Source organism: Buteo buteo, chromosome 2 (assembly GCF_964188355.1).
Source record: "Buteo buteo chromosome 2, bButBut1.hap1.1, whole genome shotgun sequence".
Classification (NCBI taxonomy): Eukaryota; Metazoa; Chordata; class Aves; order Accipitriformes; family Accipitridae; genus Buteo; species Buteo buteo.
In genome coordinates, this window is record NC_134172.1 from 15,204,423 (window position 1) to 15,492,780 (window position 288,358).

Here is a 288,358-nt window from a genome sequence, read left to right on the forward strand (position 1 = left end):
TCAGGATAGAATTTTCTGAAAGGTAGAAAAGCCAACAGTGAAAAATCTGTGGAAGTTGAAAGTGAATAATGTTCACAGAGCAACTTCTATAGACCCTTTGCTGGTTTCATCCCAATTAAATTATGGAAGATTTTGCATATAAGGTATTATATAGATAATGGCTGTCTCTTGGAAGAAAAGGGATATGTTATTTTACATTAAGTGATATTATATTCTGTCTTTGAGAAAAGTAAGAGAATTGCTTTTAAGAAACTCCTGCTGTTTTTCGTGTCCAGCCAGCGTCACAAACACTGGGCAGAACAAACTTTTATTTAATGTCTCCTAAAAAGCAATGCATCTACCTCTAAATATCTTGTCTTTTGAAGCAGTGGCTGAGGTGGCAGATTCTGATATGCTGTGTTTTCTGATAATAAGAGATCATATATCTCTGTCAGCACTGGACAATCTTTTTGTTTCTATTGAAGCATTGGTCCAGCTGTGTATTTACATCTCCTAGCATATTCCTGTGGCACTACAGCACTTCTTTTTATGCACTTCTCTCAAGTAAATCTTTAGCGATAGCATACAAGAGAATTAAAAAAGCTCAGTCTACAGCTGTGTGGCCATATTGACTGTACTTGTGAAAGTCAGACTTCAGTGTCAATTTTTCTTTTGGCATTTTAGAAGAATTCAGAGTGTTGCAGTGGTGACTTGCAAGATGTCTTTTTGAAATCTATGAAAGGTATGACCAGTGTGGTTTTGTTTTTCCTGCTCTTTTTCTAAATAATTCTACTGTGAAAATGTTCAACATCATATGATTGTCCAGGTCAATAGCAATACTATTCTCCTGACTTTGCTTTCTCTGTCTCTTTTGTTGAGCAAAAACAATATCACATTTGGTGAAAGGTAACATCCTCTACAGTAGTACTTCTCCAGCTGTGATCATTGCTTATATATTTCTCAATATTTTCATACTTCCATCCTTTCTTTCTTCTTTTTTCCCCCTTTGCAAGTGCCACGTTTGGGTGAAGGCTGAGGTTCAGCTCAAGGCTAAGACATCTAAATGCAGATAAGTATTTAAATATGTTTCTTTTTAAATGTAAGCTATGACATAAACTCCTGTTGTGGTCAATAGAGTGTTAGTAACATAGTCAGTGGGTCCTGGAAAGTCAGTTCATTCCCTCTCAAGTAAACTTGTGGGCCTTAATTCAATTGCTCAGACATAGGCTGCAGGTGGTCCTGGAGACTCCTATCCAGTTTCTACCTGCCTCTCCAAAAGAGCATGGGTCTCCTGTAATTTTCTGTCACGTTGGAAAGCCTCAGGTGAATATCTCAGTTACCCTCTGGTAACTCTAATGACATGGAATACCTTTTGTGGACAACTGGTTGGAGCCCAGATCTGGATTTGACCAGGTCTCCTTGGAGAGTAGTGGGAGTTTGGACACCTGCCTCACAGCTATGTGACAAAATGTAGGTGACTTAGTCCTGAGCTGAACCCTGCCAAGAGAATCTGGTGATGCTTTTTATCATCAGTCACAACTCCGTTGCAAGATTTCAGTATTTTCTTGGTGGTGGATTCTTTAATTGCCGACTCCTCAAGTTTTACACTTTTCGCTGGGCTCTATCATGTCTTTGTACAAGCCGGTACAATTTATGGTTTCGATTGTTCAATAGAGAGGTTGTTTCTTAGCTACTGGTCTGGCCTCTTTGACCCCCTTAAAACCACTCTGCACATTGTCTGCTAAGGATTTGGGAGGGATTATTCTCGACAAGGCCTTTGATTGGTATAATCATAATTTATGGAAAAGGTGTTATTTTAGTATCACCTTTTTTTTGGCAGTCCCCTCACCTGTAATGATACCTAAGTGCTTTCTTCCACCTCTTTGCAGTATATTAACTTCTCTGTTCTTTACTTTATACTTTAAAATGTATTTTGCTGCTGCTTCATTTCCTGGCAACATTTTAGGGAGGCTATTGTTTACTTTGGTTTGCTTCCTTTCTTCAGTTTTCTTCATTTATCCAGATTTTAGTATGGCTTAAAGTGCATAACCATGTATTCTTAAACCATGCAAGTTTCATCAGCTCCTCTAGAGAGCAGCAGATATGTTCAAATAAAATAGTAACATGCTTCAACCTAATGTTCCCTGAAACACAATCTGTATTAACTAAGCTAGTTATGTACTGATAAAGAGCAAAGAACTACGAGGAATGGAGGTCCTATACCCATGTCTGGTATTTTCAGACATTGTCTGAGAGCTGTCCTAGCCCTGGCACTTAGCGTGGATGCAGCCCCCTACCCTCCCTAAAAGCCCTCCTTGAGCCCAACCCCAACTCACCAATATCTTATGGCAAAGGGGAGAAGGAAGGCAATGGAGGTGCAGCTTGAGCCAGGGACCAGACTTGGATGCCCACCAGATCCGTGGGCTGTAAAGCTTCCTGTCCTCACTCACACAGGACTGTCAGCCAAGAGGAAGGACTCCCTTTCTGAAAAACACCCACAAGTTCTCCATTCCTCACGGGCATCAGTGGGCGTTTGACAGATGGGGCTCTGCCTCCTGGTGTGCACTAGGGTTTAAGGGAACTTGGCACCTGGCAGCAAACCACAATTATTTTTTTTAAAGAAAAATAGTCAAAGTAATGAAAAGTCTTCCCAGCTGTAGACCTCTTCAGACTAACACCACCAAGTGTTTGGACCTAAATAATACATAAATCTTCAAAAGAAGGACAAAGGTCCCTCTGTTCTTTAAGATCAGTCTCCAAAGCAAGATTGACAGCTGCCTGCCTAAGGACTCACACAGCTGACACAGACCTAACAGCAAGGCAAACTCATTCTAATGGGAAAACCCATATAAAAGAGCTTTCAAAAACACGCTTGTATTTGCAGGCCTGTCTCCAGTAAGGTTTTCTGCCAGTAAAGCTGACTCCAGTTTGTATCGACTGTCTAAAGCAGCTTTTGCAAAGGTTTTACTCTCAGGTATAAACCTGGCCAATTAAGTCAACTTAAGTACCCCAGGTCTGCAGAAGGCCTATGGCTGCAAGCAGAGCAGCTTTTCCTCACAGCTTTCTGTGATTGTCACCACTACCACCCCTCCTGGTGGCATTTGCTTCAAATTACCAGGTCTGGAAGTACAAATGGGAACTGCCTTCCCCAAAATAACCACCTGGAGCTCTGGTAAAGGCGAAGGGCTCCAAGAGGTGGCTCTGGATGGGCAGAAAACATTGCCCGCGTAAGAGCTACTGCCAAGGCCACACTGAAGCAAGGGGCTGAAATCCCTTCTGGAAAATGGACTTGCCGCGGGTTGGGGCATACAGGATGCTAGGCCGGGGTACAGACGGGCTGGCCTGTCACAAAGCCAGAGGGGGCTGGGAGAGCCGGGAAGGGGATGATAGGGCCTGTATGCATCTTCCATTGCTTGCCTCAAGGATGATGCTCACCTCGTCCTGGCACACTAGCGCAGTGCGGGGGAAAGGGCTCAAGGCTGGCAAGTAGGGGAAATACAGCAAGAGGGAATGCACCGTATGCAGCTACAGACCATGTTTATCACTACGTTTTCTCTATTCCTGGGTCATCTTTCATACCAGGATCCTGTCTCTTCAGTAACTGCATGGCACTGGCTAGCTTCTGCTGCTAGGCTGGAAAGTAAAGGCTGACACGGTCAGATACAACTAGTACAGCAATGCAGGTGGTCTGGTAAGCAAGTTCTGTCTCATTTTTGGAAACACACTTTGCCAAAGATCCTGAAAATGGTGGAAGTAGTACTCCAGGGTGGGTGGTGGAGGCTGTACACTGCTGCTTTTTGGGATGCGTGCTGGCATCTGGGGCAGCCCCATGTGGGGTACAGCCGGTGTACTGGAAAAACTACAGCCTGCTGCACCATGAGACCCCACTTGGTATTGAAGCAGACAGAATGTAAAGACACTGGCAAAACTGGAAGAAGCTGATGCTCACTAGCGCTTTCTCTTTACAAACTAATTCCTGCAAATGCTTACATGCACATTGCATGGTGGTGTGCCAAATTGCAGGGAAGGCTCAACCAAGGGAACTCAGCCCTCACTGAGATGGTCAGTGAGGTCTTCTGTCAGGTCCGACTGAGGCATCCATATCCTCATGACATTCTTCATATAGTCTGGTTCCAAGGAAGATCCTGCTGATTCTCCAGTCCAAATAAGTTTATCTACAGTTAACTTTGCAGACACAGAGATCTGCATACAATTGTATTACGTATCTACTAAAGGGTTGCCCTGCAAAGTGGCCTTAGCTTTGCAACAGTTTCTCAATGTAACTGTATAGCATAGGATGCGTTTTAACTAATCTACTCATTTCTGGTGAATCAACAGACGAAGTACTCCATGTTTAAAGTGTTCAGTCTGTATTGGTAGGGGCCTGCAGGCTGCCTGCAGGGATGCAGTAGGCAGCTCTGTAGGGACTGGAAAGTCCTGAAAGTTGTATTTTGGTGCCCCAGCTGACCTGTTCTTATGATGTCTGTGCATACACTCCAAAACCAGGGCAAAAATTTTATAGAATTTGGTGTCAGAAGCAGTCAGGGACAGTATTTAAACTGAGCTGGTGCCTAGCTTCTAGTAGGTTGGACCCCAGGTCCTGTGCCACAAGAATATTACCCACTGGTATCAACAAGCGTTTCAAGAGAAATGAACAACCTAAATGTTTTGCTGAAGCCTTTATCTTTAATTTGTAGGGTCTTCGGGTTATACCAGCAAAACTTCTCAAAAGGTAAAGTGTGCTGAGCCAAATTGTTTCTGGAAGTGAGCTTTGTAGGAATATTTTAGGAATTTCATGTAAGAATAAATCAACTGCTTGGATGTTTTAATCAAATCCTTTTTTGTGTGAGAAGTACTGTCCTGAGGAGAAGTGAAATGTCAGCTGCCAAGTTTAAACCACACTGGTACCATTTTAAGTTTTTTTGCTGAAGTACAGAGAGCTAACTAAATAGGAAACATGAGACTGCTGTTTTAAGGGATTGTCAATATTTCTGTCCAAAAGTCATGAAATATGTTTCTCAGACACAGGTAATTTGGAGAAATTATTTCCTATTTATCTGCACATTTCAGAGTCTATTGCAGTAGACTCTAAAAATTGAGATGCATTTCTTCTAAATTGAAGTAGCTCTGTGTTTCACATAACTCCAGGTAATGAGGCAGATAATTGTTACTACCTCTATCTATCTATCTATCTGTCTTCATTACAAAAAAAAAATCTGTGTTTAGATCATTCCTTAATTTAGGGTCATCTTTCGAATTTCATGAGTTTGTGCTCTGTGGGATCAGTTCTGAGTGACTGGTAGGAGACAGGAGTGGGGCTGCAATGCAAATTCTGCAGTTTTCTCCAGTCATTCAAAGATCAGGATCCTTTCCAGATGGTGTACCAAGACTTACATGAAAGTCTCTGGTGAACCTGTGCAAACAGGTGTCTATCAATGCATCACATTTGTTAAACTGTGTTATAGGTATTCCATGTTTATGTTTCAGAAAAATGCTTTAGAAAGAGGCTTGTTGAAGCAGAAAAAAAGCTTGGATTTGTTAGCCAATGTGTACATGAGTTGTCCATCTGCTTACCTTTGAATATCTCCACTAGGCCTTCAAGGACAGCACAGAGCTTTGGGAAAAAAGCAGGTACCAGAAAGAAGGAGCTAATTGCACTGTATATGGTCTGTTAGAAGTAAGAATCACTCACACTGACTTCTAGAGAAATGAGCAGAAGGAGTGGGTGTCTAAGTGGGTGTCTAATTTGTCAGAACAAGGAAGGCATTGCTTAACAAGCTTAGTGGGGCTCTAAAAGTATCTTATTCTGGTTTCTCTTAAAAAAATAATTAAAAAATATCTCCTATCTTCAGTATGAGGAAAAGGCAGGAAATCAGAGAGGAAAATGCAAAAATTCATTCTGCTAGGTCAAAATCTTCTGTTTCTTTCCATTATTGTTATTTCTTTGCCAAAAGTAACATGTTCAGTGAAAGAAAATCTCCAAACACACTCCAGGGTGTGGTTCCTAAAGTCTCACAGGCAAAATAAATGTTACACATAGGAAAGCCAGAAGTCAAAGGATTTACTTCTGATTGCTGACCCCAAATCCTCCATCTTTCTTGAGAGCACCATATTTAAACTTCAGTTTCTAAAGAAAAGCTCGGAACCTGCCATCATCTTCACTCAGTAAATTGTTCATCAGTGAAAGCTTTTCAAAGCTAATCCACAACCTAAAGTGTTAGCTGCAGAACCTGAATTAGAGACAGCTCTCTATATCCTGGTATTTCCATGTTGTGAAAGGCACAGGATCATAAAACAGTCCTTGGAGTTAGCACTGTGTGAGTACTCCCATAATTAAATTATAGTTGTGGGGATGGCCTGGGACATCCCGCCTGTGAAACCCAAATGGAAGAAAACAGAGGGGAAAGCGGGAGAAGGCAAAAGCTAGTGAAGTAGATTGTGATTGTAATCTAGCTACATGGATGCTGGATAATTTTAATTGTAGAGATACAGTTCATACTTTCCAATCAGATTTCTGCCTTGGTGAACTCATTTTTCAGAACTGGCATTGCTGTGCATCACAGGCCAAGAGTTCATGCTATGGCTTTGAACAGAGACCATCTAATTTGCAGAACATTTTAGCAACTCAATTACAATGTAAGAGCATTACATTGTAAAATTACTTCTCTATCAGTTGAACATCAGGCAATTAGAAGTAGTACAAAAGACAAGTTAAAGAACAGCCTTTTCAACTACTCTACTATCCTATTTTTGGAGATGCGTTTCTTTATTATCCTAAAATACTACAAGCAGTAATAATTTATCTGTTTTCCATTGTAATTGTGACATTAAAATAAAATAATGTGCAATTAATATCCTCTTTAATGATCCCTGCTAGAAAGATAATCACTGCAGTAACAATGTATCACATAAGGGCAGATAATTTTAATAACTTGAAAGAATACACTGAGGATCTCTCTACATTGTTAACTTCAGATTTAATACTTATTCTGGTCTGAACTGAGAGATTCATGGAGAACAACTGCTGCTAATGGGAAATTATGCATTCCCTAGACACCTGTCTACAGTGTATTTCACAAGAGAAGAGTCACAGCTTTCCATTACGCTGATAAGAGTAAATCAAAGTGACCCAACCTAGAGTGTGAGGAAAGAGGATAAAGTGATTATAACTGATTGAAACTTGCATTTGGCTTCTATTTTGATATTTAAAAAAAAATTTGAAACTAAAACAAAACAAAAGAAATTGAAAAATTTTGTTTAGAAAAAATTTTTTAAAACTCTATCTTATTTAGAGGTTAAAAAAAATTGATTTTTTTTCTTTAAACATGCTGATACTGCAGAAACTCCCAGTGATATTTGATTTTGCTGCATGGAAAACATGGAAATTCTGGGTCTCCAGCAACCTACTAGATACTTATTTTGCAAGAGCAGTGCTATGATGCAGTTGAAAATACTAAGAAAACAATATTTTTTTTAGGCATTTTATAATTTTCCAATAAAAATTTTATTTCCCATGTGAAAACTATTTTATCACAGATTTCCTGATCAATTCTAACTCTTATTGCCAGGGAGCTCAATTCCTTTCTGTATAGTCTCATGTTCAGTACAACATAAAACTGGATGAGCAATATATGTATCTTACGTATTGTTCCATAAACCCACCTCAGGGTGCAAGTGGTACCTGCGCTGCAGCTATGGCAGCCTTGTCTGAACACAAGACAAAGCTCCCTGAGGGCAGTATTAGGAGTACTGTGTTTTCAACCCATCTTCTGAAATGCTTTTCTGAAGTAGATGGGTTAAGAAAAGATTTAAAGACACACTGGCAAACGTAACAAGCAGCTAGCTTTTGTAACACTTTTCTGAGTACGAAATATGTTCTGGAAGGACTTATGAAACCAATTCACAAATTTGAAAGACTAAACCTTTGCTTAAACAGCAGAAAATCATGTTGCTTCCTTGCTCCACATCTATTGCTTCTTTCACTCACTCTTTCTAGGACATCTAGATATCTTGACAGTACCTTAACATTCAGTGATATTGAATATAAGGAGAAATTAGAGACGATCCTCTTTGTTCTTTCAAACAGATCTTTCCCATTTTCTCCTCCCCATTGCAGATGCTCCTACCAACGATCACTTTTAATTTGCTCGAGCTGTGGAAGCTCAGAATAGTTCAAACACATTTGCACATCTTCCCTTGGTCTTCCCTTGCCAATGGATCCACCCAGTTTGTAAAATTGTGTCTTTGTAATTACTAAATGTGACTTGGAAATAGTTATTAGAAGAGACTCGGAGGCATTCCCTTAGGAGCAGGTTGTTGATGCCAGAAGCTTCTATTCACTCCCCAGACAAATCCTGCTGTTTTAATATGCAGTTTTTATAAACTCATTAAGTGCTTATTACACTGACTCTGAATTATCCGTCAAAGGGTCCACAAGTCCTAAAAGCAGCCAGGTCTGCAGCTGAGTGACACAAACCAAAGGCCACAATCTCACAAGAAGAAACTGCAAACAGAATAAGGAAGAAGTTCACTAATTTCACTTGCCATTTCAAACACAAACAGGATCTTTCTGATTTGAAATGACACTCAGTCATTAAAAGACGTCTAACTAGAGACACAAAAAAGCAAACTGTGTCCAGCCACAACGCATTTATTATTTATCCTACCCTATTTATATCTCACACTGAGGGATGTACACGATAGACTGAATCCACATTTGTTCCTTGCATTCCTTCTCACAGCTGAGGAGATGCAATGAATCATAAAAGATTTCATTGTTGCAATGTTTTGTCATGGTATGTGTAATCAGCACAGACCCCATTAAAGAGGCTTTGGAGGATGAGAAGTTTAAATATTTAATGTTTTTCTGCCTATGATAAGTTTAATAATTAATGCTGCTCCTACCCTGGAAATGACAAATCATACAACAAGCATACATGATAAAAGAAACAAACACAGCTAATAGAGAGGAAAACTTTACTCAGAAGGTAGTAATTAAAAATCTCTGTAGCATGCCTCAGGATCCCAAAGTACTTCGCAGGCAGAAGTAAGTTCTGCCTCCCGACCCAAAGAGCAGTTCTGTCCATCTATTAAGCTACCTAATTTCTGAGGGGATGCAGATGAGGGATAATTAAGTGCTAGTCTTTACCTTGCGTATGTGAGGAAACGATACACAGACACTATGAGCCAAACTGTCTTAATGACTTCCACACCGACAGGAGAGAAAAAGGATGACGTGAAAGCTGCTGTCCCTTGGTGTTCTGCACAGAGGAGCCAGCCATTAAGTCATTACAGAAAGTTGTTATATAGCAGAGTAAGAGCAAGACTGGATCTGTGCCTGTTTTCTCCTTTGCATGGGTCTAAATGGAGGGAGCTACTCCAGCTCCAAGCAGCATCTACAAATACGAACTCTTGCCACCCTCTGAATAGTCTGTTTTGTAAGACACTACCACCAGTACATTTCTCTGAGTACGTGCTCCTCCACATCCACTCCCACTGATGATCTGCAGCTATATGCAACCTTCAACCCCCACTGACTCGTAGCTAAAAGAAAATTCAACTCACGCACCGCTATGCTTCAGTGCTGGACCACGCTTATGTAAATGCAACAGAGTTAACACTGATGGAAAGCACAAAGCATGACAGTAATAAAATCTTCTGTGATTCACTCAATTTAGACACATTTTCAAATTATTAGCATCAGAAGTCTGTCAGACAAAGAGGGTGAGCACTTTGATATAGACATCACCACAATATCCTTCTCTCGGGATAGAAACTGTTTTCCCTAAGCCCAGGTCTGAGATAATCACATTGTGGGAGAAGTAGGTATATCTAGAAAGTGACTCATCTTACCTTCAGAGATGCCTAAAACAGGTCAGGTGACTCATTCCCCCTACTGAAATCAAGAGCCTAGCGTGACTATTTCAGATTGAGACACGTAACACCTTGTAGACATGTCAGTAGTACGTCTACACCAGTGCAGAATCAGCTGTGCCAGGCCATGGGCACCGGAGCTCAGTCCCCTGCACTGTCAAGCTGCTGGAGCACTCCCTGACATGCTTCTGACCCACACCTCCTCGTTATGTCCCGAGCAATTCTCGAGCATAGGACCATTCCCAACAGCTAACCTGGACGCAGCCACCCTGTTTTGGAGGCTAATGGGGTTGAATAACTCAGACATGGTCAGACTGTACCAGTTGACCTCAGGGTCAGAGAAAGGTACTGCCATGGCATTGCTAACTAGGATAGGTGTAGCCTTCAATCAGTAAGATCCAAGGGTTTTTTTACACATTAATACTTTGCTACAAAACATGTATTCTTATTTTATTCACTGTCTACTCTTCTTGCTTGAATATCTTTTCTTAGAGTGGGCTTAGAGAATTTAGTACGAGGAGATAAATTAACCTTCTGACAGTAGACAATGTACAACTGTGTTTAAAAGTCACGTCTTTCCTAAGCTCAATCTTCTGCAATAAAACTAGGTTAGCGTAAACAAGTGTTCACATGTACTCCTGGAAAACCAGGTCAGTCACACCAGCGACAGTCCACAGCTTTTTAAAGTCATTTACACTCAGAAAAACATAAAAGTTTTACATTTTCCAAAGAATAGTTCCCTTAATGTAATATCCTTCAAACTCTTATCCAAGGTTTTTGCTTCCTCTTTGATGGAGGAACACGGCATCATTGTGTCTCTGCAGCATAACCCAGTCAAGGGATCCAGCTGAAACTACCTGAAACCTCCTCAGTGATGCAATGATGTGTCCTGCCAGGGTCATAGGGTCGTCTTACCTCAGGGCTCTATACCCATTCTGACTTTTTTGACCTCAAGCAACTAGTACTGCTATAATTTGATTGTGCATCAGGGTTTTTTAGCTCAGCTGAAGGGTAGTATCCTAAAAGCTTGCTCTGAACTACAGAGGAAGAAACGCCAAGGTGCGACTTGATCTGAGGTCTCAAAGTCAGGGCAGTATCTATGAAGTCTTGCTGAAGCTTGGGTCTCCCGTGCCTGCATGTAGTTCCTTGGTGGTCACCAGCACACAAGGGTTCTTCAGTGCTGTCTTGCTTAACAGCAGGTTCTCCTAATATACAGGGCTTATTGCTGTTGCTGTTAAGGTTAGTGCTGGCAGTTTGCTGAGAGACCACTTCAGGATGAAGAACAGCCTCTTCTTCCTCTTCAGAGAGAAGTGAGCAGGAGCCATCACTGGTCTGGCTGCTATTTGATACTGGACAGTCTTGATTTTGAGGTGGAGAAGAGCTACCATGCTGTACTGGGGGAAGATTTAAAATGCACTCATTCTCTACATGGAGGTTTGCCAGCTTGTTCCTTTGGTTTCTTGCTGTCATTCTCTGGAGAGCACAGACAAGATCAGCAACGCTAAGCAGAAAGGATAGGCTGCTGACCCCCCAGATGAAAATCATCATGATGGATTTCTCAGTGGGCCGGGAGATATAACAGTCAACTGTGCTTGTACAAGGTGAATGGTAGCAGGAAAAGCGTTCAGGAACAAAAAATCCGAAAAGAAAATATTGCACAGCTGCAAAGGCAGCCTCAAGTAGTGTCCTAAAAAAAAGATGAACAGTATATGCCCCAGAAAAATTAAGGACACTTAGGTTGTCTGCACCACAATCTAATCTATTGACAACAGCACTTCTACAGAGCTCCTTCAGGTCTTTGGGGCTTGATAAACCCTTATTCCCTTTGCATCCATGCACCAAACAGTGCATTCTTACAATGTACATAGCTACCTTGTGCAAAACATAAATGCTGAATGCAGCATAAGGTAGCAGAATAGACACAGTCTGAATGAGCCAGAATCTAAAGTGAGATACAGGAGAGAACAAGTCATAGCAAACGTTGGAGCATCCTGGTTGCAGGGTGTTGCAGACGAAGCGCTCCTGCTCATCTTGGTAGAGTGGATAGCCTGCTAATACTACCACTGCCATCCTCAGCAGAATTATTAACATTAGCCAGATCTTTCCTAGAAGAGAAGAAAAGGAAAGAAAAAGAGTCAGAGCACTGAGAAAGAAGGGAAGGCAGGTGATGTAGTGATGCTCTCTCTACACCCAAGATATTTGAAGAAATAACATCTACAGATCAGTCTCCCCTCTTAAAAGCTCCTCTTTGGCTTTGTTTTGACTGGGACTGAAACTCATGTGAAAATGTGTTAGCTGACACATTCCATAACCTTCATCTAGACTTGCCAGTGCAGAATCATAGAATCATTTCGGTTGGAAAAGACCTTTAAGATCACCGAGTCGAACCATAACCATGCCCACTAAACCATGTCCTGAAGTGCCTTGTCTGTGCTTTTTGAATACCTCCAGGGATGGTGACTCAACCACTTCTCTGGGCAGCCTGTTCCAATGCCTGACAACCCTTTCAGTAAAGAAATTTTTCCTAATATCCAATGTAAACCTCCTCTGCCACAACTTGTAGGAGTATGTAGGAGTTGGACATACAATAAGCCATGCCAACTGAAATCTCAGCCTAACGAAAACACTCTGAACATGTCCAAATCTGATAAAGAGAGTTCACAATTGAGTTAATAATCCCATTTCACTTACAGTTCTTCCTTGCTGTTGGGTTCATACCTCTGCACCTGAATTTTGTCCTATTTCAGTAATATATATCAGCTAACACAGTATGAAACTCTTCTAGATGCAGAAAATTGTTCCATGACATAGTATTTGTTCTTAGTCTTGGCCATGAAATTGTATGTAAAGTTTACTATAGCCAACAAAATCTCTCTGTTGTGACTAGACTGGTATTTACTAGTGAGCTAGTTAACGGGTGATATTAGCAAACTTATGCAAAATGTTCTACACGTGTACATTTGTGTGTGCATACGTATACCCCAGTCATTTCTCTCTGCTGCTTCTTTGGTTGCCCCATCTTGATCACGTCTTCCAACCTTCGTTCACCTTGCTGCACAGCTTCTCTCTCGATTCAGATCAAAAGCTCCCTTCTGTCTTGATACAACACCAAGTGAAGCCCTACAAGTTTGGTATTTTCATACATTGCTTACTTCATCTTTCCCTGAACTCTTTCATATGATTGCTTTAGGTAGGGTTTGGCCTCATTCACTTTGGTTGGAAAGATCAGGCCTTAACCTTAACCCATTACACCAATAGCAGTGAAAGATCAGACATTGATACCCTACGTATCATATCGTTTGAATCAGACCGTATTGTTCATGATAGTTTCTTGGAGGACTTTTGGATGGGGTAGATTTTTATTAAAAGTTTTTTGTAAAGTTACACACACTGCTGTATTACTGACAAAGTTGTTTATTAAAAAAAAGAAAAAGAGAGAGAGAGAAAAAGAAGAAAAGAAAAAAGAAATCCTTTTCCTGGGCAGGATAGGAAGGCCTAAGTTTATACTGTTATGTTGTCAAAAATTAAAAATATATTCTGTACAAACATATGGAAAAATTTAACATTTGAGGTTAAGTTTAGCACTTGAATTTCTCAAGTCTCCTTTCGAGTCCTGTCACTAGTTCCCTACATGGTTTTGAAAAAGTAATTTGACTTAATAATCCCCTGCTTTAATTTCATGTATTTTTAAAACATGCCAAGAAAGGAGAAAGAAACAAAATACTTAGGAACAAAAAGGACACCCCCCCCCCCCCCCAAACCAGAAAAGAGTGATAAGATTAATTCTGTGCTTTAAGGAATGATTAAGAAACCAGTTGTAGTCGTAGACAGACAAACAGCACGAGTCAGTGACTAAAGAAAAGCATGTTATACGGAGTTAATGGTTGAGAAATGCACTGAAAACCTCAAGTCATTAATAGTAATTGCACATCTCACATCCACACAAGGTTTTAAAGATAGTCTGTGAGATAACACCAATACACATTCTAAAAGCTTTTAAAAAATCCAGATCCCAAAGCATTTTTTCTACAAAATATACAATCCTTTACAGGTATTGTCTTGAACAACATTCTTTGCTATTTCCCATAAAGCTATTTCCCTGTAGTTGGTGTGAGTTTTAAATATTCAAATATTTCTGCAACATTGTATACCTATTATTGTACTGAACATGCAGTTCAAATGCCCCATATAAACTCTTTGTGGCTAGTAGACTGATTATGGGCTAGAACAGTAAAACCACTCTGAAGTGGAAAAATTTCAGCTGAAAAAAAATTAGGGATATATAAGCTGTATGAGAGATCATCAGAGAAACCTGCTGGTCCTGGCAAAATAATGTATTATCTAATCATAAATAAATTGAGGTCCTTCCATTTTATCTTTAATCGCCTGAACTTTGGTGGTGGTTTTGCTGTGTTTTCAGCTTCCTGCATTTTGGTGACAGGCTGTACTGTTACTCTCTTTTTGACATAGTGTCGGTCAATAGAAAACACCAGCTGTACTGAATCAGTCATCTTTAGCAAGCAATGTTTCATGCTTAGGTAGCATTTTTTTCCCTGTGAGGACCTCAGAGTGTTCTGAAGCACATTAGTTAATTAAGCTCAAAATACTACATGCTATTTCACTATCAATTTTTAATTAGAACATGTACAACAGGGAGTGCTGCTTAAGAAAAATCAATGGCTCCTTAGGAAGTAGTTTAGTATGACACACATTTTAGAGATAACCCCTCCACGCATCACCTTCCTTAATGACTCAGTCTAGATTAAACGTACCAGAACAAGCCCCTTCACCCAAACCCCTGGGGCTTAGTTGGATACTCCCTGCAATGCACAGCACGAACTACAGCAACTGCCTGTGGCTGGAGGCAAAGGGTATTTGGAAGGCCCTTGAAAGTTTTTATCTGGCTCACACTTCGCTCAAAGTAGCCCATGAAAAAAGGAACAGTGTCTTAAATAATGAGGAAAAAAAAGCACTCGGATAACTGTTAGTTGAGGTAAAACCAACTGTATTTTGTTGGGGTTTTTAACAATACATGTGATGTTTGTTTATAAAAATAAAGAATGAAAAGCAATGGTAATTAACCACAATGGTAATAAACCACAGACTTCTTCCTGTAAAAGAGAGGGGGGTTTTTTCTCTTCTTTAAACTTTTTCATTTATCACTAAAGCTATTGCATACATTCTACTGTTCACTTTATGTGGTATAAATAAAGTGTTACTTCTGTGTGTTTTCACCATGATCCCTACAACAGCCATTAGAGCTGACTGGAAGCTTAGGCACTAAAAAGAGACAACTGTGAAAATCTTGCTAGAATTTTTTACATAAAGTTAAAAAAATATCTACCAGAGAGGGAGTACGAATCTGTTTAACAAGAATGGAAATACATTATCTACTCATATCATGTATCCAAATAACAACTTCTCATTGTAAGAGAGGCATTGTATCACAGAGGCATAGCTAGAAATTAAAGTCAGTTATCGGTAGGACACTTGGGTGGCTTCAGGATATGGAGCAGCAAAAGAAAGAAGAGAGCTTTTTTAAAGTACTTACCTACAATCGTCACATTATAGTTGAGTGTGACAATCAAAAATCCCAGCGAGTCCCAGCGCTCCATGTTTGAACAGGCTCACAATACTTCCAGCTCCTGATGTCCTAACAATTTTGGCATTTCCAAAGGAGATTAGACCTGGGAAGGGAAGAAAGGGGGAGGGGGGAAGAAAAAAAGAGAGGGGAATTTTTGGTGAGGTTCAAGGATGGAAATGAGAAACCCAGCCACAGCAATGGACTGATGAAGGACTATTTTGATGATTTGAACAGGACTGTTAGTTTTGGATGTTGGAACAAATCTTCTTAAGGCTTTAACAATTTGTCTTGCAAAAGCTCTAGCTTCTCAGATCCAATTGCTCTTACCTCTTGTGTGGATCTTCTGCCCAGACAACTGCAAGTAGACAAACAACAGGAGTGATCTCTGCCATTGTAGACTATTCTTACCCTCCCGGGGCATACCAGCCTCCTGGCATTGCTGAGATATTTCAGCAGTGAAGGACAAGGAGAGGGGAGAGAAGGAAGAAAAGCACAGACCAGGAAATAACAGACACCTCTCTGTCTCCCCACGAGAATTGCAGATGGATAATAGAAGGAAAGAGGGTACAGAAGGACGAGCATCCCTTTGTTTGAAAGGCACTTTCAGTTTAGCTCACTGGAAGCTATCCCGTTGCAATTTCCCAAAGCAATTTTGTTTCTAAAACACAGCCTTCCTGACAGGACATCATGGTCCTGTCAATCACAGCCACACCAAATTTTCTCCTGTGTGCTGAGCCAGCCAGCAGGCTGAGCCTCCCTGCAGACATGAAATAAAACAGGGGAAGCTTTAAAAAAAAAAAACAAAAAAAAAACCCAAGAGTGGGGGCTGGTTTCCAAGATGCCACAAGTCACTTACTTGTAATTTATATCAGTTCTTTCTGCCTAAACTGCTTGACACTCTGGACATCACTCAAAAGATCCTAGGGCTGATTGCCCAGCATTCTGAAACCCCAGTAAACCTCTGCAGCAATGATGGAGCGAGCTGTCCCCTTGGAGCAGGACAGCCCTCGGGGCGAACGCTCCTTGACTGCTAGGTGCAATTGCACAGCATGTCCTTGACACTGTGTGACTGCACTGTACCCCAGGAAAAAAGCATAGATGGAAATAAGACTCTCAGCTTTTCTTTCCTCACCCCCACCATACCCAATTCCCTTGGGGAAAATAATCTACTACCATTTTCCACCCGCTGTTCAAGTACTTATGGGATGTTACTCTGTGCTTTTTAGTCTGTGCTGTGATAGCGAGAAACATAATGTGGACACTTACTGTCAGGAAATAGTATCAGTAACTAGAAAAACAGCTGAAAAGGAGTCTGTGTGTGATATACCAAGGGAGAAAAGTGATGTTGTGACAACCTGACACCTGAAGGCTGCTGGGAGCCCAGGCACAGGCTTGTCACTGCAACCCTGCTCATGTGCTTCAGCCCACGACTGTTCCTGGGCAGCAAGGTGAGTCGGCTCACACAGGGAGCTGTGTGCTGGTACTGCACGAATTACTTTCCGTCAGTGTGACTAGGCTAAGCTTTATGACTGAAAAAATCTTATCTGGAAAAAAGGCAAAACTAATCGTTTAGTGAACTAAAATGTAGCTGTACAAAGAATTTCTCCCCAGCTCCCTGCTCACAGTGCGTGCAATGCCTTGGCAGAACACACTGAGCATCCTTTCTGTAGCAAGCCCCATCCTAAGGAAGCCCTAAAAGTGCAGTTCAAAAGGATGGCACTTAAAAACTCTTTATCCATTAACTGCATACAGAGATTTTTAATTGCCATAGTAAATACAGGAGTTTTCTTGGTTTCAGAATTGATTTATGTAAAATACTTGCCAAACAACCGTTTCTTCTGTTACCGAGTTGTACTTATGGTGTGATGATGATTTTAGCTTCATTTGCTCCGCCCCCCCCCCCTTTTTTTCTTTTTTTCAGAGATGTGTGTGTCTGAGGACAAGTATGGGAAGGAGGGAAAGCTGGAGGAGGGCAACAGAGAAAAGATGCAAATGGCCAAGACATAAATTATGCTGAGATATGAAGGTATTCCTGGTTAAACATCCTTTGTCAAAAATAGAGTCAGGAATGCCAAGATGGTGGCAGGATATGAATGCTTAACAGCTGCATCCACACAATAGACTATAAATTGTCTCTGTCAATATTGCCAGTTAAAATATCCTTGCTCGTCGTTGCTGTCAAACCTCTACCATTTGTGAAAGAAGGATGACAGCTAGGGATTTAAGCACCCAAACTCTTGCCTGCAGAACTATACCAGGTGACAACATCTGATCCCACAGCATGGATGTGCTGAGGTAGGATGGCCCATTTTCTTCTAAAAGAAAGCAAGCAACATCACCCTCCAGACTCACTGTGCAGCCTAACTTAGGGCTAGATTTACGTCAGAAAGCCTAAATTCTATTTTAGCTTTTCCAGACAACTTTAGCTTTTTTATTTTAGCTTTTCCGGACAGCTCGTATCTTACTTCAAACCAACACTTCTTTTTGTGGTGTGTCCTCTTCCCAAGTTCAAACTGGGAAGAGACGCAGTCTGTCTAGCAATCCAGGACACCTCAGAGCCAACTTTGATTTATTGCACCTCAAGGCCTCCTTTGGCTGTGACCTGGGGCAGTTTGGTAAAAGAAAGGCAGGGCACATAAACATGGCAATCAGGGCATGGCCCTCAGGGGCACTGCAGTAAAAAAACCTGCCTTTGAAGCACCACCGTGTCTGCAGAAGGACAAAAACATAGGCCATGGACCTGCTCTGCTCTGCAAGTCCCTGTCATCAGTCTAACTTTGGGCTACAGGCTGAGGTGGTTGTTATTAAGTGTTTGGTCTCTGCAAAAGCATAAACTATAGTTTCTTCATCCTTTGACTCAGCACTTCAGGCCAGGGTTCCCATCTGAAGATACTCAATATTGTATCTGAAGATACACAGCATACAGTTCCCCTTGGTTATTATTTATCTTTAGCTATTCCCTGTTTGTCTGTAAAGACTGTAAGCAAATAGGAAGAGCGATATTACAGACACGGATATAGCAGCAGAGGAACCCTGGCTCCGCAGTGCCACTAGTGGGTTGGCACCATCTTCCACATCAGGGGACAGGCGCGTGGTGCACAGCCCCATCCCTCCATACACAGTCCGGAACTAGAATCTCACAGACAACTATTCCCAGGCTATACAGTTGTCAAACTTGTGAACTTGCACTGAATTCTAATTAAATAAGGGAGGCGGGTAGAAAACACTGACACAGTTTTAGGTAAAGCTAAACTTTGAAACCTGGTGATATCTCATCACATCTGATTTTCAGAGGCATCCTAAAAGCCACTGGAAAACCTCCAGAGATGAACAATGAAACATAAGAAGGTGCAATTAAATCTATTTTAAAATTCACAACTGCTGTCCACATTTCTAACCCCTTACCACAGATCCAGGCTTGATCCTGCAAAAATTCACAGATGTGACTCCGTCACTGTGAGTGACCCACTGAAACTTTCTGAACTACTGGAACTTCATCTCACTGTGGACCTGTGTCACGTCCCTAGGCTAAGACCTGGGTTACTTGGCACAAAGCCTGGCAAAGACACTTCACCTAGACCGTGGCTCAGAATGACACCCAGAGGTAAGGCACAGTTAGCTCGAAGCCACTTCAGGGCTTCCCAATCCAGGATCGAATCAGTCACCCAAAGGGTGCCACAGTCTACATTACATGCCCCCAAACTCCAGAAACTAGAGGCATTCCCCTGGTATAGCAAATCCCAACCACATCTGTCTTGTCCAGTCAACACCTACACTAACGACATGTAAATGCAGTGAAGTGGGAGTTACTACAGGAGATTGCACCCTACGCAGCACCTGACAATAAAGCAACCTCCCTCTACCAATTTAATTAATGTGAAGGCAAAATGGGTCAGCGCAGCAGCTTCCCTGATACAGAAGGGGATCTGGCATTTCAGTCCAAGTTCTTTGGCAGATTATTATTTAAGAAAGAAAAAGCACAGATGCATATCTAATATTTTAAAGTCTAATTTTAAAATCTATTTAGTATTTTTCTAGTTAGCAAAAAATGATGTAGTAGTGACCAATTTTGCAGTAAATCTAGCTCTTCAGAAGGTGATCCATAAATTCAGGGAAAAAAATAATGGCCTTATTTTTAAAATTTGTGTAATACAGCAGAAGGGTGAAAGAAGGAAAACAAGCTAGTCACGAAGGACAATAGCAAAGAAGTAGTAGGAAAAGCTGCCCAGAACAAATGTTCTTTTTAAGACATACATAGTGCATATGCATGCACATAAACACGTCAGACAAACTTCAAAGTAATGCCACAATGCATGTAAAAGCCTACGATAGCATACACATAGCGAAGGAGCCAACATAGCATGGAAAGCCCTTGGTTTATGCAGGCACACGCAGCGCTGCACACTTTGCATTCCCTGGAACCTCTGTCCACCTGCCACTAGGATAATCACTGCAGGTGGAATACATTCAAAAGTAGCCTCTCCCCAAAACAGCTATTGTAGCTATACAAACATGGAGAAAGCAAGAAAATGAAAACTCCAGAATTAGGGCTATGGAGCTTACACACACAGAGGCAGGGGAGTGGTGAATGTTCTCCATCATGAGCTATTCAATGGGGAGCTTAAACAACATGCTCCTACTCCCCACTGCTCAGCCTCAAACCCATCGGTCCCCAGAAGTGGCATTATGCAGAAGGTCTTTTAGGAAACTTTCAAAGAATGTGTCCCTCTTCCTCTTCCCTTTCTGTCTACCTTCCACTCCCAAGAAGGAGATACATACACATGTGCTCAAATATATATAAATGCCTATGCATGTATGTATGGAACAGCCCAGAGGGACATTCAGAATAGAGGAGTTCAGCTCATTTTAACTGCTCATGTTGGTTGGACTTGAAGTTGCTAACTTCCACACTAGCTCGGTTATCTCGGATACTTAAGCGTGGTGCCTACAGTGCCTCACATGTGTCTTGTTGTCTCCTTCTTCCTCTGCTAATTTAGTAAATCTAAAAAAAGACTGTGTTTTACTGCATGCTCTTAAGAATTTAGACTATTCTTTTACTTTGCCTCAAACAGACCCCCTTACTATAAATATTTGAAGGTTCAGAAAGGTCATCTTTCTGAAGGGAACCTGCTTCTAAGAGGACAACAAATGGAAAAAGAAGCTCTCCTTCAGACTTTGGTTCAGCAACCTCAAAGCTATTCAGCCGAGAACTTTAAACATTTCAAGACTAATATGAAGGGAAATTAAGTAATGGGAAGTATATTCTCATTCAGGAGCTCAGGGCCAATTTCTTCAAAAGTATTTAATTTTACTAAGCAGTAAAAGTACAAAGTGAGTCCATGGGATTTTCAAAAGCACATTATTAATATCTGCTTAACTCCCACTGAAATAGGTAGCTACATCGGCACATGACATTATTACTGAAAGTTGCTCTGCTGTAACTCAAAAGAAAATCTAGTATAAAAGAGGTTCCATCTATTTTTTTTAATTCTGCACTTAACATTTGACACCAAGTTTTACACTTACATTTTTGCACAGTGCAAATCTGAAGGTTTGGAAAGTTTGGGGATCCTGTATTTTATGATGAAGCTAGTGAACGCATGTTTCATTAGTGCCCAACACCTGACATTAATGAGAGGCTGAGTTCTTCGTTCAAGCGGGTCCAAACCTAGCAATCGTCAGGCAGGCAAAAAGTACGGTGTGCTGATATCATGGAAATTCTTTAAATAAGAAAAATGCCTTAAGTAATTGGGAAATAGATTTCATAATAAACAGAGGATGGCTAGAATATCTTTGGCCGACTAAGCTTTAAATTTAGTACTTCTATGCTGTCGCTTCTCAGTATGAACATTGCTGGTTTGTGGAGAGCAAATAGATCCCTGTTTTCAACATGCACAACAAAAGGGGTTATTGTGTCCATTCTGGAATACCAGTAAATAAATCTGTCAGCTCAGATTTAACATACAGGCAGCCGCTGTGGAATTAAAATAAGAGTTCTTTACACCTTCTTGTGTTTCATGGTTGATCATTTTAAGAAACAAAACCTATACTGTTGTCTCTGTTATTGAATGCTGACACTGCTTTTTCCTTCACTAGGTACAGATGAATTGTAACTACATGGTCATTCAAACAAAGCACTAAGCACCACGGAGGAAAAGCTAAACCAACAGAAAACTTAAAGAAGAAAGCTGAAAAGAGAAATGTGATGGGGTTTCCTCTATTTCACATACAGTTTAAACCTCAGGAATCACTGCAGGCAGTACTGAGTGTGGATTTCTTCTTGCATGTGAAGAAATGTCACTTTCAAGCTAAATTTGTTCCTATGCAGAAGTCAAAAGGTACATTCTTTTAAAACTCATCCTCATCTTGAAAATATGACTTTAAATCCCCCCCAAAAGCTGTGTCCTGTACATAGTAAGATCCTTATCCAGAAGAGGATTTCTGTCTAAAAAGAATATCATTTATCATACTGTTTCACAGTAAGAGACTTTGATCTTCAGCTGTGTTTTAAGAATAATGAAGAAAAAATCCAATATTCCTTATAGTTGCTACTCACAACTTACTAGTGAAAGAAATTAGTAGATTTCTTGCATCAATATCAGGATGTACAAGTTAATTTTCTTACATCTAGCCATAGGATATCATCTACAGAACAATGGATAAATGAGTTTTTGAACCTCATCTTGATTTTACAAGATTTGTTTTGACCTTAATCTGTGACTTGCCAATAGTCTGTTTATTAAAGTTTAAAGTGGCCTTGTAAGAAGTACTTTAAATAAACTGTAGCTAGGCCAACTTCCACAACACTGGGAAAAACCCCCAAATTATAATTTCAGGATTTTAACCCTGCCCCCCCCCCCCCAACCTTTGCTTTACAACCCACATCAGCTTTGCCAACTGCCTACAGTTTCCATGGTTTCTGTTTTGTTTTCTCTCAAAGAGTGTTTTTAATAACTATCATTGATGAACGCAGAACATACTGAGCAGGACACAAGGAATTCCCCTGTTAAAGTGCAGTAGTACTTAATCTATTATATCAACCAGGAATTTTTGTTTTAAAGAGAAAGCATCATAAACTTCAGCTTGATGGCTCAGTCTTTCATAAAATTAATAGCAGTTCATATCTGACTTGTTTATGCCATTGAAAGTTTTTACCATAACCCCAAAAGGGTAATGTGGATCCTGAAGGATTTATTCTGATGTTTTAGAAAGCGAAAGAAAACAGACAAGAATCACCAGAAGTGGATTTCCCTGCAGGACCCCATCCCCAAGGCAGGCTGCAGCTGGGCGCCCACCGGCACCGCTCACCTTCGCGGGGCCAACTCCCGGCGTGGTCCAGGGCAGGGAAATCTCACGTTAGGTACGTTGTAGTCAGGCCAAAGCAGAGAGCAGCAAGGAGATTTTTGCCAGGAAGGTAAACCACAGCATAAATGGATAAGGAACACAATTTAGGTCCTGTTTCAGGTGCTGTTTAGGCAGGGGGAGATGAAATACAGCCTGTCCCGTCCTTGTGTTCAGCCTGTCATGGAGCTGCTGATCGATACTGCTGAAACACGTAAATGTTGGCTTCGTACTGCAGCTATTTAGCTTTTAGCTATCAAAGCTCTTGGGAACTCACTGCTGTCTGTAGACATCTCCCTCTAGCTGATTACTGGACAGTTGAGTGGAAAAGAGAGGGATTCCTCAAGTCCTACATAGTTCATGCTACTGGAGGAGACCAAGGAACATTACAGCTTCTGGAGAAACAGTCTGGGCTGTAACATGCAAGAAAATATACAGCAAATACATTGAATGTGATTCAACAGAATATATTGGTAACCTTACCTATAAAAGTGTGTAAGAAGTCTTTCTCTACCATCCCTATTAATAATGTATTTTGTTTTGTTTTTAAATGATAGTTCGACAGTCCATTTTCCATGAAGCAGGACTACTGATGATGCTCTGTTTACTTGCCCACTACTGGCATGGCACTTCAGCCTTCCCATTAGCTGTGCCCAGTACAAACGCAGACCGGACAGCCTTGCATTTCTAGACTTACACTCCTTAAGCTTCGTTCCAAAGGTAGCTTCCTGCCAGACCTGAGAAACATCTCCAGCCAACCAAGATTTGCCTCAGCAAAATGTTTCAGTCTGCTCGGGTAAAGTGATTGTGCCCACTCAAAGTTATCAAAAAGCTTCTACTGAAAACTCTTAGTACTGATAATGAAATTTGATTACTGTGGCAAGAACACAGTGTGCAAAGACAAAACAGGACTATCAGCTCATTCTTCTGCCTCTTCTGCATTATGACAGATACTTTGCCATTTCAGTCTAAGCTACAAAATTGCTGCCAGTTACAGTGTTCCTGACATGTTTAAAAACTGTATCAGTTCTTTTAACTGGCTACAGATATTTATGGGTGTATTCTCTTGTGAACTACATTGTGCCTCCTAACTGCTGGTACTATTTCAGTTTCTCTTTTTAAATTTTTTATTATTATTATTGTTTTCTCTTTTTGCTGCCTTTATTTCCCTTCATGGGAAAAAAATATTTAGGGCATCCAAAAAGTCTTACAAAACACCTCAAGGAACAGTTGTTTAAGTACTTTAACCCACTCAATTTGCCCATGATGTTTCCATTTTTGGGAAACCAATCCTATAAATTACCAGCTACCTGCATTTCTGAATATAACTGTATTTTCTTATGTACATGACAAATGAAGTTATGTTTATGTATATCTAGACAATTAATCTTTCCTTCAATGATCAATTTCATTCATCTGCAAAAATAGAGAACTGTGGATGGTTATAACACCTTATGGATTTGAAAATCAGCACAAGTCCTCCAGGACATGTTTAAACTGCATTCCCTAGAGCAATACTGTTGCTTCTCCACACTGAAGATAGTCAAGAGGACTTAAAAGTTTTTCACTTACTGTTTAATGTTACGGTTACTTACATATTGACTAATGCTCCATTTAGTGGTTTGTGGCAGAATCCCCTAGACACCTATTTCTGATCTGCAGGAATTCCTGTCCCAGATTGCAATGCTCAGAAGTAGGCAACGGTAATTTTCACTTCAAGTAACGTGCCCCTCTTACTATTCCTACCTTCAGCAATTTTGTGATTCATCCCTCAGGTTTAGAGGTTTCGACTCCTCTAACGTTGATAAAGTAACGGTACGCACCCCGCGGTGCCTGATGTGTGCTCGGTGTTTCAGCTCAGCTCTCCCTCTGCTCTTGGGGCAGGTGGTTGTTGCACAATTGTACTTGACGAGACTTCCATCTCCCCTGGACTTTCACCGATTTAATGCGCAAAACCCACTGTATACACTGTTGAAGTACGTGCAGATGAATAAGCCAAAGAAAACCCACCGGCTAACAATCCTGCTCTGCTCTGAAATGCAAAAGAAAGGTTTCGTAAATCCTGACGTAACCTCCGAATTCAGCATAACCAATGATCTGTGTAACTTAACCTTAAGAGTAGCACCGCTGCTAACGCAGGTATTAGCTACTGGAGCAGAGAGAAGACCAGATTAGGTCTCCTTAAAAACAGCCAGGAGCTCCGGCCAGCGCGCAGGGTCCCGAGACCCATCGCAGCCTGCGGTGACGGGTACGGCGGCGCAGGAGGGGGCCAGGCACGCACAGGAGGATCGCTGCAGACCCACAAAGACAGAAACGGCTGCAAGTACGCGTTAGGTTAGAGGTGTCCGGGGGCTGCCGAAATTATACAAACCCAAGCGCACGTAAACGCACCGTGTACATAAGCTGACAACACAAACCAGCGCGGACCTGCAGAATTCCATCTTTTCAGTGCCCAGGTCTGCAGCATTTGATGTTTCAGTGCTCGGGAGAGGGAGCTGGGTGGCAGCTCAGGATTTCAGCTACGAGGCTGAGGGTGAGGAATTTGTGAGGGGCCGCTGCGGGAAGCTCGACCCCCTCACCTGCTTCCCCAAATCTCCATTTTACACTGCAGTTCAGCCTGACTTCCCTGGGAGCGCACCTCAAGTCTTAAAAATTGCTGATGGTGTTGGGGATTTGTGTTCAAATCCTCAGCAATTCTGCATTCGGGATAATACAGTACATCCAGCAATGGATGCTGAAACTGTTTTTAAGGACATTTTATGAAGAAGAAAAGCTGAGGGAGACAGATATTAGAGTCTGCTGAAGAAATCAAAGTTCCAGTTTTCTTCTGTTCCTTGTCCCCCCAATCCTCTGAAGCTTTCAGTTTATACGGTAATTTGTAAAAAGTTCATTGTTCATGTTACAATATGAAGTGGACAATAAAACCTGCAATCTTGTATCACTGGATTTACCTATTCTTAGTAAGTCAAAGAATCCAGACAAACGCATTCCTCGGGAGGCAAACAACAGGTTCAAATGACATTTAAAATAATTGCCTTTTCTATTAGCAACTACCATAGAAATTCCTTATTTAATGCAATTAATACCAAAAATAAATGCTTGCACGCACACTCACATACTGAAATTGTCAAGGACAATTCAGCTCAAGTCTGAAATGATACCACCCACCACCCCACTCCCCCCCCCCCCCCCCGAAATGGAAAAATTAGATGCTGATTTGCAATCTATGTATTTCAGAGAAAATTCACAACTGATTTCTTGCCCTGTTTCTTTTTATAAAAGAAAATTCTTTTAGAAAAGTTAAAGGGAAAATGTTGCAGCTAGGAGTCCGATATCTAAGCACACAAATCTAGCTAATGCACGCTTTAGCTATCTGCACGCTTTAAGGAACAGAACAACTTTGTTCTGCCACATGCCAGCAAAACAGAGCAGAACAAAAAAAGCCTTTCTGATGTACCGTAATGACAGGCCATCACAGAAAAGTAATGATTCCATGGTCTAGGTTTCTCACAGGTCAGAAACACTGAAAATGTCTTCACTGAAATTCAGGAGTAGATTCATTATTAAACAGGGAAGCAGAAGAATCAGGCCAGTCCTTTATTCACTGAAGCTCGGTGTCAGGGTGACATGACCATAATTTCTCTAGATGAAGTTAATACTGCCCCTTTATGCTTTGTAGTATTTATTTCTGTTCAGCTGTACAGAAGAAGTCTTAAATCCAAGCAGAGCTGGAAGATCACTTTACCTGACAGTATTAAAAAATGCCAAGATATACCCATTTTGCTAAGTTACAAGTGTCATTCCTCTAGTTTCTCAGAGGACAGATTTAGAATTGCTGCCCTATAAAGCACCATTAAAGTACACATTCATACTGTGGACACATTCCTATGGTAAAATGTAAGGTGCACACTTGTTGGCAGTAATAAGTAAGTTAAATATTTAACATAAAAAATACTGGTGGTGATTTAAATATTTAAACCATTTTCACTTTTGTGCAAAGCAACTACATAAAGAAATTGGAAGATAATTTTCCATCTCTCTTCACAGCTCTGCTAGTGCTAATGCAGAATTACTGTAACTACGACAATGGACTTGGGGTTGGTTTTTTGGGGGGAAGGGGTGTCTGCAATTCTTTTCACCCTCCCTCCCATCCTGTGACTTCAAAAGTCTCATTGACACATATTGGGAGGTGTCACAAGCAGGTGACTCCCTTTACCCCTCTCTTTATACAGTGTTCATACTGATGAAGCCCCACAGCACCGCCAAATTAACGCCAGCAGCTTTTGTTCTTAACAGGAGCTCTTCTACTTTTTTTTTTTTTTTGTAAAGTCTACCTCCAAATATTATTGATTATATTCTAGTACTTGATAAAGTGTGCTAACCTCTTGCACACACAGGATGACCTTTTACTTTAAGGCCACAAAAGGAACAGGATGTAATTATTTAAGTAATGTGACCACCAATACTTTCCAAACACTGCTAGATTGTGTATTAACACCAAGAGAGTCCTGCAAGTCTAATACACCAAATAATCTTGAATATCGTGCATGTATTTTATGTGTTGCTTTTGTGCCATTTTGCTCAGTGTAACGCAGTCTTCCTCCTCCAAGGATTTATGGCAATACAGTCTGCATAGCCTGAAGGGAGTCAATTATCCCTCAGACTCCTTGCCCAAGAAATTTAACATCATCACGCTACTTGAAGTATCATCAATGCTTTTTGGTATTACCACCACAGAAGATATAAACACATTTGTCCGTCTTTATTTCCTGATTTATTTTAAAGCTAGGCACACCTAATTCTGCCTCATAACCCTTCTAGCACACCAATCCCCATCTTCTTGGCCTCTCCTTTTTCCACAGAAGAATGCTTAGCTTGCCTGAAATACATGAAGAAGTACGTGGTCACAGGATGATCTGTATTGTTTAAATATAAGGCAGCAAGTATATCACAGCTGCCAGTTCCCAAGATACCGTTTCCATGGAGAATAATTTGTACTAATGTCTAAAATAAAGGGGCATGAAAACCCAGAGGCAACGAAGCAAGAAAACATACAGATAGGAGAAGAATGAGCTCTAGATTTGAGTGTGCTGCAGAATCTCTCATGTGAAGGAGGTGTCCTCCTCTAACGCCTGGTTAGTAAAGCCCTCATGTCACACACGTAAGTCTTCATCTGCCTTCTGAGGATGTGCTTCACTGCCAGCGAATTCAAAGGGGGCAGCAGCGCTAGTTCCAAAGATTCTCCAGCTTCAAAGTTTTACTTCAGTAGTTATCACAGCACCCCAGTCCAAGTGGCAGAGATGCAAGGAAAAAAGGTCTGAAACTAAATTATGTAAGTACCTGGTGAAATTGTATTTCACAAATACAGTTTTTGACATTTTGTTGTTATTTGCTGCTCTCAATCTGTAGATACCATTGACATCTTCACAAAAGATACTGTCCAGTGCCTTGACTGAACTTTACAAACTCTTTAGAGAGATTCTGGACAACTCATAGGGGAAACATAAGTATACTGTCACGTATCATCACACCAAGAAGCTTGCTTAGCATATCATCACTGAAGAGTATCTCCAGCAATAACAGTTGAAAGTCTCCACCAATAATGCTGAAACACATTTCACATGGTGTAAAGGGCATGAAAAAAACAATTTTTTTTTCCACATGAAATTGCATCAGACCAAACAGTCTAGAAGGAACACAAGAAATATAGTCAATTTGTACTGCTCTGTCGCCTGCCTTTCTTCGATCTGCCATCCTGTTGCTTCTTTCTTTAATGGGAAGAGCCTGATGACCCAGCCCAGGCAGCAGAAGCAAACTCAAGCATGGCTTTCTTGGCTAACATTCAGTCCTTTTCAAGCTGCGGTTCTGTGATTCACCAGTCACTTTTTGTGAATTCTCATAAAGGACCCAGAAAAACAGGTTCATACATGGTATGAAACAGTCATTTTCAGCATCATAATCTATGTCTGCTATTGCTTTTGGTTTCCTTATGATCAGCAGCTTTTCTTCTAAATCTCACTTCCCTTTTTAAAGCATTTTCTCCTAACAGTGGTCACTATGTACCTTCTGTCATTACCTTTAGTTTACACAATTCAGACTGTCATCAGTCCTGTGGTTTCCTCAAGATGTAGTTCAGTTGAAGAGAAAAAACAGAAACAGCAGAAAGACACTTACAGCACTTTGGGCATAGATACTAACATTTCCATATACATCTAGGTCATATTCACACTGGTATGTTTGTGTTTATATTTGTTTTCTCAGAACCCGTTAGAGACACTAAGTGGGCACTCCACTGCAGAGGTAGGCCGATGTTTTCAACAACTGTCAATTCAAGTTAAAAAAAAAATTAAAAATTCTGATTACAGAAATGTGTTTGAAACAGAAGTGAGGAAAGTGCTAAAAGCTAGGTTGAGTGAATTCCTTATGATGACCACATAGAAGCAGCGAGCAATATGAGTCTGCAGTGGATGTGCAGCACTTCAGTTAGCAGTTTAAACACGTCATTGGAAAATGCAATGTTCGTTACCAACAAAGGATGACTGTAAATAATTTGTTGCTTCAGCTGTTAAGGCTTTGTTTTTTTTCTGGTTCTGTCCTTTCAATTCCCCTATCCCCTCCCACATACTGCTATTTTTATATATAGCCAACACTACCAGATGTCACTTTGTCATCTGCCACGAATACACCATCACCCTTTTCTGGTGAGGTTTTTGCTACTTCTAATCTTTAGGTAATAGCTAAGGTTTCTGGCATTAGGAAAGCTAGGAAGTAGAGAAAGAGGTGTTGAAAAACAAAGTCTAAACCAAGACTCTGTAAATGTAAACAGTTCTTGCATGCTGTTTTTAGTTTACATGATAAACTAAGCTAAATAAGCTAAGAGAAACTAAGCCATATATGCTGATCCCTCTCTCTCAAAAAAAAAAAAACCCAAACAATTATTGAGAAGATTGCTGTTATCCTGCTATGGGACAGGATTTTGTATGCTTTTAGCAACAGAAAACATGTATCATTTGAAAGACTGATAGGGTTTGTGGAAGGTGGAAAAGGTGATTTGACTTTTTTCTTCTTTTTGCACTTTATCATGCAACTCCAGTATTCTCAGTCCCAAAGAACAGTGTCTGTCAGAATTATATATATCACTGACAAAAAATTAAATATAAACAAGTGTGCAGATGGAAAGAGGAATTAGGGAAACATCTCTGGGCTGCAGAGGGATGCATGAATAAAAGCCCTTACAAGACGCCTTTTTCAAATATTTATCCAATTACCAATGCATAAATGACCAAATGAATGGCCCACTGGCTCAACATATAAAAATAATTCATTAAGACAATAATGCTTGAAGGGACAGGTTTATTACATCTCCTACGCCTTTTCATTTCTGAGCCGGTGACCAAAGCAATAATGAAAACCTTAATCCAGAAAACATTTACAGCAAATTTAGTTTCAGGTTCTGAAATGAAAACACAATGTATTTGTGCTGTTAATTAAAACACCATTTGGTTCTCCTCCCTTCTCACACCCCGGGTGATTCTCTAACCTTGCAATGGCATTTTCCATACAGTATTGCTTAAAAAACTACACTAAACACAATATAATCCTAAATAATAATTCATTTTTAATTACATGGTATAGAATACCTTGCAAACAAAAGACACTCATTAAGATTTACTGACAGGTATTGTATTTTTTGGCAACCCTGGAACAAACTAGAAGAAAAAGCAAAGAATTATCCTATAACCATGAGGGAAAGAAACATCCATCTAAATGTAGAGGATTCATACAGCAAAACTTAAACTAAAGAAAAAATCCACACTTACAGCAGATTTTTTTTTTAATTCTTAGTGCAAGAAACATAACCAAGTTAATCACAGAATCAGTACTAATTAAGAATATGGAAAATTCTCCTATACAGAGGTAGAGTCCAGTGCACAAGGCTAAAACGATATTCAATAGTCTAAACAAGACTGAGCCAGGTATTACGGAATCCACTTTTTAAAGTATCAGACTGTATGTACATACATACAATAAATAGACTATACAATCTTTAAAGTAGTTTAATAAACTTCACAAAAATTATAGTAGATGCATTGAGATCTTTACATAATCCAAAGTTCATATCTCTATCACCCAGAAATGGATAAAACCAATATTCCTGATATCAAGTTAAATGGAAAATAGTTTAGCAAAGTGTTGATAAATCAAAATATTTTACATATTTTAAAGCCTAAATTTATGCTTATAAAGGATGAATTTCAAATGCTCTGAAAATGTTCGTTTTGATACTATCTGTAAAGAGGTTTCAAATGCTGTAACTTGCATTTGTATTGTTATAAACACTTTCCTTACATTCCATGTTCAAGGGAAAAATGGACTTGGATACTCACAGTTCTGATGCATTGGCACAACAAGAAGTGATGAGAATTAAATTATTTTAAAGGCCCAAAGGACATCAGGTGAATTTATGGACAAAACCTTCATGTCTCAAACTACACAAATCACATTAGAAAGTTAACAGAAAACTGTTTGGTATTACTACTTCAATCCTGTCAGTGCCTCTCCGCCCGGAGGCATCCGAACAGCATTGCACTGGAAGTCAAGTGTGCATCTCTGGGCCCCTGGGTTTGCTACAAGCCCATAGGGCTTAATAAAACAAATACAGAATCTTTATGGTTTATCACAGCAGTGCATAAATCAGGGACGTCTGTTGCCATTCATTTCAGTGATAGTCGCAAAGAAAGTATTTCAGGGAACTGAGAGTTTTCAAGCTATATCTTTCTAAACTGTGCAAAGAAAAAAAAAGGGGGGAAAAAAAGTCACCCTGGGGCGTTATAAAGCAAATACGCTTATATTGACAAGTTATTTTCTAGAAAAGGTTCTTACAAATTCTAAGGTGGCAACAGCTACAGTAAGAGGGAACTAGTAACAACAACAGAAGAGCTTAATAATCAGAGTCGAAAATTATGTTCACAGTTCGGTTACTTTTAATTTCTGTAAGCACCTACGCTGAAAAACACAAGGGTTTATATTTTAGCTTCAAAACCGAATCTACTTGTGACAAATACCTTGTTAAGATTTCCATTCTGCTCTTCTACAGGCCTTCTCACTGGAACAATTTTTTTTATTATTTTTTATTTTATACAAACAGACTCACTTTGATTTAAAGTAAACATATAAAAATTGAGAATATTGCTTGCAACAATGGACCTGGAGGTGAAGGAATGAACTAGTCAGGCCATACAAAAAAAAAAAAACTCTCTCACAATGAATTCTGCTAAACTTCTAATGCTATGAAAATCTGCAAAAAGGATCACAAGATCTGTTGCAAATTTCAGAGATTTGGCCCAAGTCTTATCATCATCATCTGAATACTTTAATAACTGTATCTTTATATTAAGGAAAAATAAATGATTCCAAGAACTCAGGAAGGCACACGCACCTAAGTATACTATAAATAAAACACATCATGAAATTACGAAGATCTTCTGATCCCTGTACACTCTTTTGGTTCAGCACTATGGTCAAGTTCTCTCTTTTGAAATACAATAAAAGGCATACAAGAAATATAACATATGCATAATAATTATGAAGAATAATGCTAATAAGACAGCTTACAGAGAAAAGTGCAGTGAAAAAACCCAACGCTATTTATTCAGGGGCTTGTGCTACTGTAAATACAGACTTCATATTTGCTGCTGTGCAAGGGGAAGAATTTATCCTGGGAAGCAGCAATGAGGAACACAAAAACCAACAAAAATAAAACAGATATTAAGAGAAACCTTTAAGATGGAACTCTCCCAACTTCATTCCTCTAGTGCACAGTCATCTGACTACATGGTTTGTTTTCATGCTGCCATTTCTCTTCATGAGTACAGCGTATTAGAAAATGGCACAGTTCTTAAATATTTTTCTGCCTCTACTTCATTTTTTTGTTTCTTCTTCCAAGCACCTGATTTGCTGTTTCCTCCCTCACAAAAAGGGTAAAGCTGTTAGCAAAAGTGAGAAAAAAAATTGTTGCCCATCTTCTCTCCCAAACACCGATTTCTCCATTTCTCCTTCCACTAGGTATTTCACTCGTGTGCTACACAACGGGGAGGCACTGTAAAGGCAGCTTGACAGATTTAAAAATAAAAAAATCAAAAGTCTTTTTTCTTTATCCCCTCGCCCCCAGCCCACCCCCCAAAAAAAATGGATGGATGAAACAGTATGTCCGTAGGAATATTCCAGTCTCCTCTGTTAGGAGATAATAGCAGGGGACCATCTAACCACAGTCAGATTGTCAGCACTGACTGACCGTTTCTTTGCGGCTTTCCTGAAGTCCTTATATTTATCTTCACACAAGCGGGAAATGGCCTGTAAGACAGAATAATGAAAAAAACCTCAATTGCATTGACCACAGCTGTACAGGTAAAATAAAACTAAACGCAGGTTTGTATATATAGGTAGAATTACGAAAAGTCACTTCATTAGGTAAAACACATGAAGAGCTTCTCCCCAAATCCTCTTTCTCATTTTATTAATCTTAAAAGAAACAAACACACTGACATTGCATTGCCCACCACAGCTCCTTTTGAAGGACTCTGAGCATATTCCAAGCCCTTTTTTACAGGTTAACCATTACAAATCTCATTGAGGTAGCTGACAGTGCTTACCCACTGCTATATGGTAACATATATAGCACTTCATTGGTGAAAAATCGTGGAAAACTTAATAAAACAATTATAGAAATTGTAAGTATTTTGGAGAATTTATAAAGAGGATCGCTCATAATTTTTTTATTTTCTAAAAAGTCTTGTAGTAATTATATTTTTCTCTACTGATAAACGGTCTGGCAGAATACTCACCCTGCCTTGCTTACAGAGATGATGTTTACTGCCTTTTGGAAGGAGGTGGTGATTTCTATGTGATCTGGCTACCTTATATGGTGTCAGTGAGAAATGTAAGTCATATTCAGAATAATCTAATTTGCATTAAAAATACACAGAAATGTTAAAAACCTGTTAAAGAGAGAGACAACCATCATTCCAATGTTGACTCCTATCATACTGCACTGGAGTTAACATTTTCTGTTTCTTCTATTGTTTTTAGCCAAGTCTAAACCAAATATTTATTATGGACCTCATATGCACAAATATTCTGTGCCCTAAAACAGCATGTCTATTAGAGTTCATATGGTTGGGACAAGCTATGCTTGGCATCAGTAGGGAAACTCCGGCAATCAGATGCGCAGAACTGCAAAGTTCACTGCAAGGAGTACTCGAGGTCAAATTAAAAAATAAGATGAACTAAACCAGTATTTTTGTGTACTCAGGAATGCTTGTAAGTGATGTCTTAAGATACAATGTTTATTAAAAAGTACTGTACAAACAAAACCAGTACAAGCATTTGATTATAAAACAAGGCAATACAAATAAACAGCCTGACTCCACTGATCATTTTCTTTCTTCATCTTAACTTCTATAGCACAGGAAGCTGTAGCAGTGAACAGCCCTTTAATTTTAATAGTCCTGCAAAGACCAGAGGCAGGTATGACAGAAGCACACAACTCGTACATCTGAGAGCAAGTTCACCTAACGCTTTGGTCAAACCAGCCACAAAACATGGCTAAATTAAAAAAAGCAAAACCAAAACAACACAAAACCTACCACCACCACCAAGAAACCAGTTGCTACTTTTTAGTTGGAACCTGAATTTCCTTTTGTTAAGAGCATTCTTGAACACAGTTTTTCTTTCTTGGTGCACATGAAGAGAACAGAATAAAACAAAGCAAATATTCCCGCTGCTTTGTAGACCATAACTTAACTCACTTAAAACTGCTTAATAACATTTTATTTAATTTAACCAGGAACTCAATGGACTAAGAAAGTTTATGCAATTCGATCGGATTTAAAATCCAATAGACAAAAAACATCTAATCATGAAATAATGTGCCAAGGCACAGCTTGGCAAATAGGTGTACTGAGGTGGAGCTCAGCTTTTTTCAGCTGCCAATCAGGCTATTACCTTAGGCACCGAACAGCTAGAGAAGGTAATCACTTCAAAATTGCCTGTTTCACAGGAAAATTTCTGTTGTGGCACTTAGTCAGACAAAATGAAATTTTGCTTGGAACTGGCACTTAATATTTGGCATCTCTAGACTCTGGTGATTAATCATATGGATAAGAAAAACATCAAGTACTGTTTAAAGCAATCCTATATCTAAAAATGCCTCTTCATGTGCAAATAATTTACAAAATTGACATTTGGAGCCTGTTTGGCAAGTTAGTCAACTTTAGCATAACATATGGGGAGACAAAACAAAAGCAGAAAGTTGTAAATATTTATTATTGTCCTTCAGTTAAAATAAATCCAAACAGCTTATAAACACCTTTCTGTCACCTGATATTTCTGTTGCTTTTATTGCTGGAAAAAGAAACCAATTTTTCACAGTTGCAAGGGACCATTTCTCATATGAAATCAAAACATTCTTAAAAACAGGAACACTATTCAAGCATGTGAGATTTTGTTGGACTTGATTGTAATATCTGTAATCAGCTAGAAAAATGCATACATATATAGTCTTCCATGATATATATGCACACAGAACTAGAAGTCAGCTCCTCTGCTAAGTTATAAGACTCTAGATGAGACTTCGTCACTGGTGAAGAAGGTGGGTAAGGAGAAAGGAGGAGGAGAAAGGCAGTAATAGTAATAGTATAAATTTTAGCTGCATGCACGTGTTTGTGCAGGGCAGGAAAGCAGCAGGGCTGGCTACGGCTTCACTGCTGGGAATGCACAAAGGCACACAACTGTGAGTGCTGCAACACCTCCAAAAAATCGACAAACCAGAGAGAACTTAGCAGGGACAGACAGCACAAAGTCTGGAAAGGTTATATATAAGGAAAATGTTAAAAAAAAAAATCAAAAAAAAAAGTCACTAGAACAACTAGAAGTTGTGATGATGGGGGTTCACCTTAATTTATGGAGAATGAAAAGAAGAGCTATTGGGTTACTCCTGACAAAAGAGCAGGGGAGTTTTGCTTTCTCTCCACTTCTTGGCTAAGAGGGTTCTAAACATAGAAAACATGCAGGATTGTGATCAATCACTGTGACAGTGGGAAGCTGGAGGGATACAAAGACAATTCTTGTAACTTAAATACTTTTCTCCTCTTTTTTGTCTGTTTGACCTATGGGACTGTACCTCTTTAGGCTCAAGAAAATACAGCACATAGTTCTAAGGGTTTGAACTATGTGCTCAAGTATTATCCTAACAATAAAAAGCTCAGACACAACATACAGTCAGTTAAATTGGGAGTGCACTAATGAATGCTCTTACAAAATCTAGCCTTGAAATGAGCACAACGCTAAGATCACAAGCAGAAATAGGGTAGGCACGTCTTGTGTATTTACCCTGAAGAGCAGAATCTGACTCATACTTAGCTCAGTTCATAGGAGAATAACCAGGTGCAAGAGTAGGAAATTACAAAGTACTGCATTAAGGTTGGATATCCAACAATCTTCTTGGCAGAAAAATCTCCCATATTAGAAAATAGTTCTCAGGAGAAGCAAAGGAAGCCTTGACATTTGACATAATTAAAAGGAAAGAGAAAACACGCTACAACATATGCTGGTTGGAACAACCAGCATTGGCATGTGGACAGACTGGATGATGTAATGAAAGGTTATTTGCCATTTTTAACTTGCATGATTCCATACAATGGGAAAAAAAAAAAAAGAGGGGTCATGAAAATGGTTTCTGGCTACCAGGTAAACTGGTGTAGCAAATTCAGAACACTTTTAGGCCACAGACTGATAAAAAGTAAGAAAAAATTACTTCCATCTGGTCATTTTAAAGACAAAGCTGCTTCTTAAGTGTCAACTGTGGGAACATTAAATAGGGAAAAACATCCGCAGCAGATGCTCTAGAAAGCGATGTCATTTTTAACAAGTACTATAAGCCTTTATAACACCTCCAAGCTGATGCATTTCCATTTGATGAGAAACAGTATTTACTAGCCTTATCCTTGGTCTTCTTGGTTTTGGGTTTTTTTGTGGGTTGTTTTTTTTTTTTCATCACAGGTATGTCAACCTCATGATATTTGCAGAAATAGCAACACAGATTCTGCCATGCCAGATCTAATACTCCTGCTTTAGATACATAAAATAGCTTGAAAACACCAAAGTAGTAAAAGTGTGTTATAATATAACCATTTCTCTATGCAAGACCTTTCGTCATCTCAAATGTCAGTAAATAAGTTGTTCTAAATCTTAGGACTGAGGCAGCTCCTTTCAGTTTACCAGACAAGGCAAATCCTTCCACTACATACGTACGTTTGCTACGAGTCTGTTGTCTTTCATCACAGACTGCAGCTTTTCTCTCAGTATCAAAAATACCACAGCCTGTGTGGTACTACATCTACTCCACTTGACAATCCAGGCAACTGATTTAAAACCAGAGAACTCTGGGCTCAACAGCACGAGAGACCTAGAAAAGTGCTGCAAATGCATTTTGATAAGTCTTGGCAAGCTAAATGCTTAACTGTGCTCAAGGAACTAGGCTATAAATTATGCTGTCAAGTAGTTTCAAGGGCACACTAATGACAACCAAGTATTGCCAGGGAACAAGGCAGTTCCCATCGTGTTCCCTTCCTTCTGGCCACAGAACAGAGGCAAGGAGCTGGTAGACCAAGCTGGTTTCACAGCAGATACTCTTCCCCGAAGACATCCTCTTTGGCTAGCAGGTTTACTTTAGAGCCGACTTCTGCTAGCAGCACAAAGCGTCCCCAACATGGGAAAATTTTTTGTAATATGGATTTATTGAAGAAAATATCCCATTACTTCTTTTTAAATATGCTTTCTCCTTAGTTAGTACAGAAGAACCACCAGTATTCTCTGGGTATTTACAGTCATTTCCTATTTTCTTTTCTTCCAAGGTTTTAGGAGCTATCCTTGTTACCTTCATTTGTAACCGGCTGTTATACATTGTGTGCAATACAGAGTGGCAGTGTTGGGAAACACTGTACTAAATTCTCTTCAAACAGTAATTCACTCAATTTTAATATATCTAATGGCACTTATTATCAAGACCCAGCATCTAATAACTTAGTAAACTACCTCTTTTCATTTAAGATTACAATCCCAATGAATTTTCTTTTTTTTTTTAAATTCTCTTCAACAGAAACAAAATCTGATGCAAATTTACATCACACTCCATACACAGAATTAAGTTACATTCTTATTGGAGCTATCTGTGAAATTCAGGAAGAATGAGAAATACAACTTTAGTGAAATCTGCTTTGATTCCTTCTCCACCACTTTCTGCTCCCATTACAGTCACAAACAAGTCAATTAACCTTCCCACGTACCATTTCAGCACACAAAAACGTGTATAATACTGCTTGCCTGTTTCACAGGAGCACTAGGAGTTTCAGAACGTGCAAAGCTGACTCTCACAGGCAAACAACTTCTAGTGCAAAGCTGTTATATAATTAAAGACCTATGATGTTAAAAGCAGCTAGCATCTAACAACAAATTTCAAAATTAGTAACAAAATGTGTATACACTAATGCAATAATGCCCTTATTTGAAAAACTTCGTATCAGAAAGCTCAGGAAAGATAGATTTCCAGTCTTGCAGAGTGCCCACAATTGGCTGGTGATTTTAAATTCCTCCTGTGTCTGTGGGAATTCATAGTGCCCTGCATTTCACAGGTCCAGACCATCTGACACAGTGCTTTCTGCACATGGTATATTCAGGTCTCATAAGCATTCATGACTTATTCACTGAAGATGTGTGCTCATTTCTGTCTTCCCATTACTAAGAAAAACACCACGGGAGATAACAGACTTGGATCCACGTGAAGTGGAGCAGTAGCAGATAACAAGCACATGGAATAGTTATTTTCAGCAATACTTGTTAATATTCTGTCCTTTAAGGTGGATCACTTGGTTTCTTGAAACTGATTAACACACAAAGCCAGACTGTGAACAGAGTCATTGTAAAACGTGGGGGTACTTTTACAAGGCCAATTCAGACAACTGGAACTGAGAAAGAAACGGAAAGCAAGACTAGGTATGAAGCAAATTGGGCCAAAAAGCTGTCCCCACATCCATGAATACCCAAAGCACAAACAAAACACTTACGAAAATTGGGGCACATGATATTCTAGTATCTCACAGGGATTACTTGGGACAAGATGGAAGAAGGAAGAAACAACACAAAAGTTCCAAATCCCCCTATATATTCAACTCGAGCAATATAAAAAGAAAGTATCTTACCTCAAGTTTATATGCCCTGTCCCTGCTGAGGGGCTCCAAAGGAAAACTCAGGTTATTCGCTTCTGCCAGGTAACGCAAATCAAAATAATACTTGGCATAAACACTGGAGGGAACATTAATATTAAACTGCAACAGCTCAAGAAATTGGCGTTCCAGCTCATTCCTGTAGAAAGAAGATAAATGTGAAAACGTATTTCAGACTGTGCATTCTGAATGTAATTTACTTTAAATTGCAAATGGTATAAGCCAAGTTCATTTCTCATTCTTGCTAGATGCAATTATCCAAGCCTAAGGTCTGACCTAGTCTACCAAGTTCTACCAGCATGAGGAATATGAGCCAATGAGGAATATGAAAGATGCTGCACCTTGCGGCTGCTGCTGCAGTGGCAATCAAATCCAGGCACAAACTTTTGCTAGTGGAAGGGCACCTTCATCAGTTTAGCTAATACAATCCGGGAAAGAAAAGCTAGCAGGAAAAAAAAAATTCTTGTAGTTTCTGCTGTACCTCCACTAGGTGGATCTGCACACACAGCTATGCAAACACAAAATGCAGACATGCCCTAAATTTGTCAGACATCTCTCATAAATGCTGCAAATTACTCTAACACCTAAATTACTGGAGAACTTATTTACTCTCTTCAGCCTTTCATAATCAATCATTTAGAACTAGTCATGGGAAGCCTGACTTTTTCAGCGTACTGTCTTATCTTTACAAACAGAATGAAGAAATTTTTCCCTAGGATGTGCAACCAAAATTCAGTGGTGATCATTTGTTTTTCAGCACCTAAACCAAATGTGTTTGTCAAAATACCTGATAGGAACAGAGGTCCTATTTGAGCTCCCACCCCATGAAAACTTTGGTAGAGCAATACTTTATTGCCTATACCAGTACATGAAAAAGCATGTTAAGAAATAAGCAAATCAACAAAATTAAGCACTGGAAAAATTCATAAATTGCATGGTACCTAGACATCCTACATAATGCTTATGCAAGAACATATGATATCTTCAAAACAGTGATTTCAAGATACGAGAAATAAAAGAATAAATGGGTGGTAAAAGCTGTACATGTTTGCTAAAGAGTATAGGGACTGCACAGCTGTGTTCCTAGCAGGTATTGACTGACTATGATACTGCATTTAAGTTACATTTTGACTTCAGTGTAAGTGTGCAGGGAATCTGCAGGCAGTTGGCAATAGAAGAGGAAGGATCTGAGCATAAAAAGAAAAAGTACTGGTACAGTAGTTTTTTGACACTGAATGATTTTTCTTTTTCTCACTCTCTACTCTTACATCACTCTTAACATCATAATCATTGTCCTTTCTTACCTTCACTCTCCCTGCACCAAAATTCTATGTTTACATAATGATAAATATTAACTTACATTAAAAGACTATCTAAAAGCTGGATATGGACTTTTTGGCATGAATTCACACTGTTGAAGATTCTAGCTTTTAAAAAACCCAAATTAAACACCCTACATTTAAGACAGCTATCAATAAATACAGAAGATTATCTTTAAATGTCCTTTTTTACTGCCAAGATTTTACTTTCTGCAAGCTAAGCCTAAAGGTCTATGTTAATGGAAAATATAAAGCCTACTTTAATGGAGAAAGACATTGGTTGTACCTCTTTGAAGAGCATCCTGAAATCTTTAAGAAAAAACCATAGTCTCAGATTCTTACTATCCTCTAGCTCCCAGATTTAAAGGCCAGATCAGCAGACTAACTACAGCTGAGAAAGAACAAAAAAAATACAGGTATTTCTGATTTGAACTAATGTAATTTAACTAACCACCATACTCTCCTTCCTCTATAAATCTACATTAGACTGCTTTAGCATATGCTTTCCTGTGGCCACTCCTCAGATTCGCACAGAAATTCAAGGTAGTGCTACATACATGACCACAGATACACGCTGCAATTCAGTCCTCCCAAGTCCTCTGTTAGCTTTTAGGCACATTTCAATGTACTGATGGTGACTTATAAAACACTGAAAAGTCTGCATGATGTTTTGCAAGATACACTTATGCTGAATGACTCACAGCAGTTGATGATTTTCACCTAGAGTTTTTCTGCTTTATTAATATAAACAATGAAAGCCCCCATCTTGCATAGAACTACACTTCAAATTCTTAACACTGTACTGTCCCAACTACCTGAAAAATAAGAAAGAAAGAAAGAAAAAAAAATCCACCAGACTAGGAATAGGAGGGAAAAGAAATATAGAAAAACTGGCAGCAGGAATATAAACAGCCAGTTAACAAGCACCAAAATCTTTGCTGGAGGATTCACAAGGAGCCCCAAACACACAGTCCATGAGCCAGATCACGAGGTACCATATAGAGAGCACAGGCTCCCCAAAGACTTCTGGCTTTGTGGTTTGCAAGAACCTTAAAATCTTTAAGAAGAGCTTAAGAAGCTAAAAACTTTTTAGGATGAGGACTCATCACAGTTTGGCTTAGGAAATGTGCAGGGCAGAAAGAGGGCTGACGTTAGCATGGAAGCACAGGTCCGCCACATGAGTAATGGTGTTATATAGCTCAAGTGCAACTTCTAACAGTAGCACCATCACATGCGTTTGTCAAAAACAATAACCTCTTTTTTTTGTTTCCTTTCACACCATCACAGTATGCCTCATCACCTGCCTTCAAAAAAAGCCCTGAGAATCAGCAATTTCAAAACTCCTATTTATAACCATTCCTGTTTAACACTGTCATACGGCACAGTCAGACCTGTCAGTCTGCTTCAAGCTGTTCAGCACTCTACTTCAGCTTGTGTCCCAGCTTCAGAAATACTTTAAAATCTCCTAGATTTGCCTTAGAGGAGGAGTGAATGGAGGGAGGCCCTTACTGCCACTGAATACCCGATAGCATGAGAAAAGGATCAAGGGAGAAGTAGCTTAGCAAAATCATTCAGGAAACACTCAAAGCAGTCAAGGAAGCATTATCAAATTGTTCTGCACGGAATAATATTGCACACAGAAATGTGAAGGGCCTGATTTTAGCTTCTTGCCCCTCCTACCCCCCCTTTTGATTTTCGAAATCTCATTCTGTCTGGATTATGTTGGAAAAGAAGTAACATCAACCATCCTTAAAGTAGTTTACATATTTTAAAACAGATACTGAAATGGCATTATGTGGTATTTCCCACCTCTATTTTGAAACAAGAGTTTTCCCCAAACTAATGAAAGTACCTACAGCATACAACAGCAATGCAAGCTTTGTGTTTTTCACTTTGACTCGGGATAAAACCCCCATCTTATTACAAACTGCTTATTAATACAAGATTTAGAGATAACTTTTCTAATACTTGAGCAATGACAGCTACTCACAATTTATAAGTCTTATCTAGCAGTGTATGAGCATGCTTAATTTAAAGCAATCAGCTGACTCCTAACATTCAACCTTTCCCTTGCAGATCATTTTTAGACCTGCTATAAATCTGACAAACAGTGAACTATTAAGAAACTAAATTAGGGCTGCTTTAGCAAAAACGCTTGGCCTTTCACTGCTTTGAGATTGCAAACTGAGATTCAAAAAACATTCTGTCTGTATAAACATTTCTTCTCATCTACTTCCCTCCTTCCCTCCTCCCAGAGTGGTTATCCACAACAAACTCTCTTCAGTGGCTGCAATCCTGACTTAAGTGAGTTAAAGCAGAGACGAGTCTCTATACTTCTCATGACAGATACTTAGCTCTGCTTAAAAAAGCTCTGAAACACAGAGATACTGTACTAAACCATCTTTTTAATAATGTTATTGTTATCGGTCCTTATAAAAAAAGGGGTGCACCAGTAGACTGAAAACGTCACTCTCTGCACGCAAGAGCCGCAGTGGCCCGTCAGGGCATCCGGCCCCTGGCACCATCCCAGCGCCAGTTCCACCCGCGGCCCTTCCAGGGCCGCTCTCGCACGCGTGCCAGCTCAGGTAAGGGCACCTCGGAAAGCACGCGTGGTACGTGACTCAGCCCTGAACGTAGAGATGATACAAACCCCAGGCACTTCAGCCAGTATACATAATAGCTGCTAACCAACCAAATGAAAAAAAGCACTAGGCTATTTAGTGAAATGAGCATTCATTTTAGTATTTGTAAACATTAAGATCTTAATTGCGTTTATTCTTATTACAGTTCTTTTTATCACTGTTGGAATATACTCTTAATATGACTCAGGAGTATCCAGCCAGATACCATAATTCTCTATGCTGTTACAATATGCACTTCTTAAGAATGCCATCAGATAAAAAAAGTGGAAAAATTGAAATTTCTCTTTGCAAGTTCAAATACTAGATTTTTACCTTCTTGGAAATGAACTCAGCAGGATACATAGCGGGGGGGGAAAAACCAAAAACCCAAAAGCACTGATTTTGGATAATGGTAATAAATAAGTGGGTGATCATCTAAGGGTCATTAGGATCACAACAAACTTTTTTCCTGCCTTACATGTTAGTCTACTGCCTGTATGAAGAACTAGCACGACAACAAATGTTGCTGAAGTGAATACATGATGACTCTTTGGATGTGTTTTTTTTTGTCAAGTCATACATTTAAATATTCTGCAGGTCTGTTTTTAGCACTGTGCATGAACATCCAGTGGTAAAATACACTTCAACCAGGAAACAAAGATAATTCATGTCTTCTGTGTAAGCAACTGTCAAGTAGACCTCATGCCATCTATCACATCCACTGTGTTTAGATACAATGCAGATATACAAACTCTATGTAATTTATGAGAGAACTTCCCATCCCCCTCATACATGCAGATCTTGGCATTCATTGACAAAGATAAACATACTGCACTCACATGTCTTCGACAGTGATATCTTTCAGGATCTGGCAGTAATCCACGTTCCACACTGCCTGGTCGTCCCAAACTTTGGATGCCAGTAGAATTGCACCCAGTACAATTCGCTTCCAGTTTGCTGGACAAATATCTATCTCTGCATAAGTTAAAAGTCTTTCAAGATATACCTGTGGAAACACATTAAAATCAAAACTGAAACTATTTTGCTATTAAGTAGAAATGAAAAAGAAAACTATTCTTATAAATCCATTCCAGCGATTTTAAAACAGTAATCTGCTCTCAAGAAGATTCTTTGATAAAAACTGTAGGTTTAAATACATATGTTTATACCAAGCTCAAGACTGGATGTGACAATTCATATTTTAGTTGACCTTTGCCTTCTGATCATATTACCAGAAAAAAAACCTGTTATTTTTCTATCTGTAACTGTTAGTAATATAGTCACACGTTGGAATGAATTCAAATGATAGCTTAAATAAATTATTAAAATAATAATGTAAATAAATAAAATGCTAATTACTAACAAGGAAGGCAAGGGTTCGCTATCAATAATAGTTACTAGCTATCACACAAACAACTATAGCTGTAATTCACGGGCAATCATTTATCAGATATGGCATCACGTCATGCCAGGCTCCTCTGGCGAGCCTGTGTTAAGAGATTCTATAGGCACCTATAGGATGGACGGAGGAAGTTACCACAGAAACAGCAAGCCGAACAGAGAGGAAAAGCATGTGCTAAGAAGGTAATTCGTAACAGTTTCCTCTGGACCGGTAAGCTCTGGACCGATAAGCTCTGGAGATGGTAACAGTAATCCTGCTGGACCCCCAAGAACTGACGAACTCGGGACACCACAGTCTGGCCCCAACTGCCCAAGGCCACCAACGCGGGCTAGCATCATCCAGAGCTCATAGGACCCAGACCTCATCCAAGAGGGTGGTGGGTACTACTTACACAGACTACAGGATGATCTACGCACCACCGATGAAACAAGGGACCCCGGAGGGACTTGCCGAACACGTACCAAAAAGCTGCTGGGGAAGGCTGGAGGGTGTGTGTGCACACTGTGACCCTCTGTTTCCAAACACAGAGCTCGGTTGCCCACCCCCACCTCACCCCCAAGCTGATGCTCCAGCCAGGGAACTATGGGTGAATATGTGAGGGATCCACAGGAGCGAGTAATTCCACACGCTGTGTGAATAGCTACCTGCTACTGGTACAGCAGCTCCATTACATCAATAACAGACTGCTAAACAACACGCGTTCTAAGAAATACTGGTTGTGGGTGATCTGTGTGCCCCCCTACTCTATCCCCTGTGAGAACAGGGAAATGACAACAATTATTAATATTTGCATGAGAGATGAACAAAACTGAATACTTCTGCAATCCACAACAGTTACACCGTTTACATACTAGCTGAGAAGACACATAGTAAATCTCCTGCAGTTTGACTAAGTTAATGTTTATTAGCACCTGATCAAATCATACCCAAGGAATAGCTAATATATCCAAAATTCAATGTAGGATACCTGCTGGTAAGGATTTGAGGGGAAGGGGAAAGAGGGGACGTAGGGGGAAAACTTTAAAACCCGTAATAGCTCACTTGTGATTTCCTATAAAGACGTGCACTCTCACAAGCACACAGAGGACCTTCAGTGATTTGTGCTTCTGGAAAGATCTAGCATAGCAGAAAATACTACTACTTAAAAAATAATAATTCATGTATTTTGAAGCACGTGTATTTTTATGAGTCACCAATAACATCAAGGCTGATTACATCCTTCATATAGTTTTGTTCATTAATTTTCATAATTATGATATGTACAAGTAATTAGAGCTTGGCAGCAAGATTACTGAAAACAGTAGACAGCTGTTGTATAATTTCAAGTTTTACAGAAAAAAATACATTTTATGAAAAAAAGATAAAATATCTGAATAAATGTAGATGGATATTCAGCCCACAAAACGAACTGTTTCACACACTCTGCAGTATAAATGGCATACTGAGTAAGAGAACCATGGGAAAAATACAAACTGCACAATATTAGACAACTTTTGTTCAAAGTGGCCACTACAAAGTATAAGTTTTCTGCTTCCTACCCTTACTGAAAGAAAATAAAACTCAAGTTGCGGTGTCTGTAATGGTCACTAACAGTCATATTATGATGAATTTATGTGTAAAAAGTACAAAATTTTCTCTTCTCAACAGACCACCTCTCCCAAGCAACAGATTTCTCAGTCCACTGTGAGGTTATTTCAAACAGGTTTCACTGCACTCTTCTGGCAATGATTTAAGGAAAATCAGATGCAGTCATTTATTAAGTTAGTAAATTCTGCTCTGATTCAGAAACAGATTTTTTTACTGCCTTCACTAGCAGGAAGGAAGTCAACTTGTTCTGCAATTTCGTTTCTCACCTGTGGAACCATTTGCTGTGCACGAAGGAGCAGAACTTGAAACTGGAAGTGCTTCAGCATGACAAAACAGACACATTTACTGCAACCTACAATTAGTCCTGATATGCTACTCTATAAGAATACAGGTTTGCATTTACTGAAGAATAACCTATTCTTTGTATCTTGTAATAGATCTTATAAAACCCTCTTCACTGCATTGTGATAAAAAGCAATTAGGTGGTTATTCAGGTTGCTAGTACTCTTACAAGAGTCTACATTGACTGACAGAAACTAGCAGGAGACTTCATGAAGTACTCTGATGAAAGTACAATATACATGCAAAATATTATACCTACCTGAAAGGCTGCATATTTTATAAAAACAGAACACTCCTTGAGACTCTGAAGGACCAGCATTTTCTTTTAAATACCTAAAGATATTCTTTTACAGATGCTGCATGAAAATTGCTTCTGTTCTAACAGAAGAAATACATGGCCGCTAGAGAAAACTGAAAACATTCCTTTAAAATATGTATGTTTTAAAATAATGTTGAAGTTTTTTACTTACCAATTTAAAACATTTTTTTAAGAGGGATTATGACTGATTTATAGATTACTACCAAAACCCACAAAACATTTAGTGAATATTTATCCCAAGTTTTGGGGATATCTTACCTTCAAATAAATACTGGACTAACTTTAAACAAGTAACAACTAACTTATAAGAGGAGGGTACATACAAAATGGTAGATGAATAGAAATCTTAATTGGAAAAGCACCATCTCATTGATACTACCAAAGTCAAAATGGTTTCAATGAATTTTTTAAATTATAGAGTACTCAAAGAGTCTGAATAGTTACAGTATGTTGGATATTACAGACTTATCAAATAAAAAAAAAAAAGTCTCAGTAAAAAGACCTTTGGCTTTCTCACTCCCCAAAGGGTTCTCTATTTTTCTTGTGTTAATGGGGAATTAACCTTAATCTTGTTTTAGACACTTTGTTGAACTCAATCTACGTCATTAGGCACAAAAAGACAGGCATAATAAACATTAAAAAATCTCTGTGAAAACAAACTTATACCCAGCTGTAAAGTCAGAATATTTACAGCATGAGACCTTCAGATAAAACCATTGATTTTTCAGTTTTTTTCTTAAAAAATAAAAAACATATAGGTAGCAAGATATCATAAAACTAAAGCTGACTTTTTCAAGAGGCCAGATGCCAGGCTCCTGAAAACACCATTTCTTCTTTAGCTATGATTTGCCCATCTGCCATTCTAATGCTGAAGAAAACCGTAACATTATAATACTGTAAAACAAAATATCACTAATTGTTCAAAAATTTATTTTCCTTCATAAGGAAGGCAAACCACTATTTAAGTACAAAATCACAAATCCCAAATTATGTGTCAAGCCCATTATTAAAAACAGAGTTTTGACTTTTTAGTTAGAGCATCACTCTGAAAGATTTTGATGTATAGAATTTGGTATTGGGAGTTTTGCCTATGAAGGCTTTCCAAGTGGTGTATGAGTCCAAAATAAACAGCACCATTTAAATGCTCTGAGAAACTAAAATTAAGTCCCTAAAAATAAGCAAGTGGTCACTCCAAGGCAAGGGTTCAAGACAGAAACTGAAAAAAAAAGTGTCGAAGTGGGTGAGGTGGGAAGAGTGGTGGAGACCCAAAGGACTCACCTCTCCTCTAAGTGGCCCAGTAATACTTATAAAACCACAGAAACACAAAGCTCAGTAAAAAGGTGGCATATGGATCTCACCAGAGTTTGTACTACCTGATGAGTCTATTTAAAAGGCTGCCTTTTGCTTTCCAGGCAGCCTGTGTAAACAACGCCCTTACACACTATATTGCACAAACTTGTTCAACTTAACAAACAAAACTGCTCCTTGAATTATGAACAAACAGCATTCCTTGGAATTGTCCCCAGGAAGCAGAAGACTTCTTTAAAGTAACACACCTTGCTAATGCAGGGAGCTTCATAAGCAGAAAGCGTATGGAAGCCACAGTACCACGCCACTCAAATTACGAAATGAACTTCATTTGCTTTACATCAGTGCTGAATTTGACCCTCAACTGTTAATGAAAACCTCTTAAATTTCAACTTCCCACACACAGTTTTAGTAGTTTTGAATGAATACTCCACAGCTATAGATACACAAAGCATACAAAAATCAGAAAATAGTACCCTTTCTTATGTGCAGCTCTAGCTTAGAGAGAGAAAAAAGAAACAAAAAAGAAAACCAAGCAAGGATTCTGTTGTGGGCTCAAATGGAAACGCGTTTAGAGAAGAAAAAGTAAATTGATAAGAACAGATAAGAATGATATTGCACAGAAAGACATAAAGGAGAATAATTCATGACAGATGAACTTATACCTTGAGCAGATGAATTTACATCTAAGTAAAAAGGGAACATAAACTTGCTAGTACCTTCCCACCAGCACTTACTTGAGAAATCAGTTTTAAAAATTAAATAGGAGCTTGATAAGACACTATTCTTATACTACCTTCATTACCATATTTGAGTATCTTCCAATAGCATATTGAAGGACATGAATAATCAATCACTCTTGAGTCCTTGGTGATAACTTGGGCTTAATTCCAGACATAAGGTTTGTTGGAGTGAGGCTTTGTGTCATCTTCTGATAAAACTGAAGATGATAAATACCTTGCCAGGAGAAAGGTGCTTAGTGTGGCTTCCGGCTCCTTTCTTGAAAATGCCTTAAAAGAGAGCATTTTGTTTGTTCACTTGCTGTGGCCTCCCTGACTCAGTCTTAGGTTTTTAAGTGTATGTGTTCAAGTAAGAGAATACAGAAGAACAAGATGACTTCTTGCAGCAAACATCTGTAAAAGTTTCTCGAGGTCCTCAGCTAATGTGGAAATTCACCATAATCTAGGACTTGTCACCCAAAAATATGCCTATGCTTTCACATTAGTATAGCTCTTCAACTTTCAATCACGCCCACTCAGTCACACACAGAGTCTTTGTTCTAGCTTGCTCTCTCTAGCTCTAATTTGGAGAGAACCAGGTGACTGCAGATTGTGAAATTTAGGCTGGTACATACCTGAGCTCTTGCCCTACTGATGTAGGGCATCCTCCTAACAGCAGTATACACAGAGCCAGTGAGCTCTGTCTCCTATGCAAATGTGAGAAAGTTCATTATTCCTCACAAATAGAGCTCTTGACCACTGTTTTCATCTCAGAGCATTTCAATATATTAGGCCTAGGCCATGGTAACAGCCCAAGGACCAAGATTTTGACTTTGATGGGACATCAGAGTAAAAAGGAGAGGCAGAGTCTGCCATGCACTCGGCAGCCTACACTACTGAAGGGGGACGCTTCTGGCTGCTGCAAAGATGTGCTGAATCAGTACAGACTTTTGGAGAAGGGCCAGGTGGCTCTCAGCCCGTTTGAAGAAGGCTGGTGGGTAGTTAGTGACTATGCTACTCATCCCAAACAAACTCGTGGCTGGTGGGAGAACACCACCTGCTTCTGCTGGCAAAAGCAATCGAGTCTTCCCACACGCAGGCAGGCATGCTCCACCTCATTTAAAAAAATAGAAAATAAAATACATCACTGAAAATGTTGACCCTGTAATGGTAAGTGTGACATATTGAACTGCCATTTGTATGCAATTATGCCTATACATTGAACAGTGTCTTAAACACAGGTCATTTTCTTAAATATGGGGTTTGTATCAGACTGTGTTCTATGCGGTTCAGTATATTTATGCGTTGCAATGAATTTCACTGGCTTAATTTTCAAAAGCAAAACAATTTCTACATGTTTTTTAGGACTAGCTGCTGCAAAGTCATATTATAAAGCTGAATTTTAAAAGTTCACTGTAGAAAAGAATATTGTAACTCACATCCCAGAATGCTGGAAGAAATTTACTTCTATGTCAAAAGACCAAAAAATGCAGAAGAAACAATATGAGAAACGCCTTTTTTTGTTTTTTAAACAGAAGTCTGAAAAACCTCATCTCCTCTGCATTATTTCAGCAGGCCTTCCTTTATAGAAACAGAACTAATAAAAGGTAAAATGAGCTTTTAGTATCTAGAAGACATAAATTAAAATAAATGCCATGATTTGCCTCCACCCACTTTTAACAGCTGTATCCATGCTTAAGAATGGAACTAAAGCTTAAAACAAATTGAAGCTGTTATACCAATGTTACTTTTCAATTAAATTCATCCTTTGCAGTGCCTCTTCTGAAAGTAAGCTTTTGTGGCAAAACTTTTGAGCGCTTCTCTACTAAACATTCAGAAGTTGAATTCCAAAAAGACAACAGATTTATTCTGCCTTAATTCAACACCTAGTTCTCCTCAAACACTTTAATAGCTTCCAAGAGCCATCTTCATCACACCTATCATTACCCACTTAGTTCTATGACTGCATCTTTTTAGATTTTTTTACAGAACAATAACAGGACTATTTAAATAGTCTTAAATAAAGTTACTGAGGTGACATTAGCAGAAACTCTCAGCAGCTTCAAACAACACATCATTGTGAATTTTTCCCAGCTTGCAAAGAACGAGTTTAACTCAGGTTTAATACCAACAACACTACAATCTTCAAAACTCATTTGTAACGTAATTCAATTCCTAGCTGAAATGAAAATGCAATTCTGATCTGGAAAATACCAATGAACATTGGTCCATCAATATGTTTTTACTTACAAACTCAACATCTCAGTAGGCTAATAATGGAGGTATCAGACTCTGTTTGGGAATGAACCACATGGTTTTACATGACTGTCAGTCTAACCAGCTTTGATGGATAACACTTGCAGCTCATTGGAGACATTTTAATAACTTGAGCACACATCAGAAGATACACTGCACAGAGTTAAGATTTCAGAAGAGCAATATTGGATTATTATTTTCCACCTCTTTCCACAGACTCGCACCAATATTTTGCAATGATTGACCTTTACACTTGGAGTATCAGCAAATTATTTAATCATAAATGAAACCAATTGGGTGATTTTCCTTTGTTAAGAATTCATTTATCTGAATTAAAAAGAATTTAATTCTATTAATTAAATAAAATTACCACTCCATGGGTATAGATAATCCTAAACTGGCTTCGAGTTCAATGAACTCTAGAGAGGTTCATTAGCTTAGATACAGCACCACAGGAATGTAGTTAAATGGCTTCCAAAGCCATTTCAGGTCCAGCAGAGGTACAGAACCGATTTGTTTCGGCACATATCTCGAGCTCATAAATCTGCCAGACCCAAAATGACTCCATGCTGGCCTAGTTTGGATGCCTCTGATCTTAACTCTCAGAACTTGGACTTGTAATAGCACAGTGGAGAAGCATTTAGCCATCCATTACCACCGCTAGTCCTGTTTTTTTTTTTTATCCAGACACAGAACTGTAACATGGCACAAACTAACAGGATCAGCAATAGCATCCAAGCTCCAGCAGTGCTGCTCCAGCAGGGCCACTGCTGAGCCAGAACTAATCCCTGGGGTGATTATTTGCAGTTGGGTGAATCTACCCTGGACTTCCCGAGTGCCTGATAATAACCACAGCATCCAATGTTGTCCCAGTTATCGAGGATGTCCTGCTCCCCATGATCCTGGAGAGCAGAGAATTGGTTACACAACAGCCCAATCAACAGAACATAAATCCGTTCGAAGAAACAGGAAACTAAAGACAGCACTGAAGAGTTCAGTTTTAATTAGTGCAAAACAGCATCTCATTTTTTCCATCTCAGAGGACGTTGTAGCGTACTTTGTATATTATATAATACCCATAAGTAGAAAGAAAAGTTAAAATACCCGAGGAGATTTAGTTCTTCTTTTTTTTTTTTCCCCCTTCAGGAGGATATATACCAAATATGAAAGTGTCAAATAATTTCATTTCAATATTTCATAATCCAAAAGAACACTCAAATTGTATTAAAATCTTACTATGACTTCTTATAGAAGTTTTGTTTCTCTTTTTTACTTCATTTTGAAGCTGTTCAACATTAACTTCCAATACTCCACTGACACTTCTTATCACACCGGAGTTGCAGTCTAAGCACCCAAAATACTGTAATTCTTTTTTTAAATGGAGCAGGTTTTCTGTGGAGGTTATGAAATTTCCATCCTCGGAGATACTCAGAACTCAACTGGCCAGGCCTTGATCAGCCTGATCCAGCTGGCCGTGCTTTGAGAAGAGTCCAGACCAGACGTGACCTCCAGAGGTCCCTTCCAACCTAAATTATTCTGTGATTATATCTGTCTGCAGCACTAGAGTTTCCTGTGGTGCAACATGGAGAGGTCAGAAGTTGCGCACTGCCTCCAAGGAGGCTGAGTGGGAGTCTCAGCACACTAAAGGAACAGGCAATCACTGAGGAATGTCACTGACATTACTAGAATAATTCTGAATTTGGAGCACCAGCAAAAGCAAAGCATTATCTTTTCTCATGCCATTTTTATATTGCTTTATGTCAAATTCTATCTCTATTTTACCAAGAAAACTCTAGTAGCTTTAATTATTTCTCACTTGATTTACACTAACAGAAAGGAGACTATGTTTTTGGTATTTTAATTACCATAATTGAGAATCTACAAATGAACATGTATTTCCAAAAACCTCATTCCCTCCCTCTCCCATTTAAACTCCATATGAACTCACTAGGTAACCCACATTATAAGTTGCAGGAGCACAGAATAACTAACCAAGACAGTTTCCATCCCAACACATCACAGTTCTCTCTCTTTAACAAGAAAACTTCAGTGTGTCACAATGTCTTGAAACTAAAACAATATTTGTGTGGAAAAAAATATAATCGGTAGTGGGTCCCATATAGACAAATTACGGCTCTAATCCAATCACTAAATTGCCATATGCTCTGTTCCAAGCAATCAGCCAGTTCCCTACCACGACTCTCCAGAAATAACTGTGCTTTGCAATTGCCCAGCTGGGCATTTGAAATGTTCCATAAAGGTCTGGTGCCATCCATTTGGTGGAAAAGGACATCACATCACCATGGTCCTTGCAAACTCACCCAATTTTTATTTCTGAGACCAAATGTTGAAAAAGAATAACAAACGCAGTCACAAAACTCTGAAAACATGAACAACTGCACCATTGTAGATATTTATAAGAAGCACTAACGGAACTGAGAGGAAAGTCACACATCCCCAGGTTTGCCCCCTAATTTACTCATTTTAAGCCAAAGATCTATAATACACATAAAACGCACTCACACTGTTAGGCAACATCGACTTTCCAGTCTAAAACTGGGATCAGTATTCATTCCTTGCCCACGCAGAAGCCCTTAGAGATGCATCAGGAAACAGACACTCATTCTTTGACTGAATGTCCTCTTCTCTTAGGGATTTAAAAAAAATTCCCTCCCAACCCCCAGCTTGAATGTTCTCTTTTTATGAAGTGTACATCCCAGCAGGCCTAAAGCAAGACTTGACTGAGACACGTTTGAGTATTAAACGATACTCATTCACGTCTTGTATGTTAAGACTGCAGTCAAAAGATGAGAATAGCCCCAAAACCAGGGACCAGAATCTGAGTCTTCTGCTCCCACCCTGTTCCTCTCAGCCTTCTCCAGAGTGTACGCTGACACGCGGTCAGCTACCAAGGGGCTCGGGATCCACAGCACGGGTGGAGAGACCTTCCCTCTGCGCCTGGGAGACCTTCTTCAGATGTGGCAAAGCGGTGGGCTTCGGCCATCTCCCAGGGAACGCTTGAAGCCCAGGACAAAGGCGGACACCACCAATACTGGACACAGGCAACTCCTCTCGTGGGTTTCTTGCACGAGGCGGAGCCCAGCTTCCATGCTTTGCCTTGTCCACCCAACCACACTCACGATCCCTTACGGTCACCATTTTATCAGCATTTAAAAGTAAAAATATCCCTGTGAAAGGAAATCAATTAAAAGGTTTCTCATCTCCTCCAAACACACAGAAAAAAAAATTCTCCTCAAATAACTACAATTTTCACAACACAGTTCAAGAATATTCTCTCTCTACCTAGTTGGTGAAGAGTACAATAAGAACTCAGGAACATCTGGCTGGATTAATTAAATCCCTGTTTTTCATAAGGAGAATTTATTCTTATGTACTTCAAATTTCAAATTTGCCAGCATCAAATCCTCTCAGCCACAGTATGAACTTTGTAACATATTTCAAAAGCATGCCCCTCTGAACATCACAGAAATAAGTCAGCTCATGTATTCTATGTATTTACATATCACCGTACCTGATCAGTCTATAGCATAGACCTAGCATATTTGCCTATTTGCAAATTTCAAAATATATCCTCTTTGAAACTACTATGGACACAGAAGTATATTAAGAGCCCTAGATTTGGCCTATTTGCAAAAAACCCAGAAAGTCATGCCAAGGCAAAGCAGAAAACTTGGAACATTCCCCTCTTCAGGTCTAGTTAATAGGATTGTTTTTACAGAACAAAAAAACAATGCATAAATATTTAATTCTCATGACATGCAAACACTGTATTTTTTTCCTGTTGGTATGGATAATGTTCCTGTTCACGTTTCTATTTGCTATCCAATTAGTAGATTAACATAAGTACAACTTGCCACCTCTGCGCTTGAGGAGACTGTGAAGATGAGGCAGGCACTTCTCAGTTTTAGCAAGGGTGGGAATACTCTGGGTCAAGGGAGAAGCACATGTATTATTCTTCTCACAAAGGCAGGTCACAGAGTATAGTTCAGCTGTTCACTGGGACAAAAACATTATTTGCAAGACTTTAAATTAGCAATACAATTCTTAAAACTAATTTTATTCTTACGGCATTATTTTATAAATAAATATTGTGAATTAGTATTTAATTGTTTCAACCAGAGAGTTTAATTTTTCACGTATCAGTATGGGAAATCTCTTGGCAGCTCTGGAGGCTGTGTGAAAATTAATTTTTTTGTTTAATTATAAATTGGTTTTGCTGTAATAGTGGAGCCTTTAATTGAAATATTTTAATTAAGTGCTTGAAGCAACACAAAGCCGGCTTTTTGCTGGAGACTAGCTTATCTAACAGTCTGGAGTTTCACATTTACTTAGCTCCTGTGCTGAACATACAGACTGCTATATAACCAATTGTAACCACTGCTTCAACCCGGCTAATGGCATGTAAAAAGACAAACAGTGAGTGCATTCAACTACACACCTTAGACTATGTTAATAACTTGGGCAGTAAAAAGAGGTGGTTAGGACTTCTTAAAAATAATTAGAGTGAGTGAAAGAAAGATAATAGTTGTAGCATCTTGCTCAATATGTACTGTGATCTCCAGAGACCTACTTCGTGCCTTCTGGCAACCCTCCCAGGAGGAACAAGTGGCAGACAGGGCTATCAGATTGCTCTCTGATGGACAGCCAGACTATGGCAAAACCTAAGCTCCAGCAGGGAACGCCGCTCTCTTCTTCTCCAGACAGGATATCAAAATTGAAAGCACTTGGAGGGTTCATAAATAGCAATATCAACACTATTAAGATTTCAGGAGTGTGGGAAGGGGGGAAGGGTTGATTGCTTTTTAACAGATTAATCTCCACATTTGAACATTTCAGAAACAACACGATCTGCCTCTGGGGCCCCTCCTGATGACACTAAGAAATAAAGAAATGGGATCTAGAAGTACAGAGGAAACTGAGAACAGCAGCAGCAGCATTTCATACTTGTAAAACACTTATTTATCCAAAAACTCTGAAGCTTTCTGGAAAGAGGGGTCAGGCAGGTGCTATTATCCTGAAAACATGGGCAAGAATAGCAGAACAGTAACACTGATCACCCACACCAAATCTATCCGCAAACATCTGCACAGCTGCTTTGAGAACTAGGCTATAAAACAGTTCATCTGTTACCATTGTGTGGGGTATAAAACCCAAGCCACCTAAGTTTTCAAGCACTAACAACTATGGAAACTGCCTCTGTAATATAACAAATGAGTTAAAAACATTTATACTTCATTGCAGATCACATCAAAAGAGTTACTTGCAGAGAAATTACATGAGAACCAGAAGAGGCAAGGAAGTAGTTACAAATGAAAGATATTGAAATATATGCCTGAGTGACCAAGATTTGTGCAGAAGAACTTTCCATGCATGGCAATAACAGGAAGATATTGTTATTAAAAAAAAAGCCCTCTTCCTTTCTACTAAACAGTGTCCTCATTGATCAAATAACCTAAGATCAAAGAACGGATAACTACAACAAGGTTCCACTGTATTTGACAGTAGATTAATTAAATTACAGAAGAACATACTGATTCACACAACATATCTTGCCTCCAGCAGAAAACACTTAGGAAGAAAAGGGAGAAGGACAAGTACTTAGTGCAATTATGTAAAAGAGACAGACAAAATGTCATTTCAGAAAACAAGTAATGGCTGGGTCAAGTAACTAGGTAGAGTTTAAAATGTAAGGGTGGAGCACTGCAGGGTGTTTCTTGCCCTATTTCTCTCATATTCCTGTTCCGTACTGGCTAGTGCAATTCATTCTGACTGTCCGAAGGAGAAAAGCCTGCCAACTAATCTTAGAAGCTAAGGCAGAGAGATTAACAGAGGAAATGAGTAGGTCTGGGCTTCAAAATCCACCTTCTCCAATTTCCCCTTCTTCCATCTAAAGTGCATAACAAAGCTGTTATGAAACCACATGTTGTAGTGGTAAAAAACCATTTTGTTCTTTTAAAATCTCTGAGTCAAGAACATGGCCAAAATCGTGCCTGAAAGCTGAAGAGGCTTGTCAGAGTTGGCAGGATAAAAACTTCAGGAAAATTAAGAAATTCTCAGCTGGTGGAGATTACTTTAGCTCCTTTAATCCACATTGCTATGCTGATCCACACCAGCTGAAAATCTGAACCTTCTTTTGTGTCATACTATTTTTAAGTAGCTAAACTTCAGCCTTGAGTACAATTGTTCAATCCTATGATGTGGTCCTGAAAGACAAGTACAGTGCAAGCAAAAAAAAGCCATCACCAACATGTCCCAGTCACTCATCGAATCCTTCATGTGCCTGTCAATTCTTATTAGTGCTATCAAATTACCTACAGCTGTTCCCGAGTCTCTGCTGGGAGCTACAATGATACACAGCAAACCCCCCAAAACTGGAAGCCTTTCTGCTTTTCACATTCCCTCCTGTTCAGACCACTTATGCCACCTGCATTTTCTATTAGTCTCCTTGGTAGCCTGTAACATTATCACTCTGTGAGGGCAAGACGTAACCCCGGCTTTTGTGCTGCACGTTACCCAATCTCTTCTTCCATCACTTAGTCTCCCCATGAAAATGACCTGTAGTATCTCTTCCCATCAAGAAACTTCCTTGGTCTCCATGGTGAGAAAAAAATCCCCGGTAGCACCTAGATTTATTAAATCATACCAAGCCATGCTTTGAGAACAGAACTGGGTCTGTCAGATGGTTGATGTCATCTCTCAGACACTCACCAGGGTGACAATGGCACATTCAGCAGTCAGTTGAGCAGCACTGAACAACGTCCGAACAAAGCGGTAAATCTGTTTCTGCTCTGGGTCATGTTTGTCATAGTCTGGTGGCACTTCGGATTTCTAAGGAAGAAATACTTCCAAATAGGTGACTGAAACAAAACGAAGCAGACAGAAAGAAAGACAGTTCACATGAAAGGGAAGAGGAGGCAGATGAACTTACCGAAAGGGGATGAAGGTTTTCATCAAAAATATCTAAGAGCATTCTTCCGTCTGTGTCCCTAAAAAGCATTAAAACCAAAGTAGTGTCATTATCTGAACATGACAGCATGCAGCTCTCGTAGACACAAGTGTATCATTAAAACTCCAATACTCCTCATGCGGTGAGGTGCTTAGAAACACTGTAGAAATGTGATTTTCAAACAGAAGTTGGACCTATTCTGCCATAAGGTTCACGTGTAACATGAAATCCATATTTACAAAGTATGCTAAAATTTTCAGCTTTCAATGTCCAAAATACACAGCTTTTGTGCTCTCTACTGTAAGGCTTCTTCACATCCTAAGAAGTACTACTATAAACATAATAAAATCAGGCCTTTTCTGAGGGCATGAATTTCTGAGGACTCTCCTTTTCTTAACTTCATGATGTTAATCCTTGCAATCTCCTAATTCCTCCTCCTTTATTGACAACATCATGAACATTTACAGATATGCAACGCTATTTTTAGTTATCCTTCAGTTAATACATACATAATTCACTTTTTATTTATTTGGAAAACTCTAGCCTACTAATGATTTCTGTAAGCAAAAAGGAATACATACAACAACAAATTCAGACAAAATAATATTCCTATTCATTGGTTTTATTTGCTATTTCTCTCTCAGATCCCTGTTGCTCAAGATCAGCATGCAAGTTGATGCAACTTCACGAGCCTAACATCCAGCATGCAATATAAGATTTTTGCTGTGTGTAATCTTGGCAGGAACACTAACAATCACAAAAGCGAGTGGTATAACAGTACCAGTTAGAACTGGACACTTTCTGGACAGATGCATCCATGTGACCTACTTATTACAATCCCATCTTTATTTATAGCGTCCCTGGTACTCTGGTCATAGAGTTCTTAAGAGAGAAACCACTGAATATGTGTTCTATCTTTACTCAACAGTACGTGTCTCTCAGAGCATGCAAACATGAGTTTCACAGTGGATTCACGTCTACAAAACGTACTTATTAGCAGCTAACTTTTAAAACTCAACATCTGAAGATGACATTTTTTCTGCTATAAAGCCTGCTAACACTGGAAATAAACACTTTTTTTTTTTTTTTAAAAAAGGAGTACCTAAATTAATACAAAAAACCAGACTGAAATAATTACTAGAAAATTCCTAATAAGCAAGGATTTTAGGCCAGACTCTTTTACCCCTACATAAAAAGTCTAGTATCTTAATGCAGAAGTAGTCTCACTGGAATCATTGATGTGCTACAGTAAACTGTGGACCTTCACAATGAGAAGAGAGAAAGAAAGAATTTCCTATTTTATTTCTTCATGCTGTAGCTGCTGCATGGTATGAAGGCACATTTGATTGCCCTCAAAAAACCTACGACACCAAAAAAAAAAAAAAAAAAAAAAAAAAAAAAGAAGAGTTGGGAGGTTTTTGTCTTCACTAGAACAAATTCACATTGTTATCTTTCAAAAATGAACAATCTACTAACTGATCTAAGCATTTTTCACTGTTAGTTTGTTGGGGTTTATTTTGTTTTGTTTATTTATTTTGCAAATTTATTTATTTACCAAATTCACCAACAGTTATGCCTTCCTCCAAATGTGTAGTCTTTCACCACTTGTTGAACAAGTAAGCACAACAAAAGCTGCAGAAAGCCAATCAATATAACAATGATGGGGGACACTGGGAAAAGAAGGAATGATAACTAGAATGTTACAATCAAATGAAATGTGGGAAACATATGAAGGAATATTCTATTTCATGTATAGTTTCTCAAAAAACTGGGACTGGTGAGAGTTTGGAATATTAGGAAGTAATTTAGTTTTAAGTCTACTCTCCAGGAGAAAAGGAACAACTAAATACCGTCTGAATTGTTCTCTGGCAAAGCAGATGCTTGATTCGTTTTCTGTCAAAACCAACCTTGACTCTACATAAGAGTTACAGCGGTTTCTTACTCCCCACCCCTCGTAATGAATTAAAATCTACCACAGACATCAACAACTTCCTTTTCGCCTATAATGCCAGGAAACAGAACATATGTTTTGCTATTGCTGTTTCAGCAGCAAGTACAACTGAATGCCATTACCACGCTGTCCCTCCGTTCCTAAATCAGAGACGACCAAAGACAGAACAGTCGTTTCACATCCTTCATTTCAGAGTCGTTAATTGACGTACGCAAGCCTGCTCCAGCATCACTGCCGAGACCATCTGTCCCGAGTGCGGCAGAGGGCACGTGCACAGCACGCACCCCCCGGGCAGCTTCCGCGGGGAGAAGCAGCAACCAGTTCATCCTGAATAAATTGCCTCTCCATCCCAAAAGGGAAAGGACAGATAGCAAGTTTCCCAAGAAGATAACATTCAGAATGTATTTGTTTTCAAGATGCTGACACGGGACTCTTTATTTTATGAAGGTTTAGCCTCTCTGTCTACTAGTTGTAGGTCAAATTTGCATCAAGTGCTGTAAAACCACGAATGGGCATATTTTACTGCGAACAGAAATCGGCTCCGTGGCAATCGGCACAAAGCGAGTCTGGTGTACTTTGGCTCTGGATACCTTTGACTCTGGATTCCTCTGACTCTGGATTCCTCCTGCTCAGCTGTGAGTTCTTACTGAAGTTTCTCACCCTCTGTAGTCCTGAATGTGCCCCATTCTCCTGAGCCTTTTACTCAGCTGGCATGACACTTAAGAGAGCACTTAAGAATAACTTATTTCCACAAAACTTTAGAGTCTGATTATCTTTGAGATCTCTGTTCTTTAGTCAAGCACAGTAAAAATTGACTAGTTAGCCAAACTAACCCAGGGACGATGGAGGAAAGGGGGAAAAGGGAACCACAGATGGATAAACAAGTAATCCAAGCACGATCACTAACGCCTCATTTTCTGGGAAATGAGATTAAAAGTTTGCGAGAAGATTCCACTCCAACTTTTGCTTTACATATTGCCATATTTCAGTCCAAGGCCCACTGACGTCTTGGAAAATCTTCTAAGAGCTTTCAGCAGGGATCAAGCCCTAAGCATTTCTGCCCTTGTGCACTTCTGAAGGTTTCTCTTTAGATGTCAGCCTTGTTTCAAGAAGTGTGATGGGTTCCAGTGACCTGAAACATGGTCCCGAATGACGTATCAGCTTAACTTTAAACTTAGGAGTAATTCCTTTTGTTCTAGTCGGACTTCTTACAGTCCAGAAGAAAAAAACCATGTAAGTGGCCTGTTAGATCAAGACCTAAACCAAGTTCTCTGAAAAGACACATTGAAAAGCCAGGGACACAAAAGTCACTTAAAGTATTTATACAATCTCTCCTTAGAAATGTCAGGAAATACTATTTTATGATACTGTGACATATCATGAGGACAGGGGAATTTAAGATACAAAAGCACAATTCAGCATGAGGAAAGCTAATTTATGTACCAAGTTACTTTCTAGAGAAGCTATTTTCTATTCAATTTCAATCAACTTGACTGAGCAGAGATCTAAAACATTCTACACCAAAAGAGATAAGCCAGGACCTGCTCTGTTTCTGAGGCATCTTGAATTACTTCTATTCACAATGTCACTCTTATTGTATAATTAATGGTTTTTATTTCAAAATCCATTAAAATTAACTGATCATCGATTTACAGTTAACTTTACAAAAATGTAGCTAAAAAAATAAATCTGAAAGACACTACTCAGATTTCTCTGTATGTAATTGCAACATATGCAACAATGCAGAAGTGCCCAGTGCACATAAAACTGAACACTGAATCAAAGTTTTTCAATGCTGAACTGTACTTCCAGATTTCTGTGGTACATAATCCTTATTTTTTATTTTTCTAAGCAAAATAACATATATAAAAGTACAAAGGAGTACGTTTCTCATTTCTAGCATGGGAAATAAGAAAACTACTACACAAAAACATTTTGAAAGGAACAGAGCATGGATTTTTAGGGTTTAGGCAGTTCATTTGTTTTGATTAAAGATATCTTCAGTACAAGATTTCATTATTCACATACCTGTTTTTGATGTGGTAATATATTGCAAGAGCTACACTGTAAAGAAAAATACAGAGTTAATATCTCAGGACTGTCAAATTATATTATTTGTCATATTAACATGTAAATTCAAAACCTAGCACAATGTATGACAAAAAGTATGCTCAACAGCCTGTTTTCTTCTGTTCACTGTTAGATACCAGGAAAACTGCTGTAAAGAGACAATTTTATATTTGTTCAGCACACTCCAAGTGCCTCCTTTTCACTAGCAATAAAGTACCTTACAAAAATACTCAGATTCCACATACAAAGTTGCACATAACCTTCCATTTAATGTCCTACTCCACTAAAGTCAACAATAAAACTCCTACTGACTTCCAAGGTTGAAGATAAGAGCATCACAGGCATTGGACATTCTCCTTTATTGTTTGCTAACGCTGCCAGGCTAACACGAAATGTTTTAATCACCATTGGCTTATGATTTTATATTTAAATCCATTAACTTTTGGCTGTCTTTCTATGTAGTTACTCACATACCAGACTCAAATACCAGGCTCCTACAGTCTTATGGCATCAAGTTACTTATTTTAACTCAGGAAGACGACTCCCTGAATAACTTACTGCATTATGCATTTCCCATGTTCTCAACCACATACCAAAGTACCTTTGTTTATATTCTGCGCAAAGACAAAAAGTGTCCTTTTATTCACAGAAAGCTACGATTTTAATTACGTATACAACTAACTGATCTCGTTCACATTTGAGACTGAAGAAAATTAAGACATGGCTTCTCATGCTTATTCTCCAGTTTCCAATTCACGACTCCAGCTTTATCGAAGGACACATGCTTTACTCATAATAGAGCTTTACTGAAGGATAAAGCAGAACCAGCACCCTCCCTACTTGTTCCAGCAGCATAAAACCCAGTCAAAGCTAAAGTGGAAGGAGGAGGGAGTTCACCAATTCTATTTGTCGACAATTGGTCTTGTCAGTAATTCACTGTAAGATGCTTATGTCTCATACTGATGCAAAATTCCTCCCCCTCCCCCTTCCTTTTCTATAAAAGGCCTTTTAGAAGAGTCAACTGGTTGCTCTGTAATTTTATTCCAGAATTTTTACATGAAAATTGACATACTGCGTGTTAGGAAAACAATATGTTGGACCCATTAGTAGAATTTTCAATTATTTCAGGTTTGGTTGGGTTTTTTTGTGGTTGTTTTTTTTTTTTTTTTTGAACAGCCATGTAGTGGAAAATGTTTTTTCTTAGTTGATAGTAAATATATTTTACTAACCTTGTATGAGCATTATAGCTTTTACCTGGCTGCATTAGAAGTTTTTAGATCATAAATGTTTTTTAATTTTTATTTTTTCTACAGATACATATTTAAGGAATTAAAGAGATACTGTGTACTGTGGACATTTAAGGGACACAGTCCTCAATGAATACAAAAAACACATTTATGAATGAATTTCATCTGACTGAAAGCTATTCACAGAATGAATTAGTCCTAAAAATTCAGTTTTAAATTATAGCCCTAGGAACACACTTGCAGCTGCAGTTCACTTTATGAAAGCAGATGCAAGAATCCATGTGCAGAGCTCTGCTTGGTGCCCATATGGTTTCTTCTGCAACAAAATGTCAAATTAAGTTTAGAAAATATTTACTGTTTAGAAATCCGTATCAGAATCTGAAAGCCTTTCAGAGCTGTAATAGATTAACTCAGATCCAAGTTTCATTCTGCTTTTCATAAGCTGGTTCAGCTAACACTCACTGCGCAGGAAAGAAGCTTATGGAGCTTTCCATCACCCTACCCTGGCCACCCCACCGATGCTGCCGATCTCCAGTAGATGCACTAACATTGTAAACACACCAGTGTATAACATGACCCAGAAGAAGTACATGAGCTGGCCAGGATACATCCCTTATAGATTTACCTACGTGCAAGTCATTTATCTGCAGAGACTGCCAGGACGGGGGCAATAAACGAAGTTGTACAACAAAAGCAATAATCCCGCAATCTCCCCACCCTTAAATCTGTTAAATGTGCAGCCAGACAGGAGAGGAGGGGAGGAAAAGCCTCCTCGCCCAGAGGCGTCCTGAGCCAGAGTCCAGTTTCTCACCCCACACAACCCCTTTTCGAACCCTCTGACCCCTTGCAGCTTCCAGCCCTTCCCGCGCCGGCAGCCTGGCCCCAGCCCTGCCCAACTCCTCCTGGCCGGACCCAGCACCGGCGCTTCCAGCCTGACGCTCAGCCTTTCCTCCCTACGGCTCTGACCCCCGCCACGCACCCCAAGTCTCTCCCAAAGACCACCGCCTTGCTCTCTCCCCTCTGTCCCCACTTTCACGAGGCTGCTGCTGGCCACCGCGGCTCGCTGAAAACACTTCTCAGCTGCTGCGGCCACCTGAACCCACCTCTTCTTTCCATGAGCAGCCTCAGTTCTCATGCAAAAAGGGACCCGAAAACCACCCAAAAGGCTGCACTTACAAAAATCGGCATGCAAAGGATTTTAGAGCAAAAGAGCATGAGATTCCAGGAGGGAAAAAAAACCCTCAAAAACAAAAAATCTTTTTCCAGTGTTCATCTGAATTATTTTTAAGTTACTAATTAAAGAAAGGTGAGGGAAAGCAAGGCTATATTTCAGGCAGAAACAGCTGATGAGGAATTAGGTGTCAGTCTGACTGCAAAGCCCTTCTCCACTCCCCTCTTTTTTTCCTTAAACAGAAAAATTAAGAACAAGTTTTAGTGACCACCAACATTAAAAATTCCTTTGGAAGTATGAGTCTTAATATATTTGTCTCTCATGTACGTATCTCTGTAGCACAGATTTTGCCTTAATAACTTTTTGCATTTGAGTACACCAAGGTAGTCGTCCTACAAACAACTCAAGAAAATGTATCAGCAATCATAATAAACAAACAGCATAAAATGCCTGAGCATTTGTTCTCTCGTTTTTTCCTCTTACTGTATAAAATGTAAAGAACAATACTCTATAAATACCAATTTCATTTCTCTCCGAATGTAAAAAGGCACCAGTGAAACCTGAAATGATCATCTGACACAACACCCAAGGGTAAGCCCACGCGCGCACCACATACAAAGCTCCCCACTGGTGTGTAATAAACTGTCAGTGCCCTTGTACTGAATAAGGAAATGAATCTGGAGGCAATTGATTTCCATTTCAAACACAAAACTGGAAGGAAACCTTAGCAATTGAGCATTTTCTCAGGAACAGAAAGGAGCTCTTCCATTTCAGATAATTCTGAAATTCTGAATAGACAAGTACCAAATAAGTTTTGAGGACTCATCCAAAGCAAGCACCCAGTTGAACACTGAAGCACAAGGATTTCAGCTGCTGGAATCTGAGATCCTTAATTGCTGCCTTCTGTTGAAATACACAGTATTGGGAGGTTGATTCTGCACAGACCTAAAATAAGAGTAATATCCTTTGCTCATCCTATTCACTGCCTCTGAAGCGTGACTGGATTAAATAAATTTACTACTTCAAAAACTAATACCTTTGAAGCTTGCTTAGTAATGGTTCAGAAATATGTATACATAAATACATATATATATATAAAATGTAGGTTCTAGGAAAAAAAAAATTATAAAACCCACCATTTGATGGTATACTTGAGGTTTGGTTGACTGACTGTGCTGTCATCCAGGAAAATAGTGGAGCAGGAACTGTACTTCCTTCTCAATTGCCCAGGAGGATGCTATGAAAAACATGCAAAAGAACAATGGCAATTATGTAATACCAAAGCATTTTTCTGAGGAGATGTAAGAAATTAGAAAAAACAAATTTCTCTGTCTCTCACAATGACGCACACAGTAATGTGATCATGTTTTGAAGCAGTTCAGAAAGTTCAGAAATAATTACCACTGCAAAAGTCACAAAAATCCTTGCCTGAACCTTGACTAATGCTTTCAAGTCCCAATCTCCCCTCCATCCCTCCTTTCCCAAAGCCATGCAAAAATTTTTGTGCAGAATTACTCACATACATACATACATTTGGAAATCAAAGATGAACAAGACCTATGTTTCTGTCCTCGTTTCAAAAGTAAGTAGAAGAGTGAAAAAGAAACTGTGTTAACGTGAAGACTGATTTAGAAACAGATACAAAACTATGCTTGGAGAAAAGAGAATTAAAAAACCAAAACAAATAAACCCTAACAGAATGAAGTAGGGGAAAGGTCTTTACAGTAGAACTACTAAAACCTCTAAAAATTAATATGGCAAATTCAGAAATATCAATTCATCAAGAATAGTTTGTTATTTGACAGGAAGAAGATTGATCAAAGGATGTAAGAGAAAGCGGATATGCAAATAAAAAAGAAACGTATCTCTTAACAGAAAAAGTTTTCAACAGATTTCAACCCTATTTCTGCACTACCATAGGAGAACACTGGAAAGCTCAGCCACAAAACGACATTTGACAACACTTCTTATTTCTGAAGATGTTTTTGTTGAGAGGGCTTCTCCTTCAGCTGTTTAGAGCAGTCAGCACTCCACTGGTCTAAAAAGAATAGTTTCATCATATCGGCTAATAGCTATCGCAGTCACTAATGCTCTTTCATTTTATCCTTGCTTGTTCTACCTATGCTAGTGAATAACTTGACCAAGAACCTGTGTCAGGAGAGTTAAGACTAGTCAAATTACATGTTTAACTTACAATAAAATAGTTTTAAAATTCAGTTGGCACATCGACATGGAAATTTTCATTTGCCTCACAATGAATGTTGTTTCCAGCATTCCAGTGGAGAGATCAATGTCAATACCATCGGTGGAATCCACAGGCATCTACCAGCTCAGAGCAACTGAGTATCTAGGCTACAGTCCTGTGACTCCTACCTCAGTACATCTTCCCCTGCCTAATTTCCAAAACATATATTATTACAAGTGTCAGCACTCCATCATCTAACTAATGTTTCCTTTTCCACAGGCAGCAGACTTCTTAGCAGCATTCATTAGATACAGAACAGCCAGACTCCTGGTAAAACCTACATGCATCTGAGTCATCTTTCTATTTTTCCCAGCTATGAGTGAAAGTACATTCAAAGTCTTCTGTTAATTGAAAAAAAATCATTTTCTGAAGCTGTTACAACTGTAGAAACATTATGTTTAAGTGTTTTGAAAGCTCACCAACAAATTCTATCCAGGTCCGTCACTTGACCAATAAAGTCGTAGGCTGAACTGCTTTTCTTAGAAGTGAAAAAGTTTACCAAGAAAGTGAAAATTAACCGCTCTCAAAAATTCTGCAGGAGCTTGGAAAGGTACTTAGTAATACTTTGGAAGCTCACAATCCATCTACCTTCCAAGCTTTTATATGTTAAGCAAGGCAACAAACAGAAAATTTAGATGCACTGGAAGCATTAATGCCCTAAAATGTATCATCTAGCATTGATGTATACAGAGAGAGTGACTAGGGGACTGGTGATTCACAGCTTTTGTTCTACCACAGTTTAGTTCAAATTTCTGGATTAGACTGTTGAGTACCTTCCACAGGCACGATAAAGGCAAAGCAACTTAAAACCAGCTGAAAATGAGACTGTCTAGCGGTTGAAAAAAAGGGAGAGGCACAGACATTTCAGCATCATTAAAAAAAAAAAAAAAAGGCACATGGAAAGTTTTAATCCTACATTTGAAGTGTCAGCATGTTTTAAAGGTTTAGATAAAATTTAAGATAAATGGACTGGATTCATTCAAGGCAAACCTGAGTAAAAAACAGAAAACAACTCTGTAGCAACACCACTATCAGATTTAAATTTTCTTATGTAAACAGCACTCTAACATTTGATACGTGTCAATAATTAGAGCCACACACCTTATTTCTGAAACTACCACATCACAGAACTCTCCATGGTTTTTAGCCCACTTCACACTTCGTTAGGCTTAGAACTTTTCACACCTCAGAAATTTCTGTGGCGTCTCATGCTTCACTTTCTGTTCATAACAACTTGGCAGGAAGGGGTGCCTCTCCCAGACTGAAGAATGGTGCCAAGTGTAAGCTTACTATCTCGGGTATATATACACATTTGTGCCATGTGAATAACTAACCTATTGGTAGATCAATATTCCCAGCTTCTACTCTGACGTCCAACTGCAGCCATATGGTATGCCAGGTAACAGATTTTTTGCCTTTTCCAAACTACTGGAAAACACCCTCAGTTGCATATTCCTAAGCTGGAAGACATCTGAAGTCCCACAGTTCTGTCAGCCAGGCTTTTCTGAAACTCCATAAAATGCTGCACAGGAACCTTCTTCATCCTTGCCAAGGACAGAAGAGGTTACTGAGCATCACGTCAGTATTCAGCACTATCCTATCCAGAAACCCTCTTCTGTGTCCATTTCAATGGAATAAGTCCACCCAAAACTGTACAAGAGCTTAATGCCTGCACATTTCAAAGCCATCATGTCTGACCACAAAAATCTTCCATTTAGACAAGTCAGAGAGGCTCTAAGCCAGAAAAATCAGAAGAGCTGAGAAAGAATATAGAGCCTTTGAAGAAATTAGACAAACCCTCTAACATTCACGGGATCCTCAGGTTCTGTCCCACCATTAAGGCTGACACAGGGAAATAAAGGACTTGTATAGCTCCTTTTGTAAATCTTCATATGGAAACATGACTCTGAGTACAGGACACATGTGGAGCCTTGACAATCTCTGCTATTACCAATATTTACAAATTAAAAGCAATTCATTAACATGACATGGGATTCACTTTAAACGTACTTTAACTTGCAGTAGTACTGCTTCTGTACCCAAGCTGAGATTCAGTAGATGTCATGCTTCTCAACTTCAGCAAAACTTCTGACTTTATCTCACATAAAATTCCCGAAGGGCAAAACAAGGAAAACATGGCAGGTAAAAACTACTTGGAAAACTACACTCTGGTTACCCAGAGATCACTTTCAAACTGGGAAGTTGAAGTAAGCAACATTCCACAGAGGTCTGGTCTACTCAGTGTAAAATATTGAGCAATAACTTTGATAACAGCATCAAGGCATTTTTTACTGAATTTGCAGCTGGCATTAACTTGCAGAGGACTCTTTTATAAAAAACAGGAAAATATCATATAGGATTTATAGAGTTACCATGTATACAACAGGGTAGAGCACCCTTCCACTCTGCTCAGTTGGAATTTTATGTCCAGTTTTCACCACTACCTTTCAAGAAAGATGAACTGATTCAGAGAGTCAGGAGAAGAGGGCAGCAAGATTAATCAGAGGTTTGAAAACCCTGATTTAGAAGGAAAAACGGAAAGACCGGAGAGGTTTTCTCCAGGAACAAAGACAATAATGGCCTTAAGTTATGTTGAAGGGAGCTCCAAAGAAGAGAACATTGTTCTCCATGACCATTGTGGATGGGATAAGAAAGAGCAGGCTTATACTGAACTAGGGAAAATTATGATTGGCCATGAAAATGTGAGACGAGGTGATGGCAAAAAACCCCACCCAAACCACCACCTTTGTCTAATAGCAGGGACAGCGTGAATGACTTGAGCAGTGATACAACCTCCATCACTGAAAGTTGTAAAGAAGAGGTAAATCAAACATATGTCAGGAATAGCTTAGATGCAGGATTCTGCTCTTAGGCAAGAAAACAGACTGAACAACCTCTTGAGATGAATTCTGGACCAATTTTCTACAATTTTATGATGTCTTTTGGTGGAGAGGATTTGTAGCTCTTTACTCCAGAAGCAGTTGTTATTCTTCTCATTTCAACCAAAGATGTTAATTAAGAAATGCTGACATTATAGGTTACAACAAATACGTAATAGCTGTTTTGTGGAATTTCTTTCTTTATGACTTCTATACGATGTATAACAGAAAAAATTGCTTTATAACTTGCTAAGCTTTTACATGTGTTACAGAACAAGCTCCAAGAGATCAAGATTCAATGTACTTCCATTAATGCCAGGTGTTTCTAGCTCTTAAAACCAGCAGTTTTTCGTTCTTGCACAGCTAACACTAAGGAAATATCAGTGCTTTATTTTTCTCCCAGCTTCATCCTGAAACTTTCCAACTTTCCAAATCACGTTTGTTTTAAGATATTTGAACAATAGGATTTACTTGAAGTTTACATAAAATACACCTTATCAGAACTAGAATGGCTTAGTTTGCCATCAAAATCCTACAAGTTCTGCAGAACTGCTTCTATGTACCTGCTATGAAAGGAATCAGAACAAATTCCTAATTCATTTACAATGAGAATACACAAAAGGATGAACTTCTCTCAGCCTTCATTTTAGCATCACTCAGAAATTAAACCTAAATTTGTTGGGAAAGGGAAAGGGTTACTATTCCTTTTGTTAAAATAGTCATTTCAGGGTGTTTTCAGGTAGAAACATCTAACAGACGGGTGGGTGCATACTGACCAAAACCCACACTCAGAATTGACCAGAATGGGTACCAGCCAGCTCTGTCCTGGAAAGCTCTTTAGCAACACTAGTATGGCATTCTGCCCTGATGCTCAGCAGGATTTGTTCATTTGGGCGCAACACTTCCCTAATGAAGCTATACAGCTTTTGTACCAGAGCTGGCCTTCAGCCAGGCAGCTTCCAGTTTGGCAGAGGAGCTTCAGCCTTTTTCAGCGTTCTTTTGCACTTGTCCATCAAAAGATAATTTGCAGCTTCTGTCCTAAATAATGATAGTACTGTCTCCTCTTCCATCAAACCAGGTGTAAGTTATTGCATGATTTTAAAAGGTACTATTAAATAGTATTTCCCCCCATGGAAAAATTGAGGCCTGCTTGCACCCGTCTGTGGAGACATGCCCATTAGCTTCCAGGCAGTAGAGGCTGGCCAAAATGCTAATAGGCAAAACTGGCATGTAAAAGTACACATGAAGCCAAATTACAACAGCAAGCAAAAATACCAGGACTGCTTCTCTCTTGGAAAAGGGAGGTTCCTATCTTGGGGAACTTCTATTGCTTCAGGACATGATTTAGTTCTGACAACATTTTTCACAGAAGAAACATGATTTTACAGGTCAACAAAGCGCTTCCAAAATCAAGCAAGCCATGCAACACAGTTCTCTGCATGGCTCTGCAAAGCTCTGCTTTTACTTTCATCTTGCACAGTTTGATACTACAGCACAATTGCCTACATTCAGTCGCTAGATATGGATATATTCACCTGAACAAAAGCTATAGAAAACCGCACCATTGTATGCTTACCCTTCTCTGCCAATATCTACAATAAAAAAAAAGATCCAGTCCAACCACTCTTAAGTAATACTCATTGTACCTAATCAGTCTATGACATGATTCAACCTTGACCTCTGTTGATTAGTTTCACCAATGTTTGATAATGTCCAAAACTGATGCCTTAGACTAGATCTGTACTTGCAAGTTTTTTGCTCTCAAAGCTTGTCCTTACTCATGTCAACTACAGAAAACTATGTCAGCATGCCACTGAGCTCTTGGGGGGCTCAGCAACCATTGGGAAACTCTTCTGCAGCACACACAGGCCCTACTTAACCACTGATAAAGCACCCTGCTTTACAAACCTGAAAGATTAAACATTTCTTTGAACACTAAAAGCAGCTCAAAGGCTTGTATTTACATAGCGTATAATTGCTGGTGTTGTGCAATTTGACCAGAGGGACTTTACTAGGCTCCCAGCACAGCAAGTATTGTATAGCAACCTTGTAAAAGAACTCCCCTGTGTACTCTCCTTCTACTTTAAAAGTTATCTTTTGTGTCTCCCCCTACAAAAGTTTTTCACTTCATATAACTTAATGCCTTAAGGCCGATAGAAGAGGTAAAATTCTTCACCCTAGAGGACAGGAAAAGAAGCAAAGGGCTGAAAGATACTAGAAAAAAAAATTTCAAAGAGTAAGTTTAAGTAAGCCATTAAAGAAAACCTGTTCATTCTAACTTATTGGAAGCCTGAAAAAGCATCTTAAACAGCATCTGTTAGGAATGGCATCAGTATAGGGAATCTGCGAGATGGGCCAGATGGCCTATAAAGGCCCCCTCTAGACCTGTTTTCTGTGATCTTGCAACGGAGAGGAGCAAAGACCACATTAAGCAATCTCTAGGAGAGCTTCAAGAGCACCTGAGAAGCCTCTAATCTGTCTTCCAGTTTATGATGTTGTTCTCTTTGAGTAAGGAATGTTAATTAAAATATCTTAAGGAATTTGGACAGCAGTTATAAACCTTTACAATAGCCAGCCTCAGGCAGCCCACTTAAAAACGTTTCAAATTTTATGTTGTGCTTTGCATTTTTCACGGATTAAACTCCTTTTCAGACTATGTCCCCATTTCAGCATGTATCTTATTTACTCTTATAATCACTAGCTGAAAGTGTTTGATTACCAGTCACATGGCTATTAGTTTTACAATAGGGAGGCAGAACAGCCTCTTTATCCAATCTGACAAGAAAATTTGTGGGCTACGTAGGAGAAAATACCATACACCATTTCAAGCATGCAAAAAAGCTCACAGAAATTGCTTGTGCCACACCATGTACAGGAAATGACCTCTCTGTTCTCCACTAGTCCCCATCAGCAGGACTGCTGCTGAGAAGAAGCTTCCCGTGATGTGAATCACTACAGGGTCACTTACAGGGACCGGGGTTCTGACAGGAATGATGCCCAGGAACTTTTCCTCAGGATGCTGAAAAAACTTTGGTCTATACACAGATGTTAGTTTTTCTACTTGGAATGATAAAAACAGTATTAGTCTGCTGGGATTTGAACATCCAGTTGCCAGGTAGCAGACAGTGGAAGTCATGTCCAGATCCCTAAACAAGACGATGCTGAAAGGAAGCTGTTGCTACAAGGCTGATGAAGGGTCTCCAGAATAAAAAAAAAATATGCAGAAGAGAGATATTACTTCCTTTTATCTTCCTTCTCTTTTCCCTCTTTTTATGTTCCTTCAGAAATATTCCAATATTCAAAAAATATCCCTCATTTTTACTGGATATTACTGCTCATAAACACAGATTCAAGTTTAAGACCATATCTTGTCAAGAAGTAAGTACTTTGGCAAACAGAGCATTAGCATTTCCATCTTGTCTGAAAGGGAAAATTTCTAGAAAAACTTGATGGAGAAAACAACTTTTCCCTCCCCAGCCCTGTTCCTTTCCCCTGCAAAAAAATAATCACCCAGTAGAGAGAACTAGCAATTGGAAACAATAGTAAAAATTCACTTTTTCTCCCCCGCTAAACCCATAAAACATGTCTTCCTGTTTGCTTTCCTTGTACAGGCAGAGATACTGATGCAATCTCTCCTCTCTGAAAAAGGAAACGCCTCTATCTCAGTCTGCATCTTTATCCCCCTCAGCAGCTTGACTAAGCAGATTAAAAGAAAAGACAAGTGCACACTGAAGCAGCATTATAGCCATAACAAAAAATAACAACTGTCAGTTCAACGGGAAAGGGAAGTAGAATGCACTGCAACTGCTTAGAAATTAAAATAGGCTGGAAGAAAGCAAACACACCAGGTACACTGTAGGTAGGTAACTTCCAGCACCTACAAGGATGCAAAGGATCCAGCACTGTCCTCAACCTGTCATCCGTCTCCCTGGGCTCTGTGAGAAGACAGAGATGACAGCTTCTCCACAGCACCTCTGCCCCCCCCACGTTCATTCCTTCCCCTTGCTTTCCCCACCCCAGAAAAAAAACAGCTGCTGGCTTCTTCTATCATACCTACTGACAAGGCAAATGTGGCAACTGCCAGCCCTTGACAAAGCACAATAAATCAAAGCAGGAACCCAATATTTGTATTTGGAGATCAAAGGAAACTATTCAGCCAATTAAAATATTCTACAAACAAAAGCAAACAAGAAAGGAAAAGAATAATGGCGTGATCATACTGAGAAAATGCATTTTTAAACAAGGAAGAATCAATATTAATTTTTTTCATAGGTAACATTTTGAAACTGTATTTGTATAAACTACTATTCTCATCTGTTACTACTCAGAACTAGACAAACAGTTAAAAAAGAAAAAGCACAACTTTTTTTGATACTTCTCTTGCTAGCCAGCCACCCTGGTCACTTGGGAGATGTTTAACTCTGCCTGCAAAATAACTAATAAGATACTGCACAAAGGGATAAAAATATTTTGTTGCTCATCTTGGTTATTTGTCACAAAAGGAGAATAAGTATGAAAGACTTAGGGGAAAAAAAAGAAAAGATGACGTTATGGAAAAACCACAAAAGAGAAGAGAGCTGCATTATGGTGAGGAGTTCTTATAGAAGGAAGACAAAACAACACTCCAAAATTTCTTTCCTCTGGCTTGTTTCCTCCAGAGCAGATGTGGGGAGCCAGCACTCCACATCAACAAGGAAACAGGTGAGTAGCAATAGCTCCTGTTAGAAATGCATTTAGCACACACTGAAAAATGGTGGAAAAGAACGGATCAACCCATAGGGTGTAGCATAAAGTCGCTTATCATGTAAATGCTACTCATCATCTGTCACATACAATTGTCAAATCTAACTATTTCCTCAAATTTCTTCAAACAAGGCGGTCTAGGAAAATTACGATGGTTCCCTGCAGTCTACAAACCTAAACACAGTTGCCAGTTAAAGGCCACAGCAACCACTTCAAAAATGATCACCAGTTTGTGCGTCAGCTTTAGCAGACTGAATATTTAGGAGGTGCTGAATGAGTACTCACAGGTGTTCTGAAGTAACAACTTAAATATCACAGGCCACATTTGAAAACATAGCTTATCTATGAGTATTGGCTAAAAAACTTAACTGACTTGTAAGGACACACGCAAAGAAAGCCATGGTCAGGATTTCAGCTTCATAAAGATTAATTTTAGCTTTGTAATTCAGAAAAAGTATCTTATAAGTACAAAGAAGTCAGACTTAAGGTAGCAATAAACCAGGCTACTGAGGGAAGTTTACATTGCTGCAACCTCAGCCAATGCTTTGAATGATACTTGAAAAAATAAGAAATTAGGAAGAGGTATAGTGCTTAGGGTATCAACTGCATAATCTGCTACATTGAGTTCCCAACAACACAACTCCTCAGCAGTATGATCGCCCTTCCCTTTTCTGCAGTAAGTCCAGCATTGCCTAAAAATATTTTATACCAGGGTCTGCAATAGTGTGCTTCCAGCAGCATTTGTAACAGTCATCTTTGTTCAATCTGCCAGAGGAATCCACTCGCAGTCTGCCTAATGCAGAACACATCTTTTACATGACATCTGCCTAATGCAGAACACATCTTTTACATGATGTGAAATGATTCAGGACACGTGAGAATTTTATCCATGACACAAGGTGGACTGTCACAGAAACTCAGTTAATAACTTGCTTTGCAGTGTCTAAATATTCGTATTTTTTTTGCATTGAACCCTCCAAGTTTGAGGCTAAAAAGCATGCTGGAAGTTACTGAGCACACATTATTAAGTTTACAGGAACCCTGTGCATTAGCTTTACAAGTAATTTTGTAACAACACAATTGCACTGCAAACCACCCTCACATGCACTGTAAGCAATGGAAATGTTTTACAGGGGAATAGAAGGTGAGAAGCACCGAGAATACCTGCTAACCTTGTGGGGCCAACTTTAAGGCTTTTATAAGCCTCACAGTATGTCATGACCTCCCAAAATCTTAACTCTTGGGAAACTGAAAATCTCAGCTTGCTTTTGAAGCCGGGCAGTAGTTTCAGAAACACTCCGCACGAACCAGTTCTGCCAACAAATGAAGCAGTCCTGCCTTCTCACCCCATTCAGCAGCTCCCTCCCTTCCTGCGGGTGCAAGCCCTGAAGTGAATCACATTTAGGAGCAGAACCATTTTAGCTTTTGGCCGTGCTGAATCTACCTGCATTCATGCCCCAATCCAGTTTACCTCATGCTGCACAAACATTCGCCCCAGCACGAAGGGATGCAGAGGCTATAAACCACATCCGCTTCTTTCAGCAGCTGGGTTGGCTTAAAAGTGATTCATGAAATGATGGCCTATATTTCCAGGCAGAGAAAAGTTTGAGAACTTCTCCCCATTTCACCCTAAAGGCAAATACCATTAGGGAGACAGTTCTTTCCCTCCTCAGTTTTACTGAGGCGTGACTCCAGACATTTCAGCACAAGGCTTCACCTACTGGGAACCACACTGGTTCCAGGTGCTTCAGCAGTACAAACGATAGTAACTGGGGCAAAGAGCCTGGTCCTGCACCGAAAGCAGCCTATAGGAGATTTGCTCTCAGCTTCACCAAGAATTTGATTCAAAGTGAAGACAACTGAGAAATGCCTAGGGTACACAAGTGTACAAAACCCCATCTTCATACTCGGCAGGAACCACATGTCAATCCACATTTACATTGCATCAACACTGGTCAGGCACTTCAGAACTTCTGTGCAAATATCAAATGCTGCAGCTCTCTGCCAAAGCAAACTTGCACACAAATGTAATTTAAAGCTTTGAGAGTTTTTGTATTAATTTTAAAAATCATACTAATGCGTGCAGCTCTTTATTCGAAGTACCAGTTACCTACATACACTGGTTGTGAGCATGACACTGTCTTCAAACCAAACAGATCCGTTCCACTAGCTCAATAGCCAAGACCTATACTTCTGGATCCTGATGCAGAACAGACATCTGAAGCATCAGCACCCTCTCACCAACATGGAAATCATGTGTGATAACTCTTATTTACTGTATAATATAGACAACAAGGAGAAAGCTGCATAGCGAGGCATTTTCACTTACGTGGTTTATATAGAGACTCTTGCGTTTTTCTCTCACTGCAAAAACACAAAATATGATAGAAATATTACATGACTATTTTTCCCGATTCAGCTTCTTATATACCATTTATAATAAAAAGAACAGGAGGCTATCTATGTGCAACATTATAATTGCTTTTGCACTAACCAAGTATATTTATATATCAAACACAGAAGGAACATGTATCTGTATGCATAAAGGCATTTAAGCTCACTAGTGTGGTGATGGATTAAAATTCTCATCCATTTGGGTACTTCACCAGGCGTTGGTCCGCATGGGAAAGTTAATATGCAGTAAGCTACAGTCCAAGTTAGCAATGGATTAGCCATCCTTCACCAGTTCTCTGTGTGGGCACTCCTGAGCCACCAGTGCCTTCATGCAAGGTACCTTGCTGCAAAGTGGCCTACACTACCTTGCAGGTGTGAAAGCACCTAAATAGCTACACCATGGAGTTAGCAAATTCTCATCATAGCTTACTGTGCACTAACTCCCATAGAGGAGCCTTGAAACCATATGCATTACACCACTGCCTTCTATAATGATCAGGTGCAAGCCTGAAACTATTACTCATGTGGGATATAACAATGAAAATACGTTACTCTGGTGAGTATGAACCAGTCACCACAAGCAAGGGTTGCAAGTCAAAGCCACAATTAGCCAAAATATTCAGAAAGTAAACAGCAACAACAAGGGAGATAGATGTATAGAGTCTTAATTGTCAGGCAAATGCTCGTTACAGCTGATTAAATATACTCTATGTAATTTTTTTAAAGCACTTTCCCAATTAACTCACCCCATAGAGAGCCTGTGGAGCTCTGTTCCAGTGAAAATACCACAGCATTTAGGATACAAGTCTGGAGGCAACTAACACATAAATCAAACCGCAGGATTAAAATAATAATGGTTTCATGCTGTAGGTGATTAAATGCACTTTGGTGCACCATGATCTGAAAGCTATGCAACCCAATGCACTGAGCAAAATAAGAGTGTTCATAATGGTGGGATAGCCTGTCCATTCCCTGTTGGATGAGAAGCCATTATTTGTGATTTTTTATAAGCAAGCAATCTCACATAAACAAGGCTGTATGTGTGAATACTGTGAAATAATTGTGTTTAATGCAGACATAATGAAAAGAAAATAAGAAAAAACTTTTAAAAATCCTTACATAATTTTCCTCCCAGGGAGCAGAAAGGAGAATCACACATGACAGATGTTAGCCATGTCACTTAGTACATGCTCAGATCCACAATTACGGACATTGTATAAGAAACAGAATTAAACAGGAACAGCAGGAAAATTCCGATCATCTAGTAAATAGTTAAAATGCTTGAAATCTTGCTAAAACACTGCACTACACTTAAGTTCCACACACTGCATTTATCACCAGCAAGGGACATAAGTAATCTAAAAGGAAACAACAAAATGATGGTAGATACTCACTTCTAAGAATAGCCAAAGTATTTGTATAGTATTGCATATTGCAACGTACAGGCAGTAAACAATTCTGATAAGCTGCATGTAAACCTAATAGCATACATAACTGAAAATTAACACCTATGAACTGTGAAATTTTGAACACAGTTAAGTATTTAACAGTGTTTTAATCACAAACAATTATACCGCATACAAAGTTCTTATGGACAAAATCCTATAAAGACAGCCTGCACATATACTCTAAATTCCATTTTAGTCACCTTTTTTTCCCTACCTTAGTTTTTCTCTTCTGTATTTTCCCTTGTATCCATTATTCAATTCCCCATGGAAGTACAATCATCTATTCACCAAAGCAACAATATCACTCACAGCTCATTCCCATTTGCTATTTCCAATCTCTGGAAGAATACATTAATGTATTTACACACACCCCTCACTTCTCCCTGCTCAAGCACCGCTTGTGCTGCACATTCTTCTAAGCACCACGTTGACCTCCTTTCCCCTATTTTCTCCATACAGCAGAAATTCAGTTAGCCTGGACTCTCCGGTGAGGGACTCCAAGGCGGCAGCTATGCTTTTGTGCTTCTGGCCCACTCTGCCATAGCGTAAGGCTCAACTCTTTCCAAAACATATGCCGATCGGGAATTGGGCACAGCAGAAACTCATTTTGTCACAACCGCTCTCTTTTGTGATCACAACCCTCTCTTTAAACAAGGGAAAAACAACTATTGCACAAGGCAAAAGGCCACTTCTGCCAAGCTAAAATGACTGTAAAGAAGTAATTCCATCACTTGGCTTCAGTCAGTTTAAAGATGCTTTGCACTGCTCACATAGCACAGTGTGGTCTTCAGCAGACCAGACCGTAGTGTTATAATTAGCCATCATTTTCTAGCATAAACTCCTAACCGCAGCTCCAAGCTTTTGGCTTTCAAGCATTGGGTTTTGATGAAATGAAGCTGAACAGATTAGAGTCAGTTTACATAATTAAACTTCTACTTTCTTTCTAACATCTTAAAACCTGAAAGTTGGAATGGAACTCTTCAAGTGGAGACTGAGATGCTGCCAAATTATCAAAGTTTTCCTCATTTTAAGGTCAATGATCTGTTCCTATTTCTGCAGGCACTTTCAACTGTTAATGTTGAACTTTCACAATAGTAGGAAAATATATCATCCTGAAATAAAAGGGAGTAAGGAAATACAAACACACATACACACATATATGTAAGTGTGTGTGTGTATATGTATGTCTGTCTGTTTTTTTCATTGAGCTGTAGTAGAAACTTCCCTTGTGCAATTTCTATAGACTATCTTAATGTTACCCATATCAGGATCAAAGACAAATTCCTTGAGGATTACAACAATAAGGATTACATTGCATTTTTGGGAGTTTGTAGATCATTTCTTTTTGTTTTATCTGAGACAGGAAACTGGTCCTAGTTAACGTTAAAGAGTAAGTGCAGCTTACTTCACTTCTAGCCACCATATAAATACAATTTCAAAATTTTCTTTGTCTGAATCCCATTGTTGCACTGATACTGCAAAATTTAGCCAGTACATTGTATGTGTACAGCCTAAAGTAAGTTAGGAGAGGTGGACAGCTGTAACCCACTTAGAGGAAAGACCATTAGCAGCACCCTGAAGTAGCAACCATTCCCCCTTTGCTATTATAAGGAAAGGAAGTTACATTATTGGACTGCTGAGATTTGGAAACCCTCGCTTAACCAGAACCACACACTAAATAGCGCATAGCTTTTCAGTCACCTAGACCATCCTGCTTACAGGCCAAACTCAGAAAACAAGGGAGAACTTGCATAAAGCACTCTCAGAAATTAAAGACATAAAAAGTGATATTCTTTACTACCTCCCTAAACAGGGAGCATTACTTATGTAAGATTCAGAACCTAGAAAAGTCCCACAAAGAGTTGGAAACATTTAGAAAAGCTACCTTAGTTGGGAATCAAATTATTATTTATTGTGTCTTCAACTTTTCTACAGATTCATTGAACTCTCAGGTAATTCAGTAAGCATTCAGACTACCGACTAAGAAGGATAGGACAGATTTAGATGCTTAGCATGGCATCCAAGCTTCACAAACCAATGGGAAATTGAGACCACATAATATCCAGAGATGCCATGTCCTGTGTCATTATATTTGGGGTAGTCGGCTTGTTGCTCTTCATTCACATGTTGATCACAAGCAGCTCAAGCACAGCTCCTATGCCAGGACAGTACTACAAGATTACCAGTGAGGCTGAAAGAGTACAGGGCTACTAGAAAGCCAAACATGGAACTGCCTGAAGGTAACATTGCCAAGTCACTCTAGCACATAGTGATGGACTCGGCCATTTCCCACTGTACAAACATGTGATGTACACTCAAGAGTCACAGCCAGATTCTAGATGAAACCTTGAGTCCTGATGCCCCTCAACTCCCCAATATGTGTATTTTAAATGTGTGCAGGTTTTATCTTATAGAAATATTTTTCCCTTACAGTCAGCAGGAAGGTTTGCCAGCCCAACACTATACAAGTAATGGGGAGAGGTAGTTACATGCCCAAGTTAGTGTTTTCAACGTTGCCAGCTCAGCTCTCCCCTCCTACATTGTCTTAAGAAGTCTTGGGGTTCCCTAGACTCCACAGCAGGCTGTCAGAATACAACCCTACACGCCCTAAAAACCCCTTGTATTTTCCCCTTAACAAGCATTTCATTGCATTTTGGTGTTAGGCAACATCCTTGAATAGTATGATAACCCCTACAGCTCACTTGGTTCCACAAGGGGCCCAAAGTGCAGCCAAGCAAAATGCTTACTACTGTGAGTTGTCCCACCAGAATGGGATGGTTCTTGGCAATATGTCAGTAGATAAATGTTTGCAGAATCTTTTTTCTCTTGCACAAGCAAAACAGCCTTCGCAATTTTTCCACAGTGATCAAGGATAGCTGAACAGATCTTACACTGCTGTTGATAAATTTTCTATACTGTTCTCACTCAAAAATATGTGCTTCGTATTACTTAAACTAGAACAAAGTTTCATAGGCCAACTTTAACATGGGTGTAAACTGTCATTTTAAAAAATGCTTACAGTTAACTCCATGCTGCAATAAATTAACCATTATTACTACAAGTAAGAATATTCATCAGGTCTGGTCAAAATTTTAGCTGTTGGACTTGGGATTTTTTTTTTTTTCCTTTCTTTCAACAAGCTGTAACAAGAAACAGGTAGCATCCATACGGGATTATACAGTCTCAAACCATTAAAGAAACACTATAAAACAGACATCAATCTTCATAACACAGTGTACTATGGAAATATTATCATATTCATTTTACAGACTACCAAACCAGATTAGAATGGTAAATCACATCCAAAACCACATAATAAGGCATTGACAGAACCAGGGCTGAATTCAGAAGGACTATCTGAAGGGCAAAAGAGGTACTCACATAATCAACTCCTCAATTAGGGCCTAAATGTATATCCTCTTTGTTCTAGTCATGCTCAAAAATTAGCAAAAAATATACAGTAAGTGAAAACTACATTATTTTTAAGTGATGTGTTTGAAACTGCAATTTACTTTGTAAATCAAAAACAGCATTTATAGGCAGCAGGAAGAAGGACAAAGAATTCATACTGAACAGTCAGAATTACAATGTGGAAACTGCTTTGAAAGTCTTGGTAGAAAATAATGTGTTTTGCATGGATTATTCATCTACTTCTAAAACAACATGTCATACATGTTCAACAGGGAATGAAAGAGCCAGAATAAATGGCCTCTATTCTACTAACTCTATCAAGAGGCTTGCTTAACAGATGTAATTCCAGCAGGATCATTTTGTCTATGAATAAAAAAATACTCCAGACAAATATATGATTATATCAAATCCATAATTGGAGAAGAGGAGAGAATGTTTGGGTGGGATGGGGGTTGTTTTGCTATTAAAATCTAGTACTGAGTTCATGTACAGTATCAGCTGTATTGGAGGAAACTCTGGACTGTCTTCTTAGCTAATGTAAACTGCCATTTTCTCAAGAAAATACTCCCCACATATTTCCCAGAAGCTTGGCCTAATGTTCAGAGTTTAAAAAAAAAACAACAAACAGTTAGGGAGAAAATTTTGGATTCAGGGAAAGTATTTTTTAAATATAATTATATTACGCTTTATCCATATTTGTAGTTCTGATATGACGACTACTTGGAACTGACAATTTCAGGACATGACAGGACTCAAACCTGTACCTTCTACTACTCGTCTGACAAAATAATTAACTAAAGGTGTGACTTCTTTCAGCTCTAACATGATGCCTATAAAAGCCTCTTTTAGGGGGAGAGGAATTATATATTAAAAGACTATCACATATATTCCAACAAAGGGTTTAGACATAACTGCAACAGCAAATACTGTAATAAGTTCAGTAACCTACCATCTGTTTGTGATTTACTGAGAAATATCGTACTGGCTCGTGGATGATCTGATGGGTTGAATTCCATGTTCAAATCTGGAAAGAAAAAAAGAATAGCACAAAAACATTATGATTATCCAACAATATACACAAATTTTCTCATTCTTTTTAATAAGACCAAGTTTACATACTTCAGCAGCTATTGTAAAACAAAGTCCATCTTGAGGCCCACTTTTTTATCCTTCTTCACACAAGCGGCTCTTTTTGGCATGCAAATCATTTGCATCAACACAGCTTTGGGATTAGACTTCAGTTCTAAGGGCTGCTTTCAGATTAAAACAGATAAAGCAGCTCGAGAAGTTTGTACACAAGAAGTCAGGAATTATCCGTTTACCATCAGTTTCTTCCCACTATGCCCCAAAGCCATTGCTAAGCACAGGAACACGGCTTGTTACGTGTAATTATAGAATAATAAAGTATTATAAAACAAATATGCAACCCTCTGTAGATAGATAGGTTTCCAGGATTACATGTGACTAATATAAGTTGTCATTGCAGCTGAACGTAAACAAGTTAAGTCTAGGCCAGAGTGTTTTAAATGGTCAAGACTACAAAAACTTGGAACTTTCCCGGTACTTCACAGATGAACATATTGCCATCTGTGACAACTTCTAAAAAAACCGCCAGAAACCAAACCAGTCCTAAAAAACATTTACCAGGTTAAAGATTCGAATCTATCACAGCTTATACAAACTTCTATGAATGTTATTTTCCCTATCAAGGTTAAAATCCATTGAATTTACTTGTTCCCAAATTCCACTCCATTACCAATTTGTCAAAACTCATATGACTGCATCCACTTGAAAGCATGCTACTAAATATCACACATTTCTTATCATTTTCTTGCTCTCTCAGTATGGCTATCTCAATCTTAGTTCTCTTACATTCTCTTGATCTCTAGATACATATTCTCTTGCATTTGATGCAGGCATTTATGCAAAACTACATAAGAGCAGTGATACGTTTATCTTCTGTGATTTTCCCAGGCTTTCTACATTTCTCTAACTCCCCTTTCATACCTCCGTGAAAGCTCAGCAAAACTGGAAATTAAGCCCCACATCTTATGAAAACAAACCAAAGTCTTTTTGCCCAGGGGTCAAGTTCTCCTGTCTACAGCTTTCCCTGTTCCTTCACCATCCATCACCATACTGTCTTCTCCCTTTCCCTTTTATTTACTAATTTACTAGGTCTCCCACTTCCCTGCTTTTTTCTCCTGACCACATACCTCTCTACAAATGTATTTTCTATTTGTAGTTTTTCCCCTTTATGCTCTCTTTGTTTCCTTTTCATCTCCCTGCATTCTGTAGCCCATGAGATGAGCTGGTACATGCTGCTGGTACTTGGACACAACTTCTGAAATAAACATAATCTTACTTAAAAGAAAGAACCCAGAAACACAGAAGAACAATTCCTCAATTGGAAAGGGGGCTTATTATTATTATTATCAAACCCACAAAGGAAAAGAAATCTAGGAATTTCGAGGGAAAGTCATTTTGATTCTCCCAGACACCACAGTTTGCAGCCAAGTTTGGAGAAGACTCTAGGAATGTCATCTTACTACTAGGAGTTCTGACTTGAAAGGACAACTGTAAATTAGAAAGAATGTTTTCCTGTTACTTTCTGCATCTTATTTAGACATAGAGAAGAATTAAAAAAAAATCATCCATTGAGATAGATAGTGTTGGTGTAAAGATTCTTTTCCATTTCAGGATAGTTTTTCCATTAAGATGAATTCAAGATGCAATTCATTAAGTAAAGAGTAATCAGCATTTTAAAATGGCAAAATACACTGTCTTTTATCATCCTCTTCATCTTTTATCAAACAGTGCAATACATCACCATAAACAAAAAATGCCTTTTTTTTAAACCACTACAGATAATTTTTCTACAAATCTTTTAAAGTACAGCAATGCAAATTCAGTCAACAAAATAGGACCAGCAACATGAAACTGAACTCAACTTACAAAACACTGCCCCCAAACAAACAAGCATTCCTTTCCTTCAGCCCTAGAAAATTAACTGCTCGGGGAGTAATAACAACTCGGTGGAGGCTTACAGTCTGCTTGCAGGGCTGAAAAGAAAGGAAAACCAATTACCACATCTTGCAGTCAAGTTGCAACTTTTTAAGATTCCTGTGTTCTAAAAGGCTGTACTATGCAGAAGTAGTAAAGCAACGGAGGACTTAAAGTCTTTCTGAAAAAAAGCACAGACTACCAAAAAGCACTGGCTCTCAGATAAACTGTTATTCTTCTGACAGGAGCTGAAAGAAAGCCTGCAAAATCCAATCTCCACAGCCGCAGAGGCCAGACCAGGGATTTGGAACCATCTTGGGAGAGGCAGCTACCCACTGCCAGGCGGTGGCCGTGGCTCCTTCCCACCGCTGAACCCTCAAAGCACCACGCGTCCTCTTCTCTCCACATCCCTTCTCTCACATCTTCCCCAGCAACAGCAGCCATCAAACACATCCATCTGTCTTTCTCAGACAGCCTGCACAAAAATCAGAGAACACGGGTATGGGGAAGGGCAAAGCCAGCCAGGGCAGGTTACCCAGCAGAAGTTGGCCAGAAGACGACAAGTGCTGCTGAGAGGCTGGCTCACCACCTCCCTTTGAGGAACAGCACGGGTCTCGTGGGCTTGCAGGCAGAAGAAAGTGCTGTTTGGTGTGTACCTGCAACTCGATCGCTCACAGCTCCTCCAGGGAAAAGCATCAGGCAAATCCGAGCATCCTTCAGGCCACCTGTGGGACCACATCACTCCAGGCCACCACTGCTGGAGTACAGGATGAAGTTTCACAACACTCGAGTAAGATTTCAGTCTCTGGTTGATCTTAGATATCTTAATTTATTGTACAACTTGAAAACAAATGCCTTTTTGAATTGGCAACAAATTCTTACAAATCTGTCACTAGAAACTGTTATACAGAAGAAAGAGATCAAATGATATATAAATATCTGAAGCTAGTAACTCACCACTAAAGGGCATTATGCATCAAAAGGTTACCTGCATCCTAAAGAAAATAATATATTCATACTGCTTTATCATCACCGGTAGTTCTAATCTTTGAAAAGTATCATGAAAACGAGCCATAATGTGAAAGGCTTACCTGTTTTGTAATGGAATAGTCAAAGAGAGATTTAAACTCACACAAACAATATTCTACTATTCAAAAGAGAGGAAAATGAGAGACAGAATTTCAATTATTGAAATCTGCACAAAAATTTTCTCCATTGCTAGCAGTCTGCTCTGTGACTCATCATAGCCTTACAAAGGAAAGATTTAAAGTGGGTACTTCTTCCAACAGTTACCCTGCACTCCAAAATCAGCTTTCAAGATAAGGTCACTGTCTCATAGACAGTCCAAATCAAAAATCTTTCACTGTAGATGGTCTTTCCAGTTAAACAGATGTGGAATATTTTCCTACATAGTTCATAGTTTTCATAGTTTGAAGGTTGTGTTTTCTCATTTTCAATACTAAAGGACTGTTCAGTTATGCAAGACATAACTCCCATCCTGTAAACACCTAAACAGTGTGATACCCCCTGAAAATTTGGGGGTTTGGTCTTCTCAGGACTAGGAACCAAAGGTGTATGTCTATAAACACATGTATACATACACACGCTATCTATATCTATAGATGTATATTTAAATCAAACCTAACTTTTGGTTAGCCAAAGCAAAGTCAGCCTCAGGTACACTTCAGCTAAGAGATCATGTGTCTAACAGAATTCACACCATTTTGGAGGATTTGGGCAAGACCAGAGTTACAAATGCATGCAAATATACTTAAGATTGCATTCTCTTCCTTACTTAGTAGCATGTCAAAATAACAGTTATTATAATGGGCATTCAGATTTATCATGTCGAAATAAATTCACTCACTGTCCAAGGAAAAAAAAAATTTACAAAAAGGGAGATTTTTTCATATAACTTAATTCAGTACATAACTGTGCTAAGTTTAACACAACAACCAGAAGACCACAATGAGATTCACCCTGTATGCTGTGAGAAACCTAGTTCCTAAAGCCACAGTAGCTGCATTCAAATATGGCCATAAAAAGTAGCGAACTGTAAAACAGTTCAGTTTCAGACTTGGGCTAAAGCCCAGGCAAGATTTTAAATCTCAAAACAAGATCTTAAAAAGCATTACTGAGACCAAAAATACTGAATACAGCCTCAATTTGCACTTTTTAAAAGGATAAGAATAAAGTTCAGGTAACTGTGGAAGAGACCTACAAGAATGACTGAAGGACTGCAGAAAATGCCTTCAAATGAGAGTCTGAGTTCAAACCGTTTAGCTGATGAAAAAGGAAAACTAGGAGGTGTCTGCAGTTCACATGTACCTTCACAGGGGTAGAAGAATCAGTACTAAAAGGTCGCTCTAATCTAGCACACAACATAACAAAAACGGTGGAAAATGAGAGCAGAAAGATCTTAATTATGAACTTGGAGGAAAAAAAAGGGAGGATAATTAGGCACTCAAGCTCCACACCCAAGGAATGTGCACTCAACTTATTTTGATGTTTTCTCTTTCTAGAAGATTGCTTCAGCCAAACATCTTTAGGCTTTAGTCCAGCATGAGTATTTAGGCTCAATTTAAGAGCAACTACATGCAAGTTACTGGCTTATGATTCATATGCAGGTCAGATCAGATGATCCTGGGGGCCTCTAGCTTAAGTTCTATAAAATCTTCAGAAATAGCAATATTTAAATTATTAAGCACAAAACCACAGCAAATCCCAGTGGCACATCCGTAAACCTTCTAAAACTGCACCAAACAATCCTTTAGAAAGAGCTACATTTTCAGACTTGTGGTCAGAATACATTATGCAAGATAAAAACAGAAAAGGATGAGACTAGATCTTTCATGGTAAAATTTTAACAAAAAAACCCAACCATTTCTTCAACTCATAAGTCTGTTGAGAGAAACAGGCACCGCAAGAGGATGAAGGATGGGTGCTGTAGCAACTAACTTCTGGGTAACACGCATCAAAGCTTCTGCAGTGACACAAACAGGAAAAACCAACACAGTCACTGCTTTTATAACAGTGCACGTGGGCTGCAGCACAGGGAGCAGGTCTGAAAATGTGTTTACTCTATCAGAAAAGTAAGATGTTATTTCCTTCCTTTTGAACAATGAAAGTTGGGTAAGTTTGGACTGCCAAAGCTCTGATGCTGATTCAATAACAGACTAAAGTCTAAACTGAGTAAAACATTTGTTTTAGACTTAAACAGTTCTGAAATAATCTGGTGAAATTACTTTCCTTCCTTCCCTGCACACCTGGGACCATAAGCCACCACTGCCACTGCACAACCACCACTATCATTAAGGAAAAAGAGAGCGCCATGTACTAGTTTAATGACCTATCATATGCTTAAAAATGAAATCAATCCATGTCTCTTCATCGCAGAATATTCTCCTTTTTTTTTTTTTTTTTTTTTTTTTAGTTATTTAAAGGGACTTCAGGTAAGGAAAGAACAGACCCATCCAGGGCATGTCACAGAGGAAACTGCAGCTGACCGGGCACTACACAAATTACTTAACTTCTTTGCCATCTTTTCTCCACTCACTATCTTACATTACAGAGGAACCGCCTGGTATGGCCTGATGGGTGGGAAACAACAAAAACCGCACAAAGGTGCTTATCAAGAAATTAAAAGAATGCAAGCAACGAGCAATCTTTAAGCCCTACACGTTTCCAGGAAGCGTGTTGAAAGAGAAGAGAAAATAATCGCCACGGGAGCAGAGGGAAAGGGAAGCACAGGTCACCCGAGGGAAGGGAAAGGCTTTCACGGAGATGCCAAGGGCAGGGCTTTCTTTCAGTGTGTCCTGATGCGGGCGAGGAACGGCACAGCCGTGCCTCCCTCGCCTACACCACCTCCATGGTACCAGCAGGACCCAAGGTGTTATTTCTCCAGCTGGCTGGCAGAAAGAGCGAAGCTGTTGCTCCAGCTTTCAGTGTACCAGCCCGAACGAATGAGCTGATGTCATCTGTGGGAATGGAAACAGTATTCTCCAGGCGCAGACTGGGAGGTAAGTTTCTCCAACACTGAACCCAGAAAAAACTGCCGAAATAAATTTCAAAAGTCTCATCACACCTTAAACCTTTCTGCTTCTCTTTTACTCTGGTGGGCTGCTATTAACAGCAATTAGCCGTTTAAATGTACAGTAATGAAAATATTCCCTTAAACATTATTATGTTACTATAATTCCCTCAGGAGTTGGTAAGAGTTAAATGGATACCTCAGCTAAGAGCATCTCCCTCATTTGTCTCTAGTCAAATGAAGAAAAAAAACAAAAATGAAAAAAGAACAGAGAGCAAAGAAACAAGACAGAAGAAAGCAATCTTTCACCATTATTATCCATTTTCTTAGACTTTATTTTAAATCACCATAATTTATGCAAAGGAGCCACAGTACAATCTTACATTTGGAAAACCATATGACTAAATCTAGTACTAAAGTTTCCATTAGAGACTTCTGTACATTAATGTCTCTAAAACATGGGATGTGCCAAGCACTGGGACTAAAATAATACACTGGGATGAATAAATAAATAAAGCACTGGGGTGCTTTCTGTTCAGAAGTTTTTACAGCTTTCAGGCCAAAATAAGACTGAATTATATAGGCTGAATTCACTGGGTAATAACAATAACTGCATCTGCTTTTACACTATAGCTTCCAAGATGTGAGATCCGCTACTAGAAGTTTCAGTTCGTGCCATTCAAACATCACACAATCACAGCATAAAGATCTGTCAGTATCAGACCACAAGATTGATCTGTACCTTTTTGCAGTACTTCACGTCTAGCATAGCAGCAACTAACCTACCCCAAATGAAAATGCCAGCTGTGTTACTGCCTGCAGTATTCTTGTAAGAATGAATGTTAATGATGATGTTCCAGTACACTTTAACAGGGATTATGAAAAGAAAAGAAAGTTGGGAGTTGGAAGGCTTTCAAGAGGCAATTGGCTGGAAGGGTAAACTCCTTCAGGTTTGGCTAGGTCGCTGGAAAAACTTGGATGTGATCTTTGCTACCCTGGAGCTATGGTATTCTCTGCGTACCATTCCAAGCAAACGACGGCCACGACATTTCTCAGCAAGCTCCAATTACACGGTGACTCTGTTCCAGGCTCTGCTCTGATCTCAGTCTTCAAGGGAGACACAGAGATAGTTCATCAATAAAAGGAGCCCTCTGTGGCAAATAATGCTCGTTTCTGTACAGTTATTCCTGACCAGTCAGCCAAATTACAACATAGACCAGTTCTCATGGACACAGCTGTATTTATGTTCTCTTCTAGAAGGAAAATCACATATATAACTTTTCACAGAACAAGGTTTGTATCCAGGATTTTTAGTTTTGTATCATTTTTCAGGATTTGCGTTCCCTTTCACAGCAGTCTCTCCCAACTAACCAGACACATCTCAAGAGCAAATTAAATCATCTGACATTATGTGATAGGCAAGTCTCTTTTTCAGCGTCTCCTTATATTTAAAACAGAAAATATACCAATTAACAAAACTTCTCCCTCTCAAGTTCATCTCATGAATGTCTCCCAGGTATTCCAATACTGCATTTATTAACTTTTGCTTTAACTGTAACCAAAATTAAGTTTAAAAGTTTTACTGATATTTAAGATAGCAGAAGATAAGGAAAAAAAATATGCAAACACATATCCATATCCATTCCCCTTCCCCCCCCCCCCCTCAAGAAAACAGAGGAAAAGACAGTATCTCCACATTACATGAAGAATTCGGTATGGACTTAGAGAGCAACAATTCTGTGCTATTATTAATTCAGGAGCATCCCCACCCTTAAACAGAATTGTACACTGTAAGAAGTGCCTAATGCAAAATATATGGCTGTGCATATATATACATATATATATTTACATCATACTCAAAAACTGCTTCCCTGGCTTTTGAGTACAACACAAAGCATGATTCTTCATTATAGTACCCTAAAACACCTGAAGTGTAAATAAAATACAATACAATAATGGAATGCAGAACATGGTCTACTCTAAAAGTCAGTTCTTTATGTCAAAGTATCATAACATAAAGAATGTCACTTTCCCTTCACTTATCTGAATGGAAATCTAAGGCCAGCAAAGAGGAACAACTTCTCAAATATGGTACCTTTAAGATTTTCCAGTTTCCTTTTAAAATCAGCAAGAGTGATGACAAGCACGCACATGAGCACACCTCCCTTCCTTCCTGCCAGTGTGCTTAAGACATGCTACAGCACGAAGGACACTAATAAATATTCAGTTGAAAACTGTCCTCCCAGGAGGCCCCCCACCAATGTTTTAAAGAGAATTAAATTCTTTTTCATGACGCGTTCAACAGAATCTAGCCCAAGAATCACAACTGGACCCAAAACTTGTTCATATGCAGGATATCCAGGGATATCCAGCACGCATGTGCCGAAATACAGATAAACTGACTCCAGAGATGAGGGACAACATTTCTTATGACATTACTGGTTTTCATGGGCAAAAATTCATTCTGAAACACCATTTTCATTACACTGAGAGCATAACCAGACTTTTAGAATGAAAAAATTACACTGGGACAGCAAGTGGAGCCCTGCGAGTCTATCACACATAAGAGCTCTCACTGCTTCTGACCCCTTGGCATCAAGTAGAAAGCAGGTTTCAGTCCAGCAGATCCAGGTAGCCAGAGCAAACCCCATAGCCCCAGCAGCCTCCCGCAGGACTCTCAGTTCTGCACCCAACCACCTGCCTCAGCTCATCCGGATGAACACGCTGTCAGGCAAACAGAGCTGAAGCCAAGCAAAGCTGGTCTAATGCTTCCCACCAAAAGGCAAGGAAATGCACATGACGTTTCAGTTCTGCTGTCGCAATACAAAGGTGGGGCAAGGCTTGCCTTCATTTTTTCAGAAGCATGGTCTGCTCTGAACATTGTAAGTAATATAAACAATAACATGAAGACATAATCCCCACAAAACCTTTTTTTCAATAATCACGTGTGATATGGTTGCCCTCAAGTAATGCAAGATGGAGAGAGGAACTACAGTGCACACTTTTAAAAAGAGTATCTTGCTTTGGACTTCTGCACTTTGCTGTGCATCTCCCATCATTGCTCATTTTCTCACTGCTGACCTTTCCATTTTGTTACTAAACACCACTTTTTGGCACTTGAGAACACAGTACTCAAGTTTTCCAAGTTCCACCTTCTCTCTTAATAACCTTCCTCTATTAACTGAGACAGAGCCAGCTAATGCACACTAGATGTGATTGTATCGGTACACATGCCTTCAGAAACACGGGCTGGCATCTCTCGGTTCCAAGTGCATTTCTACGTAAGGTGGCAGAATGTCACCACTTGGACTGCTTCGCCACCTGCTTCCAGTGGGTTTTATTAACACCCTCACTACTTACTGCCTGCTTTTGTCAGTGTCACTCGTGACCCACTTACGGCGCATGGAGCAACAAAAGGAACAAAGCCACTGTCCTATTAACCTCAAACTGAAATTTATGCATTTCTCTAATGCCCCAGTGACACTGAGCACCACAAACGCTTTTTCCCTAACACATTTTTTACTTAACATATACACCACTTTAAAATGAATTTAATCTGCCCTATTACATCCAAAGGTAGACAGAATGGAATATAAAGTTGTGAAAGACTTTAAAAAAATTAATAATAATTAAAAATAAAATCTTATTTTTCTTCCCATAAATGTATCAGAAAAAACTACATTATGATTCACTTACCACTCATTAATAATCATTTAACATAATACATGTAGAATCTATTACAAATATAAACACAGTACCATTACAGACCTAAACAAATGATACCAGCTGTTGCCATACCAGATTATTTTATTTGTAATTCCAAAATATTCAAACAGTACTACCATGCTCTCCACCAAAAGAGGCATCAAGCCATCAATGCCCCAGGTGAGGCTGGCTGTGATCCTAGCCACCCTTGCCACAAATTTAACTCAGAGGTTAGCAGCTGGCAGGGAATTACTTGTCACTGAGTCAAACACACAGTACCAGTCAGCAGAACTATTGGGTTAACCTACAGCAAAGTGAACCAATTTTACTTGAAGACGCAGATCAATACAAAGTCAGCAGTGTAATCATCATCATTTCACAGGTGAGCTGACATTATAAACTTTAATCTTAGATTGAAGCATTATCTGCAGCTTTGCACCAAGGTGTATGCATTTCACCATTCCTCAAAACACAGACATTACTGCCATGCAAATTGATAAGAAACAGAATGACCTTAAGGATGCATTATGTTCTGCAAATCAGGTCACAGGAGCTTGAGCTGTAGCTCGACTCTTCATGTGGAAAAAAGTAACTTCATAGTAGTGACTCAAGTTCTGAGGACCCCTCACACCAGCCCAGCAGAGCAGGACGAGCTCGCCCTTCCTCATTCCCTTACAGAAATGATTTTAATAAAAGCCAGTGAAAATGACATCTTCCCAGGATCTCTTCTTTTTTCCTTTTGCTTCCCTACTGAGCTGTGTAACCAGAGTTAAAGTATTTATTAAACTAACAGGTAATCCATGAAATACAAACATGAAAAAAAACCAAACCTACCCTGGTTTCTCAGAAAATTTAGTGCAAGTGTATTATAAAACACTTGTAAGGGTACATATGTGACTTCAAGGGCAGCAGCTGCTTTTTTAATATGCAAAAATATAATTTGCAATCTTCTCTGAGGAACACCACAGGATACTTGGTAAACTACAATAACAGGCTTTCAATTTTTCCCCTGCAGATTTGTATTCACATGGCAACCAAATCACCATGCTACCAAGGTACAGTGTTAAAATCAGTACTACATGCAGATTGCCACCTAAAACTGAAAAGCGACTCACATTACATTAAAAACCTCTCTCATCACTGAAACTCTACATTTGTGCATGCATGCAAAGCCCATAAACACATACAGCTAAAGCACATGTGCATGTATACACACACATCTGAGCCACTGAGCACTTCCATTACTGAGTTGTAGTGCTGTCCCTAAGCCCAGGAGGCTCAGCCTCCTTAAAGTCTTATGGCAGAATGCATACAATATAGCTTGCTCAACATATATCCACTCCAGATGCAGCCATGTAATTCTTGCCCAGACGCCAGACACTATAGCTTCTGAAACCCAAAAACCTGTGACCTCCAGGTACTGTCTGTCCTCAAAAACCCTTAACTCATACATCCTATATACCAGGCAAAGAAAAAGGAGCAAGAAGAGGGAAAAGGATACATTAAATTTTGAAGTAAACAACTGCAGAACTTCAATTGACATTTATTCTCAGTCTTTGATTGACTTTGTTATAATTGACATTTGCTCTCAGAAGAGTCAGCTCAGACTCTTGGAGAAGCACCTTATAAAAACTGAGTATGTTGCAAAATTGTAACTATAGAAGGTACCATTTCCAGAGCAATAGAAAGCAGTATATCGATATCTTGTTATTCGCTGTGAATTTATAATGATCTAAAACACTGCCACCCATCTTCATTGTGATTTACCGTATTAATCTGAATATGTGAATAGCTCTAAACAGTCACAGAAAAGTCTTAAATTTACTTTTAAATCAAAATCATATGGAAACGTTTTGTTCTCGTCCCAAACATGGACTTATTCCCAAAATTACATTGGCTCAATGCCCAGGACAAGTAACAGTCCCAGAGCAGTAATTAGTTTCAGATCCAGTATCTTACAACTCTCTAGCTCTTAATATGAGCTCTGGGCAACTGAAAAAGGGATAAAAGCAACTTCCTATTTGTTTTTTTCCCAGTTATGTAGACACAGCCACTGCATATAATATTCAAGTCTTGAGGCTGACCTATCAGCCACAAGTAATGCAGCCATTCTATATTCAGCCAGATAAAACTTACCAGATCAAACCCAGAACAGGGATACCTGTGCTATCGGTAAGAAGGGGGAAACTCTGAAACTGCAATCCAAAGACATGTCACAGAGAACACATGCAAGGTTAAATTCTGTACAGTACAGACAAAAAGTTGAAGGGGGTACTGGTATTTCCATTACAGATGAGGAACTGAGGCAAAGGAATAAAGTCAATGCATCATTAAAATCCCAGTGCCATTTTGCGCCTACTCCACAGCTCTGCAGATCAGGCTCCAAGCCTTGATCTAGACAGCCAGAAAATGAAAAGCACATACTTAGGGGCCACAACCTTAATACTGTTACTTTTAGATGCCTAATTCAGAGCTAATCATCCAGTTGCCCTACAATCAAAAAAAAAGTACGCACTTTTAGAAGTGCATTTGTTTAGTGGCTATTTGTCTAATCATAAAACAAACGTTTGGGATAGAACAGATACGTCATACTCTGGACATGCTGACTCTTTTCCACTGTCTGTACATGGAACCAGTGGTGACAAACTCAGACTAAACCAAGATTCAGTCACCTAAAGTTAAACCATATTAATCTTCTTTTGGTCATGAAATTTCTGACTTGACTGTGTCACCCAGGACAGGCTGTTGACTAGTGACCATGCATTGGAATTAATCTGGACTCCTTGCCCTCACATCCCACTCTCCCTTGACATCCTCCATACGCAACCTTTCATTTCACCAACAAATCAGTCTGGATTCCTACAGACAATCTCTCCTTCACTGCACTGTCCGGTGCATTACTTGGACCAGTTCATTCTTGGCACAGGATGAGGCAGGAGTCCTGTTGAAAAATAGTGTATGGTCATATATAAGAAAACTGGGAAAGGCAGAGTAGATTTCCTCAATTCTGTCTAATCTTGAAAGTTCCAGAATCAGTTTTTCTTCCTTAATCTTCTACGCCTTTTCTCAAAACCATGAGTACACATTAAGCTTGCTTGAACATCTGGATCCTTTTCTTAGGAAAACCTGCTGCCCTGAGAAGCTGTAGTCTCAGACCAGATTCAGGAGAGGACCTAAAGTGCCAAGTAGTATCATCAGACAATTTGGTCTCTGCTGTTCCTCAGGCATGTCAGAGATGGACACGTTAGGACTCCCCATACCTTTCCTGATACACTCCTTGACAAAGGTACCAGGGAATTAATTCAAAATATACAGAAAATAAAGCACTACACTAACCCGGTCATAGTTTGCTATAGTCTGCTTCTAATAATTCACATGACACTATCTGCTGCTTATTTATTAAGCAGTAGCTTATTTCCAGACTATGGGAATTGTTCCATGTACCAAGGCTACTGGAAAGACACATGCAAACGTCAGACCATATGTAATGTAACAGTTTTGGACAAACACTTCGTATTACTGTCTGGCAGAGAAACGCTCATTTAACTCACCAAGTTCAATTCCTTTGAGTTTTCTTTGCCCTAAATTGCTCAACACTTTCAAATATTCATTGCTAAATTCAGACCTGTGCTCAACCCATTAGGTAGATACACTGAAAGCAACAACAGTGAATTGCGACCACAGAACAGTTAAAATCACCTCATGTCAGTCTACAATACTGCTTTCAGAGTCGCTATGACAAAAGAGAATCAGAAAAACAATATATTAAATCAGAAAAGATAATACATAATGCAGTACGCTAATCAGAATGATTTCATTGTCTCCTCCAAGACAATATACTGAGGGAATCTACTGACAGGGAAGAATAACCACTCCATTAGCAATTTGTAGTCTTGTCGGGAATGCGTTTAGTCACACCATAGATTAAACGTTTAAACAATTGCTAAGCAGACATGAAATTTTCCAATTGGAAGGCCTAAGTCTAATCTGCCAATAAAAAATTAAATACAGTGAGTCATTTCACTCAGGACAGCAGTTCCTCACTTCCAACCTCATCAGAGGTTTTTTTCATTAAAATGTGACAGACAGTTGACATCACAGGAGAGGTTTTACTGGCAAGTTTTGTATGTACAGAAGCAGATATCCAATCAAACTCTGACTGCCCTTTAAAAGTGAAAAAAAAAAAAATAAATTCATACATTCAGGAATCACCACATAAAATGAACATATGGTATTTACCTGAAGGTCTTATTCTTCTGAAGAACCTGTTTTTAACAAGAGTCTCCTGATATTTAAAGTACCTGGATACTCAGAGGGAAGGTTGAGCAGGTTTTTGTAATGGGATGTTATGTGTCTCAGACTTTCTGAAGCTCCTTAAAGGAATAACAAACATTTGTGTAAGAGAAATCTGGTAGATAAGGTGTGCCTGGACTTCCAAAAGGCTTTAACAAGGTCACCTGTTTCTGAAACCAAGCATTCAGTGCTCAGAAAGGCCAGGCACAAATTGCTTAAAAAATGGGAAATGAAGCACAGGATGAAATGGTCACTTTTCAACATATTCAAAACCATGAAGTGAATTTAGTAAGATGGCAAAGTCTGCAGATGATAGGATATAACACAGCAAACTAGCATCAGTCGTGAAGAATGTCTTAGTTACTGGTCAACAAAATGGCAGATGTAGATAAATGCAAAAAACTGGGGCACATAGCAAAAACAATTCTAAATTCATCTTCAAAATTATAAACTTTGAATATTCCTACTTAGGAAATATATTGTAGGAATTGGGAACAAATGCAACTAGTACAGACAGATTCAAGCCACACAAACGGAGGAGGCTCTTCAGCAACATTAACGCTGTCGAACTACTTTCTACACAATGCTGAAGTTCCTACGGTTTAAAACAGTTCAAAAGGGATTAGACAGGTTCTTCGAAGACAAATTCACTAAGAATTGCAAAGTACATAGTAACTGCTCAGGAAGTTCCCATGGTGCAATTTCAGGGCAACTAAGTATTCTGAAGAAATATTGTTATCTTCCCCTGTTTTATATTCTGGCATTGGCTCCTGCAGGACACAGGAGAGAGGGCCAGGCGGAACTCTGGTATAATCAACACTGCCCACATTAAAATCCTGTTACATTGTAATCTGACACACTAGCATATTAAACAGCTTAAAATAAACCAAATAGGTCCTTGGTCTTTGAGAGCTACTAAAATATCTGAATTAACTAAATTCAAAGCAGGGAATTTACTAGACCAGCATGTACTTTTTAAGCAAGGAGAAAAGCTGCCATTGCCTAGTAGTTTAACATTAACTAACTTTTCTCCACTGCTGTAGTTTTGTCAACTTTCCAGCATCAGATTTATTGCAGCATATGGACTTTCATCGGCAGAGAGCACAACCAGACATGCATTTATCTTTCTGGTACCTGATGTTCTGGAAAGCAGCACGAAAGGGAGGTACTGCATGCCTTGTGCATCAACCACAGGTACCAAAATACAGATGAGTCAGAAGTGACACAAGTCCAAACCAAATTTTCAGTAAGGGCCCAATTATTCATCTGCCACGGGCCATGCTACTGCTCCAGTTAACTCTCAGCTCAGTGGATTGCCGTGTTGCAGTTTTTCTGGTTGGAATAATGCTCATGTCCCATCTAACACTACATACATGTTGATCCACTGAAAATTGCTTAAGGATCTGGACCATCCCAGGAAGAATTGGTCCTTAACCTTCTTTTTCCTACTGGTATACAACCATACATCTCTGATTTGTAAAACAATGACTAGAGTTGCTAGTTCTGCAGGAAAAATTTACACTCCCCAGTACTTTTGGGTAGAGAGAAACAGAGGCTTTAGGTTTTGGGTTTGGTGTTTTGTTTTCTTCCACATGCCTCTCAGAAAATGGATTGAACATTATTACTTAATGGATTTTGTAGGCCCTTGCTATCTGTGAAAGGAACACAAGAGGGATTTCAGTTTTCATCTTGGTTGCTTTGCTTATTACGGTCCCTACATTTTGCAGCGGGCAGATGCTTCAGATATGTGGAATAGCATGAGAAACAGGAAAACAGAGTATGAAATAAACCAAAGAAGAGAAACATAAAATCAGGAGTGGGAAGAAAAAGAGGTACTATACTGGACAGGCAATACGGCGTAAAGCACAGGGAAAAGAAAAGCTGCAACAGCTAGTAAAAGAAAATACTTAAAATGCGAAAGCCTACTCAGAAACAGGCAGGGGAGACAACGAAACCATGGGATGGCAAAGCAATAGCTCATGAGTTAGCATCTAACAGCTTTTGTTGAACACTTTTGACTGATATTTATTAAACATGTTACTCAACACATAGCTTATAACACATTTGTACAATGAAGTGAGTTTTGAAAAAGCCTTGGCTGTAAGGAGGGACTGAATCCTGACTCCACCAAAGTACCTACACCAGGCTGCCTGTCACACCAGAAGCACATCACTGCTCAGTGAGAGCCAGAGAAACTTTTAACAATTCAGTAACCACAGATCAAAACTGCCACTGCTTTTTATACACCCCAAGACCTTGGTGGAGTTATTTTTTGTCAATATTTTTCAAAATACCACAAATGCACATTTCTAAAGATTAACAGGTTTTGGATGCAGAGAAATGTTCAATGTAGCATTTTCATTCTGACACACACTTTCTAAAATACAGAAAAATCACTGTAAATCATGGCCATTGCCAGCTAGAGAGACAAATCACAAATGGAACATAACAAAACAAGTAAACAAAAAGATCCTCTGAAACTATGATGTTTAAATGTTCCCTCACTGCCTTAAATTTCTTCAAAAATGTGCGAACGTACAATGTTGTCTTACGATGTAAAGATCCAACTGGCCTCTGACCACCTGCAAAAAGACAACAGAGCTGTCTTTCTCTGCCAGACCCTCATTCGCATCCTAGCTGAGCAGAAAAATGACTTGACCGACCAGTTTCACCTACTGCCTGTGTTCACTTTGGATCCAATCTGTACTTCATCCTCACCACACTCCACAAAAATTCGCTGCTACTTTTGCTGTAATAATGCTGCAAAATCTGGCAGCTCACAGCTTCCTTTTATATAAGGAGAAGAATTAATTTCACTTTGCTGTTTGTACTTTGTCCTAGCAACATGAAACACACACAGGATTTGATTATATAATCTCCAGATATGTGGGAGGGATTTGGAGGCTTGCCTGAAAACCTGACACTTTTTATGCATTCAAAAGCTCGACAGAATGTTTTTCCAAAGTACACATCCATGCAGCTGAAATCACAATTGAGTTCCTTCACTCTATATCATCTAAAACACTACCAAAAACCCAAAAGCCACACAGGCAAGAGGGTAAAATAAAAAAATTAAAAATACACAGGACATCTATTCAATAACTTGGTCTTGGTCCTGTCATAAATGAGAAGAGCTCCAAAGAAGTTAATGGATTTACACCAATTTATACTTTCCAATAACCTCAGTGGTTTCAGTCCAAATACCAGCAGATCAGTCACTGTAAAATACAGCCACCAGAATTGACATTGACGTCACTGTTGTTGGCAGCTTTTTCTGAGAATCTGTGGACTGACTGAACCTTAGCCTTTTTTCAATAAACACTCAGGCACGTAACACATCAGTAGTTCCAGTGACAGCAGTGCTAGACAGGTCTTTCTGTTCCCTTTATCTATCACTCTTCAGTGTGCCTTGGCCTTAAGGCAACTAGAAGTCTTCCAGGTATCAATGAAGTCAGTCTGTTTTTATTTACCAGCAATAGGCTAAGATTTTCAAAAACACCACAGAAAACTGTTTTAAAATTCATTTTTGCAATGTTAAGGAAAGTTCCAATTATTCTATTTGGAGACTCACAGAACTGAAGAAACAAGGTTCAACTTGACATGTTTTTACAGCACAAGTACTAGCAAGGTGAACCTAGCTGAAAGGTATCAGCCTTTGAAAAATCATTAGCATCATCTTTGTTTTCTCTTTTTCAACCTTTAAAACTTGATGCTGTCTCCAATCTGTCTGACTTCAAAAGCAAAAAATTATTTGTCTTCAACATGATTATATCTGCATACTGAAAATCACTTTATGAGTGTTTTTAATTTTGATGGGTTTTACCTTATATTTCTTCTTTGAGATGTGTAGATGAAACTTCCACAACTGGACACCAATTTGCTCCCATATAAATAAGTGGAAAATAACTAATCTATTGCTGAAGTCATTTTAAGATTTTAGCCACTTTTCACCAATGCTGACAAGAGATGCCCTAAATTATTTTGATCAATTGAATGTGGAAATATATTCTGCAAGTTCACAGTACTTCATTTCTTCAAAATACCAGGATGACTGAAGAAACAGAAGCAGTTTTTGAGACACCCATCTCAAAGGTTTGCCATGTGCTTCACGCACTGGCTTTGGGTACATACACTGTACTCCACGGCACCCCCAGGCCATCAGCTACCAGTATTTCTGGCATTGCCTTTTCTTCAGCACAATAAAGGGAAGGTTGGCGTTACAGTTGAGGTAAAAGGCTGGGACTCCTGAGATTCAGGGTAAGCATTCAACTCTGCCACAAATTTACTATGTGAATTTGCATAAGTAATTCTCCTGGATTACTAACCTTGGTGTATCGACTCACTCACAATTCTAAACCTTTTAGAAGAATGGTTGTTTCTTGCTGCAAGTATGCCACGCAGCACCTCAAGGCTCATCTAGCAGTCTGTAAGACTGTCTGCACTAAAGCAACACAAATTAATTTCAAATCAATAGCCATGTATAATGATTCAGGGCAAGAGTTTACACGGAGCTTATGAAAACTTTCACATTTTAAGAAGTTGCTACTAAGAAAGCTGCCATATCTTGGAGTGCCTTAGTCTACCCTTTCTAAAGAGGACCTTAGCATGTACCCGCCAAATTAAGATGGCTGACTAAAACATCTGCACTTAAACCAAATATTTGAAGGACTAATGAGAATGGTTGAAAAAGCTACTTTTCTTAGCTGTCTAAGAAAATGAGCCTGGGGACTGGAAGATATCAAATAAGGCATGAGGACAGAGCTGACACAGGTAGGCTTTGGGCAGGTTCGAGATGAAGGGATGAACATGGGTGCTCTTACAAAAGAATCCCGGGTCTCCCTCCTGAGCCGAAACAGTGTTCCAGAAGAGGAAACGGAGCTGAGGGTATACACTTTTGCCTGATCCGTGTGTATTTTATACTACTAAGTAAATAGCAATGATGTCCTGAAATACTTTAAAAGTACAGGGTGACCCATAGCACACATCTACACATGCAGTGGATGCCCCAGAAAGCCAATATGGATGGAGATCTGGGACACTGTAGTGTTTAACCCCCCAAATACCCTGGAAGTTAGCACAGATCTGAGAGGCTAAGGCAGTCAGATGTAAAGCTCCATTTTGTGACAGGGTAACAATAAGCCTAAAACCAGGAAATCTTTCAGACATGCCAAGAAAGAAACAATACCGTGGCGTACTGAGACACAGAAACCATAGCAGATGTCCCAGCACTGCTGAGACCCCGAGACTGGGAGCAGGCTGAGGGAAGTTCAAGTAGATTGGTGTCAGCTCCACAGATCTGATCAGTCAGATAAGCTCTGGAAAAGATAGGACACTATAAATTTTTGCATTTCTGCCATTGGGTGAATCCATCATCGCATGAGTAAATTTCCACTTCCTATTTTGCTGACACTCTGCAAAGAGCTACTTTATGGTTTCAGTAACTATACAGGCAGTCCATGCTGGCCCACTCCCATTTTTTTAAACTTGTGAGACCAGAACACAGCAGAACTGTTCCATATTTCCCTGAAAATCTAACAGGATTACACCTTTTTCTTCTGCTAAGCCATAAGCTATTTTTTGCATTTTTGTTCTGAGTTTTTGTTCTGACACATTAGTGTCAGAAGAATCATATTTTTATTAACAGAGGGCATCTTTTCCAAGCCACCACTTTGTTCATTTCCAACTCCAAGGTGACCTTAACAAACATTCTAGCAAAGAGAAGAGAAGCTGGTCTCTCAAAATAGCTGTAAGAAAGTTCTGCTGAAATAGTTTCTCCCAAGCAAATTTTTCTAAGTATTTTTAACCATCATAGGAAAATCTTTCTCTATGCTCTCCCTCCCACTTCTCATCACTAGAAAAATTTCATATCCGTTCTGTAATAAATTACTATGTCTCCAACTGTCACACAGTAACACATATACAATCAAGTGGAAAATCGTTCCCTTCAATCCACTACAGAAAGCAATAAGCAACAGAAAAAAAAGGAATTATTAGAACAGAACAGGAGCTCACAAAATATCTTTATTTACCTCCCTTTCTTGTACCAAGATCAATTTTTCTTGTTGGATTTCTCCAAGAAAAAAAAAATTAGCACCACCAACAGCATTTTTAAAGCCAACTTCATATTTCCTGGAATGAAAAAAAGCATGTGAATGCAAGTTTTTGCCAGCTATGTATAACCTCTGCAGCATTATGAATTTCACCACTTACAGACAGATGATTGATTGCATATTAATTTTCCTTAAGATGTATGCTTTTCTGTTGAACAAAACTCTCAACAGAAGTTTTAAAAAATTTCAAATGAACACATCAGCAAATGAGGTGCAGAAGCCTTAAGACAGCTAATACTGTCAATTTATGTAAAATACACTTAACAGTAATCCCAGCTGTACCATTATTACTTGGTCTTCGCTAAACCAAACAAAAAATTGAAAAAGGATGATCTTATCCAAGTCATCATAAGTAACCCCTTCTGCAACCGATATGGTAATTACCCCATCTCCAAGTACAACGAAGTTTGTCTAATTAGTAGCAGCTGGTGATCATCCATCACTTGCTACCCTATTGCTTCATCCAAACACTTCTTTTACTATTCTCCCTGCTTATGCATGTCCCATTCCATCCAAGCATGTGCTCTAGTACATCCTTTCACAATAGTTTCCAATGCTGCCAGGCTTTGAATGTTTTTTCTGATCACCTCTTACTAGCTAACAAAACATTTGGAGAATGTCTCTCTAAACACTGTCTAGACCACGATGGGCTAGAGAATCTTAGCCAGAAGATTCCACCCTCTGTATTGAAAAGAGGAACATGTGCACTTTGCAAGTGCCCATGCCTCAACTTCAGACATAATTGTATAGGGGAAAAACCTGAGAAAAATAAACCCGTCAACAATTACAAGTTGGCAGAAAATACATTTTCAAGATGGTCAGAGGGTGCCAAACAACAGCAGATGACTGTATTTGGAACAAATTCAGTGTACGTTACACTAGCAGCTGCATCCTGGAGGTTTCTCCAGGAATTTCTACTCAGCTGCTGTGGGGAAGCACTCATGGCTCTGCAAAAGGGCTGCTTGCAAGATGGGAGGCTGTAGCACCGGCCCTCACAAAGACCTCCTGCAAAGAACAGACTCAGAAAAAAGGTCCGTGATCCTCCTACAAATTCAAGGTGAGGTGCGAATGAGACTAGAAAGAAAAAAAGTCTAAGCAAAACATAAAACTACTCCTGTCCAGTGCTAGATAGAAGTCTAGAAATGCAGCTGTTAATACAGCTCTACAGCCAGGGACTGGTGTTTGGTAAGGACAAATTTCATACCTTCATTTCTAAAAGCCTGTGAATAATATTATCCTACAGTCTCCTCTGACTGCCAAAGGTCTGTTCCACAATAAACTCCTGTCTTGCTGTTCTCAGTCAAAGCTGGGGCATAAATCTATGCAAGATGAATGGGAGAGGAAGTAAGGGTAAAAAGGAAGGTATTTAAATTAAAATTTTCCCTTTCTAAAAACTAACCATTTAATAACTTGGAAGTTTTGTCTGTCCTAGGCTTAGGCCTCAGGGTGTTTGCTTAAGTTTTCCCTTACATTTTCAACCGATGCTTTAAAAAGGTTCGATTGATCCAAGTTGCTGGCCAAATGTTCAACCAGTTTGTGTCAACAATGGCTTCTTCTGCAAGCGCAGCAGCTATTTTCAATAATGTAACTGAGCAAAGAAGTCAAATTCTATTTTTGCTTACTGTATGAATAAAACCAGTAGAGATGAAATCATTAGTTCTAAAATTCAAAAGGATAAAGGGACTAGAAATAGTACAATAGTTGCTACATCTTCCTCCTTAACAAGTTAGTTTAAGAAATACATTAATACCTTCCCTTTCTTCCCATTCTTACTATATGGGTTACTTTATCCGGTAAGACAGTTTTAACTGGTTTTGTGCATTTGTTTTAAATCCTAAACCCCTTGCAAATAGAGCCTGACATACACCGCATTTAAAAGTGAGTTATGTGTTACCACAGTGTTTCAAGTATATGAAATATCACTAGTAGTTATCCTTGCTATACATCAGACAGCTTATCATTCCGAAGTAGTTTGCATATTGTTAGTGATACATAGTTTAGGGAACCTTATTCTCATGTAAATAAATAAAAAAATCATTTAGTATCTTCTAACAGAAATATAAAGATTAATCTATGTAAACTATTAAAGATTAAACTGTACAGTTGCTTATGTAACTTGTAGATCTTTCTTCTCTGGTCAACAAAAAGAATTACTACATAAACCAGTTTCAACCTATTCTCCCTTAGAAAACTGAAAATGTAAAACATGAAGCTAAATCCAAGTTTCTTATCTTCTTATTTGAATAAGGATTAAGATACATTCTTACTCAAAATAGCATCCAATTTTTTATTACTCCCTTCTACACTTTGTTCAAGCATTGATGAAGCTCATTGCAACATAGCTTCAATGATCACAACACCCTTCTTCAGAACTACCACAGAAAAGCATATTCAAACATTTATACCACTACCTACAGCTGCTACCGGAAAAGACATTTTGCTGCAAAACTGCTCCAAAATCAAGTTTCCACTAATAAACAGTTGAAAATATAAAGCGAAGCTTGCCATTTAGAATCTCATTTCTTCTACTGCACCTTTGAAATTTATCATGCTTTACAACTAGTACTACACAGTTAAATTTCCTGTTAATTTTAATTTGCATCAAATGAACTGATATTCTACTATCACTCTGCCATACTATAACACTGACTAGAGAACAGGCAGTTATTTTTAATCTACAATGATCAATGGCATGAATGACTATGTCAGCAGACTGGCAAATAGTTCTATTTCTAAATCACAAAAACATATGTTGTGGATTTATTATTTCATAGGGAGATGTCACCAATCATTACTGAAAGCAAATAAGAATATTTAGCTCTCTCACTTTCCAGCTTTGGTACCTTGATCCGTGTTTATTTTTTTCCTCGCCAAAATGTTTTAGACCCTTTAAGTATTGGTGAAAGATGGTCCTTACTCTTTGGGGTTTTTTTAAAGGGACTATCTTTAGATCTTGGAGTTAGTTCAGGAAGATTCTTCAATTAAAAATGACATAGTCTTTCTGTTAAGTGTTCTCTTTTTAATCTTGCTTGAATTCCCACAAGTCTATTAGCTCTGAGGAACAACAGCATATTAAATTAAAAAGAAGGAAAAAAAAAAAAAGGCATGGAGAGGGCTTTCTCCATTCTGTTTTATTTTTCACAAGGAGCATGCAAAGACAGCTCAAGAGAAAAATTAGACAACAAGTGCCTGCAACATACAGAAACAGCAGAAGGAACAAAATCAACAGGGAGCAGAGACTGACTGGAACATGTGAAGGAAAAGGGAGAAAGAGAGAAAAGAGAGGTTCATTGGTACCTCTCATCAAGCATTTCTCTAATAATTGATTTTTAGCATCATCCTGATAGCTGGTAATAGGCTGCAATGACTGAAAATGCAAATGGAAAAACGTTGCCCATTCTCCTGACTCGATTAAAAGCTTTGCTCTTGGCCCACTCTCCGGTAGGTCGAACAGCAACGCAAAGATAGAAAGACTCCCCATGGGACAGAGCGTTGGACGACTCCTGAGTCATCCTCTCAGCTCTGCCAACGACTCTCACTTAAACGTCTCACTACACGTCTCACTACATTTAAGGATTGCCATGAAAATTAAAACTTCCCCTTTTTTTCAGGAAGGCTGAGAAAATCTTGCATCCTGTAGCTCTGCTTCTAAGAAAATGCAACCTTGGAACCTGGAACACAAATTCAAAGAAAGCAGCACTTGACCAATTCTCACCCTTTTTGTTTCTCCTCCCTCCCATTTTAGACAGTAAAAGACAGCAAATGGGGCACCACAGAAATAGTATCAGAGGACCAAGACAGTAGAATTTACAGGTAACTTAGCAATTAGAACAGTCAGTCACTGAGGAAAGGGGTAAAACCTGGAGGTCCATCAATATTCCCTCCCTTCCTTCCTTCTATGCTTTCTTCCTTGACCTCTTTTTAGACAATATGGTGACAGATACATCTAACAAAGCTGAATAAACCTAATTATTTTCAGTATTAAAAGAAGTAAAAATGTTGAAGATGCTAATAAAGAAATAAGGTATGACAAAAATGAGAGGAAAAAGTCTTGCAAATTACCATTCTAATGGACAAAGTCTTTTTGACATAACACAAAAAACACAATACGATTTCACTTGCTTGTAGTGAGGTTGGTTGTCTGTTTTTAATAGAGAACAAAAAAAAGCCTTTGGCCACCAGGGAAAAATTTTACACTAAATAACAATCTCAGCACAGTCATTCCAGGTTTATACAGATTTGGTTGATTAGTTGGAAGATCAAAAGACTAAAAGTACATCAGGGAAAACAATTACAAACCAGATTTCAGAAAAATAACAAATCAGGCATTCAAAAAGATACTGAGTCTTATTTACCACAATCATCCTTTCTGGAGCTTGAATGTATATAAATAGAAACTTTTCACCAAGAGGTTTATTATATTTCATTTTGAAACAGCAGGAAGTCTGACACTTCAGACAATGAAAGCCTTCACATGAATGTATTCTTCATGCATAATTAATAAAAAGTCAGTCAGCTGGTTTGGCTGCTTTAAAAGTAGCTTGGTTCTTTTGTTTCTTTTAGCTGCTACCCTTCTACTTTTAACTGTAAGGCAGGCAGCAACACTTTTTCCTTCATGACAAACGAGGAAAATACTCCCTGAACACATAAGCTGAAACAACTTTCTAGATTACACAGAGATACAATATGTCACTATTCTCTCTGTAATTTTTATCTCCATAGGTGAGTTAAACTTTAACAGCTTGACTTAAAAATATTTTTAATAAAAACTCATAATTTTTTTTCTCCTTATTGCTAAAATTTTTTAAGGTAATGTAAACTGGTAATGAATATTAAGAATATTTTTAATACCTTAATATGCTTTGCATAAAGCAGGGCAAACTGTATTTTTTTTTGGTATTCCATAATAAAGTAAATGCTACCGGTAGAGCACATCAGACTTAGCAAAACCACATACATTTCTTCAAAAGAGTGTAATACAATACAAAGTTCTGTTCTAAAATGAGAGATATAGTTGATAGATTAAAGGAATATATTAATTTTCTTTTTTAATTTTCCCCACATTTTATAGAGAGAGAACCTGGATCCTTTTTGCCTTTAGAAACAGAAATACCTATAGTATTATCTGAGATGTCTCCAGATATATTCTGTGTTTGTTCTGAGTAAGTATTAGCACACTATACTCATAACACTGGTCAAAAAAGAAAAAAGTTAGTTTGTCATTTTATACAGCCCTAAGGGTCATTTCACAATCACATTTAATATCTGCTACTGTAACAAAATTTCAAACACAATTTATCCTCCTAATGCATGACATAAGCACTACATGGACATATTTTCTATTTAAAGTACATAATGCAGCACAGCTCAGGTAGATGGAATACTCTGAAGGCTGATACCATTCAGTTACAAATGCTATGCTGGAAATGTAAGCGCCATGCTACAGGACATAAATTCAGGAGAGCGTTCCCCTTGACTTGTCAGATATTCTAGCAAGAAGACCATTTATTCGTTTTGCTCTGAACCCTGAAGTACTAAGCCAATGCTGTGGAAGAAGGGTTCCCAAGCTGGCAGACTGATGGCATGGATGCGGTACAGCAAATTTTGTTCTCAAACGTGCCAGTTGGGCCAATGATATGCTAATGAAGTCTGAAGAGGTCATCACTTAGAGGTCTACACCACCCCAGTCAAGACTTCTGTTCCACAATAGGCACACTGTCAAGAAGGGATATTACAGTCCTGAGTGTAACTTTCTTATGAATGCTTTTGTTACTAAAACCAGGTTCTGCACTAGGGGCATGTCCAAAACTCAGAAATGCTCCTTTCCATTCTGCTTTCCCTTCACCATTTCTTTACCTACTTCCTATCACGCTTCCTCATATTCCCATACTGAAATTACTATTTTCTTTATAAGATATATTAAGAGAAGGAACCTAGAAACTAATTCTCACCAGGCCAGAGGAAAGTCCAACATAGCCAAACTCCGTCATTCTTTGACTACAGAATGAATGGTTGGTCTGCTTGTTGCCAGTTACAGGAAAGGCATTTTGGAGTAGGAATGGTTAATACACAACTCACCACTCGCACGTGATTCTCAAGAATTCAGGCAGAATTCAGGCGTTAACTCCCACGCCACAGACAAGGGGGATTTCATGAACTACCTCTCTGAGGTTGTCCTCAAGTGGTTCTTCTGTGCATTTGCAGATCAGGACACATGGCACAACAGGCTCCTCTCTCTGAAGGGAGCCAAGAAAATGTACAGTAATGGCATTAGAAATAATCAGCATGTGACACTACAAGTGAAAGGTGTAAAGTATGTAGCATGAGCTCCCAGTTGATTTCTATTATCCTGAAATATCCCAATTATTACATGCTAAGTTATTACCCTAAATATCTTGAGATATCCTGGCATCTCCCATTTGTTGCACTAAGGGAACTTTCACCACTCATTCAACTGAAGGTACGGTCCCACAACTGAAATCAATACACAAGGTATTGTTTTACGTATGATTTTTTTTTATGTATTGCATTCCAAAAAATTTATATTTGGCTAGGCTAGTAGCCTCCCCAACACTCTCAGCTGACCAGCTTATGTTTCCAATATGCAGACTTTGACCTACTACTTACAACTTTGGAAAACTTTAAGTGATCAGAAAGCTTTCAGCACAGTTCTCAGACTTCGGGAAGTTCAGCCAAAGCAGTTTGGTCTACGTGCAACTTTAATCAGGCCTCCTTCGTTTTGACAGCCTTTATTTACCGCAAATATAAACCTCCCTCTCCCCAGTGGTTACAGGGGCAGTAGACACAATGCACAAAATACGTCAGCTGTAGGAACAAATCTGCAGCACTGGGTGAAGATAACAGTTATTTGAAGGATCTCTTCCTCTCATCACAGAAAAGAAGGTGTGCGGTAGACTGTAGGAAGAGAAACCAGTCTCTCATGATGGCAGAAAAAAATGGTTCCTCTGCCTCCAGACAGTGCTTGTTTGCTGCTCGGCAAACCCCAAACTTTACAGAGGCAATCCTCAGCTGCACGTTCCTCATATTCTGCATGTGCAACTCTTCCTATGGTCTGATTAAAAGACTGTCAGAGGAATCAAGAGTTACGACCCTCAACCAACGATGGCAGCTTTGCTAAGAGCATGAACCACTAGCTACATCATGCTCTGTACCTGGAAAAATTAGTACCTAGGCACTTAAAAATGAGCACTAAATTAGCAGGCCTTTCCAAAACTACTTTGTGTATCACCTCTGCAGTGTAAGGATAAATCTGATAAAACTCCTGAAAGACCAGGAAAAACACTTGTGTCCATTGTGTAAGGTACCTTGGAAGATTTGAAGACTAGAAGACCTGAGCCCACAAAGTGAACAATAGACCAAAAAGACACTGAAAAGCTGTCCGTTACGTGACCAATGCTATTGAATAAGCCAGGAAAGAGTCCGTGGTTGTGGAATTTGCATAACAAGAGGGGAATAACATGATTAATTAGGTTTGAAAGGCAGCTTTAACTCCTCACATTTCCTATTTTTCAACTGTTCAATTTGGGGATCTTAATACTCTTTGAAAGCACCATTTATAACACAATTCATACAGGGAATGCCCACTGCCCATCTGCTTCATAACATGTTCAAGAAATGTTATACTGTATTTGCTTTACACAAAAAATTTAGAGGAACAGGAACTGTGCTTCATAACCGACCACTATATAATTTTAAAAGCAGGTTCTTCTCTTTTGTTTCTCTGGCTGAGCAACTTCTTCTAGTATCCACCTGAAATAAAAAACTCTTAGTCCAAAATGAAAAAAAACCCCCTAATTATTTCCTCACTGCATTATGAAAAAAATGGAGCCTATACTACTAACAAATAATTTAAATAATTTTTCTAATAGTCACTGTGAATTCGAGATCTTTCATTACAAGTGCAACCCTGAAAGAAGTTTTAAATTTATTTCATTCTAGATTATCTATTTATTCTCTCCAGAAGGCAAGAATTAGGAGATAATTATTTTTTTTTTTCCACTGCAATAAGATGTTCAAGAGAAGGAATGGTTCCTGCTCTAGAATTTGAGGGTAGAACATCACAACAAAAGCTATTTGGCTGTCAGCTTCCCAGGCATCCAATAAATGAGAGTCCTTTAAAAAGTCTGTGAACTACTTTTTTGTAAATGATAAAACATACTATGCTAGTAACTACACAGATCTTTATTCTGAATAAACACTATGTAAATCAGGTCTTAGCATCAACTGAGACAGGCAAATGTTTGCCCAGTGTCATTTGGTGTGCAACAAAACAAAAACCATGAAGCTGTCAGAATGCTGTATTTTCAAATCCATTAATGTGTGGGCTCTTATACTGTGTGTTTACGAAGTAAATAAAGTAGCTACGCTGTTGGTCTCATTAATCTCCAGTTCTTCATTAAATATCAAGCAGCGCTCGTTTCCCGGTGAGTTTTGTTCCCACTAAAAATTGTGCTTACCTACACAGAATATTTTAGGCAGATGCAGGATTGTTCAACCTCATCTCCAGGGACCTTATGACTATGTTAGCATCCCATCCACTCAGCACAGCAGAGCCTGCTGCGTTGCTAATATTACATAGTGTAAACACACCTGTAAGCCTACCAAGATCATCACTATTCTGTTTTGCATCTTTGTGGTGAGTGCCAGATTGAACAGCAACATGCAGGGCTTTAAATGCATCTTTCAGTTCTATTGCAAATATTTCTAATCAAATTAGAAATGTTGCCTGTAATGGGGTTAAACAGCTAAAACTGATTTGTCCTATGCTTACAGTTAAGCTTTATTAATAGCAGCTAGAATTTATAAGAAAAAGACTGACATCAGAAGAGTGACCTAATAAACAACTAAGTCATTCTTCTGAGAAAATAGGTGCTATATTTCTGCAGATTTCAATGTGGAATCACACTTCAAATCACAAAATGCTATTATCACATTGGTAAAAAGCAGCCTTCTTTTAAAACTTAAACCCAAAATATGTGGCTATTTTAAAAATGTTTTTTACAATCATCTAAAAAGACACTGACAACAGAGGAAAATTGGAACAACAAATGCAGGTAATATTCAGGGCATAAAAATAAGCACTCAAATTACAAATCTGTCTATGACACAATAATTTGTTATTGCTTGTGCCAGTAAGTGCTACATCTCACACTAGTAGAGCTGCCCTTGAAGAGACCAATTTTCCCACTGTTTGTTAACTAGCAGGTATTTAATAGAGGATATTAGACAATATAGCCTAATTACAGGGAAATCTAAGCATTTGTATGAGAGCCGTTGCTCGAACAGCAACTGTCTTCATCCATCTTGGCAATAAAGCAGGTACATACACATAAAGGGGCTCTGGATTTGGGCAACACAAACAGGGAGAGGTAGGAGCTCCTGCAGACAGAGTTTTCATTATTATTATGCTGCTAAAACTGGCTGCCGTAGGGAGACTTTCATCAAAACTTAGTGAAACTCTGGCCACTTGGCAAAGTAATACAAAGGCCCAAGCAGCATACCAAAATATAAAATAATGTTAACAGGGTATTTTATATATGCAACAATTTCACTATGCAAGCTGGTTTACTATATTCTACATGTGCTTCTAATTGGGCGTGTATTTAGATCAGTTCTCACATAATTTCTGCACATACAGATCATGCATTAACATATTTTTACTACACAAATCACATCCTAGGTAGTCAACTATATCAAAACAGTTATTGTCTATTAAAAAAAAGAAAGAAAGGGAAAAAAAAGGGAAAAATAAGAAAGAAGGGCAAAAAAAGCAAGAAAAGATAGGATGTATTTGGGTAAAATACTAAGTATGAAAGTGTTGAGAGTCTTAGTACCTAGGTTAGGAAATTTCAGCTATCTCTTTTCTAAATTGACACACAGAAAAGTGCCATACTTGCTTATTTTTGTTGTCCGCAAACAGGGCTCACAGACAATAGATGATGTCAGCTTCTTGGCTTGTAGATAAATATTAAAGCATAATACTATTTTTAGCTAACTTCCTAAGGAAATCAGGCTCACGCAACTGTGTTAACACTCGTCTCTCTCTCTCCTAATATTTTCTGAACCCACAACCAACTTCAACAAATTTTGATAAAAGGCTAAATATCTCAAAATGTACAACCTGCCTGAATATTTTGGGAAAGCTGGCAGGCAGGTGTAGGAAAGGCAGTGTATTCAAGACCTTGTTAAAAGGGAGGAGGGAATGATGGTTCACTCCAAGGGGAGGTGGCTGGCCATCACCCTGCCACCTCCAGCCCAGGGACAGCACTCGTGTCCAATCAAAGAGATAGGAAAATGGGAAGAAGATGGGGCACAGCAGCACAGGGTACAGGTAACTAGCACCTATTAACAAAAGAAGGAAGGGGCGGGGGGAGGATAGACTTCGTTAAACTTGCTGCTCATGAAACGCCATATATATATATCTGCATAAAGCATGCTGCGCTCTGTCTTGGCAGGAAGATTAGCTCAATTGTTTAATGGGAGTTATCCGTCCCTGATTAAAATGATCCAAAGTGCTCCTCACAATATTTAAAACATGTCCCTTTGCACTAATAATTTTATGATAAAGGCTAAATTATGTTCAGATCAAATTAAAAAAATTGAGGTAAATTGCATTAGGCTATTTAATAGAAATGTTCATTCTGAACAGCAGTTATGTGTTTATTCTCATATCCTGTAGGAACAAGGACATAAAGATGATCTGTCTTAACAAAATCTCCAGGTACAATGAGAAGCAAAGACGGGAGAACTTAACTAACAGCATCTGGTTTTCCTCTGTGTCAGTGGCCTTATTGCTGGTAACCACCATAAATTCCTTTTGTATCATCAACTAGGAAGTCACACCACCATGTGTCTACTCCAATTAATCTGTTCCTGGTGCTAATTTTCCTTCTCTTTCCAGATGTTCTATTTTCTTCCACAACAAACTCTAATGTTACAGCAACATCTAGCATGTCTATTCATACGTCTTCTCTTTTCCTGAATTTAGGTTTCCTGCCCTGTAGTCACAGAGTTCCATTTTTTCCCCTCCCGATGTAATTTTTCAAAGTTATGTTATTTATCTTCTCCCTCTTTTGTATTTATTTCTCTTGCTGCAGGGCTTTGTTTCTATGTTTACTACATTTTCTCTCTTTGCTCTTCTTTAGCAGAAGAGAAACTGGAGACAACTTTACTTCTCTCTACTCCTCTAACATCAACATTGGGCATTCATTAGTTGTTTCTTCACTAGGTTCACTTACTTCCTATGTTTTCTTTACCCACTTCCATCCATCCAGAAATACACGTAGCAATGAAGAAACATGAAAGGGCTGCATCAGCAGCTGCCCACTCTACAGCAGCTGAGCTACCTGCATCTCCATTATTCCAGCACCAAAATCAGAGTCTGAAATAAACTTCAACGTGGAGAAGAATGGCAGGAACAGTCACAGTACACAAGAGGTGAAGTGGCAATGATTTCTTAGGCACTGACGTGCTCACTCAGTCTACAGGCAATGCCTTTACTACAAGGGCCAGATGGCTTCAGGTAGCCAAAAATGGCCAGGGTGAAGGAGAGGAGATGACCCAGCACACCATGATTGACCCTGAAAGACAGGAGCATCTCTAACTTTGGAGAGACACTTAGGTGCCAAAGATGGGTGGCACAAGGGGAGCCTTATCAATTCTTTCACGAGGAAAGGCCACGCTACATTTATGTTTTCAATAAAAGAGATGCAGTTGCTAAAATAGAAGATTGCTATGTAGGGGATGTGTGCTAAAAGCATAAAGCAGCATAAAGGAGGGTTGTGGCCTAGAAAAATGGAAGATTAAAGGGGTTTGCATGAGAACAGTAAGAACACGCATGAGAACAGAGAACACACTATAATACTAAATTGCACTTAAATATCACTTATTTTCCCCCCAAAGAAAAATATCCCTTTGCTTGGCTCACACTCAGCCCATCTTGCTAAATAAAGCCTAAATTATGGGCTAATCACCTCAGCCTCCTTGCACAGCTGACAGAGATTAATCTAACGCCTATGTGTTATTCTCTGCACATTTCAGCATGGAGATACAAAACAGAAATTGACTCCATTTGGAGAAGAATTACCTGAAAAAAACCACACCAACACCAAAAAAATCCACTAACATGCAGTTAAACCACTACATTCTTTCGGTGTGCTTGTAGAACGGCAAAAAGACAGCGCATAAATTTTTAAAAGCGTGTTTAGAACTGAAATAGTGTAGGGCTGGAAATGGGATTTGCTCTCCAACTTTTCTAAGCGTATTGTTCTCTCTCACACGTGGTCTGCAGCTTCTCCGATCTCCCCATCCTCACCGCCCTTCAGATGGTTTTATTCCTCCTAGACAACTGGCAGCATCTTTGCTTTTCTTCCCAGCAGATCTGAGTGATCCTCGCCTCCTCCCCGTCTCTGATTTCTCTAGCAAGCTCCCAGTTTTCCCACACTGCCTGCACTCTTACCATGGATACCTGGCAAGTTAGGAGCACGCACCCACCAAATGTGTGCATCCCTTTCACATGTTCTGCACCGTAACTCAAACAAAAGTGCATGAGTACATTTAAAAAATAAAAATAAATATATATGAGAAAGAAAGGGACACAAGAATGTTTCATTTACAAAATATGATGGTATGCTACCTATCTGATTTAAGAGTGTGTATATTATGCATATATACTTTATATAATTCATATACCTCACACAAATGGAGACAGGCATCAAAATGACTACAACCCGACAATATAAATTTTATTATTGGTCTCTTGTCTTGGTAAGAACTTCACACAGATGGTTCAGGAAACATTTCATGTGCTTTTCTCCTCCCTACATATCTGAGCCTACAGATGGGAGCTGCTATACACAATCAGATACGCTGCCCACTTACACCAAGACTTTCATCTTGTAGATACTAGCATTAAAAATTTCAGGGGAAAGTGAAGAAAAAGGCAGACAAAAGAGAGAAGAAATAAATAAAAGAGTAGGCAGATGCAGGCTTTCACCTCCACAGGCATCACTCAAGTTACAAATGATGTCAAACAGCAAAGCACTACATCTTTTCTCCTGTCCAAAGCTTCGTCAGTTATCAACTTGCTGCTATTTTGTCGTCTTATTAGAAGCCTCCCGATTTTCTTAGCACTAGGATGAAGCAATAGTATTTCCCAGTGTTCTATATTCAAGATGCAAGCCTAAACATCAGGCTAAATTAAGGGTGTTTATACACCACTGAATGAACAGAACTAAATGGTTTTCTGAGTGATAGGTACTTTTGCAGAATACCTACCTACATTTCTAAGGCATCTATCACTGTAGGATCTTCTGACAAAAAAGCTTTGTTCTATTTAAGTCTCCAAAGACTTTCTTCTTCAGTGCTGGAACACACTGAACAGAAGGTGGAAAAAAAAAATAAATTGCCACATAAATGCAGGCGTAGAAAAATCCTGCAGGTCCCACATTCTGTTACCGATTTCTTCTCTGCTTTGTGCACAAATGATGGGTACAAACAAGACAGAATCACATGGACACAGCCGACAGCCTGTGAACTCATCAGGGGCACATTTGAAAAGGCATGTACTCAACAACTAATTGCTTTGGGAAAGAAAACAGCACAGTGTTACACCTACAAGGATTCTAAACTAATTGTAGGGTAAATAACACTCAGCCCTGAATTATGACAGGCCTAAGGTTATTACAAAGCTCCAAAAACTTTCGCCTGTTCTGTACCACAAAACATAAGCAGAATTAAAACTTATGCTTGGGCAGAATATTACAGCTGTATTGTATAATGCCAAAATCAAAAAAACAAATTAAGAAACACAAGTCTTGGGGACGAGTCTTTTGCCATCTCTTCTGCACGCTAACATGTGCATCATCCATGTTTACCACAAGGGAAATAAGCACCACACATGCCATCTATGAACTCACAACTACTCTGTAATGTGTTTGCTAGTAAAAAAACAAACAAACAAACAAAAAACATTTACAGAAGCTTGTTAAATATTACCATGAAGAAAGAAGAACAAACACCTTAGTGAAGTTTAAAGCTCTGCTGCAGACAGACCCTACTAACCCTGATGAAATAACCACTGCAATACTGAAATACATAGTTCAAATATTATTTTCTCTTTAAGACTACACTGACATTCCTCCAAATGACTACAATGGGTCACAATACCTTTATTAGAAAAGGTACCATCTTTGTAAGGCAATTTTTGTTATTAAATTAGCAGTTAAATTTTTAAGAGATACATGTAGATGCCACATAATTCTTTGTTACTGATAAAAACAGCAAAGGTTCTGCAGACTGAAATGTTTGCTAACCACTATAAAGAAAGGTGAAAAAAATTCTCTGAACAAGACAGAGGTGCATTTAAAAATAAATAACATAAGAAAATAATTTAAAAAATAAGAAAAAATAAAAATAAATAACACTAGGGATGACAGAAGCACTCGTGCAACCTCATTAGGTGGGATGAATTCAGGCCTGATGATGTCTTGCAAGGATATTTTCCACAATTTATTTTTAAGAGACAGTTATGAATTTTGAGCTCAACACAATACTGTGATGGCTTTCTGTATATGGAAGAGTGGATGAAACAATGTTTAACACTGTATTAAAAGATGGAAGCTTCAGACCTGTAAGAAGAATTATTGTTCTAAACCATTTTTGTCCTATGAATCTCTCATGTTGCTGGCCAAGGGATGGGCAAGTTTTGCATTATGGTGTGTAATACAGGCATAAAAGCTGGAGATCTACCTGCCATTGGTTTCAAAATAATAAGTTAAAAAAAATATGTTCAAGCACATAAATGTCAACTGCATTTTTGCACTAAATAGGGCAAAACTTTGGCTATAAAGAAAACAAACAAACAAACAAACAAACAAAACCCCCAAATCCAGCCTTTACAGACTTTCCTCTGAAAATTAAAGCTTGGGGGTTTTTTTTGTTGTTGGGTTGTTGGGGGTTTTTTTTCCCCCATTTATGAGGGAAATAAAGATTTGGCTTTCATTCACATTCAATCCCAATTCTTAGCTCTGTAGTGGCTGGCCAGCTGCTTTGATGAAACTAGAGCATTAATACCAGCAGGACCACTACTATGCCATATATACCGAAAAGAAGCCTGTTTACTCAGCCGAAGGGTTAAAATGGAGTGGCACAGGGAACTACAAGAGCAAAGTATCCCAACCGAAAGGATCGCAGAAGTAGCCATGAAATTAGCCCCCCCTGTCAGGCCAGTTCTGGACAGATTGAACATTCCTATCACAGAGCGGCCACCCTGAACTGTCACCCCTCTTAGCAGGTCACTGACAAGAGGTGGCGAGTGAGTGACAGTGCTGTCCCGCAGGTATTCGCCTATGTAGGGAGGTGGAATCCATCATGGGCCAGTGGGAAAAACTCAGAGCAAGCCCGAAAGTGACCCTGTGGCTGTGATGAAGAGCTGACAGCTCGAGCGCCTCTGCTATTTTTTTGCTAGAGGTATATTTATGCATTTTATAATATACCTCCAGAAGCTTAAGATCCATCTTTATTCTACATTCTTCCTCCTGGGCTGCAAAAGGCTGCGTCAGAAGTCATGCCTGCTCATTTAGGGATTTTACATAACTGTCCTCGAAAGGCACACAAACAGCATGTCAGCTCACATGATGCCTTCCCAAACCACTCTTCACCACTAGACCTCACCTGGAAAACCGCAAAAAGAGAACACGAGCTGGAAACCTCAGACCCAAATATCCCACAGAAGTTCAAGGCACTGTAAACCTGGACCCAGACTCAAGTTTATCCAGAACACATACTGCTCAGGAAATAAAGAAAACTAAAAATGTCACTGTATAACAGCTTGTTGGCAGACAAATTAAATCCACTAACAGGTTATCATGCCAAATAAGGCAAAGGAAATATCCCAGTCCTTCTCCTCGTGCCTAGCAAGGTGGTTTTAACCATTCCCTTCAACGGCACTGGGGTGCAGAAGACCCTTCCATAAGCCACTCTTAGTCTCTGCTTCTGGAGGGAGCTGCAATCTGGCAAAGTGTTTTAAAGACATTTAAAATTGCATTTTTATTTAAATAGGAGGCAGCACACACGCAGACTTGGCCTGCAATAAATACTCCCTACAACAGGGAGGAAGCTCAGCAGAAGACTAATGCCACCCAGGGAACTACCGACCCGGCTGTGCCACCCAGGCGCTGGGGCTGGTCCCGGTCCCAGTCCGGTCCCAGTCCCAATCCCGGTCCCGCAGGCAGAGACAGGCACCAGCAGACCTCCTACTGCCAACCGCAGGAGGACACCCTGGGGCCCACACACTGAAATCAAACCAGACTTCTGCTTAGAGAAGGAAAAACGTGCACGTTGGGCAAGGTCCACAAACCCGCAATCGGTCTGCCAACCGGATTACAGACACGGCCCGTCCACACGCCCAGAAGGACGGGCAGGGACCCCCCGCCAACACCACTCCACCACCCCGCACGCTGCGGGGGGGCATGCACGGATGCGTAGCCACAGCTGGGAACTTGCACAAAAAGAGGGTGAAGGCAGGGAAAAAAAGGAAGGAAAACCCCTCACAGGGCAGATGAAAGTCAGAATAGGAGAGCAAATACTGGATAAAGGCAGTAGCCTACCTTAAGAAAATGAAAATATGACGCTGTAAGCTAGTATCCACTACTGTAATAAGCTAGGTTACTGTTGTAGTTTGCCTTGAATGGTGCCCAATGACATTTTAATAAATTGATCAAAAGGTTACCTAGTTCTGCAAGGATTTCCATCTGACACAGAATACTATTTTGCAGAACCAAATACATTTTTCAGCAATTTCAATTCAACTTTTTACCTTCCAGAGCAGCAAGGCAACCTGCTAAGATTAAATCATGTTACCTCTCCACTTGGGGTGACAAAACACTTCAGTGACAGCATACACAGAGCTAAAAACTCCATCTCACAAAACACCTCAAGAAGACAGTTACAATAAACATAGTCCTGGACTTGAAAAACAGAAGCCTTGAGAGTAAGCATTTTGCAGATCATCTTAAAAAAACAGTTTCTATTAATATTTTTGTTTTATAGCGCTCTGACTTAATTCTATCCATCTTCTGTTACTACTTTGCACATGTCACTAATTGCTTTAATCTTTAGTCTTCCTTACTAAAGCCAGGCTCGCCTGCTCTCAGTGGTCACCCAGTAGTGAAAACCTTGGACAGAGGGGACAAATTTACTGCTTTAGAGAGCTCATCTTTGGAGGCTCAAGCTTTGAGTGTACTGAAGTTCAGTCAAGTCCTTTCTGAAGTATTTTTTTTAAAATCATTTCTACCGCTGCATTAAACAAACAAAAAAGTGGTTTTATCTCATTTAATCTACTCTTTTAACTTAGTCTTTATACAAAGCTTCGCTTATACTTGAAATGGCAAATTCGTTATTCTTCCGACGCTAACTATTGAACCACAAAACATGCTCTTCTACGGACGTAAGAACCAATGTTACTCCAAATGCACACTCTGTATGCTGGCTGCTTATAACAGGTAAGACAGCAAAATGAACCACTATGTTAAACCACTGAAAAATATCCCTAATGAGCTAAGAGTGCCTCTGAAGTTGAGAGAAAACAAATTTAATTAGCTCAGTTATTTCATGATGTCAAAAGGGACTTTGAAAGTTTTTCAGCTGAAAATGGAATATACTTACACACAGATTAGACACTGATTTTAAAAGACAGGAAGGAAACAACTCATACCAGATGCAAAAAGGGAGATTACAAATTTAAAATTACTAAATAGACCTGGTTTGTCCCTCTGCAGTACTTTGCAAGATGGACTGACTTTGGTTAGATCTATACTGACCAAATAGAAGGCAAAAATCAAACCAGACCTAAGGTACATGTAACATGCACTTCATACAGCAGGCACAAACTCCTAGGACAAACCATTGCTTTGATGAGGCAAACTGAGGAAAAAGCGAGATTTCCCCACCAAAAATTCCTCTTGTTCTAGCTCTATCATTTTCCTTCCTATAAGCAGAAGCTTTTTTTTTTTTTTTTTTTTAAAATACATCTCATCTTAAGTATCACTGAACCTCTATAGGTCTCTGCCACCTGACAAGCACCGTGGCCCATTCTATAGGATGCTACAGCTTGCATAAAGCAAACAGGCACAAGACCTTTGTCAGAGATACATATTTAAGGTAATTTTCCTCTACTTAAAAGGCTTGGAATAAGAAGAAAAGCATCTCTGAATATAAGAATAAGACAGAGGCAATACAGAACATTCTCTTGATAGATTTTTAAAGTAAAATATTGAGCCTTGCACAACTTAAATTATAAAATGTAACAAAACAGGAGAACAAAACTACAACATGCCATTTCACATCTTACGCAAGTAGAACTAATAGTGATAGCAAGAAATCAAACAAATTCATCTGCAGAAATGTGGTGCTTATTTTAGGAATAATCTTCATGCAAAATTAAAGATCCCTTTCTCAAGGAAAGAAAGGTAGATGAAAATGTCTGGGGCTACTGGTCGGAGAGATCACTTTCTTTCTTAAATGGAGCTAGGTTACCAAAACAAAGGAGCAAATGGTAGCAATGGGAAATCTAAGGAAAAGCAGAGAAAGGCAGCACAGAAAATTTTGTTGAGCAGCACAGTATAAGAGAGTTTAGATCTTTTATTATTAAAACCTGGAGAAGGAAAGACATGTATAGCTTCCAGATACACCAATTTCACCAGGAAAGGACATGAACTGTTTCCCATTAACATTCTAATAATGGAAAAATGCCCAAGGGAAGCGAACCCGTAATGCGGCAGAAAGCAAACGTTTCAAAAAGTATTTCTGGCCATAAGCTGCAGAGAGCCAACACCCACATGGTTCTCTCCAGCCAGCTCTGCTGAGCCCTGCTCCACAGAGCAGGGAGAACCAGTGAAAAAACGGAGAATGTAGACAGAAAGAACAGTCCACACATACAGATATAAGGGAAAAGCAGCCATGGAAAAAAAAAGGGGGGGTCAGGTCACAGACACCCCTTCTGGAACTGCTGGGAGATGTGAGCACAGGCAGGCAATTGGAGACTGAGGTTTCAGAGGCTTTGTGTTGCCCTCCCTACAGGAACACTTCCATCTGTGGTCTTCTGCTGGTGGAAATGAAGATAAATAGACTCAAAGACTTCAGAACAACAATGGCAAAAACACTGTGGGTGGTTTGGTTTTGGGGGGGGTTTGGGTGTTGGGCGTTTTTTTTGTTTTGTTTAAAAATTTTCAAATAATAATTGGCATCGAAAGGGAACCTGAGTGTTTTGTCTCATCCTACCAGCACAGTTAGTTATCAAATTGTGTAGCTTCTTGCTGAAGCAGAGTACCTTCTGCAGCAGTGCCCAAACACAGCCTCTCCAGGAGGACATCTCCCTAGACAAACGCACACTTCTCCTACAAGGAACCCACGCTGAAGGGAAACATATACATAATCTCTAGCACCCCAAATCCATAACCCCAAGGCATAGACTATCCAATTCTACTGAAACCATTTAATTAATTTTTGAAGAAGACTCAGAAGATATGGGGATAAATGACAAAACAAAGCCAAAACAGATTAGCAGGTTTTTGTCACAGCCAGAGAATGAAGAGCAGCTATAAAAAGGCCACTGATTGCACAAAACATTTTTCAAGTATTTATAGGAAATAGTTGTTGGAAACCCACAACAGGCGCACCTCTCTCCAGAGAGGAGCTGGAGGCCAAAAAAAAACCAAACCAAAAAAACCCTCAAAACCCCAACAAACCCACACCCAAAACCCCAAACCCCATTCCTGGAGAACGTACAACACCCCCTCCCCCACTGCTGCCAAAGCCAGATGAATAAAGCAGTGCGTGCCAGCACACGCTGGCTCCAACGCAAGGCATTACGTACGCACAACACACGACTGGACAGCACACTCCTCTGTCCATTAACAGCACCATTTTCTTGACAACTGAAGGACAGAAGTAAACGTTCATGAAACCCACTGAGTCCTCACACTTTTTTCTTTTTTCCATGAATTTTCTGCAACAAGACTTCACCTATAAATACTTTCATTGAAGCACAGAAAGCAGCAGTTCACAACAAAAATTATGCAAGTTCAGATAAGTTCAGGGGCCCCCAGGTCCACTTTATCCATTGGCAGTGTGCTGAAGCTAACCATCAATACCACTGACAAATTACCATGAATACAGAAAAGCTAATGGAAATGGCACGTAATTAATATATAAAAAAATTATTTATGGATGTCAAGTAAAAATCACAGTTGCTTTGGGGAAAGCACAAGTTCAAAAAGTGACTTAGTTGGGGAGAAACTGATAATGAAAATAATTAGAAACATAAAATTAGAACGTAAATACAAACAAATTAACAACTTTGAACTTAACTGCCCCAAAAAGGTATTGCAAAGAGAAAAAAAAAAAAGATTATTTCAATTGTTTCCACTCTAAATGATTATTTCTAAATATCAAGGATTTAATACAGTTATCTTGCTATTAGGTCAATTTTCTTTAGAGTAGCAGATTCCATAATCAAATAAGTATATGTTTCCAACCCTCCAATTCTTGCTCCTTCTTTAAAATAGGAATAATGGCAACTAGACAGTGAGAAAAGTGAGTTCAGGTCCCAGCATGCACAGGCAGCCCATTACACTGTCCATTCCACCCAGTATTAGATTCATTTTGGAGGAGGAAGAAAGGAAAGGAAGATTAGTTATCTGAATAATCCTTTCAGAAGGGGAAGATAATCAGACTGTAGAATACAGAACAAGGCTTTATCTTACAAAAACAAATACAATGTTCATATACTTACCTATACTTTATTCTGAAGCACAGGAAGCCACACAACCTTACCAGTTTTAAAGATGGTTTAAAGATCTCATTAAAGGCATATGGAAATTTAAAGAAGAATGTTCAGTGTTTTGAAGAATCATCCTGGTCTACGAGATGTGATGCTGGCATATTTGGTTGCCTCAGGTTGATTTTTCTCCACAATTCAGTATTTTAAAAGAAAAGCAGCTTCCTTAGGACAAAGGCTTATTCAAGATTTTGTGTAACCCAGCTAAAAGAGATAAAATCTCCACATTAGGATTACTTAGGTGACTTAATATTCTTGGAGGCCTAAAACAAATACAATGGCAATATTCACAGATTGAGACTTGATGAGCAGATGTCAGGGTCCGACGTAAAGCCGCTATAAAAGGCTATGGCTCTTTTACAGAGCAGACAGGACACCACGAAAGGATGGATATAACAACGCTGTTGCATACTATTACATCAGAAAGATTTCCACTAACTGTAATCTCAGTCTCTTTCATCCATCACTAACTATAAATAGCATCAACCCCAAAGCATTAGGAAACACAACATGCTAAGTGGAACCTCTGCTAAGAGAAATCGATTCAACCACAAGCCCGTATTTTGGTGTTGGCAAATAGTTTCTCCCGACATAAGATACAAAAGCAGACACATTAATGCTGTACACACTAGGAGCTCAAATAATCCAGGCCTGAAGAAGCAGGAAGCATGAAGCTTGCTAGGGAAGTAAATACAGATTTTAGTCCCACGACATAAGCAAGTAGTATACTGTTTATTTGGTCTCATTTTGTAGTGGACAAGCCCACTTAAATTAATTTTCAAAATCAAGCTTTCGCCCACACAAGCTTCTGCATTAAATCTAGGTCTAAGATGGTGGCCAATGAGGATTATAATATAATTTGTTACTAGACATAGACAGAAGCACAGATTTAACATCAGGCTAAAAATTCCAGTCACACAACCTTAGAAGCCCATGGTAGAGCCACCCAAACCTTTAAACTGCTTCATTATTGGTGTTCATGCAATGGCTAGTATTTTTCACCTAGGAAAAGGCTTGCAGCAGCTGGCAGTGATTGAGGTAAAGAGATCCCTACTGACAGAGTGTAACTCTATAACACTTTGAATCATGAAACTGCATTACAGAAATTGATAAATTACAATAAGAGCAGGTGTGATAGTAGGGGAGGAACTGTAAGAAATATTTTCCTCATATAATAAAGAGTGCATGTAATATGCCATTGGATTTATTTTTTGCAAGTTTAATCATGTTCAAAAGTATCTTACTGTGCAAGTATTTCTACCAAATAAACTCTATAAACTAAATAAAAAAGTTACACTTATTGAGAAAGCGAATTATTCAAAAGAGTCAGTGGCAGATTTATCAACATTGCAAAGTAAAAAATGTATTATATATCTACACTGCTAAATATTTTATTTAAAAAAAAAAAATCCAACAAAATCTCCAGTGAGTCAAGAATACCATAAGTGTACTTCTAACAAGAATGGTGCTTTGATATGCTTCTGTGTTATGGAAGCAAAGACTTCTTCCCTGAACAAAAGAGAAATGATACTAAATGTCACCTAAGAACAAATCACGCCCACTCACCCCACCCCACAACTCCCCATCCCCAATCACATTGTCTACATTTCACAGGACCAATCAATCTAAAAGCAAACAATGCAACAATTAGTGTAGTGTCTTCTCAGACTCTGAAATCATATCCCACAATACTTCCTGTACCATTAAGGCATATAGTTATGTAGTTATTTGCAGGAATTCATTTCCTCCTACAATGAGCCCCAAAAAATCTTGAGGACAATTCCTAACACTATTTAAGTTATAGAAGATGTGTGCAGAGGGAAAGCTGGAGAAAGATGTTGGGGGGGAATCTTTAAGAAGATGATAAGCATACCAGTTCCTGAAAGATTTAACATCCTGAACTGGAGAAGTTTGGGGAAAAAAACCAAACCCCTCTTTATTAGCAGTTCTTGTAAAAAAGCTAATATTAGGCTGTAGATCATATATAATCCAAAACCATGCAAAGTAGACAATTAGCAGGTAGTAATTCTACAAAAGCCATTTTGATCTCTCATCCTTTTAGATAAACTTCAACCACCAGAGGCTGTCAACCATTCCTGATGTCAACTATTCTCCATATAAGTCATCCCACTTTAAAAAAAAATAATAATAATTTTGAAAACTTAGACCCTGAATTTTTCTTAAAATACTCTCACACCCATCCACAGTTTATTATGGAGGGGGCGGGGGGGAGAGAGAGAGAGAAATCAACTATTGCTTACCCAGATGAAGAGTCCCCCTGCTTCCAGCAACAAAGCTGAGAAGGAAAGCTATTTTGAATTCTTGCTGTGAATCCCATTAAAGCTAAAATCTAAAGTCTATATATCCTAAAACAGATAAAGGTCCATCCTTTCCTTAGCCAGCTATTAATGTGAAAAAACATTTGAAGTGAGGCATTATAAAAATCATTGAAATAAAACAGTTAAGACCTCCCAGCAAGATCTAAAACAATGCCATATGGTAAGTAATGGGGGATTTTAATTTCTTTTTTTTTTTTTTTTTTCCAAGAACCCTTAGAAGCATTTGTTCAGGTCTTAATGGAATTTACGATAGCTTTTGTCCTTCTCAGCAATCACTGCGCATTTTATCTATCTTTACCAGAAAGGGAACTGCTGCTAGAACACTATGTATTAGGGTCTAACATTTTCAGAAGAGGAGACAAACATTTACCAAAATGAGGTACTTCCTTAGTCTCAGGCATACTCAACAGAGCAGGACAGAAATTCACGGCGCGAGAGGGGTAGTATTCCTCACCCTTCTCATCTGCAGTGCAACAAACGGTGACACTAAGAAATCAGAAGAAAGCACCCCCAATTCAGGTGACATTTGCAAGGAAAGTAACAGAAACCACAATTACCAACCGCCATTTGCAGTTAATGTACATCTTAAAAACAGCATTGTCGTGGGCCACAAATTAGCATCATATTAGAGAGATCACAGAATCACAGAACAGCGAAGTATCATTTATTTATGTACCGTGGTCTTCCAAAGTAAAATCAATATACAGCCAATGAAGACACTTAAAAACTATCAAAATTGAACAGAAAAATAAAAGCATGTTCAGAATGCAGAAGTTTGCTTTAACTTCCAAGAAAAACATAGCTTTTCTTTAAATTCTTTTTTTAAATGAAAAAGATATAGCTGATATAGTGGATCCAACTTGCATATTGCCTTGATCTACAGCTTAGCCCTGTTGTAAAAAACTGTATTTACAGAAAACATAGCTGGGACAGACGTCAGAGATGTTTTCCTCCTACACCTCACTCACCTTATTAAAATGAAACCTCACTGCAAAATTCAAACCTAGTGTAATAAGCATAGCTAATTTTTTCTTGAAGAAGACTAATTAATCCCAAAGCTCTATCGAAGCTTAATATAAGCTTGTACAGGGTTAGGAAAAGCAAGAAGCTTTGAGCTTGTCTATGCTGCATACTCTTCATATACCAAAGTTCATTAGGAAATAAAAAATAAAAAAAAGGAAGCATCTCAAACAAATAACAAGCAAAAAAACCCTACACCCGAGAAACTTAAAAAATAAGGCCAAATTAGCATTGCATGTGTCTCCAACTTTTTCATTCCTTTTTTTAAAACCTGTGTAATGTCAATATTGCTGCATTTAATTGTGCAATAATTCCCACCTGATCTGAAGTGCAGTTAAAATACAACCTCCCTCCAGAACAAGGCAGAAACACTGTGAAAATACCAAACTTCCCTGCTGGGCAATTTGTCAGAAAACAGATCCGAACGCCTGGATTTCTTCCCAACCGTGTGCATGCGTCACACCATCGGAGGAGCCCGCTGCCTCTGTACTGCCCACTCAGGACCGCGGGCGTACAGAGCACAGCAGAGGGAACGCGCTGCCGCACCCTCACCCCAGCACCCTGACCGCTGCTGAAAATGGAGCGCACGGGAAAGACCGGCGATGGCTCAGGCGCTCTTGAGAGCTATGCCTGACCCCGGCTTATCTTTGGCAGCTTGCCTTACCAAGCCGTTGGAAACGCTGGCGTTCACGGCTCGAAGGGAGCCCACAGCTCCCCGAGGCGCAGCGAGCCGCAGCCCTGGGCGCCCTGACTGCCGCCCCACGAGTGCTGACCAGACCCCGCTGCCGAAGGCGCCCCACGCGTGGAGCGAGGCGTCTCCTGGCGGACCAGAGTCCCCCCTCGGACACCGTCCCTCCGAAGCCGCTGACAAGCGTTCTTCTAGAAAACCGTCCCCGGCTCCCTTCACGTAAGAACTAGAAAGGAATACATTGGACCAGCTTCTTGCCGTCAAGGCTCTCGCAGGTTTTGCTGGTTTATGGCATTCTCTGGCAGACGTAACGCACCGGCGCGAGGTGCGGGCTGTCAGGAGGTGCAGCGCAGACAAGCCTTACTGTGGCTAAATTGCGTCCCGGAGGCTGCGTGACAGGCAACCTCCCTCTGTTATCATCAGAGCAGCGCACAAACAGGACAGAAAAAGAGCAGAAGACAGCCAGCTCCTTCTGGAAGAGTGGGGAAAAACAGCAGCTGAATAAAAGGGCTGGATGGAGGAGATTACCGATTGCGTTTAAAATCGATTACTGATTACTTAATGGAATAAACGATTAGGAAATAAAAATATAATTTACCACTCTGGTAATGATTACATATACCAGTCAGAGCTGGTATGTGAGAAAGCACAGTGCCTGAGAACCACTGACAGCAGTATTTTGATGGGCACTAAATTCTTCAGAAAAAAATAATTAAGTGGAAATTGCAGGGGCACACAAGTACATAGTAGATGTAATGTAATGTGTTATTAAAGCCATAGTAAAACCTAACAGCTGGAAGCAGTGACAAATACATATTGATAAAACTTAGATTTAACTGTGAGAATAATTAACCTTTAACAATTTATTTATTGATATGGTGATTCTTCTAAGTGTTCAAATTAAAAAGTTGAATGTCTCCAAATACATCTTAAGGGGAAACATTTTCTTCAGTTTCAGTTTGCTACAACAAAGAAAAAAGGCAATATATGGGGATACATGCTAGTATTTGCATAGTACCAAAATAAATCATTCTATCTGAGCAAGATTCTTGCTCTGGACTCACCTGAACACAGTGTTTCCACAAAATCTTTCTCCATCAAATAATGTGAACTTAGAAGTATTTTTCCGTATTATAATTGCAACTGCATGTTGCAGCAGTATACCTGGAGACAACACAGGTATTTCTGACCTCTCGGCTGATGGAGGGATTTCCTACACTGCTCCAAAACATCTGAGCCTGCCACATGGTATGGGATGCCTGAAGGAAAAGCACCTCAAAATACATGAGCCATTGGCATTGCAACAGTGAATCACTAAATAATTTCCAGCGAGTCACCTCTATGTCAAATCCCTGACAGGAAAGATTAAGCAGGGCTGGGTCCTATATCCAGGCTTCGATTTTTTTTGTATTTTCACAAGCCCTGGTCCTCATGGGGGACTTCAACCACCCCGATATCTGTTGGAGGGACAACACAGCAGGGCATAAGCAATCCAGGAGGTTTCTGGAATGTGCTAATGATAACTTCCTTCTCCAGTAATAGAGAAACCAACGAGGAGAGGTGCTATGCTGGACTTTGTTCTCAGCAACAAGGAGGGGCTGGTGGGGAATGTGAAGCTCAAGGGCAGCCTTGGCTGCAGTGACCATGAAATGGTGGAGTTCAAGGTCCTCAGGGCAGCGAGGAGGGTGCACAGCAAGCTCTCCACCCTGGACTTCAGGAGAGCAGACTTTGGCCTCCTCAGGGATCTACTTGGTAAAGTACCATGGAATAAAGCCCTGGAGGGAAGATGGGCCCAAGAAAGCTGGTTTATATTCAAGGGTCACCTCCTCCAAGCTCAGGAGCGATGCATCCCAACAAAGAGGAAGTCAGGCAAAAACACCAGGAGACCTGCATGGATGAACAAGGAGCTCAAGGACAAACTCAAACACAGAAAGGAAACCTACAAAGCAGGGAAGCAAGGACAGGTAGCCTGCAAGGAATACAGAGAAACTGCTCGAGCAGCCAGGGATTAGGTTAGGAAAGCTAAAGCCCTGATAGAATTAAATCTGGCCAGGGACGTCAAAGGCAACAAGAAAAGCTTCTATAGGTATGTTGGTGATAAAAAGAAGACTAGGGAAAATGTGGGCCCTCTCCAGAAGGAAATGGGAGACCTGTTTACCCAGGACATGTGGAAGGCTGAGGTACTCAACGACTTTTTTGCCTCAGTCTTCATCGGCAAGTGCTCCAGCCACACCACCCAAGTTGCAGAAGACAAAGGCAGGGACTGGGAGAATGAAGAACTGCCCACCGTAGGAGAAGATCAGGTGCGAGACCATCTAAGGAACCTGAAGGTGCACAAGTCCATGGGACCTGATGAGATGCATCTGCGGGTCCTGAGGGAACTGGCGGATGAAGTGGCTAAGCCACTACCCATCATATCTGAGAAGTTGTGGCAGTCTCGGGAAGTCCCCACTGGACTTCCAGTTCCTGTCTGGAAAGGGGAAACATAATCCCCATTTTTAAAAAAGAAAAAAAGGAAGACTTGGGGAACTACAGGCCAGTCAGTCTCACCTCTGTGCCCAGAAAGATCATGGAGCAGATCCTTCCAGAAACTATGCTAAAGCCCATGGAAAATAAGGAGGTGATTGGTGACAGCCAACATAGCTTCGCTAAAAGCAAATCATGCCTGACAAATTTCGTGGCCTTCTACAATGGGGTTACTGCATGGGTGGACAAGGGAAGAGCAATGGACATCATCTACCTGGACTTGTGCAAAGCATTTAATGCTGTCCCACATGACATCCTTGTCTCTAAATTGGAGATACATGGATTTGACGGATGGACCACTTGGTGGAAAAGGAATTGGCTGGATGATCACACTCAAAGAGTTGTGGTCAATAGCTCAAGGTCCAAGGGGAGAGCAGTGATGAATGGTGTTCTTCAGGGGTCGGTATTGGGACTAGTGCTATTTAACATCTTTGTTGTTGGCATGGACAGTGGGATTGAGTGCACCCTAGCAAGTTTGCTGATGACACCAAGCTGTGTGGTGCAGTCAACACGCCAGAGGGAAGGGATACCATCCAAAGGGACCTTGACAGGTTTGAGAGGTGGGCCCGTGCAAACCTCATGAAGTTCCACCAGGCCAAGCGCAAGGTCCTGCACACGGGCTGGGGCAATCCCAAGCACAAATACAGGCTGGGCAATGAGTGGATTGAGAGCAGCCCTGCAGAGAAGGACTTGGGGGTATTGCTGGATGAAAAACTGAATATGAGCCAGCAACGTGAACTTGCAGCAGAGAAAGCCAACTGTATCCTGGGCCACATCAAAAGAAGCATGACCAGCAGGTCAAGGGAGGTGATTCTTCCCCTCTACTCCACTCTCATGAGACCTCACCTGGAGTACTGTGTTCAGCTCTGGGGCCCTCAACATAAGAAGGACATGGACCTGTTGGAGTGGGTCCAGAGGAGGGCCACGAAGATGATCAGAGAGCTGGAGCACCTCTCCTATGAATACAGGCTGAAAGAGTTGGGGTTGATCAGCCTGGAGAAGAGAAGGCTCCGGGATGACCTTTTAGCAGCCTTCCAGTACCTAAAGGGGGCCTGCAAGAAAGCTGGAGAGGGACTTTTTACAAGGGCATGTAGTGATAGGACAAGGGGTAGTGGCTTTAAACTGAAAGATGTAGATTTAGACTAGATAGAAGGAAGGAATTCTTCACTGTGAGGGTGGTGAGGCACTGGAAGAGGTTGCGGATGCCCCATCCCTGGCAGTGTTCAAGGCCAGGTTGGATGGGGCTTTGAGCAACCTGGTCTAGTGGAAGGTGTCTCTGCCCATGGCAAGGGGCTTGGAACTAGATGATCTTTAAGGTCCCTTCCTGCTCAAACCATTCTATGATTCTCTGGTTCTATGATTTTAGAAATACAACAGTAAGAAGTCAGCAGACACTTTCAGGAGGTTCCTTCCCATGCACTCACCACTGACATATTTCACTGTGCCACATGCATTCAAAACCTTATTTCTTAAGGTAGAAATTTAGAAACTAATTTAAAAAAAAAATCAAGTAATGGATATAGAAAAATCCTTTATACTATAAATACAAACTCATGTTTTGTTTTGTTTTATTTGGAGAAACAGGGCACATCCCTTAGTACCAATATAGGACTACAGCCACTGACTTCCATGACACAAGTAACAACCTGTTTAATAATCCAATATTTATTTATCTGCAGGCTCTCTGAAAATCCTTGCAAACCTATTTGTAGCATGGTTCTGTTTCAGTTAAAGGCTACGGAGAGTCAACATGGGTGGTAAATTCTGTAGCATTTTTTTCTTCTTGGTAAATTAATATCAATCTAATCTCCATCAAACATAACACTGCCTTAAAGCCTGTGCCTCCTCAGACTGATACAAATAGCAAAAATGCCACTCAAACTGTATAGGCTCAGAAAAACTTGCATCTTAATTAAAAATAAAGAAAAAAAATTGTAGATGAGAACAGAGTCATGGCAAGAAATGAATTTATAATGGAGCTGGTTTTAGCTGGAACATAATAAAGCAACCGAGCAACTGCAGGAATTCTCTATATAGACATACTGCAGTATAACAACTCACCCATTCTAATACTATTAAAAGAAACAAGACACTAAACATTGACTCTAAGGATAAAAATATCTTTCAATGATCTAGCCCATAACTGTAATGTATGTGTAAATGTTCCACAAATCAAGACACTGTACAAATTCAGGCTATTCATAACTGAACACACTTTATGAATACTTTTTAAGGCTGTTTTTATTCCACAGCCTTTGTGTGGTGATAGATATTTTCCTCTTCCCCAAGCCCTAAAAACATTAGCTTCAGAATAATACGTAAAGAACAAACTAGACTGAAGAGGATGCAAGGAAAAAATATCCTCTAATAGTGAGACAAACTTGCAGTGTACTTTTTCCACTTTGCATATGTTTTCCAAACTGCAAACTCCCAGACTAACAAATCCCTTAAGATCTGAGCTCTATCTTCAGGTTTTTGTATATGACAGCTTTGAATAAACATTACAAGTGTAAACTAATTTAGAACTAATTTCTTTTAAAAAGATCCTGAAACTTTTTTCATTTCCACAGAGTCAAGGAGAAATGAAGGCTGGAGAACTACAGGCAACGCTTTGGTTTCTTATACACTACTATGCATATTAGCAATTGTAAGGCAAGAGACTCCTCAGCGCACTGCAGCTACGCACCCAAACCAGCTCTCTCCTGCTGTTCTAACAGACATATTTCTGAATGTACCAAAAATATTCTGAAGGCAACACTTACAATAAACACCCACCACGAGCAAAAGGAATTGTTATATTGACGTGGTTTCTTTCATCCCAATTTGAAACCATGCTGAGATCCAAAGATAACAAGAAACACAAAAGGCAGAGTTTGTCACTGTTCTTAGCTGCATTTTTGACATCTGTTTCACAGCTCTTGGAAAGCCTATTTCCATTAATCTATCATGAGAAAGGACAGGAGATAAAATTCCCAGGCTGCAGAGGGCATTAGGAGACTTTCCTAGTTGACTGTACATTAAGAAAGAACTGTAACAGCCAAATTATGTTACTCTGAATAGACGGAAGATGCTGTAATTCTATTCCTCCTTTTGTCTTAATGGAGTTATTTATGTTGCAATCTTGAAGGCAGACCACTTAACAAAGACATTAACAGCCACCTGACACAAAGAAACAGCAGAGTAAGAACAGGAGGTGACATCCTGGTCCCATTCAGCAGAAGCAGGTGTCTACACTTCCCTGACTTAGCCCACAAATTATCATTTGTGAAAGTTTACATATATTACTCCTGCTGCACATTAACATTTAAGCAGATTCCACCAAACACCCCAGAGATTCATTATCAAATCTAGGTAAAAGTAAGGGAAACGATTAAAGGCTTCATCACAGAGAGCACTTTAAATGACTTAAAAGCATAGCCTTTGTAGTATTTATGCATTTTAAAAATCAGAACAAAAATATGTTTACCATACAGTATCATTAAAACATAAACATAACAAGCTGCTTTAAAGTTGAATACTTTCCTAAGATTAGTATCCTAAATCAAAGCGGTATAACATACTGGTCATATGCAGCTTCCACAGAAATAACGTACACTCAGCACACCATTAATAACTGGGCTTCTTTTATTTAAAAGATTAATTTCAAGCACTTGGCCTTGAGACCATCAATCTCAATTTACATGACAAGATTCCAAACTGGCTTCTCTTATATACGAGCAAAGCAACACTAAAAACAAATACAGGATCTGACAACAACAGAAACTTGTGGAAAAGAAGGAACTAAAACAGGAGGAGGAGAGGGAAGACTCTTGTTACAAAAAAAAAAATTGAATTAAACAATTCATTATATATATAACTCATGGGAGATTTTAAAACATACAATAGGTTTTCTATTTTTCTGAAGGACACTAACACTCTGTACTTATTGTATTTGCTACTGAGGAATACAAAGGAAGAGGTCACTAAAGAGCATCTACCCACCTTAGGTAACTTTGAGTTACTAACCCCAAATTCTAAGTTTACAGAAGTAAATGTTAGAAAAACACCTTCAAGCATGAAGAACAATCGGTGATGTGAAAATGTATTAGTACTCACTTTGCAATCCTGAGTACAGAAACAAAGTGGTCAGCCATTCGAAAGAGAAAAATAATTGGAATTAGCTCCTCTGGATTAACTCAATTATCAAAAAGCCCAATGGTATTGATCCATATGGCTGGAGCTGTGTGGGTTGAAAGATACTTCACTTTTGAGAGTCTACTTTAAAATAGAGTAAGCATGGTGGTCTCGGCCCAGGTCCCTCCAAACTCCGCTAATACTCATGTCATTTAATCTGGACCAGCTGACTTCCTGGTAGGACACGTGAGAAGAAATTGTGTTTCTCTGAACAAGACTTGGCGATAGGGAAAAACAAAGCACCGACAACTTTACAGCACAGCTAACAGCCGTAGAGAAGGTCTCCATCTGCATTGGTTTAAGGAATGGAGAACAACCACCTCATTGCCTTCAGGATGTCACTAGTGTCATAATTAATGCCATTTCAGTTAAACTTCATACGGGAAAGCAGCAGGAATTAAGAGTAAATACCAAAACTCCTGTCAGAAGGAAAAATATTGCAACAAGCTATAAATACTTGCCATTATCTCTGTGACTGCAGTTATGAGGCTTTGACTTGCTTTTAACATTTTTCATTCAATCTCAGACAGCATGATAAACAACAAGACTTGAAGTTTGTTCCATTTTCACACTCGAGATGGGGCAGGAGACATTCGCATTTGTAGTGATTTATAGAAATCACTATTTACCAGACAGGATTTAAACACAATGCTACAAGACACTTCCCATTTGAGGATTGTTTTCAGGGAACAGGAAGGGTTTGGGGAGTCAACACATCTCTTAATTTGCAGGCTACTTTTTATGCAGTAAAATATTCACAGTACATTTCTTTAAGTATGAAGGAAACCAAGATAATAGTTCAGTTTACCACACACTTTGTGGTTTAGCCACAAAAAATAAAAAGTAGTTGGCCCACAGGAGAACGTCTGTATGCAGTGGGGCCATGCTTGAACCAAAATTATCCCAAAGACTGCTTTAGGTATGACAAAGCGAGAAACAGAAGACCCTGCTTTATATATTACATAGTACATTCAACATTCTACTTTGGATGTTGTGTGACAGTGATTTACACTAGTTGGCATCCATTGAAAAATGTATATATGTTGAATTATGCTATATACAGCCCTCGAGCTACAGGCATACTTCTCTGCTTATCAGTAAGTTATCTTACATCATCTATAAGGATGCAAGTCCTTCACTTTCACTGCTTAGTATAAATTTATTCCTCCTTTGCTTTCAACTTTATCATACTAGAAAATTTTAAAATTTTAGTTTATTCATTTCTGTTCCTCTATTTTGTCAAGCTACCCTGATACAGGAAGAAAAAGTTCTTCATCCATTGTCAACAGTTTAACCAGAGAACCAAAGGACAAAGGAGAAGGCCAAGGAGGGATGGGTGCTTCAGATACAGGAATCCAAGCTGTAATCTTTCAGACAAAAATGCAAGAAATGTTTTGTTTTTCTCTTTTTCCTCCAACATCATACTACTGCTGAAATTGTATACAAAAACCAGAGGAGAGGACAAACTCAAAAAAACTTCTAACAAAAAGACAGCCAAGGCCAAATCAACACTTGGCTTTATTTCAACCCAAAAGAAAAACAAACTTCAACACAGGGAAGCACAAACACTGGGAAGGGTGACCATTTGCAGGCAAAAAGGGTCAGACATCTGAACAAACTTTCTGGAGCAGGGGAGCTCTCCAGACAAATGCTTCCTTTTGGCAAACATCTTCCCACTTACCAGATACCTTCCCCTGTGAAAACACAATACATTTACAACCTTCAGAGCGTATGCAACATGCCACTGGGCACCCGATATCTTCTTATGATGTTACCAAAAGTTAGCCCATAACAGAAGCCTTACAGGTTTGCATCAGCATTGAGCACATCCCTAAGAAACAGGAGAAGAACATGGCTTGCTCAGGCTACGGGTCCACTTCAGTTAAGCACGCTTGATCAGCCAGGCACAAACACAAAGGTTTTCATTCCCATCACAAAGTGCTCAGCCAAGGGAAGCATGACCCGTAGAGTTAAAATACAACTGCCACTGTAGCACTGAAATGAATATTATTTCTTACAAACCTTGATATAAAAAATGAAGTTAAAATGCACTAAATTTGGAAGAGGGGTTATTTGGGGACAGGGGAGAGAACGAGGAAGCCTATTCGAAGTCATTTAGTAAAAAGCTAAACTAATTTACAGAAAGAAGATAAGCATTTCTGCAACCAGAAAGTAAGTTTGAATTATTCTTCCCCAGTGATATACACATGTAGGAAACATAAATTCAACAAAGAGGCTGGAATTGGGTCACTTTCCTCCCAACATTACCAGCCTATGGGAAACAGATCCTAGCTTCAAATTGCTCATTCTTGAAAATTATAACAACCTTGTCAAATTTAAAGAATAAGCTATGCGGAGTTCTTCACTGGATGACTCCTGAAGTCCAATTATGTAGCACTTCTGTTTCCAGAAGACAGAATGACTGGGGGAAAATAACAAAAACTAAAAGATTACAATATAAATGTGATTCAGAATCAGAATTTAAAGGTATGTCCAGTACATTGGTTACATATCAATGCAACAGCAAAAGAACAGGGTGAGTTTTTCTACTTCAGTGAAAAAAGGGAGAAAGAACACTCGTCAACCAAATTAGTTCAGAGAATATTAAATGTTCTTAATTTTGAGCACAACTCAATGAGTAAATAAATATGTTAGAGCAACGTAATTTGATTTTAAGCATCAGGTGTGTAACAAAATCTCAGTTTCAAATCACTGAGGACACATACGGTATTTCCTATTTCTCTACACAGGTGCAGCAAAATGTTCCTATATATAGGAACACCCTGAGGAACTCAAGAGCACACAGAACTCACGTGGCCTTAACCACTACATATTTTACAGGTCAAAATCTTGCAGGGACTTTGCAAAGTCCTCAGAAAAAGAGGGCAGCCAAAGGCAAACCACAAGTTAATATGAACTGTCCTGTCAGGCCTGATGTAACTTGACAGGCATGAGTTATGCACCTCTGATGTCCGCAAATCAATGTCCAAGAAAAGTACAAAAATAAGTTAAAACCCTCAAATCAGAAGACAAGTTTTAGGAAGATTAAGTAAAATCAACATTAAATTCATTACTATCAGGTAAGACAAAATATTACACTTGTGCAAGAGGTGTGTGAATGAGACGGTCTTCTTGCCACTCATTCAGTAGTTGCCCATGCTTATTTGCATAAAGCTGAAAAACAGATCGTTACAGAGCTCCAACATTTCCATTTAGTGCCAGCTAAACTCAGGTCTATTTTGCAGCAGTCTCAGCTGTAACAAGAATTACTTCAAAAACCTCCTTCTCATAGTGAATTCTTTAATGGCAGTGTGCAACATGCCATAATATATGCATGATCAATCAAACCATTTAAAATTTCACTGATGTTGAAACTGAAAGATTAATGGGGTCCTACTCCTGAAGTATCTCAGAATTAAACAAGTTCTGGCATGAAACAAGCTAACTCCACAAGTCAGATTGGAGATTACAGGAACTCCAAATTCAGTTCGCTGCTTATCTTTAACAGTATTTATTGTTCTGGGGAAAAAAATTGCAGGTGTTACACAGTTCTGGAAAAGCCCTCTGAAAATACTTCTCTAACACACGGAAGACAAACATAGATGACTAAATGCAAAACAGATCTCGTCTTAAGAAAAAGCACACACTACTACTCATTCAGAGGCCAGCTACACACTAAGGTTTGGGGATCCCTCTGTTTTTACATCTCACAAAACAAAACAAAAAAACAGAAAAAAAAAAAAGAACAAATAAAAAAACCCCAAACCCAATGTAATGTTTTCAGAATTTTTAACACTTTGGTTATCATATCTGCCATATATTTTAATGATTGGTATCTACTTTTGCCCCTAAGCAGGACACTGCAATTCCTCTCTATCAGGAAACTGTATACCTGTTAGAAATAATTTATTCACCCTCTGTTAGACAAGAGTATTGCTTTCCAACATAAAATACAGCCTCCACTAGTTATCCATTCACCTTTCTGAAAAGACATAACCGGTTTAGGATTTGTTCTTGTTTTACATGAACTTTAGAACCTATATAGTTCCCTTCTGATAAAGACTCAAATATGGGGAACCCTAAAGGCGAACCTTCACAGTGTCTCCACTTCAAGTCCACCCCCAACTGATTCCCAAAAGGGAAGAAGCAATAACTCAACATTCATAGTGGGGGGAGAAAGAAAATAATTGCTCTTTTCCTACAACAGCAACACAGTGACTTCACAGACAAACTAAAGGAGCTTTCAACTGCAAAGTAAGGAAAGGCTACCCAATTTCTTTCCTAGAGCATGCCAGAGTTCCCTTTCCATTCTGCTAAGATCTTAAGGCCAGCTCTGATTGCTCATACTTCTAGGGACTAAAAGACCCTTACATCTCCAAGAAGTAGGACCAACACAGAGACAGACGATGCAAATTTGCTGTATTTCTATCCTACTGGGTTTAGGGCAGGGAATTCTCCATGGAGCAGCAGACTCCAAGCCCACTGTCTCATTTGCCTTGTAAAACTCTGGGAACAAATACACAACCGGAATCTGCCAAGCACTCTCCCAAGGCAAAACCAAAGTGTGCTGTACCTTTCATGCCCTACAGTACCACTGCTTGATAAACACCATAGTCATTTCACAAATACTATAAAATTTGAAGTCTTTCACACATTTCTGAAGTCCAGTACTTACATGGCAGCTTTGTATCAGCTGCACAAGAAACTTTATTTTAAAATTATAGTTTTGTATTGGTTACCTATTGGTTATTTGTATTGGTTCCACTTAAAATGACTGACTGGCACTGTATTTTTAGAATACAAATGTGAAATGATTATACCAGAAATTTTGCCTACTATGGCAGACAGATAAAACCCATCGGGCTCCAGCCTGCCATGGCCTCAGATGAAATCAGCGATCAACTTCAGTGCACACATGAGTGGCTGTGAAAGGAGACACTGTGACATGAGCCTGCAGATTAAAAAGGAAAATTCAAGCCCTTAAAAGCGATTACAGTGTTGAGAGAAATGAGCACAGGTGTCACTGGTTGATCTGGAATTAGCATCAGAATTTTGGACTTTCAAGAATTCAGAATGTTTAAAAGTCTGTAAATAAATTAATTTAGTGAAGGAAAATAATCTGTTAAAGAACTTCATTACTCAGGGGTTAAGTTTCTCCACCACAGAAGCAAAGATTAGAGCTAGACAAAACACACAAAGGTATTCCTTCCAAGGGATTAATGTGCCCACAGAGACCAGGGTCAACCCTGAAGCTTTTTTGCTCTCAACACACTTGCAATTCTGTTCTGACTTCTGTTTTGGTAGGAAATGAACAATCTCTGCATTACAGCATCAAGCAAGGGGCTAAAGCAGCCCTAGATAGAAAAAGAGAAACTCCGCTTCTTTGTGATGGGAGAAATACTTTCCAGCAATATTGTTAATCAATACAAAACTAGTATTTTAAATACTTAAATGCTAAGGCATACAGATGTGATTTGCTAAGTGTTTCCCTAAAAAGAACATACCTGAAATTCCTTGGAAAAAAGGCCATTCAATTACATGCTTGAAGCCTACTGAATCATTTGTTTGTTTCAAAGGGAACAGGAAAATAACCCCGTCAAATCTTTCACACACTCAAATGCTGTAACAGAGGTTTTAAAGATTGAGTGCCTGCACCTTAATTTCACAGTGCCATCCCAGCAAGTTACTTAAGCTGAAAAATAAGCATGTCTCTTAAGACAATGGGTCATCTCCAACTTCTGAGAATAATACAAACCTGTATTGTTCTCGCTGATATACTGAGTTGCACTCGTTACAGGGAGATTTTGATTCCTCTCTTTGTGGACGTCTACTTAATGAACTAAGAAGCACAACAGAAGAAAATGACAAAACTGTATTTGAAAAAAGGAGACCCCCATTAGTCTGATTTAGCACTTATTACAAATGGCACACGTACCTGGCCTTTCCTAACTGTGTGAGAGGTCCCCATTCAAAACTGGAAATATAATGAAACTATTTTAAAAAGTTTTAATTTCAGATTACTAATCACATCAAAATTATGATAATGAAAATAGCAGATTCATAGTTGTAAAAAAAGTTAATTTGCATGATTAGGCATCAATTCTTTAATCAAAATTAAAATAAAAATACGTATTTCTTAGTTTGGATCAGTTTCTTAATATGACATTTAAACATTGTTCATCTCACTTTCCAGCACACTTACATTTCAAGGTGATTCATCTATTTTGTAAATATTCATCCATTTTAACTTCCTATATCAAGCATTTAATAAGCAATGGGTAATACATAAACAGAGAAGAAGGGAAAGAGAGAGAGGGACAGAGACACTGTATTTGCTTAGAATCTCCACAACAGTATTTTTGGCTTCTGTACCACTTTCCAGTGTTTTGCATGTATCCTACAGTTCTCGATATCCTACAGTGTATAAACAATCAGAAGTCCCAAACCATTCTCCATGATTTTAAGTATATATACATTTATATGCAAATGGCTGTATGTGGGAATTGTCATTCTTACTAGAAGGATTATTCAAATTTAAAATAAATTAAGAACAAGCATATTATAACATAGCTGAGCACATCAGCAAACAGTGAATTTACCCTATGCAAAAGGACACTCTTCACATAGCAACAGAGAAAAGAGAAGAGCAGAAAATAGTCAAGAGGATCACTTGAAATAGAAAACACTGGAGGTAAATTGGTAGGATTTCCACTATAACAAGAAGCTTCTGAAAATATATTCGTTTCAAAACCAGAATATTTAACTATTCAGAACAAGGGAAAAACAAGAAAAGTCATCTAGAAAGTAGAGAATTCTTCAGTGGTCTATAGGGATTTCTACACATCAATCAGCATGAGGTAAGGAAGTCCCAACTGAATCAGAAAACAAGCAGTGTTCGTGAATAACAGAAAATTTTCTTTTAAGCATGAAAATCTGTAATGAATGCATAAAGAATATTTCAATGGCAATACAAATAAAACTGGAATTACTTACTAACAGCTAACTTAATCTTATCAAAATGACAGAAAAGCAGCCTCACAAAGAAAATGCTGATGTATCTTGGTTAGCAGATACAGTTGAAAGGATAAACACAAACCAGAATTAACAATATTAACACCTGCTTGCAATTATTTTTAATTAGAGCAACATTCTTCCACTCCCTAACGACAAAGTTAAAACAGAAGAAAGACCCGAGATAGTAAATGCCAAAGCAAAGACTTTCATTTTGTTAAATGTAAAAGCCTTCTGCTGCCTTTCCATCTGCCTATCTGGAGTTTCAGTGCCCATCACTGAACAATTTCCAGTTAAAAAACAATAGCAGGATTAAAGCTGGTAATGGACTCTGTTCACCCACCAATTAAATATAGCCACCTCCGAGCAGAAACACAACATGTGTTTGCTGTACCTTGCCCTGACACAGCTACCGCTGCTGAACCTATCTAAAGAATGTAAGATACAGAATGCAACTGAGAGAACACTGCGCAGGGGATACTCCGCTAAAATGTCCATTTTGCATATAATATTCCATGTCACACTGTACACTTGCACTGGAGGCACTTATCAGCTGGTTTTCTCTTATCTTTAGATACAATACAGTATCTTTAGAATGCCAAAGGGTTGTTTATTACGTGTGTATAAAACTTATACTTTCAGGAAACAAGCAGAAAGGAGCATCTGAGACATCAGTGAAGTCACAGGCAGCGGCTAGAAGTAGGTAACAGAAAGCAGTAACAGAGAGATGACAGAATAATATCACTTTCTGTCTATTTACTTTCATATCCAGACTTTGTAAACTAGCATCAGACAATGCAGAACCTTAGTGCAATTTCATAAATGACTGGTGAGGGCTTTAAAATGGTGATAGAAGCTGTATTAAAAATGGACAAGATTTAAAACCTCAGAATTTGAGCTCCATAAGGGGCAGTTTCAAAAGTACTGACAGCGTAACATTTTGTAGGTTTTATCTGTTCAGTTCCTCATTAGACTTCAAATCAAGATATGCTAATAGACATATAGAGAAATTAAGCATTTTCTTTGTTTTAACTAGCCCAAAGCTGCTGTGGTAAAAGGTCAAAGTATTTTCTTCATCAGTGTTCTGGATAGGCTTTAAATATAATATGTAAAAATTATGGTCTAGAATGTCACCTGTTGACTATACTAAACTGAATATTCTGAACACTAATCTTTTGTGAAATGCAATCTTTGAAAAGCTTCTTCTGTTCATTGGAAATGAAAGAGAACCAAAACAATAACACCACAAATGCATGAACACTTGACTGCAGTCTCAAATTGCAATATTGCTTCCTCTTTGAATATCTATCTTGTAAATAAATGCAGTATGAGGTGGGGAGGGTGGGGGGGAATGTTAGAAATTTTTTCCCCCTAATATATTGTTTAAGGCACCACCAGATTTGATATGCCATCACTTTCACCATGTGGCTAGTCCTCAGCTTTAGTTTTACCTCTGAATTTTACTTATTGTTCAAGTACATAATTTTTGCAATTACTAAAGCTGCCTATATAATCAAGTGCAGTATATTCTAGAAGACACCTTTTTCTAGAAGAAAACACCTCCTTTTATCCACCAGTAGTAATGCATTCCCTGATATAAATCCAGTTTTCTTCTCAGTGTGCTAACAATGCTCTCCAATACGCAGAGCAGCAAAAATCTGTTAACAGAAGTTTCATGTTTCTAGTTTCTTTTACCCTTCGCACACTGCTATTAGGCAAGGAAAACCCAAACTATGAAGCACAGCTGATGGTTTCACTGCACTCCCACCAAACAGTATTTATAGGCCATGTAATACTCAAATCACCCCCAGCATTCTATGCAAAAAAAGTTAAGAACTGCAGACACCATAAGGCTGACCTATAGCTCCCTCAGAAATTAGGGGGCCAGGACTGAAATAAACTAGTAACTTGGTTTTGGAAAGCCTATGCCATTTCCATAGCTGACTCTGAGAAAGTCAACCCCTTGCTCTTCCCTTTAAGGCCAAAAGCAAACATCAGTCTGTAAGGGCATGCAATTTTATTGCACAAGCACTAGAATCATATTTTGCATTGAAAATCTAAACTGATTTGCATGTCGTTATAAAACTTATCGGTATGTGATAATTGTCTTTCAGAATTACATTTTTTGTTAAGAAAAAAATTAAACAAATAAAGAATAATTAGTGTTTTTCAACATTCTAGTTGACTCTGAAAACTTGTCACAGTGTGCTCATAGACCCTCAATGCAGCCTAGGCCCAGGTAAATTAAAGTGCCAAGTATCTAAGGGTGTCTGCTGCTCACGTACCAGCGTATTTCTGTAGGAACCTAGCATGTGTCCGAATGCCTGGGAAATACAGGATTGTACTCCAAAACAATCCCACGGACAAACTTACTTTCCTGTACCAGAAGAAGCAATCCAAATCTAATACAGCGGTTTATAAACAAGCAATGTAATTTTTTATTATTTTTTTTTAAGGCTAGTACTATCCTTCCTTGAAAAATAAGGTCACATCCAAAGACAGTTCTATTTCTTGTCTCCGTCTTTTACATGTTTACAGGTATTCTTCAGTTGTGTAAGGCTCTTCTTCTAATACAGCACAGTGCAGATGTTTCTATGCACACTCTCTGAGCAGCCACTGCTGTCAGAGACATTGGCTTGACCAGCTGTGGGATTTCTCAAATTCTCTCCTACGTGCCAATACAACACTTGAAAACAAACATGTAAGGCACTTTTTGGAAGGAGGTAAAATTTAGTAAAGGCTTATTTTGCATTTGTTTTTTAACCTTACAGAATAATCAAGTGGTTTGCCTTTCTGAAAGTCAGTCTTATACAGTGAATATCTTAGCATACTATATACACAGCAAATACTCATCACAAAATAATGTAGGTAGTAACAGATCCTTAGTCTGGAGGAAGACAGGGAGACAGAAGAGCAGTTGGTCAGCTACCTTTCAAATACACTTTCACAGAGAAAATATTTGAGACAGGAAAAAAATCTGTCCTTTGCTAAAACCCACAAGGGGGTTGAAAAGATGAAAAAGGATTTCCATAGCTCAAGGTTGTAACTACGGTCAAAGCAACTATAAATTAAACTAAGTAGAGACAGTGCTGAATCTCACTCAAAGAAAACAGCAAGTCAAATGTGTCATTTAATGCTAAATTCATCTTCCACAGGAGCTGATCTTGTCTTACATACGTACCAACCAACCACCCTAACAAGCGTACCACATGCTGTTCACCTTGCAAGGAAGGAAGGCACTTACTTCTCAGTACATGTCCTTCACACCTTAACAGTAAGCACAGAAGAAAAGTTTTCAGCCAGGACTGGTGAGAATAAAAAACTTCTATGTGAGCCATGAACTAAGGACTAAAACCCAGAAGGATACCTAGTTTCTGACTGCAAACAGGAAGGTTGTTTTTCAACTTTTTTTTTTTTTTTTGAGAACAAACAATAAAAGTCAAGATGACCTATTGTACAGTGTACAGAGGTGTAAAGAAATTAGTAAAGTCTTTGGCTGTTATCAGCTCTATTTGATTTACATGTTCCTGGCAGAAACCTATGTCCCAATGGTTTCTACATTCACAGAGAAGCCCTGATTTTCTTTACAGAAAGGTTTTAGTTGTGGGGGGTTTTGTATATACATACATAAATACACACACACACACAAACACACAAAACAACCCCAAACAAACAAAGAAACAAAAAACTCAACCAACCCCACAACTAAAACCAAATCTATTCCATAAATCTTATAGCATTATTCAAGGAAGCAATTTTACTACAAGAACTAGACTAACTTTTTACTTGGTCTAAACTGGCAGAAAACCTCTCTTTTTCTTACAGTCCTCAGAAAACTGACACACCCTGAAGGAACTCCCAAAACTTGGATTTAACTTCAAGAGCTGCATCGATACATCACCTTGGAAAATAGAGAGATAAATTTTCTTAAATGTTATTCCACTGAGTTCAGTTAAGCTTATTTACAACAGATTAGTATGTAACCCTACGCAAGTTTTTGAGCTGAGAGAAGGGTATTTAAGCAAGCAATTTAGAGATGCTGAAATTCCTACTACAGTCTGTAGTACCACTTAATAAAACAGTATTTCCCTACCCATTCACCGTATGTCTTCTAATGTGTTTCAGGGGCTTTTAATTTGCTCACAAATATGACTTGTTGAAATGGAGATTGGTTTGCTTGAAAAATGCCTACTGTTATTTCTCATCAATCCTTTTTGTTTAATTCCATCTTTCTGGTAAACAGAGAGCTGAGGACATTTCTTTACTGCTGTCTAAGCTTGAAAACACAGTAAGTCACCCATTATTAATATATTATATTAGTAAGCTGGGGCATGAACACATAGAGTGTTGTTCATCATAACAACCTTCATTTGCAAGTTATTTCTGATTCTGCTTTGTTTACTAGGTCAATGTACCACCATGGAGATGATAATGATCCCTTTTATTCAAAGGAATGAAGCTAATGGAAATAATTAATGGTAACTACCAATGTATTAGCTATTTATTTAAGATACATAGGCATTTGCCTTGGGCCAACTGTTATATATTATCATAAGGAAACTGTGACTTTTTCCTCCCATCTGTTTTAAGCTCCATTAAGAAAATACACTAACCACGAGTTTATTTATGGGATCAAAAAATGCTATCATTACCCAGTCCTGGATAGTAACTTCAGCCTGCTAGGATAAGAAAGCTTACTTGTTGCAAAACAATAAACCCTGCAACAAAACAGAAGACAAAAGAAGATAAACAGAAGACAAAAGAGAAGGATCCAATGAAAATATAGTGGGTGAACAAAGAAACGAGATGCAGACAGCAAGACAGAGGTAATGCCATTTAACAATGACACACAACTGCTTTTTTGAACAAAGTCTTGAGTTTCCCTCCAAACACTAAGTAAATACTGTCAAGACTCTTACTTGAAAGATGCTGCAGAGATCTTTCCAGAGATCAAACAGGCTCCTGGGTCAAATTATTTTTCAGATTACAGCTAGATATTACCAACCCTCTAGAAGACATCAACAATAAAACTTTATCAGCACATACTTTCCTATTATTTTCTAACAGATATAAAAAAAAAAACCACCACCTACCTGAGTTACCTGAGGAAAGAGAACTGTAGCAAGCAGTAGGAAGTTAACAGGACTATTTATAAATCAGATGCAATATCCTGTCTCAACAAGTGCTTTCCTGAACCATCACCTGCATACTAAGCATCTTGTAAGAGCAAGCTCCAGGTTCTGAATTATTTTAACAACTGTTATTCTCACTCAGGTCCTGTTTAGCAAACTCATCATAGGACTTAACTGCAAGATAACAACAAGCTCAGATGCTTTAATATCATTGCAAATATCAGTGCTTTACAGCTAGCAATGGACTTGAGTATACAGTTTATGTGCACTGCTGAACTGAAGCTTCACAACACTTAATTATATACTGCTGCACCCTTGCCAAAGCAGCCGTATCAGAAGTTATCTTCGCCCCCTCCACCCCCCATCTTATTTGACAGGTTACCTTTAACAGCTTATTTCTGGTACACCTGCATCAAAACTATTTTGCCTCAATGAAAAACAGGATTAAAAGCCCCATGTAAGAACTGACAATGGTTCAAGCAAGTCAGCACATTCTCTTGAGATCTAAGTACCTCCACTCATTTTTGTCACATAAATAAGACAAGTCAAGTCATACAGCTACAGCAACATTTGGCAGCGTGCTGACTCAACATGTGACATTCCCTACAGGTTTGATTAGCGCAGCATCATTAGACTGAAGGAGCTGCTTGTGGAGATGACGGCATGGCCAGCAAGTAGAGCACAGGAAGCGCTCATGACCATTTAGGCAACTTTCTGAAAACAATTTTTAAGAGAAGAAGTAGACAACAGGGCTGGAGAGCCTTTCTGACCTACAGAGCCACAAAGTAAAACCTTCACATGGACGAGAGTCACAGACCAACTAAACCAAGGGAAGGAAGAGTACCAGACACGGGCCACAAATGGGAGGTGAAAACTCTCTCTTGGTCCCACCATTCCCCTGCCGGACAGTCTGGCCAGGCTGAACATGCAGCCAGACCCCAGCAACCCAACAGCGACAGCGCGACAGCCCCTCTTGCCCTGCTAACCCCAGGGTTTGCCACCTGGTTTGCCAGGTAACCGTGGCCAGAACAGGCCAGTTGCCAGCCCCATCAGCCGCCTCCAAGCCCAGGAGTCACACACTCCCACTCCTGCAATAGAAGGAAAAACCTTTTTCAGCAACAGATCCTGCCTTTCAATTAGGCGATGCCAAATTAATCAGGTTTGAGGCCCTGGTGGTTTTGCCTGGGATAGAGTTAATTTTCTTCAGAGTAGCTAATATGGGGCTATGTTTTGGATTTGTGCTGGAAACAGTGTTGATAACCCAGGGATGTTTTCGTTACTGCTGAGCAGTGCTCATCCAGAGCCAAGGCCTTTTCTGCTTCTCACCCACCCCACCAGCGAGGAGGCTGGGGGGGCACAAGGAGTTGGGAGGGGACACAGCCGGGACAGCTGACCCCACTGACCAAAGGGATATTCCAGACCATATGACGTCGTGCTCAGCATATAAAGCATGTAAAGAAGGAGGAAGGGGGGACGTTGGGAGTGATGGAGTTTGTCTTCCCAAGTCCCCGTCAGGCGTGATGGAGCCCTGCTGTCCTGGAGATGGCTGAACACCTGCCTGCCATGGGAAGCGGTGAATGAATTCCTGTTTTGCTTTGCTTGTGTGCGCAGCTTTTGCTTTCCCTATTAAACTGTCTTCATCTCAGCCCACGAGTTTTCTCACTTTTGCTCTTCCGATTCTCTTCCCCACCTCACCGTGCGGCGGGGCGGGGGGTAGAGTGAGCAAGCGGCTGCGTGGGGCTTAGTTGTCGCCTGGGGTTGGCTGGGGTTAAACCATGACAGTCCCCAGATAGGAACCAAGGAGATTCCTCATTTGCATGAGGAAAGAAATGCAAAAATATGTAGTTAGAGAAGATTTACATACAGCTGGACACATTGAAGCACAGGCAGACTATCGATTACAGAGATGGTGATTACCAAGAAATTTCTTCCACGAATTGCAAATGTTAACATTGCTACTAACTAAATCTCTTTTAAGCCTTTTATTTAGAAGGAAGCAGTGTATACGCATTCCACTACTCTTTAAAAAGAAAAAACCTACACAGTCTCAGAACCTGTTTAAAGAATTACAACTCATGCACCACAGTTTATTTGTAATCCCAAACTGTAATCCAGGACATAAATGCATCATAAAGCACACATTTCCAGAACTCATTAAGAAAATTACAGAGATCAAAATACACATTTGATGCTACTTGAAAGTCCAAAGACACAGGGGGGAAATACAGAAATCTTACCAATATGTGGATAACTGTCACACAGATCTGAGAGAACAAGGATTATTCTATTTGCTTGACTGTAAAACATGCAGAAGGGGTAGGAAACTAGGAATGTGCAGCAAATGTTGACATGCAAACATGATGTAACCTAGAACAGGAGTTTGAAATTAACACTGAAAGCTATGATGCCATTCTGGAGTCATCACACAGACCCTACTCTAGAATAGACTATGTATTGCGTACTTCTCACCACTCAAAAAGCACAGCAAAACATAAGGGATCAAATAAGAGGTGATGAGATCAGAGACAGGAACTTCTGTATGTTGTGGGTAGAAAAGGTTGGGCTGAGGAGCACAGGCAGGAGGCAAGTAAGGCAGACTATGACAGAGATACACACAAAAAAGGGGAGGGGGGGAAGGAGATAAAACTCGGACAATCTTGCTAAAGCTACAGGTATGGAGGAGGGCAATGATCAAAAAGCAGTAACTTTCAGCTGAAAGCTAGTTTTAACATTCTACTGGCAACATGACAAAAAAGAGAAAACAACATTTTACTTTAAAAATGCTATTTTCCAAAGCATTTGTTACATATAATATCTTAGGTATAAATATTTCATTAAAGAACACACACACACAAAAAAGTTGGACAGAGAGGGGAAGAGCTGCTACCTAACCCTAGCCTGTATTTCCAACAAATCCAGGAGGTCTAGCCTTCACTTGCGGAGATTCCTGAAGCTCACAAATATCGCAAGGACAACTGCCATGCTGGGTTTACATCACACAGTTATCCAGCAACCCAGTAACAGAAGACGCCCTCTGCTAACCGTGGCCACCAGGAACAGAAGGAAACGGAGACATCAGCAGGGTGCCCAGGACCTCGCTGCACGTGCCAGTTCCATCATGCAGTGGCTTGCCCACAGCAGGCAACTACCTTTTCTTTAGCGTCCGATACTTGGCAGAAGTCACAATCTCAAAAAGTACCATACTTCACTTGAATAACCACTGTGTACAAGCCAGTATTAATACACCATTTTTTTCTAGAATAACAAATACATTGATATCCGTGTGAACCCATTTTGAGATAATCCACACAAAATCATTGAGACAAAAGAAATATTGATGGCTCCCTTAAGATCTCTTCTCCTTTTCTACTCACGCCGATGCATAACTTCACTGCTGTTGAACTGCAAATTTACATTCAAAAATTAAAGCACGCAGTACGGAAAAGAAGAAGGAAAAAAAAAAAAAAGGAAACCACATAACCAGATATGTGAAAATATAAGATCAGTTGTTCAATATAAGTTCAGGTTCTCATGTAGTAACGTAAAGCTTCAGTGTTTGGATTGCATAAACTGTGATTCAAATACTTGTTATAAAAATAACTGTTTACTGTAACATTTTTTAAAGAAATGTGACTTAAGGTCAAGAGCTTACTTTTCACAAAACATTCATTTCCAGTTAAATTTAACTTGGCAACGTCCCTTTCACTTAAATATCCATTTTGCCAAGGGGAAACAAGTTCCTAGATGTAGAATTTACATCACTGCTTATATATGGAATTTTAAATATTGTTTTTGTTTGCTTTAGCTTTCAAAGGCAGTATTGGTTTGTTTTTCTCCACAAAACAATCAGTTAGATCCCTCCTACTGCATATTATTTTTATCACAGACTGGATCTCCAGGACTACCTCAGCAAGAGGAACCCTTCTCCTACCTAAACCCCTGAAAAAGTACACATACGGCTCAGTAAAATTACAGTTCCAATTTATTTCTTTCTATGTTGGACACAGAGAGGATAACTGTATATTGTCAATGCAGTATACTAGACACTTACCATCTCAAATGAATTACCCAAAAAAGGAGGAGGACGTTTAGCTGCAGGAAGCATGGTTTGAAAGCTTAAAATAAAATTGCATTTCCAAACTCTTCACACCCCTTCCACCTCCACTGACTGACTGAATAAAATGCATATGGATTTCTGCCAGGTAGGAATAGTCACAACAAAAAGCTTTGAGAACAAAGTGCCACTGAGAGCTATGTGTTCATAGCTCCCTATGAACACATCATCAGGCGGGACTGACACATGGCTTATAGTAGCGGCACATATAAAAAAATCTTGTCATTCACTCGTGAAGCTGGATTTTATCTTTTTGTTTATTTTAATGTCTGAACTTCAAATCTACTACATATGACCCCATAGCAAGAAATACGAAAACACTAATCAGAAGAAAACTCCTGTATCTCCATTTCAGAATCCCTTTTCAGGAAATGTTCATTCCAAATGCAGATAAATCTATTCACTGATTACTATTTAATATTTGAAATACTAGAATTTCAAACCATATATCTGAACAACTATGTCGAGGTTAATCACATTCCCTATTTTAATAGTGATAATGGCAAAGAATTTAAAATGAAAGCAAGAGCATCCTCAAGAGACTTTATTGAGTTTGGGGATCCAATAAGTTTAAGATCCTGCCTATAGCTGTAGTTGAAACTGTGTTAGCAACTAGAAACAAAATTATTTCTAATAAGGTCTGAAACTGTGGGTTTTTTCCTAAGTACAGACACAGTAGAATAATGCACTGACTGGTTAGGCAAAACATTCTGCAATAACTGGACTTACCATTATGAATTTTATCTCTGTTGATTTCAGTTATATAGTTTCATAAACTTAATTAATAAAACCAAAATGAGTCCTTTCAAGTCCTCCAAAATGAAAAGCAAACAAAACAAACAGGTATCAGTACAGATTATAAAGATCCTGATTCATAACAGCTGTGATACTATCTCCCAGACACACAGGAGACTGCAGTCCTATAACATGCAGACCAACTAGAAATAAAAATTTCTATTACGATTATCTGCATGTTCTCAATCATAACTTTTTCTTCTTCTAACCTGTATTTCACACTGGTTATTTTAACAGAATTCTTTGAGGAGGAGGAAGTGTGGGGGACAGACACCAAATTAATAGAGACTACAGCTTACTGAATATACTGTATATATGATACTATAACATACAGACAACTTTTTTCAAGCTACAAGAACAGATGAGATCTAAATCTCTGAATATCAGCCTAGGAATCAAGAGCTCTAATTAATTTCAAATGCTGAAAGACCTTCTTCAAGGTCTTTACATCACTTGTATCATTTTACAAAATAACACAGCTCACAAAGCAGTTCAGACATCTAATTACTGCTTGTAGAGCTCACTGACCACAGCCTGAAAGTTTCTTTCAGCCAAAGCAGGGAAGCATGTCCTGCCTTGTTCAGGACCAGTTACAATTCCCAAACTTTGGATCTTTGACTAATGCAGTCTCCTTCCTTAGGAACGTCAGAAAAGAGGATAAAGAAACCACAGTATATTTAGGTGTAAAATGAAACTATTCATAAACACTAAAAAAACCCCAAACAACTACAACACAGAGGCGTAACTGCTGCCAGTCATTTCACATATACAACCTCACATATACTCACAATTCCTAAACTACCTCTCCTTAGAGAGTTCACATAGAAGCGACAAAGTGTAGGATAGTATTTCAAAATATCTTTGCTGATCAAGTACAGCTTCTTTCTCATGCAGTATTACTTTCAATATCTGAAATCAACATATTCTTTCCAGGAACAAAGATGGTAATAAGTTTCTTTATCAGTTGGAAACATTCAGTAAGATGTCATAACACAAATAACAACACAGCAACAAAAAGGTACCATTTCCCAGAATACTAATGTGCTGGGATATAATGCATACAAGAAACAATTTTAAGTACACCAATAATCCACTAATTTTGCTCCAAATCTAGAAAAGGATCCCTGTACCACCAGTCTCACATCTTCATTTAGTAACAATGCACCTTATCATGACATTTTTGGTAGCCTGGCTTTATAAAAACCTGGAGCGGTTACCACTTCCTCTATATCTTCTGTAACAGTTTTGTCTCCTTACAATCCAACTTTTGGATTCAGGAATAACTCATCAATTCCCACTCTTAATGAAATACAAATACAGCAAAGAAAAGAAGCTTTTAAAATTTCAACACAGTCTCATATTGGTTTCCATACTGTTGAAACTAAATCTTTTCACTTTCCATCTGATTTCTTCTGGACCTCAGCCACACGAATACAAGAATAATTTTGCAGACAAAGAAACAAGCAAGCAAAAAGCCTGAGATACAATTTTTATTTAACCAAAGCTGGGTTGTTTTTCTTTTAAAAATAAAATTCTCCTCGCAAAGCAAGAAGGATATCACACAGGTACCAGTGCAGACGCTCTTCCCCTCTAAGAACCACAGTGGAGAAGAATGTGGGAAGTGTTACACGAGGTAGATGACAGCACACTTTTAATCTTAGGATTAGCTCTACTCCATAAACTTGTCTTAGCGTTCAAATATTACAATTTTCTGCAACATTTTTGCACCAACAAAGATAGTAATAAAGTGCCACTCACAGTGACAAAAACATTGCTTTTATCAATAAATTTTGTTCAAACCATCATAAGCTACAGGACAAGAGCACAACTTCCGCAGTGCAAACTGCATTTATGAGAGCACAGCAAAGATATTTCAGCAAAATGGTTACAACATTAGCCTGACTTAACAGAAATAGAATTATTTTGCAAAGAAATAACACCAGTTACTGGACAATGTACACTCTTGCTGATCTCAGAAACCTGTCTTAGCTGAATGATAGTTGGTCTAATAAATCCTTTAGAGTTTGCAGGCCTAAAATGTTACAAGCATGGTGAGAAAGGAAACAAACAAAAAAAAAACAAAAGGAAAAAAAAGAATAAAAAAAAAAAAAAAGGATTTCATGCAAATTCTCCAACCAGCTTTCACTAGTAATTTCTCAGTAATGCCAATCACAGCTCCTTGGCCAGCTTCTGTACTAGCTGAGGACTAGTCTTCAAGATAATACTGCTGCTGCTGCGTTCTTTCTCCATCTAGTTCAGGCTAGTGAGCACTCTAAATTTAAGCTAGTCCTCCCAGAAGAAGCTCAGAAGCTGCTGACGCTCAAACTGGACTGGCTGGGGGCATGGCTTATGATGACAAGTGGGGTCTACACAAGCAGCAGTTTAAGTTGAGCTCAGTCAAACCATCTCTGAATTTTGGTCAACTTCCGCAAAAAGTTTCAGCTTGGTAAACATGAAAATCCCAACAGTACATTTCAGCAATTCTGGAATATTTGCTTTTAAAGTTGGATTGTAAGGAGACAAAACTTACAGAAGATAGGGAGGAATTGGCAACTACTCATTGAAGGCACCACCTAAGCATACTGCTGGGAGTATTCTATCTAAATAACAAATTGCTAAATTTAAAAAGTTTATTAACATTTACCAGCTCGTCACATACTTTTCAGAGATGTATAGCACATATATTAAATATTCTGCAGGATGAAGTAAAAAAGATCACTCCATATGTCAGAATGCACACAGAAAATTAATAGATTTTAAAAGCTCTAGTTATTCCAGTTCAAAAGAAAAGAAGCAAAAGTAATGCTGATTCATTTCTACACAGAAAGCTCAGAGAAAGGCTATACATTGTTTATATTTTCAGTTTGTAAAGTGTACTTCATATTCTGGCAAAGATATTAAACAAGGAAGTTATTTAGACTATGCCTGATCTGCAGCTGGCTGGCAGGACAAGGGCAGCTATTAGGTAGCGCTAGGCACTGCTCACTTATTCCCCTTCCAACCTCATGATACAGAGAGCAGCTAGAAAAAGGCATTCACAGTGTCAGTAAGTTGCTGTATGTGCACAGCAAACAGCACCTCGTTTCAGAAAATGGTGACCCACCATGTGGGTGCCAAACTTCAGGACTGCCTTTTGTACCGTCCGACCTTGAGCAAGGCCTGAAGACGCAGTAAACATACCCTGAAAGTCTGAAAAACCTTCAGTATGCACATAAAATTAGGTAAAAGAGCTATGACCGCACAGTGGAGAGGTCTTCATTCCTTTTAAACATATTATTCCTATTACATGTAAAATCTAAGGGAAAAAACCTACCTCAAAACACAGTAGACATTCCATTTTCAGAGACCTATAATTTTAAGTCTTGTCATTCTGTTCCGAGTACCAATTCAGCAGCCAAGACTGTTGATCTTGTGTAACTCACTTTCAAAGAAATTCTTAATCAGATGGCAGTACACCAATAAAATTCGCTAGAAGTAAGTTCAAATATGATTAGTCTTAGCATGTGTGGACCTGAAAGCTTCTACAGCTAAATATAAAAATACTGACTTCATAAAGGGTGTAAATTTAGTGATTTGATGTGAACAACGTGAAAGTGAGGTTTTAGGAAGGCTTTGTACAACATGATGGTGCCTCTGAGAAACAGGGCACAGCACAGAATAAACAGATGAAGCTGATAGCAGAAATAATAAAGAAAGCTGTGAGGTATGCATCACTAGCAGCATGCAGTATAGGGCTAAGTTCAGTGATGTAGGCCACAGCAGGCTCCATTTTTAATTTTTTGTTGCACAAGATTGCAGTGGTACCTTGATAGGTGACCTCTGACAAATGCTTAGGTAGGTAACGCAAACAACAGTACTGAAAAGCATATAGATCACCTCTGTGCAGGGATTCTGGCTAAGGGAACAAGAAAATTTTTGAAAGGGACTATTTTTTTTTTTTTTTTAAAGAATGACTATCCTTTTATGATCCAGGTGTTAGCAGGAATGTCTGTGTGCAACATATCAGATCTTTCATTTGCTTCTGAAGTGCTTGTATCTTGACTTTTGTGAATGTAGGTCAGTTCCTTCACAACGTGCAACCCATCATGCCCTAGCTCTTGAAAACACCAGTATTCCCTTTCAGCAAAATTTCATTAGGTATATGGGGCAGACATTTTAAACCTTTCCTGTATTTTGCTAAAATCTCATAATTCTTATAAAACACAGTAGACAGAGATACACAAATACTAACTAATCTCATTTCAGAGACTCCCATGTGCCAGTTTCAAGAAGGTGGGGGAAAAAAATATGTAAATGAACAAACAAATGGCTTTTTAAAAAGCAGTCCATTCTTAGGAGCCTGTGCATTATGCAGCAAAAAATTAACATGATTGGCCCATCATGAAAAGGGCTGAAGAGGTTGATCAGTGATGCACAGTTGCACAGGATGACATTATCTGAGCTAGCAATGAAAAATGACCTAGTGACATTAGCAGGAGTTTACAAAGAGGGGAGAAGAAAATCTGAATTTTGTGGGGCTGGGGGTGATGGAGGATGAGACAGGAGAGGGGCTAATCATTAAGAACTGTCTTTCCTTCAAATAGCCTAGGAACTCTCCATCTAGTCTCTATTTCAAGAACAGCCTTTTGGCCAGTTTCATTATAGGGTATCAGCTTTGCTTCATGCCATCATATTTGTGGTAAGACATCCCTTCGCCCCCTCCCTACAGCTCCATACTTGAAAAGCTTACTACAGAAATCATGCTTCAAACAATCACATTTGAGCACATCACCACATGCTGCTTTTTCTCAAGTTAAACCAACAGTGGGTCTGACTGTGTGACCTGATGATGTAAATAAAGAGTAAGTGGAGTCCAGACTATGGTCAGTCCAGCTAGCCAGGATTTAAACAATGCATACATCAAGATGCTTACACAGCTTGCACAGACAAAAGTTTATATGCAAATGAGATACAGAATCTGATATCATTTTTACTTATTGTTGTAATTAACGCTACTGTAAAAAAATGTCTCGATGACAAACAGATAGAGCTAGGAATCTGCAAGTCTTGAATCCACTGCCATAATTTTTTTAAAGTGAATTTTTAAATGTGAAGCACTGAAGTACGTTGAAGCTCCCCCTTAGCAATAAATCACCAAAAACAGACAGTAACCTCTGTATGTTACAATTATTCTCTTGCTCTTTCTCAAAAAAAACCAGAAGTAAAAATCTGTCAGGTGTTCTTCTTTATCATGAGCCTGTACAAACAAAATAGAAAAAAAAAGGGGGAAAAAAGCGTTCTGGTGACTGCATAATATTCAGAGAGGCAATTTTGCACATGTGTGGATTTTTATAGAAATCCATTACCTTCTTAGAAATTTGGAGGGGGGGGGGGGGGGGAGAAAGAGAAATTCACCATTATCTTTCTCCAGAATAAGTCATTTGCTATAAAACCCATTCCAACTGAAGCAGAATTCCTACAACCATTCTTTGAAAAACTGCTACTGGATTGGGTATTGTACTTGAATTATAGGAGACAATTCAAAGGCATGATCTTGAAGGCAGATTTGACAAATGTTTCCTTATGAAGTATATAAGACTGGCAAACGTCAAACAGTTGTACTAGTATGAAAACTTCCAATTAAATCACTCAAAGGTTTGACATCCCTCCCTATTTTTCTTCCTCCTTCTCATCCTGCCAGAAACGGGGTCTGCAACTGTGAAAACCACTCGTCTCTTAAAACCTTAAGCAGCCCACAGCCAATCTAAAGGTTCCAGAAGTTCTTGTTTTATTCAAGCAGCTTCACCCACTCCAAAAAATAAAATGTTTCATGAATTTCCATGAATATAAGCATGAGAGTAACTTCCACATGGAACACATTAACTCAGAGACTGCATGTCATGATTTGTCACAGTCCCCGACAGTACCACTCACAAGGTAATTTGCTTGCTAGGGACACAAATTTGCACTTTGGGAGCCTGGCTGTCACTGCCACATGTACTGAGCCGGATGGAAGGGAAAGCTTGAAGAACAGCAAGAAACATAAATTTGCAGTGTCAAAAAAGTTTCTTTTCAGTGTATCAGTCTTTGGTATCACTTAAAAAAAAAAAAAAAGTACACTTGGCACCACTACCAATTTGAGAAACTCTTGAAAACACTTTATGACCTGCAGGAACACTAAGGAATCAATACCCAGCATTTTCTCTTCATGGCACAGATAACCAGACTATTGTTCTTTCACTGTAAAGAACATCATTGTAAAATGATAAAAATATCATTAGAGTTCTCTGTTGTGAAGTTTTTCCCCACCCCAGTGTCTCATCTGTAAACATCTGTATGCCATACAATGTCAAACAATTCAACAACAAAAACATAATAACTAGTCTAATAGGAAATAAAATTTGAGAAACACAGTATCATCTTATTACATTTAGTAATCAGTCTATCATCTTTCACCAAAAGACCTTCAGTGAATATGACTCCAGGGTAACAGACCTGCAACAAAGCACACTTCAAAAAGCTGCTTTACCCAAAGTATCTCCAGTTGTTTTGTGTGTACACACATTTATTGTCCATCAGTCTCCCCAGTGAAAACTTATTTCTCAGACTCTATCCATAAAAAGGGGCAAGACTACAGTAAGGCATAGAAAGGGAAGCCAAAATTGTTTGCTCTTTTTCAGAATTAAGGACAGCTTGCCCATTTGAAAATGTGACACTGCACTGACAATAGTCCCAGATCAAAACCAACAAAATTTAAAAATAAATAATACAAAAGGTATTCTCCATGTTCTAACAAGAGGTTACAACTCTAAGCTTGAAACATGCCACAGTTTAAAGGAGAAGAGAGACAGAATACACGTGTCTTGATCCAACAAATGAAACGACCAACAAAGATTTTTTTTTTTTTGCAAGTAACTACCAAGATGCAGGAACTTACCTGCATTACACGCACATTTTAACAAGCACACATGCACTTACTATTTCCACCTATGCCCTTCTTCCCATCCTGAAAAAAAACTACGTCAAGAACAAGGCACAAAACCTGCACATCTCTGACCAAAAACTCTGTGCTGGTATAGATGGAGAAATCCGTACCATCAGAGAGAGCTGCATGCTGCTATGCTGGACAACCCTGGTGTTGGAAGAATTAATCATTCATAGATCAACAATTGGTTCTTTCATCTCCCTGGCTTTCTCAGACCAGACCATTATGTATTTTTTTCCACCTACTGATCATGTTATGCTCCAATTTTTCAGCCGCATGTAGCGAAGACAGTTGAAAAACATTCATATTTCCAGCATGTATCTCGTTAAAAGAAATGATCTTAACCAGAGAGGGAACCCATCTGCTTCTATGGGCTTCATAAGTTTGCCAGCGTCCAAGAACTGACTTAACATAAAACTCTGCAGTAAAATCGCCATCGAATAAGCTACCAAAAAGATGTGGCAGGCAAATTGAAGCGCACCGAAGTCACTCTTTCTGGCTTTCTACCAAGGGCAGTTCATGTAAGCTAATCCATGAGATAGCTGACCTTTTACCAAGTAAACTTTTAGGACTAAACACTTCGGCTAATCAAAACCTGAATTACACATATACGTTAAACCACATCTTTAAAATTAAGCTGTATCCTGGTCAGCCAAAACAGCAGCACGTTCAGTCGTCACCGCACCAAGAGGAATACGGCTTTTCGGAACACCACTGCAGAGAAAGAGAGGGAGAGGGAAAGGAGGCAGGTACTCGTGATTTCGCAGAGCGCTGCCTCATCGCGGCAGCCACGGCGGGGAAGAAAAAGTCACCGGGAGAGAGGGTCGGCGGGGGAAACATTTCTCCCGCTTCCACCGCTGCCCGGGTTCGTCCTTCAAAGCCCCGGCCCCGCAGAGGCCTGGCAGGTGCCACACCGGCAGGTGACGTTCGCTGGGTACAGCGGGGACCGCGCTGCCCAGCCCTGCGAGCAACAGGGACGGAGCGGAACGGAACCCAGCCCCGAGAGAGCCCGCCGGGCCCCCGCCGCTGCGGGCGGCTGTCCACCCTGGGGGGGTGCGGGGGGAAGGGTCTGGGGCAGCGCAGAGCCGGGACCAGCGGGCTGCGCCTTGCCAGAGGATGCGGCGGGGGCCGCCGGCCGGCGTCCCTCTCCCCGGGGAGAGGAGCGGCTCCGGAGGCTGAGCCCCGCGCGGATGCGCGGCGACCGCCCCGTCAGCCCCACGGGGGCGGCCGTGGGGACCGACACCGGGCAGGGCGTCAGGGCAGCGGGGCTCAGCGCCCGGACCGACCGGCCCCACCCGCGGAGGGGGGGGGGGGGGAGCCGCCCGGGGCAGAGCCGTGGCCCCGCCGCAGGGAGGGGGAGGAAGGGAGGGGAAGGGAAGCGGGGGGCTCTCGCCGGGCCGCCCTCACCGTCGATGTTCTCCCGGTCGCTGATGTGCTGCAGGTTGCAGCCCGTGTCCTCCCGGCTCAGCTCGGCCTCGGGGCGGTAGGACTCCAGCCGGGAGTGGGCATTCCTGCGCAGCTTGGGGCTGGAGGAGACGCAGCAGGAGGTGGTGTTCCCCATCTTCTCGGCCCGGCCCCGGCCCCGGCTCGGGAGGAGGCGAGGGGCGGCCGGTCAGCAGGGGCGGCGGGAAGCCATGGGCAGCGGCGGCGGCGAGGGGGAGCGGCGGGGGAAGAGGCGGCGGCTGCGGCGCCCTGCGGCTGCACTGGCCGGCGGGTCCCCCCGGCGGCTCATCCGCGGAGGCAGCTCCGCAGCGCGGCCCGCCGGCGTGGGCTGCGGCAGCTAAGCCCTCCTCCGCGGGCGGGCAGCGCAGGGCCCGCCGAAGCACAGCCCCATCGCCGGCGGCGGGGCCGCCGCGCTCCTCCCCCGCCCCCGCGCAGCCGCCGGGCCCGCTCCACGCACGCACCCACGCGGCAGCGCCGCAACCTCCGCGGCAGCCGCAGCACCGGCAGCGGCAGCAGCAGCCGCCCCGGGCGGCCCCCGCTAACCGGTTCCGGTTCAAGCGGGCGGTGACGCCTCCCGCCGGGCGGGCTGCGAGAGCTCCGGGGCGGGGGTGGGGGATCGGGGGGACGCGGCGGTGCCCGGCCGGGCGGACGGGGCCGCCCCGGCAGCCGGTGGAGCCCGCCTTCAGCGGCCCCCCCCCTCCTCCCCCGCCCGGGGGGCGCCCGCCGCGCTGAGGGGGCTGCGGCCCGCCGGCGGGGAGCCGGCCCTCCTGCTCCGGGCGTCCGCGGCCGCCCTCCGCGCAGTGGAAGAGCCGCGTTTTTACGCAGTCCGAGAGGAAGGCGCGGTGTTCAGGGGGTCGCGGCAGCGGCTGCTGCCCGGCTGGGCGCTTCCCTGCTCCGAGGCGGGGAAGAGGCGCAGGGCCGGGAACCGCAGCGGCCGGTGCCCCCGCGGGGCTGGTGGGGGTGGCCCGGCGGGGAGCCGTGCCTCGGGAAACCGCCGGCCGCCTTTCCGCATCCCCGCGGGAAGCCTGCGTGGCGGCCGGCCTGGTGGCGGTTTCGGCCCCCATCTAGGCCCGAAGAGCACGGTGGCCGGACCCACCGCCCGCCAGCCCCGCGGCCGAGAAGCCTGCACGCAGCTGCCCGAAGGAAATTGGCACCCGTGTCTCTTAGCTCTGTGAGGAGCGCCCAGATTCTTTGAGAACTTGCTGTTAAGCTCTCCGTTAGACTGAGGGTGTCAAAGGAGGAGGGAGGGCGGGTAACGTGCCCCTGCATACCGCTTTCCCCGTCTTCAGAGCCGCTTTTCAGTATCTGTCTAATGCTAAAGGTGGGGATCGTGCATGTTTTTCATTAGGGGTTTTTTTTTCATTTCTACAATCTGTAATCTAAGCAAATCTCGTGACTACTGGAGGTCTGAGTCATGGCAGTTGAATGGTTACACTGATAACTTGATAACAGAAAAACACATATATGTGTTTATAAAAAATGCTTTGACTTACAGCCCCGTGTCCAGGGAACCATTACTTGTTACTCCACCAGGCATCTCGTGATACCTGATGTTTTCACACGATCCGCGCAAGTCAGATGATGACATGAAAGACTTCTGAGTTTTCATCCTACGTTTTTCTTCAGATCACACATTGCAAAGAAAAATTCATTTTTAATTTTCAGCTGCTTTGAATGTTTATTTGATGCAAATGTACCCTCGTGGGGTACAAAGAAACAACAAGAAAGAAAAAGAACATTGTTTTTTTAAAAAAAATACTATGTTGAGGATGTTTTCTGTAACTAAGACACACACCACCACCACCCCCCAAGCATGGATGGGCAGCAGTTTGTGAGTTACGTTGTCCCTTTGCGTTTGAGTAACTGAAGATGAGTAAGAATACGTTCAGCATCTCTTGTGTATTAGTGGCTTCAGTAGCCAACATCTGAACAAAAGGAGATTAAATACTTGCTGGTGCTCTGGTTTAGAAATGTTACCTTGTAGGATGTCAGGCTAACACTAGCGCTGTCCACCACCAGGCAGGTCGCTGCTCGCTGAGGGCACCTCGGGCTTGTCCTTCGAGCCCTTCGGCTGCCACCTGAGCCTGCTCGCAGCCCGTTCCTCTGATCAGACCAGGCCTGGGCATCAGCTGGGCTCTTGTCGGCAGGGTTGATTAAATCTCAAACGGGCATAAGCAGGAATCAGAAAATTTCAAACACAATTTTGTAAGAATCAAATCATCTTGGCATAGATACAATAGAATAATAAAACGTTACTGAAATGCCTAGCTTACCACATCTCACAGGAGGACCTCAACAGAGCTAGAGACACCTCTGTGGAAGAATCATCTGTCTGCCTGCCTGCCATGGCTCTCTGACCTGCCCTGCCCTGTTAAATTCTACCTTCCTGTAGGAATCGGGGACACTTAGCCATTTCTGGCCTTCTTGACCTGTAGTCTCCCAGCATGACTACTCCTAGGGTGCCAGTGCCATTGACTTGTAAGTACACGCTTGGATAACGTTAACTGGGAAGCCGTTGTGTTGCCATGCCTTGCTGTAGCAATCCCACTAAATTTTTTAGGCATGCAGGAAACATTTCAAAACCCCTAATTATTTAGAAACTTTTTAACAGCTCTAAATCTATTGTAGCAAATCCTTAGTCAGATTTTGCAATTTATACTTATTCCACAATTTTCATAAGCTTTGAAACAAAACAGGCAACGACATAATGATGGAGATGGTAGGTTAATTGCAAAGTCTGCTTCTCTAAGATAAGCAGAGCTCAGAAAGACATATTTTCTTCATTAAAAAGGAATGATTTAAACTTTGGTCTATATTTAAAACTAGTATTCTAAAAGTAAACATTTTAAATGGTTTTAAATATAAAGTATTTAAAACTTGTGATCATCAGTTGTGACCATGTAATCACCCTGTAGCTACCTATTTTCTTACTTGCAGTCTTTTGTTCTGAATTTTTCATATACCTTTATTCCTCCTCCTCTCACCCTAAGAGCTTGCTGAAGTACATTATAATGACAAAGGTGCTACAATACATATTTAAAGTCAAAGAAAAGGAACGCTGCTCTAGGGTAATGGTCTCCCGCTGGTATCTAAGAGCTGAGAAAAGTACATGGGTGAAATCTATGTCAGGAAAGCATGTTTGGTTTTCAATTATGATTATTTCAGCTAGATCAAGAGTGTAATGCAAATGTAGTTTTATTATTTGATAAATATTGGTACAGCAAGAACAGTTCACCGTACCTTATTGACATGCTTAGATGTCATGTATGTCACAAGAAGATCGTTTGTGCCTTTCTTTGATCAGAGATCATTCTGTTCTTGAGGTTTAAGATTATGTATTTTAAGGAGTTTGCTCTCCTGAGCAACTTCATGCATCAGCGGAGGAACACCATAAACACCTCCTTAAACTAAGGCCAAGGCTTTCAAGGCTGGTCAGCACTGAGGTACGTCTGTTTATAAAGGGCTTATCCCTGCACAAAGATGCTTTCGAATCTGTAGCATCTCCACTATATGGAAGACAATGAATTTTAACAGGTTAAATATTAATGATGTGACCCATTAAATTTTGTGCTTGAAATCTTCCTGGAACATTATCGAAAAATCTGTGTTTCAAGCCAGCAGATGTAGGTCACTGTCTTGCTTAGATAAGATTTTTATCTATTTTGAGTAGATAAAAATATTATTTAATCCAAACCTGCTTTCTTCTTGCAAAACAAACAACATGGGAAGCACGGTTTTTACAAAAAATCCTTAAGATTGATGACAACCAGATCTTTTGATTCTGCTCATCTTTCAAATACAGTCTGAGAAATTTGTGTCACACAATACCTTCCCCACACCGCCATCTAATGTTTAATAAGAGTCCTACTGGCAATTTGGGCATACATTCACTCTAAAATGCCATATTGTCAAATTTATCACAGAGCTAATCGTTGTACGGAGTTTAAGCAAAAGCTTAACATGAACATGCCTATGTAAAAAGTGATCTGGCTGGTGAACTGAATCATACCCTAAATTCTGTTGACTGTAATAGCTAAATTTCTTCTGACTATGATATTAAATTCCAAATCAACTAAAACCGCAGTGATGAACACACCTGAGGAATGTTAATTATTATCCCTCTGATAATTCTATTTGTTATTACTTATGTTTACTGTTACAACCCTAAATTCAGTAGCAGTAAAAGACTTTCTTCCTCAAGGCAAGTTCAGAATGCATCATACTTGATTCTGACCCAACCCATATGGCAAAGCCTTTCACTGTGCTCCTCCAGAGAATGCATTCGTGGGTCATGTCTTAGATTCCCACCCCTACGGATCTGAATGGACTGCTGCTGTGGCAGATTTCTCCTTTGCTTAAGAGGTTGATTCTTCTAGATTAAGGCAGTCTTCTCTTTCTTGGAGGGAGAAATCCAGTGCTTGCCAAAACCCACCCTTTCAGACATCACGAGTTATCTGAAGCCCTTTCTATCCCTACCCCAACCGTTGTGCTGTCATCAGAGATATTTGGAGGTTTCCGTGGTACTTAGCAGATAGCTGCAGCGACTGTTCACAGGAAAGACATCAAGACCTAACGAGAAATGTGTAAGAGATGGGAGTTATTGCTTAGAGTTACCTAGCTTAAAAATACTCAAGTGGTATCAGTGAAGTTAGTCCTTTGGTGAATGGCACTCTTGTTCCTCAGAAATCAAGTACCTTATTTGAATCGGAGAGAAACACGTGAAGAGTAAATCAAGATTTCTTTTGAAGGAGGAAATAGGTGATTCAAGAATGAAGGTGATACACTGGAGAGCAGGTGTTAGAATACTTCCCTAAATGTACATAGCCCAGATAAGTGTATCTTATATTATTATAATTTTTATTATTGCTCTATTATTCACCAGCTTGAAATCACCACACAAAGAGGCAGTTTCCACTCAACTAGGGAAAGATTGTTAATTGTTTTAGGTGAAGCACTTCAAGAACAACTATGCTGGAATATTAAAATATATAAATATAACTTTTCATAATATTTTCTTTTTATTTCTTCAAGGATGGAACAAGATACGATCTGCACTTGGAAGCAGCCAGAAACCCACGCATTATGCATATGAGGGAAGATCACCCATATAGCACAGATCTGCAATGAGAATTGGGAGGGGAGGAGTCACTTCAGCAAATTGTACCATGGATGCTCTTGCATTGTGGAGGAAGGCACAGGCAATTGGATTTAACCAGCTGGGTGGAATTTGATTGGATTAGCTTTGGCACAGTTTCACATACTCTTTAATTTATCAGTGAATGGAGTAACTATATTGGAAAGCTACTGGGGAAAACCAACATTGCCCCTGATGCTACTGTCGTAGGCAGATAGAGCACAATCCCATACAGTCTCTCTCTCTGTTTTTCTCTCTTCATTGTCTCCCTAGTTAGTTTTTTTGTGCCAGTGTGTGTCTTCCCATATCAGGATTGGCTGCCTTTCCTTGGTCTGAGATCTTGGCACGTAAGGAGCAATAATTACCTAATAGTATGGCTTGATGACTACGAGCAAGGGTGGGAGTGCCCCCTCTTGAACAATAAAAGCCCTTGTAGGGAAAACCCTAACTACACAAAACAAAATAATGTGTAAAAACAGGCAGTGCTGCCACAAAGCACTTTGCCAGCTAGAGAGTCTATATGGAGTATGAATAAGAGCCTACTGTGTTTTAGTCCTTTCTGCTTGTGAAAGGTCCCATTCTATAAAGAGCTATCTGTTAATCTCCTCTGATTTCATACAAGTCTAGGCAAGTATAACTTCTTTAGTTTCAATGAAGCTAGTTCTAATTTACACTAAGAATGAGATCTGAACCAGGCCCAGCAGTATGGGAGAGCATGTTCAGACAGAACTGTTTTCTCTCAAATTCATCTTAAGAAAATAAAATAAACCACTTTCACCCAACTCTCAATACCTAGCAATTTTGAGTAGCAGTCATGGCAGCTCGCAGTCAGAAATATTTATGTGTAGTGTGAGCTTACAAGTCCTGTAATATGAGCTAATATAGGTTAATATGCAAGGGATTCAAGTATTCAGAAACATAGCTCGCCAGAAAAGCATGTGTCTCTACATACATTTGCTCAGGCTGAGCTGTCTACATGAAGAAGAGCATGAGGGAAGTTTAGTACTTCAGCCTACAGCTCCCTGGACCACCGGCCTTTTTAACTGTAATAATAGAGGGCTTTGTTTAAAGAATAGATTTGAAGAAATTAAAGGTTTCAGAGACAGGGAATCAAGATAAATAGGGTGAACTGTACAGACTCATTTCAAGAACTGTTCCTGTGAAACACATTCTCAAACTGAGTAAAGTTCTGCTAAGTATTAACATCTATGTTGAGTGAAAATAGACTTTCCTCAGTTAATTTTCAAATCAAGAGGTGAAATTAAAAAGTGAGGAAATTCTCAGTATGAAAATTAAAGCTCCTGTAGTGTCCGAGTTTTCAACAGAGAAGTGTCCAGGCATGAACCTTGTTGATTTTTCGCAAGGTATTACAATTGTAAATACCTGTAGGAACTCATTTAGAATTGCAGAGAGGCCAAAAATCACCCTTCTCAAGACAAATCCCCTGTGTATATGCCTGGAAAATACAGAAAATGGAAATACGGATCTTAGAGGTAAAGAAGCAAAAATTAATTAATGCACTTAACAAATGAACAGCAGATATATAATTTTGAGTGTGTGCTTCTTAAAGATTTTGTTCCACTTCCTCAGGTCCTATATTGTATTAGGCAGTACCCTTTCCTTTGAAAAATAATGTAAGATTGAAAACTATGCACCTAGATGGGCCAAAAGTTTTTCTTTGTTTTCTATTTGAACAGTGAATTCCATCCACTATCAGTGGGCATTGGTATCAATGTCCGTTGAGTAGAAAGGCTGGCCTACAAAATTACTAAAAACATTAACTTCTTTGTATGATTTGCAAAGTCCTTTCCCTCTCAATGAAAAAGTACCCAGGACATAAGCAAGCCTACAAAATTAAAATTGAGGGTCTTGTATGAACATTTAAAAATTTCCCCTCAAATATAGCAAAAGGTGGCATGATCGTTAGAATCAGTTTCCTTTATTTTGGCAAAAAAAGGAAGAGAAGGCTTTAGCCTTTGACCAGGTGAAGCTGCTTTTTTTTCTTCAGTTGCTCTCAGCACGCCTTCAGTCAGACACATTGTAAGTCATCTGAAGGGAAAGCTTGAACTCTTTCTGCTTATTCATTTACTATGTTTTAAATTACATAATCACAGAGATAGTATTACTGCTTGCTTTCTTTTTGAGAATAACCACCCACTGATTTGCACACAGTCACGGAACCAAAATTCAGTTTTCTGCTCCACTGCAGACTGTGCGAGACTTTTGAAAACCCCTTCGTTCCAGTTTCTCAGATCCCTTTCAGTGAAATGGGAATAATATAATCTCACTATATGAAAGGGTATTTTTAAGACTAAAATCTTTAAAACAGCAAGTTGTTCATGGGTTACAGGAAAGGGGACCAAATAAATAAAATGGCTAGATTACTCTGTAATTGTAGATATGCTATCCTATCACGGTACTTCTGATGTGCATGCTAACATTGCTCGATGCAGACAGTGCCTGTACCTGTCATTACATGTGAAACAAGTTCTTGGCTGTTGTAATGCATTTTGCCACTTGTGTAGCTTATTAACTTTGCTGTCATCATCACTCAACAAGCAAATACATCAGTTGATAGAAGAAATGCCAACGTGAGAATAGTAAGTTCATAGGTTAAAAAAAGTCATCTATTGTCTATAAATGGACTTGGTGTAAATCACCAGAGTCTGCAAAATGGACCTGGGAAAATTAGTCACTGACCTACAAACGCTTCCCACTGGATGTCTGTGAATCCATTTCACACAGTTAAAAGTGACAAGAACTAAAGCAGATGAAGAAGCAGGACCATATGGTAAAATAGAGTCCTAGCAAACATGAAAATGAAACCAAGAAGTACAAGTAATAAAAATACATTAATACTACTGTGCGATTATTCTAAGTAATCAAAAGGCAAAATCACCCATTTAAAGCTACTTTTTAATACAAGTAAAAATCAGGGAATCTAAACTCTTAACGAGGAAATTATTATATATTTTCACTATCCTGCAGTCCTTGTGGCAGGTCTGGAATTTCGGCAGCTGGCCAGCCAGAAGGCCTTGTGATCTGCCACTGCATCTAGCAATGTGTGGTTAAACAGGGAACTCAGCACAGCAATTTCTGCTGACTAACATTGGGAAGAATCTAGTCAATTTGAATTATACTTCAAATTAAAAAGAATATAATTAATGAAGACATTTTTGTCTCAAATAAGGATCTAGCTTGCTGGTTTTCCTTCTAAGTTAATGCTGCCCTGCACTGCTGGAACTCTTCAGCTAACACTTTACCAAAGTGTCCTCTGCTGACAAACCTCTGTCACTCATAAAACGCCCCTTGGGGAGCGCTACAGGAGATAAAATACGTGCATTAGAACAGGTATTTTCTTAAGCCCAGTTCACTGCATTGCCAGGTTTATTGTAGCATAATTTTGTTGCGCTCAGGAGTGTGACACTTCAAAAACACTGACTAATTTGGTGATGAGTGTCCCTTTACTTTAAAGCTACTTAACTGGAAAGGATTTAGAGACACAGGATTTAGATTTTTACATTCCAGGGACTTTGAACTGCCACAAATTTTGACAATTAAGTTCTAATAAATAACATAAAAGCATATTACAACATATGACTATAAATTGCAACCCTCCTAGATACACTTGGCTCCAAACTGAGAAGTCAGGCCTCCTCAAATTCATTTTTCAAAACAGAAAGGTATCTTGTATAATACAGGACAGAATATCTGTCTATAAGCATATGCATGTTTTCTTCAAGTCTTATTACAAAACTTCTAAAATAGCAACAAGATCTTTCCAATAAATAGCAAAAGCATAATAAAAGAAGACTTTGTGTTTGTTTGTTTCTGCAATCTCCAAGTTAAAATAGTTTCTAACACTGGGTGAATTACATGAATTGCAAAATTTGGTACAAGACTACAAAGCAAAATTCTTTCTTTGGAGTGCTTAGGCAATTCAGGTCAGATGTTCACAGTTGCCCCTTTAAAGCTTTAAAGCCGATGAAATCCAGTCTTTGGACTTTATTAATGGATTCAAGTTATACAAAGTCTCTAACGTCAACCTTCATTGTCTTTGTCCATAATAAAGTTGCTAAAGATACATCTCATTGTTTAAATACAGTGGTTTATCCATCATGACAATACAGTATTTTCTCTGAGGCTGTTAACCAGTTTCATAATTTTCCCAGTTGTTCAGACTGAGATATGTTAAGAATTCACAGCTGGTATGGGACTGCCTACATAGCTAAAATATGTGTCTTGGTGGTGGCTAATATTTCTCATCACATATGTGTTGGTAAAGTGTTTAGGATTAATCACACTGCTGGCCACAGTGTAGCCAACAAAAGGAGAAAATATTATACATGAAAGCAATGCAAAATACATCTTCTACCATTCATCTAGAGTGTTAGGGCTCATAGACTCTTTGAGTTTGATCTATACCCTTAATCATGCACAATCCTGTTGGCAAGAGTTAAAAAAAAAATAAAAAAAATAAAAACCAAAACCAGGTTTGCAGAACAAAACTCCCCAGAAGCAACCACTGGAAGAAACAGAAATACAACCACCAAGTTAACTGTCTCACTGCAAGCACTCACTCCCCCAAATATCCTGCTTTTACACGTTTAAACTTTGTGTGCAAATCTGCAGATGCCATCAAAGCAGTAAATGTGTCAGGGGCCCCTGTAGAATAAAAATTGAATGGTAGGGTCAGTCATAGGGAGAGTCCCAACAACTCGAAGCCTTAGCCTGATCGCTCCTTCATCCTCACTCTACCAATCACTGCTCATTTTAGCAAGTCCATAGCTATCAAGAACATTCCTTTTTTTTCATAGAGGATAGGTCATGTTGTAAAGAGTGTATTTCCACTGACACTGCGTCAAATCACTCGGGCCCAATGACAGCAACACTTGCATGTTTCTAAGAGGGTAATTTCAGAAGGGAGATTTGCCACCCTGAACTTTGGAGGTAAATGCCTCCTTTCCAGTGAAAGTAAACAAGAACCAACAGCCTAACTTTCATTTGCACCATTGAAAATCTCACCCTACAACAGACATTTCCAAGATACAGAACTTCTAGATCCTACTAATGGTACGCAAATTATTTCAAAATGGCAAACACAGAAAGACACAAAACTGTCCCTCTTTCCTTTCCCTGGGACAAAGCATAGTACATAACCAGAAGAAGGAAAACCATTGTGTGTTATTTCCTCCTGCACACACATGTGAGTTGGGAACTTTAGCTGCCCCCAGTGATGGAGTTTCCTAACTTTTACACTGACCTCCCCAAAAAGCCAAAATACACTATCTGAAATTTACTCTAAATCATAAGTGTTCACTGCTATAAAACTGGCTGTCCTGATCTCTCGTATGCATGGTCATGTCTGTTCCCCTCTGCCAACATTACTATTTGTGTGGCCCTATAGGAAGCTACATCAGGAGCCTGTTCTGGCTGAAGCTAAATCAGCCAAAACAGTTTTCTGCCAGTTTCTAACCCAGCTTACCCTGTAGCTGTGTCAACGTTATTACTAGCTCAAGAGAAGCAGTGGAAATACGCGACTGGGGCAAGATAGGACTGTTTTTTCTGGCTCATGGTTTCACTTGAGGAGCTTAAGTGACTGAGACAGCAGCCTAAATTTGGGAATCATGTCTGAGAGCAAATGTATTCTCATCAATCCTCTCATTTCATTACTACTCCTACACTGCCATTTCCTTTTCCAGGACATTTCAATGCCTTTTCTAAGTAAGCTGCTGAAATAAAAGCAGGACAGTATTTTTAATCAAGTGAATTTGACTAGTGCCAGACAACTGTAGCTTCAGCAGTTTATTTGAAATCGTCCACCGTGCTGTTCTCTCTATATTGGTTATACCATTTGCTTCCACTTCAAGAACCTGGAACATCAGACAGCATTGCTGAGCAGACTAAGAATCAGAAATATACAATATGGATATTGAAACAAGCACTGGCTTTTTGTTAATCCTATCTTTACCTGTCATGCTGGAAATCTTAATTCTGAATTACCTCATTTCACAAGCAGAGCTGCTGGACCTCTGCTTGTGTAATTTTGGAAATGTATTTTTAAGTAAAAGGTGCAATGCTTTCTGCTGTGTCGAAGGAAAATTAGAATCATAATGTTCTGTCAGAGAAGGAGTTACATATTTTTGACAACAGAAAAAAGTTCAGCTGAAAATGAGAGGCTATGTAATGAAGTGAAACTTAATCTCTCTTCATGCCACTTCTCAGAAAGAAAATATTAACAGCTACTGCACAATCACCCACCACTCCAGCTTACTATCGGTTAGACATGCGGAAATTGCAAGCTATTGGATTCTACTTCCAAAGCTGTGATGTCATGCTAGTCTTGACTTCTAGCAATCTACTTGAGTGTTATAGGAGATGATGCAATAGAGAAGATTGAGAAGCACATTATCTAGCTGCTCCCTACACAAACCCAACAAAAATATATTACATCAGGATATAACCAATTATAATAAATTTGAGATTATCTACCCTTTGAGGAAAGGCCTGCAAATGCAAAGCACTCTCAGTTCTTACTGACGCCTTTCAGATTATACAGTATTATTTTTATGAGAAGCGTTGGCATGAGAGTCCTAGAAAAATAATTTTCACACACTTGTAGAACAAGTATAGCCTGGAAGAATTAAACCTTAGCTTCCTTGCAGTTGTCTCCAAGTTTACTGAATTCCACCTGAAAGAAGAGAAAAATTACTCCTTCAGTTCTGGAAGTCTAGGTTAAGAGTGGGCAGTTTTACTTCTGCGCATTTTCGAGATAAGGATACTTCTGTATTGTCTCGAGTATCTCATTAATACTTTTATTTACAAACATACTTACACATCTGGGACTTGCTCTGGAAATATTTTTATGGGCAGAGGTCAAGGTTTTTCAGATTTTGTCCAAGATTTCTAGACCCAGATATGTCCAGATTGCACTACTGCATTGTCCATGTCATCTACCTATCAACTCTACAGGCACTGATTTTTCACATTTCCTAAGAAGTTTCAAAGCATTGTATACTCACAGCATTCACAGGTGTGTATACCAAGTATACTTGCTTCTTCTTGCCCACAAGATCTGGGAAACCCTACTTTCTTCTCTCTGTCAAGGCATTCCAGTTATTCCTTTCATTTTACACGGACAGGAAACAGGCCTGCTTTCATACCTCTATTTTATTCATCTTAGCATCATTCACATCTTTGAAGCTTCTCTCACCCACAGTACATACAGTGCTGAGTAGTGGCTGTCTTGGTTACCATACCCTATATGCACATGAAAAATTATAAAGACTAAGAAAAATAGACTAAAAAATATTATTTGGAAAAAAAAATTAGAACGAAAATGTCCATCCACAGTGCAATTTTGGAATATATAAATGTAACTTAATAAAAAACCAATTCCTGCCTTCACAGTCAAGTTTCTGCTGCACAACTTGGATGCTGCCTAAGGCACAGGTTGGCCAACAGCCCTGGGACGTAATTCCCAACACAGGCATACCCCCATCCTTGTGTACGCAACAGGAGTCCACCACCCCAGTCTTCACCCAGTTTCTAGGGGAGATCTCTGGGGAATACAAGGTTCACATTAGAAGTGAACCTTGCCTCATTTGTGTAATTAGCTATGAAATCTGTCATGGTGTAACCCCAGGTGGCAGCTAAGCCCCACGCAGCCACTCACTCACTCCCCTCACAGTGGGATGGGGGAGAGAATCGGAAGAGCAAAAGTGAGAAAACTCGTGGGCTGAGATAAAGACAGTTTAATAGGGAAAGCAAAAGCCGCACACACAAGCAAAGCAAAACAAGGAATTCATTCCCCACTTCCCATGGGCAGGCAGGTGTTCAGCCATCTCCAGGACAGCAGGGCTCCATCACGCCTGATGGGGACTTGGGAAGACAAACGCCATCACTCTGAACGTCTCCCTCTTCTTCCTTCTTCCCCCAGTGTCATATGCTGAGCATGCCGTATGGTCTGGGATATCCCTTTGGTCAGTGGGGTCAGCTGTCCCGGCTGTGTTCCCTCCCAACCCCTTGTGCCCCCCCAGCTTCCTCACTGGTGGGGTGGGTGAGAAGCAGAAAAGGCCTTGGCTCTGTGCGAGCACTGCTCAGCAGTGATGAAAACATCTCTGTGTTATCAACAGTTTCCAGCACAAATCCAAAACATAGCCCCATACTAGCTACCATAAAGAAAATTAACCCTATCCCAGGCAAAACCAGCACAAAGTCAAAGGAAACACAATTGAGTCACTCTCCTACAAAACAAAAATGCATTTTTTACAAATAAGGGATAGAATGCAAGCCCTCAGACTATGGTGGTACAAAACCTAACCTGACTGTAGAACAAGTGGATTCAAACACTTGGCCTGAATAAACACAAACCCCAGCTCTCTAATAAGACCTGGAACAGAGAAGTGTTGCACAACTTGGATTAGCATTTTTCATGTGATACGCATATATAAGATGTGGGACTATCAGTAGAACACCGTTTTCAGCTCCAGCTTCTGCACATAAAGAAGTGCTGCCTTCACTATCCACCAAACTCAGCAGAACTCCAATGCGATTTAGAGAATTTTCTTTGCAAGACTATCATCCCTATGCGTTGTACAGGAAGCTTAGGCACAAACTAAAGCATCAGGATTTCACTACCGGTGTAGCGTTTAGAGGTTATTCGTGATCCGTCCAGGAACTTGTTGGATATAGTAAGAATAGGAATTAGGTTACAGGTTCACAGATTTGAGATTCTGAAATCACATAAGTAAACATCACACTGAGAGATGCATGTATGCCATTAACTAAGCATTATCAAGTACATATTTACACGAAGCTTTTGCTTCAATTCCCAGCGTTTAATGAATGTAGCACAGCAAGTGCACACAAGATATTCTGTTCTGCTCAATCTCTTATTTTGAAATGCATCTTAATCACACAGCCCTATTCTTTCACTATATATCCAAGGGGAATGTAGGCATTGTTATAACAGAGCAGGCACTGTAACCACACACCTTCACTTCCTGCATGATGGACATCGGATGCAAGTTAAATGGCATTCATGGTATCAAGCCAGTTTCCAACAAAAGTGTACCCTGTTCACCTCATGTTATACTTTCCAGAGTTCATTTTTATGAAAAGCCATAAAGCAGATGGCATCTTCATCGCACCCGCTGGTCTCTTCAGGTCAAAAGACACCCATGGAAAGTATCACAGGAAAGTTTAATGTCGTTATATCCATTCTGGGGTTTCATATACCTGGGCTGTCAAGTCAGAAGCCTTCACTGGCATTGTATGTTTGGTTTGGGGCTTCTTGTGTGGTGTTTTTGTTGTTGTTTGTTTGTTGGGTTTTTTGGTTGGTTTTGGGTGGGTGGGTGGGTGGGGTTTTGGTTTTTTTTAAGAAAGGATATGAAACATTATTCCGTCACAAACCAAGTATTTTTAGCCAGCCATAGCAGGAGGCAGCTGCCTTTGTCACTAACCAATTTCCTTTATGTAATAAAGGTAAGAACACTGCTGAAGAAAGTATCGAGGTGCTGATGGGTTGCCAGTAGAGACTAACTTGGACTCTGTAGGATTTTCTGAGTGAGGAGGAGTGTACATACCAATCTCTCTGGCAACTAAGGACCTCAGTTTTGTAACTCTTCACACCACTGTTACCTCCACTATTGATCTTACTGAGTATCCTGGCATCCTATAGTTACTGCAGATATGTATTGGACCCTGTTATGTTTGTAATTTAACTATATGGACCAAAATAACACCCATTTTTAGGGAAAACTTCCATAACAGTCTTACTTCAACAAGCTGATCTGTATTTCTGTATCCATATGTACTGGGCATCGCCAATTAAAAGACTTTGATATCCTACCTACTAATGCAAATCAATTTAATTCCAATCTGCCAGATTATATAAGTAAACAGAATGGTGAGGTGCAGAGGATAATGCACAGAAACTGCAAGACCATAAAACAACCACTGGATTCCAGATGGGATTGAATAGGTCGTAGACATACAGAATTGTAGAAGCAAGATCCCTAACTCAGCTCTGTAAGTCAAGAATTTTTTGTGAGGTACGGGTAAGACTGAAAGCATACGCTTAAATACAGGATAACAAATAGGTTTCTGTCTGCACAGAGAAATAATCACACATGTCCTAAAAAGCTGCCAGCATCAGTGGCAAGCGGTACTGCAAATGAAGACAAAAATAACTTCAAACATTTTCAGATCTGCACTGATTATTAATTTATGTTGTTCATCTGAATAACATAACTTTTCAAGTTGACATCTGGAATCCAAATAAACTAAATAACTATCTAGGTTAGACTAGAGATATGGGTTGGGGAACTTCACTGCAATATACAATTTGTACATTGTACAATGTTCAATTTTAAACCTTTCTCCCTGACCAAAAAGAAAAAAAAAAATCTTGTGAAGAGTTTAGGGTTTTTATTGTGAGACTGTTTCACAGGTAACAGTGAATTCTCATTTACATGCCATTGCTGGCAATTAATTATTGACAAAAATCCAATACATTTTAACAAAACAGCTTGACAACACTTTAGAATCTTCTCCTGGGATTGGGTATTTTCAATTCCAAATGCACATTTCACTCATTCCCAAAAGTTGCAGAGTCACAAATTAGTTTAAGCCTTGTTTGTATTCTTATGCAATTGTTCAACTCTAGAAATGTTTTATGGATATTTACAGGATACATTCAAAAAGTTAGAAACTACTCATAAATAATTAAGTTTTTACTAAACCATGGGTTATGCTAAGTAGGGTAAAATATGCTAGCTGATAAGGAAGAGAAAATAAAAGAGAAATAAAATAAATCATTATCTAGCATTTAATGGTCACAGATATCTTTGTGCTTTAGACTTACCAAAGCATTTATATCCACATTCACCAAGGTAGAAAAATTAATGAGAACATGATGATATACTTGACTAAACATACTGCAACAAAATCAGACGTAAAGAAAGGTTTTGCTGTCTAAAATGGGATATGCATGAACTTGGATATCTCAGTTCTTAAGATTAAGAGCTCCTGACATGACTATAGTTTTGCTCCTGTCAACAGTTACAATTTTTTCAGTCGTCATAGGGCTGCTTACACTCAACCTAACCAGAATCCAGGCCTGATACCATTAGAGATTTCAATGAGCTTCAAAGTTGCAAAACCTACTTCATGCTTTCAGATCAAACTTGACATACGGAGCCAACAAAGCTGTTACTACCCTTTAAAATGACATAATCCACACCTGGGATGTTTATGGAGCCTCTTCTGTGGCACAGAATCAGGATCACTCTCCCAGATGCGTGGGACCCGCCTTCAAGTCCTCCTCTGCCCCAGAACATTCAACCTTACCTCTCATGGGAAGAGTCTTTAACTACCACGCTAGTCAGGATCTGCCATCTGTACATCATTGTTCTGATAATACAATCTCCACTTCTTTACCATAGCTGTTCCTCTCAGAATTTTTTCTTCAAGATAAAAGTTGATCTGTCTTGAGAAAGGTCAGGAATTTATAACCTTCGTGTTGGGTGTATCTTGACTAACTTTAGCTACTGAAAAGTTAGCCCTCTTCCTAGCTCTTCTCTGAACTGCTTGTATGTTCAGTGGAAGGAAAAGGACTTCATCAAGGGCAAATAATTCCATCCTCAGAGAGCTATGGACTGCGCTGTGGAAATGCTGCCTGCTATCCCACTGAAATAGAGAATTAGACCAGAGAGGAATATCTAGGTCTTAGATTACCATTGTTAGATAAGACAAATATTACTTCGAGCAAACTTGTCCAAGAGTCTGGAGAAAGAAGTCTTGGACTCTCCATGTCTACTCCTATAAAGATTTCCAAATTTTAATGTAATTAGTCATGTATTGTGTAGAGAGCTTGCACACATTGAGAGACCCAGTTATCATACTCAGGACCAGACATCTAGAGTTTAGACGTGCAAGAATTCACTGTATGATCTAATGTCTGGCCCTTAAGGTAATACTATTTCCCACAATAGGTTCACAAATGCCATTGTACTTCTCTTGGGTACCATCAACATGGGATGCTCTTTAAAGTGACAGCCCCTCTAGAGCCCCCCCAGTGATGAGGCACAAGTAAATCTGCAGTTCAAGTTCCAGATGTGAAGCACTATGTTCTTCAGGCAGTTCTGCTTCTCTCATCATTGGACATATTCAATTTCACAAGTGCTGAAGGAGAACTAGGCATAGTACTCCAGAATCATTTTGTACCACTCCTACTGAATACTTGGCTAAGACAGTAGGCAGTACTATTTTTTCCATCCCATTTGTCCCAGTAAACCCCTTCATTTTGCCTCAGGTACCTACTGGGTTTGGGTTTTTTTGTTGTTGGGAAAGGGCTGGTTGGTTGTTTTGGGGTTGGGGGGTGTGCTTAGATAAGTGGCTTTTTTTTTAAAAAAAAAAAAAAAAAAAGACAACTTTAATATAAAGTCTGTTGGTTCACATGGAAAAGCTGCTGCCAGGTCCAGCTAGGCTTTCCACTACAATTATTGATTGACATGAACAAACAAAACCTGCCAATTTGGGCTAAATGTCACACATGACCAGGAGATACTTGGTATATCAGCTACGTTCCCAGTATTCTGGAATACCTTTCAACTTGCACTAAAGATAAAGCTAAACTAAAGATAAAGCAGATAAATTCATCAGGAGTATAATCTTTAATGACATTTAAAATGTATATAGTCATTGTGCTTATGAAAAGAATTTATTCATTGGATAGATTTCCTTATCAAGTATGTATTTTAAAACCGTGCTGCTGTTGTTATACCACTTCTCTATATTACTGCAAAGTTAATGTTTTATTTTAATAGGATTATATTTATATCAGCAATTCCATTAAGTGTGTTTCACTTTACTGGGCATCTGTCCAAGATCCCAGATAACTAATCTCTAAAAAGTGACCTACATACTTAACCATTGTGCCTGTTTGTAAAGGACACTAATTGACTCGTATTTTCTGTTTGATCTATACACAATTTCTCTTATGCAATTGCATAAATCCTTATACATCAGTCCATTTTTTCTGTATATGAAGATTTTTTCCAAGACTAATTCAGACAGATAAAATTGCCCCATATGCTAACCAAAAATTAAGTTTATGTTGACACTGTTAATCATGTTTTCCTCTGTCCTAAATATAGTCTTTATGCAGTGCATAATAAACCCATGTAGGCGCTAGGTTTATTTTCTTAGAATTTCAGCAGAGGTAGGCATTGGAATCAGATTTTTTACATAACGTAAACTGATTCTTTCAGACTCTTTAGACTGGCCATACAGCTGAAATTTCATATTTTCAAAACCTCTGCAGAGGAGTAGACGAGGAAATGCTTTGACCAGATTTAAAGTCTGTTACAAAACTTTAGAGCACAGCTTTAATAATTTCACTATGGGGGTGCCCTTCTTGCAGGGAGGAAGCTTTTCCTACCTTCAGATTTGAGCATATGCTTTTATTTTACCTTGGTACACTCGAAAAAGTTCTTTGACATGTCTGTAGCCGTTGCCTTAGTCTGAAGCGTATATGAAAAAGAGTAACAAGTTCCATTGCTAAAGGTGGAAGCTGACAACTGTTCTAGAGAAAAATTCAGACTTGAACATTGTTACCTAGAGGCAGCTAGGTCAAACTCTGCTACAAGAGCCATCACTCCAAGACACTTTCAAAAACAAACTAAAAGGAGTTGATAGAAAGTGATACTTCCAGAAATAAGAATAACTTGTCCAAGTTCCCTTATACTTGGTTTTGGGCAAATATCCAGTAGAAAGCAGAGGTTCTTGTTGTCAGTCATTTAAGGAGATCTGGTACAAGTGTGCCACTATGAGATAGCTCTGACCTGAGGCCTGCAGATATTGCAGTGCGTGTTTGCACTTGTTTCTCCTCTCCCGGCGTATGTTTTCAAGTCAGACAGTGAGACCTCTGCTGTTAGTAAAAGAAAAGAGCTCAGCTGTGTTATGAGGGAAAACCCATTTCTGATCCCCACAGCACTAAGGGCAGATGCGGGAGACCAAGCAGAAGACTTAAGCATTTCCAGGGCTAAAATACTGGCTAAAGAAATGTAGCATTTATTTCTTTCATTCTAGAAAGGGGAGGCGGGAGAGCACACTGGAAACAGAAGGGCTTTGTCCGTGAAGCCAACTGATCTACACAAACAGCAAGAGCTAATGTTAAATGTTGTTTGAGCATAATGTTTCTAACCTTAGGAATGCTCCAATCTGGGAAGAGATACACAACTAGATCTAACACGGGTCAAACCAGCTATGTTGAAAACAGCTGGGACAGCAAATCAACTTCATACGCTTTGCAGTCATATACTACAGTCAAAGTGGATACTGACCCTCTTTAGACTGTCTCCAGCTTTTTAAGAACAGCTTTAAACTGTGACCAAGTTACCATTACATTTATGGCTAGAAATTGCATGGTAATAGTAACTAATTTAACTGTTAATTAAATCATATAAATATTTAAATAAATCTCTTACTCAATAACAATTCTGAAACCATGTCTCTCCATTTTTCATAGAACAGGCCCATTAACTTACCATGCAGAAATTCATTTGTTCTTCTACATCTTGAGATCATATCTCATGTATTTGGCTAATTCTCTTGAATGAGGAAAACCAAATTCTGTTTAGGTGCTCAGTTCAGGCTTCACAGGAGCTATGGAAAAACATTACACTACACATTCCTGTACAATCTATGCATACAGACAGCCACTTGCAGATGTGACCATGGGACATAATACTATATATTCATGGTTGTAATGCAGAAGTGAGCCATTTATTAGAAAAGTGAAGTCTGTCTAGCCTGAAGAATGGATTTGCTTCATCACTGTGAGTTTATCTGTTCCTGTTTTCTGTATTCCCAGTTTTTACCCCCCCCCCCCATTTCCAAAATGATATCTCCATACGCCTGGATTAGAAATGCATTATTTCCTTTTCCCTTCACATCATTGTTTCAAAAGATACTTAAGTTTTTAATTATATTTCATTTTTGTGACCTGTACTTCAATAGCAGTATTTGTAATCTCATTTTTAAGTATTTAGATAACATTCTATGATTATTAGAATGTATATAAATCAAGATTAAGTATATTCTCATTTTGTCTTTCATTAAATGGGACTACCAGTCAGGAAGACTCTATAAAGTGAAAATTTGTCAATACGATTTTTCTTTCCTGTTAGAAGGCTATCAAATTATACATCACTTTTATTACCACCTACATGTTAACACAGGACATCAGAAAAAATGAGTTTGTGTTCTCAATAGCCACAGAACATCCCACCTCCCATCTCCCCCCCCCCCACATGCCCCAGAACAGAAGAAATTCTCTACTTCTGTAATATCCTTTGGCTGCTTAATCAGTTTGGAAACAAAGTGTAGATATTTATACTCCACAAGGTGTCACTCTAAAACAGCTGGAAAAAATCCATATCTTTTTGTTTGGAACTTAACCCAAAAGGTCAGAAATGGCTAACATTTCAAATTTAACACAGTGAACTACCAGACGCTCTACTCTACGCTCTACAATGCAACAGTAAAGGCAGTGGGTATTTTTCCTTGTAAAGAGTGTATTATTTCAAAACCACTCTATTTTTAACTTATTTGCCTAGCTGAAGTGTGCAAAATTATCAGTAACTGTTTAAATCTGGGACAGCATCCAGCAAGTATTTTAGCAGGGTACCTTCCATTGCCCTTTAGTCAACTACTATTAGCTTAGTGAAGAGGCAGAGAACAACTTGAGACCCAACAGCTTAGGTCTGCAAGGTATTTAAGCTTTTTAATAAAATAAAATGTTTGGCTCTAAACACATTGTCCTTTTAAAAAAATACGGTGTATTCCATAGAAATTTGAACATCCTCCCAAACCCACAGCTGTCAGCAATAAAACTAATGAAAACTTTGTCCTGGTTTCAGCTAGGATAGAGTTAATTTTCTTTCTAGTAGCTGGTATAGTGTTATACCTTGGATTCAGTAAGAGAATAATGTTGACAACACACTGACGTTTTCAGTTGTTGCTAAGTTGTGTTTACACTAAGTCGAGGATTTTTCAGCTTCTGATGCCCAGCCAGCAAGAAGGCTGGAGGAGCACAAGAAGTTCGGAGGGGACACAGCCAGGACAGCTGACCCAAACTGGCCAAAGGGATACTCCATACCATGCAACATCATGCCCAGTATATAAACTGGGGGGAGGTGGCCCGGGGGGATCACTGCTCGGGAACTAACTGGGCATCAGTTAGCAAGTGGTGAGCAATTGCATTGTACATCACTTGTTTTGTATATGCCAAACCTATTATTATTATTACTGTAATTTTATTATTGTTGTTATTATCATTAGTTTCTTCCTTTCTGTTCTATTAAACTCTTCTTATCTCAACCCATGAGTTTTACTTTTTTATTTTTTGATTCTCTCCCCCATCCCCCTGGGAAGGGAGTGAGCGGCTACGTGGTACTTAGTTGCTGGCTGGGCTTAAACCACAACACCTCATTTTCTATGGTTCACCTGCAATCAGTGAATTAATTCTCTGGAATCTAACAAGATAGAATTCCAAGTAAGTTTTCTTATCTCTAACAAAGCCTACACTGCAGCTTTTCCTTTAGTAAGTCCATGTCTTCTTTGGTAACCACCTATTTTCATGAACTTTTGAGAGATCTTTGGCACATCTATCAACTTTAATTGAAATCGATCCTCAGGTTCAAAACATACTAGAAGAAATCAGACACAGACATGAGTGCCTAACTGTCATTTCACAGGAAATAAGATTAATATTTCAAGAAAATGAACATCATCTATGAGAAAGACACAGGATGTATGGAACAGATCTGTTAGCATGAGGGAGACAGCTACAGGTGACAATTTACACAAGATACAGTAACAGAAACTGGAAACAATTTTGAAGCATTAATGCTTTTCATCCTGTCCTCACAGGTGTGTAAGGATTTGAATATTTTCTTGTTTGTATGGCAGCCGACAAAGTTCTGAAAGCCTTTAGTTCATACAACCAGGATCTTTGAGAGTCTAGAATTTCATCAAGCAAAATACTTCAGTGTGCATTAAACTTAAAAATGTGGTTGCATTTCTCTCACTTCTGAAAGAATTGATGAAAGCTAGAGACATTATAAATACCTTGCTGAAATAAAAAAAAAAAAAAAAAAACAAAACAACTTTAAGAGAACTCCTTTAGAAGATGCAGACCCTATGGTCCAGACTGGTCTTTTTAAGCAACTCTGCTGCAGCTTTTGCCTGGTATGAGCACAACCATGTGTTAAAAAAAAAAAAAATAATCATGAAAATAAGACCATTAAAAGCCTCATTCAAGGCCATTTGGAAATTATATTTTTGAAACCACAAAACAAAAACAATGACTTGGCCAGGTAACCAGATTTCTGAATTGTGACATTTTTATAGTTATAATTCCATTCACAAGATGTATTAATCACACCCAATTCCACTGATACGGCTATTAAAGGAGAGGAAAAACCTCAGCAGTTACCGTAACAAAGACATTTCCTTCACTGTTTTTTCCATTCAAGTCACACATAATACAGTGAAGTTATTTTTTCCTTAGTCTACACACAGCATTCAACTCTCACATTACCCTCTTTCTCTACGAGACTTTGTGCATATGCACAGCTTCTGCTTCATAACTACATCTAACAAGCAAGTTGCAAGAAGGAAGCTCTATCTCAGAAGCAGGAAAAAACAGAAACCTGAGAAAATGGACTAGAAAAGATTCATTAGAGACAGAAGAAGAAGAAACTGATTTTTGCTACCTGCCATTGCCAGTCTGCATGAGATACTATCAAACTGCCCTAAAAATTAACTAACTCACTTTCTTCAGTTTTCAAATCAAGCAAATACTACAACTAATGGAAATTCTGTTGGAAGAATGAAAACATTGTTATCCCTCATCGAGAAGAGCCTCATAGTGCCTTAAAAAAAAAAAAGTCCCCAACCAAATTAAACCTACTCCCCAGAAGACAATATTTTATACAGGAATGCTGACAACCAAAATGCAGCTACTTCTATCAGCTGCTTAACAGCTCACCATTCAATACATTCTTGTCAAGTACACACACGCAACACCAAGTGGATAAAACAGGAAAAAAAACTGTGGGCAAAACAAGTCAATCCAAACCAGAAGCTGAGCAGACCTCTTTGTTTTCTTTGAAGTTGATACTTCATTCAGAAAAAAAAAAAAAAATAAATCACACTGGATTTAGCTATTACAGCAATGTTTGCAGGATAACAGTACAGATCAGCAATTATTTGATAAGAATGGAAGGAAAACCTGGGAGAACCAAGTGGAAGACAACAGAGCTTGCACTCCTTAGGACGGTATCAGTGCAGACAGAAAAATCTACAATTATTCTTGCCAACAGAAAAATCCATGGGAACTAACAATCACACCCCCACACGCCCCCAAGAAACCAAGCCCACACCTACTTATACAATATACTTATTTTAATCCCCTTTTCCCAGGTCACAACAGCTGAGGCTGTTTTAGACAGTCAAGAGACAGCTCTGCCTGGATAGCCTCGAGATTTCTCTTTATAACTCTGCTCCCCACTCCATTCAGATGGGGAAGAAAACAACTATGACTCAAAGCCATACCTTAAGAGGAAGCTGACTACTGCAGTCCTCATTGCCCATAACCCTAGGAGGGTGAAGATGGTTTTTCAAGAGACCATTTCCCCTGAGCTACAGGAAATTCTACTGGAAAAAAAAACCAAAACACACCATCCAGTCAGTCTTGTGCACACCTTCCCATAAAGGCAGGTCCTCTAGCTATCTGTCTCAAAGAAATTTGCAACCAGTTGTGTGGTTTCAGCAAGGGAAAAGAGTTTTGTACCATAGGGATGTGGTTTTCTTACAGAAAGAAAAAAATAACAGTTATTTCAGCCTTTTTTTCTGGTACTGAAAAAAAATGAAATTCCAGGTCCTGATAAATCAAAGCTTGGGCAGTGCTCAAATTCTCCTGTAATAAACAAACTCAGATTCATTTAATGTTTCTGTATTAAGAATAATACTGTGTTCGAAAGACCCTTCTCCTGTGCCACACCACGCATTCTGCTTCACAAATCTGAACTGGAATCAGATTCCTGTGGAAATTATATTGGTATCCAAAGCTCAGTGCTATGTTTTTATTAAAGAAGTAGGTGCTTCCCAGCCTTGTCAAATGAGACAGTGACGGCCATTGAGTAAGATAATTAAGACTGAACACCTCTTCAGTTGTTATTTGTACATTCTTAGCAACCTCTGAGAGTAGAAACAGCATCATATTGTGGGAAAAGGCATTAAAACTAACACCACGTATATGCTACAAGACAGAAGGTGGGTTTTGGTCTTGTGGTCAAGAAATTCTTTGGGAAGAGTACTGAACCCAAAGCCTGGTTCAACTGAGAACTGAAGTAGTAAAATGGGGACAGAGGGCAAGTCCCAGTACTCACATAAACCACAAGAGCCACTGATACTGTGTTTCCTCAGGTATGTGACTAACAGACACATCACAGACCTTTCACAAAAAGTCAACAGTTAATTTGCATGCTTGCACTGTGCAATTTTAGATGATAATACTTTTAGGAAAAGGGATGGATCTATCATTTATACAAAGAATGAGACATGAAGAAACTCAAAGGGACAGCTTTTCCAGCCATTATCACTAAAGAAAATAATTTGAGCTCAGTGTCTGATCCACTTGGTAATTCTCTGCAAACAGACTGTTTGGCCTTTGGATGAACCAAAGGTGGTCACAAAGTGGAGAGGCAGACAAAATGCAGAAAGTAGTTTCCTCTCTCCCATCAAAATGTATCCTCAGGAAAAAGATCAGTAACTGATTTCAATAAAAACCCTAAGATTTACCCTAGGAAGTTCAACGCAAACACTAGAAACTGACCTTTTCTTGGGCTGGTATCCAGAACATGGGTGCCATTATACAAGCATAGGCAGCTTTGCCCGGACTGTTAGGCAGCACAGCTCCAAAAATGTGTTAGTGTCACCTCCCAAGAACTCTGGCAGTTATGAATTCAGACCCCAGTCAAATTTCAGTTTTCTTACATGAAGAGTAAGAAGTAACAATGAATAGTTCCAGCCATTTTCACTTTTTCTGTCCTTGGAGAGGAGCACTAGTAAGCACAGGACTTACATGCACAAATGCAAGCTTGATGGACAGCAAGTCAAAAGAAAAATTCTCTTCTCATTTATAGCACGTGTGCATCTATTCTGGATTCTAGTGCTGACATACATTCAGAAACATAACACTGATGTAGAATAAAATGAGTCCCAGAACTAATCTAAAACTTGAGGGCTATATTGACACTTTAAAGAGAAAAAAATAAACTGAAGGAAGACTTAATATGATTTATTTTCCTTTATAATCTAAACTAATTCGTATATCCTAGCATATATCCTATCTATCACTTTAATCCTTTTATGTACTCCTTGAACAGACACGCAGGCTCCAGCAGTCCCATCTCACAAGAGTATTTCGGTATTATTTCTCTGACAAACCCCAGTGGTACACTGATTTTTCCTTCAAATCTTTGTTTAATCTCAAGCAAGTTTCTCACAAAGTTTTCAATGTACATATCTCAAACCAATTCAGAACTGGATTTATTGTTTTAAGTTGTAATTTTTGCAGTAGTAATTTGACAACTGGCATTTGTGCAGGCCTGCCTTTGCTCATTTTCAAATAAGTTATTTCCTTCACCACAAGATGCATCTTGGTTCTAACTTACCGACCATAAATCTTAAATGTTCTTATTCACCAACAAACTCATTCTCACTGCAAAATACAGAAACGTGTGTTGCCAATTCTGTCAAAATCAATCCTATACCAAACTGAACTACTGACAATGGAAGAATAATATGTCATAAACTTTTTGTTTTCCTAGTCTTAGTCTAAATGAGCCAGGTTTTGTGCAGCTGACTTTTCTGAAGCAGGATACTTTTCTCTGATTCAGATAAACAGATCAAATGGAGTCTTCCAGAATGACCAAACACATGCCAAAAGTACATGGGTTTAGCTCTCATTACTAACAAACTCCCACCTCCCCTCCAAGTAATTATTTAAATAAAAAATAAACATTAATCAAATGTTTAAAAAGTATTAGCAAAGAAATGACTGTAGACTACACAGATGTGGAACAGACAAGGATTCCTCCTATCAAATTTCTAACTACAGTTAGTACCAGATACTATCGGGAAGAAAGAGAAGACAAGTTTTTACTGGAGGGACATCCACCATGCACCCAAGTTTCTTTCCACTTAAGTTTCCAAATCCCTTGAGAGTCAGGAGCAATGCCTACCTGTAACAGAAAGCATATTCTAGTGACAGAGCCACAACAAACAATTCGCTGGACACTTTTGTTGCAGCCTAGAGGCTGCAACATAGACCTGAAGACTGTACATATCCTGTCCAACTTTAACAGAACCTTTGACTTCTGCTGACTTTAGCTCTTAAGATGTACTTCCACAGTGAAACAGATACTTCAGAATTTACTTTACTTTTGTTTCACACCTGCAGCAGAGCCTGTAGAACCAAAAGGCAGCCCCTTTCCTTTTTAAATCAATTGATGTGGCTGTAGGAAGCGACAGATAATACCTTTTCTTACAAATGGCCTCACTTAGGTACCTAGCGGGATTTTCAAAAGATTTGAGCAAGTTATCCTGTGTATTTCAAGTAATTTGGGAAAGCTAAAAGAAAACCAGATTATTTTTTTAAAAAAGATACACACACCCCCCCCACCCCAACAATGTTAGAGTAAAGACTGGGTTAAATGTGAATTCAGTTTAAATTAAGTGAAGAAGTCTCAGTGACATTAGTAATGGTATGATTCCATCCCTCCCCGCCTACACACACACACACACACACACACACTCCCTCCAGTAAAGCCAATTAAGTAGGAACTAAGCCTTTCTTCCTACCACATCAGTAAGGCAATGGTGCTGCTGGTTACAGCAAAGCGCCCAAATACTCTGCTCAGACTCTACTGGCCAACAAACAATTAGATCATTCCTGAATTAAAGAAATACCCAGAAGCAATTTTGCATAAGCACTATTTTTCTTTCAAAGCACAATGGAAAGTTGGCACGTACTGCATTTACCAGAACTGTAATCTGGTTTAAGCATGGGTTTATTTTAAAAATCTTCAGCTCTCACCTATAGGCTATTCCAGAACCCTGTGAATCAGCAGATAGTTACTGTTTATTGGAAAGCTTCCTTCTTTAAGTCACCTTTACTTCCTCTCAGTACTTTGCAAAAAGCGTGAAAAGAATTATACCATCAGCCTTCGCCTTAGGCAACTGCCTACAACTGTCCAGAATCTAGAACATGAAGTATTCAGGATGCAGAACTGAATTGTTATATATAGACCTCTAATAAGTCAAATATTCTACAGACTACAAAAGTTTTCAGTAAATAGCAGCCATATAACAGACAGCTTCTTTCAGGTATTTACAATATACTTTGCATCACGTCACAAGTTTAGGTAGGCTTTTTTTCCTTTGTCCTCTTCCAGATACTCATGGGTTTTACAGCATCTCAAATAACCAGGTGTTTAAAGGAAATCAGACACTACACAGGTTAAACAACATGGTTCTATTAAAAACTATCTTTAACCATGGCACTCAGTGACAGCAATACAATACTTTTTTCCACAAAGCAACTAATATAAAAATATGCCATAAAATCATCTGTAGACTAGTATGCTAGTACATACATGTAATCATAACATTCTTTTATAAACTCTTTCCTGAGATACCTTGGGTTGTTTGATTTTCTTGTATTACTGGATGCATTATCTTTATGATTCATCTAAAAACTGTAAAATATTTTGTATGTGCAGGACACTCAGTAACATGTAAAAAGTAGTATGTAAATATATGGCAAAGAAACAGCTCTTAGAAATTATGCGTTTTTTTACTTTGTTACATATTTTTAACATTTGGCTCCTTGGGAGATGGAGGAGAGGAGCATGAAAAACCTGAAATTAGAGCTATGAATTGACAAAAAAGCAGGAAAGCATTTCAGGAATGTTAGGAGTTGGAAAATAATATAAATGACACAAAGAGAAAGCCATAATTCATGTCGGCTATGTATTGCCTTATAAAGCAACTGGACATATTTTAGTCAGTTCACAGTATAATAAATATTTTTACTAATCTGTTTTGGAAGAGCAAATGTCTTTTAGGGTTTCAAGCTCCTCTATAAGTTTCTTGTTCTGAACTTCTAGCACTGCAACACGACTCTCCAGACATTTTATGTATTCTTTCTTCCGACGTCGACATTCTTTAGCAGCTTCCCTGCAAAAAGCAGAAGTAAAAAGTGCAAACAAAAAAGCCATTTGCATGCCATTAGAAAGCTCAGCAGAGTATGGAGACTATGACAGAATTCCAAATTTTGGAATATCTCCCAAATCAGTCTGAAAACACTAAGCAAAACTGGGTTCCACAAGGGCCTCAAGTGTCTCTTTCTCAAGTTCATATGGCAATCTGTAGAATTGCTTCCTCTCATGCCTTGATTAAAGTTCATAATAAACGAGGTCCAAATGAAAGACAGTTATTCTGCTTTATGACAATAAAGATCTTTGAGGGCCTTGAGTTCCTCAATGAGAGTCTTGTTTTGGTTTTCAAGCACAGCCACACGATTTTCAAGACATTTGACATATTCTTTCTTCTTTCTGCGACATTCTCTGGCAGCTTCCCTGGAACCAATACAAGGCAAATGACTACAGGAACAGCCACAATATGGCAAAGACTGGATAAACGAAATTACCTGCAATCCCTGTGGTTCCACAACAACAACAACAACCAACAACAACAACCATTGCATTGTACAAACAGAACAGCAGATAACAGCCATAAGCAATAATATGGTGAAAATACAATTCAACTAGAACTTGAAACAAATTCAGCATCAACAAATACAAAGATGGAATTAATACACAGAGGAACTGAGAAAAACAGTGAGTAAATGATAATGACTTGAATTGTACTAAACATTAACACTGAAAGCAGCATTTCTTCTTCCAGTCACATTCCATTTTGTGTGTTTATCAGGAGTATTATCTTCTGCAATCAAAATCTTAAAACCAAACCCAAAGAATTTACTTTCAGAAAATACAAACATAACACTACTCTCTTCAGATAAAAAGCTAGATTTCAAGCTTACAACCTGCTGTAATTTTTTACCTAAATGTAACAATCTACAATAAAATTTAAGTCCAAACAAGTACAATTTATTAGCATTTTAGAACTGTCCACCTGGGCACATTTCAGCCATGTGTATCTGGGGGTTTTGTTGCTGGCAAATGGCAGTCTGGAGCCATTCTTGTAGCTCTGCTCAGAATTCTGTTATATTGAAGCTAAACACTTTGGGTAGTATTTTCAGAAGCATGTGACTGAACAAGCATTCAATTCCAGAAGAAGTTTTAGAAGTACTGGGAGTCCATTTCTTTAACATCTTGGAACATGATAAATTGTCCAATTGTGAGGGTGTAACTTTCCCACAAGTTGTATGAGAGATAGCATAGATGCTAGTTTTAAAACTGAAGAGAGAGGAAACAAAAGGAGGCACAACAATGCAGCGATCCTCGTGAGTAATTTAAAATAAAGGACAGGCATGAGAGCAAAGCAATACCGTGAATTCAATCATAAGGCAAGTGGCTACTCAATGTATTAGACATCTGCATAGCAGGCTATTTCTTCCATTAATCTAACTGCCATTGATAGCAGTGGCTACGCATTTTAAAAAAAGAAAGAGTCCCCTAAGAATAGCAAGAATAATGCACAGAGAAACACTAGCATTTACAGCATACAGTCAAGTCCATGCCAACTAATTAAAAACATACAGCCATCTCACACAATATGCCTCACAAAATGACAGGGACACTGCACAATAACTTATCCCAGTAGCCACGTATTTAATAAAGTCTGTAATTATCATTCCATCCTAGAATAAGTCTTCTTCACAGCATCATTAATGGACAGCTGCTAATGAGATCCTCAGATATTTTTCCAAACAATTCTTTGCTGGGATGTTTCAAAATGAACAAACCTATCCTGGTCATTTTACTGTCAGGGGAGGAGGGATAAAAATTCAACAGTAAGTATTCCTCCAGATCATCACAAAAATTATCAGAAAGGGACAACACTAATACTGATTTCTGAATTACCATAATATTTTAGAACTAAAAATCCATAGTGGTAAGGTCAACTCCAACTTTCCAGAGTTAACAGCCACTACTGAAGGCTATAAGGACATAGAATAACTGACAAAGAATTTCTTGCCTTCCCTTCGTCAATCACAGGCAGTGCTCATGACCTTAAGAAGAAAACTTCATTAGAATGTTTTGGGGTATTTTTGTAATACTGACTATTAATTGTTATATAGTCTTACCTATTTTTCAGAAGTCTCAGCTCTCTCTTGCGTGTTGCCTCTTCTGCCAGTTGCTGAGGGCTATGCAAAGTCCCTGGTGAGGCTGCCATTACTACTCCCTGAGGTAAGGCAGTAGTGGGAGTTCGAATCTGGTAAGCTGGCATGTCTCCAGTGGCAGCTGTATAAAAGAATTGTATTTTAAACTTTATGACCAAAAAAAAAAAAAAAAAAAACCCCAAAAAGAACTATGCAAAACTCTCTCTGGAAATAACAGATTTCTGCTGATGAGTTATCCAGGATCCCTGCTACATAAAATATTTCAAAGGCTTGTAATGTCAAAGCTATATTTGTTATCTTACTAGCATTTATTTCCACACTGTAAAATAAGTTATCTAAATTGTTCTAGCATGTGGCCCCACCAGCCAGCCAGACTGAAGCCTGTGAAAGCTTCCACATGACTCTTTTAAGACAACATAGGGAGAGCTGTTTGAGAAACTGTCAGAGCATCCACACATTTCCTGTTTGCATAGTCTCATGAAAAGATGGTCCTGCTGTTGCAGCCACTGAGGTTTATGCTACCCCTGTCCTCTAACAGATGCTTCAGGAATCAACTTGCTTCAGAAGTCAACCTTCTCCTTCCCTGCAACAGCAACAGTACCAGCCTTACTGCCTCTCCTCCCTTTAGAGCAGCAGTTTGGCAACCCTTGGAAAACCAGTGAGAGCTGCTGCTGTCAAAATGAAAAGGAACAGCTAAGTGCTCCTGGTGAATAGGAGTATGTTCCTTGAGCAAAAGGACCACAAATAGGATGCTGCAGCATTAGCAGGGCAAGACGACATAGTGGCAGTTGCACAGGAAGCGGTGTAGCTACACAGTAAACTGGAGTGCAAAAGTTCAGATTCAGCTCCTGAGCCTACCAGTTTTGAGCTCTCCCCAAGCTAAACACAGATCTGAAATCTGACATGTTACTGGGAACTGATACCTTTCTGATAGCCTCACCTCATTTCTGTATTTCTGAGGAACTTTGTTCCTACAAGATGTACCCCAACTTTAAAGTCCTAAGTACTTGTGTCTTGTCTGACATAGGGGGAAAAAAATCAAACCAAAACAAACAAACAAAAAACCAACCAAACAAAAAACCCCATATCCCTCTTCAAATTACAAGAAAGTATTTACCTATCCCTTTCCATAAATATTTTATATTATCACAGAACAAAACTTTAAATTTTGTCATTAAAGCAATTGAATATAAAAGATGAAATTTCAGAAGCTGTTATGTTATACTTAATTTATACTTTAATTCTTCAAAGCAATATTCAAATAATGGAAAAACTTTACTTTTGTTGTGGTTTAACCCCAGCTGGCAACTAAGCACCACACAGCTGCTAGCTCACTCCCCCACCCCAGGGGGATGGGGGAAAGAAGCAGAAAGGTGAAATTAAGAAAACTTGTAGGTTGAGATAAGAACAGTTTAATAATTTAAATAAAATAATAATAATTAATTGTAATGAAAAGGAAAATAACAAAAAGAGAGAGAAGTAAACCCCAAGAAAACCAAGTGATACAAATGAAAAACAATTTCTCACCACCAACATACCAATGCCCAGCCAGTTCCCGAGCAGCGGCCCCCTGGCCAGCTTTCCCCCTAGTTTATATGCTAAGCATGACGCCGTATGGTCTGGGATATCCCTTTGGTCAGTTGGGGTCAGCTGTCCTGGCTGTGTCCCCTCCCAACTCCTTGTGCCCCCCCAGCCTCCTCGCTGGTGGGGTGGTCTGAGAAGCTGAAAAGGCCTTGATACTGTGTAAGCACTGCTCAGCAACAACTAAAAACATCAGCGTGTTATCAACATTATTTTCATCCTAAATCTAAAACAGCACTATACCAGCTACTAGAAAGAAAATTAACTCTATCCTAGCCAAAACCAGGACAACTTGGAAAAATAAAATGTAGACAAAAACACTTTGGGGAGGCTGGCAGGTAAAGCAGTAAAGAGACATCAGTGAACCACAAGGGGAAAAAAAAACAAATCCCAAACCTAAACTTAATAAAAAAATTACTATTATTCTTAAATTAATGCAGGTGCTTCACTAATTAAATACAAAAAATATTGTGTTTAGACTGTGTTTAGAGCTGTGTTGAGACTACAATTCCACAGCCAGGTCCTGAAATCATTATCAGCTTAAACACTTTGCACCTCCCCCCTCTCTCGGTCCTGCGGGTAAAAGTGTTTGTGGAATTACAAGATGAACTGGACCAGTGAACTGACCTGGGTTGTATAATCCCCTGGGGATGGGGGAGGGAGAGAGGAATCAGCCCAGAACAGCCCTGTGAGCACTAACAGGCAGCCACCATGTACACAGGGCTTGATTGTCTTGTACATCTACAAGAGAATTACTTAACGCTTTCTTTAAGTTCTCCACACCTCTTAGCAGTCCCAGTTATGTCAATGGGATGATACTTCAGCTCACTATTTATAAAAATGGAATTTTAGAACCTCTTCAGGCTCGCCTTTATACTGGCCATATTACATACATTTTATGGACTGTATGGTAAGAACTAACTTTTTCTATCTCATCACTAGGTAAAAAAAGAGATGTTATCTTAGTTTGCATTAGATACAGTTAATTAGAAATCCAAGTGAACTATTTTGTAGATCAAGTCATGGGGAAAGACCCATAACCCAGGTCACCTCAGCCTGGCAAGACCAGCTACTTTGTTGTCGTTGATTTACACTCAGATGTTAGCTAACAGGACTTACTGCTGCTGTTGTTAAGAGGACTCAGTGCGACAATGTACCTGCAACATGGCTTAACAAAAGCAAGTCCCTATCTCAGCTGGGATCAGCAAACACCACTGTAAGTAACATGTTGCATGAATAGTTTGACCATGTTCCAGTAGAGTCTGTCCCTGCCTAACAGTTGGCTCACTTACAAACCTACCAGGGTGGCAACAGCAATAAACAACCATTTTGGTGGTATAGACCTTGTAAACACAGACATCTCCATTTAAAAAAAAAAAAAAAAAAAAAGCATAGCATTGACAAAGTATCTTTTAGTTGTGCTTTATGATCCATTAGGTGCTTTATGATACATTATTGCAAATTAATTATTTCAAAGTCTGCAAATTTTTTTGTACAATATCTCAAAAAGTTACAATAAAATATTGTTTCCCCTGAAAAAGATATTGGGAAAGATGAAACAGGTTTTAAGCAGGGGGGATAAAATACCCTTGAAAAAACTCATAGTTTAAGGCTAGTATGTATCTACATATTACAGAGAAGACTACTTTCCATTTCAGCATCTGAGACAAAAATCCCACACACCTTGATCCAGACTGACAAACCTCTGTGGCTGTTTCTAATGAAACTCCATGGAGGTTTAAAGTCAGTCCTAACATACCAGACTGAGCATAACATACATAGGACTGAGACTGTTAACAAAGCAACAAACCTGGACATGGTGTATTTCCCAAACACATTGCCCCAGGTCATCTGTTTGGGTTTGGGTTTTTTTTTCCCTCCTTAAAATTGCCAGGGAGTAAAAAGTCACTGAAAACCTGAAGCTTTGAGTTGAGACTTGCAAAAAGGAAATTATTAACAGGAAGACAACAAACAAACACCCAAACAGAAAAAAGAACCCGCCAAACCACATTCAGAAGAGTACAACTAACCTTGCAAATTAAGCTTTGAGAAATTGAAAAAAAATAAAGCAAAACATCAACCACCTTGTATAAGCAGGCTCTTGGAAAAAGTAACTTGCTGAACACTAGAGAGCATCCCCGCACTTGAGTTCTTTCAGTGACTATCCAGGAGGAAAAAAAGCCTGGTGCATGCCATGCTATGTATCAGTATGTCTGTTCTCCCCTTCTGTGAGTCATAATGATGGGACTAGATTATCAAAGGATTTTTAACTTCACCACTAAACTGGCTAAACAAGGCATGAATCATTATCCCTTTGAGCATAAAAAACCCCAAAACGTCGACTTGGAGAAGATACTTATCTTTGGATTAATGAAACAATATGTACCAGCAATGAGCAGCAGCACGTAGGTACTGGCTGCGAACTGGTTAACATTACAGATCTGCCGGAGGCAATTGACGAAGCAGAAAGGAACTGACTAAATCGCAGCATGACTTGGAGCTGACGTCAATGTGTATCTTGTTTGGAGTTTAACTTTTCCAGTTCCCTACTGCAACACGATTCCAGGAAATCTAATGACGTCAGCCTTTTGAACTCAATTAGCTGAGGAACAGACCATTTTAACAGCGGAGGAGAAAACAAGCAGGCATTAACAATACTTAAAATTATTGCTCTCAAATTTGTTCGCGTTCAGTATTTTCTTTAATAATGAAAGCATAGGGTTTATTTGCACTACTGAAACAATGCACACCTTTCTCTTACAGCTATGCTTAAACCTATTTTAGCCATATAATCTGAAGTGTTTATTGCTAAACAAAAAAGCAGTGTCATTGTTACAAAATAAAGAATTATAAACATAGTAGCATAAATTACTATATCCACAATAAAGAAGAATTTAAAACAAGAGTGGTGGCTTTTTCAGCAAAATCCTGCAACAAATAGTAAAGACTAGTTAACTGAATCAATCTATGCAAGAACTCATGCACTAACAGTGATTTTTTTCCCCCAAATGAAACTTAAAATTGCCCTGAAATCCTACACTGACTAGATATAACCACAAGGTATTTGTACCAGTTTTGAAAGATGAAAGAGTTACAGCAACAGGTTCAAAAGAAAATGTCACAAATACCAACTAAACACTGCTTAGACATCCAAAAATATAATGTAAAAAGACTAACAAAATTTTTACCTGTTTCATCTCCTGTTACAGCCATGATCAGCTTCTGCACACACGATTCTCCTGTTCCTCTACCAGAGCTCAGCATGAACTGTTCCAAACTAGCAAGCATGTGCAGGATTACAAGCAAGAGCACTGACATCACAGTGACCTCACTTGCTTACCACTGTCATTAATATGCTCTGTCACTGGAACAGCTCACTGAAACTGCAACCCAAAGAACTCCTTTTCCAGTAAACCTTTTTTTTTTTCCCCTCCATATTTCTATAAGCCTAGCTTTGTTCTTTTTCCCTGAATTATTCATAAAGCTACAGAAAACACTCACCACAAAGCTGGCTGTAAAGCAAGACTTGAAAATTCACAGCACTGACTGACAGAAATTAAAACGTGGCTCTAGAATACATGAATGAATCTGAACGATAAAGTCATGATTGGATAGAAAATAGGGAAATTTTAAAAAGACATGCAATTGTTTTGATTGGAGCAGTTCCACTAAGAGGCAGAGAACTCTGTCAGGCAGACATGCAAGACAGGAAAGCTTAGTAAGCTGTAACAAATAGGTAAATGAAAGGCTAAAGCTCCTTGCTTTGGGTGGGGAACCCACAACCCACTCAATTTCAGCTAAAAACTTCAGAAAAGATTGAAGAAAGCTCCAACAAAGTAAGTCAACCTAAAGCTAGTGACTCCAGATGGTGTAACAGACAAAACAGTAACTCTGGGTAAGGGCTACCTCTCCCCCATTCCCTCCTTTTTCAAAATAAGTCCAAAAGAACTGGTTGGCTTTGTTATTTTTTAAAACTAACTAATAAATCTCAGCTCTAACACAGTCATTCCTTATTTACATCAATTTAAATGAAATTAGTTTCAGACCAACAGTCCAGGCAGTGGTCTGTATGTAGGGCATAGCAAACTTCTAAGGCCTTTGTAATAAACAAATTCAGACTGGTAATTCGTCAACTGTGAAACTATGCCAAGGACAACAATAATGGAAGCATCAATGCGAAAAAGGAGCGCCCTGTGATTACAGGGCCACTTCAGGATCATATGAACAAAAGGTCAGAACTGAAGCACACAAGAAATTCAAGCCACAGATCTCAAATATCACTGACCATATTATGAAAACACACATAGATCCTAACAGAATGATTTTTGATACAACTTCTCTACACTCATTTTTACTAAAATTTAAACAGTTCCTTTTGCTTCAGCTAGCAAAAAAAAACCCCTTAACCTGTATTAGGAAACTGTCAGGACAGCAGAACTGCCTCTTATTTGGCCTATGAATCTAAACTTGTAGCAAATGAAATATCACTCAGTGGGATCAACACCTTTTATACTGTCGTGGTTTAACCCCAGCCAGCAACTAAGCACCACGCAGCCGCTCACTCACTCCCCCCCCCAGTGGGATGGGGGAGAAAATCAGGAAAAGAAGTAAAACTCCTGGGTTGAGATAAGAACGGTTTAATAGAACAGAAAAGAGGAAACTAATAATGATAATGATAACACTAACAAAATGACAGCAGTAGTAATAAAAGGATTGAAATGTACAAATGATGCGCAGGGCAATTGCTCACCACCCGCCGACCGACACCCAGCCCGTCCCCGAGCGGCCAAAAACCCTGCCCCCCCCCTTCCTAGTTCCTAAACTAGATGGGACGTCACATGGTATGGAATACACTGTTGGCCAGTTTGGGTCAGGTGCCCTGGCTGGGCATGAGAAGCTGAAAAATCCTTGACTATAGTCTAAACACTACTGAGCAACAACTGAAAACATCAGTGTTATCAGCATTCTTCACATACTGAACTCAAAACATAGCACTGTACCAACTACTAGGAAGACAGTTAATTCTATCCCAGCTGAAACCAGGACATATACTAATCCTTTTTCCCCATCACATGTTATCAAAAAATACCAAGCACAGGGTTTATGTGATGCCACCCATTCTTACATGAAATTCATCAACAAATACTTTAGAAAAAAAAAAAAAATATATATGCCATCTGAAAGATTCCAAAACAGAATTTTCTGCCCTAGGACTGATATTTGTTGTATTTTTTTTCTTTCTTTTACTTCTATGATTATTACAAATAAAATACATATGCTGTCTACCCAAAATCATTATAAAAATATAGAAAAGTGGAAAGATTACCAAGCAGAATGTTGGCTTCCTATTATAATCTGTGCTATAACAGTATTAGCTGAATAGTCAGCTACAAACTGTATGTAAATGACAAATGTTTATAAACTATATTACTACAGACTTTCTAGCATAGGCAAGATGATATATAGTAAGGACATATTAGAGACTTGTATATCCAACTATTTGCATTGTCTTGCTTCATCCTGAATAACTCAGGTTTGTTGACAATATGCAATTGTTATCAGAGATCTGTATTACCATAAACATCCTCAGGTGCTCTCATATTCTTTTTATAAACTCTTTTTATTAAAGATTTTTTTTAAGATCTTTCAGTATCAATAGCATGTATAATAAGTTGAAACCTTTTATCTTCTCATCATCTCTGAGTTTATGCTCACTCACTATTCCCTTTATATTTTTCCCTGTATATGTTATGTAGCATTTTTCTTGTGTCAACAGCTATGAGCATTACTAAAGCAATGGACTTTCTTTGGGCCAAAGGAACAGAGAATTCCAAGAAGTCAACTTCTCTGAGCATGGACAGAGAACAAATCAATTTAGTTAAAAGTATCTAGAAGCTTCCAGAAACAGGGTATAGCAGGTATTCAGTAACTGTTTCTCAATCCATTTTGAAAGTTTTCATCACAGGCAAGACACTTAATGGGCTATACCATCAAGTAGTCAAGCCCATCACTGAGGCTGAATAGGGAGATTAGAGGACAGTCTCATCAGAGGACAACCCTATAATGAAGAGTCTGTAAAGGAATGCCAGTCAAATGAAATTCCCAAGGACTGAAATGCTGCCAGACACAATCCCTAAATTTTGTGCTTCTTCACAGACTGGGGAGGTTTTAAGAAACAACTGAGAAGCTACTCTCTCTGCCCCCACCCCCTCCACCCCAAAGCTCTGAAGAATCAAAGCAATACATACAAAATACTACAATCAACCTCGAGAGACAGAGAAGTCCTCTAATTAAGGGATGTGTACGCATGTGTATAGAAAACTAATTTAGACTCATTGTCAGAAAACACGCACTACCAGGGTGGGAAATTTGTTTGGGGACAGCCAAATCTGGGTGTTAAGGGTTTGCTAAGAATGTATTCATAATATTTAAGGAAGTTGTAACAGTACTCTCTGCATGATGAAAACTAACATTTTGCCTATGGGTTTTTCATATCATAGTCTTAGAGCTTCCTTGAAATGCTTCTGAAAAGTCTTGGGAGAACAATGTATGCAAAGAATTAACCAGAGGCAATGGAAGAATTCAAATTTGGTATGATTATTTACCACTGTTTCAACAAGTTCAGATATCTACAGGCTATTAGCTTTATTTACATCCTGGGCTTCCTTTACAGCAAAGGGAGAGAAACAGCCACTTCAAGAGAGAACTTATTTCAAACATCCATATTAGGGCAAAAAAAGCACCTCAACCTGGACTTCACCAACTATCTCTGATATCTGTGTCTACATTTAGTCGATGACTCTCATCCACTCCATGAATACATATTTAAAGTCTTCCTAGCTCTTCTCATGTTTATTTCAGATAGCTGTTTTGGCCTAATAGAGCATTCATACAGCCCTCCCCCCCTACTTCTCTGTACAGATTTAAAAAAAAATAAAAATGGGGAGAATAAATTCCCTATATCCTCCATGGCAGCCATTAATTTAGTCTCTCCATACAGAAATCTCTTCCCCATTTTTCAAAGGTTTTCCTCAGCATAACCAAAATCCCAACTCTACTTTCCCTGGTATTGATAAGAATCCAAGATACCTTTGGTTCTCAACCTCCCTCAGCATTTCCAAAAGACTGGGAACGGTGCAAGGATAAAAAAAAATCCTGCATGAACTACAGTAAGGTTCAAGAGTTCACCATTCACAGTTCAATTCCTATGTGTGCATTTTATAGGACCTACAAAGTGCTCTTCTGTGAGAAAACTAGCTTCAGTAAAGGATCTCCTTTCTAATAACTACAAGAGCCATAAGTTGCAAGGAAATTCCCCCCTAAACATATCCAAAGAACTTCAGAACTTATGTTTTATTAAGATTGATTAACTGCTGAAAAAACACAAATTACTTTTAATATAATTAAAAGAGATGCACCCTCAGCATCTCATGTCAATCTGTAACAGCACCTTTACTGCAATTAAACATCTCTCAAAGTCTAGACAAAAGAATTCAAAACAGAAAGTGATTTTATACTGTTATTTCCTCCTCATAACTTTTTTAATCAAAAGAAGTAGTTGCTTTACTGAGCAGAGAAACTGAGTCTCCTCCTAAGACTGTCTTTCATCTTGTGCATAAATATTTTACTTAATAGTACAATAATGTCAACACAATATAAAAAGCCTTTAAAAAATTTGTTTTATATGAAAAAACTAAGATGCAGTAGACTAATAAAAATATACCTTGAACAACAACTTGGCTTCCGGGAACAAAAAACTGTTGTGTGCCATCAGGTGATTGTCCTGCATATTGCACAATGGTAGCACCTGGCTGAGGAGTTCCTGAATTTGTCATTGCTAATGTCTGTAGTCCATGGACACCATCAGAGGCTGGATTAGAAATCTGGATTGTACCACCTTGGGTTATAGTAACTAAACATAAAAAGAAAAAGAAAAGTTAGGCAATAGAAAGAGATATAACACATGTTAAAAAGCATGTCTCCCTTTTCAAAATAAACATTGTCTGATAGGACTCATGGTCCTCTCCTTGCTTAAAGATGAATTGTACAATAAAACTTACATAATGTTAATACTGATTTCCACAAATATAAAGCCTGTTGTGTAGTACATGCCATGTGTATAACAGATAAAAAGCAGTGTTCCACACATTTTATCTCTATGTTTCCAGAAATATTAGCTCTTTTAAAATAGTTTTCATACAAGATAAAAGGAAAAATAGTAGCTCCTAGCCATACAGAATCATTGTTGTTTTAAACACTAATGTAAAAAAGTTATTAATAAAAAATAAAAAAAAGAAAGAAAGAAAAAAGCTATGTTTATGAACTCCTGCAAAACAAAAACCAGGACATCTGACAAAGGAAGACCAAGTCTTCTGACACTCACAATCCTTTCCTTAGTTTGAGAGAAAGTCAAGCCCAGCAATGTTTTTCCACGTTCTACAAAGCTGTAAAGAGTCCAATACTTACATAAAAAGAGAAACAGAACAAAGTTTCCCCCTTCCCCCTCCATGTAATCAGCAATATGAAAAATGCAAATATACTTTCCCCATTGAAAAAATCATAGCGTTCCTCACCATAATTTAGTATTTAGACAAAAATCAAATTCCCTAGAGAGGTTATTAATTATATATTCCTTTTGAAATTAGCATTGTCTTTGCTAAGAGCAGAAATATCATAGAATGGTTTGGGTTGGAAGGGACCTTAAAGATCATCTAGTTCCAACCCCCCTGCCATGAGCAGGGACACCTTCCACTAGACCAGGTTGCTCAAAGCCCCATCCAACCTAGCCTTGAACACTGCCAGGGATGGGGCAGCCACAATGTCTCTGGGCAACCTCTTCCAGTGCCTCACCACCCTCACAGAGAAGAACTTCTTCCTTACATCTGATCTAAATCCACTCTCTTTCAGTTTAAAACCATTATCTCTCCTCCTATCATTACAGTCCCTGATAAAGAGTCCCTTCACATCTTTCCTGTGGGCCCCCTTTAAGCATTGGAAGGCCACTGTAAGGTCTGCCTAGAGACTTCTCTTCTCTAGGCTAAACAAGCTCAACTCTCTCAGCCTGTCCTCACAGGGTAGGTGTTCCAGTCAGCCCTCATCATCTTCGTGGCCCTCCTGCGCACTCAATCCAACAGGTCCATGTCTTTCTTATGTTGGGGGCCCCAGAGCTGAACACAGTACTCCAGGTGGGGTTTCACAAGAGCAGAGTAGAGGGGCAGAATCACCTCCGTCAACCTGCTGGTCATGCTTCTTTTGATGTGGCCCAGGATATGGTTGGCTTTCTGGGCTGCAAGCATATATTGCTGGGTGATGTTGAGCTTCTCGTCAACCAACACCCCTAAGTCCTTCTCTGCAGGGCTGCTTTCTATCCACTCATCACCCAACCTGTATTTGTGCTTGGAATTGCCCCAACCCATGTGCAGGACCTTGTACCTGGCCTTGTTGAACTTCATGAGGTTCGCACAAGCCCACCTCTCAAACCTGTCAAGATCCCTCTGAATGGCATCCCTTCCCTCCAGCATGTTGACTGCACCACACAGCTTGGTGTCATCAGCAAACTTTCTGAGGGTGCACTGTCCATGTTGCTGACAAAGATGTTAAAAAATACTGGTCCCAATACAGACCCCTGAGGGACACCACTCGTCACTGGTCTCTAACCGGATATTGAGCCATTGACCGCAACTCTTTGAGTGTGACCATCTAGCCAATTCCTTATACACTGAGTGGTCCACCCATTAAATCCATGTCTCTTATGCTACTTGCAATACTCCTGGAACTTTTAGATGAGAACCCAATTCCCAAGAAGTAACAAACTTCTTTCTCCCCAAAAGGATATTTAAGTTACAGTCATTGTCATTGTATTTGAAGTGGTCTGAGATGGCACAAAAGTCATATGTAAGTTCAGATTCAGGATTGCCAGCTCCTCTGATTTCACTGTCAGATTCACAATCTTTGATGACATTCTTGAAGGTTCAGCTCTGCTTATCTGAATACATGACTTGTTGGATGCCCATGTGAATTTTGGAGATAGTTGATTTCAAATGTTCTGTCTTGACAATAGTAGGTTATCTTGAAAGTACAACATCAGATAATAACGCTTCAAAGAGCACTGAGATATTAACAGCTGATTAGTAGACTGTCATTAGTAAAATTAGATAACAGTAACTATCTACTAGAAGATCATCTAATTTTTTCAGAGTGTAGTAGCTACCAAAATTGCCAAATCCCAGCAGCTAAATTAGCTTCTTTTTGGGGAAAATGGGGAATTCCCCTCATGCTGAATGAAGCATAGAGCCCTATTTGCAATACTAGAACAGGGTTCAGCATGAACCTCCAGTCCTACCCTCGGAATTGGGAATATGTAAGGTAGGAACTAGCTGGGTGCTGCACACAGGCTCCGTAAGGCATTGAGGGAGGGGAAGAAAAAAAAAAAAAAAAAAAAAAAAAAGAGCAAGGTGATGTTTCAGTCTGGCCTCCAAAGCAGAAAGTACCCCATTTTGGGGCAGGGTGGAAGAGAGAGAAGCTAGAAAAATGAATCATCTCCTCTATTATTCATGAGATCCAGGACAAGAGCAGGTTCCCAGGAGCATGCAAGCTTCCCAGCAAGATTTGTCACCTCTACCTCCCAGAGAAGTTACACACAGCTGAATTCTGCCCCCCACACAGTTAGCACCAAAAATGGTATGTCTAGACCATCACAGTACCATACCACATAAAAAGCAGTCAGTTTGGGTTCCTGAGCAGTAAAACATCAGCACAGAATCATACAAAGTTCTTGGCTCCACAGTGAGCCTGGGTAAACAATTATGTCACAGGTCTCCTGCAATTATTCATTCAGATCACAATCCAGTACTTTATAAACAAGAGTGAATTAACTCCAGTAACCATCTCCCTTACAGGATTGATTCCTGACCTATTACCAGAACAACACGCTGCCCCTACCCCATTCACTGTCCTGATCTCAACCACTGCACAGACTGTGCACACTGCACAGGAGCTCTACTGAAAACTGGGCCTTCTATGAAGAGTGCAGGACTTCCCTGAGCAGTCCCTTGAGTTGTACATCATACAGGTGAATGGATGTAAGTGGCATCTTCTCTTCTAGCTAGGACTGAAGATGATACTAATACCATTCTCTGAGTATGACCAACAGCTCTAATCCAGAAAAATCAGATCTTTCCCTCCCTTCCAAAACTGGGAAGAGCAACTAAAGTTTGTCTTTCCCAAAAGATTTCTTAATTCTCCAATTGTTAAAAACCTAAGACAGCAAGCAACCCAAACAGATGGCAAAAGAACTAGGAATTTTCATTTCCCCTGTATCGTTTCAGACAGAACATCATGATATGCACAAGTAGGTAAAGGGGCGGGGTGGGGGGCAGTTGATTCACACACTCCAACTGAACAAACAACTCTTGCATTGTTAGACCACCACCACAGGTGAGGCAAACCAATTTTTTTTTCAGTATTCAATAACCAACATGACAGAACTACAGCCAACAGAGCAGTTTTGCAGTCAGATCAGGCTACAAGGCTCATACACAAGACACTGCCTTATGCAAAACTATCCATTCCCCTTACAAAAAGATAACACGTGTTGATGGAGGTAACTGGGAAAAAGATTTTATCTAGCTGGTCATGCCTGTCAGTCTGTCCGCTTCCATAAGCCAAAGCCAAGAACCTCTGAGGAAAAAGATATTTGGAAACCATGGCAACGTACTGTTTTGGCTGCTAAAAAGTAAGCAAAGAACAGCCATCATTGCTGCCAATAGAAAAAAAAAATAAAAAATATTTGTTTTACAGAAAAGTTTACTTATCAAGTTCTTCCAAAAATAGTCATCCCAGATGTCCAGACACTAACATACAGTCAAAATTACCTTTTCAACTAAACTGCCTTTCCTATGCAGGAACAGAAAGAACAGTAGAGAAAATAAGGAACCAGTAAATGTAGTAATGTATAATATCTGTTTTAAACCAGGGCACATTACAGATGGCTGTAGTGACACTGCAGGACCAGTTCTTCATTGCCATAGACACTGTACAACCTTAATGCATAAACTGCTGGATGCCTGCACAAGAGAACCCATGCAACCAATGCTGGCCAAGAAGACAAGAGTACTCAGATACAATAATGATAAGCAGAAGTAAAGACCTATTGACAGGAGACGTGAAGATAAAATAGATACATGTAGTTACCTTCTGCATCATATCCAGACTGAAATCAATACAGGATATGCTGCATTCCCACACAGTATTCCCAGTTTTAGTTAACAGCAGTTCCTGAGGATCACAGGCAGCCAACAGGACAGCTGCTCAGAAATGCTGCAGATCTGTGCCTTATATGTGTAAGGACTAGAAGTCAACAGTCAAGCTCTCTTTGGTAAATTTCAAATTAAGACTCCCTCTACTACAAGGAGATGACCATCATTGCTACCACTTCATACTAATTTTTCCTAAACAGAATTAGAAAGAACACGCAGACTTCACTGAAGCAAAAGATGTGTGATATTTTAGCTTACAAAGTTGAACTGGGGCGGGGAATTCAAATTAATGAACTAAAAAATTGGGTAAGAAAAATCATTTCCAGGAAGACAAAGCTCTCAAAATAAAGTTTTTGAGCCAGAATCAGGAGAGTCCATGAAGGCTGACATTGCATCCTGAAGCAATGCCTCATTATGGCCGAGAACCTATTTAACAAGTTAACTTAAATATACAGCACATGTTTTAGGTTATGACTATAACTTATTCAAAGAAAAAGCAGCATAAGACAGAAATCTATGCTTGGCTCATGCAAAAGCCAAATTTCAATTAAGTTAAATGAGATTTAATTAATTTTTGTGGACTCTTAATTCAAGCACATTGTTGGTGATGCTTTCTGTTGCTTGATTTTTCAGAAGTAAATGTTTGATTGAATAAGAAAGGAAAAACTGAGTTTCATTCTTCTTTTATACACTTGCCTGTCACTATGATTTATAGCTATGTTCAGATTAAAACATCCTCAGTTAAGAATCATCTCCTGCAAGTCATTGCTAGTAAAAGTACAACTCTGGTTTCCTAGAGGAATCTATGATTCCTAAAAAACCTAAACTCCTAATTTCTTAGAAATCCTAAAGGTTTGAAGGCTCAATAGAACATAGTACAGACACTACAGCACTTCTTTTTAAGCCTTGAAACTGCATATATATAGATTTTTTAAACTAAACATAAGCCAACCCAAAAATATAATTCAAAAGCTGAAGAAAATAATTTAATTTGGTCAAGAATACCTGCCAGATACTGTACTGGATAACTGTAATTTAAGATGACCACAAGTCCACAGAAAAGAGCACTTCAGATGCTGGACATCATAAAGCAGACATTTATTTATGTCTGTACCTTACAGAAAGGTTAAGGAAAGCAGGTTAGGAGCCCAAGCATAATCACTTTCTATGCTGAAGGGGTAGATAATATTATAGGCAGATTCTGCTTTCTCAGAGTTGATAATTACTTTAGTTGCATAAATTAAAAAATAACTGAAGAATTCTAAGGGTGACCAGAATACAAGCAAAGAGCCATTCTATCCTCTCTTATATGCCATTGCAATGTTTTAATAGACTTCCTCTGTTTTCTTGTTTCAGGAAGAAAATGCCACATTTCTTTTGCAATTTTCCTGTCATTATATCGATGGAAAAATACCTGCATTTCAGTGTGTCTACACATGAAAAGACATGAAAAAAAAAAAACTGTAGGAATGAAGCTTTATCCAATACATAATTGAAAAAAAAGTTATTAGAAAGTTATCCCGTAGATGATACATGATTAAGCCCAAAGAAGCTATGGGGAACAAGTTATGCAACATTTTCAACATAAATGCAGGAATAAAAAAAAAAAAAAACACCACCAACGAAATCCATAGAACAGAACTGTGAATCTAACTTTTAACTTGCATTTGGATGAAGTATCAAATGTTGGATACCATGATTTAGGTTAATTCTGCAGTTAAAGTATCCATACTTTACAACTGGAGAAGAAGAGACATAGTTCTTTTAAGAAAGAAAATTCAGAGAAATAATTTCATACTCCAACCTCACACTTTAAGAAAGTCAAACTAATTGTCATTTCATGTAATGAATAGCACTAATACACAGCAAATCACAGTAATTTGCAACTGCAATGATTTATAACACTGAATATTCACATAAAAGTGCAAACATCTTTCATTTCACCTGAGCTTCACCTCCACTTTTTTAATTCACAGGAGTTCTAGAAAGACTAAATCTAGCAACCAACAAACATTACAAGAAACAGACTAGAAGTCCATAATGCCTATGTTAGGAAAAATTAAATATAAAAATTGAAATTGTTTAGAAGTACAGAAGCTCTCATTCTTCTTCACCAAAATCCAACATCTCTACTTCATTATGGAACTCTTAGAAACAAAGTTGTTCCTATATATGTTCTGCAACATCACACAGTATCTTTGCAAACATACTGTATTGCCCTGTGTTAGTATGATACAGGCTGGCTGGCATGGACATTGCAGAAATTCCAGAAGACGCTCCTTCATCTTCTGACTTTTCTTCTTCTTCAATCTTCGGTACTGCAGGAGCATCTGATGAGAGTTCATTCAAAATTTTTCTAAAAGAGAATGTAAATAATTTTATACATTTGAAATTCCATATCCATGAGAAAACTAAGTCACTGGCTTTTATCAGACAGTTTTTCTGTAATATATCAGCTGCCTTTAAAAACCAGCAAAACCAAAATAAAAAGTCCTTACCGGTATGAAGGCCTTCTTGAAAGTATTTCCCTACGTTTTTGACAATCAATTATCCCTTCTGATTCAGCAGATTCATCTGCAATCGATGCTACCTGTAATAGCAAAGTTTCTGAAATTCATAACTTCATTTAAAAAAATAGCAACAGTGTAGAAGATTATTTTTAAAAATTCCTTCCATATTTGCATACAGGAAGTTTGTGCAGTTATTTATCACTAATCATGTGATCTTGGAATTATTTTCCAAAGCAAATTACAAATTATGAGGTTAGCAACACCTAGCCACTTAGATGACATCTTCCATTTGAAAAAGAAAAAAAAAATCAAAATAATCCAGGTTACTTTTCTGTGAATGACACCTAGAAAAAGTACTGAAGACAGAAGATTTCTTTAAATATAAAAATGTTATACAATTTAATTAGCTTTTAAAATGAAATTAAACATTTAAAATACAGAATACTGCACTAATGCACCTTAAATAACAGTATACAATACAAAAGCCTCTTCACAACCACACCAAAGCTACTTAGAAAATAAGTTTATTTAAATATACACATTTATTACACTTACCAACACATATTCATAAATACAAATACATTGCTTAGCAATACTGTGTGAGTTTTGGAAATCTCTGGCAAGTCCACAGTGTCTTATTTTCTCAGACCTTTATTAGTAGTATTTTCACAGGCTCTTTTTCTCTTAAAATTACCCAAGATGACATTAAGGCCTGCAGCCTTAATGCAAATGCCACACTCTTCACCAGCAACTATCTTACTACACAGAACTGAAAGTGATTATTGAACAAGAAAAACATGCTATTTTCTGGATTCATTTAACTACTCAGAGCTATTGGCGTGTAAGATTTCCAAACTGAAACAGTGCAGTAAAGTTCGTGCGGAAAACAACCTTTTCACATAAAGATAGACCAGACTGCAGTTTCAGACTAAGCACTATGTTAAGCTAACACCGAAGCAACATGAGTTAAGTGACTAGAAAGCTCAAGTGTTTGACCTGGGTGCACTGGAGGCTTCCCTGCAGCTCCGGGAAGACAAGGAACAGCTCTAGAACTAATGTGGCTGCCAGGCCTGAGTGCTCGGTTCCAGAAACAAAACCTGCATGAGCCCAACAGACGATGACTGCTGGAAGGTTCTGGAAATTTATGCGCCTGGGTCACCCCAACTCAAACCTATAAAACTACACCTTTAAAGAAGTACAGGTTATTTGCAGAATGAAACTGTCTCTTCACTTGTTTATTTTATTACATTCCAGTTCTGTGTAAAACATCATTAAACTCTATGCCTGCCTAACTAAAAAACCAAAAGACCACGTAGAAATAACGAGAGGTACTTCTGCATGTCTACAGATGTAATAGCTCCAAACCAGATTTCAGAGCTGACTGGCAGAGATACAAGACCTTCAGGAAGTTTGTATTCATCCTTCTGCAGAATGGACCAATGCTGACCAGCAGAGAGATCTGCTGAAAGGCATTTCTCTCCAGTGCCCTACAGCGATCTGCTTGTGAATCACGTTTCAAGCTTCTGGCATAAACCTTCAAAACTAAGACAGTATTACTCAGCCAAAAGCCTGGGCATCCTACCTCAAAAGAGAACTCTCATTCTGCAAGAGGGAAAAAAGAAATTAAAAATCTATTTGTCCCAGCACAAACACTATGAAAACAAGACCTTAGTGTCTTTAAACCTTCCCATTACACTAAAGGTTACCAGCAGCCACCCCTAGTTTGTGAAGATAGCTGAAGTCAGGAACAGTCGTACTTTGGGAAGAAGGTGGAAATCACAAGACAATTGAAACATTTTCATGTGGAAGAGGAAATTTTCTGCAAGAAATTCCAAAAGTTCTAATTTTTATCAAGACAAAGAAATAACTTTAATGTTTCAGCTTGTTCTAATAGCAAGCAACCGCGTTCACAATGCTAACCAGTGAAAACCATTGTCATTTTTTCCTGGACGTCATTCAGACTTCAACTTTACCACACCACTCTGCATTTGAACAAATTTAACTTCGAGCTCATGTTAGTCTGCCAACACCAGATACATTACAGGGTGGGGAGCAAGTAGAAGAGTCAAATAACAATCTGAACTTCAAATCTTCCTACAAATAAAACAACATTAACAAAACAGTAGCGAACGTGATATAGATAAGCATTTTTTCATCCAAAAAGCAACAGCATCACAAGAAGACATTTTGAACCCCTTCCATTTTAAAGCTGCAGGTGTTTGAGGAAAAGGTCATGCAAACTTTAACATCAACCTTAGGCACACTTTTTTTTTTTTTTTGTATTAAAGTAAACTGATATCATTTCCCAAGTTCCCCACTGTCTGGTAGAGATAGGATATCAAGTGAAAGCTAAATGATCTGGAGGAAATGCCAGGTGGCAGGATAAAGTACTTAAGAGGATCACAAAAGGGCTGAACAACCTCTGTAATGGAGTCTCCTAGAACATGTTCAAGCCTTCCTTGTAGAGTCACCTTATTTGCCATTAGCATGCTGAAATGAAACCAAAGCAAAACCCTGGAACTAGTCAGTAGTAATCAGGACACAGTTTTCCTGTCTGTACTCCTTTGGGAAAGGGAAGACAGCCAGAGTTCACTCAATACAACAAATAATCAACTTCCACTCCCCTAAGATGACACAGCAGCAGCTGGCAAGAGATTCCAAAGAAATTTGTGCTTCTGAGCTTTGGAGCAAGTCCTCTATTTTTGCATGTATGTCCTGACTATACTGGCTTGAAAAAAAGCAGTGACAGAAGCTGGGAACAACTGTGATATGCTTAGCTGATAAAGTTCACTCTGGTAAATTACAGTTAGAAAGAATTCAATAAAAAAACCATTATTTATTTTGAATACTCAAATTTGACTTCAGGTCTGATGAAACCCAAGTCTCTTGACATCTACTGCACCTGCTTCAATAGTGATCTAGAATTTCAAAACCTTACCAGGTCCCATCATGTATACCTTCTACTTACAAAGAAAATATTCCATATCTGGTCAAGGTTTTATTCTTTTTCCCTAATCTCCACAATAAATCAGACTTACATATGTCTTTCAATTTATTATAACTGAAAGCTACTAATAAGTCTCAAACATTAAAGGTGGCTTCTCAAGAAGACTGACAACACATGTCTTTTCCTTAACATGTTTCAATGACTGCAGATAAAACAGTTTACACATAGCAGGTATATAGCCTCTCCTACCAGAGATACCAATTCTATTTGCAAAAAGCAATTCATTGCTTTTTGACATTTCACAATCAGATTTTAAGAAAACTAGGGCAAAGGCATTCCTAGCTCCAAGAAAAACACCGATGGGAGGCCAAGTCATTTTCAAAACACTGCAAGTTCATTCTCTATTGTCTTTTTCACTATTTAAAAGCTCTAAAAACTCTTAAGCATTTTGTACTGGTCCCTGTTTTCCAACATCAGCAACTTTAAACATGTGAAGATTTGCAAAATAAATGTTTATTTTGAGGCTGCCCTTATTTTTGGTCTTTACATATCCACACCAACAAAAAGCAACACCAGATGCTCTAACAGGGCCTGCTAAAAAGAACAAGGAGTCATTTGACTACAGTATGTTTACTTCCATTACATCCAGATGCTCTCCAAAAACACGGTATGAGATAATTGCAAATTTATGAGTTCACAGTGTCGTTAGAAACATGATGTTCGTAGAATTTAACAAAACAGAAAAACTGCATGATACACTAAAGTAAGGCCACGCTATTACACAAATTTGCTGTTGTGCAAGTTCAGGGTTCCAAGACACAATTTCTTAAAAGATAAACAGGAAGCATTAAGGAATCACTACACAATGCTTGTAGAGCTGCTACTGGTTGGCGGTTTGCCACTTTCCCCTTCCTCCCCATTTCCTGCACCATGTGAGTAAATCTTGCAGCACTGGTAGGAATGAAGAGAAACTGAAGATGGGGTTTGGGGGAAGAGTTACAAGGCACCAAATATTCATGGAAATGTAACAATAAAAAAAGCTAACCTGAACAGCTTGCATGTGTGGTGACTGAATGACTGAGGGCTGTGTGGCTTGAATTACACCCTTGACATGAGCAGTTTGACCAGAAGGCAACTGCACTAGAGTTACAGCTGGAGATCCTCTTCCAGCACTTGATGCAGCTACAGAAACCTGCAAAAATTACAATCATCATGTTTAAGTAACATGCCTTAAGATGTCAGCAGATGTGTTAAGAAGTGATACTAAAAGAAACTGGTTTTGATTCCATATCTAAAATAGCTTAGATGTGTGTAATTATCACACACAGAAATAAACTAGTTTTACTAGTAAGAGTTTGATATGTATCTTTCCAAATGGTATGGGAAGCTTAAAACTGTCCCCTATCAAATTGCAAATCTGTGGGTTTGTTGGTTCTCCCCCTGCCCCCCTCCAGAGACTTCATGTTTTGTTTTCAATTAAAAACAACCCTAAGCTATCACACACTAAATCTACTGTCATTAGCGTGAAGGTTAGGAAGAACCTAAAAACGTAACAAAAAATATCAATATTCACTGAAGTGGTATGTTGCTGCAACAACATCCAGGGCAGAATGTTCCTACTTGGGGGGGGAAGTCCAGAACTGCTTTGGTCTTGCTTTGTTGGGCAAGAATTTTAGTTTGAACTTATGCTTTTCAGATAGCTGTCTCAAGAGATGCAAGAACTTTTCATATAGCAAAAAAAAAAAAAAAAAAAAAAAAAACAAACCAAATTGTTAAATAAAGCCATACATGGATTTGTAAATTGCTTTAGTTTAATAAGTCCTCTTTATATAAATATATATATATCAAGAAAAACAGTTGAAGTGTATCAGTGCTTCGATAGAACAAGAATAATAAAGAACAGCTGTATCTTCTTTAAGCCTAGCACAGCTGAAGAAAGTGTTCTGTATAAGAATAACCTGATTCCTTTTTCTGATGACATTTTAGAGCACACACAGCTTTCCCCAGCCCTTGGCTCTCAACCATCAGTACTGAGGATGAATGGATTAAGAGACAAACACCTATGGGCTAAGAAATAGTTCAGTATTTATGCTATAACTGTTAAGTCTATTAACAGAAACAAATACTGAAGCAAAGGAAAAACACTATGATTGATCTCAAGTTCTCTGTGATGAAACATCTCTAAACTCAGAAAAGGAAGGGAACGACAAACATAAACCATACGATAAAATGAGGTATTGTGTTTTTGTAAGTAAACTGCATTGAAAAGACTTATTTCTATATTCTGCATGTACAAGAATAAACCCAGACTCGTATCTAAAATTCTGGTATTATTACCTTTTGGGGCTGAGAACCAAGCTAGCAAGGGATCTGGTATGAGCAGTAAAGGTAAAAATAGATGACAGTGAGAAGAAAAATATGATGAATGCTGAATAAAAAAAAAAATTACAGAAATTTTTGTATTTTTCTGTATTCACATTGAAGGTTTTTTGGAATTACCTTGAAGAAACAATGTTTCCAGCTAACAGAGACAGGATCTTGTCAACATTCACTATGTAATTGTTCAATTGTTATAGGAAGCTGAACCACTGTTCAGGAAAAACAACAATTGAGGGCATTTCTAACCCCAAAATGGAAACAATCATTCCTTAAAGGGCATTAAATGGCAATACGTAAATAGGACATACAAACTTCCTTCCCAATGTATAAAACAAACACTATCATCAGAGGTAGGTATTTGAGATCTAGAAAGTCTCGAAGATCTGAAGAGTATGATCTATTTTGTGTCAAAGCTGACATCATCCTAAACCCAAGCTTCAAGGAAAGAGCATGAACAGTCTAAATGTTTACAAAGCATGCTAACTTTTCAAAACATTACAAGGACAATTTCACCAAACCTTTTGATTTACTGCTATCTTTGTGAGAGCTGCAATCTGATACAATACTCTGTCTATCAGAAAGAACTTTCTGAGTACAATGCTCACAAAAAAGTACAAGGTGAACAGTTTATGAGTTTGTTTTTAGTACACAATGGGTCAGGCACACACAATCAGGAAGTAATCCAGTACTCAAGATTAAAACACACCACATGAATTTAAAAGCTCCTTGTTCAGTATGACCACACAAAAAAAAAAAAAAAAAAAAAAAAAAAAAAAGAGACAACCTCACTCAGCTAATACTCTTTTAGACTAAAGTTTACAATACTGGAACAGAAATTGTTTTGTTCCCATTAATTCAGATAAAACTGGATCAAACCAAAAGTGATTTCTTTGTTAGTTTATACCTATTTTAAACAACTCAATTTGATTTGATCACTATTTGCCAAGTTTCCACAAATATCTGAAGGTTACACAATGTGTAATGTATGAACTTTACTTTAAAACATCTGTGATTCTTTTGTATTAGGTTTGTTTTCCATAACTAACACTGAAAAAATATCTTTCCAACTTCACATTCTGCATCTCTTTTATAAATATTAGAAATTATTGAACCAATTTTGATTCACTTTTCCCTTTGCATTGTTTTCAAATTGAATATTCCTGTGTTAACTGAAAAACTAGAACCTTTTGACACGATCATGCATAAATGCTGACTGAAACAGACTTGGCAAAAAAATTACTTTCTGACATCAATGATGAGCAATGCTACCTCTAACATCATTACTTCAAGGGCTGTCTGGCACAACAACTGAAAACAATCCACAGAAGCAACTCAGGAACACAGAAGGTGAAGGGAAGCCTAACACATTAAGTAGCTGGTTAAACAGTCTGAGGGTTATGTCCCTGGCAATAGCAAAGATGCTGTTATGTCCTTTTAGATTCTATCCTCTTAGGTATGCAACAGTCAAGTCTAATAGCTTCAACAAATACCAACAATGCATTCTGTCATAGCAGTATGGTCCCATACTTCGTGTTTAGAAGTGTAAGTGCTCCCTCTTCCAAGAGGGGAGAGAAAAGTAGGCAGCAAAAAAGTTTATGAACTATCTTCATATAAGGCACACATTCTTTCAGAGAAAGAGGTTGCCCATCAGTTATCTGACTTCAAGACACATTGTCCATCTGAACAGTTATACTGTGGATGTATGTACTCTCATCACCCAAGGTCAGATAACTTTTCCCTACATAGTACTACAGCGTTACATTTACATTCAACCCCTCATACCTCAAACATTGCTGATATGAAGTACACAGTGCACAGCTCCATCTGATTTCTCTGCTGTAGAATCTGAACACTACAAGGTTTCCAGAAGTAAAGTGAAAAGTACTTCTCGAAAAGGAAAAAAACAAGGCAAACCCATCCTGGATTCACCTAATAGAAGAGCAAAGGACTCACCACACTCAGCCACCAAGCAGCCTCTTTAAGGAAAAGCTAAAGACAGTGAAGTTTTGGTCAATGCCAAAGCTAATGCCAAAAAAGCAGCACATAGTTTTAAGGAAGACAAGGTTAGACTGATTCCAGCCATTTGGTGACAGCATACCCTTGAGGAAGCACAAAATGGTGACAAGGCTACAGGTTTATAATGTTCTAACATCAACTTTGCTAAATATCCTGGACTTCCATGTGGCAGGCTGGTTTTAGAACCATATTTACAACAGCCTGGCAAACTTCTACAGGGCTTAATCTGTTGGGAGCAAGATTTAACACAAAGCTTGATGCTGAGAGCCCACAAGCATACACCTTAAAGTGCTAAACCTGAGCAGTCCCAGCTTACAATGGCTATGCACTCCAGGCTCCAGAAAACTCCCCCTGCTCTCTCTGACAGCAGCTCTCCCATTATAAATCCTGACCCATGTCTAGTTCAGGACCAGCACCAAGAAGTCCAACAGATTGTATCTCAGATCAAGACCGCAGACAGCTCTACTGACAGACAGAACATGACAAAATTCACAAAAAGTGATTCAAAGAAGAACGCATCAAGGATGTAGGATTAAAGAAAAAAAAACACAACTGAAAGTATTTTGTCAAATCTGAAAAAAGTCTCAGTACATTCCTCTTACATTTTCGTAGTTATATTTAGTGTAGCTGAGCACAGAACAACACAGAATGCAACATGGCCTCTAGAAATCCTGCAAAAGGAACATCTATTTTCTCTTTGAATGCCAAATGCAGATATAACTGTTCCAAGATACAAGTTTGACACTTGTCAGCGTTATCAGAATATTTCAATCCAAATTAACTTCCTTTTAAGAACAGCCCTACATGTATTAATATAAGATCTGTGCATGTGAGACAGAACCCACGGATCCCATCTCAAAACAGGTTGAGAAGTTTTCCACCTTGCACCTTTGTTCTTCCCTGAAGAAAGGCGTCAAGCTTCTGTACAGGTGTTCTGTACATCTCTAACAGCTTCTAAAGACAACCACCCAAATTTTTACAAATTAGTATTTTCTTACCTAATTCTTTTGGTGGCTGGATCACCAAAACCATACCGTGTCAATTCATTAACTGGCTGAAAGTGAGTGATGCAAGAAATTCAACTATCAACGCGATCTTATTCTAGCTTAATTAATTTTATTTAAAAACCAACCCTTTCAAGATAGAAATTGTCAATTTTGCCTTAATGGATGAAAGATGCATCTCATTTTTGCTAGTTTCGAATTTACTAATTTTTGCTTTTGCAAAAAAAAGTAATTTTACTTTCATCACCAGAAAATTGCAGGAGTATATAGCAATATCTATTACACAAGCTAGGAGGGGGGGGAAAAAAAAAAAAAAAGACAAGACGCTATCTTATCTGTACTAATAATGTATAATAGGTCCTACTTAGCATTGGAGGTTATCCCATCACACTATAGTGCTCCAGCCCAGACATTCTTAATGTCTCTGCTCCCTCCCAATAGGGGAAGACATTAAGAATGCTTCAGCCCAAAACAATTTCTGCCCTCTAGAGATTAGCATCTTACTGAATACCTGGTCCACCTTTTTAAAACTAAATGGCAGGTATTTCTTTAAAAAGCCTGAACTCCAGAGGAAGGAAAAACAAACCCACAAAACCCCCACCCGCCATGCAGTTTTATCCCTCAGCATTTTGCTAGTCATTCCCTGGCCAAAGTCATAATTAAACAAAAAAAAGGAGCAAATTAAAAACCATGAAAATCTATCTGAATATTAAAAAAAAACCCACCTTTTTTACTGTGAGGGCAGTCAAATACTGGCACAGGAGCCCAGAGGGGTTGTAAAGACTTCATCCTTGGAGATACTCACAACCCAACTGGACACAGTACTGGGCAACCTGCTCTGGCTGACCCCTGCTTGTGCAGGAGGGTTGGACAAGATGATCTCAAGAGGTCCCTGCCAAACTGAACCATTCTGTGATTCTTTGATAATCCACAGAAAACCATGAATTCAGTATTAAAAGATAGTGTATTAAAATGCTTTACTTCTGACTGAACAAAACCAAGGTTGAACAAATATTTGGCTGAGAAAAGCAAACAAAAAACCCACAGAGATGTCTGAAAAGGAGCCCTTAGTTTCAGTGACCAGGCATTTTAGCTCTCTGTAAGAACCAAGTCATTCTTTTCTCATATTTCTGCACATTTGCAAGAAAATCAGTAGGAGAGATGACTGGAAGTTGGCACAAGGTACATTTCAGTCACTTTAAGTGGTTGTCTTAACTGCACTCCTCCAGAGGCCAAAGAGAGAGAAGGAGCTATCTGTGCCCTTCTGTAACAGTCAAAATACAGAGACGCTGGACCAGCAGCACAGCCATGAATTCCTCAGAAACACCCCAAGCTTCCCATCCCATACCAGCAAAAGCAGACGGGAGATATCCCACAAAAAGTCCCTGCCTCGCGCAGGGGTTAACCTCTCAACGTCCCCCTCTAACCCTCACCATGACAAAGGGCCTCACCTTCTGAGCCGGCCAGGTAGGAACATAAGCTAAGAAAGTCCTCCTCATTTTAAGCCAAAGAAATGTCACAAGGCCTCTCCGCAATAAGCTTTCTGTCAGGGCCCGTTTTTCCAAAAGAAATGCTGTGGCAGTTCAGCCTCAAGGCGCCAAGGGGGTGGGCGCGGACTCCCAGCCGCCCCAGGCAGGGAGGGTGGTGGCACGGCCAGCAGGCCCCGGGCAGCGGCCAGCCAGGCCCGCAGCACTGCCAGGCGGCTGAGGTGACAGGCCTGTCCGCGGGAGGCCTCTCAGCTTCACTGTTTTTCAGAGTGGCACAACTGCACCAACTCCACTTTTCTGGATGGCCCAGGGGAGGGACATCGACTCCAGCTATGAGCAACGAGCAGCTCCGACAGGTCCAGGCCAGCTCTCTGGGAGGTCTTACCAAAAAGAGGGACTCCCAGATGTAAACTCTGGACCGTTATCCTGAGCCTTCAAACTGAAGTGCACGTGTTTCATTTCAGTGCTAACTGACTGAGATCCATCAGTGCTTCAGAGTTATCACTAGCTTTAACTGAAAGACCTGAGGCCCATGCCCAGTATGGCTGAACCTTCACACACAGTACTCAAGCATAAATGCAGATAAACATAAAAAGTGTTCTCCCTGGGGACCTGGCAGCAGCACTCCTACAGCATTAGTGTCAGCTTTGTCTCTAGATCAACATTAAAAATCCCAAGTGGCAGAATTCACAGGTATTTTCTTCGGAAACTATTGCACAAGCCAATAGATTTTACACATAAATCACCCTATGATGTTAAAACACAAAATTTGAACTGAACTATCAAAGAAAGAAGAAATGAGGAGATGACATCAGCAGAGCAAACCAAATAAAATTTTTGGTTTCATGCTCCATTCTTAAAGAAAAAAAAACCCAACCAAACAGTATTCCCAATGCTGCACATATCAAAACCACAACAAATGCCATAGGTAACAAAACCAACAAATAAGCTTTCATAAATATTTTGCAGTCTACTTTGTGTCTGAAGACCTGACAAAAGGCAGGTGCATTGAGTCTTGAAAATACACTTATCACGTAAATCAAATATCTAACATACCAAATACATGGCATCAAATCTTACCGAGTAACTTACGATGATGAAGAAATTCTGTAAGTTGTTTTTTAAAAATCAGTTCCTTTATTTCACAAAGGGTTTTTGAAGATCCTTCTAAGGGGCCTATACAGCTTCCTGAAGCTATAAATCTTAGTACTGGCAAGAACTCAAGCACTTGTTTCTCTCAAGTGCTGAATGTTTCAGTGCATATTTTTAACGTTTGAGCATTATTACTATGCCATCTTTTATCCATTAACTACCAAAGAAGAATCCAGGTACTACTATCATACAGAACATGTAATGTATATTTTTAGAACTCCAGACGCTGTCACTGGATGCACAGGGGTGAAACAAGACAAGCATACATTAAAAATGTACTTGCAAGAAGACAAAACACATTCTGTACAAAAACTGGAACTAGGAAAGAGCCATGGTTATTTTTATTCATTTTTCATTTTTGTTATACAGCACATCTTCAAGATACACACACGTTTTAACTATATTTGTTCTTGCAGCCACCTCAATTCTTTAAGACCCTACTCCCATCTCCATAACAAACATAATCACCTTGGAAAAGTGGGAAGAAAAAAAGTATAAAATAAACCAAAATGTGCCTACTGATCACTCTGAAAAGCCTGTTCTCCTAAAAGTGTTACCTTTAAACAGACCTGATGTTGTACTATCCCTTTATTCAACACCACAGGCACAGTTTTCAGTATACCTTTGCTATATTTTTCCTATTTAATAACAAGACTTATGGAACATGAGAACTCCATACAAATTGACAATTTAAAAAAAAATCACAGCAGTTCTGAATATCACTTTATTGATTCTTCTCATCTTTCCACATTTCAACTTACCTCAGATCCTGGGGAAATCTGACTTCGGCCTGGCTGATTCTGAAGGTGACTAGCATCTCCCTCTGGCACAGAATCCACTGCACTGTCATCCTGTTGGGATTCAACCATGTCCATGGTCATCTGTCTAAAAGTAAGTACATACACATCTAAATAATGCAGTACAGGGAGGTATATCAGGCACCTAGGGAGAAAAGAGCAATTCCAGACTATTTTATATTTGGAGCAGACAACTAACAGAAAATGAACGTATTTCTCTCAAAACTATCAGATTAACTGAAGTCCTTTCTTCCTGTTCCCCCATATTAAAATATTCATGCATATAGCCAGGAGCTCTAAGACAAGTACTTTGGAAAGCTGCAAGGAGGGGCAGTTCTGGAAATGTTTCTCAGGGGATGGACAAGCAGAGTCCCAGGGTCCCATGCAGTGTTGATAGTGGGGCTGGGAGCACAGTGCTCCGGAGCAGCCCACCAGCACTGTCCGCAGCAGGTCCCTTATGCCTCACGTCTCCCACCAGACAAGGCTCAAGTTGACCAGCCATGTGCTGCTACAGCCCTCTCAAACCTTCTGAGATACTGACCCCCGATCGGGATCTATGCTTGAATTGTCTGTAAACTACTTGCGGCTCAAGACTCACAACTATTCTTCTCGTTTTGCAGGTTTAAAAGTAGGGTAAGTTTCATAGAAGAATAAGCAAGTCCCTGACCCTCAATTTAAACTGCGAGTTTAAACTCCATAGAGAAAGCTTCCAAATATATCTGCTATATAAAAATGCAATTACCTGACAGTTGCTTTTCCATATTTCTTGGCACACTTAGTCATAACGGAAGGTGTGTGTTTTAAAACAAGAGCTCGGTTCTCTTCGGTTCCCTTTCTCTCCTACCAAACCCTGCACTGAAGGTGCAACATTGAACAGGTGATGTCACAAACATTGCCATGGCAACAGGTCAGTTTACAAACAGAACAGAGACAGGATAGGGTCTGGCAGAGGAAGGCAGGATGCCCTGCGGGCACGCTCCCACCTACACCTTACTTACACAAGGAATAGAGGCCGCAAAAGGAAGACGTGATATAGTTGTGGGATTTAAGAGGCAGCAAATCTTGCTTCCTCGGGTTCAGCTACCATAACTAGGGGATGGCAAGCCTGTCTGAACACAAAGTTCAACTATTTCAACTGGCTGATAGTTACTGCAGTTTCTTCCCAAGTCTTACACTGAGAGATGGAAGAGATGAGGAAGGAAGTCTGCTACGTGCCTGACTCCGAGGCTCCTGAATTTAGTGTCACATGTTAAAAGTTAACTATGTTAAATCAAATTAAATGTAAACCCAACTCCTTTTGCGGCACTATTTTATAGAATATTCCACAATCTTTGATGAAAACAAGGGGTTTTTTTAAAAAAAAAATATCACCTTTTCTGCCTAGAATAAAGGCATGAAAATATGAAAAGGAATCAAGTCAAATGATGCAGAGAAGCATATTTCTAGCTTATATTCCTCCAATGGTATTCTACTGACCAGACTTAACAGTACTATAGCTAGTGGTAGCAAAGTTGTACACAATTCAAGATTTTACGGGTTAACAGTATTTCTGCCAACAGAGGTTACATACTCTATGGCAGTATCAATTCAGATTAGATTTGTAAGGAGACATTTTACACCTAAAATCTTTCTACATTCCCATCTTGTTAGTTATCACTAATTACCTTTTTCTCTAGATACAATCTAATTAAAGATCTACTGAAATTCACCAAAGTTGAGCAGCCCTGGGGAGAATGTTTTCACCAAGCTTTCCACCATAATATTCCATACAAGATTTTTATCTTATCAAATCATTCTGGTTTTATATATGCATTCAATATGACAATAAAAAAGTAGAGGGGAGGGAAAAAAACAAATGTTCCTCCTTAGTAAACTAGGACCATCCATAGAGTCTCAAACATGAAGGCTCTATCTGGTTCACGTAAGAATGTCTCCATAAGCTTCAGAACAGCTCACACAGCAAGATTAAATGATGCATAGGTACTGGCAACATATTCATCGCAATCTCTTCCTAGAGATGGGAATATAGTCAGAATTAATTCACTTTATACAGGCCCTGAAGTATTTTCTTATCCAAAGCCAGCTGTCACAGATAACCTACTGCTGGAAAAAAACCCAAGGTTCGTTTTTTTTTTCCTACTGAATGCATTCCATAGAAATTTTACCTGGAAAGAACCATTCTTCATGTTGTAAAAAAATAGGGTTTAGTTTCTAAATTTTAGCTTAATTCCTCACGGGCTACAGAATATTATAAGAGAATCTATTTATTTTTACTAACTTGATTTTTCTCCCAAAATCTCTTCATCTGCTGTGCTCCAGTACCTGAGTTAGCAAATAGCTATGAAAAGAGCATGAGTGCAGCAGAAAATCTAATAAAAAGTTATTCCTAGTATTTTACAAAATACAGTACAAAGGACTGTATTTTTTAGATTATCTATATTAAATTAAAAAAACAACAGCAACTTTTATACATGCCAGTGAAATGACAAATATGACATACAGGAAAAACTCAAGAATTTAAATAGATTTTTCCATCTATAATTGTGTATATTCTGACTCTTAACGCAAATGATTGCCTATTTTAAATCTTTAGCAAAGTGGAGTAACATCTGACAATTTGTATACTGCTTTTAATTAGTTGTTTGGGGTTTTTTTGACTGCCATAAAATACAACTATTACCCCAGAATACAGCAAAATACACTTTCTAGATAAGCTAAAATCCATTTCTTTCGACAACCTGGTAATTCTAGTACATTACTATAGCCTATAAAACTGAAACAAAAGTAACAAAGGGCATAAGTAATTTTAAAAGATACACTAGTCATCTTGACATAAAACTTCAATGAGAAAGATGACTAAAGACAAAGTGTAGCACACTAGTAACATAATTCAGACACCTTACAAGATCATGAGTCTTCTGTAGACCTAACCACAGGGGATTACTAAATTTGCAGCTGAAGGTCAGTTGCAGTCATCTGAGCCCACAGTGTTAGAAGTGGTATAGCCACACAGGGAGAGCCATGTCACTTCATGGGGGCTTGTGCAGAGCTCAAGACCATGCATGCTAAGGAACTCCTGAATTTCACAGTCCGGTCCAGGTTATCACTGTCTTTAGTGCACTCTCAAACAATCAGATTCCTATAACCTGAGTTGTACAGGTTTTATATTTCCTGTATTATCTCATATAACATTTTACCATGAATACATCAAACTGGTTTTAATAAGTATACAGAAAAATACAGGGCAAAATCATAACTATGTTTTTTTCTAAAACATTACTAATATGAACTGTGGTAAGAAACAGTTATTAATCCAATCCAGAAACTACCAACATAAACAGTTTCCACATGTATCACACTCAATCAGTCTACACTGCAATGAAATTCTAACATATTTATTGCTTTTAAGTTTCAAAGTAAGAAAAAGGAAAATCATTTGCCAAGCACCTAAGTCCTTTATAACCGTGCATCAGTAGGAATACACATCACACTTTAAAGTTTCCATTACCTTCTTCCTATTTTAAATGAAAACCAAGCAGTTATAAAGTATACAGTCTTAGGTCCTGTTTAAAGTTATATAATGTTTTTCTTCACTATATGTTTAATTATATACAAACTTTAATCTTATATTCAATATTAATACATTCATTTCTTACATTTTCCACTTTGGTTTCTTACCATTGCTGAACAGTACTTTTAAATATTAGTCTGCATTTTTAAATTAATGAACAAGTTATACTTCTCGCCTCCCATAAAAAGGGGGCAAAAAATGGCTTTGCATAATGTAGGCAAAGATACCCACTTCTTCCTACAAAACAGCAAAGAAATCTTGAGGATCTAGCAGGAGGTTTAACTGCTAACTAGCTAGTAACAGTTCAATATATATTAGCACCTGTTTACTATAGTCACTAGGACTAACATACAGTAAGTCAGTAGCAGGTAAACACTGATTAAGAAGATGCATACAGTGCAAATCAAAAGGTTCTTCAGCTGAAAGCAGCAGCACCCCTGATAGGACAATATTGACAGCATCAGCTAAAGGAAAACATTCCCCAGGTGACCTAGAAAACTGGAATTAATTTACAGCTAAAGGTGTGAACCTTTTATATTTTTGTGCATGGGTAAAAGGTGAAGGATAGCATCCCTATCAAGATGTGCTCCTGTGTAACGAAGAGCACAAAAAATTCTTTCACTCCCCCCCAATACTGCTGTTTGGTTTACAATTACATCACTGAATATTAATATAAATATTTAATCTCTAATGGTGAAATTAAACTGCATAAGCAAATTGCTACAGGATTTTGCATAACTGGAAATGTGTGACTGTCTAATTAAATACCCAGAGACATTTTAAAGACAACCTCTTTATTTCAACAATACTTTATACATCAGAGACTGTTTACAAAGGTGGCTTATTACAAAGCAAATTGTAAGGGGCTAAGAAATAAGTTTCAGCCCTTGCTCCAAATCTCTTTGAAGGCTTTTATGCACAGGGAAGTTACTAGAAAGCAAGGATGTGAATTTACAAACACCTATTCTGCTGCATTTATTGATGATCCCATGGTGAGTGTGGAAACTCTCAGAATGCACTAGTTTCAGAAGAGCATTGCGTTTTCAAGTTTATAATCTGTTTTAGTATGCTGCTTTGTGAAGCACACCGGGTGGCAAGGTGGTCACAGCATTCAGCCAGGTAAAATGAGTAACAGTGCAACAGACCAGATTCTGAAAGTGTAATCTTTCCATTAAGTTTTCAGTATCAGCAGGATACTAAGTTTCTTGTGTCTCCTAAACTCTAATGCATTTCCTTGTTTTCTTCCCCAACCTTTTATTCCTAGGCTATCTTAAGAAAATCCTCAAGAAAAGCCTTAAAAACTCAACCTGCCATTACTGTAAGCACACGCATACTACCTGTCACTCTGCATCTGCCGCCTCAGTAATCCAGACAAGACAGTGCTGAGTCTGCTGTGAAGAGGACACACGGTCCCCGTTTAGAAGAAGAGTCCAACCAGTCCCTAAACAGGTATGAGGATAATTTAAGGGCCGGTATCTGTGGAACCATTTAACATGCGGCTCCACTCAGCACCAAGTCAGATGCTGTCATGGCAGTGGTGGAGGCAGGCAAAACCCTCAAACTTTTAAGCAAAACCTAGGACTCACGAAGCCCACCGTGTTCCTCTCCCACCCGTCGTCCTGTCCCAGCTCGGAAAACCCTGTGCGCAAGGATGCAACCAGGCCTACCGGACCAAGTGGGAAAACCCACCAGTCACCACGGCCTACCCCCCACGGCCAGCGCTCTCCCCGGAGGCAGCACCCCGGAGGCCCCAGGGCCCTGCCGTCCCGGGGCCCTCCGACTGCCGGGAGAAGGCGCGCTGCTCCCTCGCCGCACGGCCGACAGGCGAGTCGCGCCGATCTCCCTCCCAAGCCTCGCTCCGGAGGAAGGGCCCGAGCCGCAGCGCGCCAGGGCCCGGCGGGCACCTCGGCCCCCGGGCTGTAACGGCGCAGGGCGCTCCGCACGCCCCCCTTCCCGGGCTGCCGAGGCGCCTCGGGGCCGCCCGACAGAGCCGAGCCGTGCCGGGCCGGCCCTGAGCGGCCCTCCCTGAGCGCGGCGCGCTCCCGGCCGCCAGCGGGGACGCGCCTCCGCCCCCTCCTGCGCGCTCCCGGCGGCAGGGGCCGAGCCGAGCGGCACAGCGCCCCCCTGCCCTGCCCTGCGCTCCCCTCCCCTCCCCTCCCCTCCGCGCTGCCAGGGCCGGCCGCTGCCCTCCGCGCTCCCCCGCTCCCGGCCCGCAGGGGGTCGGGCTGCGCGCACACGTGTCCCCGCCCCCTCCCGCACTCACCCGCCGCCCTGTACGTGCTGCCCCCGTCACAGGGGGTGGGGGGGATTGGGCCGGGCGCAGCCGCGCGTCGGCCTCACGTCAGCGCTGATGCAGCCGCGCCGCCGCGGGGGCGCTGAGGAAATGGCGTCTGCGGCGACTCCCAGCCCCAGCGGCCGCGGAAGGAGGAGGAGCCGGAGCTTAGGCGGCACCTCCGACTGGCTACGGGGCGCCCAACGGCCTGCGCGCCGGCCAACCGCCGCCGCGGGGCTGCCGGCAGCGCCTGTCATTGGCTGGGGGCGGAGGGGGCGGGACGAGCCGGCTGGTGTGGGGGAGGGGCGGGCCTCACCGCTGCCGGGGCGGGGGGAGGGGTGGCAGCTCGGCGGGCTCGTCGCGCAGGTCGTGTGGAGCCGGGCCACGGCCGGCGGCGCCGGGCTGCTTCGGCTCGGGCCGGGGCGTCCTCAGCGGCAGGCCAGGGGGGTGGTCTCGCTCCCCGGACGGGGTTCGCACTCGAAGGTGCGCGATAGCGGGGGCGCGGTGCTCGGCCGCTCTCCCCGCCGGCCGGGCGGGCTCTGCCGATAAGGGCGGTGGTGGTCTGGGCCTTGGCGGAGCGGTCTCCCCGCAGAGCCCAGCCGAGGCGGGGCTGGCGCTGGCGCTCTCCCCGAGCCGTCCCCCGGGAGCGGGGTCGCCGCACAAAGCGCTGTTTGTCCCCTCGGCGGTGCCGGAGTGGTGAGGTACAAGGAAGCTTGCTGGGGGACGGGCAGGCAGCCGGCCGGTGGGACAGCCAGCCCGCCGAGCTAGTGCCCGCAGCTTGTTTTTAAATTCTTCTGTTGACTGAAAAAGCACATTCCTCACATCAGTTGTTCCTAATTGTGCGTGTTTTTCCTTTTGAAGTGTGGCATCGTGTTTTGCATTTGTTCGGCCAAATAAACCGGCAGCTGCCGGCAGATAACGAACGGGAGCTACGTGCGTGTTTCCCTGCCCGCTGCCACAGGATACGTTCAAATGTCATGAGTCATGTTTGGTTTGTGCTGTGTGTTTGAGCGTTTCTTGTTCCAGGAAGCGTAAGGCCCGTATTCTCAGTTTTAATAATAGTAAAGTGCCATAAATTCTTGGGCCCTAAACTCGGTTGCTAGAGGAGTTTTAACATCCTGTGTCTTACTGCTGTTCAGTATTTTACAAAGTAGTGTCAGAAGGGATGAGTACTAAAGTATATTTTAAATTACGTATCTATACATCACTCCACTTGTATTCTGAAGTTGCATAATGTTTTTACCCATTTTTATGTAATTTTTTTTTTTCTGTGAGAAACAATTCAATAGTGTGCTAAATAAGAATGAAAAACCTAAGTTAATGTCACGTGACTCATTGTGATTAAAGAATTGGAGGATGTGTGTGTCAGGATTGGTAGTATGTCTGTACAGGTCAAATATTCAGCCTTATTCATGGAGTGAAGAGAACCTAGGTATTGCTTTCCTGTGTTTAAAAAAAGTCAAATAACTCTTACCTCTGACTTCATGAAAGATGAATTACATTTATTTGCAAAGGTTTTTGCCTTTAAGCATTTAGGTTTGTTAATTTGCCTCACAGAAGTTATTTGACACAGCTATCAAAATCATAGTCCAGTGCAAAGAATACAAAAAATGTAATGCCCCTATTGCTTATGCAACTTTTCAGTTTTCATCCTACATTTCCTTTGTTGAAATATTGAACACCACCCCCTTCCTGTTTTGAGTTCTGTTTCCCTCCTTTTGTTTGTTGCATATATTTAACGTGTCTTTTCAGGCTTTTAAATAGGAGGTTTTCTTCCCATGATTAATAACCTTCTGGTTTGACAGCTAACCCACTAGGTACAATATCATTATGCTCATTCATCAAAAGATGTGTTTTATTAGAAAACCTCTGGTCAGTTAGAAAATATTTGATAGAATAATAAGATAATCAAATGAGCCAGCAAGTGTAAAACTACTGAGAATAACTCTGCTGAAGCCTTTGGAAGAAATTCCGTCTTTGCTCAGTATACTTAAGAAGCCAAGAGTAGCTGTTGTGATACTAGTAGCACCTCAAAAATATTTTTGAGAGTAGAATTCTGATTACAAACAGGAAGAAATTTCAAATGAGTGTGTTAATGGAAACCACTGGAGTCAGTTATTTATAAACAAGCTGAGAATTTCCGTGGAACTCTTACAGTGTGGATTTGGAAAAGCAGTTATTTTCTAATAGTTTTCAAGTAAGTCATAAGCAGCTTTGAAATGTTTAACTAAGAATTTATTACTATTTATACCTCTTCTCTCTGATAATTTAATGAAGTGTATCAGAGGAGTGGGTGAACTGCCAAGGGGAGTTAGTCCTCAGTGGTATAAAGATGAATGACTAACCCGCTTCAGTTCTTGATATGGCTTACTGAGGTTGGTGCGCTGGAAGAGAAGGGCAATGAAGAGGAAGTGTTGCATTCTTACTGTGGCAGGGTTGGGGCACTGTATTTGTTGGCTGAGGCCAGAACGACCTCTGCTACAAAAGTGCATCACTTTAAGTTAAATTATTCTAATTAAATTGGTATTAATCCCTGATGTGAACCAATTTAATTTCAAATGCTAAGACCCAAAGCAATCCATAAGAAGACCGCACAGGTCAGGATTCTTTATGATTGTCATAATTTACATAAGATGGTTGTGAACATAAATTTGAAATCCAGGCACTTTGCTGCCATCAGAATCACTACCTGGGTCATCTCCTCTCTAACCTGAAATGTCCAACCTGATGCTATGTCCTGCAGATTTAAGGAAGTATCAACAATTCAGTAGCAGTTGCTGTTTGATTGTTTTTTGGCTTTGGTGGGCAAAGTCAGAACTTCTGTAAAGAGAAGTTAAAAGTGTAACTGGAAGAGCGGTATCAATTTAAGTAGCCCCAGTTGCCTCTGGCGTCTCATTCCCAGCTGCTCAGTTATGTTGACAGCACTGCTTGGGCAACCGAGAACCCTGTCTGGGAAAGTAATTTGAGTTAGATACAATATATCCAGAAAGAAAGTTTCTTTCAACCTGGATCAATTCTTAAGTCTGGTCCACTGCACCATCACATAGAGAGAAGTACTACCTCAACAGAGGGAGGGGTAATACACGAGCAGGGAGTTGGACCAACATCAGTTGGCACTGACACCAAAAGAAATATGATACTCTTTGCAGAGAACATAAATACTTCACCAATGCCTATTACATCAATATGAATGCCATCTATGTAATCTTGAGACAACTGATTTTATGTATTGGGTCTTCACAGCTACCTTTTAAAAAGATTTTTAAAGGAATGGGATTAAAAGAACTTGGTGCGTTTCAGTTATAATCTTATGAAACCCCTATGTAGTTTTCTTGTAAAGATGTTCATGGATTGCCATGGCATAAGTAAAGACAGAAAAAGGGAGGTGCAACTTATATTGTTTGTGAATTTCTTTTTAATTAGAATCCAGACATTTGAAGATAATATAGGTTAGACTGACAGAAAAATAGGCTGGCATTCTATTTGAAATAATACTGATATTTAATAATTTCGCTTTGATGATGCATTATAGAAATGATCCCAGTATTGCTATCTTGACTGGTGTTTAAATGTTTTTTTCTGTGATTTCTTTTCATCCTAGAGCCATTTGGTGTGTTACATATATCTCTTTCCAGCCCATTCCACACCTAAACATCCTAAACATTTAGGAATGATGAAATATAACTTCTAGGTTCAAGAAAAACCTTTATTCAAATTATGTCTGAAATGCCCTAAGTGTTATTTATAGGAAGAAAATTATAACTTATAGGTAGTTTATTATGCCAGAAATAATTCCCACTGGATGCTTAGCTAAAAGATGTCCAGTAAATGTAGTCTCATGTAACACTTAATGAAGCTCACTGTTAGGCTTTTCTAAACCATTCTGTTTTTCTCCACTTATGCAATCTGATATTTGATGTCTACATCTTTGTCTCCTTAAAGATTGCATGTTTATAATTATTGTTACAGGTCATAAATTAATTCCTTATTGGGTATATGAATGTAGAAGAGACTGAATTACCATAAAATAATTGCACCACAGATCTCTTCGCAGACCACTCAAGTTTTAGCTGGTCATTAAATAACCCTACCTCTACTCTTTCATTGCCTCTAAAGGGGTAGAAGGACAAGTGCAGAACTTGTAGAGTGGTCACAGGAAAGTGCAGTCAACACACAGCCACTGTTTTCACAACGTATTTTGAAAGTGTGATGAAAGTCAGAAGTAACCAATACCCTCATGCTGCAACAGAATCCTGATCTGTCTGAAACAGAGAACAGATTAGGCAAGAAGTACACTGTAATGAGTATAAAATACAAAATACTGTAATGAATATAAAATATAAGACTAATCATTTATTTTACCTATTCTTTTTTATAAACTGCTAGCAATGCAAGAAAAATACGCATTTCTCTTGGCTTACAAATAGAAACAGAAATGGCACACCCTTAAAAAGGCAAATATTGAACAATATTGTAGAAGATAAAAGCTTTGTAATTTTTTCCCCAAATATATATAGGTTTTAAAAAAGCATTAGACATCTGTATTATAAGGATTATAAGTATTAAGTTATGTTTGCCTTCCTAAATTATGTTAAGATGGAAGTAAGACTGAGTGACTGTATGAGTAGTATAAGAGCCAATTACTGATCTTTTTGCTCTTTATTTTTTGCTACCGCCCATCACTGGAACCTCTGAAAATTGATACTGCCTAAATTAGTGCTGTGCTAAGATACTGCCTTGACTTTTGTAGGTTGCAGAAGCCAGAAGCACAGGAAGCAATAGCCTTGAGGAGTCCCAGGTATGGCTTAGTGAGAAGTCTGGCCTAACAGCTGTGAGGCTTTGCAGTACCTCAGCTAGATCTACACTGCCTTGCATCATGTAAACAACAGGATTTCTTTATTTGGAAGGCATGGAGGTTATTGTTGTTGAAGGGAGTATCAAATACTAATCTAGTTCCATTTTTTAAGATATTATTACTTTGATTTTCTTGGGTTTGTAATGATTTTATTTTGGATAATAACTTGCAGTAATGCTACAATATTTTACACCCCAAAGCACAGATGTACAGTCTGAAATACAACATTTCAATATGGTTTGTTTGTGGGGTTTTTGTTGTGTTTTTTTTTTTTTTACTTTTTTAGGATTTGTAATCAGAAATCTGATTTTATAAATACTAAACAGGAATCACAAGTGGTACACTACTCTCTGGTACGTCCTGTAGTTCGAAAGGAGGGGTACTTATTGATGCATCAAAACATGCCAAAGTAAACCAGAGTACACTAGCAGCTAAAATGTGGTCACGTTAGTAATCACTGCTTGAACAACAACACAAACAACTAAAATGATTTGTGAATGTGTAGTTAGATATTTGGTGTGGTGTTTGTAAGAAAAGCTTTATGAGAAGGAGAACTGACACGATTCACAGTGTCTGTTTTCTCATCTACCGTTCCTAGGTCAGGTCTCCAGCACTGTTGTCTCCCTGCACACTGGAGCCAGAATGAATAAAAAAAATGGTGAAATCCATAGTTTGGCAAATAACTTGACATTCTATGAATTCCTGTGTACTCATTTGTCGCTTACTCATTTCATGAGAGAAATGATTATAGTGGAAACATAATATTCTGACTTGGTAACAGGTAAGGTGGCTGAAATGTTTAAAGGATTCACTGGTGAGTTCAACATATATGCATGATGGTATTTCTGCTGCAGCAGAAAAAAAGGATGGCAACTGAGATCTATTACATGAAATTTTCTCATTTCCTCTGCTGAATAATGAACTTTCTCTAGGTAATCGTTTCCTCATAACATGAACATAATATGTACTTCACAGTATCCTTAACCATTTACAATTTATTACTGTTTTTAGAGATCCTTGAGCTTCTTTGCTGAAAAGTATAAAGTTTGTATAAAACACTATTTTGTAGGTACAACATAGATATTAATAGATGTCACTTTCCAAACAACTGCTTTGAGTTCTATTTAAAATTTAAATACATAAAACTCTACTATTGAGTCTTCTGAATAGGCCATGTTAAAAGTACACAGAAAACAGTATTTGTCAGTATGAAAACTTTCCTGAAAGGTTTAAAAAGGCTCAGGTAGCTTAATGTGAATATACTGTACCACAGGAATGTGCATACCACTAGTTGTTTCCATGTGGTCACACTTTGCAAGAGATTGATCCTGTAAAGCAAGGTAAGACAATGCAGTAATATGCCAGGCACTAGTAAGACACTGAGAAACTACCTCACACAAAGGTGAATGACATCAACCATTCAGATAATGCAGTAAAAGACAAACACATATAAAGTCTCATATTCATTTGAAAATATGCACTGTAAATAAGAAAAAAATACTAAGAAGAGTTTGCATTTGGTTAACAGTCTGGCTGTAGACTAGATTTGTCTAGTCATCTGTAGGTTGTTTTTGATGGGGGAGCAGATGTTTTTTGTTGGTGGTAGATGGCTGTAAATGTCAGTGAAGTGCAAGACTGAAGACTAAAAAAAAAAAAGCAAAAGCAACTGAATAAATGGACCTCACTAGATGCAAACTAAAGGTGTCTGGGAGCTATAAAGAGAAGAAAGAGATACAAGTGAAAAATAATTAAATGGAAGAGTATTAAGTATAACAGAAGATTATTAGGCTATTCACAGTGTAGTTTATGTGACAGAGCTTTTGTATTTTTGTCATGTCAAGAGCTGTTAGTTCTTAATCTACCAGTAATACATATAAATGGCTAAAGCAACTTATTTTCTCTGAAGAGGAAATCTCTTTTATCAAATGCTAGCTCAACTAATCTAGCTCCCTGATGATGCTATTTTGCCAGCTTGCTTATTTATGAAATGTTTTTTCTCATTCTGTTTATCTACCACTTTTGCACATTACAGGAGGTTTCAGTCTCCATTAAGTATGAAAAATGTGTTTTACTAAACTATTTGAGAGACAAATATATATATTTGTAAAATACTTTCTCAGAAAAACCTGAGGAAACTCTCAGTAGAATGATGTCTAGTTTAATTTGGAAAATGATGTTTTAGAAATGGGTACTAGATGTTTCTTATCATATTTTAGTGAAGACAGATATGACTTGCTTTTTTTTTTTTTTTTTCCTGGAAACAACAGCTCTGCAAATTCAACCTTGTCTCAAAGCTAAGTTGTATTGTCTAAGATTCATCATCACTAAGGGTTGTGCAATCATGGAGTTCAAATGTTTTTCTTCCACCTATGTGTATTTATACGTACCCCAACACAGATGTCAAAGAGCAGTATGCTGGGGTTTACATTTTTAGTGTAGTGGTAGAACCACTCAAGATTTGCATGACACTGTTCTCCAAAACATTGTGCCTAGCAAAAAATAAAGCAGCATCCTTCCTCTCACAGTATCAGTTGAACAATACTTTTTCATTGTGTTACAAGCATCTCCTTGTAAGGATTATTTTTATGTGATTTTTAATATGATTTTACTAGTGTGCACATGATCTATGCAGTTTTTATAAAAAAAAGTGGTCATACTGCTAAAAAAGGGGGTTGAATCACTTTCTGAAGGCAATTACACAATTTCTGAGTTAAAGGGGAAGGAGAGGAGTTTAGAATACTGGCCTGGTTGTAGTGTTTTGTTTGGGTCACTGCTGATAGTGTAAACAAATGTATTTCTTAATCGTGAATTGGTAGAGGTAAAATAACTTATTCTGGAACTTGCTGACTTTCCTTCTATTGCATACAGTGCCCTCATGTGGCTCTTTCATTTTCCTGATGCAGTGGACAGAAATGATATATAATGTTTTAACAGTTCTGTGTACTCTCTTACCGTGCTTTTGTAACACCTAATATCTTTGGGATTTTATGCATACAAGCTAAAGCATGAAAACTGCAAACAATAGCTTATTACTGTAGTAAGCTTCAGGGGTAGTTTCATATTCAAATTAAAACACCGAAAGCAAAATCCTGATAATTAATTTAAACCCAGCCAGGTAATGACTCAGCCGGGACTCCTCCGTTTTCAGCAAGTCGGAAAAAAGGTTGTATAAAAGCTTCATTAGAAGTTCTTTTATTCTTTTTCCAAGTTTGCTTAGATTAGCAATGTGGTAAATAGGAACATGGAAACCTCTTAAATGCTGGATTACTTGTTTGTTAGTAAATTATTATATCTAGTTCCACCCAGCCCATAAAAGTAAGTACCTGAGCTACCTGCATTTGATACACTCACTGATCAGGAAGGATATACAACCTTGTAATGGAACAAATGAAAGCTCCAAAAGCTTTTACTATTTTGATACCTCATATATAAAGCTATTTTAAAGCTGAAAAGTCCTCTGAGTAGAATCATTTGGATTCAGAGTTACTGCATTATAAAAGTTTTACAACTCACTGATCTTCACATACAAGTTCTAAATACGCAATTTTACTTGTCAATAATATTACAGAACAATTTCTTTTAGCAGTAATTTTTTGGCAAAAAATATAGGAAAAGAAAATTATCTAGGGTTGCTAATATATACTGATAATTTAACTGCTTAGCTACAATGACATGAAAATAAGTTGGTGCCCCTTTTTAATTATGAAGGAAAAAATGACATTTGTGAATTTTTTTCAAGTAACCTCAGGTCCCGAGGAAGGACAGAACAAATCTGGGAGTTAAACTAAGCAGTTGATGGCTAACTAATAAATGTTGTTTGGGAGAGCTCAACTTCTGTTTATTTTCCTATTTCATGAAGAAAAACACGTAGATCTTGTTAGTATAGGTTGCGCAAGTCTAAACTGGTAAACTGCTATTTTTTATATATTCAGCACTGCCATCTAGTGGACATGATTGCAGTGAGCTTCCGTTTCTTGTCGAGCATTAAAGGGGTTTAAGGTAAAATAATCATACATTTAAAATTCTTCATACACTTAAAAAAATGAAAGCTATAAGATTAATACTTTATTACTGTGTATTTTTATAATCACAAAAGGTAGGCTTAATTTATGCTTGTATTTTGTACGTCACCACATGAAAGACAAATGGCCACAACAGAAGTCTAGATTAAAAATAGCTGTAATGAAATAAAGGTTTATTCCTGCTTTCATTTATCTTTTTAGAAAAAAAATATTTTAAAATTATTTTAATATTATTACCTGCACCAATATTGCAGACCGAGTAGCTCATTTAGTGAAAATTTAATATAACATGAATATAAGATGAATAATCCAGCATAAACCTTGTGCAAAAAATAAAGAATGTGGTTGCAAGGGAAGGAGAGACAGGTAACTTGCTCAGAATTTAGCAAATTTTCTCTACATGAAAAAGACTAAAGGATCTGTTACTGTAAAAATGGGATTTGAAATCAGAGGCAAAAAGAGCAGATAGTAATATGGAAGGCATCTGCAAATGAAATCGTGGTGGTGGTGAATGTGGACTATTTACTGTCCGTTCTGATTGCAGTCTGTAAAACAGCTTTTAAATAAAGCAGTAAGTCATATAGTGGCGTATTTCGTAGAGTGTTTGTATTATCATAGGCCTGTGGGATTCCTAATTTTGGACCAGACTAATACAGTGTTAGATGTAGCATAAACATAAACAAAATAGACAGCTCCTGCCAAAAGAATTTATTATATAAGAGAAAAGAAAACAAGTTAATACAAACAGAGGCATCAGATAAGAGAAAACAAATGCATACAAACAACAGGGGGATTTCAGGAAATATTGCAGTACTGGTTAGAATGATGAACAGACTTGATAGCAGATGTAATCACAGAAACGTTAAATTTGTATACGTGGTGGCAAAGTTTTAAGGTGGTGTATGCATGTACTACAAATTAACCTGTGTAGCTCACTACTGTAAACAACAATTGATAAAGAATTGATAGGAATTTACTGAGAAGTTGACTTCTCCATAGGACCATCCTACGACAACTTCCAGTTTCCATTTGTGTCACCCATCTGTGACTCTACTAGCTGCAGATGCCAAAAGATAACACTGAGCCCAGGTTAAGCAGGATTAAAAGTAGGTCTGGACATTTGCTGTCATCAAGAAATGTGGCAAGACGTGGCTAAGGTTGCTGAACACTCCATTAATTGATTAAGCTTTGTCAAATGGCAACTTTCTTAGCTGGTATTCTTGGGCATGTCTGCACAGCAGGCTTAATTCCCCTGATCAACATCTGGGTTTCAGCAAGCAGGAGCAGCCCCACTGCAGAGTTAACACTGAATTAAACTCACTGATGCATAAATCATGTATCCACTCATGTAAAGCATTGGTGCATACACACGAGTTTTAGTCTTGTTCTGAGTGGATACATTAGAATTACTTCTTAATGGACTGTAGAACCTCCTTGTTCTTTGGGGTATGCAGGCAGCACTGTGGGAGTGACAGGATGACTTCAGCAGCACACGCAGTAGAGCCCACAGCTTGCTCATCTTGGACTCCTGCAATACCCCACTGTTTATTTTCAGGCGGTAATTCTCTGGCCAGTCTTGACAAAGAAACTTCATGAAAAGTGTATCCAGATTTTACAAAGTTTTGGGACTTAGAAATTCTTATTTCCTAAATACATTTAAATCTGTGAACAATTTTTAAATACCTTACATAAAAAGCAATAATGAATGCTCATGTTCCTCCTGATTGTGTTTCCCTAATCATAGTTCCTCAGCTGCAGTCTTCCAGAACAGAGTTTGCAGAAGAGGTAAGGATTTGGTACCCAACGTAAAGTCTATGGAAACTGTGACTATTTGTCATCTCAGAAAATCAGCACATGATTCTCCCATGCTGAACACCCAAAATTATTAGATTTGAAAATACATTTCTTCCTGTATCTTCTCAGTTTGCAACAGTTAACTCAGGACAATAATTCCTCATACAACAGAAATTTAGAAAGTATGTGCTGTGTAAAGTTTGGGCAGTGTACAGATAAGGATGCTTTTCATTAACTGCCATCTAACTTGTGATACCTAATATGATCTTGTACAATTGATACATTTGCACAGCATGATTAAATAGCGTAATTGTGCCAGAATATATCGTAGCTTCTAAGAGTTTAATTGTACAAGCTTGTTGCTAATGCTACCACTAAAAGAAAAGCCTTCAGTCCTACAAAAAGGAGAAAGTGCCACAGGTACAATCTAACACTTGCAAAAAACAAAAAACAAAACCAAAAACCCCCAAGCAATCAAAACCTGAAAGTTACAACCCCCTCTCCCAGCAAACAGAAGAGAGTTAAACCAGCAAAATATAAAAAAAAAAAAACGGGTTTAGGTTGAAAATAAAGAAGGTTGAAACAGTGTTTAAGATGTCTAGAAGGAGTTAATAAAACTAAATAAAAAACAGACAAAATTATTAAGGCTTAATGAAAAAGCTGTAAGCACTGGAAATTAAATGGGCAAGGGCTTGATCTGAAAACGGGAAAAGCAGTTATTTTGACATGAGTTTTGATTAATTTGAACAATGGAGAGCTTTCTGAAATAAATGTCTGTTTTCCAGAAAACTGTGTCTCTGTAGATACTTATACTAGATACTCTAAATGGATCCTTTTTTTAGCTTTAATAAAACATAAATATTAATGCAGAGACATTTCTGGAAAACCTCCTTAACATGCATAGGTTTTATGTAACACTTTCCACATTAACATGCTTTTAATTTTTCAGTGAAATGCTGTAGAAGCATGTGTATCCTTGACATTCCATTTGTCCTTGTTAATTTTTCTATGTCACTTAGGCACTTCCAGAAAGCCTGCCCCCAATTCTTTTTAAATTTGAAATTCAAATTTTCAAAGATGAAATGGTAGATTCTATTCCACTTTGACAGGAATGAAGTTGGATCAGCTATCTTTAGCAGTGGGTACTAGAGGGTCCTAAAATCTGGCCAGTATCAAGAAATAGATTCACAGCAGCAATCTGTAGTCGTATTTATGGTTGATACTATCCATGTTTTGAAACAAGACACTTAAGGTGCAGTTTATCTGAACCAGTCTCACTGGGTTTCCTTTATAACAGAGCCTTGGATACTATTTATCCCATCCTAATGTAGAAATCTAAAATGAGGTAAATTACTTGCCTGCTTCTCTCAGTATGAAAGGGGGAGCTAAAATGACTAGCTCGGCTCTAGAAATCTACTTTGTAAATGCAGAATTAGCCTATTTTAGAATCTCCTTACTGCATCTTAAGAAAAAAAAATGTTACCATAATATTGCTCACTACTTGAAGGCAAGTGTACTGACTAATCTCTGCAATGGATGGAAAGGAGACTTCCAGAAAACATTCTGGGTGTTTGTCATTATATAAAAATTTTTGCATTTTGATGCTCTTTGGCTATATCTACACGCAGTAATGCGATACATCTGTAGAAAAGAACTGTTGGTGCTGAGGGCTTGATATCCACACTACATGATTTTCAGAGGTTTTACTTCAGACTTTTGATGCCGTGAACATTTAACAGTTGATTGGCTGGACTACCTGCTGATGTAATTGCCTGATTTATTACATAACTTTGGACAACTTTTTTTTTTTTTACAGCTGTCCATGTGAAGACCACTGCCAAACTGAGAGCCTAAAATATTCATATTTTTTTAAATTTGATGTCAATTAGATGTGATACTTTTCGAATAAACATAGAATTAAGATATTTTGGAGTACCATAATTATGTAAACCTGATACCTACATACAGTTATACAAAGATACAGAAATATGCACTATGACAATCTCTTATTTAACGTAGACTGCAGAGTTAGCACTCCTATCATATGCCTTTAGAAGTTGATTTTCTGTTTTCTGATAAAAGTGCCTCTCTATTCAAGACATGTTTAAGCTTGCTTCTGCAGAACTGAGGAACTGGACTTGACTTTTAATAAAAAAGCAGCCTAAGCAATATTTTTCCCCAACCAAGGAAAAAAAGAGATTTAAAAATTTGAAGTCAGTGGTTTTATACATGCACATGTAGAAATAGATCTCTGGCTATAATTGAGGCCTGAAGAAGTTTGTTCTGAAAGTTACGAGGAGGAGTGTAAAAGAATTTTGAGTCCCTTTTCAGAACACAACCTCACTGTACCAGCTGTATATTTCCAGTGTTGCTATTTTCAGTTGGAAAGGAAAAAAAGGCATAGTTGTGTAGCATGTAAAGGAGGATACAGGTATGAAAACTCTCTTGCATAATAGGAGCAGCTGTGTGGTATTTCCATAATTAAACAAACATGTGGGTTGAAATCAAACACAGGTTTCCCTCTGGCAGGAAACATACTCCAAATAACAGAAAAAAGAAGTTAGAATTATAAATGTGTTATATTTTGAGTGATGCAGCAATTATATTTGTAATTACTACACTGAATTTGGTGTTTTTTTGAGTGACAGTTAATTTTCATATTGTCCTCCTATCCCTCACATACCTGAACTTTCTAAAAGGAAAAACAAACTGAAACTGCCAAATTTATAGTAAGCTATTTTTAAGATTTTCTGAACATGGATACCTTTTTCAAAGGAAATAAAAAGCATGTACTGAAAAGTATGTTGTATGATATAATGGTACACATGCACCTAAGGGAAAAATAGTAAGGAGATTATATAATACCCTGAAGAGATACTATATTTCTTTGTAATCTAGTACTTATCTGTTAAAGGATCTCTTAAGAGCAATCATTACCCAGAGAAGGGATACAGTTACTAAAAAGAAAATACTTTAAGTTGTTCGAGTATGTAAGAATGGATACGTTCAGGAGCATTAGAAGATGGAAAATAGATTTCCAGAGGGAAGATGCAAGAAACCGCCACACGAAAATTCAAATGTGAGTTTCTGTAGCGTTGCGAGTTAAACTAACCAACCCACAGTTCATTTGGAGAGGGGGAGGAGAAACAGGCTTCAGGAATCAGATGTCTTTCTCCCGCTCTTAGGAATTACAGTAGGTATCCCTCTGCCAAACAGCTTGCAGAGCCATGGTAAAGCAATAAAAAAGTTACACTTTTGCACCTGACTTTTTATGGTTTTACATGTTTTCAGATGTACATTCTCTCTCGTCTGTCAGTCCCACAGCCTTTCCCCCATGAAAGCTGGAGACGGCTTTAAAACACGCACTCTTTTTGTCTCAGGCACAAGGCTCAGGAAACAAGCCTGCACTTCCCTGCGAAGTGGAAGAAGCAGACTTTAGTTACTGCGAGCAAGCAGCGGGACGAGGGGGAGTTGCGAGGGCTGTCAGAGCAGCAGACTGCTGTTCCGTCCTGACTCGCCGCAAGTCCCGGGGGTGTCTGCATCTCACACGTAGGCCATCCCTGACACGGAAAATACATGCGCTCAGAGCACGTGAAGAACTTAAACGACTTCGGCTCCACAGTGACTTTAGTTATTTCCAGTTAAAAACTATTTTGTTGCCGTTTTCCGCCAAGGAGACCGCAAAGCCAGCGGCGGGAGCCCTGCTGAGGCAGCCGAAGCAGGCGGGCGGCCAGGGCCGGGCCGGCCCGGCCCCGCACGGCACCGCCGCTGTACGGAGCCCTCTCTTGCTTCAGCAGGTGCTGGAAGTAGTTTATTCGCGGTCGGAAGCCCCCGCTGGGCGCCGGGGCCAGCCGGCCGCCTGCTCCCTCCGCACCTCTTCGCGGCGGGACAGGGACACCTCCACCTTCTGGGGAAACGGAACCCTGCTCAAACAGACCCCTGGGGACCGACGCGTCCCGCGCCCGGGGGAGGGACCCCGCCCAAGGCTGTGGCCTCCCCGGCGCCTGCGGAGCCGCACAGGCGGTCGGAAGGGCGGCCTGCGCCGCCGGCTCCCTGCCCGCCCGCCGCGACTCCATTTCAGGCCGCGCGGTGTCCCAGCCTGGTCGCCCCAGGCGGGAGGGCAGCGCGCATGCGCGGGAGGGAACGGCCGCCGACGGAGGAGCAGCGCGTGCGCGGGGGCCCGATGGAACATGCGCCGTGAGGCCCGCGGCCGGCCCGCTGGGGGGAATTGCGGCCGCCCGCGCTTGCCGTAGAGTGGGCTGTACCAAGGCCCTCTCCTCAGGCGGGGGGGGGTGGGGTCGGAAAGTGACGGTGCGCCGGGACCCGTCGGCCCCCGCCCATCCTGTCGCCGGCGGGGAGAGCCCGGGGGCGGCGGCGCGGCGGCGCGCAGCGCGGCGGGTGAGGAAGCGGCGCGGCGGCAGCGCGGAAGGGCGCGGGGCCGCGGCGCTGCCCGTCCCCGGCAGTGGCGGCGCCGGCGGAGGGGCGGGGCGCGAGGGGCGAGCGGCTTGGGTAATGGCAGCGCTGTGAGGACGGAGCGGGGCAGGGACCGCGGCCGCAGGGCAAGGGAGCGAGGGAGGCCGGCGGGCGGGCGGGCGTCGCTGACTCGGGCCCCTTGCCGCCAGGTAACACACCCCACCCCCGCCCCGCCCGGCCCGGCCCGGTCCGGCCGGGAGCGCCGTCGGGCTGAGGGGAGGGGGCCCCGCGCTCGAGGGGGAGGCGGCGGTCCCCGGCCCCGCGCGCTGTGGGCGGCCGGGCCGGGCCGGGCGGCTGCGGGGGCGCGGACGGAGGCCCTGCCTCCCCGCCCGGGCGGGAGCGCCCGCCGCGGCTCCCTGCCCGCCGGCCCGGGGGGGGGTCGTCCCCGCCGGGGTCTGCCGCTCGGCCGGGCCCGCCCCGAGCGAGCACCCGTCCCTCGGCGGCGTTTGTGTGGCAGCGCCCTCCCCCCGCGGGGCGCCGCCGGGAGGGGCCGGGGCCGGGTCCTGCCCCGGGTCCTGCCCTTGGCCGGCGGGGAGGGTGTGGTGCGATGCGGTGCGGTGCGGCTTCTCCGGAGGGGCCGGTCATCTCTCCCCGGTGCGTCCTCAGCCAGTTTCGCTTTTGTTTTGGCGGGGAGCGCACGTTCCCCCCCCGCGGCCTGGCGGAGGGGGCCGTGGGGAGTGGAGTCCTCCCGCTGCTGCCGGGCTGGGCGGGGGTATCGGGGACACGGGGGGTGGTGGTGGTGGTGGCGGCAGGCAACGCTGCCGACGTGTTTGGCGCGGGTACTTCTGCCCCTTGGCTGTTCGCCCGCCGCTAGCTTGTAATACTGTTTGTCGAGATAGTTAAATAGGTTCGAAATTTGGGGAATGTTTTGACGCTGGTCAAAAACCTACATTTATTTGCGTGTACAAAGATATTCAGTATGACAGCGCTATCTTTTAAAGAATAAGGTGGTGGAAGCAAACATCCTTTCGTTATCCTCATGTGTAAATATGTTTCAACAGTATCTGCTTACCTTAGGGCTTGTCAGACAGGTATGGTTTCCCCCCCCCTGAATAGTATAAACCCTAGGGTAACTACTCTGCTCTGCTGTATTTTTCATAATTTATAATTTAAAGATTACTCGCATCAGTACAAGACACTTAATACTGTAAGTTGCTGAGCTTCTGCACTGCTGATACTGAAGCACAGCAAACCCCCCAAACCCCAGCATCTCACAGAAGAAGTTACACTGTGTTTGTTAACATGTTTATAAATCAAGTTTAAATTCATACTGATGTGAAAGCTGTAAGAGAATGCTAAATAACAGTCAACTCTGTCTTCTTAAACCGTTTAACTCCAGAATACCTTTATGAGTACGTGAATGCATAGTGCTTTACATTTTATTAGGTTTTGGTGATATCAAACACAGTGTTACTGATTCCGTGTGATGTATTGTGGGAAGGACTCTTTTTTTTTCACTCTTCCTCCCTCCCCTCACTTTTGCTTATCTGTGAAGGAATGGTTCTTTTATCTTGTGGGTACCAAGTGTGCTTCAGAGAGCACAACCTATAATGTAACAGTCAACTAAGTATAACTTCATTACCACAAGAATTTCTTAGGATTCTTAAAATTTGTGGACCACGATTATTTTTTCTTGGGGTCAGCTGAAAATACGCTTGTGTTTTCCCGAATAATAATAATACTAATATTAGAGCTTTCAGAAGACTACTGCTTTTTTTTTTTGCTTTTTTTTTTTCCTCCTCTTCTCCTGGAAGTGAGCTCTGCTGTTGTTTACTTCTACCGAAGTTCATGTTTCTTTGAAACATACATCAGTTTGTGTCTTTCAACTTACTATCTTTGATGGATATCTGTTTTGTCAGTTCTTACTGATTTTCTGTGTAGTAAGCTGCTACTGACATACATGGATTGAAGATTTTATTTCCAAAAGTGGTAGTAACCATGTTGCAAATATAACAACTTAAATGTTTCTGCTGAACTGAAAACATTTATGCACCACTTACTAAGCTTTACTACTTTAAAAAGTTTCCTGTTCATAAAACCTAGGATAATACCACTTCCTTGATATTGCTTAGTTGCTACTTGGTTTCTTTATAAAATCAAAGCAGATGTGGTTTGGGTAATACATTGATTACATTTTAAATGGAGACTGTTGTGTTGCAGGTAGAGGAAAACAACCCTCTGCAGTTCCTGAATTCACAGCACTTAAGGAGCTTGGTTAGTTAGGGTGGCATTTTGCATGCATACAGTATAAAAGTTGTATCTGATTTTTTTTTTTTCTTAAACTGAGAAGCTATATATCCTACAGTTTGAGAGAACTAATCTACCTGACAAAAATTAAGAGCCAGTAGTGGTTAAGGTAGTAAGCTGGTTGCTAAATAGTTGTTTAGCATGACATTTGATTCTTTCCCTTACAGAGGTGTGCCTGTTGTGCTAAAAGTTAGTCACTAACTTTCTTTTTTCCCTTCTGACCTTGAAAATTTGGAAAGACAAGTTAAGAGTCACTTGTCCATCTATCTAAAATGGAAATAGAAGTATTCTTTCAATTTTTTGTTTTAGTCTTACAATGTTGGGCTTCTGAGCAGGAACTAGACTTGCTTTGTGTATGCAGTGTCACACATCAGGTCCTTTCTAGATTAGGTGTATAGGACAGAGACAAATAGAAACAAAGAAGAGGCCTTCACAGTTGTGTCTTTCAGGACCTCTTTTTTTAAAATTACATTACTTTTTTTCCTAGTTTTATTTCAGGAATTTAATGTTTTTATTTCAATAAATCTCTTCCATTTTTTTTATATGAAATTACTAACGCAGCTTCTGTATTTTCAAGCCACGTCTTATTTGAAAAAACTCGCTATTTGTCCTGCTGCACAGTGCAATAAGCTGCACAAGCTCTGCATAATGCTCTGTGTTTAGATGTGTTTTCTTTTTGTCATCCTGATCAAAGTTTTTGGGGTTTGTGGCTTTTTAAATATAACACCAAAAATGTCTCATGAAGGCTTGAGGTGAACATAGGTTGCAAACTGACAGTAGTAATTTCAAATACTCTGGTAATACGTTCAGTGTATTCCTGCCCAAAATTCTCTCAGATACAGCTGAAATAGTCTTTGCATAAAAGTGAACAAACAAAAATTTACAGGAAAGTTGTTTTCTTCATATGGCACTGTTATGAGGCATAATGTTTTTAGATTAATTGGTGTTACGTTATAGGCTATTCATGCAACGTTACTGTTCCATTCCATAACATTAAAAATAAGGATTTGTGAGCTTGATTTTTTGAGGGTGGGGAGGCGGGGTGGGTGTTCTTCATGTTGCTGTATCATGGTGGTGCAACAGTATACAAAGTCTAAACTGAAAAATTCAAAGGAAGTGTATTTTTTTTAAAAAATGATTGTGCAATGTTGTCTGACATGTTTAATTCTTCTACAGATTAACACTAAAGCCCCACAATGTCCTTGAAACCACGAGTAGTTGACTTTGATGAAACATGGAACAAACTTCTAACAACAATTAAAGCTGTTGTTATGTTGGATTATGTTGAAAGAGCAACGTGGAATGATCGCTTCTCGTATCCTTTAAGTGAAAATCTGACTTAATGAGTTTGTGTGATGTGTTTAGCATGGAGTAGGCCTGCATTATGTAACAATTTCAGTGGTCTTGATTAGAAGCCTGTTGTAAGGTCATATCTGTTATTAAGCCTGTGGGTCAGTGGATATGTTGAAAGGGATGGGAAATTCTCCATATTTGGGAAGTATTCTATGTGAAAATTAACATGGTAATAACAAGTAAACTGGTCTGAGTTTTACTCACTTTTAGTAGCTCTAATACTTAGCTTATGCTATAGCTTTTCACAAAAGTACATGCACTGAATTTCCCCTATTCTGGTAATGAGCTTTTCTTGTATGCTTAAGTGTGCGTGTAACAGGGGAAACACCTAAGGCAGAGAACGCACGTCTTTAAATTTGGGGGTGCGGGGTGTGGTGAGGTGGTTCTGTTTAAAGATGTCTCTCTGTCTCCCTCTTCTTTGCACTTCTAAGTGTACTGGTGACTACCATATTAGACTTTTCTATAGCAAGGGTTTATAAAAAAGCCTTCTTCCTTTCCCTCCACTATTTTTGCCTCTGTATTCCTGACAGTTAAGCTATGTTTAAAAATAATTAGTCTTTCTAGCTGTGATCGTATGGTCTTGCTGTTCAAGTCACAGCTGTACATATATTGTTGCAGTGAAAGGTTTGCATTTTACATGCAAAATGGACTTGTAATTTTTAACAAGATTTAAAAGAAGTTCACCGAAACTTAAAAGAAGTGTAACTATTCTAACCAGTTATATCGTGCCCTGTGCCTATGCATTCATTAGCCATTACAGTGTGGTGAATAATTAGAGAATTTTAGGAGGCTTTGCAGCTGTTCCACAGTAATTTGACTGAGTTTGGTTTAATTATAGGGAGGAAGAACAGTTTAGACTTACTTGATTTGTTAATTCTTCTGGGTGAAAAGAGAAGCTCCTGAGAAGATTCTTATACGTAGATTTTTACAACAGAAGCTTGTTCTGTGTGCAGGAGCTAGACTCTAAAGTCTCTTATCTTTCTGAACGTGTTACCATTTCTCAGAACTGCTTTCCCACGTGCTTGTGTTTTGAGTGTGTTCATGTGTATAAATACAGAAAAGAAAAATTTAGTTGCTTGTAGTCCTTGTGGAGCCTTGTTCTATGGTGCAATAATCTTGAAGGAGCTCTTTCATTTTAAAACTTGGTAATTCATTTCTGGGGGTGTGACTCTTCACCTTTTCTTGGAGTCAAGTTCGAATTACTCCAAAATTTACAGACTTTTTGAATTAATTAGTTGTGCACCTACGTGCTGACAAATTTGTGCTGTAGTAATTCTTTCTAAGCAGTTTTTGAGAATTGCATGTTTCAGCCTTCAACAAGTGGTTAACTTCTGTAGCTTAAAGCTCTAAACATTAAATAAGGGCACCTAAAATAGATTTAAATCTAAAATAATTGAATGAGATGTTGGATTGATTCCTCTTATCACACTGTTTTACTTGGAACTTCTTATGTGGAGACCTTCTATACAAGTCTGCTGTTGATCCTCTTTTGGGATTTACTGTAGTTGATTGAACATAAGAAAGGGAATGCTTATGAATAGCAGACTCGGGAAGCAGTCTTGGAAGAATCATTTGGCATGTAATTCTTAAGACCTTACTATCATCTCTTAATTATGTTCCTTGGAAAGTGGCACTATTGGTGACTGATTTGGCACAGGCATGAGCCTTTTGGCTTATTCTATATGGCTGAATGGCCTGAGGATCTTTTATGACTTGTAACTTCCAGCTTAAGTGTTTAGTACTTCTGCAACCTTTAACCACTCTGTTTTAACACAAACTGGTCACTGAGTATTCAACAACTCGGTGAAACTGGTTGTTCTATACAGCTGGTGTGAAAGCTTTTTCCAGGTTTTAAATATATAAACAAAACTAAAGTATTAATGATATATTTTAGGAAGATGTGGCATTTAAAAAAATACATCATCTTATTCTTTGTTAGCTCTTTATTCTCTGTTAAATTCAGTTTAATTGGACTCATCAGTTTCTAAACATCTACAGGGACTTTAAAGGAAATGTCATATTAACTCTATTTTTCTTGCTGCTTAATAAGCACAATGAAAAGGTGACAAATTATTTGAACTGTGTGTTAATGAAATTTATGCAGGTTATTTCATTGATTATAGTACCACTTGGTATTTGTGGTCTCTCTATAGCTGAAACAATGATGTGGAAACAAAGGATAAGATACAGCAAAGAATCATGATTTCAGTCTGCAGCACTAAGAAGTGTTTGCTTTTTCTTGTGCTGCTTGAGACAGGTGAGGTCAAATGGTGTATGCAGACTAATAGTATTTTAGGGTGAGAGGCTTGTACTGTGCATATTCCACTTCTAGAACTAATTTTTGCCTCACTACTTCCCCAGAACTTGTTTGTCTTGAATACAGTATTTTCTTTGTAAGTCTGGTAATTTTATGGTTAAACATAGCTTATCTTTAAATAAAGCTTACATCTCAAACTTGAAATACTAGAATGGCAATGAGCTGGGAACCAGAACTGTGTAAGAGTTAAAGTCTTCTGGAAAAGATCACTTGAAAGACCATATGTCACTTTATTTAAACTGTGAGTCATCTTGAGCCACCTTTGACCTTCAGATTTCCTTTAAGGTCCTCTGCAGAAAGAAATGTTTCTGGAGTTGTTTCATTATTTGGTAAATGAGTGACAGTTATGTTTCTTTATTTGAGATATTATTTACAATAATTTTGTTATTATGAATGCTCTGTATAACTTTCAGGACTTTGCTTCGAACTGTTCAGTAGGCTAGGGAGCGCTCTTTAAGAGGCTGATCAATAGAGAGTGGTAGTTCATCTGTACTTTGATTACTACCTTTCAGCAGTAGGACATTTTTGAACGGGTAGAACATCAGGATATCCCTGTTGTTGTCTTGGGTTTTCCACCAATGAAATAAATAGGATGAACAGTACCCAGGGAGGAAGGTAGCCGAAATGCAAACAGAATTATTTTAAAAGTATGCAATATGGCCACCTGCTTTTTTTCCAATTTTTGTGCATGTTTGCTCTCCCTCCTCTAATCTCCCATTTTACAAGGATCCTATGATGAACCAGAAACATATAAACATGTATCTTTGACATAAGAACCAGCCCAAAGAGAAGGAAGAGTAAATAAAGTTCATGCTATCATGATTCTTGACTGTGAGTCCTCAAGTGCTCTATGAATTTTGATTTTGTTACCGAGGAAGACTGACAATCACAGAAATTTTCCATAAGCCCTACTTTGGTCTTCTAGAGAAGATCTGTTCAAAACCTTCTGTTAATATATGGTCTTAACTAGAGGTTTTTTTAGCCCTGAGGACAATATTTGTGAGATTTTATGGCCTTGGATATAGTATTTTCTTGTTGATGGTAATTATTTTTTTTCCTGTAGTTTGGAATTGCTTCAGTTTCCCATTACTGGGTAATGCCCCTCAAATAGCAACTACTGGAGCACTTAAATCACACAAGACTTTTGATGTTCTTGCTCTAAACACAGAGTGAAGGCCCCTAAGCAGCAGTTTGGCTTCAGCTTTCTTTGACCTTTATCACCTTGCAAAGCTATGTGCTCAAGGGAAGGACAGATGGCTTTCACTGTTAAAGATAAATTATTGAACAGTAAAGGCTTCTTCCTGATCTTTTAAGAGACTGTAACATAAAAATGTGCTTTAAGTTTATGGAGTAAAATACCAGTGATGATTAATGATTCATGTCCCCTCAAAGGTTTGGGTTTGGGGGTTTTTTTGGTTATGTTTTTGCTTTCTGTAGCAAAGCTACTCTAATATGTTTTTGAGACTCATGGTAGTTGTTTGTTACAGAAATCCAGAGAAACTTAGTATCCAGCAAGTAGAATTTGGTGTTTATTTTTATCAGTTGATTGATACAGGAAAATGTGTGAGGTGCCTGTGGAAGGGCTTCTGTCATTAAGCTATTAGTTTATTTTCAAGGAGGAATGCAGACTGAGTGTCATATGTCAAGGAAGAATACTAGATTCAGCTTTCTTCATTTCCAAGAAAATTTGACTGTTCTCTAGAATAAGGAAAGGCATGTTTGGAAGATGTGCATTTTCATGAAGGAGTACAGATACTATTCCTGTTCTTAAATAGGTTTATTACAACCAAGAAACTTGTTTACAACTATCAAGTCATCTGGACTCCTAACGGAAGCCAAGGGCACAGAGGCTAGATAAATTCAGAGATACTTGTTTGCTGCTTTTGCCAGATAAGCTGCCATTATTATTGTGCTGTTGTGGTGAAGACTGCCTGTTTCCTCTAACTTTGAAATAAGCTGTTCTTGTAGCAGAGATCCATAATAGTTTTGGTGATTCAGATAGTGTAGTTGTGGATCTAAAGAGGAAAAAAAAGTCATGTCCCCTTTGCTTGCGAGTAGCTTACAAAGATTTCTAATTCTGGAATTTACTTTCTCATAAATATCATATGCATAGTGAAGAGGCTTGCTATCTGAATTATATTGAGTATGTGTTTGCCTACTATCCTTAAACTGACAAAATTTGGTTGGGGGGGGTGGAATGTGTAAAAAAAACCCCAACTGTTCTTTACAATCTGTTTAAGAGAACCTTTCATTCACTACTAATTTAATTGTTTTGATATTTTATTGGCCATAACTTTGTAAGTTGGTGCAATGTAATGCTAGCTACTGTGACAAAGCAGTGCATATTGCCTGTTTTGTTTGTTGAGGTTTCCATTTAATGCTTCTTGCCATTCCTAGGAGAATTCTGATAAAGATAATCTATATGGATGAAATAACTGTACTTGAGATTAGACTCTGATTAGGCTCTCTGAGATTCCAGTTGCCAAATAAAGGCTTTTTTCCATTTAGTTGTCCTACATCAGTATCTTCTCTGTTTTGAGTAGTACTTCCATATATAAAAATGAAACATGCTTTTGGGAAAAACTATGTGATGAAAGCTTGACATTATTCTGTAGACTAAGCAGGCGATATGTCAACTGGCCTTATGTCTTCTACCTCTTTTTACACAGGCTTGTGCTTTTTTAAGGTAGGCTAGAGGAAAACAGATTAGTGTTTTCCCTTAATTAAAGAGCTTACCTTAAAAAGTAATCTATACTAAATCATTATTTCTAGCATGGCTGGTTTTATAAAGTGCCTAGACTTACTGGATAAGCATGATGGTTTTAAATAATTTTGGAGAACTAGTTTATATCCCACAGTTGTTGACCTGAAGCTTGACTTAATCCTTGCTTGACTTTTCCAAAAGCAAAGTTCTTAATCATAAGTTTTTTTCCTGACAAAGTATCAAGTGACTTTTTTAAAACTTGATGTAAACCTTACAAATGAAAGGTGTAGCTCTGCAAGATGCTTCAGGGACAAAATCACCTTAAGGGGTTTAACTGTTTGCTGCTGCCCTTTTAAGTGAGCAAGTATAACTGTTTTCTGTGGCTGTGATATAAACAGGATTACTGATATGATAATAATGGTTAAAAATAAAACAAAGTTTTTGCATCCAGACCACCATTGTGATGACTTAATTTCCAGTGTCCCACAAAATGGTTTTACCTGTGGAGCTGGGGGGTGTACGCAGGGACAGTAAATTGTTTTGGACTTGCGGGAGGAAAACTTGTAAGTCAGCTATACTTCATGTTTGCTCTGTTCTATATACTTGGCTAATCATGTTCCTAACCTAATTAGTGCTTCTTTCCATTATCTAAAAAGAGTCTCAGTTTCACATTGGCTGCAGATACAGAGGAATAATTTTGGATGAAAGCTGCTTTTTCACTTTGAGAAAATAATATATTATTCATAGATGGCAAATAAGTGGTAGAAGCCATGTCAGTGTGGGGCTACCAGAAGTACCAGAATCTCAGCTGTAACAGTCCCTCAACTTCTACTACTTAAAATTTATTATTGATGCTGAAAACTTAGATTCTTCATAAATCAGGACTTAGACTAATTTCAGAAAATTATCCATTTTATCTTTTGTGCTCAATGTAAAAAAAAAAAAAACAAACAAAAAACTAAAATGCATGTGTGGGAGCAAAAAAAGTTCCGTAAATCTTCAATTTTGTTGGTAAGTTTTCACACTTTAAGCGGATACAAACCTTGACTCTGAGCCTAGAGACATTTATGCTTTGTGTGTGGCCTATCCTGAACCTCTTGGAGAGAGACTTTATACTGAGACTAAAATTTTTTTGGAAAATCATGTACGCCATTTGCACAAGGTAACCTATACAGTTACTGATGTACGTGTAGGTATAGTTTGTCCTTTCTTGACTTAGGGACATTTGGGGTTTTTTTGTTTTGTATGTATGAAAGTATGCAGATTTTATGAGGCTAAATCACAGATGACAGAGTTCCAGAGACAGGAGAAAAAAAAAAAATCTCTTGGATGTATGCAACACATAACACACAGCGTAATGTAGACAGATATATAGCTATCTGTCTATATGCAACACAAAAGAACTTTCTTTTTAAGCCAACAGTTATGGTTTATATAAAATATTCCTTGGCTTGAAAAGTAAGTCCGTTCTTTTCTGTTGAATGCTTTTAGTCAAACAAGTTACAGAAATGTCTTCTTTGTCCAAATGTGCTATAGTTCGTCATTAGCCTTGTGTTACAATGTAAAAGTATCTACTCTAGTGTCTTGGAAACTGATTGTACATACTCTACTAAAGACAACTTCTGAAATACATGGGAAATAAAATAACAAAAATGCCTGAGAAGGGAGGAAGTAATGACAAATTATTTATTATGACAAATAACAATACTTGTATACCTATATAGGTGTGAATTAACTTTTGTCTCGTCAGCTAAACAGCTCTTTTCAACAGAGTCATGATCCATCATGTTGAATATATAGGATGGATGAACAGTGTCTCCTTGTATTTCAGTAAAAAGAAGTAGATTTAAATAAGATGTCCACCTGCCTTTGGTGTCTGTGTAGGGAATAAAGAATTGCAAATTCTGGATAGTACTGCTAAATGGCTTGATGCAATTTTTTTGAGCTTAGGTACCTGTGTATTTGACAAACTAGGCTGGGTATCTTAATGGGTAGTTCCACTGGTTGCAGAGAGGATACCTCCAACACTTTGGTAGGCTAAATCAGTTCACTAAACTGGCAGACAACTCAGCCAAAAAATTTCTCATTTATTTAGTGAGCTGAATGAAATCACTTAGGATAATCAGGGAGGTGCCAGCACAGTAGAAGCTGTGGTAAGTAGCGGAAGGCATATGTCCATTTTTTTTAAATTGACTATCCACCATTTGTCTTTGAAATAATGCTGGAAAACCTTCACAAAATTCATGCTGCAGAGGAAAGCACTCTAGATTCTGTTTTGTCTACTAACTTTCCTCTTTTACATTATTTTTGCATAGGCTGCTTTGCTGCTTGGACCGGAGTTTAAAATTACATACTCTAGACAAAATTATAGTTGAATTCCTAGGATCTCATCCTCCTTCAAAATCATACTAATTAGTTTAAATTGTTGAACTTATTCCTTTGAAGTATGAATATATTTTGAAGTTCAGTACATCAACTTTTTAGATGATTCACACAAATTCCAAAAGATTTGGACCTAGATTTGCAGAACTTAAGACATGTTTTAAGTTTGCACATATCTGCACTTTGTTAAACTTGTTTTATTCCAGGATTCTTGGTAAGTATAAGGGCTTGTCTAACCAGTAAGGCATACTGATTTTAAGTGGTTATAGTTGGGCAACTCCTCCAGTGTGCATGTGGCTGTGTGAATTTAAAATTTATCTGTGTCAGTGAGGTCATAGGTATGTGAGTTATCCCACCAGTATGATGTGAGAATATGAACCATGCTTATTCAAGCAAGTACTGCTGTAAAGATTAGTAGAAAATAGTACATTATAGAGATTGTTCTTTTTAAATGCAAAATAAAGCAACTTCAGGTGTTGTAGCTGGCTTACCAAAACTTTATATTATGAAGATTTGTTAGTTTTCTGGTCGTTGCAAAAATGTTATTTTTAGACCAGTTAAAGCTTAGGTGTGGTCTTAATTTTGAACATGTGATTGTTTTTCCAAAATGACAATCCTGTTATAACTTTGTATGCTATTGTAATACTAATTTTAGCGGGGTGTGTGTGTCTTCTTTCACAGAGAGTTCTGGAAGCTGAAGAACAAGTACTGGTTATGTATCACAGATACTGGGAAGAGTATAGCAAAGGGGCAGACTATATGGACTGTTTATACAGGTAAGCTTTGCAAAAGATTTGTTAAACTTCTGAAATGATTACAGTGATCTGCTGCCTAAGTTGAAGAATGTTGCTTAAAGAGAGCAATAGCTGAATAGGCCCCAGGTTGGCTTTGGAGAGAATATAGTTACGGTAGCAGAACATGAGAAAAAAGGAATAATACTCCAACAGATTTTTTTCTGTGCACTGCTGCTTACCACTGAAGTAATTATCTAAGATGATTCCTACTATTCTTTCATTACTAATATATTCTACCTCTGTTGTTTCTGATGTTACAGTGCCAAATATATTGGTGCTAATCAACCCTGCAGTGAAGTAGCTCATAAACCTAGGTGGTGTTCTACAAGGATGGCATTGTACTAAAGCATCCAGTTGAACCAGCATGGTTTGTTGCAAAGCTTAGCCACATACTTTGGCAAAAACACAGCTGTCCCTTCTAGAAGAGCCTTTCAATCAAGGCTATGTGCTCTTGGGTCCTTGCTTTTCAGGTTAATGTTTGAATTGCAGGGATTGGAGAAGGACTGAAAATTTCTCGTTATTTGTTTTCTGAGAACTTCAGAAACGAATAGACTGTATACAAGCAATCAATTTTACAGTTTTTTTCAGTAGATTACAGCCAAGTCTATAAATTAAACCACAACTAACCCCTGTTATTTTTGTACTTCTACTGTTTCCTGTATTGCAAATGTGTTTCATTGCTACTAGTGATAGTTTAAGCATATAAAACACAGCCATTCATGAGATGCAAGAATTATAACTATATTATAACTTTGGATTTACTAGGATATGGATTTTAATTCCACTCTGTAGGTTGAGTATTCTAGTGTCCATTATGCATATGATACCCAACAGGTAAATATAACTTACGAGGCACTGTTAATATTGAACTTACTTGATGGTAAGATGTGAGGATTTACAAAGGGTTTCAAGACCTTTGCTATTATGTTAGGAGATATGTATGTGATCTTGTAGAATCTGTTAAATTATTGCTAGCAGAATGGGAACAAATGTGATGGAGTCCGTTCTGGGCTTGCAAACTTTAGTTCCATAACTGGAGAATTGATGGGGGGGGGTGGGGGGGCGGAAATCCTATTTATTGTGTATGAATCTCACTGATTCTGCTTTGTGTAACAGTTTTTCTGAGCACTTGAGTGCTTCTGGTCATAAACCAACAAATTAAAATACTTCTCCAGCAGTGTGAACCTGATTTTTTTGTTTTATTTTTAAACAAGCTAGAGCATTTTTTTCCAGTCAGTTATGCCTACAAACCAACTTGTGCATATATGTAAGTTCAGTAGAGTGGTATTCATATATCAGTGAAGCCAAGCTCTTAAACTCTGAAGTTAGTTATTTCATGCCAGTTCTGCTCATCCTAACTCTTCCTGCTTTACATATCGTGTTTTGGTCCAAAAAATGTACTACTTAGGTGTTCCGTTGGAAATAATTTCACCTTAAAGTTATATCTTTTTTTCTTGGTGTTGAAATTCTGAGTTTTGTCATATACTAGCTTTTAAAAGTCGCTAAAGGGTATGACTTTGTGAAAGTATGATTTTTCTCTTAAATAATAAAATGTACATTGTAATGGGAACTAAAAGACCCTCTCATGAAGGCAAGAAATAATTCAGTGCTTGATTAGTAGAGTCATAATGACCTTCATGCATTGGAAACACTTCAAGTGTTAGGTCACTTTTTTGTTTTTTTTGAGAGAATGTTTTGGGTGAAAGTACTTCTGAAGACCATAAGAAGATATTCTGGGTTTTATAAAGCAATTGGAGTTCTTCTCTTACTTGCACACCTGCTCTCAAAAAAGCACCATAAATTAGTCAACTCTGTTGTATGCCAGGATCTAATTTGTATAATTTTTCCAGCAATGAAAACTGATTAATTTTTACTGCTAGTAATCTTAGTGTTATTTTTAAATGCAAGCCTATTTAAAGGAATCTATCTCTGCTTCTTAAACCTTCTACCCTGGTAGGTAATATTTGAATTACTACTGAAATGTGAGACTCTGCTTTTAAGCAAAATTAATAAAATGCAAGACCAATCATATGACTAGCAATGCAGTCAAATGTTTTCTTTCTTTGATGTTGATTTTGGTGTTTTGTTTTTTCACCCACCCCCCTGGGTGCATTTTGCTAGGAAAACAAATTTGGATTCAGTTTGAAAACTAAAATTCCATACATGCTTGACTAAACCAAGGTGATAAAACTGATGGAATAAAGAACACTTGATATTAAAGAAACTTTTTCAGTTATTGTTTTTGTTAGTTCTGATGATAAACATAATAGATAAAAACAGTGCTGGGCATTGGGGCTTATCAGCGTCTTGGTGCTGTAACTGTTTTCACAGGTAATTGTACTCGTAAAAAAATCTGTTTTGTGTACCTTTATTTCAAGTAACTGGAGAGTTTTCTTATCCAGCAAATTAAAATTAAGTAATTTTTTTTTTAAAACAGCTGAAGTTTTAAAACTGGTTCATAATAAAATCCGGAAAGCTAAACACACATAATACAGCTTTTGCTTTGTTCTGGTTTGTCTTTTTTTTTTTTTAAACACTTGTAATAATACTAGCATAATAATGTATACTAATTTTTAGTTCTTTAGCCTAATCTTAGTTCTCTTTCTTTTTGTACTTTTATGTGAGACATCTTCCTTCCCCTTCAGGATTAAACTTCAGCTGGTTTTATTATGTTAGGAGTAATTTGTATTCTGATTCTAAGCATAATATCACAGTAACCTGTAATACAATTCAAACTCATTAATTCCAGACCCCTTCTCATTTTTTAAGTGTTAAGAAGCTGCTGCTCTTAATCCTGCTTACTAATTTTGTAACTTAATAAATATGGGGAAGATTTAAACAAACAAGAAGTGCCATCAACATTTGAAACCTAACATTAATGGTATTTTTCTATTGAAACTTCTTCCACTGAAGAACTGCCTTCTTTGTAGGCTATAGCATTTGGTACCCCTGGGAGTTTTACTTCCACATCAGGTATTTATTATTGGTCTCATTATTTTGATATGGCCCTTGCATTCATAAAATTTTAGTATTTGCAGTGCTTTGTTGTAATGAAATGGCTTTCATTTATTAGCTAATCCTCCAATCATGGTAGATTACTTTAACCCTATTTTACAGATCTATAAACCAGTGAATACTTCATCTGTGCTTAAAAGTGAATCAGAACAGATACTGGATTATGAAAATTTCCAGTGCTGAGCACTTGTATGTGTACACTACTAGACATGATAAAGCATTATGCTTGGATAAAGCACAGTGGTTCTGCTGTTTTTAGTATAGCTCTTGTGAAGTCACCATTGCATGCTTTCATTGAAACACTTAAAAAAAAAAAAAAGTAGGTGTGAATAAACCTTTGAAGGTCATCCATTTCAACCTTATGCTTGGAGTAGGGCTAGCTTCACAGTTAAACCAGGTTGCCTACGGCTTTGTTGAGTCAAATTCTGAGCTCCTTCAAGGACAGAGATTTTGTTGCCTTTATGAGCAGTCTGTTTTAGTGCTTGGTTACTCTAATTCTAAAAAATTTTCCTGTATGTCTGTTTGGAATTTGTCATGCTGCAACTTGTGTCCATTACTTCTTGTCTTTTCTCCGTGCTCCTCTGAGAAGAGTTTATCTTCATCTTATGTATGTCTCATGCTCTGCATCCTAGGTGTTTCAGTGAGCTTTCTCTGGACTCCCTTCCATTTGTCCAGATCTCTTGTATTTGGGTACTCGAAACTGGTCATAATGTTCCAGGTACATCCTCACAAGTGCTGAGGGAACAATCACCTCCCTCGACGTGCTGGTACGCTCTTGCTAATGCGGCCAAGGAGGTGGTTGGCTCACTGTCAGCTCTGCAAGGCAAACTGCTAACTTAGTATCCACCCATGAGGAACAGCATTCATAACTGGTCCCCAGCACCGCTGACCATATAGATGGACATGGAAATTATTGAAAGTATTAATACAGTTGCTAATTTCTATTATACAGTAATGTACCCATTTATAACTTTGTCATGTGATTGCATATGCATTCTGTAGCTTGCAAAGCAATATAATTGTGCAAGTGGTAGGTTGAAGAAAATCTTGAAAAGCAAACTGAATACTTCTGAAAACTAATGGTAATAATTAGTCCTAGCTAATTAGTTACTTTTTTTTTAATTGCCTGCTATACATCAGAACAGTGAATGATATTGCCATGTAGGGTCCGTATCCATTTCTCTGTCCATGAGCACTTGCAGTGGCCTGTGAAAATTGTTAGCAGGGTACTCCCGGTGCAACTTTCTGAAAGCAATTTCCTTGGCACTTGGTTAGGTTTATTCCTGTATACTGTTCTGCTAGACTCCTGTGCCATTTTGGGGATCAGTATAGCAGTCTGACTATGTGTGTGGAAGGGGGACGGGTGAAGAAAAGAGTTGTTGCTCAGAAGATTCTTTAGCTTTGGAGAGCTTTCAGAGGAGGAAAAGATTCTGAATAGAGGGCATCTACCCTTGTTGCTTAAAAAAAGTATGGTACTTCTAGAAATACATATAATCATGTCTGTTGTTTTGTGGTGTCATATCATGGATGGACAAAGACTTAAAGGAGGTAAATTCTTTAGGGTTTATCATGGAGAACATAAGAAAATAACTGGGAGCTGACTTGGGACAGGTATGCTCTTAGGTTTATTACCTTCAAGCTAAATTTTACCATGTCTGTTTTGCCAACACTAATATTTGTTTCTTACCTAGGAATATGTAATTCAAACTACTAAAACCAAATAAAACATTAAAAGAAAAAAATACACATCTAATCCTTCTGACAAGGCTTTGCAAAGTCTGTCCCCCCAAGGACACGGCGTGCTATTGAGATGTGGAAACATTGCTTTGGGAATGTGGCCACTGTGTCTGGAATAGTAATCTGTGCTTAGACTGTTGTCCTTTGTTGATCTAAAAGTACCAAATACATGAAAGCTAGCAGGTAACCTGTCCCAATTATTAGCTACCCTTCTAATTGTTAAATTAGTTTTTGCAGGGGTTTTTTTGCTACATACCTTGTAAAAGAACATATCCTTTTATTTTGCTGAATTACCAAGTCCTTTATATCTGAAGAAATTTGCCCACAAAAAATATTCATGTACCAGACATTTCCCAATATTGTCAGTTTAGATGGAACACTGTCTTTCAGTATTCCACTGTGAAGTAGGTATTTGTTTTGAATGGGTCTTGTACCACTCTTGTAAATTCCAAACTTTTAACTTCTTTCTGGAGTGGAAGCTTGGTGGGTGTATTTTGACGTGTGGGTACCAAAAGGTATGTTGCTTTGCTAAATAACATGAAAGGAAATCTCCATTTTCTCATCTTGTCTGCCATTTTCCTCATCAGATAGTAAAGCATAAGCCTGCACAGCTGCACTCTCAAGTAATTGGGTGTGAGCTGTGTGATCAGGTGTTTCAAATTTTCACCTGAAAGTTTTATCTCAATAGTAGGAAGAGTCTGGACAATTTCTGGTATTATGAATGCATGCCCAATCCTTGTCCCCACAGTAAGTTACAGATGAACCTTATGGATTGTCTTTTAAAAGTAAGACATAGATGAAGTATTTGAAGTAGTTATTCAAGGTGAAAAAAGGTTTATGACTTCAGTGAAGTTGACTTGAGATTATACTGTTTACACATCCTTTGCAGTTATTTGCTTGTGCTTTGTTCTGGAAGTTGATGGTAAAAATAGGTGAAGGGGAGAGGAAATGTGGGCAAATTTTGTTTGGTTTTGAGGCAGAGTATGGTGACACTCTTGCCACGAGTCATTCTGTCTGCCTGCTTCTTGCCACCCCCTTTTTGCTTGAATCACATAGGTCTTTGCAGGGCTACCTGATCTAGGTTAAACTTGTTTATTTACTTGTGGCTACATTAGTTTTAAGACAGATCAGTTGTCCAGTCTGGATTTGTTGAAGAGAGAGGGTGTGAATGAGGAGAGCATAGGGCTTTCCTTTTTAGCAAGCTTAACAGGAAAAAGCAGAATGGCAGCTGCTGGCTTTGTTCACGTGGTGAGGGGCAGGAAATGTCATCAAGGAGCATGCCTGCTTAAGGCTTGTGTTCCAACTATTCTGGATGTCCACACAAGTTTCATATGAGATGACAGGCCTGTAGCCTTCTACAGAGACTTGCATTTACAATTTATGATGGTTATTGGTGGTAGCAGAGGGCTTAAGTACTCTGTAAGACTCTGGAGTCTGAAAGTAGGTTAGGTCACTGTATTTCAGTTTGTCACCACTGCACTATCACAAGTCTTCGTTCTTTGTACTCTGTGGTGTCCTAAATCCTTTCAAGTGCACAGGTTTCCATAGTGTGTTACTCCTTTTCTTCTTTGCCTGTCATTTGTCTGCCTGCTGAAAGTGTTCAGACGTCACTAGTCTGATGCAGCCTTTGAAGCCTTAATCTCCTGAAGTGCTTCAGTAATCTGGCTCTCTTCAGTGTCTGAAACTGGGCATCTCAAAACTGCTAGTTAGATTGGAATTTAAAAAAAAATAATTCTCAGTTACCTCATTTAAGCACTAACATAACAAATATTGTAAGGGTAGTTATGAAACATATTAGAAGTTTTTTCCCAGTTATCTGGGAAAGAGGAGAATGGTTCAGTTTAAAAATGTTACTGTATTTCTTTTAAAGGGAATCCTGAGAATTAAAAGGGATGTTTTACCAAGTCTTGTGCAGAAATCATTTTCTATTATTTATAAAAACTATGCATATGATAGTACATACTAAATACTAAAATAAAATAAACTGTTTATAACATTTCTTCTTTATAACTGTTAATTAAAATAATTTCTACAGATTTTTCTCTTATCTTCAGAATTTGTAATAGAGCTGTTTGCTAGTTACCATGACCTGTGTAAGGGATCATAACTGACAAAAATTGGCCTTGTAAAAATTGACACTATTTTTGTGGTTTAGTCTGAGAAATGCAAAATAATGAACAGTACAGGTAGAAGAAAATACATTTTACTTAAAAATACTTAATACTCAGGAACATTTTTCTAACATTAAAAATAAATAAATTACTGTCACTCTAATACTAGTCAACTGCTCAGAATTTAGCAGTTATTTTGCATATACATGTATGAGTAATATGGCCATGTACATTGAAATGTTGGAGTCTTACACAAGTATATTGCAGACCAAGAAAATGCTGACAATGATGTATCAGGCTAGTGTTTGATATCTCAATTACTAATACTGTACTGTTTTAATATGATGTAAGATCTTTTAAATCAGACATTTGTATTTTAAGAATTCCCTATCAATAGCAATGGCACTGGTTAAAAGAGGTTACCTTTTGTGATGTGGAAGACATTCCACAATTCCAAATTTATTAAAAAAACCAAAAATAGTCTTAACTTTTGCCTGTTTTGATTAGAATATCTTTATTTCTATAGGTACCTCAACACACAGTTTATTAAGAAGAACAAATTGACTGAAGCTGATCTTCAGTATGGCTATGGAGGAGTGGATATGAATGAACCATTGATGGAAATAGGAGAGGTAGGTATCTCTGAAAGTGGGAGTGGATATAAACTGTGCTCAGAAGCGCTACAAGTTCAGCTTTGTCCTTCTAAATTTCAACTTTTCTGTGTCACAGAATCTGAATAGTTAAATATGGTAGAAGATGTAAGCAGTGAGCCTTTTGTAAAATGAGATTACACTTTTGATGTAGAAAAATGTAGTGGCCTAGGGAAAAAAATAAGCAAATATGAAAACTATTGGAGAACTTCAGTTTACAATGTGATAATAGATACCACTTTGCAAAAAAAAACCCAAACCGACCCAACAACTTTGGTTTATTAAGTGACACTACTATCTAGAAAATATTTTGAAGAAGCAGTACTTTTGTTTTTGGAAACCCTTGAAATACAACTTTTAGGCTTCTATTTCTTGATGTCACAAAGTGTAACAGCTTTTTTTGAGATTAGTCTTCTGTGATACTGTACATCTTATTTTCTAATGCTAGCTGTTTTGTATTTCTATTGTGGCAACTTGGATAGAGATTTTGAAAGAAAAAGTAGACATTCTGTGCACAGAAGTATGTATAGAGGGCTTATCTTTAAAAAAAGTAATTTGGGGCAAACACAACGGTGATTACACAGTTATTAATATAAATTGAAGAGGCTGAGAGTAATTTTTAAATACCTATAAAATGAAAAAAATTGTCAGCAGCAGGACTACGTTCTGAGATAACTACCCTGTACACTTCAGCTATGCAGAAGTGAAGTATACATAATTTCTGTCACTTCATGGCTACTGCTACCATGAAATATAAGAAAGTAAAATTAAAAGATAATTTTACAGTAAAAAAAAAACTTTCAAATTTTTCAAAACAAAGTGGTTTAGTATGTTTCTAAGAAGATTTTGAAAACATCTTTTCAGTCTGAATCAGAAAAAAACCACAATCCTGAATACAGTTGAATAGAAACCTTTCTTTGGAATGCTTGTTTGTGTATCTGTTTGCTTTGTGTCTATACATATACACACTGCTAGCTGGAGAATTCATTTTATTCTGTCATCATCTCTAGTGGTGTATTGGTTTTTTTCCTTTCCTCTACATTTGCCTTTTTCTCTAAAAGGGAAGTGAACACTACTTCTCTTTTGGTTTTGAAAGCTAGAGAAAAAGCTTTTTTTTTCTTAATGTCAGAACTTGATCTATCAGTGGTTACTGTTCTCGGTCTTTGATTTTGTTGTTTTAAGTAGGAGGTCTTTGCTGCCTTTAGTTATGAGTAAGGAGAGATTGTGATGCATGAAGAGGCATCTTTTGTGCTTCTGACCCAGCTACCCAGCTGTTGAAGACAGCACTGCAAGTTGAAATTGCTAATCCTCTGACAAGTTGGGGGTGGGTTGAAAAAAACACCAGAAACATGATCTACTTTAAGTCAAGTCAATGCAGGAAAGGAAATTCTTCTCTTGTCTACCTGTGCTGTCTCCAATGCTTGCTAATCAGTGGCATCTGTAAAAGGCTTATCAGAGCTTGGAAGTGCATATTGCTGCACTGTTTGTGGTATCTTCAGAATGGCATAAATGTTATTTCTTATTTCCTCAGACTGAGATTTAGCCAAGTCTGTTCCCATGATTGTCGGAGGTAGTCCTTAGCTCTGTGTGAATGACTCTTAGTTCAGTTGCTTTGGGGGCTGGGAATAGGTCTGGGCTTGTTATTGGGGCTTGGTGATGGTGATGTATTTATGAATTCTTGCCCTGTTTCAGTGTGTTACTACTCCATTGTGAGGTATGACCCAAAGGATGGTTTTGGCAACTTTTGTCCATAGCTTTCTGCCCTAGTGTATGTTTACCAAAGAAGAACAAACAGCAGACCTGATAATTCAGCTTTTTTTTTTTGAGTATTCCATTTTCTTCATGTTTATGGAATTATAAGCAGGGCAGAAGGACAATGACACACACTTTTCTTCAAGCTTCCCAGCAGTTGTTCCTAGGATGGTACATCCCTAGCTCATCATTCGGGCAGGTTATGGGGAAGGTCAGGATTCTTAAACTGTAGCTGGCAGCCTTTGGCTTTTGATGAAGGTGTTTGGATGATGATGTCTGGAATTCTGCTAATGAGTTTTTCATTATCTCACTCCAAGACTCCTTCCATTTCTCTTTACCAAATACTGTTTTTGTAATCTATAGTAGTGGGAGGTAAGTTTTGGATCTTGAGGCAGTGAAGTTATTCTCTATTCATTGCTGGTGTAGGATTAGGTTTATGGCAATTACTCCTTTGCCCTGAAAAGGAATGGAGACTTGAGTCCTACACTCAAATAGTTTAATGCATTAAATTGCAGCACTGTTTTTGGTGAATTCATTGCCCCAGAAATAAAAGTAGTTCGTATTCCTTGACCTACAAGGCACTCACCAAGTTAATCAAGTCTTTGTTTTTGAAAGCATTTTCTCTTTTGTTGTGGTTCCTGTTTAGGATTCTGTCTTTTATTCTTTGGATTGCACTAAGGGCTTTGACAAAAGTCTTTTAGTTGTTCATCACTTCAGAATAGAAGGAATTATCATTTATCCCTTTTTAGATGACTGAGATGATCTGTCCCTTATCTACCTAAGAGCAAACATGCTTATGTTATATATAGTTCTTTTCAGTCTCAGCATGAAGTTACAGAAATAGTGCCCAGTATTTGTAGAAGCAGAGCTATACCCTCTATGTACTAGTTTCTGTCTCAGTGTCGCTTGTGTGTGCTAATGAAACTTTGGGACATTTTCAGTAATCTTAAAACAAGTACATGCTTGCTTAGTTGTTCTGGGGTGTGTAACAGTAGGTACATGCAGGAGACTGGAGGTGCGTATGTGATGTGTATGGGCATGGCATCAAGCAGTTTATCATCCCGATAAGCGTTCCAGACATTCAGTAATTGTTGTACTAGGAAGAATACAGCATGAGATCAGTTGATGAAGGTAGTCTGCCAGTGCTTGCAAGACTTTTTTTTTTTTTCCTGTCTATGTGTTACAAATGGACGGTGGAGGATACTGCTTTTCTGAGTTGAGCTCCTATCACCAATTTCAGACTTCCAAGTTTTCAATGACTCTACAGGAGCCCTGAGCTGGAAGGTGGTTAAGATGTGCCTTCTGTTTTTTCCCCCATCATGGGGCAACAGATGCAGGAAAACAGAGGAAACTGCCATGTTCTGTATCTAGGTGGAGAAATAAGATCAGTCCCCCTCTTCAAGGAGAAGACAGACCCTTGAACATTAAGTTCCTGGATTGACCTGTCTGTAGTTTACTTGATGAGAAAATTCCAACAGGCAACTTGAAGCTGTTTCAGATTGGTAGATAATATGTGAGAGGGACCATGTTTCAGAGATTATATTGCAGAATTGAGTCACTGAGGTCATCCCCCTCACCTCATAGTCACAAAATGAGTCAGTCTTTTTTTTTTTTTTTTTTTTTTCCTCTCCAGAACTAGTTTCTTTCAGCATTCTCTGCTGGATGAGTTCCTGATGTCTTAGGGAAACTGTTTTCCTCTTAACTGTTCTACTAATACTGTCCACAAGGCAAGACAATGAAAATCACTCTTAAGGCAACTTTTATTTCAAAGCATTATTTATCTGATTCATAAGCAAACCTTTACCTCTTCTTTGAACCTGCTTATAATGCAGCTTTACCTCCCAGACTTCTGTACCCTGTATTACAGCATAGGTGCTGGATAGCTGTGACAAAGCAAGTTCATTTGTCTGCTCTTTAAAAGGATGATTTATTTCACAAATTGGATCAGATTGGATACCTAGTTGATAACTAGATGCCTACTTTCAGTTAAGACATACCTTACCAATATTTTAATTTTTACAGCTAAGGACCTGTCAGTTGTGTCAAAGCTTTCTTAGCAGCCATATTCCCTCTGTCCTCAGTGATTCAGGGCATTTCATTTTTTCCCAGCCTATTGCTCACTGGTAGGTGTTTTTAGAGGTCTCAAATGTGTGTGGTTATTCCCCCCCCATTTGAGGGATCACATTATCCGCTTTGGGCTTTAAATCTGGTTTTGACTTACGTCTAAAAACTCCTTTGAATACTTGTAGTTGTGTTTTTTAAAATGGTATGTTTTGGGAGCAATTACTTCACCCACAAGAGTTTGAGATATTTGAGTCCATTTGACTGATCCCTCTAATGATATATTAGGAATAGGGTGACCTATCCCTAATATGAAGAAGATTTGAATTCCATTTAAGTCAAATATTAGCTTGCCAGTTACTTTGCTCAAGCTGTACGCATCTTAGTTTGGAGATGTTCTCTATGTGTTGGATATAAGGGTTCTGTATCTTTAAGTCTGACAAATCGGCCAAGAGACTTTCCCTTTTGTCAGCTGAGGCTTATTTTGCTATAATTTTTAGAAATTCTGGTGTCTGTACACATTCAAACACCTCAGAGAGGAATCTTACTTACCTATTACTATGCAGATGTTTTGTTTGTATGTACACTTAAAACTTGCCCTCATAACCAGCATGTTTAGGGTCCTTGTATGCATTTGAGAATCCTTGACAGACTGGAACCAAGGAACAAATCAGTCCTATTAGATGTTTAGGAAGCAAGCGGACTGGGAAGCATGCATTCAGACACTGCCTGGCTAGAAATTCTATGTCTGACACTGTTAGTGTACAGGTCTGTGTCATATTCATCTGAATGCAGTCAGATGTTCTAGAAGAAAAATGATAAAATAATATATTTATATATTGACAAATTGAGGGGGCAGGGGGGCAAACAATAGAATTTAAAAAGGAGAAAGAAGAGGGCATCTAAAAATTTAACTTTTAAAATTCTGAATGGGGAATTGTGTCATCCTTGGTTTTGTTTTGGGGTGGGTTTTTTGTATTTTTTGTTGATATAAACTTGTATTGTGTCCTGACAGCTAGCTCTTGATATGTGGAGAAAATTAATGATTGAGCCACTGCAGTCCATCCTTATTCGGATGCTCCTCCGAGAAATAAAAAAGTGAGTGCTTGATTATTTTTTGCTTTTACACAACGTGGGGGTATTGCACTTTTTTACTTTGAGAAGTCTGGGGACTTTGACCAAATTCTTCTATGTTTTTTTTTGAAAGTAGCTTCTTACCTGATTATGATGTTCTATCAGTTTTTCTCATTGTAGCTACAGATTTGTGGTTTGCATATGTGGAAAAAGACTTGTGAAAAGAAAACAGTTGATTCACTGTAATCTAAGGGTAGTGATCTTTTCTGTTTCAGCAACCCTTCTTATCAATGGGATTGGGGAGTAGTTAGGGTAATTCCCCAGGTCTCATAGGATGCCTTTTGCCTTTTTCTCCACCTGATGCTGACTGGTTCTGGCTTCTGTGCCGTCAGTAAAAATAAGGACCAGGACTTATGCAAGGATTTGCCCAAGCCAGAAAAACCTATGTTGCTTTGTATGAGACCCAAAACAATTCTTGCTTATCTGCCAGGAAGACTAAGCTTCTGGGTTTCTGTTGTTCCAAGGAGTGACTTCACTTAACATTCTTGGTGCTTTACTTGAACAAAATGGAAATTTTTTTTAATTTTTTTTTTTCACTTTGAGGGAATTTATTATTTTATTTCTGAATATCTTTGTTACTTTTAAATGAAGACCCTGGTAGTTGCAGGACTTGGGGCTTTTTAAGTTTGGGGTTAAAAGCTTTATGCTATTTAACTCCTAAAGGATCCTTTTAATTATGAATAAACAGAAATGTTGAAATGTACTGCAGAACCTGTGTGTAAGTTCCATCAGTTTCTACACTTTTACCACTGTATAGGGTAGCTCTGGAACTGCTTAATGACTGGGTTTTTTTTGATGTGATTGCGTGCCTGACTCAAGTGACTCAGCTGGTGTAGGTAAACTGAAAGAGTGAGGTACTTTGGCTGATTGAGGTGTCTTGGACATGCACTTAGTCAGCCAAAAAGCATTAAAAAACTGATTTTAATATTATAATTTTATTTTTCCTTCCTGAATTAAATTTCTGATGACTAAGTAACTGACATGATGTCCCTCTCATGGTATTTCTGAAGCCACGAAGTATTTATTTGCTTTCAGTTGTTGAACCATGCTTCCTTTGTAACCCGTGCTAATGCTGCTTTATCCATATGTTTACTATCACAATTTATTTTTACTAAATGAAGATTCCCTGACTCATGGTGAAGAAAATGCTTTGTTACATTAAGCACAGTGACACTGAAGACTCTTTTTAGTCAATCTGTATATTTCACTGGTGGGTGGGACAGGAAATCTGTGTTAAAACCTTTCTCAACAGCCATCTGATGCCTCTTAAAAGTAATGGTATGTATTTACCTTGAGGCTGACTGCAAACCTCACAAGGGTATTTAGATCTAGACTCTCACTGGCTCCGTGTGGCGTTAGATCTTGAGACTGTAACAAGTTGATGTTCTTTGTTATTAAACCATTTGGAAAGTTTTAAATAAAACTTGAGTCATTGCCTCTAATTTGGGTCTGTATTTTTTTCCCCTCTGTTATTAACGATTCTTCTGTGTGATCTCAGAGAAGTTAATTCAACTCTGTTTCTCAAAATACACATCCAACAATATGTATTAAGTTTGTTCCAGCCAATTTGTGATCTGCCTATCATGTAATGAACTATATAACAGAGAACTTATTATAGCTGTTTGTCATGGTATCATGAAATGTAGGGCTTGCTATGGATATTCTGAGGATGGCCTTTGCATGTAGCTATAGGCTTTTTGCTGTTCTTTGCTATTATTCCAGTGGTCAATATGGTTTGTAAGAGACAATTTTAAAGACTTTGCTGCAAATAGCTGCTAAATGTCTTTTAGCATTGAGTTCAGCAATTCAGGGATTAAACAGTGCCTTTGAAGAAGTGGATATCAATAAGTTACACCTATCAGAGGTACAAGAATATGCATGGGAAGTTTATTACCTAAAAAATTTAATAAAATTACTAATACATGTATATATTCAGAAACCCCTTCATTAGATGTCCCTCTTAAGTGTAGTACATAAGTGTGTGCATGGTTCAATTTATTAAAATGTTTTAAAAAAAAATAAAATTTAAATAGATGGGACAGTTGAACTTCTTATAACTGGAAGATTTTGCATAGTATGCAACAATATGTGGAATCGATAACATTGTAGTCAACTGGTTGCATATAAAAGTATGTTTATTACTGTGCTGGCGAAGGTAGGGGGAGCAGAGGCACAAATTTTGCTGTCAGGTTTCATTTTATCAATGTATTTAACTGGAATTTTAAAAAAGACTTCTGACTAAAATCTTGAGCACATCTACTTTTTAGAAGCTATAAACTTGTGCAATACACTATACGTTAAAATTAACTAAACTTTTTTGGCACATGAAAAAGAAGTACAAGTAGTGACTTGTGGTTCAGCTGAACAAGATGGCTAAACTGATCTAAGAGTTTGCTGATGCCAAAAAGGAGCGGGCTGTGCTCTTACTGTCTTTCTTGCGCTGAATTTGGTGCTCATCTAGTCCGTTAGTGAACCAACTCAACTGCTAATATGACAGAAAACCATCCTGGCTAATATTTCTCCAGTTTGGCATGATGAGTCGGTTTAGCAAAGAATTAGATGAGTGCCAAAGCAATGCAAGAGGGATACAGAGGCCTGTGGCTGAGCAAAAGGGAGCAGGATTACCCACCGTGAACAGCAGAGAATTGTTAAATCACTTAAGCCTGTCTTGTCTGACTGCACTCCTCTTAATACAGAGTTCTGAATATAACACACTTTCTTCCCCCTCCCTCTAGCCCAAGCACTCCTCCTACAAGGCAAGCTGAATATCAACTTACGCATTTTTGTTTCAACACAACAGGAAGCCGACAAGATCTCGAATTGTGAGAAAATTCATCTATGAAATTCTTAAACAGAAATAATTTGGAAATTATTCAGGTGCTATCTCAAATGACAGTGTGATTAGTACAGACTAACCAGGAGAGGCTTCTCTACTAAAGATAACTAACACTTTCTAACTAACCGAACCTATTCCTGCCTAAGCTGATACATTATTTATGTAATTTGTTTGAAAGGAAAGCTATTAGAAGTTAATAACTTCTTAAAAAGTGTTTGAAACAGGCTCTTTATTTCACAATGAATTCTGTAGTTAATTGGTCTGACACAGCAGAGCACTTCTTTTGAATGATGGAATCTTCTTTTAATGAATACAATATTTATTCTTGTACCTTAAACTTTAAATATGTTCTATGGGGCTATAGTAGTACACTGGACAATACATGTTAAACTTCCACTGTTAGCTTTAGTCTTAAGATAGGAACAAGATGGAGTTAATATAAAACAGCACAAAGTCCTTGAGCTTGTGTTCTGTAGTTTTCTTCATTTCTTTTGAAAAAAAGAAACTCAGCAGCAGCAGAATTAGTGGAACTTGTGTTTCTAGTGCTTTATCTTTTTGTCCAGATGCCCCACCAAGCATCATCATTGCCTTCTACACTCCCAAGATGTCCAGTGACGTCTCTGCTTCAAACGTACAGCAGCAGCTCTGTAGCTGTATGCATCCATATTGCTTGCTGACTACTGCCAAGAAGGAAAATATGCACCTAATAGACTTCCACCCTAGTGGGGTCACCAATTTCTCTCATTTTAGTGTGGCAAATACTCTTACTACTACAACTTTCATGAAAATCATCCTCGAAACTTCTGAAATGTCTGTCAAATTTTGTTGAAACTAACCATTTGTGTTACAAATTCTTGGGAGTGGAGTGCCATTGGTGTAAATAACAACCTGAAGATGCTGCCAAAGTGGAAAGAATGATAGTTTTGTGACATATGCTATTTATCTTGGAAATAGCATAGCTTTTCAGATAGGTTCATGATGAAGTTCATAACACAGTTCTGTCAATAAATTTCGTGACAACTTTGCTGTAAATGTATAATACTCGCCCAGTGAGGAAACCTATGTTAAGCTACTAAAAATTCTGTAAGTGTGGGCATCTTATATAAAAACAAACAAACAAAAAAACCTTACGTGATCCTGGCAGTTGTTCCAAACATTATTTCATTGGCAACTGCATCCTCGCTACCTCAGTATTCAGAAGTGGATTTAAATTCTTTCTTTTTGTTGTGTACTACCAGCTACCCAGAAGGCAGGCAAGGCTGGTTCTATGTTGTGTTGTTTTCGTCTGTTGCATTCCTGCCATCTGGCCTGTGCTTCGAAAGCCTGTCTCCTCCCTTACAGCTCTTCCACAGAGCATCTGCCTCCTGTACTGTTACAGCTTTTTCTTAATGATACGCTGACCTTCGCATCCCCTGAGCCTGACCTTTGCTGCTCCCTCTCCTCCCGTGTCTGTGTGGGCTGAGGTCTGTGAAGTGGCCTGTGAACCGAGCAGGGGGGAGCTGGGTCGTCATCTGTCACTACAGTAATGCTTCTTGTGTTTGTGTCACAAGATGCTGCCACAGTGTCACCGGTATCTTTCCAGGTCCAGAACCCGGCGTGCTAGAGGCGGACTGGACTGTCTCTTGACAGAGCCCTGCCTTGTAATATGCTCAACTTGTAGTTATGCAGCTTCCTGCACTCCATGACGTGGTGCTGTGTTCACAGGCTGCACGTGTCCTGCAGCTTACCGTGGTCCTGAGCCCCTCCGGGGTGCAGCTGGGTCCGGGCCCTGGTCTGGTGTTACAGTTCTTCCCTTCTGTGAACTGCTGCTGCCTCTGCCGTCGTATAACCAGACCCAGCAGAGGGTCGTTGGCAAGAATGCATTACATGTACCCAGATTTATTCCATTTGTTCAGCTACCAGAACCAGAGGAAACTTTTCTGTCTCCCAGGGGAAAAAAAAAATAATCAGACCGTCCCTGCTGGAGCAGTTACCTGTTAGGTCAGCTCATTTGTTACGGGTGACAAAGCTACAGAAACCATGCAGTGACTACTTGTAATCTGTTAGAGAGCTAGTTCCTCCTACCCATTGTGAGCTTAAGTTTCCAGATCTTAGGACACAGTGGTATTTAGAAGCAATACACATAATTAACAGTGTTGTGAACATATGAATATGGTCTGGTGTATGTAATATGATGACTGCTGGTGCGGCTGTCCCGGTAAACTTCCCTAGCTTATGGGCATCCTCTGGAGCTTTTATCAATTCCAAACCAAAATGAATGAAATTAGCAAAATTATTCCTCCCCCATTCCACCCCAGCCTAGATGGGTATATGGTAATGTTTGGATTTGAGGTATTTTTGCTGGCTTTACTTTTTTTTTTACGTTTTAATTTTTTTTAAATTACTCATGTAAATGACTCACCTATACCAACGTAAGTTTCTAACAGAGAACTCATTTTGTCTTTTCAGTGTAATCTGGGTAAAGTAAAAGTTCTTATTCTATATACATATATACGTGTATACATATATATTTAAAAAAGGAAAACCTTTGAAATTACAATTGCTGATGCTTAAGTGTAAATATACTTTTATAAATCATATTTTAGTTCTGTTTAACACCTTTGGAGTGAAGGGAAAGTTTTTACTTCTTTGTAAAGTGTATGTGAAAGATGGTCTTTTTTTTAGAACAGTTCATGTTTTAAGAAAGTCTCTGCTGCTCTGAGTGTGGGTCTGTTATTCCCAGTCTTTGCAAAGGAGTGAACACTAATGTTTTTAGCATGCAAAACACTTGTTTTAATTACTTCTGTTTTCAACTGAATGGGACTAAAAAGTAATATTTTCTTCACTTGAACTTGCTCATTTGAAGCCAAGAACTTGACTGGAAAACAAGGCTTTCCTTTTCCAAAGTATGATTAAAAATTGTGACAATGCGCCATGTCTGTTATTTGTTCAACTTGACATCTATATGTTGCATAGTAGATATTCAGAAAAGAAAATAGCATGCTACTTGATGTGATGTTGGCAAAAATTATTTTTTGGGGCAGGGGCAGGAGTGTGAAAGTAGTCTATTTGATAAAGGCTACAGATATAAGATGGAACTTATTGTAACTTTTAAAGTACTTGCTTAGAATATGTAATTTGGAATACTTACATCCTTAGCAAACACTTGGAAATTTCATGACCTGTAAATGCTTTTGAATAGTTTATGAATTGTTATTTCAACAATTTAAATGTATGGGAGAGAAAGAAAAGTACATTTTAATTTTAAGATTAATCTTCATTTTGCCAATTTAAGCAGAGGAATTTACTGGAAAATGTTTTCATCCAATATTATTTCATTCGACTATCAGATGAGTTACACTAGATAGCTACATTCTCATGAATGTTTGCTTTGCCTATTTCAGTGATCGCTGTGGAGAAGACCCAAACCAGAAAGTAATCCACGGGGTTATTAACTCCTTTGTTCATGTTGAACAGTATAAGAAAAAATTCCCCCTAAAGGTAGATATTCTGATTCGTGTTTTTAATTTTGAATGTTAAACTAGTATATGTGTTATTTGTCCTTTAAAAAAAAATTCTCCCTTTTAGTTTTATCAGGAAATTTTTGAGTGTCCTTTTCTGAATGAAACAGGGGAGTATTATAAACAAGAAGCTTCAAATTTATTGCAAGAGTCAAATTGCTCACAATACATGGAGAAGGTAAGAGATTCTTCTGTACACATGCAATAACTAAAATCTAATACTATCAATTTACTGATAATTGTAATACATGTTTTCCTATACTGTTCCCATGGTTGTTCTTTGTTGTATGCTTTCATGCGGTTTAAACTATGCTTTTTGGTGTCATGGTTAATCTGAATACAAACTACAAACCTTGCCTATGGGTGGACCGTCGGCTTTAAAGCATTTCATAATAAATGATAAATCAATTGCATGAAAAGTAAAAAAAAAAAAAAGATGAAAAAAAGACAAATACCAAAACACGTATCAGGTTGATCAGTATTGCTTCCTCACTTCCTTGTTTTCCTTCTGTTTGTAGTAGCATAAAATGAGTTTTAACAATACAATGGTTAGAGAAGACTATATGGTAGAGTTGTTACAGGACATTGTTAAAAATTACATATTCTGAGGTGGATTTTCTTTTGTTTTGCTTTGTGGTGTGTGAAGTCAGGTTGTGGTTAAATTACTTGTAATTCTTAAACCTTGCTTGATAAAGCAAAGATTAATACAAGATTAGGAGTCAGTCCTCAGTGCTGTACTGTCCACGCTAAAAAGATAGAAGAGTCGAGGAGAAGGCGGTGAGATTGCTTTTAAATAATGAGCATAAGCTAATGGTTGCACACGTGAGATGAAATTCAGGGACAGGCTAAGACTTCAATTAAACCAAAACAAATGCAGATTAACTTTGTCTATCATTAGCAGTCTGCTGCTGCACTACTATCCCTAGGGTCACCTCATATTCACTGGTTATAAGGACTTTTATGTCAGTATTCATATGACTGACTTTATGATAATGCCTATTTCCTTCATTGAAGTTATAAAGAGACTTTTTATTAATAGCTCAGATGTACTCCTGTACCTTTTGAGCAGATGTTTACGTACAAGCAGATGGGTTTGGAACAGTGAAGTGATTCTTATATAATTAGGTATTGTGGTAAAACTTTCTCAGAAGGAATAAGAAGTATGGTAGGAGAAATTGGGGAAGACTGGTCACAAAATTGAAGGGAAGAAGAAATTTTGAGAACTACCAAGTGGTATTAGACATCTAGTAGTGACTGAGCCTAGTCAGTACTCGGAGTAGAAGATTATATTAATTCAGCAACAGCCTGATTCAAAAGAGCAAATTTAATTTTTCAGCATCCCAGACAAGTTCTTTTTTAACTTTGTTACTTACTCGTGTCTCTCGTTCTACATACATATACTGTAGTATATTCACAGTTCTATAATGGTTGTTAGTATTTCATCAGCTCTCACTGTAAAAACTTGTCTGTAGGTTTTAGGTAGATTAAAAGATGAAGAAATGCGGTGTCGGAAATACTTGCATCCCAGCTCATATGGCAAAGTGATTCATGAATGCCAACAGAGAATGGTAGCTGATCACTTACAGTTTCTACATGCAGAATGTCACAATATTATCAGACAAGAGAAAAGAAGTGGTAAGTCTCAATGGTCACAAAAAGCATGAAGTGGTTTTTGTTGTATTCATTTAGCATTACAATTTACTGTCTTTATTCAATGACCTTCTATGCACTTAAGCATTTTCAACTAATACATGTTGCTCATCTAGAAAGCCCAATTAAACCCTGAATGACATTTTTCTTTTACCATGTAATTCATTTTCATTCTTCCAAATATATAGTCAAAACCTTCTTTTTACTGTTAACAATTCTTCTTTCAGCCAATACTCTTTTCTCTTTCCTTGTCTTAGTCGGCTTAAAAACACACTGAAGTCCTGTGTCCTGTAGAATTGATCATATTCTATGCTTGTGTTTTCATTTGTAAACCAATGGCTCTGTCTTTACAGATTTCTTCATCATCATTTGACAGGTCAGGATTATAAAATATTTTGGCTTCTTTTCACAGCCACTTTTTATTGTCCTGAATCTTTCGTGACTTCTCTTCCCAAATCTTTTTTACAGAAGCAGATGTTCTTATAGTTATATTCCCTGCCTGACTAAAAAAATTATACTTCTTGATGACTACATGCCTCTTACCCTTGAAAGAGTGCTTATTCTTGCGTGGAAGATGGTATCTATTATGTGAAACAAATTATTTTTCAGAGTCAAACTTAAATTGTATCTAATAATAGTGTTCAGTTTTCAGAGTTTTGCAAATTTGGTCAGAGCTTGGATCCTTTTTTTGCAAAAAAAACCCCAAAACCATAAAAATTGCGGTTGCTTATTTACAGCTTTTCTAACCTCAGAAAAATTTCAAGCCACCACTGGAGGAAAACAAAAAGTCAAGAAGATATCTAAACTGATTTTAGTCAGCTGCTGCTAAGGGAGATTTAGGGAGGCCAAGGATTAAAATAAACTGACACAATACTTTTCCATACTAGCCCACCTCTCCTCTCGGAGTCTCTCCTAAATAAGAAATATTGGAAGAGTGAGGTAGTCACAATGGCAGTGCTCAGTAAATACTGCTATTAGCCCTACTCTTTCCTCTTTTTCTTTTGTCAGTGATCCAGTGTATGTTGAATTTTTTTTTCAAAACAGTTGGTCTTGTTTCGGTCTTTGAAAAGTTCTGTGTGAAATTATGATACTATATTAAGTGTTGATTTTTAGCGTTTCTAAGCATATTCTATAAAAATGTATCTCTGTTGCAGACATGGCAAATATGTATACTCTACTTCGTGCTGTGTCAAGTGGTTTACCTCATATGATTCAGGAACTACAAAACCATATCCATGATGAGGGCCTTAGAGCAACCAGCAATCTTTCTCAGGAAAATGTGAGTTTCCTCAGGCAGCTGAAATTACCTATTTGATTAACATTCCTGATGAAATGTTTACCCTTTTCTTTTTTACTCTATTCTGTTTTTTTAATTTTGTCTATATGAAATTGGTTTGAAACATTACAGATAAATTGTAACTTCTAATCAGCACGCTTAGCTGTGCAACACATATCTATCCTGAGAGTTGATTGTTGTGATCTAACCAGAAACAACTACAGCTAGATATTTCTCATTGTTGTTTGTTTAATGCTGTCATGGCAAGTAGGTCCTTTTGTTCCATGTATGTATTTTTTTCCTGAATTTCTCTAAGTCAGTAGCATTTGCTGTTCTGGTACATTAGGAACCAATGATTCCTTTTAGTTTAATTATATGTTATTTGTAAGGACTTGACATTCTGTCCTGATTTCAGTGTGGTTTTTTCACTAATAGCTTTGTAGTCTCATATTTTCATGTAATTTCTGAAAATACTGTAGCTTAATTATTTTACTAAAGCGTGTTAAACTTTTTTTAGTTCATATGTATTTAAATTCATCAATTCCATTTTTGTTCCTCTAGCATTGCTGTTCAGAAACAAACAAACAAGCTTTTATTTGGCATTATATTTGTACATGTATACATCTTGCTATCTAGATGTGTGCTCACTTTAGGATGGTGACTTTAGCCATACAGTGTTTCTGTCTATAATAATACATAGACACCAACTGTTGTAAATTCACTCTTTTATTGACTGCACAGGAGTGCTTACACTTCCGTAACTCCTGCGTGCATACTGAAAATGGGCTGAAGTCTTCAGTAGTACAGTTTGCTTTCAAAGTATTTATAAGTTTGTTGAGCTTATTCTTTCAAACTAGTAGTGTTTACACAGGGAAGTGAATGCAGAGCCATGAGGGTGATGAAAATTCACAACCCTACATAGATAAACTCAAAATGTGAAATACTTGCTCCACTGTGTGGATTAAGTACTTTGTCATCAAAACATTTTTACTGCGTGACCTGGAATGCACTTCGGGAGCTGTGATGCGGCCAGTGCATTGCACAGTGTTGCATTACTGCATGCCAGTTTGTCTACATAAGGACTTCTCTAATTCATTTTAGTCATTTCTGTACAAAATGTTATGCTGAAATGTGGTGCACTAAATTTGATCCCTAACTGTCCTATGCAGGAAAATTCAAAGGGTTTATCTGGATTTTCACTCTCTGAAGTCAGCGTGTAGGAGAAGCAGCAGCTTACTTATTTCAGTAGCTTATTGGCTTGATCGCTGTATTTACATGTTAGCATAATGATTTTTGAAAGGGCTAATAAAGGATTTTAGGATATGAGAGAAAAGATTAGATAGCATGAGAGCAGTATAAACTCAAGTGTCTGTTTGATAGCAGGACTGTAAATGTAGCCATAGACTATTTCCAAAACATGCTCAAGCACAGTAGTGTAAGAGTACAATACAGAATCAATCCTCTCAAAGACTTAATCACTATGATTTTAACTTTTATAAAAAAGAATAATTAGGAAAAAATGTACAACTTATGTAGGTATGTCTGTGTGTAGATAGTACTACTTTCCTCATTAACTTGCTTTCTGTTTTATCTACCTTTTTTAGATGCCAACTCAGTTTGTGGAGTCAGTTTTGGAGGTACATAGTAAATTTGTTCAACTCATCAACACTGTTTTGAATGGTGATCAACACTTTATGAGTGCTCTTGACAAGGTAACTTTTACTTAAGTAAAAAAAGCATTGGAAGACAAAATGCGGGACCGTGTTTCAGGTTGACAAAATTCTTCAGGGCATCAACATATGTTCAAAGATAGAGTTCTTGTGCAGTTTTTCTAGTTTAGAAATGCAGTGGAACAAAAGACAGTCCAGTGTTAGAGGAAAAGATATGTACAAAGGAAACCACTTTAATACTTAAATGTTTTTTCTGAAAGAAAGACCTTTCTTTTCATCATAATTCAAAACACAAAGAGGAGTTGACGCATTTAATGTAAATTTAAGGGCAGATGATAAATAGAGAAATTGTGGGTTTGTGGAAGTTTGGTAACTGACATGCGTTTGAACATGAATTTACTTGCTGCCATAATGTTTAAACTCTGATTGCTGATAGTATTACTTACATAGAAGCTTTGTTTAGATTTTTCAAGTTGACTACAAAGAATATCTGGAAAGTTACATTACTTCATTACGTCAATCACTGTCACAACAGCTAACTTTTTCCAGGAGAGAACTGCACTTGAAGTTAAATAAGCCTGTTTAGGGAAAGAGACTTGCTGCTCTTTTCTTTGAAATGCATAGCCATGAAGGGATTTAAGATAACAGTTCTAATTGCTATAAATTTTAATGATGATAATAATAATAACAACAACAGCAACAACAACAACTAACTTTATTATTATTATTATTGTTATTATTATTACTAAATTCTGCAAAACATGCCTGGGCTCTTGAGGGATTAGGTGACTCCTCCTAAAAAAAAAAAAAAGGACATTTTATCTAATCCGTTTGTTAATTTCTCAGTCTTTCCCATATATCCTTGTATCTTTTTACTAGAGAGTGCACTTAACTACTTTCCTATCTATAATTTCCTGTCATAGAATGCATGCATACGTTTCATTGCTCTTTTGTGGTGTTTACAGTAATTGTAGTTTGTAGTTAGGGTCATAGTCTAAGCTTTGACAATTTTCAGCCAAGGTTAATCTGGAAGGACATAGTGATGAAGATACCAGTAATAATATAAATAGTAGTTACTCATCTGTACTCGTGACATTGAGAAAATAATTATTTAGTATTTTAAAACAAATACTTATTTCAGTACCTTAATACATTTCTGTCTCAATTGCAATTACTGTCCTGTACCAGAAGGTGGAGTAATAATGAGATTGACAACTACATCTGCTGGCACATAGACAATGTACTTTTTCCTTAAATACATGAATTCTTCACTTCAGCAGTCTTTATTACAATAAATATTTAAAATCTTAATCCCTCGTCAATTTTTCATGGTAGATATCAAAACTGCCATTGTTGCCTCTGGTATTATTGTAAAAGAGTGTTCTAAGCTTCAAAGGGTTTCATATTTCTTGTCAAGCCATGCATTCCTTTCTCACAGGGATTCTAGGGACCTGTTATCAAGTATTGGAAAGTTGAGGCATTGTATGAAAGAGTTGCTTGTTATTTCTTCCTTATAATAATAACGTTTTCCTTCCATAGAACTATCATTTCTAGGAACTATGGTCATGCAATATTTTTGGTTCAGTATTAGTTTAAAATGTTAATTTAAATGTGATAATGTAGTTTAGAAACTAATCTTCATGATTCTGATATCTTTGTTTACAATTCTAAACTGCCATTATCTCCTTCCTTTTCTTTTTCATCATATTCAGGTTTTGTTCAGGTACCATATTTTTTGTACTGCATTGCTTTGAATTTCCATTTTCAACAATCTTTTTTTCTCGTCTTTAGTCTATCAAAAAATCCAACAACCAAAAGATCTTTCCTTTCTTACTGTTGTGAGCACACCATGTATGTTTTTCAGCTCAAGATACATGCTGCTGATGTGCTGCTGCTCAAATCTGCTTTATCTGCAATTATTCCTCAGTTTCTTCCCATCTATACTTTTGGACCATACATATTGCTGTATACCAAAATCTTCATACTTTTACATTTAAGTTTCTAATCAGAACTTAATTTGTTCTCCTGCTTTCTGCAATTAACTTCTCTTCCTCTACTCTTTCCACTTTTACTTAAATCTCAACTTAAAAATGTTCAACACACAAATTCTCACAGAGCAGTAATTCAAACCCTTTTATTCATTGTTTCTTTTTTGATCCCCTTTTGTGTAGTTCAGTTTCGTAGGGTCTTGGATGGTCTTTGCCCTGAACATGTTTTTGATTTCTTCAAATTTCATAAAAGTTTTAAGTTAGTTACATTTCTTTCTTTATGTTCCTGTGTAGGCTTTGACATCAGTAGTTAACTATAGGGAGCCCAAGTCGATCTGCAAAGCACCTGAGTTGGTAAGTGATGTATATTATTGTAGAAAGTAGTAATACTTTTTTATAACTGTCAAATGAATTGGCATAGGGTCCATCACATGATTATCCATTTCTCACACTGAGTCAGCCTCAGGTGTGTATTTCAGTAGTAATAAATAACTTAAGCTGCACACACATTTTGTGGGTGTTCAAAATCGGTGCAGTTGTAATTTTTCATAAAGAATTTGTATTTTCTTTGGATGTAGTATGTATTGTTTACCTATGAATAGAGCCCTTGTAATAGAACATAAGACTGCAGACTGTGACTTACTTCATGCTTTAACATTTGTGTAGAAGTTTGGAATACCTTGGCATACATTTGTTCTCAAGCTTGACAAGTAGGTTTGGATTTGTTTTTTCTTTTTTTAACTTGAGCTGGCCAAGTACTGTGACAACTTGCTGAAGAAATCAGCAAAAGGAATGACAGAGAACGAAGTAGAAGACAAACTTACAAGCTTCATTACTGTTTTCAAATACATTGATGACAAAGATGTATTCCAAAAGGTAACTTTTGATATTCAATAAATGTTAAAATGTTACATTTAAAGTATACATGAAGAACGTGGTTATGCTTTTAAAAATCCTCATATCTGATTTTTTTTATGCAGTTCTATGCCAGAATGTTGGCAAAAAGATTAATTCATGGTTTGTCTATGTCTATGGATTCTGAAGAAGCCATGATTAATAAACTAAAGGTAATGTAATATTCTTCTAATGCAGAATAAACAGGACTTTGTAATGTTGAGAGGGAGCAGCAGAGGGTGCTAGAGATAACTTGGCAATCAGATCCTGTTTCCAATAGCTGAAAGGAAAAACTAATTTCTTAGTAGTCTATGAAAGCTATATGGCCAAGTATCACCTAGGCATTTGAGATTTTTATGAACTTTTGGGTAGTTTTATTAAGTATGTTCAAATAATTCATATTTACATTCTAGAAGTACCAAGAACTTTCATAAACTAGCTCTATCTTTCAATTTTATAAAATAACATTGTTCATACGAATCAATGTACAGAAAGTGAAACTGAGTGTGATAATTTTCTTTTATAATGTTTGTTTTCTGTTGTAACTAGTGTTCTCTGTAAAAATTATAACAACGCTTCTGCTGACTAGATTTTCATATTTCAGTAGTGAATGTGCGTAATTTATATAATAAGTACTGTTTTCACTGTGAAACCTGTTATAATATTTCTTCACAGCAAGCCTGTGGTTATGAATTTACCAGCAAGCTCCATCGAATGTATACAGACATGAGTGTTAGTGCTGATCTCAACAATAAATTCAACAACTTTATCAAAAACCAGGACACGATTATAGATTTGGGAATTAGTTTTCAGATATATGTTCTACAGGTACTAATGTATGTTTATTACTATTGAGTTATTTGTACTTAATTAATTTTTATGGTTTGATAACAAGTGAACAACTTTTCTAACTATGAATACTTCTCATATGGAAACTTATACCTTGTGATCATTATGGAATAATTTATTTTCCTTGTGTTTCTTTTTAAAATTAACCCGCTAGCACTCTAAACAATAGTGATGTAAAATGCCTTGTGTTCTTGTCTTGAATTGATACCTTAGTGAGACATGCATAATTAGCAGTAAAAAATGAGCAGTAAAACTTCTGGTGTAAATTGAATGTCTTCTGGCATAGTAGACACTATAGCTCTGTTTAATAGTGTTATTTTTTCTTAATATATATGTTGTATGAAAATGTTCATGCTTTTATTTTTCCTGATACCTTTAGGCTGGTGCATGGCCTCTAACTCAGGCTCCTTCTTCTACATTTGCAATTCCTCAGGAACTGGAAAAAAGTGTACAGATGGTAGGTTAGTAGGAAGCTTCTCGTAAACATGTGGAAATTGTAAAACAACTCCAAATAAAAGATCATCACTCTAACAGAGAAAAACCTGAGCTGTTTAATTTTGTTTGTAAATCATGGCTATCCTGTTTCCCATCCATACGAAATTTGGAAGAGTCACCCAAATGACATACCAAATTTATGTATGTATTTGCATAGCTTTATTTTTGACGTCTCTCTTCTACACTTAGTGATTGATGAGGGAGATACTAATAAATACAATCAAATGAACTGCGTTGATTCTTAGCTTTCAAACCCATTCCTAATATTTAGATAAAAGAAGATTTTGTTTCTAATATTAAATCTGGACAGATTTATAGCAGATTAAAACACAGATACAGGTTTCTTGTCCTGTATTTCATAGTAGCCATTCAAAATCAAGCCTCGTGCAAACTTCATTGAAGCTAAATTTATGAATTCTCAAAGCAGTAAAGGTTTTACTTTGGCCAGATATTCTCTTTTTTATGTGATTATTTCTGCTTTGTAGAGGTGGAATGTTTTATTACTTTTGATTGTATTATTGTGTTCTAAATGTTGCCTGTACACTGTTTGTGTTAAAATACAGAATGTGTGTGTTGATCCTTGCTGAAGTGTATTTAATGGTGAAGTACATTTTAGGCAACAAAAATTTAATGTTATTTGATATAACAGATTTTTTTAAGCAATTTTTATACCTTAAATAGCTATCTGATGTAAATTATAATGGCAAATGTCTGTTTCTGCAGTGAAGGAGCTTTTTCATGTACTACTGCTAAGTATCAGAACTATTTATTCTGCTTTTATTTCTGCTGTGTGAAGTGGCACCTGGTTTTAGTAATATAATAGTTTCCAACCCATGCTATGGAATCCACAGAAAGTGATTGATGACATTTTGCTGTTCTTTGTGGGCTTAAAATAGGAGTATTGTCAGTCGTGCCTTAGTCGGAAAACTGTTACGGACTTGCATTTCAGAAGCACCTCAGAGCTGGGTTGCTTGCCTAACTTCACTTTTTTGCCAGTTTAAAGGAGCAAATGTTTTCATGTGTCACCTAGTTAGACTTAATGCTGTAAATTATACTCATAATTCCCCGAGGAAACAGAACATGACCTTGGGGAGTCTTTGAAAAATTGACCATGTCTGCCTTTACTGTCAAATTTGATCATTTGACCCATGAAGAGAGAGTTCTCTCAGGATTCTGACTGGGATTCAGAAAGAAAAAAACATTTTGCAGTTGCACTGCAAACTGTGGGAATATCTCTGTAACTGGGCAAATTGTTTAGCAGCTTTTTCAGGCTCCAAGACTGCTGGAGCTTCCTATAAATATATATTTATTTGCATGGTGTACAAATACTGGTTTTCACACTATGTAAGCTTGTGGGTAGAGAAACACCTGATTCGTAGAGGTCAAAAGTCCCCCTTTTTATATTTTCCTTCGATGTTAATCAGAGTTGCCAGACCAAATCAGAGTGAGCCAAACTGATGTGTACACAGTGTTGGCTATGTGGGGTTTAGGGAGGTTTGATCCCATTTTAAGGAAAGATTCTTTAAATCTGTTTTTCTCATTACCAGAAAGCAGTTAGACCTTAAATTAGGATTAGTCTGCAAGCCACAATTTCTTGTTTCTTTCAGATGGGAAGTATGAGAGCAAAACTTCTGAATTTTTGTCTTAAAAAAAAAAAAAAAAAGCTTAAATACTAAAACTAAAGTTTAGCAGGCCCTTGCCAATATATGCAGTCTGATTTGTTCTTCTTGGCTATAGGGCTAATACATAGGATAAAGGTCAGAGTTCTATTTTAATTTTTCTGCTGGATTTTCAGTGAAATTTCAGTTATTTTCAGAGGACGTACAAGAGAATGCCATAGCTACTAAAATGCTACTAAAAATCCCCATTTTTATAGTTCTCCTTACAAGCAAAATGATCAGACTCTTACATTACATATGTTAAAATAAAATCTTGATTTTTACAACCCTTACCATAAAATTCCACTTAGTCTTTGGAGAAATTATTCTTTTCCTTCTTGTCAGAGTATCTTTTCTGTATTGGTTTAGCCCACAAAATAAATAAGGTGGAAGCCATGTCCTCAAAAGGTTTTTTAGATTCTAGATTTAGATTCTAGAATATTTTTAATTGTTCTTCAACATCCAGTGCTTCCTTTTGTTTCCTAGGGCTTTTTCTCATTCTCTCTCCATTGCTTCCTAGTTTCCAGGAATGGCAGGATTGATGAATTATATACAATATGAGAATAAGATGATTTTGCTGCTTTTCTATAAATTTCATTTTTCTTATCACAGTTCATGGGTCATTTATGCCCTTCCTTTTCTTATTCTCCTTTGGTGAAAATGGCATTTAAATGTACATAAATATAGCTTTGAAAGAATCTTCTAGGAATTGCATTCCTAGAGTCTTGTGGAAAGTAGTCTCATTTACAGTAGCCAGACTTGTGCACTTTAGTGCCAGATTTCAAACTGCATAGCTAATTTTCACTTGCACAAAACCAAAAACTTTGTTTCTTAAAGAAGAGAGGATTTTTTAAGTTGTTTTTAAGGCCTTTTCTTGTTTAGAGGTAATTTTTTTTTCATATTCCTGTTCTGCTATATATTTGTGTGTCTGTATAATTTAAATATCAGGAAAAAAACTTTGCAGAATGATTGATGTAGCACTTCTCATAGTGACAAGAAATTCATCTAAAAATCAAAAAAAGAAGGACGAAATTAGCTTTACCACTAGTGCTAGTTTTGCATATAAGGTTTTTAAAATACTGATTTTGAGGGGATGCTTCACTTTTTGGGTGTCAGCACAACTTTGAAATGTTACTTAATCATAATTGTGTGCTTCTTTGTGAACATAGGTTTTGGAAGGTTTCAACAGAAATGTGAGGATCTGTAGCCACGTATTGATTCTGAGATGTTTGCATACTATGTAGTTGTGTCTAGCCTGAAACCCAAACTGGATGGTGGCAAAAACTGTGCCCACTTTCAAGCTTTGTCTTTTGGAATTCCCCCTAAAAAATGTTCAGGAATATATGATGAGATTTGTCATGAAAGTCAATGTGTAGCTGACTAAGGGCAATACTTGTTAACTAAAAGTTTATGGTTTTCTGAAGGATGTTGTTTAAAAAAAAAAAAAATCAATAAAATGGATTTTCTGAATTGATTTTAAATAGGAAATCAAAGCCTTAGAATATAGAATGATTTCACCAAGGTGAAAAACTAAAAATAGACATGTTTTTATATGGAATTGTAAGGAACAGAATAATAAAACCTAACAAGATTGATTGCTAAAACCTCCTAGAAATTCTTTTAAATTCAGTAGAGTTGATACTTTGGAACACTGTTTAACTACAGTATTTTATGCTTTGAGAGTATGAATGTGTCACCAGTCTTTTTGATTTAGTCATCAAGTATGTTAATATGTTCAAGTAGTTCAGTAAATGGCTGATGTTCAGTCATCACCTATCTTCTAAAGGAAGATGCTGTCATGAATTGATCTGCAATGTTTGCATCCAAAATGGTGAACGTAAAACCAGTATTTCTACACTGGGGTGGTAGTGTGATAATAAACTATTTTAAGTAGTGTGACTAATTGAAGTTAATTTTGTTTTGCAGTTTGAATTATTTTACAGTCAGCATTTTAGTGGAAGGAAGCTTACTTGGTTACATTATCTTTGTACAGGTAAAAATAAATGCTTTGCTAAACTTATGCTCTATACAACTGACAGTTATTTGTTAAAAGTCCTTTTCAGATGGCAACAGACTTTATATGCAACATAATGTTCTGACTCTAAAGTCAGCTGACTTATTCTGCATTATAAATTAACTTAATATTTTCTGCTTAGTATTTCCAAAATTTAAGTTTTGTAAACTTGCACATGTTTTCTGTGATTTATTAAATCCAAGTAAAACTAGGGTTGTACATTCTTAACTACAAAATAGCACTGTAGAACTGCTGAGTTAATAACAATTGCCCTGGAATTGTGTTGTGGTTTAACCCCAGCCAGCAACTGAGCACTACGCAGCTGCTCACTCACTTCCCCCCCACCCAGTGGGATGGGGAGAGAATTGGGGGGGGGGGGTGGGGGGGGGGCGTGGAAAATAAAACTCGTGGGTTGAGATAAGAACAGTTTAGTAGGACAGAAAAGAGGAAAATAATAATTATAATAATAATAATAAAATGGCAATAATAACAATAATAAAAGAATTGGAATATGCAGAACAAGTGATGCACAGTTAGTTCCTGAGCAGTGATCCCCCCCCAGGCCAACTCCCCGCAGTTTATATACTGGGCATGACGTCACACGGTAGGGAATATCCCTTTGGCCAGTTTGGGTCAGCTGTCCTGGCTGTGTCCCCTCCCACCTTCTTGTGCCCCTCCAGCCTTCTTGCTGGCTGGGCATTAGAAGCTGAAAAATCCTTGTCTTAGCCTAAACACTACTTAGCAACAACTGAAAACATCAGTGTGTTATCACCATTCTTCTCGTACTAAATCCGAAACATAGCACTATACCAGCTACTAGAAAGAAAATTAACTCTGTCCCAGCCAAAACCAGGATAAATTGTTTCTGTAGTATCAGAGGTCTCTTAGCTGAATATTAAATAATTTTAAAAATGCATATTATACTATTTTACTCAGATATGTATCTAAATAAATACATATATATATTTACTTATGGTTATATTTACTATATAGAAATATATATTAAAAAAATCTTAGAAGATATATATACAATTGTAGCTTAGTTTAGTAATATCAGTCAATTGTATTTTATTTCAAGTGCTTTCAGTATCAGGCTTTAATGGCTGAGCACCACAACATATTGCATGGAGCTGAAAACCAGGCTAGCATATAACAATATAATGTAATGAAAGTTTAGTTCTGATAAAAGAAGGTTGCTGTTAACACACACTCACCTTCACACAGAAAATCTAAATCTGTTTTCAGGCAGATTTCTTCAGTGCTTTTTTTCCTCTCTTTTTTTTTTTCTAATTTTTTTAAATTTCAGGGGAATTTAAAGACTATAAGAATATTGTGAAAAATTTTTAATGACAGATCTTTTATTTTGGTTTTAAATCTTTACTTGGAACAACTTCCCTGTAATCACTATTCTGTGATTCTGTGTAAGCTATTACTAATTGAAGTTTATGTATTGTAATGTGTTGAGGCTATTTGGAATTTCCTTTTTTTATTACTATAAATTATATTGCATTATTCAAATTCAACACTGTAGGTTTCCTTTTTTAATGAAAACACTATTGTTCTAGTATCTGTAGTTAATCAGGATTTTGTCTTGCAGACCACATTCTATATTTGTAAATTCACAACATCAGTTTTCATCTTCCCATTTCAAGTGTTAAATGCATACTTAGGTATGAACTGAATGTCTGGAAATGTATGAGGAGCTCTAGTAGTTAGACTTCAGGTGACTTTTCAGCACATTCCATCAGTTTATAAAATACTACTTGTATCATTACAGGTGAAGTAAAAATGAATTATTTGTGCAAACCTTATGTAGCCATGGTCACAACATACCAAATGGCAGTGTTGCTTGCCTTCAACAACAGTGAAACTGTCAGTTACAAGGAGCTTCAGGATAGTACGCAAATGAATGAGAAGGAACTGACAAAAACCATCAAATCCTTACTTGATGTCAAAATGATCAACCATGACTCAGACAAGGTATGCAGTAATGATATAAAAAGTTTAATGTTTTCAGTCTTGTGACTTTTATACTTGTTGAGGGTTTTTTTTAATATTAAAGAATCCACTGTTTGCTTTTTTTTTTTCCTAAACTATATTATTGACACTTGTGAACAATTATAAGTTTGTATTTGTAAGGAAAGAGACAAAAGGAAGTAGACTATCTCTGTCATATAGGGTTTCTATGCCTGTAACAGCATGGAATGCTGAAAAGGTAATAATGCTAGGACTGATTATTGTTTGTTGCATTTAATTCATACGGCTTTCGACTCATTGCTGTTGGAGGGGCTGGCACGACCCAGACTGGACAGACCAGGGAGTCGTGTTTAATTCGAAATTCCCTTGGGCTAAATTAAGGTGAAACGACACCAAACAATCAGTTAAAGATTTTATTCATGACAGAAGCAAACAGAACTGGGGAGGTGTGGTAGTAGATGGCAGGGTTTCTCACAACAGGAATTGGCATAAGACTACTTCTGTAAACCATGTAACCATATACATCAATTCAGGGAATAAGGAGATCCCTCCGGTTGGGTCACGAGGTTCCGAGCAGACCCCCTTGCTTTCCAGACTCCTCCTCAGAGAAGGGCCCAGGGGCAGCTGGATCCACGCTTAGCCTCAGACTCGGTCAGCGGTTTATATCTTGAAACGGATGAGGTGTAGGGATTGTGGAAAAGGAAAAGAAAAGAGAGAAGAAGATAGAGAGAGAAAAAGGAAGAGAGAAAGATTTCACTGGTCCTGGGTCCAGCGTTGGTTCAGCCAGCCGAGGGGTCCAGTCCTGGTGGGCTTGTGCACCCGGGGCTTCAGTGTGTGTCCTTTTATCATCCTTGCCCCTCCTTTGGGTGGGCACCTGAACTCGTCAGGTTAATGAGCAGTTGGCGAGCCTTTGGGCTTGGGGGTCGTTTGTGGAGTAACTTCTCCTTCCCTGCAGACGTGTCCATTGTTTGATCTTTGTACCAGAACAGCTGATCAGAACAGGGAGCTGGACCCTCCAGCACGCCCTCCCCCTCCTGTTGCTGGTGTCTGAGCTGATGGGCTTTTCACCTTGGCTCCTGGCTGTGCAGCGTTTGTCTTTAAGCAGAACTTGCCCCACCACAATGGCTGAGACATGAACTCTTTCAGTCTCTCACAGGGGAATACTCTTTAAACAGACCACTTTCCAAGTTGCACTGAATCATGGGAAGGAGACCAAGTAGTAAACCAAAGAGTCTTACAGAGATCCTAAAAAAAAATATTTGTGGGATTGAGACTGAAAGTAACAACAACCATGTTCTTCTTTGCTGATAGCTTGCAGGAGGAGGAAGGAGGAGGAAAGAAGCAAGAAGGGCTTGCATGAGAGGATTTTTGCTGGAATTGGCCAAACTCTATCATTCCATGAGTTTCATGAATTCCAGTAATGTCTGAGCTTTGTTTGTGGTTAAGGCAATGGTTGATACAGGTTCTGTTTCTGATGCTGGCTCATACTTCTGTACAACTTACGTGAAACCAGTTACCATTTTTCCCATACAGCGAAGGGCACAGATGTCTGTTATGCAAGAAACACTATGGAAGTGCCTGTGCATACCATACAAACTTTAGCATATGCTTCCAGCTAGCCCAGAAAGCCTGTTACTCAGACAGCATCAGGCAGAAGAAACTAAGATAAGCTGTTCACTTCCCTTATGAGGAGAAATCCAAAGCTGCTCTGATAGCTGCTTTTTTTTTTAAATCAGGAAAATATTAGGAAATGGAAAGTGACATCACAAGAAAGATCTGATGCTTGGCTGAAGCATAGGACATATTTCCAATATCTAGAAATGAGCTCAGATTGGAACAGTGGCTGGGAAGATGTCTGTTAAACCATGGGTGAAATGTAACATTGGGAGCTATTATAGAAAACAGTGAGATTTTTCATAATCTTAGAAAGTTGCCCATTATTTAAAGGATTTACATTTATTTATAACTGTTCTGTAAGGTTTGCCCAGTTTCTTTAAGCATATGTCATTGAAGAGTGAATGATACAGCTTTCCAACCCTTTTACATTTTAATGTTTACCACTGTGTTTTCTGGTTCTTTAACTTCTTGGCTGTTGTATTCAAACGTCTCTGCTAATTCTGTTTTCTTTGCACTCCATCTAGCAATGTGAAAGCAGATCTGTAGACAGTCTATCAGCTTACTTATTGAATAAGCCAGGGTAGTTTAGTGGCTTAAGCAGTGAAATTGAATACACTAACTTCTCTTTACTAGTATATGAGCCAGAAAGAAAAGTACAGTGTATTAAATGTTGTAGGTTGCTTTTGTTTGTTCTTTTTCTGAAAGAGGAAAAAGAAAACAAGAAACTTTTGGCAAAATTTATTGGTTCATTAGAATCACGCTTTTTGAGTTCATGCACAACACACAATTTATTTTGGTTTATACTCAACCATGTAAGCAGAATAATGTTAAAAGTTAATGTTAGCTTATATTTTTTAAAGCTGTTGATCTTTCCCCTTTCATGTCAAATTTTCTATCCTATGCCTGGATATTATAAAATGTTATAATAAAGAATATTTGTTGCAGAGTATAAAATTAGAATTAATATTATTTTGAGTATATACTTAGATAAATATTGACTGTGTTTACTAAAGTATTTGCTCTTGAGGCAACCATCGTTTGGCAAGACTCCAAAGTCTAAGGAAGCCCAGTAACTTTCTTCTGCTGGAAATTGGTAGTTCGTGTGCAGACTCTTGCCTGGAAACTGCAGAGATTGGTTGCGTCATCCTGTTAGTTGAACATAAAGGTGTTTGGCCTGCATAGAATAGTTACCATTTATTGAAAGAAATGGACTTTTACATGTGGAAAAGAATTGAGATTCTGACAGGAAAAAATTAGAAAAGTATAGATAGATGTGGAACTGTAGAAGTTGGAGTTTGTCAACTGTTTCTGCTGTAACATAACAAAATGCTTAGATGTTCTTCCTTAAGTTCTGGAAGGCAGCATTAGTAGTAGTTGTGAAAGCAACAGCTCTCTCTTTTGAGGTTCTGCTATAAATAAATGCAAATCCTACTTTCTTTGCAGGGAGAAGATGAGTTTAAATGGAGAGTGTTTGCAACTAAGATAAGCTGTTGAAGTATTAAAACAGAAATTGCTTTAATCATATTGACTTGTTAACAAAATTCATATATGTCAAAGTTCTTTATACTGTTTTGTAAAATAGACTTGATTTCTAGGTTAGTTAAACTGTAGCATAAAAAATATTGACCTGGTTCAAGTGGCATTTTAGAATTTCTAACTACAAATCTGAAATTGTTTGTATGAATGCAAACCCCTAACTGTGATTTTGCAAAGTAAATTGTTACCATTTTCTGGTTCCATTTCTGATTTTTTTAAAAAGAGTCTTTATTGCAGGAAGATATAGAGGCAGAGTCTACGTTTTCATTAAATATGAACTTCAGCAGTAAACGAACAAAATTTAAAATTACTACATCAATGCAGAAGGACACGCCACAGGCAAGTATTCTTTGGTGTTCCTAGCTTGAGAAGCTTAGGAAGTTTATTTTTCTAGAAATAAATTTATTGTACTAGTTTGGTGTAAGCAGATGTAAGAGTCCCTGTGTAAGACTTACATCACCATAAAGAAATTGTTTAATTAGTAAGTTTAATGCTTAAGCGCTGCAAATTTTTTGTACTTAAAATACAGGCAAGAGAAGATGGCATAGGGAATAAGAAAGTAGAAGAAAAAGATAAACAAGAACTATTCCTCTTGTACCAAATGGGATTGACATTTAGCTTGTCTTATCTAATGAGACTTTTTTATTGGTGGTGTTTATAAAAGCAACTTACTCCAGGAACAGCAGAACCAATCAACTCTGTTTTCCTATGGTTTTGTGTCCTTTGGCAACTAAAATTAACTCCAGTGTTGATAATCCGTGTTTCCTCTGTATCTCCTAAGACATAGAAT

The 288,358-nt window shown here is 38.8% G+C and overlaps 4 protein-coding genes across 27 annotated transcripts in view; 1 reads left to right on the plus strand and 3 right to left on the minus strand.

The window, feature by feature from the left end:
• Positions 1 to 10,724: 10,724 nt before the first annotated feature.
• Positions 10,725 to 15,467, minus strand: GJD4 (gap junction protein delta 4). Its single transcript, XM_075022451.1, has 2 exons — positions 15,404 to 15,467; positions 10,725 to 11,957 (listed from the first exon to the last, which is right to left on the minus strand). Exons 1-2 carry the CDS (start codon positions 15,465 to 15,467, stop codon positions 10,777 to 10,779), a joined length of 1,245 nt encoding a protein of 414 aa, XP_074878552.1. The 3' UTR covers positions 10,725 to 10,776.
• A 14,905-nt stretch (positions 15,468 to 30,372) lies between these two features.
• CCNY (cyclin Y) lies at positions 30,373 to 160,188 on the minus strand. Of its 3 annotated transcripts, none has more exons than XM_075045836.1 (10): positions 159,621 to 160,188; positions 82,406 to 82,480; positions 76,533 to 76,567; positions 65,473 to 65,573; positions 61,877 to 61,912; positions 57,880 to 57,937; positions 57,660 to 57,779; positions 43,837 to 44,003; positions 39,034 to 39,196; positions 30,373 to 33,130 (listed from the first exon to the last, which is right to left on the minus strand). In XM_075045836.1, the coding sequence occupies exons 1-10, from the start codon at positions 159,772 to 159,774 to the stop codon at positions 33,014 to 33,016; spliced, it is 1,026 nt and encodes a 341-aa protein (XP_074901937.1). In that variant the 5' UTR covers positions 159,775 to 160,188; the 3' UTR covers positions 30,373 to 33,013. The 3 variants fall into 3 exon arrangements, with proteins under 3 accessions (XP_074901937.1, XP_074901945.1, XP_074901952.1); XM_075045844.1 differs by lacking the exon at positions 159,621 to 160,188 and adding an exon at positions 123,407 to 123,804; XM_075045851.1 differs by lacking the exon at positions 76,533 to 76,567 and having other exon boundaries at positions 159,621 to 159,726.
• A 27,196-nt stretch (positions 160,189 to 187,384) lies between these two features.
• On the minus strand, positions 187,385 to 224,341 carry CREM (cAMP responsive element modulator). Of its 18 annotated transcripts, XM_075045861.1 has the most exons (10): positions 224,199 to 224,341; positions 223,273 to 223,376; positions 219,107 to 219,219; positions 218,329 to 218,509; positions 210,575 to 210,721; positions 206,571 to 206,662; positions 206,283 to 206,428; positions 199,539 to 199,727; positions 190,199 to 190,355; positions 188,511 to 189,347 (listed from the first exon to the last, which is right to left on the minus strand). In XM_075045861.1, exons 3-10 carry the CDS (start codon positions 219,145 to 219,147, stop codon positions 189,143 to 189,145), a joined length of 1,158 nt encoding a protein of 385 aa, XP_074901962.1. In that variant the 5' UTR covers positions 219,148 to 219,219; positions 223,273 to 223,376; positions 224,199 to 224,341; the 3' UTR covers positions 188,511 to 189,142. The 18 variants fall into 18 exon arrangements, with proteins under 18 accessions (XP_074902001.1, XP_074901993.1, XP_074902039.1 ...); XM_075045900.1 differs by lacking the exons at positions 188,511 to 189,347; positions 224,199 to 224,341 and adding an exon at positions 187,385 to 188,103 and having other exon boundaries at positions 223,273 to 223,997; XM_075045892.1 differs by lacking the exons at positions 188,511 to 189,347; positions 224,199 to 224,341 and adding an exon at positions 187,385 to 188,504 and having other exon boundaries at positions 223,273 to 223,987.
• Positions 224,342 to 239,144: 14,803 nt separating this feature from the next.
• CUL2 (cullin 2) overlaps positions 239,145 to 288,358 on the plus strand; it is a 55,087-nt gene continuing 5,873 nt past the window's right edge. Inside the window, exons 1-20 of one of the 5 annotated variants that reach the window (XM_075046048.1) lie at positions 239,145 to 239,276; positions 242,775 to 242,913; positions 249,032 to 249,134; positions 251,036 to 251,130; positions 258,538 to 258,643; positions 263,490 to 263,572; positions 266,344 to 266,430; positions 269,828 to 269,924; positions 270,012 to 270,122; positions 271,417 to 271,579; positions 272,749 to 272,873; positions 274,475 to 274,582; positions 276,823 to 276,882; positions 277,276 to 277,404; positions 277,509 to 277,595; positions 278,098 to 278,250; positions 278,651 to 278,728; positions 282,351 to 282,417; positions 284,216 to 284,418; positions 287,806 to 287,907. In XM_075046048.1, the coding sequence (XP_074902149.1) occupies positions 242,795 to 242,913; positions 249,032 to 249,134; positions 251,036 to 251,130; positions 258,538 to 258,643; positions 263,490 to 263,572; positions 266,344 to 266,430; positions 269,828 to 269,924; positions 270,012 to 270,122; positions 271,417 to 271,579; positions 272,749 to 272,873; positions 274,475 to 274,582; positions 276,823 to 276,882; positions 277,276 to 277,404; positions 277,509 to 277,595; positions 278,098 to 278,250; positions 278,651 to 278,728; positions 282,351 to 282,417; positions 284,216 to 284,418; positions 287,806 to 287,907 (2,076 nt within the window). In that variant the 5' untranslated portion in view covers positions 239,145 to 239,276; positions 242,775 to 242,794. Of the gene's footprint in view, positions 239,277 to 239,340; positions 239,501 to 239,924; positions 239,946 to 242,774; positions 242,914 to 249,031; positions 249,135 to 251,035; positions 251,131 to 258,537; positions 258,644 to 263,489; positions 263,573 to 266,343; positions 266,431 to 269,827; positions 269,925 to 270,011; positions 270,123 to 271,416; positions 271,580 to 272,748; positions 272,874 to 274,474; positions 274,583 to 276,822; positions 276,883 to 277,275; positions 277,405 to 277,508; positions 277,596 to 278,097; positions 278,251 to 278,650; positions 278,729 to 282,350; positions 282,418 to 284,215; positions 284,419 to 287,805; positions 287,908 to 288,358 lie in introns of those variants that run through there. The other 4 variants (XM_075046037.1, XM_075046027.1, XM_075046059.1 and 1 more) reach the window with 4 other exon arrangements.

What these genes read in the sequence shown, in the direction of transcription:
- GJD4 (XM_075022451.1), bottom strand. Translation starts at nt 15,467, where the DNA reads ATGGAGCGCTGGGACTCGCTGGGATTTTTGATTGTCACACTCAACTAT. An exon ending in CTATAATGTGACGATTGTAG is followed by an intron (nt 11,958 to 15,403) that starts GTAAGTACTTTA and finishes CTTCTCTTCTAG; the next exon opens with GAAAGATCTGGCTAATGTTA.
- CCNY (XM_075045836.1), bottom strand. Translation starts at nt 159,774, where the DNA reads ATGGGGAACACCACCTCCTGCTGCGTCTCCTCCAGCCCCAAGCTGCGC. An exon ending in CGACCGGGAGAACATCGACG is followed by an intron (nt 82,481 to 159,620) that starts GTGAGGGCGGCC and finishes TTTTCTTTCCAG; the next exon opens with ATTTGAACATGGAATTCAAC. An exon ending in TATTACCACATCAAAAACAG is followed by an intron (nt 57,938 to 61,876) that starts GTATGTGAATAA and finishes AATGCTTTTTAG; the next exon opens with GGACACAGACGGAAGAATGC.
- CREM (XM_075045866.1), bottom strand. Translation starts at nt 219,147, where the DNA reads ATGACTAAGTGTGCCAAGAAATATGGAAAAGCAACTGTCAG. An exon ending in TATGGAAAAGCAACTGTCAG is followed by an intron (nt 218,510 to 219,106) that starts GTAATTGCATTT and finishes TTTTCTCCCTAG; the next exon opens with GTGCCTGATATACCTCCCTG. An exon ending in TACTAACACAGGGCAATACA is followed by an intron (nt 199,728 to 206,282) that starts GTATGTTTGCAA and finishes TTTTATGTTTAG; the next exon opens with TTACTATAACCCAAGGTGGT.